The sequence below is a fragment of the Vidua macroura genome, chromosome 3 (genome assembly GCF_024509145.1).
Source record: "Vidua macroura isolate BioBank_ID:100142 chromosome 3, ASM2450914v1, whole genome shotgun sequence".
In the NCBI taxonomy this organism is placed as follows: Eukaryota; Metazoa; Chordata; class Aves; order Passeriformes; family Viduidae; genus Vidua; species Vidua macroura.
Window position 1 is genome coordinate 48,304,440 of NC_071573.1, and position 244,824 is coordinate 48,549,263.

The 244,824-nt window shown below is 39.8% G+C and overlaps 1 protein-coding gene across 1 annotated transcript; it reads right to left on the reverse strand.

Moving 5' to 3' along the window:
* Positions 1-64,369: 64,369 nt before the first annotated feature.
* UST (uronyl 2-sulfotransferase) lies at positions 64,370-216,623 on the reverse strand. The gene is made up of 8 exons (XM_053974325.1): positions 216,359-216,623; positions 161,331-161,374; positions 144,557-144,712; positions 136,534-136,613; positions 120,923-121,076; positions 97,563-97,660; positions 95,279-95,436; positions 64,370-67,513 (listed from the first exon to the last, which is right to left on the reverse strand). The coding sequence occupies exons 1-8, from the start codon at positions 216,606-216,608 to the stop codon at positions 67,230-67,232; spliced, it is 1,224 nt and encodes a 407-aa protein (XP_053830300.1). The 5' UTR covers positions 216,609-216,623; the 3' UTR covers positions 64,370-67,229.
* Positions 216,624-244,824: the final 28,201 nt, after the last annotated feature.

A 244,824-nucleotide genomic window follows, 5' to 3' on the forward strand; every position in this document is an offset into this window, starting at 1 on the left:
GAAACAATGGATGTTTGCAGAAATTATTGGAAATGCATTTTCCAAATGAAAGCATTAACAAGTGAAAAAATCCCTCTCAACTACATTTAGTTAAAGCTGTCAGGATCCTGAGGGAAGCAGCTGCAAGGACTGACTGCTTGGAGTAGGCAGGGAGAGAGAAAATACCAAGGAGTCTAATAGTGAGTTGTTATGCTGTGATGGGGAAAAAATAGAAAAAAAGGTGAAGAGGAAGGCAGCTTTTTTCCCTCACAAAAGTTGGAAATTTGGAGGGGGGGGGGGGTATGTATGTACATTCCGGTAAGAATCAGTTGCTTTCATAAGCTGCAACAGAGAAGTCTGCAGTTCTTTTGTACATCAGCAGCATGGAGCATGAAATGCCTGTGTCCAGACCTTATTACTCAGCCTGTCTTGTGTCAAGCTTATACAGGGTTGAGAGTCACTGAGATTTGTTTGTTGTAAACAAAATAGTATTTCCCCAAACAGACAGAAATTATTACAGTCTGTTACAAAAATGGGTAATGGGGCACCCTGAAAGAAGATGCAGTGGGAATATCAGGTCACAGCTGCACTGGGGGTTGCCCCACTCCAGGTGTTCAAGTACATTAATCAAACCTTTCTCTTTTTCTACCTGTGCTGTAGACAATTTGTGGTCTGCCTGGTCATTGCTCAAGCACCCTGCTCTTCAGCTCTTCCAGCACAAATGTTTCAAACTTTGTTAAGCCATTCCTGACCTTTTAGACAGATAGGACAATAAACTTACATTAATATGTTTTGTGTGCAAGAAACTCAGTTTATTTTGCTAAATTTAATACCAAGTTAAATATTTTACCCTTTTGTGTACAGTTGCTAAAACAGGGATTTACCTCAGGAAAGTGAGACCACTTCTCACTGTGCTATCAGCAGAATTTACTGCAATGCTTAAGCACTGGGATCATGTGAGTGAGCTGCACAGTCCCTCCCCCCTTTTTCCAGGCTCCCCACACCACATCTATGTCTGAGCCCATTGCTAAGTAGCTCTTCTCCTGTAGCAGCTAATTTTGAATCAGTTTTTAGCACCTTTCCAGAATCAAAGAACAATTATTTAGGAAATCAGGTTTTTGTAGTGAGATTCAGAAATTGACTGTTTTCCTGCGTATCTGAAACAAGAACTAGGCAGATCTATCTAATAGTACATTCTGTGTATAACTTACCATCAAAGCTCTGTCACCAGTGAGGCACAGGCCTTACTTCTTTCCCTTAAGATTTTAGAGAGTACCCCCCCTTTTTGCCAGAGAAGGTATGAGTTCTTGTTTTTTAAACCTTCATCAGACTGTTTATATTTTTCCCTGCTAGAAAATGAAATTTTGAATAGGTTTGGGGAATTATTCTAAACATATTGTACAGAAAAGCTATTTCTACAAAGTACAGTCCATTTCATCAATTACTACTGACAATTCTGATTTTCCTGAAATTTCCTGAGAATGCTCTTTAGAAAAGGTAAGAGGAGGAATCCAGTTAAAATCCACAACTGGCAAAATCCCTTCAGCCAAATCCCTTCCCTTTATAATTTTGTAAATGTGAGAAGTGAGAGTGAAAACTGCAAGATACTTAATCTTACTGTATATGTTAACACACAAGGTGCAATAATTATATTATGTTTAAATTTCCCTCAGTGTGAAGGAGGCTGTTTCTAGGTGGCTAGTATATTTAAAAAAAATAACCCAAAGTACTCTCTAAACCTAAATGTTTCATGGTATTAGATTTCTCCATCTTCTTCTGGCCTTCTGCCCCACTGCTGTAATAATTATTTCCAAAATCGAGTTTAAAAGTCATCTTCCACAGCAAAAGAAGGTAGCACTGGCAGCTTTAAAGACACTTTTCCATTGAACATTCAACTGGCAATTTATTTTTTGTTCTTCTAGATAGGAGGTCTGTCAGTCCTCCTATTGGAAGGGTGACAAAAACAGAAGTAGCATTCATTGGCCAAGGACAGTCCTTGCAAGCTCCTAGCCTGAGGAAGCAACCACAGCTTCTCCTACAAAACAATTAGAATTTGAATTAATAACACGACAAGGAAATACAGAAATTCACCTTATTTCACAAGAAATTTCAGGCATTGTACTTCTCCCATTCCATGTGGAAGTTACCAGCTGTGTGCAGTTACAAAAAGCTGTTGTGCCCTGATGTTTTTCTTTGCAATCTGCAGAACACAAACAGTTACTGTTATTACTGTTGAGACTCCCTTCTTTTCCAGGTTGTTGCCGTCCTTTCTTCAAGATAGCACCAGCCTTTTCACTTCCTAACAGCTCATCTGTTTGGGAGTGGAGCGCAAACATGACATTTGCGATAAGGACATGATTAAGAGGTGCCTTAGTGGTTCATGAGTTCTAGCAGCTTCACAAGATTTGGACAAGGCCTTCGCTGAAGGAAAATCCATTGAGATTTTGAGGACAGCCAGCCTACCCAGGCTTTTCAGTTGTAGAAGTATACGGACCTGTGTTACAGTGGAGCATTATTGTATTGTATGTATTAAAATGACATACAGAAATAGCATGATTTGAGACTTGGTAAGACTTCTTTTCATGCATTAGAAAACCCACACTTGTTTATATTGATCATGAGCATCATAGGAAAATGTTTACACTTGAAGAAAAATATCTTTGTCTACTCAAAGCAATTCTGAATTATTTTTTCAATAGTTGTTTTAAAAAGTGGGAAAGATGGTTGTATTAAATCAATCTTTTGAGTAAGTAGGGAAAAGTGCATCCTTGATGTATCTTTCAGTGCTCTGAATAAGAAAATTAAAAATGTGTGAATAAAAGCTCATATGCTCATATGTCACACAGTTGAATCAGTAGCTACTACAGAGACAAATTTAGTATTACTTAATGCTACCGTGAACCTTTTTTATTAAACCATTTAATGATAATTCAGTTACATAAAATATAAAAAGCCAACACCATTTGAGGCTTCAAAATACTTCAGGAGAAATGCTGATTATGTTTCTTCACAAATCCACTGTTTCCTATGCTTTGTGGGAAATGAAGTAGAAAGTAATGATAAAAATTTATTCCAATTTTCTTAAGATTGATGTAATACTGGTATAGAGTTCCTACATGTCTCTAGGGTCCTGATCAGCAAGACACCTTTAGTCTCTTGCTGAAGTCCATCTTTATTCAAATACCTTTCAATCACTTGCTCAAACTTTATGCTGTGTTGAAACCTGAGACAAATAATGGGTTTAAGTGTTTCTGGACAGGTATAACTTGCTGAGTTGAGACAGGAAACCTACCTTGAAGTCCAAACAAATGACTTGCCTGTTCCAGATACAAATCAGGCATGAATGTTTACATAGTAAAAACCCTTGCAGAATGTCTTACAGCTCTTTCTTTCTCTAGCTACTGATTTTAACCTCTTCTGTCTCAGTGACTTCAGCCAAATCCCTTCCCTTTATAAATTTTGTAAATGTGAGAAGTGAGAGTGAAAACTGCAAGATACTTAATCTTACTGTATATGTTAACACACAAGGTGCAATAATTATATTATGTTTAAATTTCCCTCAGTGTGAAGGAGGCTGTTTCTAGGTTGCTAGTATATTTTAAAAAAATAACCCAAAGTACTCTCTAAGCCTAAATGTTTCATGGTATTAGATTTCTCCATCTTCTTCTGGCCTTCTGCCCCACCGCTGTAATTACCTTAACTTATCACCCAATAATAAAACTCTCTGAACAAATCCTGTGCCTGCTATTAAGGAAAATTAAAGCTTAGCACAAATTCTCTGCATTCTTTCTTCTCTTCAGCTGCAGTACTTGACAACTTGCGTGGTACAAATGAAACACACAAAGCCTTTAAGCCATCCCACATGAAAAAAAAAAAGACAGCTCAGAGCTTTGTGATGTTGATAGGAATTGACAAAGTCAATTTTGAAGAAGAGGGTACTGGGTCCCCCTTTTGAGTGGAAAACTCACTGGTGTAACAAAACAATTAATCATGTGAGCTTATGTACACACTGTACGGTTTGTTTCCTTCTGGGTCTTATGCAAGCCCTTGTAAGGAGAAGGCAGCTTATTCCAGGTCCACTGTGTCCTAAGTCTGTCTGAGATTGCCAGCAGAAGTGAAAATTGTGGGAATACATTTCTCTATGTAACCAGTTTTCCCCTAGCTACTGCATCAGAATCCTCAAGTTCCTGTTATACTTCTGTGACTTTTGAGTTCCAAATTGAGCTGCATTTCAGTCATAATCTCCTGTGGTTTCACCCTTTCTATGGGAAAAGATCACTGTGTGCATCCATAATTACAAGTGTTTCAGTATCACATAATAAAATATTAAGAAATACTAAACTTCCAAATCATCAGCTCACTAGCATGAAGAAAGATCGCCTCTTTTCCAAGATAAAATTCTTAATACAACTAGGAAAACCAATACAGAAAAGACAGTAATCATTTATGAAAACAATCAGCTACCACTGCACCTGTTTTCAGTTACTACATTGTCACGTAGTGGAGGAAGATGAAATTGTGGGAAGTTTGTTAGGAGATGCATGACATACGTATTTAAAGGAGTGCATTCATCTCCAAAAATTTTAGTGTTCATGTTCACTTGTTGGCACTTTTTTAATCTCAAGATCTTCTGATAAATAACAAAATACCTTAAAACTCCACAAAATCTGTTCTTCCTTCAGGAGGGCATCCATTCTGCAAAACACACAAAGCCCTCTAGACCATAACCCAGAAACTATAACCCCAGCTAAGCCAAACACAAATTTGTACTTAGATTTAGGCATAGGAAAGTTTTGTTGGCTTTATTCAACTCGCTTAAAATTAAGCATATGTTTTAACACTTTACTGGATTAGGGCCTATGTCAGCAAAATAAATTTCTTGGGAAGAAGTAATAAAAATGTAGCTTGCAGTGAGGGACAGCAGAGCCATTCACAGTTACAGAAGCTTTAAAACACTAGCTGGTATTTATACATTTAGAAAAGAAATCAGGTGTGAAACAAAACATTTTAGATAGCAAACTAATTAACCTGCTACAGAATCACTTTTTAGAAAACTTTCATTTGAAGAAAAACATTTTTTTGCATCCTTGTACCCTTAAAAGCAAATTGATTTGCACATCAAGGAAAAGCATTTTTTGCAAGCACAAGTTTCAAAAGCAATTTCCCCACTGTTTAGTAACAGCTTGGCTGTTCCGGTTATACCATTGCATTCCCTGGAGAAGAGGACCGACAGGAGGCCAAGCTTTTTAAACACAGTTTCATTACACACATGCACCTGAATTGTCTCATTCAAGTTCATGTAATTAATTGCATACATACTATAAATGTCAGCTAACTAATTCTCTTGTATGCATTGTGCACTGGTGTGTATTTTTTATGCTAAGAACCTCTCTGAATATTTTATGTTGTAGGTCTATCCTTTAAAGAGAACTTACATCATTCTCAAAACTAGAAGGAATACAATTCTACCAGACTGTGTCCATGCTAATTTTAATTTTTCCAGCAAAACCTTTCTGTTGCTAACAACACAGTGGGGCAAAGTATGAATTCTAGTGTAGCTATTTGCTTCTTTGGCATTTAAAGCACAGGGCTATCTGTCGTTGTTCAGAGCTGCTCTATCTTGCGTGAAGGACCACACACCCTTCAGGAAATCCAGACCTGGGAGGGGCAGAGCTGGAGTTGCCCTCTATGTGACAAGGCAACACTTGGATTGAATCGAGCTCTGTCTTAGGTGGATGATGAGCAAGTCAGGAGTTTATAGGCAGAGTTTAAAAAGAAGACTAGTAAGGGTGAAACCGTGTGGTGTTTGCTGCAGGCCATCTGATCACGAGGAGGAAGTAGGTGAGGCCTTTTACAGACAGCTAGAAGCAGTCACAAAGGATTGGTTCTTGTGGGGGACTTCAACCACCCTGACATCTGCTGGAGGAACAACATGGCAAAGCACAAACAGTCCAGGAGGTTTCTGGAAATTGTTGGCCACAACTTTCTGACACAGGTGGTGGAGGAAAAAACGAGTAATGGTGAGCTGTTCGACCATGTATTAACAAACAAGGAAGGCTTTGTTGCAGATGTGAGGGCTGGGGGCAGCCTTGGGTACAGCCACCATGAGATTCAGTATCTTGTATGGCGGAGGTAAGGGCAGCAAGTAAGAATGCAACCCTGCAGTTCAGGAGAGCTAACTTTCAGCGACCTTCTTGGAAGAATCCCATGGGAACTGGCCCTGCAGGGAACATGGCTAGTCAATATTCAAGCATTACTTCCTCCAAGCTCAAGAACAGTGCATCCCTAAGAGCAAGGATCATAGAATTGTACAGGTTGGAAAAGACCTCTTGGATAACTGAGTCCAATTGTTAATTATCATTCGCAAATCCAGCATTAAACCTTGTCCTTAAGCAGCAGATCTACACATTCTTTTGAATTTCAAGGGACAGTGATTCTGTCACTTCCATGAGCAGCCTGTTCAAATCCTTGACCACACTTTCACTGAAGAAATCTTTCCTAATATCCAATTTAAACCTCCACTGGTGCAATTGAAGCCATTTCCTCTTATGCTATCACTTGTTAGCAGGGAGAATGGATCAATCTCCCACCTATCTACAGCCTCATTCAAGGTAGTTGTTAAGTGTGGTAAACCTCCCTTTCTCCAGACTAAACAACTGCTGCTCCTCATTGGACTTGTGCTCCAAATCCTTCACCAGTTTTATTTGCAGAAGTGTGTGGGAAGTTTCACCTGAACATGAGGAAGAACATCTATACTATGCGGGTGACCAACCACTGAAACAGCTTGCCCTGAGAGGTTGTGAAGTCTCCCTCCTGGTGGTATTCAAGAAATGTCTAGACACAATCCAGTGCCATGTGCTCTAGGATGACTTTGCTTGAACAGGGAGGTTTGACCAAATGACCCTCTGTGGTCCCTTCCAACCTGACCCACTCTGTGATTTTGTGATTCTGTATATTGAGGCACCAGCAGTCACAGCAGGACTCTGCATTAACACTTAGGCACTTCCCAGCAGCAGTGGAGCTGTACCAGCAGGCCTCTCACTAATATTCTTGCACAGAAAATGTGTTAGACTTCCACAATAAGTGTCATCTACTCCTTTAACATTGCTTCACACCTGAATCACCAAGCAATGCGTGTGCATTGTATTTTCTGCCTTTTCAAAGGGAAAAACCTTCATTCAGAAGATATCATAATTTGTTTTCAAATTAGGCCCTTTACTGATCTTTAGTAGCTCTGTCCTTATAGCCAGTCTTCCAAAGGTGCAAGGTTGCTGAGTGCACAGCCTGCAGGTGTTTGTGCTCATTCTGCATTGCCAGCTACAGCCCCAGAGCCCATTGAACAGTTTCAGATAGACACGTTTCTAGTTTGGAACTTTTTCAGAAAAGAAGTGTCTGGGCTGAAAGTAGTATCCTTACAAAAGGGAAGAATGAAGATGGATCTTATCTCACCCTTACGACATATGAGGGAATCCACTGGAAACACCAGCCTTGAGACACATGAAAAGCAGGTTTCATCACTCCAATGCTAATAAATTCCTGATCTGACTGGATTTTACCACTCAGGATCTGCAATGCTCTTTTCATGTCTTATTCACAAGGCCCACTGCTCAGTGAAGAATTGGTCATGGTCCCAATGCCTTACAGAACAAACAAACATTAAACGGTAATGAAATTGAACAGTAATGAAACTTAGGAGATCACAGATGGTAAGAAAAATAGCTCCAAAGGAATGTTTTCTCCAGTAATCCTTACAGACAGTTATGGGACTCTAATTAGTAGATTTTGTTAAAAAAAAAAAAAAAAAAAAAAATCCATTCTTCCTACCACTTATGTCAGACGTTGCTTTTTCTTCAAAATTCACCTCTTCACCAACTCTTCTGAGGTCCTGTGTTGATTTCTGCAGTGTTATATACAGATACCATTAATCAGGTTAAAGTTTTTAATAGTTTTTAAAATGACACACTTCTAGCAAACCCCCGTGCCACCTGTTCAGCTGGACGTTAAGCACTGTGCAATCCATAATACCATGGGGAATAATGACACATGAGAGTCACGTCTCAATTCCGCTGTATGGCTGGCATCTGCTACTGATGGGCAGGAGACCAAAACGCAAATTGGAGTTGCGCAGGTTTTGTGTTGAGACAGGACTGCACAGGAGCCTTAGCACTCAGCTGCACATTGACTGAGAGTGTGGGAGAAAGGAAAGTTTCATTTATTGGCAACAGCAGCAATGCTGGAGCTTAGTCAAGTTGGGCAGCCAAACTAAGATGTGCTGACCTGCAAAATAAACCAGCTGTGGGGAGCAGGCTAAGGTACGACATGGCTGGAATGACAGTTCAGGTTCACCAACAGTTAACACAGCATTGTGTATTTAAAAGAGCTGTAGTAATGGAACCGTAAAAACTCCCACCAATTGAGATCTCAGTTTGGGAGCTTCCTAATGCATTACATATTTTAAAGTTTAATCATCAGCCCTTCTCCAAGCAAAACTCCTACTCATTTCAGTTAATCTTTGTCAGAATTAGTCCCAGTAGTAGGCAACTCTCTGCAGTAAAGTAAAAATAAATTTCTAATCACAGAAATTAAGTTCAGAAATAGTCTTCCAACAGTAATGGTGAGTGCAAACTAGTTTAAAAATGTAATTAAATGTAATAAACATGTATTGTTGCAGCATAATAGAACTATGTGCAATGAACCATAGAGGTCTTATCTGGTTCAATTTCCTATCAAAATCCAATACCTAGTAGTAATCTGAAATTTGTACAAGCATTGAAGTGTTATTGATTAAAATAATTGTCACTAAATAATTATTTTAGTGAGACCATCATCCTCAGAAAAAAAAGAAAAAGAGAAGATTTAAACCACTGTTAGTAACTTTTTATAAGTAATTTTTCAGCTTGTTTATAAATACTTGATGCCCAACAGCATAAACAGACTATGTTTCTTATTTAGAAAGTCTCAGTTTAATTTTTAGGCATAGCATTTCTATCCAGAAATCTTGCTACAGTATTATGCAGAAATTTTTGTTCTTAATAAGGAAGGTCTACAAAAGCAATGCATGTATTAAATTGTCAAAGAACCTGTGTGTTTTTGAGGCAATAAATATTCAAGTAATTAGTGTGTTTCAAGTATGATTTCTACTCATAGAAACTTAGGGATTTTAAAAATCAGTAGGTTTATATCTAAACTAGCTTTTATGCATCAGCTTATATAGGAGAGAAGACACTCCAAAATAAAATAAAAAATGCAGAAAAGAAAGTAGGTTTTAGTTATTATTTTGATTATACCCTAACCCTGAAAAAAAAAAAAAAAACAAAGGAGGATCACAACAAAATAAAAACAGGTGTGGAAAACAGTTAAGAGATTGTGTTACAATGCTGCAGCTGAGACTCATAAGGTACCTGTATAAAGAACAAGTAACACATGTGCTGTACAAGAGGCGAGTTTTAAAATATGTAAGTCAAGATGTCCTAAAGAATTGGCTGCCTTTTGATTGTTCACCTGTGATAAAACATTAATTTAATTTATCCAATTTTTAGTTTAAGAATGTATAAATCATTAATTTTGAGTTGTGATTTAATCTAATTTAATCTACAGCCTTTCTCATAACCACAGTTTAGATAATGCAGCTTCAAAAAAAGAATTACATAGACCAGATGGCTGTGTAACTGGGCAATTTAATTACAAGTGCTCTCTGTTTCTTTGAGGTATGATAAATTATGAAAGAAAATTATATATATGCAGTCACCCTGAAGCAATGTAGTGATGAAAAAAAATACCTGGTATAATTTCAGAGTGGAATCCAATAGAAATGTTTAAAAGGGAAGAGAAAAAATTGTAGCACAGTATATAATTTTTTTTGAAATGAAAGAACATGCAATCGTCAATGATGTAATAAAATAATAGTGTGCAGCATTAAAATGCCATGCATTACAATAAAGGAGTTGGCTTGCAGATAGCACACCTATGTTTCCTGTAAGGTGTTTTGTATTGCAGCTCTCTCTCTCAGATCAAGAACAGTGAGAAACAGTGCCTTTTATTTGTATGGATTTGTAACAATTCCTAGAGAAACATTAAAAAGTAGATCATTTTGAAACAGCAATAATTTGATAAAATCTTTAAGAAAAAATGTGTGTATCACATTGGAAAGTACTTTTAGCAGTATTGTGGTGGCACGACTTCTAGGCACTGAAATTAGGCTGAAAATAGCTATTGAAATAGAGTTGCAGTATCTAAAACTGCAGTATCAGTTTCCGTCTTCTTCAGATAATCCAGTGCCCTGCCTCTAAATATGCAGATCAGATAATCACTGTGTTCAAATACACTCTTTAAACATCTTGCTGAGCAGAGCTCCAGTGTCACTGTAATGTAGCTAGCAGAGATGCCTTCTGTTCTGGTTACCTGGCCATGTATTAAGTTCATACAACTTTTAAGCTTGGTACTTAAAGGGAAATATCAGTAGTTAAAAATCCCACCTTGTTTGAGAAACTAGTTGTGCATATTAAGAGGCCTCATTACTGTGTGTTTTAAACAAATAATAAACTTTACAAACTCCACAAAAGTCAGCAGTGCTGTGAGCACTAATTCCTGGTTAAGTGCTAGGTAGGAGAGCATTTCAAATATAAATCTGAAGGCTCTTAGTCCTTGCGCTTGTGGAGCTGACTAGCATAGACTTTAGTGAGGTCTTGTGTTCGTGGCTTTACTCCAGGCGTTACTGGGCAAAACTGTTCAGAGCATCATCCTGGCTGCAATGCTATTCCAGATCATCCCATGCAAGCAGGAACTCTTCCATCTGCCTTATGACAACCTGTGCAGAAGATGAGGCAGGAACACAAAGCTGCAGGAAGTACCAAGCAGCAGTTTGTGGTGCACAGCTACAACCACAGCTGGCTCTGCAGCCCATCTCAAAATAAAGCCCTCATTAATCAAGATAATTTTATGAGCAGAGTTCTTTCATGTCTCTACTCAACACACAGTACCTGGATTATGGTGGCAACAGGTGCCTTAAAGATACCTGTCTTAAGAGTGATCAACAGATACTGAAAGCTGTACCATGTGTCTTTTAATCACATTGCACAGTGCACAGCAGTTACTTGCATGTGATCTAAAGCAAGTACTGTTTATAATTCCTTCCCTGACAAGGTAAAGGGGGCATTTTTGTCTCTTTATGGTAAAAACAGATTAGAAGTAAGCAAGACGTTTCTGTCAGGTGTAGTGCCTGAAATGCTGTTAATAAAGTAATTTATTGAGGATTGTAATTCCTATATTTTAACTCTGTAGGAAGATGCCTACATTTAAATTATTTACTTATTCCTGTGGTAAGAAAAGTAGCTGTCAAGTGCACCTAACTTGGAGATATTAGAAAAGGCAAGCACATAGGACAGCACAGCAACAAACTGTTTTGTTAAAGACCGATCTACATGTAGAAAAACCTCCCCAAAACCACGAACAGCAGCAGAATTAACCTGGGCAAAGGCTGGGTCCTTCCCCCTGCTGCAAAATGGATTCTTTGGAATGCATGAAGAAAACCTAGTCTGAATGTAAGCACACTGGGAGCATGGAGCTATTGGTTTTTGTCATGCATACAACACAAAACAACCTGAAAACACAGAAACCCCTAACCTCAACATCAGCAAAAGCAGGGAAGTAGGTCAAATGCACCACTGCATTATTTCAAATTACATAACTGTTCCATTACATGAATACTTTTTCTCTTCCATGATACTCTCAATGTAACATTTCTCCCTTCTACTAGAAAAAAATTACAACTATTACTAGAATTCCTTTAGTTTCCAATACATGGAAAACAAAATAAATTAAATATGCTACTCATGTTTGTTGGCTTATTTCTACCAGGGTATTCTCCCTTGACTAAGTTCCAGAAATCTGAAATTGAAATTTATCAACCAACAACAGTCCTTGTTATTTGTGCTTCTGTGTTTCCCTTTAAAACTCAAAACCTCTGCCTTTTAATTGTGTGGAGTTTTCCTTCTTATTAACAGATTCTTTAAAATATTTCTACTAAGGACGAGTTCTTGCTCATCACTCACATAAGTTTGTTTCAGTTCTTTGTTTCGAAAGTGCCTGGCTGATCCATGCTCTCATCTTCGTGAAACGATCCCTTTCTAAAACAGGAAGAACTGTAGAGTAAGCAATCTCATATTAGGCTTTACAGAAAAAAGTCAGCAAAATACAGAAAAGTCAACAAAATGCAGAAAGTAATCTTGCCCTACTCAGCAGTTGCTTAAGAAAACCTTTCTAATCAGCGAGTGCAACAAAAGCATTGCAAAAGCTGGAGTAGCTCGCACAGCTCCACCTTTGGTGATATCTACAAAAAACTTACAGTACAAATATGTTGGGAATGCTGTAGGGTATAGTTCATCCCTTAGGGAATAAATTAAATTGCTTCTCTAAGTCCCTCTCCAGGCCTATTTCTATTACATGTGATTCTGGTTATACAATAAAAATGTGTACTTAAAATGCAAATATTTGAATTAGTTTATCATAACTTGTGATCATCTCCTTTATCTCTGTAAAACACCACCATGTTAGATATAAGCAAAAAACACTGTCCAATGTAAACAGAAAAAAGGTGCATTCTTATGGAGTCCTATGGTTCACAAAAGGTTATACTCTTCTCTACATCTTCTTTCAGAGTAACAGGTAATAAAGGAACAAATCCCTTCATTTTGTAGTATTATTTGGTATTAGAAATGATCATCTGAGGCATTAGCAGTAAGAAGACTGGTCAACAAGTATTCCAGTCCATTAAAAAAGGATTTGAGAGGATCTCCTGGGTCACCAAGACTGTGTCCCTGTTATCAGAGTCAGCCTTTCAGTCTACAGTTTATCAGTCTTCAATATGTTTGCAAAGTTCTGTCTTAAAATGCTACTTCCATTATACTGACTGGGCAGCTGTTCTCCTTTCCTCTGATGTTTCAAAATTTCTGAGGTTTTCAAAGTATATTGGTTTAGGGCAGTTTGTGCTACTTCATTCTTGTGCCAGCACTGACTTTTATGTTAAATATCAACTTTCTGTCCACCAAAGAGGGAGATAGCAATTCTAAACAGTCTTTGGTTTAAGGTTAATTTTATTTTTGTCTCTTCTTTAGCTGGTCCATTAGCCACCTTTTGTTTTTTCCTACTAATTTTCATCTTTAATACATTAATTTCTTTTTCCTTGATGCATTTTTTTGACATACAAAGCACTTCAGTCTAACGCTTTCCTTGTCAGCAAGAAGAACTTTACCAGTGGTAAAGACATATACCTCATCACTATGATATAATCTATTCCTAAAGAATATGTTGCATCTTATTTTAAATTTTTCTCAATATCTTTGGTTATACTTCATCCAATATTTACAAATTGAGATCTGATAAATATATTCAACTACTTACATACATTATATTCTTGCTTCATCCTAATCATAGGGACATATTTGCTATTTATGCCCTTTCCTTACTATCTGACCAAGCCACAGCCTCTTATTCAAAATCTTTACTTCTAGATTCCATTTCATGTGCTAGTTCTTCAAATTTAGTGATTATTTTACTGTATTATCTCTCCCCCACCCTTCAAATGAGCATCTTCAAGTCTTTAAACTTTTTTCTCAGGTGTTTTCATTTTCATTTCTCAGGGTTAAACACCCTTCTCCTTAAATTGTGTATTTCTCAGTAGCTTAGAGGTAATACAACTTTTTACCTCTACTTTTACTTCCTTTACTTGCTTCCATGCACTATCTCTCCTCAAATTGTTGGTTATTGGGACTTATTTAAACCAGTGGACACCAGCTACATTTTGTGCAGTAACTCCCCAGAAAGGAACCAACTAGCATGTGGAGTCTTCCTCAACCAGAGAGGGTCCAAGTCATTCCTACATGCATGCTCTGATCACCCATGCCACTACAGGAAATTCTCATGTAGGGCCTCCTGCATCCCACCTGGTAGCTGAGTTACTACATAGTTCCTTGGCACCCAAAGTGGAAGGATGAAGAAAGACTTTGTGTTCAAAGCCCAGTGTCAGAGGTTTTGGCAGAGGTGATGCCTGAGCTGTAGTCCCCAGGCTGGCAGTGCATTTCACTCTGAGGCAGAGCAGTACCACAGCACTGGCTGGCTGTACCAGCTCCTTGTGGATCAGATGCACAGAAGTGGATGTTCCAAGATGAGATTCACAGCAAACCCTGAATGAACGATAAATCTCAATCCCATTCACAGTTCAGTGCCAACTGATGGTGGGAGAGAGAGAACACCACTGTGGTGCAAATTAGCCTGCCTTCAGATAGGGAGGCAGGCAAAGAAGCTTACAAAAATACTTCTTTAGCAACAATTTGCTGGTAAAACTTGAATCCAGCCAAACCTTAGGAGAAGCTTTATGGCTGTGGACTAACTGACTTTTCTAACCACTTCAAACTCCCTAACCTCTGCAGCATGCTTGTCTGTAAAGGAGCAGTAACACCCTAGCAGAGTTTATGTAACTGCTACTCAATATTGCATTAAGCTTCCTCCATCTGACATGTAAAACTTCCACCTGCTCAGTCACCCAAGTCCTGACTTGAACTAATGACTTTTGATACTACTGGGCTATATTTGCTCCTAGCAGGCTGATAACAAAGCATACAGAGGATCGCCTGATCCAATTTATGCTATAGCCTGAGATAATTATTTTACACTGGCTGTGATTACTTAGCAGCAGAATCAGTTTAAGTTTGTTGCTCTCTAGAGAAGAAGGAAAATACAAATGCAGTGAGAAGTCTATGTGCTGTGGTATTTTAAAATGTCAGAGAGCCACTACTGTATCATTAGCTATAATTTTAAGCTTTGACAATGCTGTCAATGAGCCTTGGTATTTTGTTATCACTGCCCTATTTGAAAAAATCTGTTTCTCTCCATTGGCTTCTCCTTTAATCTCTGTGGTTGGCAGTGTTATTTGTTTTTCTCTCTAATGGAAATTCTAGAACTACTGGTAGTGAAAAGAGTATCGCTATGAAAAATACATGATTCTTCCTCCTTAAATGCATCTCTCTTTCTCTGTTTAAAAATTAAGACTATACAATGTAAATGAACATTGCTTCCTCCCCCTCCCAATTTGTTCCAAAGGCAACAGGAGCTTTTAAAATCTGTTTCTCCCTAGACTTACCACTGATATAAATCTGAGTCACTGTGAAAAGTTTGTTTCTGTCCACTCCCTTCTTTTTTTTTGCACAGAGATGTCTTCACAAATCTTCTGTTATTAGGCAGTGCTGAGAGTAGAGCAACTGTGGAGTCTCAAAACACCAGCAAAGATGATCACGTTTGCAGTGGTAAAGTATAGGAATAAACAAAACATTGTAGCGTGCTTTAACAATCCAATCTGCATTTGAGCATTTTCTGTGCCTGATCCACACAAAATAAGTATAAAATAGGCCAACAAGTACAAAATAAGTCTGTGTATTCCACTAGAGCAGACTAAAGTAGCTCACAGGCTTTCTGTTTAAGCCATTGTAACACCCTGGTTACCAGGGAGGCTCCAGAGCTTCTGAATCTGGCAATTTTTGTTACTACTGTTATGCTTATTTAACCTTGCATTACTTTACTTAATCCTTAATCTATGATCTAATCTCCCTTGCCACTCCCTTAATGCCTGTCCTGAACCTGCTACTGTAGGCAGAATCAGCTTTCTGGATGTTCCCTCAAAACATACAACACAGCTCACCTTGCCATGTGTAGATAGCTTTATCTGCTCCAAAACAACTTGTATCTAAAGAGAAATGAAGAGAGAAGGAAGTCCATTCACCTTGCTAGAAGATGTTCACTGGAAATCTATACCAGCAGATCCACAGACCAGAAAATCCTTGAGAAAAGTGGGTTTGGCACTGCTGTGCTGAATTCAGTGTATCCATGTGAAATCAAACCTCCCAAATTACCAGGGATACCCACCTGGTGAATTCAGGTTGAGGTTATGAGGAAGTATCAGTGTAGGACTTCAGCTGGCAGCCATCCTGAGCAGGTGTCTAGAAAATTAGCAGAACTAGAAAATCAGAAATTCCCAGGCCTCCTCAGGTGTGTTTTGTGGATGGCTCATTAAATTCCACTTCAGTAAAGTTTTACACTTTTTCTTTTCGATGTGGCACTGTATCAAAGGAGCTGCATTTTTTACTCGGTCTAGGAACTGCAGAAGAGAGGTGGGGCAGAATGTGGCAGTATCACCTTGGCTTCTCCTGCCTCCCAGGTCATTTGCTGATGTGCACTCAGTGGGGATTTTAGCCACAGGTGGTGCCACAAAGTGGAGGATCCAGTCCCCAGTGGATACCCTAAACTCAGTTCTTCCAAGGAGCAGCTGGATAGTTCAGATCTGATCTACAGCTAAATGAATAACCAAAAGAATAAGCATAAATCTTGCAGGTGGCTTTAAGCCTATCCTTGGGACTTTGATTGGGCTGTGAAAATTTCCAAGAAAATGCAGAAGACAGAAGTTCAGGAAAAATAATAAGGCATCATGCAGAAAATTACACAAAGTCACATGCCTGAGTCCTAGATTTCATCATCAGGGCTCCAATTTAGATCACAAGTTTGGTGATATTTTAGGTAACCCCACAATCTACTATTCCCAAAGTTCTCGTGCCCCAGTTCTCAGGAAACATATTAACAACAGGCAGATAGGATTAAAACAAGGAGTGTGTAATGAAATGCCAACGGTGTGTCTGTAACCAAAGGCCAGAAAGAGTATTTAAGAGAGAAAAACAGAAATGTATCAATGTGAAAGAAAAGGACTGTGGAAAAAGAAAGATAGTTTGCTTTCAATTTCTAAAATGCTTTGCATTAACTACCCTGTCAATAGCTTAAAAAGATTAGGAGCGGGGCATTCTTTTTGTGCACGCGACCTTTTCAGCAGCTTGGCAAATAAAATAAATAAAGAGAATAGGCCAGCCCCAGAGGTGGGTTTATATTTAAACACAAAGTTTACATTCAAGTTTCTAGGAGAAGAGTTGAACAATGTGATGTAAGCTTGGATCTTCTAATTAAGATCAAATTGCATAGTATTTTTAGACTTTAAAACAACATGTTTTGACCCAAAATGCAGTTCAAGTTTTCTTTTCTCTTGGATCTATTGTGAATTATTAAGCACTTGACATACTGTAAACTAGGTCTGGCATGGACTTCAACAGACATAAACCCAGAGTCAGAGGGGGGTTGCTGGGTTGGGTTTTTTCTCTTTTCAGTAAACAAAAATTTATAATGTGCCAAAAATACTACAGATCCCTTCAGTCCAAAGTCAAGGGGGAGGCTTTCAAAACATTCTAGGCTTTTTTATTTGACCCACCTCATAGCTTTTTGTGTAGGCATTCCTTCCCAGCAAATAGCACAAGAGCTAGCATGCTGAACAAATAAATACAAAAAGGTTACCGAGTGCATAACACTTTCCCTCAGAGCAGCCTCCCTATACCTTGCATGCACACACTGCAGGTTTGAATTTCAAGTGTAATTTAATTCCCACAAAACAAACCAAACAAGGATTCAGAAAAAAAGAAAATAATATTGAGTCAGGGCAGCTTGTTTCATGTGTGAGCTTACTGAAGATATAAAAGCTCCAGAAATAACTTCTCCTTATTGGAACCTTCATTTAGACCTCACCTTAACATTCACAAGGTGCTCCTGTGCATCCTAACCCCTCCACAAGGAAAGATTAAAAGGTTACTCATGGAAACACCAAATTATTCTTCCTGTGAGATTTTCTGACTTGCAGTAAGTTTCTAATAAATGTACCAAGCCCTAGTGGCATCTTGTTCAGTGCTCTGGTTTTAAACCTGAGGCAAACATGAATTAATAAGGCAAATAGTCCTGTGCAGTAAGGTATTGTAAGGTTTTTCCTTAATCTTAAATATGTAATGCAGACTTTGCTGATTTAAAAGTGAAAAAGCCAAACAGTTCTCACAAAAAAACTTGCTTTGGATGTGCTTTTTGTAAGCATACATCATCCTTCACTTATAGTGTTTCAAAACCACACCTCTCAGTCTCAAAAACCAAGCTCACTTGCATAACTTGCCATCTCTGAAGCAAACACATCCAAGGAATTAAAGCTACTTTCCACTTACCCTAAGTGGACTGGTTCGCTGTAGTAGAAATATGAACCTTTGTGCCATAAAAGTGATATACTTTTGGGCTCCTAAGGACTACACCAGCAATCTTCAGCTTAAAAAAAATGAGAGAAATAGAAGCATCATTACCACAGTGTTTCACAGCACCATATCCATGCACAAGGTTCACAGCCAGTCCAAGCCCAATGATAAGTGGTGATCCTAAGCATGCTATGCATTGTCATGCAGCAAAAGCCACGTCCTTGTGTACGTGTCCAGAGTCCTGTCCCAGCTTGCATAGGAAGAGAGGTGAATGGGTTAAACCTCTATCTCCACTGCTTCTTGACATGGTTATATGAAGGCTGAAGGTCTTAATGAAGCTTTTCTAAGGTTTTATGTCAGATCTTGGCTTCTTTTTTAAATTTTTTTTACCTTGTTCACAAAATAGAATTCAATCTTTGGAAAATATATTTTTACAGAGCTTAAAACCTACATGGTTACAAGAATCTGACCTAGATTTGAAGGTTTCATGTGGAACTGATAAAAGCAGACTCTTATTGAATTTTCTTCCCTCTATGAAAGAGGCATTAGGGATTCACTGGATGTGAAGATGTGTCAAAGATTCTTTATCTACTACACTCACCATCTCCTCTTTCTCCATGAGACCGTTGTCTCCTCATGTCTGCTTGTTTGACAGGGCAGGCATGACTGGCAGAGGAAATTCTCTATTGCAGCAGTCACAATGTGATAGACCCAGTGACTGCCCTAGAGAGAGTGGCTGTATGCACAGGAAATCCTTAGTGTTTAGGGTTTGTTGTTACATTTTCCCATGAAACCAGAACTGAAAGAAGACACAGTTAGAAAGAACCTTTTTAACTTGGCCTTATGATCTTGAAATTCAGTATTACTCTGGGACTTGGAAAGAATTAGTAATATGTCAGATGATACAGGTATATAAAAATATCGTACAGGTATATAGGTAGGGACCTATCACAGTGCAGCACAGGCACTTAGAAGAAATGGTACTATTGCTTAAGGGATAAAGATGTATCTTAATGATGTGAGATCTAACCCATTTTTTGCCTGTCAGTAAATGTAAATACTGCCACTAGTGTCTCAGGACAGATTTCTCATCTCTTTTGCCATTTTAGTGTTGTTCAATGACGTCTCACACTACTTTCTCTCCACTGGTTTTTGGTTTCATTTATTATCTGACCTTGTGTATTTCCCAAGGCTCAAGCTGCTAGTCTTTCTTTAAACAATAAAAAGACTAATTTTATTTTCATTTTCCACTCTCTCTCCATTTGTTTTCTATTCTCAACTTCATTTCTTCCCACTGTGTTTTCTACTTCCCATTTCTCTGTCTCAGTTCCTGGCCTTTGTCTCCATCTCATCCCAGTCTATAATCTTGGTTTCTGTTCCTTCTCTCATCCCTTGCTTTCACAGCCTCTCTTCTTGATTTTACCTCAGTAGTGTGTCATTTCAGCTAGCCTGCTAAGCTCTCCGAGGATACATATATATATATATATATATATATATGCACACATACTTTGCTGCCTAAGTAATTACCATGGGCTATCGTGGGTTTCCCCCCATTCTCCATTCCAATTTCAACTCACCAGTAACTTTGGGACTCAGAAATGTGCTAAGGAGGCTGGTTCTGAAAGTGCCCATAATAAAGAAATTCTTTCAACTTTTCCCCTTTCCACAGACTGCTGCTTTTGCTTTTTGTCAGAGCTGTCTTTCAACCCATGAATCTGCAGATAACCTGCTCCCTAATCTGCTGTACTGTGCTGGAAGAAGTTCCTCCTCATGTGGTACTTGTACAAGATAACCACATTCAAAGAAATGTGTGAGAAACACATACTTTCTCTCCAAATGAGATGTTCTGGAGTTTTTGATCTGCGCAAACTCAGCACTAGCTATGAAATAATCTGGTCTGTAGTTCACATCAGTTCTTACTGTCTCTCTAAAATGATCCAAGTCATCTGTTTGGGTTTGTCCTCTTGCTGCCTCACTGTGTCTTCAAGCCCTGGACTCCCTGGAAAGGCTCTATCGTGCCTGGCTGCAGTAGGAACATCCCTATTGCTATGACTACAAATGCCCATTGCTGTCTTGTTCCCACGTTCATCTCAGCTATTCAGAAATGAAGGCCCCAATAAGAATTAGTAGGCCCCAAATCAATCCTTTGAGCTCAGTGTAAATACAGCCTGATGGGACAGAGAGCTACATCTAGTCCTTAATCAGGCAGTGAGCACTGTAGCGTGGCTAAGTATAGAAGCCACTTAGTTTACAGTACAGTGACCCAATAATTATGCAAGATAATACTGTATGCACTTAGCTCGCCTGTACCATTCAGAGGACTTGCCAATAATACACGAGCATATTTCGTTATCTCCTTCCCCAGCTCAGGGCTCTCTATAAACAGTTTGTTTTCTCCCAAGATTGCTGGAGCTATGGCACAGAGCACTGTCTAGGTATATTTAACCCTGCGGCTCATTCCAACATGCTTCTTTAAAAGAAGATCATATTGTTTTTCCTGCTTTCCATTTTTGTAAGCCTAGGCTTTGGCCAGAGGGTACTCTACATATCTGGCTGTAAATAGACTGCTTGGAGCCAAGCAATGAGGTGCCTTGACTAATTTCAGCATTCACTTAAGCTAAATTATTTATGATACTCTCTGCGCAGGCTTTTCTCTGTTGTTGTTGTTTTAATGTCGTAATCTCAGCCAGAATAAAGGGATAATTTGCATGCATTTTCAGCTACTGCAGTAGCTAACACATGGCTCTGAAAACTGAAGCCAACTACAATATATTCAAAGTTTGAACTCAGTGGCCAGAAAAGGGAAATTTGACGTGCCACTAAATCATGTTCCTAATGGTAAAAAAGCTTAACATTTTTACTTAAGCAGCTGAAACAACATCAGAAACATTTTCCGACGATTCAGTTATTCACTTGTATCAAGAACTCATCACCTTTGCTGCAAGAAGGTAAATCAGGAGGATGTTAAGCTGTGAATGGTCTATTTTCACCTCTATGCTGATATTATGAGTCCAAGTTCATCGCCAGCAGAGCATGTCTTCATCATCATGAGAATGTAAAACACTGCACAGGCAGAGTGAAAAAATACAACTGTGCTTTTAAGGAGCCTCTGAGTTTCCAGCGGGCACAAGGCATAAGAGATAAGAAAGAGAATAAAAGTTAGAAGGGCCTGCAGGGCAGAGAGGTACCTCCTTCTCCACCAGCTGGTGGCTTGCCAAAGAAAACAACAGAAGTGGGGATTAGAGTTTGCAAGGTTGCACATTAGAGGAGGGCTACCTATTCCCTGCCTCCTCTGAAAAACTGCCATGTGAGGAGAAACATTCCTTTTATTATTTATGGGGACAGCCACTCTTGTTTATTATGCTCATGTTACTATGCTACATGCCAAGTACAGGCACTCTTTTTCACAGAGAGGTTTTTCTTTGTACAGAGTGAAAAAAAAAAGGAAACATAACACACCCCCCCACCCCCCCCCCTTTCACTCCCTGTTTGTAGGATTGGTGAGGAAATTAAAGTCAGGGTAGTTAAAGGAAGTTTTCTACAGAGTTGTGATTTTGCTGAGAAAGGTGGTAGCAGCAGAGCATTGCAGTGGCCTGACACCATCGTGCTCTAGGGGATTAGCAGATCTGCTTCGAGAGCATTTCTGTTTGCCCCAGCACTGCGCAGGCAATCACATCCCTGAACAGCCCAAGGAGTGGAGAACTCACAGCAGAGGAAAGATTAAACAACCTATAATCTGAACATCAGTATTTGTACAGCTTGTAGGAGGTGGATATGCCCCCCCCCTCCCCGGGTTTGGAACAATGTTGATAGGAAAGAAAAAAAACCAAGTTTATTCCTCACCCCCTTTATATTTTTTTTGCAAGGCATCTGAAAGACAGCTGACCTATTTTCTGAGCTGAGCAGCAGAGCAGGCTCCCCAGCACCTGATCACTTCTTTGTGCCTGTCCCTTGAAGCATGTTTAATACTGAAAGGCCTGGCCCTGATCAGTGATTGCAAAGGAGGAAACCCTCGGCTGCACTTGGACTACAGCCTTCATGCTGAATGCAGGCAAGGATTTGAAACAATCCACTGAATGCAAAGTAAATCCCAAGGCAAAGGGAAGGGAAACTAGGCAACAGTACTTTCTGTGGTAGATGGCAGTGGATTTATTGCCTGGCAGTTCACAAACTGCCTACAGCTAGGGGAAATTGCTAGTTCAATAATCCTATGTTTAATGTGATTACTGGTACTGGTTCATAGGCTTAATTTTATTCCTCTGAATTTCTCTCCACTAACAAAAACAAAACAATCAAACAGAAAAAAGGTGCAATAAAATCTCTTCAAAAATACAGGCTATAAAATGTGTTTTTCAAACCAGGAAACTTCATTCATTCTGTCTTCAGGGTTTTTCTTATTTTTAACCAAATTATACACAGAAGGATCTTATTCTGAAGAATAAATCTGCCATGTTGTAAGAAAGGAGGAGAGCTCTTTCTCCTTTCCCAATGGGGTTTTTAAAGATAACACTGACAGATGCTCCTTCAGTTTAGAATCTAGGAATAAATATTTAGATATGGGAAACAGTAGCAAGATAATGTATTTGCAGTGGCCATGTAAAAACCTTAGTTGGATGGTGAGAGGGTGCAACCCTCCCCAGATAGAAGACAGTGCTAAGAATGAAGCTCCAGACTTCAGCATTGCAGCTCCCACACAGAAGCTTGGTTCTGCCAGGAAGGGATAAGAGAGCAAACACATTAAAAGAACAAAAGGCTCCTCTCTCACACATAATTTTTCAGATTTCAGCCTTAAAATACAGGATACAGCCACTTAGTTCTGTTTCAGAAACTGTGTGTTGCTTCACAATGGCCTTAGAATAAGGTGCCGAGCGAACATTTTCCTGTTTATCAGCAACATAAATACCATGTGACAACAGCAGTACTTCAGGTGGAGCCTTTTTCTTTATTGGGCATGATCTGAGTCACAGGACAATTCCCAAGAGCCAAAAGAAACATACCATGAAGAAATGCATTCCAACAAATCACATTTTTCATGCTACAAGGCCACTATATAACCACTGTAAACAAACTATAAGTTTAATATGCCTATTTACCCTTGTTTGCAATAGGCTGCTGAGCTTACCTAGATTTCATCCTTAATTTAGTATCAATAGTTGTTGTAAACAAGGTTTACAAACAATTTTATGCCTTCTCAAGGCAGGTTATTGAATCAAAAAGCATGATAACTTTCCATGCTATTTCAGACTTGATGTGGTGAATTTTGCAGATATGGTTTCTTTCACAGAAAGAACATGGATGTTCTTTTTTTTTGATTTTCACATGAAGAAGTAGGAATCATTGCATTTTTAGAAACAAAGCATCTGATATGACAATGCAATACTGCTCTCCTAGTGCCTGTACTGACCTCCCAAGCCCACTGCAGAATGCTGTTTTCTTGCTGTTTTTATTACCTGATAAATACCAGTTTTGTCACTGAGACTGTCCATTTGACTTAATTTATCTCACTCTGCAACTACTGCATTGTTTAAACATTTATAATTCTGTTTGCCAATGACTGTCTCCATGTTTCTAATGTGTTAATTAACATTTATAACATACCTGTTTATATTTTACTTATTGTTGGCTTAATTTACATCGAATGAACCATAAACTGTTCTTACCAGTTATCAGTTTAGCTCATTAAAGGAATCATGCTATGCCATTTTTGACATAAAACTACAGTTAATAACTCACTTCATTCCCTCCAGCTTCACCACCAGCAGGCATGGAGTTATTCTCCTGTTGGTATCCTTGACTGCACAGGCCTGCCCAAGCCAGATATTATCCAGCAGGTTTAAAGATGAATTATGTTCCAGAGATCTTTTTTGCATCATCATCCTATTCTTTCACCCCCTCTCTGTCCTCACCTAATGAACATCACACCAAGTCCCTTAGCTTCCAGGGAATTATTTTTATTTATATTGGGAGATATCTGGGCTGTGATCTCTACCCTTCTGCATCTCAACATCCTCGTCTCACTCCAGTGCCCCAGCAGCCTTAGTTTCTTTACTCCATCATTTTCTCTAACTTCAGACTTACTTCTGGCTTTCTCCACTTGCACCAGCTGAGCTCTCACAGTCCTGCCCACACTTCTTTTACTGCAAAACCACTGATTCCTGTGTTACTCAGTCCTGATATTTACACCTGCATTCCTTCTACTCAACCACTTTATAACATTTGTAGTTACTGTATTCTAATAGAGGGTGTCTACAGCCTCTTAAAACCTTCCTCCCAACATCTATGTATTTAAAAAAATCACAGGTTTCATTTCTGCTGTACTGAGATTATCTTCCCTCTTAGTAACTAGGCTGTCTCACACAGAAGTGAGTAGGTGAGGAAATCTCTTCCAAGTCTCAGTGGACCTGGTATCTTCCCTCCTTCCATTAAATTTCATCAGTCCTCTCTCAATCCCTCCACACTCCCAAAATAGTGCAAGTCCACACACTTCTCTCCTTCTCAAAGTCCTCCCAGACTATATTCACTCGTATAACTGGTTATCTGACTTATCTTTTTTTTTTGGCTTAAGCTTCAAATCTGCACAAGTTCTTGCCTTCGCAAACTCTCTCCCTTATTGAAAGCCCATGTTGGTGACTCCTACTGAAGCCCTCACAAGGGAAGAAATGTACCCAGCTCCCAGAACAGTGTCTGGACCTTGCCTTTCCAGCCTAGGTCCTTCCTGTCCCTGTGGAGGAGGTGACACACTGTGGGGTGGCCATCAAACTCAGCATCTACTTTTGCCAGGCTCCAAATTTCATGCCCAGTTGGGCTGCTGGGGCACTGCTCACACTCCCCAGACCAACAGTCAAAAGGTACAGAACACACCTTCTCCAGAACCCACTCACTGGCCACTTCTGCAGGTTGACTACAAGTCTTTATTTTGTCTGAGAAATGCCTCTTTCTGTTCCAAGGAGAAGGGATAAAATGGTGTCCCCACAGCATGCAGACCTGAGTCTTTGCCAGCAGTTTTTCCAAACCCTCCCTGGTTGTGTTTGCTCATAAATGTACCCCCAAAGCCTGGATGTGATTTTATTGTATTGCACTCCCTGGCTCCAGGTCGGCTGACTGTGTGCTGGGATTCTTCATGGAAGAAATGCTATCAGCTCCTCTGTTTACAAGACTTGTACGTGCGCTTACGATCGTCATGGGGAAGATCTGGGCACAACTACAGTACTAATAAATGGTCAGTAATAATAAAAATAAAGGAATAAACTATAAACAAATACCAGCAGCAGGAGCTGGCAACAGTCAAGAGACTTGAATGTTTTCTTTTCTTTGACTTTTTATTAAAGTTAGTAAAAAAATTGTATATGAGGAATCTTTTCCAGGAGAAAATGCCTCTTCTTTTTTTTTTTTTTTTTGCTTTTCTCAGAGTGAAAACTCAGCAAACAGAAACACAAATGCTCCTACACCACCATATACAAACTTAGTCAATTCATTTACTGAAACAAACCATTTTAGGCAAATGCAAGCATTTAGTGGGATTTTAAAGGTGTTCCTTTAAAAATGTTTAATAACAATTATAAAAATGAAGAATCCTCAAAACTTAATAATTTTATTTACTATCATACAGACCCAGTTGCACAATCTCTGCTAAAAATTTGCAACCTCTTTGAATATATTGAATACTTAAGCGCGTGTGCATGTGTACAAATATATACTTTTACTTAACTGTTTCATGGCCTTAAAAAAATGTCATGAACCTCTCAGATGCCAACATTCACTGCACTTGTCCTGAAGCAAAGTCTCTGGAAAGACAGTACCTACCAAGCACTCACACTCTGGCTATCATAGGGTATATAGAGCCCAAATGGGTTGTTATCTGTCAAAAATTCATCTCTCTAGAAATGGAAATGACAAATGCTTTGCTACACTGAAACAAGAGCTGTGGGTTTTCACTCCATTTTGCAAAGTGCCTCAGTTTGCAGCTTTTCTTGGAGCAGAACCTTGTGAGTGCCACCCATCAGGCAGCTTCTGCTCTGTGAGTGGTGCCTTTTCTCCTAAAGAACAGTAATAATTTATTCAGTGGAAACTGACCAGTTGAACTAGTCTATTGGACATGGACCTCACCCCATCTGAAAACTTTCCCCACAGGCTATCATCAGCATATCTGCCTCAAAGCAGCCTTCAGTGACTTCTTCATCTTATGTCTGAGTCTTGTTAGGAAGGGCTTTGCCAAAAAAATCCCACATAACCAATTATTTGTTACCAGGCACACATTGTCAGAGACATTCTATGTTTTTTTCTACCAAAGCACTCTTCCTAGTTTTATTCTTTCCTTGTCTTCCCTAAGTGTGTCCCTATGGGATAATTTAACTCTTTCTCAGAACTCTGGACACCAAAAAAAAAGTCACAGAAGTGAAGTATTTTACATTTGCAACATGAGGATATAGACCAAGTCAGTAAACTCAAAACCCCAACCAAAATTAAGAGTAGAATTCATTCAAGCAAACTGCTTCCGAGTTAATCTTCTTTTATTACAGCACAAACACAGCAGATCTTCATATGTGAGGCATCTCTGGGAATCCCTGTGGCTGAAGGCCTTTACTGCCACTAATTTGTATCTCTGTGCTAGGTACATTACCTCTCTGGCTCCTTCACCATATGCCCCCTCTAAAAGCTGGGCTTCTTCCCTATTTGCAGCAACTGATTTCTGCACAGCTACAGTGAAATGACATTTCACCCCTCCGCTGCACCTCTTGGCTCACATCTACTTTTTGGTCCTTGTAGAGAGCAAGGCAGCTGTGATGAAAATATGATCACAGTGGCCATTACTTAAGAATCTGGGAGACAAATAATTGTCTGAAAAATTAATTTCAAAACCCACCTCCTCTTGGTTACAGATTATGAAATTGCTAATAAAATATTAAAAAACTATCCTAAACATAGTGGCTATGGATACCTGCAAGCTGAGATGAGCTGAAGCAACCCCCAAAGCCAGGGGTGTTTGGATAATCCATAGGACAAAGTGTCAGTGTCTGAGGGCTGGGATCCCCAGGTGCTGAGTTTTAGGGAAATCCCTCCTGTGAGTACAGAACAGCTCCCCCTTAGCAGTCAGAAAGCAGCAGAAATGTTTTTTTTGCCTGGAGAAACCAGGTTGCCACATATTCTAAACATATATTAAAAAGGGCTTTTGTAAGGCTATATCCTCATTTTTGAATAGTTAAAGCATAAGACTAAGGGATAGGATCTAATTATCATAATTATTATGTGAAGATACATGACTTAGTTTCTTGTAACCATTTCTTCAAAAAGGAGCCTCTGAGACTATTTTTAAAAGATCTTTTAAAAGTAAGTTGAGTAATTTAACAGGAGATCTGCTTATTTTGAAGCCTTTGAACCCAAAAACTACCCTAAAAGAAAAGCTAGTTTTCACGGCCGCAATTATGCTACACAGATCCTAGAGGAAACCAAGGCAAAAAGCAGCAGCACAGCATCAATGCAGCCACCCCCTTCCAGACAAAACCATACAGTGTGAATTTGGTGTTTACCGCTTGGCTCTGGAATAATAATCTTAAGTTGAGGTTATTACAGTATTTGCACATAACAAGAAAATACTTCAGGAAAGACTCTTAAGGCAATTTATGAATTCTGAGCTTCCAGGAAGCCCAGTGAAATTCCTGTTAAGAGTTTTGGAGATAGTGAAGCAAGGTGCTGTAAGTTTAAATTACTCATTCATCATCACATAAGTTATTTAGCAGCAGAAGCCCAAAACCAGAACCCTTTCTGATGCTTGGTAAACCTGTAATAAATGTTATGAGATGACAGAGGGCTCCTGAGGCAGGGGCCAGGAGCTGATAAGGCAAGAGTTGCATTCCAGCCCCCTATCTTGTGTTTACTTCAATCTGACCACTGAGCAGCATTCTTTCTAGTGGAAGGAACAAAGTGCAAATCTCCTTCTTTCCTTCATTCTTGAGGGCCAGGCTCCATTTCTGGGCAGAACATGAAGGTTTACCTTATCAGGAGAAATTCCCATGTGGCACAGCCAGACAAACAGCTTAGCCATGTGCAACACGCAGTCACATGCTGCAGTGAAAGGAAGAGCTGGTGGGAGTTGCACTACTCTGCAATATCTCAGGGACAGATAATACTGTAATGACAACAAAATCAAGTCTGAATGGTCTGGGAGCATTAATGAGTTGTAGCAGGGCTCTCCAGTTGGGATAATGTGGTGACAGAGTTTGCATGGTCTTCATAGTTCAGAGCATTCCCCAGTGCCTCAGCCTGTGCCAGGCAAACAATGCAAGTCTTAAACTCTCTAGAAAGCACTTTCCATGCCAAAGTCACTGGCCGGGGTTTCCCACTCTTTTTTTTTTTTTTTTTTTTTTTTAATGCAGGAGGGGATGGCATCTCCTACTGATAGCAGAAATAAGTCTTGGCCTTATTGTTTTTCTCAGAGCTGTCAGGAAATCTTAGCAAAAGCGTTGGCACCCTGGAAAGGTCTGAGGCAAAGGCCATGCTGCTGTTGATGTGTTGAGACAGGCAGTGCCAGCCCCTCGCAGAGCAGGAGGTGTTGCATGTCTCAGGACATCAGTTAGAGGACATGAAGGCTCTCACCAGCCCAGAGTCCTGGGATGCACTCTGTGCAGTGGATCCAGCTGGTATGGTTGATCTCACTGTAACCATAGTGTACAAGAGCTTTTGCTCAGCTGGGAGGAAATTCTCCTACCTATAGTCCTGTTCTGGCTCCTTTTCAGGATCAGCACTGGAAGCACCCCTGCCTGCATCACACCATGCTGCAGAGTCACTTTACACCTGCCCATCCTCTATCTAGATAAGTTCCCAGATCAGCTATGGTGTCCCAGCCAGAGAGGAATGATGCTTTGGTTTAATGAACATGGTACTTGAGTTTTGCTACTCTGTGGATTTTTGTCAGTTTATGAGAGGAAAGAGCTAACTTTTCATTTGTATTTGACCCTGCAGAGATGGGAATCAATTTCAGCAGGAGTCTGTGGGTTCGTGCAACACTGACACATAATTAGGCACATTGGAAAGTGCAAAAATAACAGCAACTTTTCCTTTCAGATTGTACAGTGGTATCTGTCAGGCTTTTCCAAATGTGGAGCTGAGGTGGGATGCTCTAAAACCAATGGCAACTGCGTATTCCTAATACCCTTTGAAAAAGTCTACAACATCATCTGTTAAAAAGATCTGGAAAATCCACCTTAAAAAAGCCACACCAATGAAATGGCCTGCCAAGCTGCAGCTTCCCAATCTTTCCATTATAGAGTAATTTGCTTATGGTGCAATTCATGTAGGCTCCATATTCCAGCAAAAATACATCAAGTGGTATCAGGTTACTAGAATCAGCCCTGAAGTAACTGTTTCCTAGAAGGGGAGGATAAAAAAAATGAAGCAGCAGCTTGCTTTGCGCTCAGTGAGTTGTGACACAGGTCTACCAGGAAAGCAACAGGAACATGAGAAATGATGGTGGGTTTTTGGTTGGGTTTTTTTCTGTTTGTTTCCTTATGAAAGCCTAATGTGGTGACTAAAAGCAGGGGAAACATCCACTTTTCAAAACTGAACTGTTATCAGTTTTTCAGCAAGGACCATGTCTCAGGCCAGGAGTCTATCTGCCACAACAAAACCATGACAATAATAATACCCTTTCCTCTTCTTTGGGAAATTTATTGGAAAAAAGCTTTATTGTATCTTAATCTTCGAACCCCCTTGTTTGAAAGCTTTGATGACCAAAATGTTTTGACCTTCTGTTTGGAGTCAAAGAAGCTTTCTGAAAGAAGATCTAACACTACAACCTCCCACTCACCATGGATAAACTTGCTTTCTGTCTTTCAGCAGAAACTCACTCTTTCAAAGTCATGATCTGACATGAAATAAAAGGTTTACATCTTTTGCTGAACTGCTTAGGTTTTACTGTAAGGGAAGCAAATATTAGCAGAAGCCAATGCAGCTGCTACAGTGGGTTGGTGTAGTTTTTGTGGGTTTTTTTTTGTTGTTGTTGTTAAGAAGCTACATAGATGCACAAAATGAAACTAAACTACATGTTCAATTAGTGGGAGTTAAAATCGTTTCATTAAAATCCACAATCATATATTCATCAGCTGAAAGAACCAATTTTTATACAGGGAATTTTTCCTTACTTTCCCTACTTTTCTGGAGCAGAAACAGCAAGCTCAGATGAAAACTTGAGCCCAGACAGTTCCTTGTTTCAGAGATTAACCTGAGTACCAGAAGAGCTTCTTACACAAAGTGGAAGTGACCTACTTAATGACTGTGACTCATTTCCCTCTTTCTTTAGGTTGGTAGTTAGCTGCCATGCCCCCATTCCCCACACCCCCCAAGGAAGGGACCTTGTTTTGCTGAGCATATGTATATAGCTTTAAATATGAAGCATTGCAAAACATGCTCTGGAGACAAGGGTGAGCCTGAGGTACCTGGAGCTACATAAAATTTCAGCTTCACAGGAGTCTCATTTCGGCAGGCAGTAATTCTGCAGTTACACAGATGGGTATTATATTGTCTTCCAGAGTAAATCTAGGCAAGCATGTGCTTGTTCAGAACATTTTAAAAACATTAGATCTGCAGAAGATACTGACTCATCTACTTTCTCAGCTGATGTGATCACCTGCTCCCATTACTTGACTTCTTGAGCAGTAAGAACAAGGTGATCCTGAAGAGGTGACATCCATGTGAGGTATTTAATTTACATACTGGCAACAGCAGTTGAAGTTTCAGAGCTGATGCTGCATTATGAGTTAGGATAAATGTGAGTAGGAGTGTGACACTGAGCAGAAAACATGAACAAGGCTGCAGCCTGCTTGTGCTATCCAAAATTGCCTGTCACTTTCATTCCTGTAGCCACGAAATCCTAAACATGCCTTTTAGTTTCAGGATACTTCATTGTAATCCTCTCATGAATAGTCACTATGCATGCAGAGGAAGAGATTAAAAACCAAATGGTTGACTCACATCAATCTAAGGCCTGGCACACTGCAAACTCATTAAGGAATAGCTCTCCAAGCTTCCCACACGAATACTTGTCGTGTGTGACTCTGCCCTTTCTGAGACTCCTAACCCACCACTGTGAGTTGCAGCTGTTCTCTCACACCCAGACCTTCCACTCCCCCATAGAAGCTCTCAGGAACCCACCTCATCCTTGGTCTGACCTGGTCTCTGTCTTGCCACCACAACCACTGGTGGAACATCATCTATTCTGCTGAGACATATAGCGACACATCTGTCATTGCCAGCAGAGTCAGGGATGGGCCTGGGTTTCCCTTTGCACAGCTGTCTGTGGTTCAGAGTAGAATGACCAAAACCTCTGCACCATTTTCTATGCGCACAGTCCTTTCAAATCAAAAGGAAAAGAAAGGTGTTTGTATACTTCTCTTTCTTTTCCATCAGGAGCCACTGCTTTAAGTAAGTACTGAGAGATTCTTTAGTACTTTTCAGTACTAAACACTTTCAGTACTTTTAGGTAAAAGCCAAGATGGGGGGCTAGAGTAGCCTTACAACAACCAGCGTCAGTACATGGCATTAAACTGAATGAACTAAGAATTTGAAAAAAATCTGTATGTCTCTTGAAGGTTTTCAGTAAAAAAGTGTCTGTGAGCAAAGTTACCTTCTTATGTTAACATATATTTACCAGCTAATTTCCTACATGCAATTTACCTTTTTAGAAGTCAATGTATGATATAGGATTGCAATATTGCTCCAAAGCCTCATATCATATGGTAAAATCATCTCTCCATTTCAGTTTGTCTTTCTGTCAGTGCTTGGTGATTCTTCACCTTATCTCCAGGAACCCTTTCTGAAGAACTTAATTAGTCTGTCCTTCTCTGACAACCACAACAATCTCCTCTATTGGTCAGATCTTCCAATTGTGCCCTGTGCAAATTTTAAGGTATTAAACATTAAAACTAAATAAAAACAATATAAAAAGGAAACAAACCCTAAAAAATACAGAGATACTTCTCTTTACATGGTACTCTTTCACTACATATGTTCAGTGCCAAGCTGGTCTTAAAATATACTTCCTCTGATGGTTTTATCCTCCACCCCCTGCCAGATAGCTCCCCTCTTATCAGCCTCCTTCATTCTTCAGGTGAGTTTTTTTAGATATAAAACTCTAGTTAAAAAGCAATCAAATTAAAATACTTGAACACTGAATAAAATTGAAAGAGCCTATACTGAGGGTGTGAGAACTCAGACTGGCAAAGTGCTAAGAAAAGCAGATACAGAACCAAGCCTCAGTGATGGGCTTAGTGATATTTTCAGAGTGATAGTTTCAAAGACCTTCTCAGAGGAGATTTTGTTGCAGTACAGAAAGTTCCTGAGCTGCTAAACTGAGAGAAAGCCTAAAAAAAGGACCTTTTCTGCCAGGACATAGCAGGCAAGAAGGAATTTGGTTTCCAAATGCTTTCATTTCTGTTTTGTCTCACTCTAAGTTTTATCTGTTTTTCAAGCTATGGGATCTAGTTTCTGTTAAAATAAAACTTTGGTTTGTATTTAAAAGCTCTTTTACTGTTTAGAGAACAGCCAGCTTAAGATTTACTCAGATCTGCTTCAAGATTCTAGCCAGCTTGGAGTCCCATCACACCACCTTAGGTTGTGAAGAACATACCTATTTTCAGTGGAAAGTAACAAGAAATAAGCATTTCCAAATGCCACACTTTGTCAAAGTGCCTTGCAACTCATGGGAGACATCTGTGTCCTGCCTTTAAAGAGCTGTAGTATTTTTGCTTGGGGAAGGGACACTTGCTTCCTCTAGTGAAACAACACAGATTCTGTCTCAAAACTTTCAGAATAAGCAAGATACAACACTGTACAAAGCACACATCAACCTTTTGTCTGCATTTACTTGCATGACTCTTACTGATCTTTGCTACCCCATGAAGTCTGTATCTTGTATATAGTGGGGAATCAGAATAAGCAGCATAGGAAAAAGATCATTGGAAGAATGAACAAATTAATCAAATGGCTTATTCAACCAGTTAAAGACAATGGATCCGGGTCTTAAAATCCCATTTTTGCACAGAAAGGCAAAATGATGACTCCTGTTGCCTGATACACTACACAATTCCTCAATTTGCAAACATGAAGTCATTTGTACTGGACTCATTACGATCATATTTGACTATCAGAGACTTTTTTTTTACTTGGCAGCAGCATATCCAGTTCAAAGGATGGCTGGGAGCCTCCCATTTATTAGCTGAAAAGAATATGCCTTTTTAAGATATATTCATTTATGGCACAACATAAACATAAAACTCATTCTGGTTGGAAGGAACCTTTGGACCCCCCCCCCCCCACCTCTGCTGCACAAAGGAAGCATAACTTTTAAGGTTCTTAAGCTTCATCCAGTCAAGTTTGGAAAACCTCAAAGGATGCATTTCATTTCAGTCAGGAGTTCCCCATTCCAAATCCAGTCCCTTGCCAGGGCTAGTAATTTTTGAGTACTTCTACTCCAAAGAGATTCTTGAAGATAAAACAAATGTGAAGCTCCTTCACAGTGCTCTATGGCAGCCTCCCATGGTACCTTGAAGAAGATGAAATCTGCTCTCCTAAAGACCAGTATTACCACCCTGCCTTCTTTTCTTTCCTCATGGGCTTGAAATTTATCATCTCATGGTGACAGTAATGTCAAATTGTAATGTAAAGCAGGTTGCCAGGTAAACAGTAGAACAGTCACAATATCACCTTATTTTATAATTTCAAGAAAATCCTTTATAATGCAAATATCAAACTCATAAAAACATTACCACGATGCAATGCCAATGAGAGTGACTATTATATACCTTCGTATTACTTGTCAATCCAGTTTTACCCAGCAATGACACCGTTAACAACATTAAAATGTACAGTGATGCAGAATTTAAGTAATAACATGACATTAAGATGAATAGTAAAAGTTCAGATCTCTAGAGATCTTGCTCTGCCTGCCTGTGGACACCTTTGTATTGCTTATCTTTGGCTTGCACTTTCACAACCATCCTTGCAGCCATTTGAGGGCCAGCAGGATGTTTGTGAAACATTAAAGCCAGAGGGTAGAGCACAAAGTAGCATCCTCTGTGGTGACAGATTTATCTGGTGCTGCCTGTGAGCCAGTTCAAACTGCCCACACAGGATGTGTCCACTTGATTTATTCACTTCTCTTGGGTCATACCCTTGCTCCTCCCTTCATCTCCTGTAGTTTCTCATAATTGCTTTAAAAGCTATTTGTACAGATGGAACAGCAGAAAAACTACACTTAGAATAGACATGGCATTACCTCACCTGTGGAAATAAACACATATGCTTCTACATGTATGCACATTCAAGTTTAATGTAGTGATTCTTGTTTTTCTGCCTTCCCACTCCTGCCTCGTTGACATCCATAAAGATATTGCCATTAACAATAGTTTGGAAACTAGCAAGCATGACTTTATGAATAGAATTCCATTGCTTTGCTATGTTGTCAGTACTTCATTTTACATGCCATCCATAACATCTCCAAACCAGACTCTGATTGACTGAATGTTCCAGCTTTAGCTAATAATAACTATTCAGTTTTAGAGACACAGACCATTGCTGCTAAAGTGTGGTCCTGACAAGGAGTTTGAGGATATCAAGGTTTTGATTTGATCATACAGGCAAAAAAAATGTCTAGAATGTCAAGTTACTTCCAGTGTATATCCCATATGTAAACCAAAATGCAAACATTATGAAATAGTAAATAAAAGTGGGAGAAATTCCCAATATCATCCTGAAAAATACTGACACATCAGCCTTTCATGCTTCCTCTCAAACTGGAAGAAAAGCAGTCTGTTTAGAAGTAGCTTAGTAGACTGCTAGCTCCTTTTCTCTCTCTCCAGAGAGAGATCTCAAAAGTTATTCAGGCACCTGACTCTCATGGGAAAGGTCTGGGCTGTGGTTTCTTCTGTCAGGGTCACATAGATCTCTTTAGAGTTCCTTTTACTTGGGCTCTCCTTTTCTATCTAGCTTCATAATTTACTATTTGAGTTAATTATTGTTATATTTATCACAGCAGCAGTTGTGTTAGCCAGTGCAGAGCTCTCTACTGAATATACAGACACAGGCTCTCCTCCTTGCCTCATCCATCAGTGTGACTGAGTGGTGTTCCTGGAGCCTTCCCAGGTTCCATAGTAGCCATGGATGGATTGAAAGCCCGAGCTTTAAAGAGGTGTCAGCTGACCCCACAACCCACCTCTGTCAATGCAATAATCATGATCTGTTTTGCTCCCAGAAGCCCACTAAATGCTTCAACTACATCTTCAGCTCTCATCCACTGCATTGCTCACAACTTTCAAATCTATTATTGTAACATGATCCTTTGAGCAATTGCTATTGCTTTTAAAACCAATTTATTCCACGCTCAAAGGCCTCTAAACTCCCCTAATATTCAGATTGGTGCCTGCACATTAAACTCTGGTTGCTAACAAAGGTCTCAGAAAACTAGCTGGTTACACATTCAAGCTAGTGCAAAAACAATAAAAAGAGAAAAGGAGAGAGACACATTCAAACTACACTTACTAGTCTATCTTCCCACTTTGAAAATTTCCCACTGTTCTAATTTAAAGACAAGCAGCTCCCCATACAGCTATGCAGGATAAAGGCTGTTCAAAAGTTCTTTCTTATCATTACCCAGTGAAAAATGGGTGATTCAGGAGGCAATGGGAACCCAGACCTAGCAGGAGCCACCTCCCCAAACAGGGCCCAAATGAGGCAAGCAAGACAAATCTGGAGACAATAGCCGGAACCAGCCAAAAGCCCAGCTCATGAGGCAGTATCATGGGGATGAAACATGTCTGAGCTCAAGCTGGAAATTTAGTCCATAGGTCAGGGTTAAGACTAGGTTTAATGATGGCCAGGAAGGTCCACAACAACCAGGCTAGATTAAGCCAGGATACCAAGGTTGAGGTCTAGATCGATAAGGCCCATGGCAAATAAAAGACACAGCAACAGACACAGATAAGAGAGCAGCAGCCCTCCATTACTGCTCAGCCAGGGCATCACAACCCTGGGCTGGGTTGAAATGGGGCCTCTTGGCCACGTGGGTGTGGGTGTGGGTGGGGGTGGAAGCTCTAGCTGAGGCTGGTCAAGGCTTATTACCGCACTCAGGAGCCCAGCATATGCAAACTTGATGAAGAAGATAGGACATGGATCAAAATGGTGGCATGGGGCATTTGAATCTATTCAGCAATTACAAATAACCAGTGACAATACCCCACAAACAACAAATACATACTTTACTCTGGCCCAGAGCCTTGTGTGGCCAGGCTGAAAACGTGCATTGAGGATGGCTTGCTGCAGCGGGGGGAGTTGCATTCTTCTGTTCACACTGTTGTTGTCTTTGCATTTCCCATGTGAAAACACACTGGGAAAAGCAGGACTAGTGTTTTGTTTCCTTTAAGGCTTCCTCAGACCTATCCGAGTCATACTTGAGAAAGGATTTAAAAGCCAAGAAGACCACTTCAAAGAGCCGAAAACACACACATACAACACACACATGCACCAATGGGTTATTGAACTTGAGTCTACAAATGTAGATCCTATGTGAGGCAAAGGTGTCTTCTTGGGACTTTTTTTCTACTGCAATTAATTTTGATGTCTACTGAAAAGGTAAGAATTATATCAGTATTGTGAGAATGATTATGTCAGCCAGTTTATTATATGAAAGTGACTATGTTATAAAGCTTTTGCTTTCCTAGTGTAAGCTGCAGAAATGTGAGAAAATTCAGGCTTGAGCTAAATTGCTGATTCTGTTATTAAAAGTGCCATGTCTCAGTGTCAGCCAGACTCAGGGCTCAGCAGAGTATTCACCATCTGCCCCCTATGCAATACTCATAAATGTTGCAATCAATATAAAACGTGGGATGTGTGGGCAATGCTGGAAGAAAAAATATTCTTTCTTTGCCAGATATATGTTAATTGGTTGTTTCATTTTACACATATGGGACAGTAAAATGTATTTGTTTTCTTGCCAATAAAATAACATTTTCCTAACTCCTTTGTCACAAGGTATCTACAAAAGGAGAAGGCTCTGATGTTTCCTGTTGGGTTTATGATTTACATTACAATTCATACACAAATGCTTTTTGGCATCTAAATCTTGAGCTAGAAGTATTTTTAAAATTATGTCCTGAAATAGGAACTTCAGAACACTGTGTCAGCATCTGGCAGATATCTCAAGAGTGTCATGAACTATTACTACTTGAGGAATTTGGCAGGCACTCCATGAGCCTTGTGTACCTTACAAGTGTGTAGGAGTCCAGCTTAATCACTGAGCATCTGTATAGCTGGGCTCTGTAATGGGCATATGTCCACCCACCAACCTCAAAAACCCGCGGTGGTGTGTCTGGATTTCACAGGATGCATCTGAGCCCCTGAGCAAAAGGCTGCTCAAACACGAGTGACAGCAGACCACTATTTTATAAAAGCAAGCATTTCCTCAAGACAAACCTTGAACCACTGATCAGTCTCACTGCTCAAAGAATTTGGCATGTATGTTTCCATCCCCATGTGTTTTACAAAGTGCTGATACACATGCTAAGGCTGAAAGCCCTTTATAAAGTGTTTGGGATCTCACATACAAGAGTGTTTCCTGGTAGGAGAGCACAGGAAGCATTTCTGGGGCCCTTGGTGAGGCACTGGTGAAGCCAGTGGGCCTCTGGTGATGACCACCGTTCTTGCTCCAGGACGGAAGAGGCACCCACTCCTGGTAAAGAAGTGGCACGGGGGTGGGACTCTGCCCCAGTCTCATTGACATTGTAGCCATGATTCATGACTGCTCAAGAGCAGTAGCAGCTGTGTTTGTAGAACAAAATTTGCCTGTAAAGCAGGTTAATATGTGTCTGCTTAGTGAGGCCTTCACAGAGGTCTTTTGGTAGGAGTTTTATTAACTATGTCCTTCAGAACCTCTCTGGTCTGCAAACATGCTCTTTCTGGACAAATATTTGCTGCTTTCAGAAGGCACCCATGGACCATATGCTTCTGTACGGTTCTGTCATTACAAGACAAGACTTTTGCCATTTTTGAGGGTCTTCATGGAAAAAGTTGCATAAGTCTACACAAAAATGTTAATATTTTTTCACGGTTTACTCATAATTCCGGCACAGAAACCACATAGCTCCAGCACAGAAAACAATGGCTTTGGCACTGCCTGTGCCAAGGAGCTAAGGGCTGGAAACCCAGGAGCCCCACTGGGGTAAGCAGTCGCACCAGAGACCCAGAAGGGGACTCGAGGCAGATCACCAGTTTCAGCCCAGGCATTGCATACCATGACAAAGCATAAGACAGACAGCTTTTCCCAAATGCCTCAGTGATATTTGATTCCTGTGCCTTCTGTTTTTTTAGCAGAGCGTAGAAATCCTCCAAATTAGGAAGACTTCTGAAGAGAAGTGCAAAGGACAAAGTATAGACCATCAGTCCCAGAGCCCACCTCCCAGACAGAGCAGGAGTGCAGGACAAAACCTGAGTATGGGAAACACAGGGCCCGAGGTGAGAGGCAAGCGCTCCTCTCAGTGCCATGTTGCATGCACTTATTTTAGACACCATCATTGCTGAAGCTGAGCACCTTATCTAACCCAGCCCTCCAACAGGCGCCTGTCTCTGTCCTGGGGCTGTCCAATTTTTGCAGTAGTTGAAATGAACCACAAAGCTCCTGGTGTCTGTCTCTGGGTCTGAGCTTCTGGGACCAGGCAGGAGGACTTGTTCCCTGCAAGCCCTTGGCTCTGGCATTTATTGCTTCTTGACACAGAGTTTGAACAGTTGTAGAATGTGTTGCAAGACAAAACTTTTAACTCTGGCCTTTATTTCATTTGACACTGGGTGAGGCCTTTATTCTACATCTTTCTTTAGCAGATAGAAATTTGTTTGGTATATATTAATTTTTTGTTCTGTACCAATGGTTGGCATGGATTGGTTTCATTTTATTCACTATAAATGTTAAAATAAACAAACCAAGGTCCCAAGTGGTGGTCAGGGATTTTGCCAGACCATGGGAAGTAGTGGGCCCCGAGAGGCTCTGAAAACCACCCAGAGAAAGATCTGCACCAAGCAGGGATAATAATCTGTTCCAGAAGCTAGAAAATATTTTCCAGGAGACTTGGCAATTGTGGCTTAAGATGGAGAAAAAGATGGATAGAAATTGCCCTTTTTCCAGGAAAAATGAAGAAGTGTGAGAAAAGAAAAGCCCTGGCTATTGCAGGGTACTTAGCCACAAGGACAGATTGCATTTGAATCTCCAGAGATGCAAAGACAGTTCTTTGCCCACCTGTGGAGTCCAGACAGGCAAAAGCTGGTGAAAGTCTTTGTTTACAAGAGAGATGACAAATAAGGCTGGTAGATAAGAAAAAACTTAAACTAACCTGTACCAGTCTCTAAGACACACAAAATGATGTGTGTCGTCATTTTGACACACATCAGGTCTGTAAATCATCTGGTTTGAATTTCCTGAAGCCAGCTGAGTTTCAGTCCTTGGGATGGGCCATTAGGTTTGGACAGTCTTTCTCATTAGGAGCCAAATTACTTGTTTAGCAGAAATTCATCATTTAGAAATGCCTGGAGATTTGATGTGATGATAGCTTGATATGAAGAAGCAACTACTTTCTTTGGCAAGTTGTTTTAATGCTTACTCTCATTGTTAAACATTTCTGATCATTTTCTCAATTGAAGGTGCCAGGCTTCCATTTCCAGCTATTGGCATTTGTTGCACATTTCTCTGCTAGATTAAGAGCTTCTTCATCCATGACATTTCCTGCCAGGAAACATTCTCTGTAATCAAATAATTTCTTATTTTTTTATAAGTCTTGATTAACTCAACAGACTGTGCTCTCCAAGTCTCTGCTATGGCCTTTTTCTCTAAATCCTGCACAGGGTTTTGGCTGTTTTCCACATCCATGCCAATATTTCAACAACCTCCTAAAACCATGGGTGTTGAAAGAGTATCCCTAATACTGTACACAGATAAAAGCACATCCCTGCTCAAACTGGCTTGGGGTAGTAAACACTTCTGCTTCTGTGATTTTTTTGGTCGCTGTCAGAAGCTGGCCTGGATTCCATTTACCAAGGAGGTCCCACTCTCTTAGGTGCTTTGATGGTGTCTCTTGCTCACATGCTTCAAGTCATACTGATCACCTGACTTGGTTTCCGAGGTCAAACCACCAAGGACATTTGCGAAGTTTTTATCTTTTTTTACAGCAGAGATCAGTTGTGCGCCTCTCACCTGAAGAGTTTCTTGCCAATGTGGCAAGATCGATTCTGCCTCAGTCTTGCCTGTGACCTACAGTTGATGACTGAGTTGCTGCTGTCAAACCACAATTAACTGCTTGTTGGTTCAGTGTGGTTATACCTCAGCAGCACTGAATAACCTGCTGCATACAGATGGCTGCCTGAAGGGAACCAGCAAGAGAGCTCTTTGGAGTGGCTTCAAGCCCTATGCTAATCCCTCTGGAACAAAGCACTCAGACATTGTGTATCATTAGTTTCTTGCAAGAATGCTATCTTGTAAACCAGCATAGACTTCTAGTGACTGAGTTCCCATTTAATTTCATTAACAATTCATTCTTTTGCTGCCTAGGATCCCTTGTCAGGCAGACCAAGCTGCAGTGCTGTCAAGTATGCTGATGACCTACTGTGATGTTGGCTGAACACTTTGCATTGTTCTAGTGTCCTTCTGGTGTTTCAGGATTCACTAAAAATGAATATTTCTAGGCCACGACCTGCTCCTTCGTCTCTGTATGTCTCTTGACTGCAAGTTTTCTAGATCTGTTGATTTTCAAAAAAATTAATTCTGAGTCAGTGTGTTTTAATATAGTCCTGCTTTATGAGCGGAAAGAAGGCATCCATGCTCATTAGCTTTCTGACTTCCAAATACAGATAAGAATGAAATAAATCTATCTTTTTTACATGACCATGAATCATTTTATAATTTTTATTTATCAAAGGGCCACTTACATCTTGTAGTATGCCTTGCATCGTTGCAAAGTGGTCATATTGTTGCTTGTGATATAAATATTGCTGCCCCACTCTTGCCTGTCTTCATCTGCTTTTTACATCTTCCAAGTTACCAAACCTCCAAAACTTTCTCTTATTAATGCATAGCTAATTTCACTTGAGAATTGCTCCTGATGGCGGGACAAAATTTTCTGACAGACACTAAAATATTCATACTGTCTGAAGTTTTGGCATCTGGGTCATGCTCTAAAAGAATCAGTGTTTATCAGCAGAGAATTCAGGCTCTGCTTTTCATGATGTGCTCTGCTTTCATGATGTGCTCTGCTTTTCACCACATTTTGAAAACCTAAATAAGAGCAAGTGTTGCAGCTGTATGGATCACTGTAGATCAGCTTTTGGTCCTAGTTTATTTTCTTTCAACTCAAGATTTCTTTCTCTCTTCAGTTTTATATGAGCATGTATACATTTGTCTTTAAGTTAATAATCATTATTCTTCTGACTATTTTTTCTGCCAATTCTTCTCAGTTCCAGGAAATGCTTTTTATGAAAATATGCCTGTGACTCATCAGCAGTGTCTTCCATTTGCCCCTACTGAGTATCATGCTGCTACAGGCAGGCTACTATCAAGTTTCATCCATCTAATTATCTTTCTCTAGTATAAAGAAATCAAATTATTTACCTCTTTGGACACAATACCCTTTTGTTAGAAATTCTTTTCAGACAAAGTTTATATTGTAAGGAAATCTTACCTCTTCAGAACTTTTTTCAAAATAAAGCAGTTAATCATATCTGCTCCATCTCAGCCCTTCCAAAGTCTCCATCTGTGGCCTTCTGCTGGAAACAAGAGCAAAATGGGAGGAGGAGGGGTAGAGGCAGACAGGAGGAGTAAGACTGACTGACAGACAGTGAACTTACCTTATGGACACTCTTCTCAACCCTAATCTATTACTTGTATTTACCCCAAGCCCTGTGTACTTGACACTGTGTTATTAAAAACTCAAAGCAGTATTGCTTAGACTATTTTCAGTGTTGACAGTATCTTCTTCAGTGCACAAGTCTCTGATACTGTTGCAATTAACAGTATTCTGATCATAACTCCCCTCATTGCCCTATGTGTAGGGTTTTTGGTTTTGTGTTTCCTGTAACAAAGTATTCTTATCAGAATGAGGAGTACTTAAAAAACCCCAGTAGTTGTTTTCTTGTGTCCGAGTTTTAAACACCCATACTGGAAAGCAGAAGAAATAGAAAATGTAATGTAGCTCATCCAAATTTTTGTGTAAATAGACATAGCTGTTCTGTGATGCCTCCAGCTAAATAGTTTCCTTAGTTGCCGTTGAAATTGAGCATAAAATTGTCTCCTTTACCCTGCATATCAATATTTTTTCTACCATGGTGATGATAGTTAGGGAGTCATTAAATTCAAAAACAAGAATGTAACTGGATAAATAAACCCATGGGATCCCAACCCATAGAGGATTGGTATCCAGGTATTCAGCCAACTCAAACTGCAAATGTTTGTGCAAGAAAAGGACTTGTATTTCTTGTTCTGTGCCAGGCCCCACAGTAATTGTGTTCCAATACAAAACTCTTCATTCACCGATGCTGTGCACATGTCATGTGGAGCTCTTGCAAAACCCTTAAGCAGTCCTGGGCCCAGCAACAAGCATAAGCTTGAGTCGTCCAATGCAGGTTTAATGGAGCCAGAAGAAGCAGAAGTGGGTAGGTGCAAGGAAAGAGAAGGGAGACAAGACAAAAGGTACAATTCAGGTATAAGGCAGCTGAGAGTAAAGAACTTGTGGCAAAATAAAGCAGAAAATAACCTTAAATCCCAGCACAAGGTCATCTCCAAAGGAGGGGACTGAATCCCACACAATTGCTGACTAATGATTCACACTGACACAGCCAGAGAACACTCAAACACTCACATCTGGACAACTGTCTTGTTGCTAGGACTCCACAGAGGAGGAATCAAAGCCAGGAATCCCATTGCCAATTGCAGATGTATGATTGCATTCTTCTCCCTGCCTCCTTCCTAGATCCTGAAGGCAGCAGGATGGGCAGGTGACACCAGAGAGTGCCATCTAAGATGGTTGTTTTATTGATGAAAAACTAAACAGTATTTGGAAGCAAAGATTTGGGTAGCCAAAATTGAAGGTACTGAGACTTGTCAAAGCCAATGAAACCCTGTCACAACCCCTTACAGCAAGTATTTTGCACTTCCAAAGTAATCACAGAGCTGTGTCCATAAACACACACGAAGTATCTGCAGGGTGTTGTTGCAGGAATAAAGAAGGAAGGGAAAGCCACTTTCTGCGGGACCAACAGTGTTTGCTGTCTGGCAGATATAGTCTAAAACAAGCCTGGAATTGAGAAATTTATCTATTGTGCCTGTTTTGTTTGTTTTAAGAAGCATTTGCCAAAGAAGATGCCATGTTACCAGGAAATGGCTGCTTGACATGATACCGTATTTTTTGCCGAGTTGTTCTGGAAAAGTGACTGGACTGAATGCCTAGCTCCATGAAAACAATCAAGATCAGGCCTCCTGATACAAGGGAGCCATTTTCCATAGACATAGGCTGCTTTAAAGAAATATTTAGGAAAGCACAGTAAGCGTAAGTGACACTAGAAAGACTGGTGCCACAAATGTTTCTAACAGCTCTTAAGCTTTTCTCAACATAAGCCTCTTCATTGTATCCCAGTGTAACGCCAGTGTGGGAATAGCCACTTTCTCCCTTCACATGAAGCTGCTCTCTGAGCTAGACCCCAGGTACAGGGTGATCCTTGGAAGACCTCAGTGAGAAGATCTCTCTGTGCTGCACTGGGGACAGAATTTGTCCCATTCAATAGAGGGATAGAAAGATGAGCAGGCACACAGGCACATTTTTGCTTGGTGTTTTAATTTGGCTGGTTCCTCAGATGAACGTAAACAATTGCTGGCCAAGATAAGCACGGAGAGAAGAAGCCTGCTGAGGTACATGTGGATGTACCTGGGCTGCCTATAAAGGGTGGCAGCGTGGCTTGTTCACTTCCACCTTGTGTGGGTGAGCTGTCAAGTCCCAGCTGTGCTTGCAGAAACAGTCCCACACTGGGCAGGTGGATGGGACCTACACTGTGCTCCTTGTGGAGTGACTACCTCACAGTTTCCACATCAGCTTCCTCCCCTATCTGCTGTAGTTGAATCCCCAAGAGCCTACCAGAGGTTTCTCATGGGCCAAATCCAGCCATTCCTACGGGAACCAACAGCAAGCTACTATCCCCATCCACAGGGAAGGAAAGACTTTGCACTATAAAGGAGTAAGAAAGATCTTTGTCTGCCCTTTTGGGGCAGATAAAATACTGACTCTTATTAGCAAAGAATGGGTAGAAAGATTATATTTTAATCAAAGCAAGGCTTACTGCTTTGCAAAACATGAACTGAGTTTCTCTTGCTAACAATTTTCATAGGATCTATTTGGGACATATCTATCACATTTTCAGTAAGTTGCTAAAGATGTACCAATCCACCACAGAGGCTAGTTCTGACACAGTTTCCTTCTCACAGCTCAGTCATCACATAGAAAAAACCCTAAAAATCTCTTTTCAAGATTACTGCACTCTTGATGTCCAAGAAGCGAGAAGATTTAACTGGAATACACTAAGAATGAATATGGTGGTGTATTTTGTGTATCTTTCACATCTGGTTTGCAGTGAAAGAAGAATTATTTGAGTGCTTTCCTGTGTTTCACAATAACTTCAAGTAGAAGGAGATAGTTTGATTTGACCTGCTTCATCAGGAGTCAGCTATTTCTGAAAACGTTTGGCTAGTTTGTTCCAGTGACTTATTTGGCTCGCTATAAAAAATGATCATTTACACATAAACTTGGCAAATGTCAATTGCTTCCATTCTAGTCTAGGAGGTTTTATTGCACTCTTGAGAAGAGAGGCAGTTGGGTGAATAAGGCCTTTTAAGTCCCACTGGCAGCACAGAAGGCCCTGTAACAAAAAGCAGAAATTTTCATGATTCTTAGAGGCTGACTTGTCACTTGGTCTTGCAGGCATGTCCAAGAAGCCCTGCTGAATTGTTATTTCCAGATTCTGAGAGAACAGCTTTGAGGGACAGCAAGTGTCTGCTGGTATGGAGCATCAGTCAGGGGCACGTGGTAGGAGCAGCGTAGGTTGGGCAGGTAGAGCAGGCATGTGAACTGCAGATTCCAGAGGCATGCAGATGTAGGCACTGGAACATGAGTGACAGAAGGGTATACTACCCATGCTGAGAGAGACACACACCTCCATCCACTCAGCAGAGAGATCAGCTGCATAAGACCATGGGCTGGTATCAGCCCATCTCCCCTGCTAATTGGGTCTTTCTGAGCTAAACACAGTAGTGGCAGGCAAATGGAGTCCCTGGAAAAACAGAGGGAAAAGTTTCACTGGGCTTTAGAAGTTGACTTTCAAGCATTATGCACAGTGAGATTTCTTCCTGATACTAATTTAACAACTCAGCAAACATAAAGCAAATAAGCAGATGAAATATGGATAATTTCCAAGATTAGCTAGAAATGAAATGTGAGCAGTGGTGTCTGTGGGGGAGGAAGCAGCCCTCCCTTGTAGCAGCTCCTGCAATTCGGTAGCATTTGGAGGGCTCCAGTCCAATTCCTGCTCTGTCACACCAGGGTTTACTGGTATGCCTGAAATGCCAGCGAAGAGCTCACAGGGCAGATCCCAGCCCTAGGATGGTTTCTAATTCCCAGCGGTTTCTTGTTATTGGTGAAGTAAAGGGAATAAGAGCCAGAGCAGCAATATGAGACATTGTGACTCTGAGAGTGAGGAAACTGTTCGCACAACAATGGTAGAAAAATATTTTTGATGCCAGCATCAACTATAAGAATAAAAGTTTTCTTGGGGCACAAATTTGTTAGTCCTCTAGGATGAGTATGCTACATTAAAATACAGTGATAAGAAATTCCTGACTGCATTGCTTGAGATGGCACATGGAGAAGAGGGAAGGCAAGAGAGGTAATGTTAATAAATCATTGTCCTGTCCAGCAGGCTTCCATTATTCATAGAGAAGGGCAATTACGAAGGCATACCACTGTCCCACTTCCAAAGTTTAACATTCCTGTTTGATATCTGATCTAGCAAACAGTGTTAGGAGGTATCCAAGCAGCATGCACAGCACTTTAAATGATTAAGGGAGCAAAGTGCTTGGGCACGTTGGCATTCTAGGCCATAGCTCTCTGGCAATTAAAGACATACATATATACGTGTCTCCTTAGGTATTTATCAATATGTCCCAAACTTGTTTTCACTGAGAAGGGAAAACCGCATTCCAGGCCCAGTGTTATTGGTATGAAGTCTGTAGCTGCTGTATTCCTGAAACAGGTAGGCTTATGCTGCTGAAATCAGAAGCTGCCTCCACTTCTTTCATTTCTAAAGTGGTGATGGTGCTCCCACTGGACTCCAGCTCTCCACATCTAGGGAAAGGTCACTGAAGTATTGGCAAGATCGAGTGGACAGTTCAGACACAGTCACCTCCTCACCCTCCACAAATAACAGGCTGGTTGGCTCCAAGTCCAGGACTCTAATCCTACAGGACAGATTCCAACCTAGAGATACTTTGTGCCCCATTCAATGAGTGAAATGCCTACCCCTGAAAATAAACCACAAAGCTACAAGCTTACTTCAGCACAAAATTTCAAATACTTCAATTTCTGCATTAGGATGTGCCCCCTCCTGTTTCCCGTGACCATTGGAGGGCTGACCATGAATTAGGAAACAAAAATATTTTATGTGATTGCATGTTTGCCTATCATAACCTCGCTGATGCTTTTTGCAATGGTTCCAGTAACCTCTGATAAATTGAACAATGCTGCACCATGGGTCAGAGCATTAACACTTACCTGGGATGCTTCTCATGGATCTTGGGAATGAGCTTGGCATCCTACCTTGGCTCTGAAGCCCAGCTACAAAATAGGGATATAAAGACTGATCTGACTCACTCAAGTGTGCATTTCTCTATGTAATGATGCAAAACACAGCACCAACACTGGAGATAACATCTTCTAGTGTTGTACACTGGCAAGTGAGAAAGGAGTTTGACTTACTGAGATACATTTTTATAAATATGTACTGGAGCCCAACTGACTGTAGAGCCCAGTATGAACTGGGAGCTGAAACATCACATTGGCTTGCCTGACCTTCAGACTTGCATTTTTATTTATGGTTTGAATCACCTTCTCCTCCCTGCAGTGTGGTCAGGGTTTAATCACTTGAAAGAAGAGGGCAATCAGAGTAGCTCTAACAGTGACTGGGTAAGTATAAAAGCCAGGCAAGATTTGCAGGGAGAGGGACTTATTGTCTGTAATTTCCTTCTGCTTTTGAATGTTTCAACTTTCCATGCCACTTCTGGGTCACTTACCAAACTTCCTGTGGGTTCAAAACTATTTTCCAGAAGAGAGACAAAGCTTCCAGGAACCAGCATCTCTATACTGCAGGTCAAATGCTCTGTTGTTCATTTATCAGTAGCATGGCCCTTCCCTTGCTGCTGTGCTCTGCAAGGGAATCTGGAGTGGAAATACACAACATGGACATAGAGGGTTTCAGTCTGCTACCTCTGAACTAGATAAAGCTGATGAATGCCTTTCATAGTACCTCACATCAGCTTGGGTTGTTAAACTCGAAGGCTAAGGCTGTCATTGATTCTCTGACCAAGACATCCATTTCATCCAGCTGCTACATCTTTCCCATGGTTTTTGAAGAGGACCTATAGAAAAGCCTCTGGAAAGGATCACTGATCTACCGGGCCTGTGTTGATTCCCCTTAGTCTACCTGTTGCAGATATCCATTCTCAATATTTTAGCACAAGAAAGCACGGGGCTGACTCTGCTCTGAGGGACAAGGTCTGGGCCATATCAGTGAAAACCAAGGGTGGAGATCAGTGGAAGCAGATGCCAATAGAGCCTTCATCTCCTTGGCATTCACAGCCACTGATGACTCGTCAGTGCGAACTGGAACTTTTGGTTGAGCTCTCACAGAGAAGTACTGACAGGCAGCATCTGAATGGAAAGCTTTCATGATTCTAGAGACAAAGTTGTGGGTGAAGCACCTGATATCCAAATAGGATATGCAGTCCAACCCAAAGCAACCTCAAAATATCGACTGTCCAGGTCAAGCCTTTATGTTCACTAGACACATTCATGCATGCAGATGTGCATGCATCCATCCACATACTGCTAATAAAACAGAATTAGTTTTCATACAAAACACTAAATTGAAGAAGAACCCTTTCATTATTCTTATGCTCACAAAAAACTCCCTGAAATTCTTAATTGTGGCTGACCAGCTCTTCAAGATCAGTTACCCTGTCATTGGCTATTTATTTCTCTGTTGTATAGTGGTACCACTGTTTCGACTGTGAGGTGCACAGTGCAATCAGTAGATTAAGATCTCTTCTATGCTGCTGTAAATTGTGGATATTCTGTGCTTGAGACCTCAGGGCACACTGCTGAGCCTTGTCCACTGAAACCCCTACCCCTAACACAACTGCCTGTATTTTAATGGAAGGCAAACCATTTTGAGTTATCCTCACTCTTTCATGCTGGAGGAAAAGGTGCTGGTTTATACCTCATTTTCTCCAGTCAAACAGCTTGTTCTGCAAACTAGCCTCTGAGCACTTCTGTTTTAACCACTGCTGACCTCCAAACTCCACAGTATTCACTCAACAGATACTTGGAATGCCTCAGTGAAATGTACCTAGGAGGAATGCAAGTATGAGAACTTAATTCCAGGATGCAGATTCTGGGATGGTTAAATGGTTTTACCTAGCTGACAGTGGCAATTTGGTTTTCATCACTCAACCTCTTTGCCTCAGAAGAACAAATGCATAAATTGAATTTTGGCAATGTGCACCAGAGCCCCATTCCAGAAGATGTTTATTAGCTGTCTTACCAGCCAAAGAGTAGAAAGAGGCTTTTCAGAGAGATTGCATGCTGTCTTCTTGAGCAATCCTTGAGTCATTATCTCAATATCTCACATTTAAAATACTGTAATAAATGACCTTATTCACCAGGAAATGGGCAGTCTGTCCATTGTCACCTTCTGGTATCTGTGACAGTGCTCTTAGGGGGGCAGGCTCAGTCAGTCTCTGATTTGAATATGGGAACCTTTTTATACAGCTGTAATAGATCCGTTGTGACAGTGAAAATCTCTCTGGACCGCCTGTACTTTCTTGGAGGTATAGGCTCAATATTTTCCTCATAGCAGTGAAGAATTCTCTGATAAATATTTGGTCAGTTATCTCTGTCCACCACCCTAGAGACTGGACTCCTTTAATCCATCTTTACCTTGGATAGGCTTTCCATGGTCTGGTGAAGTGTCACCATCTGACCAGAATTTCCCAGGCAGGGATGAAAGTTCCACTACCAGGCACCAACACCCCAGTTGGGCACACATCAAATTGGTTTTGATGTCTTTTGGAAGAAAACATGGCAAGATAATGAAGATCAGCAGAAGCTGACATTCTGGCTCCTGGATTACCTGGAGTGTGCAGCTTGATGCAGGGAAGGACTTTGTGTCTTCTATCTCTCAAGGCAGGAAAGAGCCTTTTCTGAAGGGAGGTTATGGGATCGCTTCAGTGAGGCCAGAATTTTACCCTTCTGTTTATGGAAGCACCCTGTGAAAGAAGCAGCAGCCTGAGAAGTGGTCAGGTGAGAGACACGGCTGCTCCACTACTGCTCCTACACCAGGGAGAGCAGTGGGCTGAAGGCACAATGGGAGCTGCCAGCCTGCTGCACCATTTTTGGCTGAAGACATATCTTCCTCAGGTCCTGCTCAGTGAGCTCCATGTTTCCAGACTGGGTTCAGAACTCTTCATATTTTCTTAGCAGTAACTTTCATAAAGAAAGAACTTCATGGAAAAACCACATGTAATTGTGGACAGTCAGACATAAAGACTGATGCTACCAACACCTGTCATTCCTATTTATGCCTCATTTTAATAACTCTTTACACAATGCTTAAATAGCACAATCTCTATTATCTATATCTTTCCTAAAAGCTAAACTTTGACAAGAAATTTCACACAACCACATGTAGAAATAACCAGATAAATCTCCAGTAGAAAGAGATTAACTTTTCTTTGTACTTTTTGGTGGCTTGAAAAGTTCTCTCTGACCTTAACATCCAGGGGGGTGACAGCATCTTATGAAGCGAGAGGGAAGTTCTCAACAAGCTTGCTGCCCTTGGGCACACTACAATGCATGAATCACAGCCAAGCCTCTGACCACTGCAGCTCCTCACAGGGAATGACAGCTCTACCTGCTTAGGAATGTGTTGAATTTCTCTGTACTGATCAATAACATCCCACCAACTGTGAATGACTGACCCCCTGAGTCATTAGGTGCAGGACAGCACTGTTTTCCTGCAAGGGTCAACACTACTTATTTTTCTCAAACCAAATTCCAAATCTTGACTCCTAGCTTACACTAATTTATAGTGATCTAAATAGCAGGACCCACAAGAGTGTTACTTTTAAATTTAAATGTAAATGAAACAACCTGTACTTGAGCTACAGTGATATCAACATCTAATAAATGCTACATGAAGGAGATCAATGCAAGCAAGTAATTTGTCTCCTTCTTCCTGATAAAGCAGCTTTTACATGTTCTTCTGTTAAGTGCTTGTTGAAGATGAGACTTTAAAAAAACCTCAAAAGCAATTCAGATCATCTGCCTCAGTACATCTGAGCTATGTGATTCCCCTTTCCTGGTCCTGACAAAAGAATTTCTTCTGCTCGTTACCCTCACTTTGTAGCTGTTGGATATCAGCTATGGAAAACATGCCAGCTTCTCCAAAGTAGGTTTTGTTGGTAGCTTGTCACAATTCAGTGGTGACATGAAACTCAGTTTCATTCCTGTATTTTGGTGCAAGTTAAAGTGCTATGTGATATTTAAGGAGCCTTTGTCCTTTAACTCAAATATGTTTGCCATTGTATTTTGGCAGCTTTTTTAGATACCAGCACAAAAGGATGATTTCTGTGGGAGTCCTGAAGTCTTGAATTTCTGCTGCTTGTTTCTGCTTTCCCATGGTGGAAGAAGCTGTTTGTTCTTGTCCTGCCCAGGTGAACCCGACACTTGCTGATAGCTTTGGCTTTCTAGCTGCTGCATGCATCTGTGCCTTCTTTCCATTTCCCCCTGTGCTTCTGGTCCATATTCAGACTCTGTCTTATATTGCCTATGTCCAAGATCACTTCTTAAGGAGCATCCAGGTGACCCCGGTCCCCAGCTCCCTCTAAGGTCTATAGAGAGGCTGTTGTGACAGCAGTACACCTCTTGTAACAGTGGTTTCTCTATCCCACCTTCAAAATCCAAACAACCCTGCTTGCCTCTCTCTTTCTTGTGGCCCCCTATCTCTACCTCAGGCATGTGGTGCTATTTCCATGCTGCTCTCTAGCTCATGGCCTTGGAAGGACTGGCAGAGGACGGCGGCAGCAGGGTGTGCTTCTCCCCAGCAAACAGGAAAACTGGTCCCAGGGGCAACCCTTCTACATGGAATAGATGACAAGAAAGGAAAAAAAAAATCCCTTTAAGACCTGCACCCTGCAGAGACAGGTCTTCCCTTCTGTCATCCCTGTAGGTCTGGAGACAGGCTCCAACATAGAGAAACTGGAGATAGAGGCTAATGGAAGAGGAGAACCAAGCCCTTTTCCCCTGTTTATCCCAGAGGCCATGAAATATGTGCCTTTCAAAGACAGGTATTGCTAACACATACCTTCACTAATATATATTAGTGTAGGCTCCACATTTGATCCTTCTGGTAAATTCAGTGTATTGTCTCAGCTTCTACTTCAGTAGGACTCTCTGAGGTCTTGGATGCTGACGAGTTGCTTTCAGCACTCAGTGCCATTGCTGTATGGTGGGTGAGAGGAGTGGCTGCTTTACCCAGATCCCACCTCACTACAGAATTGCCATTGTAATTTCAGGAAAACTACAAACAAACCAAAAAACCTTTCAGCACAAGTTCCTTTTGTTATCAGGCAACTGTATTTGCCGAAATGTCCGAGAGCTTGGGTGTTGCCTCTGGAATTTTGGAAGGATGAAATCACCATGCATCCCACCACCCTGCTCTCTTTCAGACATTTCTAACTAGGCTCATATGATGTGGTTGCCTCCAATTAGGAGGGACTGGGATCAGTGATTCAGGAGGTCACTTCCACTCCTGCAGCCCTTAAACAGTATGGAAAGAGTTAGTCTGAGCTTGCCAGTAGAAAGCAACGGTAATTGTTAAAAATGGCTCAGGGCCTGGAAGCATGTGACTAGGGCAGGAGAGGGGAGATTCTGGTCCCAGCTGCTGCTTAACTCAAATCATTATGTTTGGTGGATCTTTAATACTGCTGTCCTTTATGATCTGAGAAATTTTGTCCCCTGGGAGTAATGGCTCTTCCCAGCCTCTGCAAGGCCCTGTGATCTCTGTGTATATTGACTCATGCTGGCTACTGGCAGTCAGTCTGGGTCAGCAGCAGCACACAGACTGACAGAGTGACTCAGTGCCATTAGAAGTGGCCAGTATCCAGAGTTGTATCAGTTGCTCTCCTAGGTCAAGATGGATGTACTTGTGATGTATGTAATTTTCTCTTTCCTGCACTCTGATTCTGTCCTGGGAACATCTTGTAGGATGCAATAGGCACCAGTGCATCTTCTGTCCAATCCTCTGAAGAGCAGTTAGATACTCAGGAGTATGCTTGTATATTGCAATTAATTAGGAAGGCTGCTTTAGGAGCCTTTGCTTTTTCAAAACAAACACAAAAACCAAGCAGTCTAATAGACTACCACAAAATAAAGCCCTTCCCTTCTTTCCCACATGCATAGCCAATATTAAATAAAATCCTCTTGTCCAAACTGGGACAGATCCCTGTTCACCTTAGGCACATGAAGCCTTGAAAGAACTTTCTTACACAGGATATTAGACCAAAAGTACTTATGCAGAAACATGTTTATATGGATGTGTTTATATTCACACGTAATTATGCAGTAGTGAGGCATTTTATGGTCTTGTCCTCTCTCTGTATCCAACAAAGACTGCCTTTAATGTCTCGGTGATGTGCCAATTCAATGTTTACATCCCTCTTTATTGTGAAAGCAACTGTGTGATGTCTGACAGCAGTATTTCCTCTCTAAGCAGCACCAACTACTGATTTTAATTTCCTTATAGAAGAAACACACATTTATGCTCTCCAAAGGCAGAAAAAAGTTGTATAAAATGTATTTCCCGAGGAGTAATTTCTGGTCACGATATGATGCCAGCCTTGAGTCCTGATGCTGAAAATTGTTCTGTAAGTTATTTCTGCAAGTTCCTCCTTTAGCCTGCAGCTGAGAGTGCACATACTAATAACTCAGCAGAATAATACATGTGGTAAGTTATTCAGTAATATTCAGCCTTACCCATGCATTCCTTCTCCTCTGTTTTTGTACAGCATTCCCCTTCTTCTTACAGTTAAGCCTGGACATATTTTTTCTATTTTAAATTTTCCAATGATTTGTACAAGAGAGTATTAAATTGCTAAAGGGCATATTAAGTATTACTGGTCTGTTAAACTTGAATGAAGCAATGCAAGTCTGGAACGCATTTAATAAATCTGCAGCTCGATAAGGAAACTCTCTTTGCTGAAGCTGACATTCCTTTGCACTAATCACCTTTGTGAACGAACTGCCTCTAATTCTTTTATTCTTTCAACTTTCTCACCTCAGAACTAAAACCAGCTGCACGCTTCCCCTTCTCTTGGCACCATATAATTTAAAATCCTTTCCACAGCCTTCAGAGGAAGGTGTGCAGGAGCCGGGCACTGTAGAAGTTGCAGATCTGTCCACATGGCCTTACTGGAGCAACCCTTGCTTACATTTTTCCAGGGATTTTTTAGTAGGAAAATGAACACATAGCACAGTCAGCTCTGAGGAGGGCTCGTGGTGAGTATGTGGAAGCTGTACCAAGAAAAGACCTACAGCAGTGAATGCAGGGGGAGGAGACCAAACCAGGCCATCCAAAATTGCCTGGGAAAACTTGGAGATTTAATACTGAATATTTTTCTTTAACCCATTTTTTAAAAAATTGCTCTTTAACTTGAAAAGCTCACAGGTCATCTCCAGGGTGATTGACCTCCTTAATTTAACCCACAGGGGGAGTGGCCATTGAATTAGGCTCCCTGAGGAAAGAGTTTGTGAAATGTGAAACCATTACAGTGGCGATATATGGTGACAAATCAGTTTTGATGGATGACAACTCTTCTAGATGGCTTTGCTTTGCAATTCAGTTTCTTCTGGTAGTGTATCCCTTCACTGCCTCTGTCCTCACTCGCTGCACCTTCTTGCCACACAGAGCTGTTCTGGCCTGTCTGATGCATGCTGCACTTATATTTAGCATATTAAATGAATTAAGTCAGGAAGATTATGAAACCCACTTCAACAGAGATTTCAACCCTTGTGAGAAGCCTGTATAAACTCTCAGACCTGCTGATAAAAGAGCAAAGAGAAAACCTCCAGGTCTCTTATGATGAAAGCTTCAGCTTTCTCATATCATATGATAAATAACCTTGTTATAGTCAACACTTCTTGCCGTGATAACCTCTTGCATAGCCCTGGACTCACTCTTAATCCTCACTTGGAGGGAAAGGCTGAAAATGGCAGGGTATGTACACAGCTACACTGTACCTGCTGCTGTGCTCCTAGCTCATCTACTTGACAGCCTGCCCACCTATATGCCACTGTACCCAGGTACCACCTGGGCACTCAGCCTCATGCCCAGGAGGAGCTGGGGAACAAGAGAGGAGGGTTAAGTGGCAGAGAAGATGATGGGGTGTCTGCCAGGTAGCAGGAAGATAGGACACCACCTTTTATTTGGGAGAGAAGGACAGATGGTGAAGGCAAAAGTGTAGCTACAGGATTGATGGCTGAGTCCTGGAGCCTAGTGAGAGGAAATTGTGTGTCCTTCTCCTTTAAAGTGAATGTACAGTAAAGGGTACCCATGCCGTGTGCCAGACTGGCCGGACAGAAAAGGAAAGCCAGTCCGTGTGAAGAGGGCAAGTACTGTATTGACAGCGAGAGCACAAGGCTCCTCATACTTTTCTGATGACACGTTTCAACCCAGATGAAGCTCTTTAGGAGTGAGCTGCCTCATGTGTCACAACCCTCAAATCCTTGGCCTCTGCACTGAGACTACCAACGAGAATGCCAGCTATGATGGTGGGTTTATTTTCACTGGACTGAATGGACTTCCCTCTCATTCCACAGAGAGCACGAGACAGCTGTAAGTTAGCAACAGCTTTTCCTTGGAGAGGGGCCCGAGGCATAAGACTTAAACCACCTAATCTCTCTCTGTGCCCATGTCCCAGAATCTATGTTCTGTCCGGACCAAAATAGCTAACAAGGAACCACAGGCAAGTTTACCTAACGAAAACTGCACATACCCCTTAAAGTGCTGCTGGAGAAGAGGTAATGGGAAAGGGAGGGAAATCACAGGGGAAGGCTTCTGCCTCAAGTGAAGGAAGAGATCTGGTTCCCACTCCTGAAGTGAAGACTGTGCCCAGCAAAGGTGGGATTATCATAGTGAATGATCTCTCAAGAGAACAATAAGGTTTAGGCTATTCATCTTCTTTTGGGCTTTGATGCCACCAGAAGAAAAGTACCATCTGTGTGGAAGTTTAATTTGTTCTTCCCACTGCCAAAAGTCAATGGGAATATGTTTTTGCAGGTTTGATGTTTGTTCACAAAAGGTTGTTACAGCCCCAGTTCAAATACGACTTTTCACAGCCTTGGCTTCTTTGGTTGGCTTTTGAAAGCAAGCTGTATATTATCATTTCATTACTCAGCAATACGCTTCCTCCCCCCAGCGCGCCTGGCTTTTGCCCAGATCACGAGACCTGGCCACTCCCTGGTTTTCATCTTCTAATATCCCGCCACATCTCACACCACCTCCCGCCCGGAATTTGCATTCCTCCGTGCCCGAGTGCTCTCTGCCAGCCAGAACCACTCGTTCGGCCGCCGGCTCCGTCCCGGCTCTCTCGGCAGTTCCCTTCCTCTGCTGCCCCGCAGGTGCCCGCGGGAACGCAGCCGCGGAGCCGGCGCCGACAGCGAGCCCCGGGCGCTTTTCGGGGGCCGGAGCCGCTCCCGGCGCCGCTCCACCTGCCCGTGCCGGGGCCGGGCGGGGATGGCCGCGGCCGCGGCTCCCTCTAGTGCCCGCCCGGCTCCGGGCAGGGGCCAAGCCCCCTGGGAGCCGGCATCCCCCCCAGGCAGCTTCGCCCCGCCGGCTGTGCTTCATAGAGCGGTGGGCATCGCGTCTCTGCCCGGAGAGCCCGGCTGGGGACATCGGCTCTTTCCTCCAAGGCAGGAATTCCGGGGAAAGAGCAGAGTCCACCCCAAAAGCGCTGTGGGAAAGGAAGACCTTCACTTGTCGCGTGGAGAAGCATTTGTTCTCTTTCCACTACTTCTCATTATAAATGCTATTTTTCCCAAAACAGGATGTGGGGCCAGGGGAGGTAATATAAACAGATGCATTCTTTGAAAGCTTGCGGTACATTTTTGCGGAGCACAGGCTCTGTGCTGGAAATGCAGAGATCCACGAGGTATGGGAACAAAGGACCACAGCAGCAGGAGGAAAAATCTTTCCTCTGACAAAAGCGAGACAGCCCAGAGCCTCCCTTGACTTTAGTACTTTTTGTTGAGAATCAGAGGGCACAAAGTTGAGACTGAGAGGTGAAGAAAACCTCTAAACAAAGCTGATATTGGCAGTTTACTGGAAGAAAGCTTGAAACATTATTATAGGCAGCCTTGCTTCCTTTTAAAAATGTGCAGCATTAGTTAAGAGCACTCACCTTTGATGACCAGAACAAAAAAGGATGAACAAATTCCATCTCTGCTCATTTCCCCTCAGACTGGCTCCAGCATCTGAAAGCCAGAGACTGCCAGGGTTATTAAGCAGTTTCACTTGGACCCAGCACTTTCATCTGGGCACAGGTTGAATCTTTTCCCCATTACTGTGTGCTCCTGTCTTTTATCAGGTGTGGGCTTTTCACAAAGTGTGCCCTCACTATCAGGGGTAGGGAAAGTGGAGCCAGAGAGGCTGTGGCTGGCCTTTTTGCCAGCTCCCTTATGGATATTAAGCTTCATGGAGAATGCCCAATACCTGTACCAGGAGTAGCTTTCCTCAACCCCTCTTGTACAGGGTTCTGCTCCTTATACCCCACCCTGTTCATCACCTCTGTTTTGGTTTCTCTGCTCTGGTCTCTAACATCTCTTAAATCTTCTAGAAGTGAAACCCTTCTCTCTTTTGTTCTACCCCCCCTGCAGCATTCCAGAAGGCCACAGTGTTTTGAAGCTATGCACATACACTTGCCCATGTTCCCATACAGTGCCCACACCAAACACATGCTGACTGTGTCGCTGCAGCACTAGGGTGGGAACTTGCCATTGCTGCATGTGCCAGCCTGCTGTTGCTCCCCTTGGTTGTTTCAGATGGTGATCCCCTTTATGGTGGCACTTTCAGGCAGGCTCCACAGGCCCTGAACAAAATCACCATTTAGACAGTCTCTAAGCCTGCAGTCCCTACAGTTAATGCAGTGCTTCCCCAAGAATGAGCTACCAAGTACTGGTGCAAGGTTCTGGGCTTGTCCACACCATTTCTCTGCCAGATCTTCCCTTGAGCAGTGCAAATGGGAATGATGAGTAAGGGAGTAATACCTTTTGACTCATTGGACTAAAGCAAACTACTTTTGGATGGACAGGCTGGAAAAAACAATGGACACTTAGGTTTGGTTTGGCTTGGTGATTTTTTCTCTTTCATCTAAACTGAAATGACTGGTGTGCACTGGAGAGGAAGGAAGAAGGGGAAAGCTGGCTATTCCTAGGCATTGAGCACTGCAGTCTAGGCCTCCTCAGCAAGAGGCCCCCACAGTTTAACCTGCACTCATCCCTTTTCTGCATAAGGCTTCCTCTGCATGCAAAGCATCTTTTTTTCCAGAATCTACTGTTTCACTTGAACATCACTGTGAGGTAAACACAACATTATTATCATTACTATTTGTGATTACTGTCAGAATTTTATCTTAAATATTGCCAGTAAGAGGAATCTTCAAGGATATGACATCTGACTGCTGGCTTCACAGTACATAAGGGCTGGCCAAAACCTGAAGGACTATTTTGAAGAAGGTAGATTACCTGTCCTGTTTCAAATTACTTTTCTTAGCTCACTATCTGTTAGGAAAGCAAGGATGTTTTTCCCATGGAAAATTTCCCCAGGGAAGTTCTCAGGTCCTCCTATTATTTCTGGAGGAAGACAAACAAGTGCAAAGTCCCAAAGTAGTTTAGAGAGCTACATTCAGCTGTCTTCCAATGGTGCCCATGCTCTTTGCTGAGCCCTTGTCTTTCAGTCCAAGGAGGGAGGTGGAGGGCAAAGCGCTATGGGCACTGAGCAGTTGCACCTCAGCTGGATCGTGAGGCATCTGGGGCACTTTTCACAGACACTGGTGGGAGGCAGAGGAGCACAACTCCTCCCTGCAGAGTCTGTGTGTAAATAAGGCAAACAGTGCAAGCATTTGGGTTTGCATAGTCTGGCTCTGCCGCAGCTATTGTGAACCCTGTTATTCAGGAATTCTACAAAACCTTACCAATTCTCATAAAAGTTTTGCAGAGTAGATAAATACTACACTCCAGCATTCATGGTGAAGGGGAAAGGAAAGCTTTAAGCAATTAGCTGGGCCACACAGCGATTCGGCAGCAGGCCGGGCTGCCAGCTGTGCAGGATCCCAAGGCATCCTCATCTGCTGCCTGCCACAGCACCAGCATGGCCCCATGGCCTGGGCAGCTCTGCAAGGGAGCCAGGGAGGGGACACTGTGGGACCACATCCATCTGTCAAGGGAAGAAAGGGTCTGTTCTTCCTTATGGTAGCAGGAGCAGCAGCTTTTGGAAAAGATGCTGACCTGCAGCTACATGTGTTTTCCCTGGATTACCCTAGTGAGCTTTGCTATCTATTTTGCACTTTTGTATTTTGTAGAGAAGTAAGGAGCTCTTAACTTTGGTCAGAGCTGTTCTTGGCCAAGGCTTTTACAATGCCTTTGTTCCCTTTCCTGTGGTGAAAACAGAGAAACAGGCTGAGTGTCATCTTGCCTTCCTTGCTGGAGCTGGCTGCCATAGTGCTCTGCCTACAAGAGATGAAAACGCTTTAGGCTCCTTTGGGTTGACCAGTGCATGTCCATAAGGATTTTGAGTAAGTTTGAGAAGAAGCCCCAGCCCCAGTGCAAAAAGAGGACATTGTATTTTCTTTTTGAGAAGCAAAAAGCTTTTTTAACTCAGAAGATATTGTTTTGGAAAATCATAGCTGACTGCACTAATTCCGTCTCCTTTTCCCCACTTTGGAGTGATAAAGCATGCATGATGCTGCTTGACATTGATATTTGTAAGACAAAAGTAGAGGTCAAATTTGCTGCATGTTTTCCAAATTCCAGTGAGGTTTATCACAAAGAGCCCCATGCACAGACCCAAGTGGCATGACTGACAAGGGCTGGATTGTGGAGTCACTAGAAAGCTCAGTTTCCAGCCAGTGCTGATGGGCCAAATCATGTTCTTTGGGGCAAAACCTGATGGAAAGCTACAACTGTGCAGAGAGACTCCAAGGAGTTTTCATGGCTAAGTTTTGACACGAAACTCCATTGCGAGGAGCTGGGTTTTCATGCTTCAAGGAAAAAGTGTTTTCATGCAGCACTGTCCTCTACCAGCACCATCCTGTGTAGGTCTGATAAGAAAGAACTTGGAACTCAGCCCCTGTGGGGCAGGCAGAAGGCTGCTGCTTTCCCTCCCCTGCACCCTGACATCTCCCCTGGATCTCTGCAGCCTCTATGGAAGAGAAGCATTGCTGGGTTTTCTTTGCCAGCTTCCTACCCAAAGAAGTGCAGGAAAAAAGTTTCTTTTCCACAGCAAGTGCTGACAGGACTAGCAGAAACTTGTCCAAGGGAGATTGGCAGAAGTGCCCACCAGTACGCCGTAAGTGAGAAACCGGCTTGGTTTCCCCCACCCCACTCAGACACCAGCCCTCAGGGCTGCTGCTAGCACTGAGTATCTCTGCTCACATCGGAGGACTGACACTATGGAGGCTTCTTTGCACCTTGATGGGCTTGCCTGCCAGTGCATTTCAGCCTCCCGGCCCAAAGCCAGAGGGGAAGGATTTGGTATTGCTAAGCCTCAGTTATTTCAACAGAGACAGGCCAGCACCTGTCTTAACACTCAGAATAGAAACTAGATCTGGAGCAGGAATAAAGCTGACATCTGCAAGGTGGGCTTAAAATAAAGAGCCTTCCCCCACTATTAAAGTTTAGAACCAGGCTCCGCAGCTCATGCATCTCCACAGGCACTTGGAAAAGAGGATTATGTCCACATTTGAACAATCTTCCTTAAGATGCTCCCAAGAATATATAGGCAAAAGCTCGAATGATGTGTGCTGTTCAGGTGAAGGACAGGGAAGAGATGAGAGGAAAGCACCAGCTCTCTCAGGTGAGATGCATATGCCCCTGCCCAGTAAGTAGAAGTTATCAGAAGTTCAGGTTTATCAGTACATCAGACAAAACCGACTACTTGGTGAGCTGTGTGAGAACTCTTTTAGCTCTGTGGTGGTTGCTGAACAGTGAGGCATTGCTTCTTTTTCTTGGTTTTTAAGCACTGTCGAAAACCAAATGAAAACACAACTTAGACCACAGGTCTGATGACTTTTCAGGTAGGCTACAAGTGCCATATATTGCAGGAGAAAATGTGACCGTATTCTTGCGAATGGCTAAATTTACAAGATGTGACTTCAGCCACCTATCTATCTGCTTATCTCCTCCTAACTGCTCCAGGAACACTGTTCCCAAACACAATGACATCTTACAACCATACCATTTCTGCAGGTGTTTACTATGTAACTGAACAGATAAAACTTCGAACTAATCTTTGTCCCAAAAGGAAATAAACGGTCTGCAGAAAGGCTAAAACATAATTCATATTGAGGCAGTTAATTGAAAGGTTTTCCCACTTTTCAGGAAAAGACTCCAAGTAACTAAAATCTTCCATAGTAGCTGTTTTGCTTTCTAAAATCTAGGGCTGATTTTACAGCAGAAAACAAAGTTCAAGGATTGAGACACTTGGCTAAGTTATCATCAGTTCTTTTTCACAACCTTTCTGTGTGACATTTGGAATATCACTTACACACTTGCTGTATCCATTCCCAATGTATGAAATGGGGATAACAGCACTTCTTTACCTCCACTGTGGATCAAAAGGATAAGCATATTGATCATTTCCCAAGATGCTTAGACAATATGTTTTGTGAAGAAATACCATACACAGACTGACCCCAGCAAATACAGCAAATACAACCAAATAGAGAAAGTGAAAATGGACAAGTCTCGCAGCTCTTCTGTGAAGCACAGGTGCCCCATTTCTACTTCTTTTAGCATGTTTATCCAGCATGATCCTGACAATCTTGTCTTCTTTAAGGAGTCAGAAACTAAAAACTGCAGCTGACTTCCTCTCCCTGAGCTTCCCACCACACCAACTAGATAGGAAGCTTCAAGAAGAGAAACTCCTGTGTACTGTGGGAAACCACAGCCTGGACTGCCACTCTTGTATCTGGTATGAACTGTAACCACCTCTGTTTCTTTCCTGCACCTAACCTGGAGATGATTGTGAGTTCAACACTGTGACATACAATTGGCTTTTGCTACCTGACAATGGTCCCATGACCCTTGAGGTTATCCAAATTCTCCTGTAGTAAACTGGAGAACTGCAGGAATACTTTCCCTTGTGGCACAGTAACTAAATATTACTCTGCCTGTTAGCAGCAACACTGTGCCAAGGATTTGTTTCACTCTGCTCGTCACTTGCACTTGGAGAGAGGTTTGCTGAAGGATCAAATCCGTGTCCTGCTCATCAGATTCATCAGATACAGGAATAGGCTGTGTGCTTATGCTCTGCCAAGTTTGTGAGGTGAAGTGGCAATTTGAAAGCATAAGGAAAAAGTAAAAAATCCAGTACTGTCCTTCTTAACAGTACAAATCACAAACTTGAAGCAGCATTTAATTTTGAAGTATGGTATCAAGTTTTCTAGATAAGACAAAGCCACAGAGTGAGCAGCTTGTGTGCCACTGCTGCTGGCTACTCTATATCATCCTCGCATTTAAGATAATCTGAACTCTGAATGGCATCACCTCCATGTATTCCTGCTAACCTCTACTTTTCGCAGCGCCAATTGCCCTGCAGTATAACTGAATTCTTTAGCTTTTGGGTTTTTTTGCCCATTTGGTGCCCAAAGAAGGGAACAGAGAGATGTCAAAATTTTGCATAAAGCACACTCCAATGTGCCTGCCTGACAGCAGTTTTATTAACTTACCATTCCAGCCACAACCAGTTAAATACAAAACCAACTCACATTCCTCCTTTACACACTCAGAAAAGGAAATCCACATGTTTATATTCAAAATCTGCATTTAAATAAACCAGTGGTCAAATCTTGCCATCTTACAGTGTCTACAAGACCAAATTTGTATTTGCAGAAAACTTTTCCCTTCCCCCATCCCACTGCCTCCACAACAACCTTACTGCAGGCTCTTCCAAGGTGACAGGGTCAGCCACCAGTGCTGAGACACAACCATTACGGTGTGCTGGTGCTCCCATTACACACACATTAATCTTCTGAAGCTTACAAATGAGATTTGACATTCACTGCATGCTGCAGCTTGGCATACAACACCATTTCTAGACAAACCAAAGAAAACTTACGATTGTTTCTCAGCTGTGAGACATCAGAAGTTGATTTATGCTGGTTGCAATTTAACTTGCAACCTTCAAACTACGATCCCTTCCCATCCACTTTAAATATTCTGTAGTGAAGTTTTTTTACCCTCCAGTGGCAATTTCTCACGGAGTTGCCTTCTGGCACCTTCCTGCCATACCTGTGTGTACTTAAGCAGAGCCTAACTTTGCAAACCCTCTCTTGGGACAGATCCTGCGAAAGTGGTTCTGGTGATTCCATTGCCAGCAGACAGGCACTTCCAAGGTTTGGTAACACCCTTGTTTTTCCAATGGAATCTGTGTGTGGAGGTCTATATGTAGCAACACTCAGTTCTTTACTTTGGTCTTGGCTTGTGCAAACAGACTGATCAACAGTGTTTTATGTGTTAGTTGAACTCCTTGCAAAAAAGGCTGAGTCCTTAAAAATAAAAGAGAAGGAATGTTGTGGTACTGTATTACAGTATTTTAGCTCTCAAAAATGCTGCTGAGTTGTTTTAGGCTAATGTTCTAACATCACAGTTGTTCCCTTTCTTAAAATGGAGGGAAAGATCAGAGCACCATTACTCTTAGCTGGGAATTTATTATCAGGTCTTTATTTTTTAAAAGAATGTAGAATTTTATTCTTTGGCAGACAATGTTTTTTCATTTGATAAGAGGATAAAAGTTGACATGCAGTGTAGTTTCATTTGCTAGTCAAAAAACGTACCTGTACATTCAATTTTATTGTATCACATACTGAAAGGAGGAAAAATTCCATGGCTTGAATTCACAGATGTGTTCTCCAACATTTAAAATTTGTAGCTTTGCTTGTGTGTTTATGCTACAATGTACCATTCTACATCCTAACATTAAAATGATTCATCAAAGATCCACGATAAAAGAATTGCAAAGTAACTGGAATGCTTTAAACACACCATCAGGTTCATGTACTTTCAGTTCTGCCAAGCTACTTCTCTACATACAAGTAGAGAACATTTGAGATACTTGGACTTAGCTCCACATCACCGACAAAATTCACGTGGAGAAGAAGTAAATTGAATGGAAACAAAAAAACCCACAATTTGTCATTGTCACTTGAAACTTAAGACTAAAATTTATTTTTTTTCCAGAATGCTGCATTTCAATAACAGTTGATTCTCTCTTTAGTGTGAAAGCGCTGATACTTCACCTACATTGCAACATCACTCTCACTATTGAAGCTTTTATGCCTGGCCATCAAACACTGTATTTAGTAAAAATGCAGTGTATGGAGACTAAGTTGTTTCTCTCCTGGATAAAACTTCTACTTGGCAGCCACGGAACACTGGACAATGTACTTCAATGTACTGACTGCACATCTCAGGTGAGTAAAACAATTCAGACCTCAGCTCACACCTCCAGATAGCCTGTGAGATGGAATAACCTAGGAGCAACCTGCTCCAATCTTACCGCTCAGTTATGACTTTCAGAGGCTGCCCTATGTTGTATCCAACCCTGCTCTGTTGGGTGCAACTCCAATGTCCTACCCACAGCCACTGTATCCAGGCAGGAAAACTAGTATAAGCAAGAGGACGATGGCATCAGGAAGAAATGTGCAAGTTTTATTTTTAAACATCACTGGATTGAAAAATAAAGAATCATATGGCTTACTGATATTTCAGGAGATAGTAGTGAATAAGTTAAAGAAGATTTCATTCCAAAACATATGTTGCTTCATTTATAGCTAAGCTAATTTAGACATATATTTTCTTATTTTTCTAAGTGTTGAACAGCCACCTTTTTCCCCCCACAAAGATCTCCAAGTTGGCACTTTCTACAAAGCTGTTGTGGACTAAAGGCTTGAAAATAGTGATTTTTTTTGAATAAGAAATACTCATCAGACCCAAATATAATTATTTAAATCAACTCCTTCCTGAGCAACTTAGAATTTGGAATGTGCTGAAAAGTTTCAATAAATAAGTCAAAGTTTTACCAGCTTATAACGTACCTTTTAAAAGTTAAGCAAAATATATTTAATGACAGAGAAATAGGCCATAGGACCAGGAATATTAGATGATATGTGCCAGATAAATTTAAGAACTACCATTTGAGGAGGAGAGGCCAGGTTGATTGTTACGAAAATACAACAATATTAAAACCTAGTGAGCAAATAATGAAGCAGCCTCTGTATTTAGATTATAAGTAGTGATGGCTGAAGATACCATTAAATAAACAAACAGATAGAAACAGACTTTACTGTAAGCGGCAGTGAACTCTCAGGAAGGTTGAATGTATTAAGTGACTATATTCTGTTAAAATGATGGCAGAAAAAGGATTCAAGCAGAATTTCAAAAACATGAGAATACTAGTTCTTTCCAAAATATAACAACTCCACAGTGTGTAAACTAATCATTACTCTTTCAAGGTAATTTCATAGAAACCACTTAAAATATACAATGCAGCAGATTCATATTGTAGCTAATATGTTAGTTACTATCTGTGCCATTTTCAACTTTCTTTAATGTGCTCCTCCACAGTAGTGCATTGCTACCACCAACCTGGGATGTTAATAATGAGAACAGAATCTTCTTCCTAGTATTTTCTGTAAGTTAGCATCTTGTCTTAACTCTCCTTTATTTTCATTCTCTGTGTAAAGCTAAAGACAGGGGTGAAGAAGATCGACCATAATTTCTATTGGCTCTCAGCAGGCTAATGGAAGAGGAAACCCTTGGAAAGCCTATCTGAGCTGATCCCGAGTTTATATGCTTCATCCATCACAAAATAACTTTTGCTTGATGTAGCAAACCAAAGTACAACCTTGCAGATGGCAGCTGTGGAATAGGAACCAAAAATTTTCAGGTAGATGTTTGAGAAAGGATGTGAGATAGACAGAGGCGGATTGTCCTTATACTGGCAAGCAGCTGCAACATCTTGTACCTGCTTCTTTCCTGTGCTCTGGGGACAGGAATTTATTTCTCTTATTCTCTATTAGTCCAGCTTTCTCCAGCAACAACGGTGCATAAGAGGCCAAGGCCTCATCAAGACCCCAAACTCTCCCCTATTCTGCTGTGTAGCAGAAGGCCAAAGAGCTCTGCCCAGGGCTGCCTGTGGGTCTGTCACTACTGCACCTCCAGGGCTGGCAGGGTGGCCAACAGCCAGCACACACACACACATCACAGGGAATCCCACTCCAGGGACACCCACCTGAATAACAACAGCACCTCACATAATGGTGCTACTTCTCTTTCACCAGCTTCCACCGATCCCTTTTCTAGTGTCGGCAGATAATATTTGTAGTGATTATCAGGGTCAACTTTCACAGTGACTCTCTTAATAATCTATCGCTGAATCAGCTTTGGTTTCACAGAGTGCATCTTCTTGTACTTCTTTGATGATTCTGAATTATTTCAACTAGAGAAGCTGTGTATGTTCATATTGTTAATTTTCCTTCTAGCCACACTAAAAGCAGGAGTTTGGTGTTTGTGCTGGTGGGGAAGCTGAAGTGCTCATATTCAGATGTGAACAATTCTGCAGTTGTAAAATACAGGTTGTGCTTAATAGGAGCTCCAGATCACCTGAGCTTTTTAATGACTAGCTTTTTATGCATCTCTTTGGATTTGTGACCCAAAAGAATAATAAAAATTTAAAATACCATTCTTGAACATAAACCCCATATGTTACACCTTTGCCTTTAGAGTCTAATAGAAACATACTCAACTGCTGAAATAAAGCTCTGCCTGGCACTTCAAATTTGTTGTTGCAATTCACTGACCTGGTAATTTTCCCTACTCTATGAACTTGAAGGTTTTACCAAAAATATCTGGCTCCTGTTGCTTGCCTTACACTCACTAGTACTGATGTGGCACAATAGCAGCCTTGCTCCTCTGGCACAGGTAATTCAAGGAGCTGTTACCTAGCATGTTTCTGAGCCTGGTATCCTTGGACTTGAAGGCAAAACAATGGCTCTGACCATGCCACTGGGATATCAGTGTGCTTTGGACAGAAAGAGGCACTCCTCCCAGACGGCTCACTGCCTGTAGTTCATTTGCTGGTCATTCATGCCACAGTGTTATGCCATGAAGACTTGTTTCTGGTCAAAGAGAGAGACGAGAATCTGTAAGAATTGCTTTTCAAGAATGCCTAATCTATTCTTTTGTATTTTGCAGTTCATGAAGGACTACTGTGCATACCAAAAGTTATTTTGTGACAGATGGTAGATACTTCTCTCTTGAACTATGCTATAGCAAGGATGCTATAGAGCCAACACTGTATAATGAATCAAACCTGCAAAATCAGGTATTTCCCAATGGCTCCAGCATGTGGGAATGGTCTCTTCTGTTCCATTTCAAATCTGCTGTGCATTAACTCAGTTCCTTAAGGAATTACTTATAATAATAATTAAAAAAAATCTTAAGAAAGCTGGAGGGATCACCAGAAGAGAAAGGACAGCTCTTCCATCCATCACCTTTTATAGATATCCTCTAGCCACTTTTCATCATCTTCTTCCTCATCATTTATTGGTTCTTCTGTTTCCAGGGGAGAAGGAATGAAGAACTCAGGTCTGGGACTTGGTTTCCTCATATGAGACTTCAGTCCAAACTTGCGCTTTAGTAGGTGGAATTGTTCTTTGACATAGTAATAAAACTCATATTCATATCTCATGCGTTGATAGAGGATCTGTATTGCTTCTGGAGAGGGGACGGTCTTTTTCACGGTCACAGTCAGGTTGCCAAGTTTCCTATGTTCTGTAAAGAAAGAACAACAAGCAACATGGTGGGTGCTGACTAGTGAGACCAGACGTAAACTTTTTAATTTAAACGTTAAGGCATGGCCCTACTACATTACTGATACAAATGAGTTCAAGTTGTCTCTAACAATGGATTTACTTTTAACAAGATATGGAAAAAGACAGATGTTTGAAGTCAGACTTGCATGTTAAAATATGTCTAGTTCATACATGTCTTGTCTGCAGTCACCAAAGACCCTAATTGTCAATGGTTATCTGAAAATGCAAATCATGTCATATGAACTATGAGCATGAGCTACACATAGAGAAACCCACAATCTTGCCTAGCTTTGGAAATTTGACAGCAGGCATGCCACCGAGCTTAACTCATCAATTATTTCCTATGTGGCATATGGTGACCTGTCTCAGCTGTGCTTTATTATAGTTCAAATCTAAACAGGTACTTGTCAACCTGAATCCATCTCAGGGTAGCACCAAAGGATTGTTGGCATCACCACATGACACCTTAGGATCAACTGTGCCTGTTAACTTTCTCATCCTGGTATATCTGTTAATGGAACTAGACTCATCTTCCAGTCATGCCCTGGAAGATTTCACTACTTTTTTGCTCACCTGACAACTTTTGCTTTGGTAAACTGAAATACAAACTTTTTATTGTTGATAAAGAATTAGAGTTACTAACAAAAATACTGAATTGTCTCTTTGCCTTCTCTCTCAATAGATGAGTCTATCACTGGAGATAAATGTATTTGAATGAGGTGTAAAGCAAACTCTGAAGGCAATAATTCTGCTCTTTTCTAGATGGCAATTGGCTGCCAGAGCATCCTAAGTATTTTCATCCTAAGTATATAACATGGGAACCTAATTCCTATTGTAACAGCAGTTCTTCAAGTCAGAACTATTTAAAAGGGTCAGGCTATGAAGGACGGCAAAGAAAAAGCTTACGTAGAGGAAGCAGACAACAAAGAACATTTAATGTTTCCAACTGGGTTCCAGTGGCAGCAACCACCCTCACTTCCAGAGGGAGTCCTTGAATCAAAATTTTACCATGGGCAGAGTTTTGCTTATGTGAGCAGAACAAATGGAGGTCTTCTAAGCACCTGCCAGCAAAGCTTAACAAATGCTTAGCATCTCTACAGAGAAACAGATTTTCGCAATTGCTTACACATAAAGCTAAGGGAGGCAACGCTGGTTCCTAGAAGGAAAAGTAAGTTGTTCTTGGGATCCCACAAGCTATATGTTTATCCAAGAGAAATAATCAAGAATAGCTTTTTAGGGAAGAGAGGAACTTTAAACAAAGACAAACCCTTTTATCCCAAGAGGTAATAAATTACTAAGAAGTCCATCTAGCAAGCACAACAGCAACGATCTTTAGACAAAAAGTTGGTACAAGGTTTTAAATCTTGAAAAGTACAACAGATGGGCAGAGCACAGGATTGAACGTGAACTGCTTTCTTTAAATTTTAAAAGATTAATTTTCATATAGCTTAAGGTATCCACACTTGTAAAAAAAATCAATTTTCAGTTGGTGAACACACATTTTCTTCCTTTAGAGTAAAAGAATTAGAGAAAAACAACTCAGAATATTTTATTAATACTACATGAGACAAGCACTGCTGGGGTGGACATTCTTTTAATCACTGGACTTCATTGTGTTACACCCATCTGGTGCAGAAAATAAAAGTTATATCTGAAATAGTTTTTCTTATCAACTGCAGCAGAATAATTTGAAATGCAGGAAGAATGATACAAAGAGAAGATATGTTGACTAGCTTACCCAATGCAACACTGTTCTAAATCACAAAAAAATATTTAAAGCATTAATTCTATTTTGCATCTATACTTTTAATTCCTTCTCTAAAGGAAGAATAGTTTTTATTAGTTGGTAACTGTTAAAACATACTACTGTGTAATTAAATGGAACTTTTACACCAAACTTGTAGTTCTTTACACTGAAATCCGTCTCTGTAAGTAATTAAGCAACTGAGTACAGAGAGTTCTCTGTTCTTTAATTACAGTGATGTACAGTGAAATATGCTCTATATTTACTGACTGTTCATCAATTTGCTTAGTTTTATTTAGATAGCCGTGAAATTATTAAAATATAAAAAAAAACAGGAAGAGAGATCCAATTTTTAACATGCTATTTAGCTAAGAAAAAGTGTAGAGGAAGAATCAGGAAATGCTTGCATTTCAAACAGACATTGGCATAGAAAGTAGGACCTGTGGTTAGTGAATAGTGTGAAGTATTTTCAGTAAAAATATCTGGGTTCCCCAAGAGCTTATTCTCTTCTGCACCACCTTCACCCACAGATCGGAACAAACAAACAAGTATCTCATCTTGTTAAATTTTTAGTCAAGTTGTTCAAGTTACCTTCAAATTGCCATTGATGGGTATGAGATGACTACATTCCAGAAAGGCCAATGTATTCAGTCTGTCCTTGGGTGAGTAAACTTTCTTATGATTACTGAGCGCTTCAAGACATTTCTCTTTATTGTCCTTAACTGATAGCCCCTGCCAGCTTTGCAGTCTGGTTTTCTTTACAAATTCAGCAGCAAATATACACTACTAAATATTGCATTTATTAGCTTAAGCCTTTATACTGCCTGCCAACTTTGTTTTTATTTTACACAAGTTATTTCTGCTACAGAAAACTCCATTTAGCTCACTGGAAAAAGCTCTTTACTTACATAGTCCCTCCAGGACTATAAGTGGGGAAAGCCACTTTCACAGCTCCAGCCCCCTTCGGTGGCTGCTTCTCCCAGCAGAGAGGCACTTGTGCTAAGCCCAGGAGTGCTGCCAAAGATGACAAGGTGAAAAGCACGAGACTGTTTTCTTCAGGGGCAGTCTGTGGGGGCAGGAGCAGCCAAAGGCAATGTCCTGCTGGTGCTCCAGGTGCCACCCTTGCAGCACAATACACACCTCCTCTGAATTTACTGTTGCAGTGGCACAGGGGTTTCTGGATGTGTGCAATGCTCTGCTCTGTGCACACACCTATGACTACAGAAGTACACATCTAAATAGACAGAAACAACCACACTCTGGAAGGCTGCAGGGGCTGTGTAAATTTTCTGGCTCCTGTTTGCTTGCCTTGCAGCAAACATCAGAACTGCAGAGCATGAAGAGCTGTGAGGTGTGGGTTGTTGGATGGTGTGAGTTGGGCCTGTGCCTGGCAGCAAGCTCAGCCTTTTGATAAAACAAGTGAACTCTGCTATTTTTTGTACTTGAACTTTATTTAGACTACATTTTAATCTTAAATACTCTTAAAAGGCTCTCTAATGCAAATATGGATGAAATCACAAAACTGCCTCTTGAAGTCAACTCAACCACCTCATCATAGAAACAAAATGCTGGCTTAAAGCCAAAATATCAATCTGCATATGCTACATAAACTCAGCTGCCCCACCAAAGGACCCCCACTTTATGACCTTTGAGACAGCTAACCAGATGCAGGGCAACAAACTATAACATTTACTTCTTTGGGTTATTTTTAAAAAAATGTGTTTGCTTTGGCATTATTTTAAATTACTAGAAGAATGTACTACACAGTAATGCACCTCCCAGTGCAGCCTGCTCATACCTTAATTTAAGACTAAACTGGTATGCAGATAGGAATGAAGAAAATTAAATTCTTTTGGGTTACCAGTTGATGAGTGTTTACTGTTACTTTCCACACTCTCACTTTTTTTTTTTTTTAAACTAATAAATGGACATTACTCACTGCAGCAATCCAAACCATAGGGAAAAGTGAGTTTTATAACTTGTGGCTCCAAAAGCCCTAAATTGCCATATTTAGACAAAATGATCCTAAAGGCATTCTCCGCCTCAGAAGAAAATTTCAGAATGATGTGCTCTCCAGTGTCCTGCTGTTTTGGGGGCTGCCACGCAGAGGCTGCTCCTCATCGCCGCTCCTGGATGAAGTCACAGGGAGCCAGTGCCCCTGGGGGGCCCTTGAGGAGAGGTGAGCCAGGCTGGAGGCAGTGCAGGGTGGCTGCAGGCCAGCAGAGCCGTGGGCTTGCTGGACTCACATCCACAGTAGAAGAATGCCACGCCGAGCAGCGCTGCTCCCATGGCTGTGGGAACACGATGGCTATCACAGATACAGCAAACTCATTTCCTGCAACTGGGCAGGGAGGCCCTGCACCTCCATCTCAATTGTATGCAGCTGAGTTTCAGCACATACCTGCTTCTCCGGTTTTTAAAACTCCGGAGTTTTAAATGGAAATAAATGTATGTCACTGTGGATAGATGTAATGTATGAAGGGGCGAGGGCCTCTGCTTGATCTGCTTCTCATTGCTGTGGTGCCAGCCAGGGCTCTGATGGCTAGAAATGATCTCCCTCAGATTGTTCAACTGTAGATTAGCAAAAAATTTTCTGGCACAATTGATTTGCTCCACCATCTTGAAATTTTTAGCCTGGCTCTTGCAGGATATCTGGAAAAGGACAGTTCGGGGAGACACTGATGTGCTGGGCTTGCATGTCTTTCCAGTGGCCACTGGGTTACTGCTGCTCAGGAGTCTCAGCACAGGGCAGGTCCCTGGATCCAAGCCAGAAGAGGGATGGTGTGCTGCAGCCACACTCTGCAATGGAGCACTTTGCTCAGGCTCACTTTTGTTAATGGAAAGCAGGGATGGTGGAGAAAAATCTAACAGAGACACTGACCAGGCAGAAATATATTAAAAAACAAAACTGATGGAAAAGCGAAGTAGCAGTTTGTCCCACAGTATCTATCAACTTCATCTGAAATACCATCAATCCCAGTTATTAACCTCTTTACCACTAGTTTACTCTCAGTTATTCACTCCAACAAAATACGGTGTAAGTTTTAACAACGGGTAGATAAAGATTAGACCCTCACACGCTTACGGGGGACAGTTATGCCAGGCTCACAGCAATGTTTGCTTGGTATTAGCACTTCTGTCCTGAATTATTGTGGTGCTTTGCTGACACGGAACAACTCCTAACTCCAGGGGATTAGGAGTTCTCGCACACAGCCATTTCCTATCTCCTAAAGGTCAGGTATGGACTTCTCTGAAAGAGCAGCTCTTCGGAGGTCATGGAAACTCCCAGAACTTCAGGGATCTGCAATCCTAGGAAATGGAATATCCTATTATTTATCAAGCAGGGATCTTGGGAGCAAATACACTAGCCTGTAATTGGCCCGGACACTATAAAATGATGGAACTAGGTGAGACAGCAATGTTCTTTCTTCTTCCTTACCACTACAATGAATAAAGAAACTGGAGGAAAGAATAGTCTCCCTGTTAACTTTATATAATTTCATTATTCATATTAACATAAAAAAAAATGCAGAAAGCTCTGATAATGACAAGGTGGCACAGAAAAATGGAGGGATGCCAAAACAGAGATTAGCCAGGAAGAGCTCAAAGAGATAATCTGAAAGACACGTAATCAAACAACTACTGATGTTCAAGGATGTAAACACCAAGGAGGCATGCTATAAAATCACAGCAAGAAAGAAAGACGAAGAAAAAAAGAAAATAAAAGTTAGTGATAAGTAATAAATATAAGGAATACCTTGGGATGATAAGGCCATAAATAGCAAACATCTTCCTACACCATGCAAGTAACATATATTTGGAAAATATTGCAGAGGTCAGCACTGCACTAGTCTGGCTGTGAGCTGGTCAGTGCAACAGCAATATGAATTCAACAGTGCATGTACATACTACTTGAGCTGTTAAAGGCATTATATCACTATTATGAAACACTTGCCATACAACACACTCAGCAATGCAAATATATAACTTTCTCCAGCTACTACTTTCTGAAGTCTCTTGTCCAACCAGTATGTATTATAATGAAATCTCTAAACTCTCCTTCTGGAAATGTCACAGTGCTATGCCTTCGCTCCTACCAGTTCAGAGCTGTGGATCTAACGACATGGATTTCCAGCTGCGTGGGACACTTCAGCCAAACCTCCTGTACCACACACTGCCTCTGATGCAGTCCTCAGCCTGGAAATGTGCTGTATCTCACACAAGATCAGATAACAAATCTCAGCAGGATCTTCTAAGAGACTCCTTTATTTGGTGCATTTTAATGTTGTATTCTCAGTTCAGGTAGGCTAACACAGAAGAAAAAGAAAAGTTGAAAAATAACCCACACTGGTAGAATGAACAGGCAGATTCTTATGAGAATGTGGTCAGGTACTTTTATAGCCATGAAGCAACTTTTAAGTTGAACTAGACAGAGCTGGAGGTGTCAAAACCAAAGTCATCTGCAGAGGAAATGCCAGGATTGTCTAGTTTGAGTTGCCGAAAAAACTGCTATGGTTGCAGCTCATACGCTGCAATTTCTAATGTATCTTTTACAGCTGTTTAAGAGTTGTTGAATGAATCCAGTCAAATCTGGATCTGACAAAACCACAATTTAAAAATAGGTTCTTACAGATGGTTTGTGAACAGTGCTGCATAGTAGGTTAATCAGATACTAACATTATCACTTTTTTACAGACAGAAGAGAGAGTTGCAATGACCGAGACAAATTTCAGCAGCGCTTACGAGCAGGAAAAGCTTCACCACAGCTATGTAATGCAGAAAGCCTGCAGAAATACAGCCCAGGACTTGAGAATCTAGAGCAGGCATCTTGCCTTTGTGCTTCGAGTCATGGTAGGCTGCTATCTGTGATTTTTGTCCACAAAAAGGAAATCATGAAGAGGCGTGCTGTGCAAGCTAAGATGTCCAAGAAGGATGGAGAGAGGTGGAGGTATCTTTATTTCCATATAAAGGATTGGTAAGTGAAATACTGGCATCCAGTTTTGTAACCACATCCTAAATCAGAAAGAGTATGAAAGCAGCCTCAGAATGAACACTGGGGTTGATAGGGACACTTTGGAGAAAGATGATAAATTTGTTCTGGTCAGCTTACAAAAAAAAGACGATTGAGAGGTGACTTTTTTACAGCATCTGCATATTTTCATGGTGAGAAAACTACAGGTACTGAAGGGTTGGAAGCAGGAACCAGACAAATGTGGACTGGAAGTACGGCATTGCTTTCTTGAAGTGGTGAAGGTGAATTGTTAGTACAAAATGAACACAGTTGATTGGCTATCACTTGATAATCTTGCATCAATGATGGATACCTTAACAAACTCCAGATACTGGTCTCTATGCAGAAGAGAGACTGTGTGGCCTGTAGCACACAGGAAGCCAAGCTCAATAACCCAATGATCCATTTAAGTCTTTCACAGATTCAAGTTTCGAACATGTTGCTTGTGTCAGCTTCCAAGTCAGAAGCACCACATGCAAAAGCCTTTTTGTCACTGAATTTCAGATACCTCAGTGTGAATGTCTTTTTTGGAAGATGTCTGAACACCCAATTTGCTACGTTTTCCACTTCTTGACTGTTCAAACTTAGTGGTCACCACCCTGTAGTATCAGGTCTTGCAGGAATGGGAAATAATCCTATATTTCTTCAAGAAAATGTTGACTATAGCCTTAAAAATTGTTGATTCTAAATGCAGCCTCTTATACTCTTATCATCTTAGACTTAAGCCCAAGTCTTCCAAGAGCATACATATGACTGCTTATTTCTTTATTTAATGACTGAAAAGAAAAATGAATGCAAATATACTAACTAGGATACAAGTAATGACTAGTAATAGAACTTATACACTGCCAAGGTAAAATCACAACTGATAGGAGATAAAGGCCTGGGAAGATGGATGTTACAGTATGAAGGCTGCTATTAAAATAAGGGGAAAAAAGGTGCTATTGGCTCTTTTCTCTCTTGTGAGAAAGTTGCCAGTCCCAAGATTTTCTCCCAACCATGTCTGCACATACACAACTGAAAGCCTCAAAATGGTTTTATTTCTTATTATTTCAAGTTACAGGCGGTCAAGAAAAAATTGTCTCTTTTGCCCTTAGGTTCTTTTGTGTATAATGAGTGACTGAAGGCAGCCAGAGGCCGAGGCACTGCTGAAGAAGGAAGAATGCTACCAGAACAGAAACAACACATTGTTCCTTTCAAGTTCACCCCTTCCTGGCACACATCCCAACTGCCTTGGCCAGCTGCCAGGAGATCGGGACAAAGGCTTCCTCCTCTGGCCAAAACCGAGGAAAAGGGTCTGTTGTTTAACACAGGCAGACTTGTTTCAGCAAGAGAAAAAAATAAAAAGAAGGGGAATTATATTAACTAGAAGCCCTGGGAGAGGAGAGTAATCTCATAGTGTGGCTAATGCAATTCTCACCCTGTACTTTTCCTGGAGAAGGAACATCTTGATTTTCTACTGCTCAGGATAGAAGGCAAAGTATAACGTCCCAATGGGGCTAAGGTCTAAGGCTGCCAGGGCCTTCATGTCCCCTGAGGTCACTATGAACCAGAAACAAGAATCCATCTTTCCTCCTTCCAGAAGGCTCCAGGCAACCCATTCTGCCCTCCATGCCTGCACTAGTAGGCTCACATGTAGGGCAACTGTCCTCACTCACAAAAAGGCAGTAATTCCTATGCACCTAGGAGACCTCCAAGAGTCTGACAGATAGATAAGCCAAACATTTAGCTATCTCAGGACTTCACAGCGACCAAAGCTCCTGCAGCATTTTCACAAATACAACCCAAGTCAAGGTGAATTTATGCTTGGTTTTTTCACTGCCTGTTACAAAGCCTGCAATGAGGAACCTGGGACACTTGGGATTTACTGCAATTCAAGAGTTTGAGTCTCTCCTGGAAGTCTTGGAGACAGATGCTGTTGCAGAAATTACGGAGATACACTGGCTCTTCATGCCAACCTCAGCACTTCTTTAGCAGCACAGCCACAGGTGAGGGATGGGGGTTTGAGAAAGGCACAAGAAATTCCCTAGGTCTGGTGTGGCCTGCTTGGTCCCAAGCACCAAAGCACTTCCTCAGAGGCTGTATCACAGGATGTAGTGTCTCAGCGACCTGTGAGAGGAGACTTCCCCTGGTAATTCCTTATATGCATAAGAGCTTTTGGAAGCAGGACCCAATTCAAGGATAAGTATGATTTTAATCTGTTTGGGTTAATATAAATGAATACAAAACATTTTTAGGTGCTTAGAAGCTGTTGAAACACCATCAAGATTTACACATGCGTGTACTTGCTCTATATTCCAAGCAATATATTTTCTTACAGAAGGAGTGTGACAACAGCATTTCTGACATACTTACGAGACTAAGATCTTGGAAGATAAAGGCCTCCCTATGCATTCCATGCATCTGTACCAGCCACTAGCAAAGACAGCTGACTCTGTAGTTACTCTCACTTGTCTTCTGGGACTGACATGATCAGCTCCAGCACACCTTTACCATTCTTGCTTGTGTGTCAGCACCAAGAACAATCCATTAAGGGAACAGGGCTTGCTCAATTAGCTTTTTTAATTCAACTCCCATTTAACATTAATGCACAGACAGGGAAGAGATACATAGGTGCATCATTTTGCCATCTATCACCTTGTTTACAGGAAGTATATTCTCAGTAGCCTTAACTCTATTGCTTGTTAAAGGACTTAGCTGAACACTCTGAAAGCACACATGAATCAGAATGAGAGACTTAGGGGGCATGAAAAGCCATTGCTCCTGCACTTAATCCTGTAAATTGTCTTATGTCTGCAGTATTTCAACCAGTAGTTTCATGCCAGTGTTAGAGAGACTGGCTAGTATCAAAGTTTCCAGGAGAGTCTGCACATTAGTTTAATGACAATACTAGACCTGACATAATGACTACTGTGCTTCAAAGTTATACTGCACAAACCTTTCCCTTGTGATTAACAAAACAGGAGATAAAATGATCTGCTGTCTTTTTCCATTTCAGTATTTACAGGAGCTCGTAAATGTTAACACCTCTCAATAAGAATAAAATGAGACAGAAACCAGGCAATGTGACAGCAATTAGGAAAAGCTTTACAAGATAAATCAATTTTGGGAGGGAATGAGGTTACTGAAAGGAACACTATGCATGCAACAACCTAGGCTTTTGTTGAAGAACATTGCAATTTTCAACAATGCAATCTTCAGGAATGGTGGAATAAAGGCATTCAACATTACTCACAAGATGTGCAATGTTAGAAAATAGAGAAACCTGTTGAGGCAGGTTGGACATAGTCAGCAGTCAAGCACCCATCTGGCCATCTGCTCTCTCCTGCTGCTCCCACAGTGGGAGGATAGAGAGAACAGGAAGAATAAAAGCAAGAAAACTTGTGGCTAGAGATAAGAACAATTTAATCTGGAGGAGGCAGGGAGGGAGGGAGTGATGCAAATGACATCCCTTCCCCATTCCCCAGTCAGTGCATAAGCAATGGCCATCCCAGAAGCCAAAGATCCCACTCCTTCCTCCACCTCTACTTTTGTTAATTACTGAACATGTTGTTATATGGTATGAACTATCTCTTTGATCCATCTGGGTCAGTTGTCCCAGCTGTGTCCTCTCCCGACTTCTTGCCCATCCCCAGCCTACTGACCAAAGGGCAAAGTGACAAGAAGAGAAGGCAGTGATGCTGTGTGAATTCTGTAAGTAAATTTAACTTGATAACACATCACAGAAAATACCACTAAGAACCAAAAGTCAGTGCCCTATTTTAACACCTATTCCTCTAAAAACAATTTTAAAACCTATTCCTCTAGAAAACAATTCTGAGTCTGAATCTACAAAATCCTATTCAATTTGCTAAGCTTACTAGAAGAATATTTTTTTTTTAATAGAGAATATTTTAATGAAGTTCTGTGGAAAACATAATGAAAAAGTTATCAGAGAGAATAGTACATTCAATGTTTCCATAGTAAGAAATACAATGAAAAAATAAACAATTAAGCCAACTTTAGAAAGGCCTGTTCAAAAAAATAAAAAAATCACCTCTGGCTCAGTGTACATTTGTGTAGAAGGGACATTGACCATGTTGATGTGTGTGCACTAACATGTAACAATAGGGCTCTAAGACACATGTTTTTACCCAGGCTCAGTGCTCAGTGGGTGAGCAATGCACACAATCAGGTTTTAACTTAGAATCATATAATCATTAAAGTTGGAAAAGACCTCCAAGTTCACCGAGTTGAACCTTTGACAGAACACACCATGTCAACTAAATCATAGCACCAAGTGCCACATTCAGTCTTTCCTTGAACACTTCCAGGGATGGTGACTCTACCACTTCCCTGGGAAGTTTCTTCCAATGCTCAAACACCCTTTCAGTGAAGAAAATGTTCCTGATGTCCAACCTGAACGACTTAAGGCCATTTCCTCTAGTCCTGTCACTGGTTCCCTGGCAGAAGTGACCGACCTGGCTACAATCTACTTCCAGGTAGTTGTAGGGAGTGGTAAGGTCTCCCCTGAGCCTTCTCTCCAGCTTGAACAAGCCCAGCTCCCTCAGCTGCTCCTCATATGACTTCCCCTCTAAAGCTTTCACCAGCTCTGTTGCTCTCCTCTGGACACCCTCCAGCACCTCAATGTCTTTCTTGCAGTGAGGGGCCAAGAACTGGACACAGCACTCGAGTTGTGGCCTCACCAATACCAAGTACAGGGGGACAGTCATTGCCCCAGTCCTGCTGGCCACGCTGTGTCTGATAGAGGCCAGGATGTCTTTGGCCTTCTTGCCCACCTGGGCACATGCTGGCTCATATTAAGCTGGCAGTCAACAGCACTCAAAGGTCCTTCTCTGCTGGGCCACTTTCAGCCAAAAAATCTATTGGGGAGGTTGTCCTCTGCAACTGAGTGTGCAGCTTTGGGAGGGACAATACACATGGAGCTATTGAGGGAGGAAGGGTACACCCAGCCTAGCCAGTCAAAACAGCAGAATCAACCCTGGCAGTTAATGGGGGGACAGATGATGCAGCTAGATTGCCTTCACATCCAGTCTTGGTGCTGAGTCTGCAGGTCCTAGAACACAATTCAATGCCTGGAGGGGGCCAAATTTGTCAGTAAACCCATAGGTGCTGGGAGTATGAAATTGTGACTCTGAGCTCTTTAAAAATACATTCCTCACAGGCTACTCTAGTATGTCCAGTGACTGTGGTTATCAGCTTCTAAATAAACAAAGTAACCTGGGCACATCACGTTCAACTGAAACTTCATCCATCTGCTTGCCACAGTGGCTGACAGCATTTCTGGCACATTCCCAAAGCATTTAATTTTATTAAGTACATTTACTGAAGAAATGAAAACACTTAAACTGAGTAAATATAGAGTCCTCATAAATATAACTAGTTTTTTTTTTCATTTTGTTTGAGTAACAGTGGGAAATCAAAAACAGCAAGGCTAAAGGAAGTGAAAGGACTATTTATGTAGCATGGGAAAAATTAAACTGAGATTCAACACTTTAAAGTGGCTGACATTTGTTTATCAAAATATTTTTCTTGTATCTTTTGCTTTTTGTCTTTTCCTGCTAAGAAATGGCGATGCAGTGCTAGATTTGACCTTTGATTTTAGCAGGAATCTGGAAAAGTTCTGCCACTATTTCAAAAGCAAAATATTGGTCTGGCAGTGCTAATTGCTAATAAATAGACTTTTGTGTCATGTGCCATTTCTTCACTAAATTACTCACACATGTATACCATATGAAAAGATGTGTGGGACAAGCAGTTTTTCCCTTTTTTCACATGAGATACACAGTGGCTATGTGCTTAATTTTTATTACTTTTGAAGGAGTGGGATGCACACCAAGATGTGGTCTGAAAGGGTAACTGAAGCAGTCTGTGAACTGAACAGATGAATTAAGCAGGAACTCAAACCACTGATTTCTACAAGTAGCTTGCAAAAACATGCACCAAGGAAAATAATTTTCAATAATTCAAAGCAGAACCTTTGGCTAAGTGGTAAGTCAGCCTTTAAACTAGGCTAAATAAGATGTTCTGCAAATGCACTAAGTATACTGGGGCCTGCCAGGGACCCAATACCATATTCAACAGCATAAGGCAGTGCCAAGAAAATTCTGAAATTTAATATACAGACAGATATGCTTTGCAGTTTCACTGATTTTCTTTTAGTAAAAGCTCAAGATGAACTGGACTGACATCTTTGGTAAGCTGTTTGCTAAAGTGTAAGACAAAAGACTGAGTTTTCTCACTACCGACCACCTGCACTGCCACGTCTACACCAAAAGGCAAAGTTGTGCAAGATGCAATTTGTTATTGTTATTTTCAACTGATAAGAGCTAAAAATGGCTGACTATAAAAAGGGTTTACTGTTCTCCAGGAGCTGTTCTTGGTACATCTGGATGAATACATATGTGTATCAGGATATGTGTATATGTATGCCCATAATATTGTGTTTCTTTCAAGGGCTTAGACTAAGAGCACTCATCTAACCATTTTCCCTATGCTGACTGGAAAGAACAATTTGCCATTTGCAAACAAAACAAAATCTTAACTGAAGAAATCTGTTTCATCGTGCTTAAAAAGAATACACATCCTCCATGCTTAGCATCTCACCTGGTCATTACAGAAAATCAATGAATTGGCTTTGCACAGAAAGTCATGAACTAGATTAAGTACCGAAATTCCAGAAAGAATATGAGCTCTTCATGATGCTATTTTGTATCCAGGATTCCCAGCTGACGTCCTGACTCTAATAGCTTTTAATTGCCATCACAGACACTCACAATTTACCACTGAGTTTACCACTTACTGAACTAAATTAAGAATGGAAATAGATAAGATAATAATCTAGAGTGGAAAAAAACCCACACCTGAAATAGCCACAAATCCTGACATAGTAACCCTAAGGAAGACATGGAAAGCATGTGATACTTCTGTGGTGAAACTGGACAAACACTAGTCTCTATGAACCAGGATTCAGTGCAGAAAAACACATTGAGGACTTATCAAACACTGGAACATTAGCTGTGGGCAGTGAGCAGCCAGAGACATAGCTAATCCAAAAATGTCCTGATCCAAAAATTGTGGAGAGAATATGGAGGGAGCAACTGGTGAAATTACCTCACTGCCAAATACCTGAGCAGGCTGGTTCAACCATCATCCCTCACCCCAGCTGGTCCTGCCATGCTTCACCCTTTTCAAGATCCCTTTATAGTTTTACTGGTCAAAATCCTTCCCCAGGTTCCCCATCTTCTGCAGTTCATTCACTCTCTAGCAGTTGCTTTGGTCACCATGCAGGGGTTTCTTGAGACTTTACTGGAATAGATCTTCCTCTTCATTTACCTCCTTTGCTCTTGGTAAAGGAGTCCTGGGCTTCTGCTGTGTTTCTGTGCCCCACAGGAGAACTAAGTCTAAACATACACTTTGTTTCTGGAATCACTGCAGAAAAATATAGTGGGGTGCTAAAAAAAAAAACCCAAGTGAAACCCACAAAAAAACCCCAAACAATTCCACCAAAACTTAAATCAAATAGCACTCAATGATGCATAGATCTGTCTATTGGATAGGCAAGGAAAGCACTAAGAAGGATGACATAAACTTTGTTTTTGTATGCATACTTCATCTTTGCTCCTACAAACACTACTGCATGTCTACTCCTAGCCACCCTCCCTGTTTACCCTACTGTGTACCAGTGTACAGCATGAGCCAGGATTATTCCTGATGATGAACTCCCGACAGCCACTCAGGGCACCAAACAACCCCCAGAGAGAGAAACAGCCATTTACCTCTCTTCGCTGGTCATGCAGAGAGTTCAGCTTCCCCAGTACATAATTTAAGCACCGACATTAAATAATGTCAATACCCAGTGAAGTAAGGCAGGTTTGTCAGCTGTCTGAAGACCCTTCAAGGATGAGCCATGGCTACTGTGAAATTGGCAGAGCACTCATGGAATAGTAGAGAGTGGAAGAAAACTTAAAAGATAAAAATAAGACTTCAATGCCCAGAAAATATTTAGTGGTATTCAGGATAAAAGAGAGTTTTTGGTGAATATTTTCATTCAATGTTTTAAATAAATTTGCTTTGGCTATGCTGTCACTTCTGTCATGTCCAATTTCCACTAGCTTTTGGAAGATGTATATTATATATCAGTCATCCATTAATTCCACACTCTCATTTTATGTAACAGAAAAAGCATGTGTTCATGCCCAAGCAAAAAACCTCCAAACTTGGTAACATCCTAAAAGCCACAGAAGCACAGCTCTGCAAAGCACTGTGGACTCTGGGCAGCTGTGCACACCCGTGGCTCCCTGCATGCACCAAACTCTGCTGCAGCAACATCCATGTGCTCCCTGTCCCTGTCTTCCCTCCACACAGGCCCAACACAACCACTGGGCTCTCCCAGTAACCTGTGCTGCACTGACTTCTAGTGAGAAAGAAGCAAAACCTGAAAGAGCCCACCCCTTTTGTTACCTTTTCTTTGCTACATCCAACATCACTCTTTATCAGTCTCCTTTTCCCCCTCCCGCTCCACAAATACCAAGAAATAAAATAATGTAGGTGATGGCTTGGAAATGAATCGAAGCAGTCAAGAAGCAGGAGAAGCAGAGACAAGACAAGCACATAGTTTTTGTTCTAAGTCCTACATTTGCATGCTCTGCTACACTGAAGATGTGATACCCATAACAACTTACAGGTACACAGGTACCCCAAGAACAGCAATACATCACAAAGCAACACAACTTCAGAGGCCCTTCAAAATTCAATTAAAAGAAACAAAATGGAAGAAGACAAACCTCATTCAAAACTTGCATTACACAAAAGGTATTAGATAGAATCATACTGCAAATGGCTCAAGAATAAGCTATATTATTTTATCATTAATCATTATCAGGAGTGCTTGTGTGGGCAGACAACAGATGCTGCTCCAGCAAACAGCAGAGCAGGGAGTGATGGGTAAATGCTGGCATTTACTTGCTGTTTTAACTTAAGCAATTGGAGGAAGATAACAATTTAAGACACTGCCTCCTGGATAGCTTTTGTATTTCTCCTGAGTCTCCAATTATTATATTTTTCTCTCTCTTCAAGATCCTCATTTCCCCTGAGTATGCACTGACCAGCAACTTGCATTCCCTAGAAATCCTCCCACTAGCTATCTGGAAAAAAAATTATGCTAGAGGGCATAACCCTCTTCTAACATGTAGATGCCTTCAAAACCACAAGTCATCTTCAGAAAGCAAATTGCACAGACATGCATAAAGAATTCCTCCAAGACCTATTTTGGAGGCAAGTGAATTCAGCCAACTCACAAACATCAGCAGTGATTTCAATTCAGTAAGCATGACTGGCCTTCTCAAAACCTTCGCCCAAACCACACAACCTTCTTGCACGTGCACTTCTTCTAAAAATATTTTTTCTTGCTCTGTTTTTGTGCTCACTCGGCCTTTATGATAAAAATTTTCTGTGTGATGCCTGGAGAACTGAGCAGACCAAACACTAATTCTCATATGGAATTTATTTAGAGGGGAAGAAAAAAATCACTTAAGTTGACTGTTACATTATTTTGAACTGGTTTTATGTTTTATGTGTACATAGTGGAGCTGGAATTTCAGGGCTGGCTTTTGTTTGCATTCATCATGAAACATTTGTTATATGAGCTGCTGCTACTGCTACCAAAACAGCTGCTGCTCACTGCTAGAAAACCAGAAGCCAACTCAACAGTTTCTTTCTTTCTCTGGTGAGTCTAGCTGGAAAATGAGGCCTGGTATGTCTGCAGAAAATTACCTTTCTTTGGCTTTGCTGTCATCCTTGCCACCTTTTGCTTACCCAGAATGCAAACTTGAAAGAGAACAGATAAATCAGAACAAGAGCAGGCGTGTTCTGATGCTCCTGAATCACCTACCATTAAACACAAATCAGAACTACAGCTGTGTGAACTCCCTTTTTTGCAGCTAGGGCAGCACCTCCAATGTGAATGCCTTTCCATCAGCTGCTCTTGCAATTCAGCCAGGATTTAACCCTTCTGTCCTGCATCATCATTTTCTGCCATCTGGAAAAATTGAGTCATCACTCGATCTAGCTTCACATAAAAATTTCTTCTGTAGGAGACTGCTTCACTTTGCAGAGAAAAATACCCACCCATCTGATAATCTATACACTTTCCTACCAAGCTCCACATGGATCAGGACTCAGAGCATCTGTGGACTGCAGCTCTGAGTGCCGAGGACAGACCTTCTCAACTGCACACGAGCTGCATTGTAATGCTTTGCTTTGTTATGATAAGTAAACCACTCCAGTGTTGTTTTTGTTGCTCCCTGGTAACATCATATCAGCATTGACCTCTCTTACCTCAGACATAACTTTTTAAGAGAACATTTATACCAGGCTGGAGCACAGTCCCTGCAAGACTTCCCTGTTTTTTTAAAGTAAAAGGGCACTACCAAACAATGAATGCCTACCTCTTTCACCAGCTTTTTCCTGCAGGAGACCATTCTTTCTCCAATTCTGACAACTAGTTTGCTTAAAGAGCTTTTGGATAGAGATCTTGCTGAAAATCATACCTGTACCATCTCATATCCCTGTGCTTGCTGAGTCCTTAAAGATTTTACAAATGCCATACTGACTTTTCCCAACTGTCTATTAATCACATCCTATATTACAGTTCCTCCCAGTATGTCAATTTGATTCTTTCATCTTTTGGTGTCTAGGTGACAATTGCAGCCCTCTAAAAGCTTGAGAGTGATCTTACCTCTTCTTCCAAAATAGCTACTGATTGAATCAGGGGACACACCACAGACTTGGCAATTTCAGTTTCAAATAATTCCTTGGTTGCTCTCACAGCAGCATCCCTAACACTGCCAAGGAGTAAAGACAGCTGTGTAAAAAATGCCACACCCTAACACTTACCTGCATTATAGACGGCATCTGCAAGTAAAGGGAAGATAGTCAAACAGAGTGCAAATAGTACAACTCAAAAGATAAGATTTATAAAGAGCAGAAACAATGGTGCAAATGTTGGAGATAGGCAAAGAAAACTGGAGAGAAGATAGTAATAAAAGAACACATAGAGAAGGCAGTTTGGAAGGGGAGGAAACTGGGAAGATGAGCCTAGACAGAAACAGAGGGGAGGATGCTCTTTCATGCAACATTTGAAAATTTGTGATTCAACTCTAAGAACAGAGAAAAAGAAGAAAATCAGAATCTTCATGGCTATATTTAGTAAAACCCTATTTTCTCGCTATAGCTTCTAGGAGAGCAAGTTTTCAAGAGGGGCAGATCAAAAAGGCTGGGAAATTCCAACAAGGAAAGGAAGTAGGGAACATCACTCCAAGAAAGACTTTTGGAAGAGCAAGGGGTCAGCTCTCCAGCACCATAAACTGTCTTCAGGGCAGGTAAAGCAAAGGGGTTCACAGGCAGGAGCACAGGCATGGTGTGAAGCTGTGTTCAAGTGAGGAGTGATGGCTGGGAGATACACCAGCTGAGAGTACCAGCTGTGCAGCAGCTGAGAGCTACACTGCTAACATATTTACTTCATTTTAATTCTTCCAAATTTGTCATCAAGAGCTGACCCCTGCACTTTGCTGAAATTCGTGTTACTAATTCTTTCCCTTCTTTTCTAATAGTAGCAATAGTGTCCTTAAGATGATTTTAGAGCACAATACACTGTGTCCTCTGGGAGCAAGTGGTCCCTTTACAGATGTACCCTGGGGATGCCTCTTCCCTAAGACTGTCTTTCTGCACTTCTCTCAGCTGCCCACTGTCTTTCTCTCCCTGACTCTTTTCTCAGCCACCGAGCCCTGATGTGGTTGGAAAAAACCCTTTTGGTGTTAGCTTTAATGCCTTTTGCAAGTTGCATGCCAGGAAGTGCCTTGCTATAATTTTACACCTAACTTGTCAGAATTTATGCTCTCTCATGTTTTCATAATTTTAATTATTACAACATTTTAATAACTATAGCAGCTAATTTGCATCACTGTAAAAACCTGATATTAAATTGCAACGTTTATGTAAAATCTAAGTAATTCCTAAGGGATGGCTCCTTGTCCCCACTGCACAAAAATTACAGGTAAAAGTGTTTTAACAACTACATTTTTTTTCTATAGCTACCTTATCTTTAATGTTTTCCAAAACATTTCTGAGCCATCAAAGATACTGGCTCATGGTACTTGCATTGTTCTTGCGAGTTGCCTTGGGGTTAGGTTTAACCTGCAGCCCATTCTGCTGCTGATACAGCGATTTAGCCTGAGAAAAAAAGTACAATAACTTTATTTGAAGACTGAAAATAAGATTATGCTCCTAAAAGCTAAGTGAATAGTCAGCTCTGTGATCTGCTTCATATTGCTCCTGTGTCTTCGATGCCAAATATGCTTTGTTTTCAATAAAGAGGTGTTTTTCCCCAAACACTGGCCCTGAAAACATACTGTGGGATACACTCATAATTGAGCTAAATTCTCAGTTGTTTTGGTCCTATTATTAATAAAAGTTTTTTATATTCCAGCCTCAGCCACCTTGTGGAGCATGCTTGTTTCCATGTAGGTGAAATGAAGACCTACTCACCTGGGAACAGAAGCAGGCCTAGTAACTGGGATTTAATGGCTCCTTCTCTATGCCTTCTGTTGTCTGGGCAGAGGGCAAAGTTGTCAAAGGAACAATCTGCATAACCGGTTACCACTGTAATTTTTGTTTAAATGCTATTTTTAAAGCAGAAGCAGTAACTGAGGTTTAGCTGAAATGCTGCTGATTAAAATAGCCATATGATTTTATTTACTAAGTTACCCAAGAAGGAATGAACTGTCATTGCAGGCTTTAACTGCTTGTCATTAAAATGTTTGTGGTATATTGTCATCAGTAACCCTGGATTATTTATGAGATATCACTAATGCTGTATCTGAATGCAGATTTCCTTCCGTGCTGGAGCTTTAACAAAGCTGGCTATCCATGGGTTTTCCATTTTGTGATACTAGGAACAGGAAATAATCAAAAGATGCATGGGGGAATCAACCTCAGATGAACAGCAGGAGCACACTTAAAACCATAACATCTTTAGTGACTGATATGCTCATTAGATAAACACGACTGTTGCTTGGAAGATATCAGCACCAAGCCTTCAAAATAATCTCCTGACATATTAAAAAAAAAAAAAAAAAAAAAGGATTCTTGATGTGTGAGATGTAAGGGCTTGTTTTGTTTGACTGGTCCCTTGGGATTTAGAACATAAATAATTTTTGGTTTTACCGCAACATAGTATGAAATTACATCTTTGAGGGTTTAATCCAAAATCAGACAGCCCATCGATAGATCTGATGAAAGGAAACTGAATGCAAGTGACAGGAATAGGTGGGATGAAATGCAAAATCTATAGGCTGAAGTCTTGGAATTGCACTAAAAGATGAAGATGATGCATTAGGTGGTCTCAGTCTTCATAATCCTACAGACATACAGAAACTTTAGAGAGGGGAAACTCTGTTAATGATAAAGAGGTTCATATGAGCATGCAAAAAAAAAAAAAATTGGCTTCAGGTAAAGACCCTGCTATTTGACAGGAAAGAGAAATACGAAAAAGGAGGAGAGGAATAGGAAAAAGGTAGCAGATTGCAGAGCACAAGCTGGGTATAACTCACAGAAAAGGAAGATTAAGTAATTCTACAAAACACACTCAGCCTATCTCTACAATACATTGCTGCTTGTCAGAGCCAGTCTTTGAGCTCATGTGTCCAGAAACTGTAATAGAAGAGGAACATTAGATCCAGGTTTTTCAAACAATGATTTAAGGGAACATGGACTCCACCTTCCAATTCAACTGATTCTGAGCAGAGCCTTTACAAATTCAACGCCCATGAAAATCCAAGCCTAAAATAAGGATTTAAAAATCAGTACTGTAATTAGCAAGAAGAGAAACTATATCCTTCTCTGCCATAATCAGTGGTAAGATCTGGAAGGCAGCCAACATCCTTGAATGCCAGAAGTGATGGGAAAGGGAGCTATGGATCAACAGCAGCCTCATTCCTTATTTCTCTAGTTCATGAATCATGCCCACAATCCTGACCTTCCAGTAGGAAATATGTACATTTCTCACCTGATCTAAGTGATTGTTACTGGTGCTGCTGTACTTACCAAGTCAACCACTGCTCTTGACTCCAGGAGAAAGAAGAGCCATAGCAATGTGTTTGGCAAATGGACAAGTAAATCCCACTTCCCTGCACTGTAGGCTCAGGGAGTAGATTCACCCAGACTGAGCACCAACATTGTGTCAGGCTGTCAGCTGCCTCATTTTTTGTCTCAAAATGCCATTCATTTTGGGCCACAAGATATATTTATAGGCAACTGCTCTGCTGTGTAACTGCACATATGAGCTAACTCAATCTAACAAGTACACACTAGCAAGGAAGAGTAAATAGTTAGGACTTGAGCCTGGATGTACACAAGCTCCACATGGGTTGGAAAGCGATAGGAACTTGCTTGCCACACTTGATCCCTTGCCACACTCCTGATCCCATTTTAGCAATGAGACTGATACTATCTTGAATAAATCTTTTGGTGCCACAGTTATGGTTTTCATGCCACACACATATTGTCTGGAGTGGCTTCACCTTCCTCAGCAGAACAAGAACCTCCCCTGTTATAACTCACCACAGAGAAATTTTGCTTCTGAGACAAATCTTCCCAAGACCTAGTAGCTCTTTTGAAAAACATGGTCATGAGAAAGCCCAAAAGTGCTCAAATCCTTCCAAGAGCTCCTATTCTTAAAACTACTTAGCTTATTCACAAAAGGATTTCAACCCTCTGGAAGACAAAACAACGTATTTTTCTTTTATGGGACTGGAAAAGAAAGGATACTTTCACTGACTATCCTTATCACTCATTGGTGTATCCACTAACTTCAAGGCATCCTGGATCAGGCATTCTGGTTTTGTTCCTGCTCTCCAAACCTTGTATCTTCATGGCTGAAAAGGTAGATAATGTATCTACAGCTTTTGATAGCACCTTCAGTTTTATAAAACAAACCAAGGAACAGATTAGTAGTGTAGAATGTCTTAGACGCTATCGAACTAATAAAAAAGAAATGTCCTCAGGGGTATGCACCGTGACTCCTCCTCTTTCCCTGCCCATTTTGCACACAGAGAACAGAGAATTTGTTTTACAAGAAACAAAAGTACAATTAAACACTTTTCCTTGATCTTAAACTGCATGTTTTAGCATTCACATGGTTTTACAGCGTTCCTCTATGCAATACTGAAAGTTGAGACTTCAAAGGGGGAAGAAAAGAATGGTCTGTTCACGCTTGCTATTTTCAGAATAGGATGTTGGGCGATAAGAAAACGCCACCCAGGCGGAATGTAAACCCACGTGTGCTGCTAGCGCTGGGAGCGCCGCACACGCGGGCAGATCGCTCCACCTGCTGGGCAGAGCGGCTCTGCTCTCACAGCGCGCCCCGCATCAGACATGGGAACGTGCTACTCAAGTGTTACACAGGTAGTTAGTTACTTCCCAAGTACAAACTCATGTTTTACCTCCACGTGAAATTTAGAATTTTCCTCTTCTGTAGAAAATTTTCATAGTCAGTGATCCCTGTTCAAAATATTACACAGGGAAAACACAAAGCCCTTCTAGAGTGCAAGAAAGAGAAGAAAAGACAATCTATTTGGAGTCTGCAAAGCTTTTAAACATTTGAACATGTTTGAAATTTTAGAAGTGATGCCAAAAAAAAACCAAAAACCCTACAAAAAACCCCACCCAAAAGCAAACTGAACAAAAAACTCCACCACAAAACCCCGTTAGTATTTAAATTAAGACTAATCCACACTGATTTTATTCTCTCATCAAGAGTGCAGGTGTAGGAGAGACAAGGGTTGGGCACTTCAGCACAGGAGATGAGCAAGTGTATTCCCTTCCCATTTACCAGTCACAACCCTCTCCAGAAAGTACAGCTCACAAGAAGCCAGCAGACTAAGAAGCCTCATACAATTTGTTCTAATTTCTTCTTTCCTTTCATTTTGGGCTAAACAAAGGTAGAATACAAGATGATAATATGATCACTATTTCAAGACACTACACAAAAAACACTGCCTCCTTCCACTAGAGTCCTATGATCATTTCTTGCTCAAAGTTTTTGCTCTTGGTGGTGGTGCCTGTAAACACATTCACTACAATTTCTCAGAGGGAAAACCCCCTTGTTCCTGAACTTTTCCAAATGCATAGCATCTGAACCATATGAAGGCACATCCCACCTTCAGCGCTGGCCTGGCACAGGAGTGATCTTCAGCACAGCACAAAGACTGCTGAGCTTGATTTCACCCTTTTCCTAATTCCATCAAAAATGCTCTGCTTCTCAGGACCTCAGCTCTGCAATAAATACAAATGGCAGCATCTCTCTCCATAATGGGTTTAAAGAAAAGGGGAAACTTATGAATAGAAAATGTCAAGACTGTATCATTAACATTCATGAACATAGCAGGTTTAAAAAACAAGAGGGTTTATATTACCTGGGATAATATTACTACTACAGTTTAAAACATTCCCTGTAAATGCAATTCTTATGGGAATCACAATTTCATTGCATTAAAAAAAAAATTACAGTTTACCTAAACAATATATTTTCTTTCATCTGACAGTATGAGTTATTTCATTGCACTCAATAAAATTCACTGTCTGAAAAGCTTAAAGTCAGTCTTGTTGTAGAGTAAGACCTATTCATTCTCCACTCTAAATGAACCTTGCAGGAAACAAAGGGTTTTTTTTCGTGGTATTGGGAAGAACTGCTTTTATAGGGCTTCTGGTGCCAAAGAAAATTTATGAACTCCTGAGGTGTGAGGATATGGCTCATTTCTGCGGTGATAAAAAACCATTTTATTGCCTATTGTCTTACGGTGGATGCTGTTAACTTTTACCCCATGCCACAGAAATTGACAAGACAGAAGAAAACTCTGTTTTGCTGAGTATAGTATATATTTTTTGTCTCTTATAAACACCAAAGATATGAAACCCACATGTGCCCATTTCAAAAGAAACTAAATATTCTCTGAGTTCTGGCTACCAGCCAGCTTACAGAAGAGAGCTACAGCCAACAGAAGTGAACAAGACTGACCAATTCTTTTTTTCCTTTAGCCCCTGAGAGTGAGGAAAGATTTTACATATCAAGTTTTCTTATAATGACTTCAGGCCTTTCAAAGAGTTAAAGAATACTTTCAAATTTTGCAATAAATCTAACCTAAGGCTCTGCAATTGGATCCTATCTACTTCAATGCTGGTGAAAAAAGGACAAAATTTTGAGCAAATTTTACTATGGTATCAAAGAAAGCTATTAAAGACAAAAACATATTTTTAAAATTTATTTTACCCATCTGTTCATCTATCTATTGATTTCACAATCTGTCTGCTGCCCCCATTCCTGCCCTTTTAATCTCTTGTCAAAGCCAGTTTTAGCTACCAAGACAAGTTTGTAACTTTGGACAAGATAGGCATCAAAAAAGAGGGTCCTTTTGCAATTCTTGACTTGGTATTAACATTAAGATAATGCTTAATTCCAAGGAGAGAGTGGAGGTACAGAAAAACAGGAAGCCCATAGCTTTAAAGTACTGTACAAGATAAAACTGGATAGGTTCCAATGAAAACTTTAGCATCACAAAGAACTTTCACATTTTGTTACACATGGTTATAAGACACACAAGTCAAAATATTTGGCATATGGAATAGCTGAATGCAACGTTTTTGTTAATGCAACGAAGGAAGTTACCCTCCTAGTGCCCTCTGACATAAAAATTTTCTGTCATGCTGAACTGCCAAGTTTTTTTAACACTTCACCTTTCTTCACAGTTTCCTTTTGCCAGCTTATATCAGACAAATCATTAACATCAAAAAGAAAAGCACTCAGTTCATACTGCTTTGAGCAGTTACCTGTGTCATCAGGTACACAGACAGACAGTAGCTCTTTGATGAAAATGTCACACTATCTTATCATACAGTCACAGTTTTAATGATCTGCTTCAGAACAACAGCAGAAAAATATTTTTGAAGGTAAAACAACTATAGTCTTTGTTTTCTCCTAAGAGAACACTGAGAAAGAGTTTCTTGATAAATGTTATTATAGTGCTTCAGATGAGAAATTTTACTACAGAAACAAAAGAAACCGAGAGCTTTGAATATGGCCTGCACAGTTCAAAGGAACAGGGATGAGAAAAAGTTTCTAGATTTCCTGATTTCTGTATAATCAACGTATACTGAAGGTTTCCAATACTAAGAAGTTTGCTTAGATGGGATCTAGAGTGATCTGGTGACAAACCAAACCAAAGCACCTCTAATGAGTGAGAAGAGTCTCAACTTCAGGAAGAAGAGGTTTAACTCACAACTCCTGCAGATGTATCTGAAATGCACATGTGATTTTATGCATTTGATAACATTAGGCATTTTGCTTCCTATAGCAGGAAAGCACTTTTAATATGGTTTAGATTATGATGTTGGTAGCACAGCAATTGCTGTTTCCTACTGTGATTTCTAATCGATGTAATCCACTAAAGCAATACTGGATTGAAAATGTCTTTCTTCAGCTACTTTTTGCTTCAAGGCAGCTCTACAAATCCTGTTTCTGAATTGCTTCTAATTCAGAACTGCTTGTTACAGTGGACTCCGGAAGTGAATCACTTTTCTGTACACATCCTTCTCTGTGTTTTCCTCATCTTGTTATATTCAGCTTTCAAACGATAAGTTCCAGAAAAACTTTCCTTCTTTATGTGGAAAGAGAAAAGACTGCCATAAGAGAATCTCAAGTGGAGCAGCAGGCCAGCAGACAATACTGTAAACTCTATAGATTAAATCTGCAAGTGTTAGTTGCAACAAAAGGTCAGTTTTGGCCCAATTTATCTGTTGCTTTGTGGGACCACCATGAAGCTGGCAGAACACGTCTTCTTCCAAACACTTCATGATGCAACAGCAAAGGGTGCTGCAGATCAGGTCTAAGATGCCCTGAGGAGAACAATGTAGGATTTCTTACACACCACTTGAATATTTTTTATTTTTCTGGCTGATTCTGTTAAGGGCGTTTTTTGTAAGCATTAGCACCAACTCAGAAATAACCACAAAATAATTATCATAGGGAGAAAACCCTCAAATATATGCATGTATAAAAAGAGGAGAGAGATAACACAAGGAAACTGTTTTCTTACTAATATGCCCAGTCAATAAGTGAATGGGAAAGATAAAATAAAGATTTAATCCATGTAGGGAATATTGACAAAAAGTGGTGAATCTTTAGATTCAAGACCCATCTTTCAAATGAAATCCCAGAGGAAATCATTGTCCTGTAACAGGTGATCAAATTTCCTCCAGATACTGGAAAATACAAAGAGAGGCGAAAGATTACCCAGCACTTAATGATTCTGGCGGGTTGCTTATTTCCCACCTGACAATTTCTAGGGCACCCTGATGGAAATCAAAACCCTGTGTGCTGCTTATTCGCTTCCCTCATTGTAAAAGAAATGAAAATAAATGGTGCACAGAATGGCTGAAGAAGTCATATAAACTCAAAGAAAACTCTCATGGCAGAGAGTGCATATCCTTCTACTGATCCCCCCTAACATCCCTATGGGGAAACCTTCAAGACCAAGTTGTGCAAACCTTTAGGAAGACTTCCACATACTACAAACATAGTTATTTTTATTTTTTAATTTATAAAAGCAAGGGAAGTACCTGATCCCAAACTGGGCATTGCTCTTATGTCAGTACAATACTCTCTTTATGTCTGTTATTAAGCAAAATCTCTTTATGGCTGGATGTGGTACCATAAAGTTATACTCCCACCTTCCAAAGAGCTGCCTTAATTGCCTGCTTGCAAGCAATGACCCACTGCAAGCATGTTCAGAGAAGGAATGCCATACTTTCCCTAGTACCTGTATTACAGCTAAATACAGAATTTCCAAAGATGCATCCTAGAAGAAGGGTTTGATGGACAGTCATGTATAAATCCTTGTTATGGACAGAAGCCCCTAATTTTTCCAGAGTGACTCTCTACTGCAATACTGTTCTCAGTCAGAAGCCAGCCCTCATGCCAGCATGCATGCATTACAAACTAAATTCAATCTTTGTTCCATGTGCTTTGAATATACAGCTTGTTACGAAACACACATATTAATGGCTGTAGGCATTTCACGCTGACACAAATGCTACAGAGTCACAAAAGAAGAAGGCAAGTTTTACCCCTGCTTGGTGCACACAATGTTGATGGGCCAGTCAAATGTAAGTAAGAAATCAATTCTGCTGGAATGACATGCAAAGCCCTCCAGAAGCATAATATTTATTTTTAGACATAGGACACAAGACTGCCTTTTAAAGAAGTAAGCAATAAATCAGTGTTGGAGGGATGGATTGATGCAGAGAACCCTTTCAGACTGACCATGGGGTGCATGTCACTCCATAAGGAGTAGGCTGAGTGCTCTCCATTTTCATTTCTCTACTCCAGACTCCTACGTCTTTTTCCTCAGTAGGCTTTGTATTGCAAGTGCTGTAAATGCACATTCTTATTTGTGTTTTAACTAAACTCAGCTCAGCTGAAGGTTCATTTCACTTCAACTCATAGTCAAGGCTGAGGGAAAATAAATAATCTGGTCCTGGAGAATCTCCAAAGCATACAGCTTCCCAAACCATTTCTTGAAGGTTTATTTAAATACATATTGCTTACCATTGACAGTATTATTTGAGAACTGAGTATGACACAATTAAAAGAAGGAAAAGTCACTCCAGTGGAAAATGGGAAGCTTTCTGGCATGTGGAAAGATCACTGAGCAACAAGTACAGGCAAGGAAAGAAAACCACACAGTAACATTGAAGATAAAAGTGGAATATGTTACCTTCCCCATCATCAAATTTGCTCCCTAAAAGGGAGATAAACTTCTTCAATGACTGAACAAGAAAGAAACACGTACCCTTCAGCAGCCATGCAGATTTAGCTGAAGTTTCTGAAAGAATAGCTTTTTAATGGAAAAAGTTACCTGGATTTTTGTAGATGCTAAGCACATCCTTGAAATAATGAGGTAAGAATCTTTCTAATAAAAGCAGCACATCCTCCAACTCCTCCAGAATGCCCACAAGCAGAAAATTTTCATTAACGTTCAGCTTTGCTCTTTCAAGGGCCCATTCACCAGGCTCCCTGTATGAAATTGATTGGGGAAGACAGAGGAGGGAAAAAGAAAAGTTTAAATATGCATTTACTTCTCAAACTCAAGCCAAGAACACAAGTGAATAAAAAATATTCAGTGCTATACTTAGAAGAATAAAAGACCCCCCCCCACCAAACTCAAGTAGCTTACTGAGCTTTTCCACGAAAATTGGATTGGCATGTAAAAACAGGATCACATTAAAAGGAGGCTAATCACTGCATGCAAGTACTCCATTTTGAAGATATCTTTTGCCAAGTTGTTTATAAGCTCAAACTGTGAACTCTGTTATTCCAACTTGGAAGCCCGTCTGATGGGAGGGATGACTGCCTTGGTGTTGTAAGGTGCTAAGGAGTGGTGGTGTCCCTGAGCTACATCAGGAGAACTGCTGGGACCAAGCACTGCCTGCTGTTACTTGGTGAATCCTACACAGGACACTACCATTTTCCACCTTGTCCTTAATTTTAACTTTTGCCAAAGTCTCCAGGTGCTTCCCTTTCCCTGTCATTACCCCTGGTTGCCCTGCAGCTTTGCTACAGGATTTGCATTTTTTTTTTTTTTTTGCTGTGACTAAGACTGGTTTTGAAGAACAGTTTAGGGTTCTTCTATCTTTTCTCCCAGTGAGAGAAGCTGGCAGGACTTCACTATATGCTTCTCTGTTTCCCAAAAGCATGGTGTAATTAGACAATCATATGAATCCTAAATCCCTTATAATAACTCGCATTAGTTATGTTCTGGGAGCAGCAGCCATCATTCATACTGACATGGGATATAATACCAGTGTCCCAGGCTAAAGGAATCAGCTGCCCACACTGCCTGGGATTGGCTGTAAATCACACCTATTCTATGACTTCATTAGGTTATTGTGGATTCTATGCAATAGTGAATTTAACATTTGTCTGAAGCATCTGTCTTTATGTGTTATGTAGAAAAGCTTACTACTTTCCACTCCTACTAGAGCAGACTTGTAGCAGGTTTTTCATGCTCTACCACCTTCTGGGCACTGATCTATTTTCCGGAAGAGCAAAGTGTCCTAACAAACTCTATGAGCCTCCTGTTTGCAGCTCCCTATTGGACTAAGAAGTAGCTGAAGTAAGCTCAAGGGCATGGCAGGAGGCAAACCTACAACAAGGTACAAAACAGTACTTCAATATGCTGCTTGGAAACTTCAGAGAGATATTCTGTGAAAGCATTCAGACATGTGACTGTTGTTAATGGGATTATGTGCACATGCAAGTTAAATGTGCAACCATAAGTATTTGCAAATAAGGCCAAAATATGTTAAAAAATGTGTAATGAAAATGAAGTCATTAACCTGTTTTGTTTCTTATACATAACTTCAGTTAAGCAAAGAAAAAAAAAGATAAGGCAGGATTTTACAACATAGATTCTTAGAAATTACAGAAGAAGTAGCACATTTTCACTTGTTATTACTGCTACAAGAAGTATGGCTTTTGAAAGAAATTCTGGAAAATGTGCAGTTGTTTCATTACGGAGAAGCCTGAATAATACAGAAACAGAATACTTTGAAGTAGAACACACCTAATAAAGAACATTTGTTACCAACAATACTAAAGTGTTTAAAGCCAAGAAATAATTTAAAATAATTTATATATTATTGCATAAAAATTTACTATGCTATCAGTAATACAGCAATATTAGAATGGCATACACAGATGTTAAAAATGAGGTAGCTCAATTAAAGCAGTAGAGGGCTGCATTTTACATAGTTTTAAGCATGAATATGGTTTCTTACATGGACACAGAAACCTGCATTCCACATATAGACCTGATACAAGCATCTGAGCAAATCAGAAACATGTATTACAAAATTACAGGGCAGATAAAATAAGTAACCCAGAAAAAAAAATCCACATAAATACATTCATATTTGATGAATTATTCATGCTATAAATCAAGAAGGAAGAATGGTGCTACATTTGCAACACCCCCCTTACTTCAAAATATATGCATGCAACTACTACATGCAGTGCTACATTCCTTGTACTTTCATTTTTCTCTTGTACTTCAAATAATGTCTCCTCTTTATTACCAATTTCTGACAAAATGTTGGCAATAGCTGTTGCTGAACAAATTGAAATACCTTGCATATATTTACCTGCATCTTGGATGCTGTCCACAGAAATATGGTATGATGTAAAACAACCTGGGATTAGAACATTCAGGGTAGTTTTCAAGGATACATACATTAATGTCCTGCAGGAGTGGAAAGAAAAAAATACTGTATTTTCCTTTCTCTATTAGCAACTGTTTTCTTTATCTCATACTTTTTATAGTCATCTCAGGGTCAAAGAACTGTGCCAAGGCTATAGCAAATATTTTAAAAGTGATCTATTGGTCTATTTATCTACTTCTAAATATCAGCAGGGGAAACAAAAAGTTATTTTGTCCTAGAATGCACAAAGCAATATTTTCTTCCTTGCTGCAAACCCCACAATTATTATACTGAGATTACTGTATGAGTCGAAGTGGGACACATTAATCAACCTTCATACTGAGTAACATTTAAAATATTGAGAAGATTGCTTTCAGGCTCTTCTTTCTTCTAAATACACCCTGGAGAGAACCTGAAGTAGTCAATATAAACAAAATTGAGACAACAATTATTATTTGTGTCCCCCCCCCCCTTTTTTTTTTTAATTCTGCTGCATTCAATGACTGGAATGAACAAATGTAAGATGTAATTTATACATCTCACTCAATATTATAACATACATCACTTTCGGTTACAATTCTGTAAACTTCTCAGATTTTCAGAACTGAACCGTGCAAAGCCTACTGAGAAAAGGGGTTATTAGAAACTATTTATCATTTTCATGAAATATCATTAATCTAATTAGAAGCTATTTATCATTTTTCAAAGACTAGGCATAACTACTCTACTGAGCCCTGAGGAACTGCATTCCATTTATAGCTTTACTTCAGCACAATAATAAACACATGGGACTGAATTCCATTATCCTTATGTAATCTAATAGAGCCTTACTCTGCAAGCAGACGCACCCTCTCCACAGACATACAGGGCAAAAAAAATGGGTAAGACAACTAAAGCAAGGATGGAAGGATCTCACCTGTGCAGAATCAATCTTGTTATTTAGATATGTGCTTTCACAATGCTATAGGCGCTATTCACATCAATATCAAACCAACAACTAAACAAATCCATATTTTATCACATAAATAAAATGTGATAGAGAACATTCCACAAGACAGATGTGCTTGGCAGCATGGAAGACATGGACAGCATCCCCTGCTCTCCCCAGAGGAGGGTAGGGTACAGGCCTCCAGCCACAGCATCTGCATCTGAGGCCTCCTCAGAGAAAAGCTCTTCCCAGAACTTCAGTGCTCTCACCTAACTTCATTAGATCCTCATTTTTGTCTGTAAGCCTTTTAAAGCACTTTTCTGATTCTTACTCTATCTCACAGTCATGTGAATCCAACTTTATAAGCACACCAGTAGACCCTGGGCTAGGAAGTAAATCACATTGTGAGGAACCATTAAAGAAAACAACATAAAAATTGCCAACTGGGATACAAACAATCCATTTTTCCTGTTCCCCACAGTATATTCAGGACTTGCCTTAAATACAGACCAGAATATTTATGGTCAAGACCTGAATTTTGACATTAAAGGCTCTGAGCTGAAGCTAACCAGCCCCCCATTCTCCATGCTATGATTACAAAGAAATCTTACTGTGGATGTTTAGATTGCACAGGCAATGTGTCTCTCCTGTCATCCCAACAGGGTTTTTTTAACATGAATTACAAATTGCACTTCTTTAAAGGCTTATTGTGTTTTTACTATAGACACCACCAGAGATGTTTTTAGTGATGTATATTGTTGGCTTTCATAAGAACCTAAAGACCTGCAATGAATTAATAAATTGCTTGGATTTTAAAAAATCTGAAATATTGCCCTGACAATACTTTAAATTTTGTCCAAGCTGGCTTGCACTTGGTAGACAGATTAGATAGAAGGTGGGTAGAGCACCTACATAAGACTTAAAAATCTCTAGCAACACCCAGCTAAGAAGATTTTCTCTTTTCTCACTCTCATACAAAGGCAAAAGGACATTAGCTCCCAACAAAGAAACTTACCATTTCTTTGCAAGAATAATGAATATGATAAGTCAGAAAATATTCCCTGAGATGAGTATCAATACCCAACACAAAAGTGTAACTGGGACCTTCTTGAAATTTTGAAAACAGTATTTGATTCAGATGGCCAGAGAAACATCTGTACAATAAAAGCAATGTAAATTCATGTGGAAAATCCTGCAGCTTTAGCAAGTAGACAGCTGATACTAACTCAAAAAGAGATTTCTAGTGTCCTTTTTGGGTAAACTGATGTAGGATTACTGAAATAACCAGGCTGACCCTAATCTAATCTTCCCCATTCCTTGTTGATAACTCAAAGTTTAAGATAAAAGCCAGGTGAGCTTTCCTACAAACCTACAATCTTTTGCCACACATGGACATGCACTTTACCTTCCTAACATCAGAAGCACCAGGCTTTCTCTGCAGTAGAACCACCGCCCCTTCCCAGGCTTTGTTTACCACCACTGCTATGATTTGTATTCCAGCTGCTGGAGTGTCGTCGTGCATTTGTAGCCCCTGCTCACTCCAAGAGATCTTAAATCAGTTCTCAACCATAAAGTAGGTGAAAGAAGGGTCAGCCTGAGGTGTGCTAGTCATTACAAAACTTAAACACACCTACAGGAAGATGCTTTTTTGTGCCAGCGGCACTCAGGAATTTCTGGGTTTTTTTCCCAGCATGGAAAGCCAAGGTGAAATGACATTATTCTAGGCAGTATCACTCTGCTATCCTAAGCAACATTAATTAAGCCACATCTCCCAGTAAGAACATGCTTTCTCAGCAGAACACAGATCTTTCAGGGCAGGAATGTTTCTATGTAAGACAAAAATTTGCAAGGTGACAGATGACAGCCTTGCTCATTTAAATCACTGGAGGAGCCTTGTAAAAATTATTTTAACAGTCAGGAAAGATACAGAAGGAAACACACAGCGCTACTTTGACCATAACCTTTCACAATAAAGAAAGCAGTATTTTACTTTATTCCTCAGCTCCTGGCTACAATTCATATCTCTCACATCCCATGGGGCTAATGTCTTCAACGGGGCAGTGGCAGGCCTGGGAATCAGCCCTGCGGCTCCAAGTAACAACAGAAACTGTCTTTCTTTTAAATAGTACTACATTTTTCTACTAATGTAACAGTTTTGTCTGAAAAGTTAAACTGGTAATTTCTGTTTTCTTCTTCTGTAAAATTGTCTTTGAAATGAAAATCACAACATGCCTTAATCCTTTAATCTGTCAATGTGTCAGACTACTGATCAGAAATATATCAAAGATGCATTATTAATATGTTTTTTTGAGATTAGTAATAAACTATTTCATTTGCCATAGTGAGCTCATATATGCTATAAGAGGAAGTCAGCACCTGATTAAAAATATTTCATAGAATCATTGAATCATCAGGTTTGGAAGAGACCTTCAAGATCATCTAGTTCAATGGTTAACCCAGTACCACCATAATCACTCCTAAATCATATCCCCAAGTGCCACACCCAGATGCCTCTTGAACAATTCCAAAGATGGTGACTCTATAATTTCCCTAGGAAACTTATTTCAGTGTCTAACACCTTTTTCAGTGATTTTTTTTTCCTCTAATATCTAGTCTGAACCTCCCTGATGCAACTTAAGGACATTTCCAATCATCCTTTCATTTCCTCCTCACTAAAACTCCTTTCAGGTAGTTGTAGAGAGTGAAGGGCTACAAAATTCCTTTGGGAAGTTTAATTCCATCACAAAAAGAGCAAACTTTAAGGTGTTCTTTTGTAGAACAATAAGCATTTTACTGAAGTTAATGTCTTATGACAAATACTGTACCATATACAAAAAGATGTGACAAGATTTGAGAACTTTTTTTCCTCCTAATACAAAATCATAAGAGTACTGACAGAAATAATAACTTGTTTTTTTATCCAGTAGAAGAAACACCCCCCCCCCAAAAAAGCATTGCTTATTCAAGGCATCCCCTATTTTTTGATTTCAGTGTCTCAACCAAAAATTACAGAAACACCACATTTTGCCCTTGATGCATTACAATTATTAGTAGCGCTGACAATTTAAAATACAGGATCATAACTCAAACACCCACATGCCTTGCAAATAATTTCCATTCCATTTCCATCTGCTCATCTATGGAAAACTACAAAAATATCCCTTCTCTCACAATCAAAGCAAAAAATACACATCCTCTTCCTATGCCCTACCCCTGAGATACCACAACTTCTGTGAAACCAGGAGACCTTGCTCACAGCTTAGGAGCAGTGCGTGCTCCTTCAGTCTGAAGCGTGAAGATGTGCAGGTGTGTCAGCAGCAACCTAAATTTCATAAAAGAAAATGAAATAAAAAGATGTGGAAAACCAGTGACTGAGCCCAGTCTACAGCGACCTCTCCTGCTTACAAGGCTGTTCTTCATACACCACTAAAGTCAGCAGTGCAGCTTAGTCCTCACTGATGCCAGACAAGGAAAATTCTTCCACTCTCCCGAGAGCCACCAAGAATCCTCTCACAGCTTGTAAAGTGTTTTCTCACATAGTTGGTGTCTGTAAAGAGGTCAAACTGACCATTACATCCCGAGGACAATGTCACATCATATGAACTAAACACAACCATGCTAAAAAAAACCCATCATAATTCTCTACCTTCTCTGGCTCCAGCTGGGGAGCTCTGGGTGCCTTTAGTATGATTGGAAAGAAAATGTAAACATGATGTCTCAGAAAAGGGCTTGTGAGTACAAATACGACATGAAAGAAGGAAAAACACAACTTCCGACTTTGGAAGGCTGCAGAAGGACACTGAAAAGTCAAGATATAGTTGGCATGAAGGTTTCCGAGTATAAATGTAATGTAACTTACTAAATCTTATTTAGGAGCACAAATTATTTACACATTTTAATGAAACATAAGATACAATGCAACACATTTTTAACCCTAGTTAGAGAGAGTTTTACTTCACCAGGTGATATTTAATGTTTCTATTCAATCTCAATCAAGTATTTGGATAACTAGAGCCACACAGCAGTAAAATGACTTATTTCTTTCAAATATATTTGGTATCTGTTTGTGCATCTATGTCAACAGCACTGGCAGCAGATTACTGTGGGGTGGGCAGATGCTGGGCACTGCTTCCCAAATCAGCATTGCCAACAGAGACAAAGCCAAATGTTTCCCGTCCTGTGCTGATGTGGTACTGAGGCCTTCCAAGGTGGGTTGCCAGAGGGGGTGGACTCTGCCAAACCGTGTGGGATGATTGTCCTCTGGAGATGACAGCAAGTTTATTGGAATACCAGTGGCAGGCTGCAGAGTGACCAGTGGGCATCCTGGGGAGAAGCTCCACAAAATGGCAGAGCAGATCCAGCTAACCCTAGAATGCAGTGTTTCTGTCCGCAAATGCCCCCCTGAACCAGATGTGATTGCTCCTTCACTTCTGTGAGGCTCAGCCAGCTCAAAAAGCAACAGAAACCCTTTTCTGTTCCTCTTCCGCTGCCTTCTGGTCTTCTACCAGAAGAGTGAACAACATGGGGCTTGCTCACATTAATGCCACCACAGCACTCCAGCTGCACAGGGCAACACAGGTCACCGCGGATGACTTCAGTCACTGCATTAATTTCCTTGGGCATCCACCCTCTATAGTCTGAGATCCTCCATGGACTGCAGGTGGATCTCTGCTTCACTGTGGACCTCCATGGGCTGCAAGGGAACATCTGTCTCACCGTGGTCCACATCATGGGCTGCAAAGGAATCTCAGCTTTGCTGCTGTAACACCTCCTCCCTTTCCTTCTGCATTGACCTTGGTGTCTGCAGAGCTGCTTCTCTCATATACTGTCACTCCTCTCTTCTCCAGCTGCAATTGCTCCTCTGCAGTAACTTCTTTCCCTTCTTAAATAGATTATCCCAGAGGCACTACCACCATCACTGAAGGGCTCACCCTTGGCCAGCAGTGGACCCATCATGGAGTTGGCTGGCATTGGCTCCACTGGACATGGGGGAAGCTTCTGGCAGCTTCTCACAGAAGCCACCACTGTAGACCCTCTGCCTCCCAATCCCCCTCCACTGCTACCAAAAGCCTGCTGTGCAAGCTCAATACATTTTTGTAGAGGATAATTCTGGGGTTTCTTTGAATTGACTTTCCAATTTCTCCTGGCAAAATGCATGTTTTTACTTTCCTTCCCCCACCACCACATAAGTAAATAGGCTGCCAAGCTTAATTGCCACTCTTTTTTGGCTGGGCTAATTTGCCTGGACTCTTCAGCCTGGACTAATTTGCCTGACTTTTCAGCCAACAATGTATTAAGTTCTTCGTTCTGGCATCTTAACAAGTGAAGCGGCAGCTAACAAAACAGCATCTTCTGCTAACTATCTACATTTTCATTAAGTGCAGACATAAGTTATTCATTCATATACAAATTTTTGCTGGCATTGACATAGCAAAAGTGATGAACTATGCCCACAATGCTACTATTTAGATGTGACAAACATAAAACACATTTGTACATCACTATTTTCTAACTTAAAATCATGTACATCAGAAAAATACATAGGTGGATATATTTCTCTCTATTCTGTTATCAGAAATCATGTTAGTAATTTGTCAAAGATAAGTTTGAACCATTAAGAATGGAATCGCTTCATAGTTATAAGTAGGCACCTTATCATATCTTTCTTTTCCATTGCTTTTGTATTTTTCACCTCAAACCATCTTAGTATGGGAAATATATTAAAAAAATAGAAAGAAATTGCCAAAAAAAGGATGAATGGCTGCCAGCTGGAAGCAGTGTGTAAGCATTAAATAACCATCCTGTTACAGAGGGCACAGATCCAGGGAAGACCAAAAATGAAGATCATTATACTGTAATCAAGAATGAATCCCACTGGCAAATAACAGGAGGGAGACAGTACATCTCCTAATTCTGTACACTAACACTTCTTCATAAAAGAACCTGGAAAATTTGTCTGCCTGGATAACAAGCTTTAATAAAATCAATTAGGGATGGCATTCATTCAATTCTGCAAATGTCAAGCAAGAAATACCCACCACCTCAAGGACTTTCCAGCCCTCCCTAATGGAGGCCACGTGGACTCTAGCAAATTGATGCCTATGAGAAAAGCAGCAAGTCATAGAATGGTTTGGGCTGGAAGGGAGCTTAAGATCACCTAGTTCCAAACCCCCTGGCAAGGCAGGGACACCTTCCACTAGGTTCCGTGTATCAAAGCCTTACCCAGCCTGGCCTCCTGAACACTTCCAGGGATGGGGCATCCACAACTTCTGTGGCAACCTGTTCCAACAACCATCACAGTAAAGAATTTCTTCCTAATCTCTAAACCTGCCATATTTCAGTTTAAAGCCATTGCTCCTTGTCCTATCAATACACTCAGTTTTTTAGAAGTTCCTCTCCAGCTTTCTTGTAGGCCCCATTCAGGTACTGAAAGGCTGTTCCAAGGTCTCCCCTTCCCCAGGCTGAACAACCCCAATGCTCTCAGCCTGTTTTCATAAGAGAGGTGCTCCAGACCTCTGATCATCTTCATGGACGTCCTCTGGACTTGCTTCAACAGATCCATGTCCTTCTTCTGTTGAAGGCCCCAGAGCTGGACTCAGCACTCCAGGTGGAATAATAAAAGAAAAAGTCATAGGAGGTGGAGTCTCACTTCCATTGACCTGCTGGCCATGCTGCTTTTGTTGCAGTGCAGGATACAATTAGCTTTCAGGGCTGTAGGTGCACATTTCTGGCTCATGTCTAGCCTCTGATCTACCAGCACCCCAGGACTGCTCTCCATCTATTCACCCTCCAGACTGTACTGACACAGAGGGGTTGTTTTGACTCAGGTGCAGGACCTTATACTTAGCCTTGTTGAACTTGAAGTTCACGAGGGCCCACTGCTCAAGCCTGTCCAGGTGCCTCTGAATAACATCCCTCCCCTCCAGCGTGTCAACCACACCACAGAGCTCAGCATCATCAGCAAACTTGCTGAGGGTGTGCTCGATCCCACTGTCGGTGTCACCAACAAAGATGTCAAACAGTGCCAGCCCCAATACTGACCCCAAGGAATGCCACTTGCCACTGGTCTCCTCTTGGACATTGAGCCATTGACCTCAATTCTTTGAGTGTGACCATCCAGCCAATTCCTTAATGACCAACTAATCCAGCCATCAAATCCACACCTCTCCAGTTTAGAGACAAGAATGTTGTGCGGGACAGTGTCAAATGCTTTGCACAAGTCAACAGATACATCCAGCAATTTATGCTCACAAATGATAGTTCCAGAGCACAAAGTTAATTCCTGTCAAGCAACAGCCTCAGCCCAGAGCCGACTGTGAGGCTGAAGTCAGTGGGCTGAAAGTGGACAGAAATGCCACTGGTGGGTGAGGATGCTCCTGGTAGGGTGGTCTCACCAGACCTGGCAATGCAGAGCAGCCTTGGCTGCTCCTGTCCCAGCAAGAAAGGCTGCTACAGAAGACTCAGGTTGTTGAGAAGTATTTTAGCTCAACCTTTGCTAAAGGAGAAGCAAGTTTATCCATATCAGGTGACCATTTGTCCAATCTGTTAAAAAAATGTTCACATCACTCTAATTTATAGCAATGCTTTACTGCTCCTACTGTCAGGAAACCTTTGCTAGTATGTGATACAAAACCACCCTAGTGTAATTCAGAAAGCTGCTTTGACTTGATCTTGATAAACTCAAGGAATAGCCGCAGGATATTGGCTTCATAGCACATTTTTATTCACCTGAAGATATATATTTCCCTACAGCAATTCATTTTTAAGACCAACTTCTGGACTCTCTTCAATTTTTCAGAAATCCTAAAACAGAACAATTTTAAACTTAGGCTTGTCAGTAAAACCAGAAAAGACCATGCCAGTGCCCTAATAAGTTCTCCGTGAACAAGGTAGTGTCATGAAGGGAATTAAGGAATCATTTCACATCTCTGGCTCCTGGAACCCAGCATCTTTTGTTTAGCTTGAAATACTGTATCCCAGAAACCACTTGTGCTAAAACATTTTTAAAAAATCAGACTGGAGGAGATACAGAGGAAATCATCATGCAACACTGTGGATCATCATCTTGCTAATACACCACTGTTAAAAGCATCAATGTTCAGCCAAGTATATTGTATACTAAGACTCTGTGACCTGTATTAACAGCAAGTCCTGCTCACAATTGAGCAGTAATATACATGACCAGATTACTCAGAATGAAAAATCATGTAATGAGAAAAACCACAGGACATCACAGAATAATAGAATGGTTTGGATTGGGAAGGAAGTTAAAGAGCACCTCATTCCAACCACCCTGCCGTGGGCAGGGACACCTTCCACTACACCTGGTTGTTCACATACAGAAAAGGGCTCTCTAGAAAGAGCGTAAGTCAGGAAAAACAGACTGGAACTGAAATGACAGTCTAAGACACTTTAGAAAACATGGATAAAATAAACAGAAGATTGCCAGAACCTAGCTAGTATTAGACAACACTGTAATGAAGAACACAATCAGCAAGGGGAAGAACCAGCAGCAGCAGAAAAGCCTCTCTGTCTTGCAGCAGGTCTTTAATCCAGTCACTGAAGATGTGATAAAGATCCTTTGTTCCCAGTACAAAAAAAAGGGAAACAAAAAATAAAAGATAGGATGATTAAGAACAGGAAGGTAAAGACAAGAATAAAATAACTGGTTTTCTTAGTGAAATGAGACACTGAGTAAGGTTGCACAGCACCTGTGCTGAAACAATTCTTGAGAATAACAAAGAAGGGTTAACAGTGAAGTAGCAAATTTTTCAGGGAATATTAATGGGAGCAGAAAAGAAATCTGACCTCAAGGAGATACAGAAGGACTCTATAATGCTGAAAGACATTCAGCATTAAAAAACATAGATCCTTACAACAGGATACTCTGGATGACAAGGATGTAACTGGATTTAAAAAGAAAAACCCAAATCACCAAAAGAATAATAACAATAATAATAAAATAGAAATTATATGTTTATAGAACAGAGGTCTATCAAGGGCTATTAAACACAGATATGGCAGCAATGTCTGTTGGTAAGCTGAAGGATGTCAGAACCTGGGAGGACACTCAAGGGGAAGCACTTTTTACCCTGCCCCAGTTTGTTCTGGCTTCCCCCTGCTGGGCTGGATGGTGCTCATGTCTGAAGAAGGACCTAATGCAGAAAGTTCATACCTCCACATATGACACAATATCATTTACACAGCTACCAAGGAATTCAAATGTTTCAAAATATCACATTTCCTACAATACAGAAAAGCCCATTTAAATAATAAGACATTTCTGTAGTTCACATTTTTCTCTCATTTTCTTTCCCAGGTCAAACGTTCCCATTCCTTTAAACCTGACTGGATACAGAAAAATTATACTCAGCAGATTTTAGCCCAAACCTCAAAAATGCTTATAATAACAGAAACACATTTAAGTTCTATGAATGCCTTGAAGGTAACATTACAAATTGCTTGTAGCAGAGGTCCACAAAAATAGTTTGAACAATATAAAAGTTTAAAAGAGGCTTATTAGAACAATTGTCAGAGTTCTGTACACTAAATATATCACCAGAGAAAAGAAATCCATAAGCCAAAAAGAAAATTAATTTAATTATCAATGAGCATTAGATATTATTGCTTTCATACATCCCAACAGGACAGCGGCAAAACAAAGAGATCATTCCATTTGCCTTGTTTTCTTTAATAGAACTTCATGTGACAAGAGTTGGGGAGGAAAAAGCTTACATTCTGCAGTATACATCTTCAAAATAAGAGTGAAGGGAAGGAGAAAAGATATGCCCCACAAATAAAAAAAAAAATATTGCAGGCATCTGGAAAAAAAAAAAAAAATTAAATTACTAAGCTTCTCCTTATCTGCAGATGTAGCAAAATTATCATCTGAGAAAATAACCACTTGCTAGCTAATGCATGTTTTATTTCAACACACCACTCAGTTATAGCTTAGACTATCTGCTGCCTCAAATTCCAGTGATACAACTCCCTTTTGCTGAAGTTCAAGGGAGAGAAGCTGTATCCAACAGCTCCTGATATGTCCCTGAAATAATCCAGTCACATCAAATACACTGTCTAGCAAAAAAAGGAAAGAAACCTGCTGCTGATCTCTGAATTAAAAAAGAGAAAATATATTATTCATCATACACTGCACATTACAAATGTCTTTGGGTTTGACCATTTTTTAAGTCAGGTGGTAAATCTCAAAAACCACAGTACTGACTTTTAAGAAAAAAAGGTCCTCATTGTACCAAGGTCTAAACGTCTTTTATGTCCCCATGACCTACCACATTTTTGTTGGCACTTTAACACAAACCTGTTGAATGGTGAGAAAACAGCTAGAAGTTTGAGTTGTGGGCTAATTTTACCTTCTTATCAGGCTTCTGCCTAGTGTTGAGTGACTTGGAATCTCTCCCTTCATCTCTCAAGGCTGAAATGGAAAAGGAGCTGCAGAGCAGAGAAGAAAATCATACTGCTTCTGCATGTGGCTTCCCTGCTGCTACAACTGGAGATGGTTTCTGCTCTGCTGCCCCTATCTCATTTCCCTACTTAAAATCTTCCCCTTGCTGAACAGTTCTAAGGCTTTTCTGGAAAATTACTAATGCTTTGCATTATTCATAGCACTGCCATCCTGAATAGCAGACACAAAATGGAACATATTGATTCCACTTTTCAGTTTGACAAGACTATCACCATACCAACAAGACCAATATTAAAAACCTCCTAAAATACAATCTTCAGAGGCATAAATAATGTTCCTATTTGCATTTTTTTAAACTTCTTAAATCTTCAGTCATATGTGGAAGTTCTTTTCTACGACTATGAAAAAAACCCCAATATTTCCCTCCCTACACAGAAACCCAGAAATATCCCAATGCCTTCATCTCAGGTGCTATGGCTTCAAAAAGCTCCGCAAGCAACAAGATCAAGTATAAAATCATGAAGGTTAAAAAATCTGTAAGGAAAAAAAAAGTGTAAAATATGCTTCCCCCCACCCCCCTTTCTTTTTATCAAAGACATAATCTCTTTGAACTACATCCTGAAGAAATTTTTTTCCTTCAGCCACTGATGAACACTTTAGTTTTCTTTTTCCCTTTCAAGCAGAACAGAAAATTAGTCCTGAAGAAAATAATAATCTTATTTAATAATCCATCTACACCATGGAAAGTTTCCTATTTGCCACTAGTTAGTGGATTTTTCCCAAAGAAAAAGGAAATTACTCTTGACAAGCTCAGTTATGAATAGTGGCTGGCTTTGCTTGGATCAGAGTTCATAGGAAAAAGCTGTGTTCAAGGTAACCTGACTAGACTGTGTTTCAATAACTTACTGAGCAGTAGCCAGATTTGCCAAAACAATGGCAGTCCATTTTCCAGAGTCTATAACAACAAACAATCAGCATAACACCCTTTGTTGGGAGTTTTGGACATTTTGATTTAATGTAAAGCAACTATATTTACAAGGGATAGAGGAGCTTTGAAAACTCTAGCAAACAAGAAAAAAAAAGTAATGCTTGGAATAATAGCCAGAAAAAATGAATACTGCTTGTACTTCAAAGGACAATTTCACTACCTTGTTACACAGGGAATGTATTTTCTCAGCTGACACAGCTACTCTTTATCCTGAAATATAGAGTTACCATTTCATTTAAGACATGCACCCACCATCCCTGTGATAACTCACAACCATGTAATATCATCAGCAAACTGGTCAGACACATGTATTTTTGAAAAAGGTAATTCAACTTCAAATAGCCATCTTAAGGCAATAACCAAAACCACATTTGAAACAGATGATGCCTGTTTCTTGGGGCTTTTTTTTTTTTTTCCCACATTTCTTTCTTTAAACAATGTGGAATTACAAGGAAGACAATAAAAAATTACTTCCTGGCATCAGTACCCTTCTTAACTTGACTGATTATTAACAAAAAAATGGCTGGAGAAGAGAGAGGAGAGAGGAGCAACTGTAGCAATACCTTTTATGCCAAGAAGGAAAATCTGATTTCTGGAATACTGAAGAGCACTCCTGAGGGAAAACACAGCAGCCACTTGCCAGGCAGGGCCAAGCAACCAGGGAGAACACTACAATCCATCTGCCAACACAAACCTATGGCATTTGATTGTTTTTGGAGGAACACAAACACCCATCTCTCCATCACAGAAGCATACTGAAGCAAACAAAGCAAGAATAGACAGACAGCACCAGCTTTTTAGGTAGACTATTACCCAGTTCAGATCTATTAATTCTGTAATGAGACAGAAACAAAACCTAAATTTCCACCTCTGTCCTTCATCTTCACTGCTGTACTAAGGGTTCTTTCCCTGCTGGGAAGAACATGCCACCTCCCTAGTGGGACAAGCAGCCCAGATGTGTCCCACAGGATATTCAGGCACCCCACATGTGCCCCAGCTCCACAGACATGAGCTTTGGTGCCAACCAGAAAGGAGCAAGCACACAGTGCTCCAGTAGGCCCTGGGGTCCCTGTGAGCTGGGATCAGGATAAGGCACAGGATTTTACTCTGCAGGGTATAATAAACCTTAAAAAGTTCAGAACAACTAGAATAAACTAAGTCTTGAGTAAGTCTGGGCACTGATGTCCCTTTTTTCCACAAAATGTCATTTCTGCTTCCATATGGTTTCTACATAAACTACTTCAGTCTTAAAAATACAGAATTGACAATTGTGACCCAGCCATCCTGCAGTCAACAGAAGAGTCCACACCACCACCAAAAAATTACACGATAGGAAAATATTTTGTTGTCAACAAACACCTAAGGCTCAGGACAGCTTTGGATGCTTGTATAAAGACATGTCTATCCCTCACCACATCAGCCATGCACCATGGGCAGGCAGTTCTCCTAATTCTACTGCCTGCACTCTCCTTGCCATCCACCACCTCAAAGCTTCAGCTTTGCTTTAGCTAGGAAGTTCTAGAGATCAGGATCTCTGCTTATTTCACTTTGCTGGCAGCTCTGACAGCCAGAAAACTTAGGTATAAACCACAAAAAGGAAAGAGGAAGGAGAATGACAGACAAGGAATAAAATGGGCTAATAAATTCAGTTTTATTTTCATGGGTTGTCAGCTCCTGCAGGTTTTGACACCTACAGAGTGAAGTGAGTATCTGACTGCCTGAAATTACATTATCATGCCACAGCCTGAACACATTCAATATGCTGGCAGTATGAGGAGGTCTGTCTCTCTCTGTCCTTCCTCTGTCAGGAGGAGTAAAAGTTTCTGCAGTTTCCTTCCCCATCCTACTGCCAATAAATGAGTTTTCATTTAAGGTGGTTAAAGCATAACGCAACAAGGAAAAGAAAACAGGCAAGGCAGCCTCCTAGCAAGGAGTTCTTATAGTATGGAGTATAAAACCTTCCTACTTAGGAGGTTTTATAGTATGGTTTTCTAGGGACAGCTACCATGATTTCATTAGACAAGTCTTCAAAAAAATTGTTAATTAAACACAATTTCAAAAAGTCTGATTCCTACTCCTAAACACACACACGCACACACATATATACATTATTACATCATATTTTTAAGACACACTATTTGCTGGTCAATGCCCCATCTCCATTATTTATGCCATGTACAAACTGTAACTTTAAAAATAACTTTTTAAAAAATTTGCACTAACAGAAATTGAAATCATTCTTTTTTTTCCAGATGATAAAACATTCCAGTTTTAAAAACCATTGTATTCCAACTTAAGACAAAATGTCAATCAATAATTAGTTTTACTTGATGACTATTAAACACTGCTTTTGGGTTCATAATGCCCAAAATGCTAGACTATACACTGAAGATAACATTCATATTACACACAGATCCTCTTGTTTTCGTTCACCTGAAATAGTTACTTGTCAGCTAATTATAATTGTTAAGTCATCCCTTACTGGGAATCATGCAAGTGTTGTCTTGCTTAGATGCGTGTTCCTGTTGCTTTCACATTAACAAAGTACATGAGAACTGAAAATGCAAATATTCAAGTCAAGGCTTACAAACATTATCAAACACTTGAAATTCACCCATACTGAAACATCAAACCAAAGAGACTTCGCATTTCTGAACAGCATGCACTGAAACAAATGTTTTATCCCTCTCTTTTAAAGATTTTTACATCTTCTCTTCTGGTACCTTTATTATTTCAGTGCACAATATAAAATTGTGGATGCAGTTCCTACTTTAAATGCATCTGTATCTTAGCTTTTAGCGATGAATTTGAGAATACTCATGACAGTGGTAACAGTTATTAGCTTCAGCATCAGTTTGGAATTTACAAAAATTAATTTGATTGGCAGAGATGTAAGACAACAAGTCTTAGCCACTATGGCATATACCCAAGAACACTCAACTATTTTAATGTCAAGAAACAACACATTCAGCTGGAGATGTCTATAACTGTAACTACCTTATATAAATCACCTAGTAGTAGAATTCACTTGTAAGCATGTAAATTTAAAGTTTGCTTTTGAGTTACCCAGAACAGAACCAATTTCAGAAAATCACTACTGGCTATGAGGAACATTTACCAAACACACAGGACCTTTTTCTGGGTACCCCTGAGGCTTTAGATTTTTACCGATCAGATATCTTCTGATGAAGAGGTGTTGCTTTGGTAATTAACAGCCCTTGGGGGTTACTACATAGTTGCACTTTTAAAAATAGAATAGAATATTTCTATTGGAAGGGACCTACAAGGATCATCTAGTCCAACTGCCTGACCTATTTAGGGCTGACTGAAAGTTAAAGAGTGTTGTTAAGGGCGTTGTACAAATCGCTCTTAAACGTTGACACGCCTTGGGCATCGACCACCTCTCTAAGAAATTTGTTCCAGTGCCTGACCACTCCCTCTGTAAAGAAATGTTTCCTAAAATATTTCCTTTTTGAACACATCAGATCTTATTCACAACAGTGACCAGAAAGGATTTCCACAGCTTCATCACATGTTGTCCAAACCATAGCATTTTCTATTTTTTTTACTGGATTCAGCAACTACCCATTTCAATTGTAAATTTCTATTAGTCTTACACTGAAACAGCTCAAAAGCAAGGGGCCTTGAGGCCACTTTTTCATGCCTCCCAAAAATGTGTCTTCTCGTATCCTTTACCTTGTTTACTTTGTCCTCAAGAGCCCTAACTTTTGTCATTCCTCATATGGAAATTATTTAATAATTTCTCCCACCTATTTGTCAGTGTTTTCCAGTTCTTTCAAGCCCATTTTGGGAATGGGAGGTGTCCTGGTTTAGGGCAAATTTAGGAGGAAATAGCTTAGGACAGAAGTCACAAATGTCAAATGAATGTAGTCAAGTGCAGACACACTGGAGATTTATATACAATGAAGCTCTCTCTGTATTGCTCTCTATTGCTTTTGGTTTGCCCTTTTTTACTGCTACTGAGAAACAAGCAGATGCTATGGTAGAACCAACTAACACACAGAGAAGATCTCACTCCTAACCCTGCAAAAGGCTTGTCAGAGTCCATCAGTTTCTAAGTGAAATAAGGATTAACCCCCGCAAACTGCTTTCCTGCCTTCACTGAAGGCAAGGCTGGCTTTTGTCCCTGGGCTGCACAAGAATGTTCTTTTCTGTTCTTGTTTAGTGATCCAAAAATATATCTCCTGAAAATATGACACAGACATACCCTCTTCTCTTATACAGTTTACATGGCCTTAAAAAGGTGGCATCAATATATTAGAATCTTTGTTCTGTGGTTGGGATTTTCCATTCTACAAACAGGACCTTCCTATAGAGAAGCTAAAGAAAACTATTTCCCCAAGCTACCACAACACATAAAACCCAAAAAGCAGCACAAGAGAGAATATCAAGAATATTGAGTATTGTCCTGTATTCACGCTCAGAAGGCACAAATAAAAAGCTTGGCAAAATCACCATAAAAATGAAGATTCATCATTTTAAACTTAATACAGCAAGTCCTTTAATAAAAGATCATAAGTTCTTATGGATATAAATGTCTTAAAAAGCACTACCGAAACACAGTATATGGTAAGACCCTGTAATAATGTTACATTTATATAAGAGTGTTGGTACTTAGTGCTGGGACCTCTACTGCTGCTTGGTTTCTGGTTTTCTGTGCAGTTGCTTAAAATCTGCAACAGACAGAAATTTTCAGATCACTACAACACTGCAAGAAAAAACCCCTCACCTTTTTACATTCTGAAGCAATATATTGTTGCTATCCTGTATCCTGTCTCCACAAAAAGGAGAATGGCAATACAGAATGGAATAATTAAAATAAACGCATGGTGTTAATCTTATATTTTCTATGAATATAAGTATGCATTGTGAATTACATGGAAGTTTTTAGTGTTGCAATCTTAACCAATGCTATATTGCATATTTACTATGTGCAAATGACTCAGACTACTGAATGAAAACAGATTAGGAAGGCACATTGAAAATGCTTTTGTATAAATGCATAATGTTGCAATGTTTGGAATGCAAACTCCACAGGGGAACATTAAAAAAATATTGGTTTGTAAATTAAAGTCACTGAAAAGTAAATGTCATCCACGAAAATATTTCCTTTAATATTGTAAGTTGTTTAATTAGTCCCTCCTCCAGCTGAGGTCTGAATTACCATTAACTTTGTGATTCAGTAAATTATTAATACAAAATGGGAGAATCTAAGGGGGGAAATGGTGCTTTAGAGCACACACAATAGATGAAGAGCTGCAAAAATGGGCCAGAAGTTTTGCTGTGAAGAGGTAATGCAGCAAAAGGGAACAGCTGGAGACTATTAAAAGCACTCATTAGAGGGAAGAAGCAGCAAACTGTTCTAATTGGGTCAGCTGACAGGTGGCTGTGCTTCAGCAGTGCCTTCCCGGCAGCCCCGTCCCAGGGATCGGTGCTACTGTGTGATCCCCAAACCAGGACCTGCCGCTGCAAAGCTGCGCTGCAGCACATCCAGTGACCAGTTCAAACCACCTCAGCACCAGTGCAAACACAGGCAGTAAAATTACTACTGTGTGTATGGGGCTATGTCAGGGAAAACAATGAGAGTGCGCAAAATGTTTAGTCTCTTAACTACAGCTCAGAACACAGAAAGTGAAAAATGTTCTTTTTAATTTATATACTTAACTCCCCAATATGTGGTATACACTGCACAGAGAAAGGCAAATAATTTTAACCTCTGCATGCCTCGGATTTCCAGTCTAAACAATGTTAACTAAGTTATCAAACCTTCCCAAAATTTCCCAGGTTCAATCAACAGACACTGGTAGCCCCTCTTATGAGGTTCTCAACAGGAAAATCAGAGTCATGAACCCTCTACTCCCTCACTGTATCAAATCTGCAGGCAGGCAACTCTCTCTCAGCCTTTTTTTTTATAGAGAAACACACTCATGAGAGTGACAGTCAGAAGATGAAGGCACAGGCTCCATACCATGGTCTCTCCTTGAGGCCATGTGTCTGGCAACTGAAAAGCTTGAAGAAACTTATCTGAAGTCCCAAAGGAGAAAGCTCAATGATGACAACCAATGACAATTCAACAATTCATAATATAATAACCCACGGCATTATGCAGATAAACACAGGAAATAAGACAGCCAGCTGCTGTCCAAAAACCAGTCTAATTGATAAAGGAATATTTTTCATTGTAGATAGAAATTTGAGGATATAAATAATAAAATTAGTTAAATGTATTTAGTCAATATTTTTATATCAATGAAAACCATGAAAATCATAAAAGGAAGTTCTCAAGATTCAGGACTAAAAAAAATGTTCTATCGAGTTTATCCATTCACCTTTTCTTATTATTTTGTTTGAAATTTATCAATTAATTTAAAAAACATTAGTTTAAGAATTTAGCCATAAAAGCTAACATTGCAAAAGGAATGTTTTTTTCTCTATTATAAGAAATTTGATGTGAAATTTCCCTGACATCACTTGAATTTTACTTCCCTCCTTTAAAGTAATCCTAATATGTTTTTAACAATTATTTTAACATTTCATTTAAAAGACAAAATGACAGATGCTCCTTTATGGAATCACTTGCACGAGTAATCTTTAACATAAATGAGGCTGAACATTGTTAGAATATTTTTAGTTTTTGTTGAGAGAAGCATATTTATTTTCAGAGATGAAGTTGAAAAACTATGCAGAGCCACCCAGAGATGCCGTGCAAATGTAGCTGCTAATTAAAATGAAAATTTGAAACATCCTATAGGAAGGTAACAAGTTCCTATCTTATTGAATGATTTTTTAAATACAAAAATTCTCACTTCTGATACATTAGCTCAGAAATCTTTTACCGGAGTGAGCTAGGAGTCATGGTATTCATGAGCCTAACAGAGATCAGAATCCCATGTAACCAGATTTCCTGCAATTCAGACAACAATACACAGCCCATGCTGCTTCACACTCTCAGTCAGCCTTAGTAGTCTCAGATCAAAGTTTTACCAAGTATTAAGAAAAGATGAAAACCCTATACATGCCTTTTTTTATATTTGATGTCTCTGAAGCTGTAACAAATACTAGATAATTGCATACAAGCCTCCTGGAAGGAACAATTTTAATATAAACTTTAAAATATTAATAGTAGTTCCTCTTCATCAGGGGTGCTTCCTACCTTCTGCATTTCCAAACCCTGAACTAAATTGCATCTTAAGCATATTTTTCTTTTGCTTGGTACCTGCAGCACTCACAACTGCACTGATAAGGGTTTGCTTGCTTTTTTGAAGCATATTTACTCTAAGAACTCTAGTTCAACCTGAAACACATTCACTACAAAGAATTTAAATTAACTTTTGTGCATTTATCTCAACTTGCAGGACCATAATGTAGAGTTGACAGTCACATCAGTGTGCTTGAGACTTGACTCAAGGTGCTCACCATTAATTACCTCTCTGCCATACTCCACAGTACCACGCTGCCACTATTTTTTTGGTGGAAGCTTGGAAGTGATTTCCTCAGGTGACTAACAATAACTCACTCCAGCAGTGAAAGTGCCAAGTCAGGGCAAGGAGCTGGTGGATCTGGGTAAAAAGTCTCACATCGCAGCAGCTGCCTCTGTTGTATCTAACTCATGAATAAGAGGCTTGTTTTCTATCCTGACTTTCAATTAAAACTTGCTAAACATAGACATTTACCAAAATGTTTAGAACAATTTATCTGACTCCTGAATGAATGGTTGTATTTCCTGGAACAAAGTCAAAGCCTGAAGCTATATTCAGAGAAAATTTCCAATGATCAGTGAACAGCAGAAATTTCTGTCTCTGTTTCTGACCTTTGCAATGTCAGCAGTTCAGATTTTCAATGTTAAGAAAACAGCATGCAAGGTACTACAAGACTTCAAGATAGTTTTGGGTTTCTTCAACTCTCTTTCTTTCTTAAGGATAAGAATTGAGGGGAGGGAATGCTTCCATCAAGGGCATCACAACCTGGAGTTCATCAGACACAAAACCTGATCTTAAAATGCTTTTCCACCCTCAAGAGTCTGCTTTCTAGAGCAGTTGAGCTCCCACACCCTCACATTGCAGTTTGAGGGAATATGGATGCTGCCCTCAGCTTTTCAATGGAGATGGCCAGCATTGGCAGCTGCTGATGAAGATGCCAAGATGGCCTGGAAAGGTTCCCAGTTGCCCACACCACCTTCCAAGAGATAGGAAGCCAAGAACATCATGGTTGATAAAAGCACAATTAGCCTCTAAGACCCAGTTTCCAGATGCATATCTTTTGCCTGCAAACCCATCTCTTCTGGTAAAACAGAAAAGCAATATTTAAATCTTCTCTGGTCCATTTTGTAAGTCTATAACTGCTATCACACAACATCAAGTACTCCAGCAAAGAGCTCAGTGTCATGGATCAATTAGCAGTTATATGTTTTCCTGGCTGATGGAAGAAGAAAAGCAAAAGCTCATATCCTCCCCCAGCTTTCGTGTATCTGCTCATGGTCAGGCACACCTCATCCCAAATAGCTTAGATTTAATATTGTGATCAATGTTGAAACTATTTAATATGCTAAATCCCCCATAAAAAAGAATAATGTTTCATGGTGAGTTTTGCAATTAAAAGAATATTAGAGAAGAATTGCAAAACTTATGAGACCTGTAATTGGGGCCACCCATCAGTCCTGTGCTAAAGTGGCATATTGGCTCATGCTCACAGGTAAAACCAGCTGCTTACTTACTTCACAGCTAGATCTGACAATTGATTTTGCAGATTTCTGAAGCTATGATTCCAAAATCCCCAATACCTGAATTTTAAGAAATATGCCAGCTGATTTTCTTGCACCACTGAGGAAAAGATTAAAATGCAGACATGCAATATACGAGGTGGTTGGATAGCTCAAGTGTTAAAAATGCTGAACATTCAGAATGAGTGGCTTTCATAACAATTAATTTCACTGGCAAGTGACCTATATGTTACTGTCACTCTCTTTGAGCAGTGCAAGTAACTGCCAAAGTCTGCCAAGGAAGGATGGAAAATAGGTTCCGAAAATGTTTCCAGGATTCTAACACTGACTTTACCAACAGAGAAAAATCAAAATGAAAATGCAAAAATAGTTTTTATTAAGGATGCTAATGGTGCCTCAGATCAACAAACTGCCTTTTGAACAAAATGATTACTGACTTTAGTCAGACACTTGTTATTTCTTTTTCATTATAGCTTTTGTACTGATCTGTGCATAGATATCTGCATATACATGCATGCTTATACTTCCTAAAGAACACACCAACACCAATGAAAATGCAAGGTAATTTCTATTAGTTTTTAAACCAAGACAATATGAATTCGATCTATTTGTTTCAGTTCTGCTTGAAGTAAAATTTCATTGCCTATATATATCATGTCTTAAACTGCACAGTAAGTACCGAAATAATACCAGGTTTTACAGAGTCAGTTGTAAGAGATGCCAATCACTGCACTCCAAATGAGAAGGCACTCAAAGCAAAGTACAGGCTCTACCACTCACTTTTAACATTTCAAAAAAAGAAAATGTAGTAGTGTTATAAAGTTGTAGTAAAAACCCCCACCCATCAATAATTTCCTCAACCCTCTTGTGCCATTCAGAGATGATGAAGCAGAAGTCCATGCACACAACATGCAAAACTTTCCAGCTTTGCACACCAAGAGGTGAAGACCCACTCAGCCGACAGAGCGACCTCTTTGGGATCTATAGGCACATAGCAAATAAGAAACCCTTCACAGTTTATGCCTGTACAGGACATGTCATTAAATTTAAGGCTATTAGACAGTTACACTGATACCTCCCCCTTCAAATACTTGTAATGTATAAGCTTGTCTGTTCACAGGGCTCTGCATGACCAAAACCAGAAGAGAAACGAAATTTAAACAGCTCTGTAACATGGGGAAAAAAACAGCCCTCCTTGGATTCATCTAACTTCAGCTAGGGCTGAAAGGTGTTGTGTGGCAATTCAGAGCTGTGTTCTCTATGGCTCATCACACATCTTGTACTCTATTGTGTCTTCAAAACTTCACAAAAACATCCTCTCTTTCTCCTCCAAAAGCCACAGACATATCTTGTTTTGACATTATGTCTGGCCTGCAACATCTCATAGCAGACCATCAAGCTGTCCTGTCACTGCTGTTTCACTGAACCCTCTGCAGTTCAAGTATGCCTGAAGGCTGAGTCCAATCCAACTGGATCTCCATTAGACAGAGAGCAAGAAGTAATTCCACCATTTTGCCTTTTTTGAGAAGTGTTTGTGTACATGCAAAGTGATCAATATAAACCAAACTAGCCACCTTCCTAGCTTCTCAGTTTCTTATTTAGCATTCATTCAACACCTACTGCCACAGGACCTTGGTATGCAACAAAAGCTGGCAGGTGTTACAACAGTCGTACAAATTTAAAACTTATTATGAATAGCTTATTCAGCATTATTGCCATCATCTTAACCCAAAAAAGACAAAAGGCAACAAAACCAAAGCAAGAACTGAGATTAGAGCCCTGGTGTAAAGAACATTACAAACAGCTTAGCAGCAAGAACATTAAAGACTTGGGCTTCCTGAATTGCTCTGTTTATCAATTTTCTTCTGAGCCTACAGAGTTACAGACATAGTCTGAACCTAAGAATCTGTCTGAACACTCACAGTGATAAACATAGACAGAATTATTATATTCTATGCAGTGCAAATCCAACTCAGTGTAAGGACCATAATTCAGTGGTGGAAATCTGGAACTTGCTGTCAGCTTATTCAAGATCAAATTGAATTCATTGACAACACTCTACACAGTAAAGCTGAGCAAACTAAGGACCAAGCAAGAAAAGACAGAGGAAAAACACAAGATGGAAGATGCCTCAGTCTCCCACTTTTCACGCATCCAGTTTGAATAAGAGCACTACAGAACAATGATGGGAAATTGGTAATCAAACCCTTTTATTTAAACATACCAGGTATCTTTCCTCCTGCCTCATGTTGGGGGTACGGATCATGTGATTCTGTTCTCCTCTCCAGTCTCCAAAACGTCGAAAAAAATAATTGGATAGGAATCGGTTGACAGGATCTCTAATAATATTGATGTACACGGGCTGGTCTCCTCCAAACCTGGTGGGAAGAAAAATGGGTGAATCTCATCATAAGATTCCAGACAGACATGTATCTATTATCTCTCATCTGAATTACTTCAAATTACTTCCTACAGAAATTCAGAGCTTTAACAAGGTGAGGAGTTAAACTTAGAATCTTACAACTAGTTTCTAAACCCTTGTAAATGCATGTAAGATCTTTTTAGGGTGAACAGTAAATATGGAATCACATTAAGCTATATGCATACTACAAACATTTTAGTTGAAAACCATTTTTTACACTGTATCAACAGTTTTGCTTCTTGAGTTTTCTCCTTCCTGTTTTCAAATTAAGAACCTTCTGCAGATTAATCAGAGAATGAGCATTTCATCTTCTCAACACACTTCTTATCTGGGCAGTCATGGTAGAACAGGCACCACCCAACAGTACCTGCTGTAAGGCAGCCTTGGATCACCTTTGCCTGTACATTAAGTGTAGTAATGTGCAAAGGATTTTCAGCTTACTTTGAAACCTTTTTTCCAAAAGCTTCCTCTGGATGAACTGATAGATATGAATGTTATTTCCAACTTTTTATTTGCTGGAACTTGTGCAGAACCTTGTCCCCTCATCCCCAGTCTGCACCACTGGCTGGTTTTGAGGTTATTTCATGGTTATGCAATACCTTATCCCTGTACTGGACTTCATGAACTTTTTTTTGAAAGTCAATATGAAAATTCTTGCTTCAAGTAAGGAATTAAGTATCAATCTCAAGTACATGCAAGTCCAAGGAAAAAGAAAGGGTAATAGCAGCTGTGACCAGGCTTGCTCATAAGCAAATTCTGGCATAGATATCTGCAACTTAGAGATGAGAAGATAAACCAGAGCAACTTCACCACCTTGACTTTACCCTCTTGTATGTCTCCTCCTGGTGCTAAGTGACAAACATCTTCAGTTCAATAGCTGGGATACCAAAAGAGAAAAGGAGGAAAAGAAGCCTGGGAAGGTTTGTGACTATACTGTATTTTCAGAATGTTAAAATACTGACTGCATATTTTAGATCAACACACAGCATGAGGAGGGCAAGCCTAACTGGAAAAAAAAGAGGAAGCTGCTTACACTGTTCCATGGTCAAAATTTAAAAATGGACATTCATGGAACAGACTTACAGACTAGAAATTCTGTGAGACAAAGAATAAAATAAAACCTTCCTGGACTGAGAAGTTCATAGGATAAATTCAACTTGGAATTTTCCTCATCTAAGAACATCAATCATGCTTCTTTCTTCTGTTTCCCCAATTTAAATGAACAATTCTCACTTAAGCACTAGCTTATACTTTATTTTTGGAAGCTTGAGGACATAGCCATATTTAAGTACTTAAAAACTATTCTGATGATTTTCTGAGTCACAATTTATATAATTTCTTCTAAAATGTAAAATACTAGATTAAAGAAAGAAAACTGAAAACACCCTGTAAGTTAAAAAAACCCTCAGTTTCTCCTCATCTTTTGAGGCAATGAATAATTGAATTTGTATAATAATTGAATTTGTATAATAAAAAATCAGAGCTTCTCATAAATATTGAAGAGGCAGCAAAATTGTTTAAAATTATGAATTCTAGTAAAACACAAGAGAAAAATCTCATAGAGTTTAAACCTAATTTTTCTTCTGCATGATTCCCCAGACTCTTAAACACAGCCTACAAAGGCTTGTCTCATGAGGAACTATGCCTATCAGTAATCTCATTGACCTTAGTGTTGCAGGATCACTGCCATAATTTGAAACTGCAGACAGCATAAAATTTTAAAACAATCCCATTAAAAAGGCATAAGCTCCTTGCTTCCTGATTAGTGCACAACGAGTTTGGACATGGATGTGCAAGTGAAATATTCTGAATTTATTACCCTGGATTCTTCTCTAAGCTTATCTTTACTGCTTTTTATCTTTATACAGAAATAAAACCTACATTAAAAAAAAAAAAACAAAAAACAAACATTCCTGCAAATACCACAGGACAATGTGGGCATAAAGCTTTGACAATATTTACTCAAAGAGAAAGCTTTAAGTGGATGTTTTAGCCTGGTAGTTTTGTAAACTAAACTTTTCAAGTGAAATTGCTGGAAAGAATGGATTGCATCTAAATTACTGAATACATTATCTTCCTGCTGCTTGATGCAGATAATAATCAAAAGACAGAGGTGAGTGGAGGAGGGCAAAGAAAAGGGGAAGCACTAGAGAGTAAGAAGTGATGACAGCAGCAAGTTGTCTTAAGATAAAGACAAAAAAATTACAAGATTTATAGAAGCAAGAGAGGAGAGAGCCTTCTCCAGGTTCCATAGGGGATGTTAAATGTAAATCACTCATCAGAAGAGTGAAAAATGAAAATCAGACAGCTAATAGCTGTCTTGATAGAAATTTTCAATACATATTGTCTTTTCTGAAGTAAAAGGAGGTGTGAGATTGCATAACCAACCCCAGACCATAACCCCCAACCATATTCCCAGAGCCCATCCTTTTGCTGGTAAGGTCATGTTTCTGAACATGAGAACAGTAAATTCAGGATCAAAAGCCCTGAGAAAAGAGGCTCACACAAATCAATCATCCCAAGAGGACAGCTGAGACAGGAGGTCACTCTTTCACAAATGCTACAGAAGAACTTCCATTTCTGAAATGCAGACTGTGCGTGCTCCCCAGCTCCCCAAACACAGGACAACTCAAATTTCTGATTATCTGCACAATGTAACCAGCTGCTATACATCCAGCTGCAGGTTGCTCCACCAGGCAACAAGCAAGGAATTATTAGAAAAATCAAGTCTGTTCTGGTCCTTATTCAAATGTGCTTTTTTTTTTTTTAACACAGTACTCAGAGTCATTTATGGAAGTTAAGCAGCACTCACAAAGCATAAAAAATCCTAATGGTTAAAAAAAAAAAATCAAGTACCTTAAGCTATTTAAAGAAGAAAAGGGCAAATCAATGCTCCACTTGTTCAAGTATGTTCTGCATATTTTTAGATACCTATCAATCACAACATATTAAATGCTTTCCCAAGTGAAACTTTTCAGATTAACAACACCCACATGAAAGTGCTCTTGCAAAAAAAATAGATATGTGCTCTCATTATACATCACATTGCCTTATTTGCACTCAAACCCTTATTGTGAAGGATTCAAAATGGGACACAATCATATTTTCTAGGCCTGAGTAGCAGACTTACCTTCTCTGAGTGGGACCATGATTGGATCCCGCATGATAAAGTTGCACAAATATTCTCATCTCCAGCAGCACATTGGCTCAACTGGGAAGAGTGGGCCAGGATACCAACACTCCACCAGAGCATTGCAAATGGATACACTAACCCCCCACAACATTCTTCCTGGACTTAATGTCTCCTGATTTATTTTATATGTACTAGTAAATCCCATTAGTTTTAAGTGATCTGTTGTTGAAGGTATATTTTTGGAATCCTCATCAAAAAAAAACCAAAAACATTTGCAAGCTCAATCAATGATATTTAGCTTCATTAATAATATATTCCCCTATGTCTTTTTTAATAAAAGAAAAAAAAAAAAAGAAAAAAAATCAAGCCTGAGAAGTATATGAACTTGCCCCTTCACATTTCTGATGAATTCCAATTTTATTATTTACATGACAAAAATCTTCATTTAAAACCATTTACAAACCTCTTGTGAGCTAGGGGGGAAAAAATCAACAAAAGTGATTTGCTTGGCTTTAAAATGGAGGCCCTCTTAGCTCCTATTATTTTTCATTTCACTTCAGGGGGCTGCTGACTTTGCATTTAATACAAAACTCTTCACACAAGCAGAAGATGGTTTCTTCATCCTTGCAGGCAAAGCACAACCCCTCAAGGAAAAGATGACTCCCAACCTATTCTCTGTAAAAACTTTGTCTGCCTCTTACTCTTTTAACATACACTGTTTCCCCTTAAACAAAAAGGGTGGTTGCTAGAAATTCAATATAACGGCAAAAAACAAGAACCAACAGCCACATAATATTAATAGGAACAGGCATATAGTGTCCTTCTTATAAAGGAAGCACAGTTTCCTTTTCCAGTGCCATACAACTGAGAATCACACACTGAGAGTACAACTGCACAGCCATCTTTACTCATCAATTGTGTCAGAGCCCCATTACCTGCCCTGCAGCACAGCTTCACAGGGAGGTCATGTAAAAGCACTAAGATAGAGCCTTCACCTTTTTAGTACTTAAATAAGATGCAGTTACCTCAACATTTATCTTTTGAAAAAGTTATTTTGAAGTATTAGTTTTTATAACATCTTACATCAGCATGAACTTCTGGCAAAGCAATCCTCTGCACACAAGGCACCAGGCACTTCTGGGATACTCCAGTGATCCTCCTCAATGATGAGCTGCAAAGAGGAACGGGCTGAGGTACTGCCTGCCTGGGAGTACCTGGTACTGCCAGACTCCATAATCAAGAGTTTGCCTGTAGTGCTTCTCTTGCAGCCTTCACCCTCATTCTGTGGTCATGTTTTCAACCTTTTCTTTAGAACTGGGGGAGCTGATACAGGGCATTTCTCTACTGATGCACCTATGTCACCTACATGGTTATTTTAGTCATAATACTACTGGCACAGCTGAACTGGTACAAGAACTATGTAGAGCAGACTTCAGTTAAAAACTTTGTATTCATGAGGCCTTTTTCCTTTCTTGCAGAATACTAACTAGGCTGCCTCTCCCCAGCAAGCTGAACTAAAAGTTATGCCAGTCTGCTTTTCTTTTATCGCTCTCTAGTTTATCCCAGACACAAAACAAGCAATGCAGAGAGGTGATGTAATTATCATCCCTGGAAGCATTCAAAAAACATGTAGATGCAGCACTTAGGAACGTGGTTTAGTGGTGGACTTGGCAGTGTAGGTTAACAGTTGGACTTGATGACCTTAGCAGTCTTTTCCAACCTTAATAGAGCTATGATTCTATGAAATAAGTATTTTCATTTCAAAACTTTATCTTTGACTGGCCTGCCCTTCAATAAGCGGTGTGTGCAGGGATACAAAATGCCCAGTGCTTCAAGGTTAACAGTAAAATAGTGCACACTCCTCATCAATCACCCTTTCTGGACCTGAGATTTCAATAGTCGAAATTTCCGTTTCTGAAGTGATATGTCTGGGTCACATCACTGTAAAATTACAACCAAGTCCTCTAGGAATTTTTTAGTAAGCTGCCTCAGACCAGTGAATGGCTAAAAGATAAAATTGTAAAGCCTTGTACTCCTCTATCCTGTAAATCTACCAGAATATTTTAGTCTGTATTTTGTCAGTCATTTATGCATGCTAAACAATTAAGGTCTTTTTTCTACTCTATACTTTTCATTCTCCTGAGGATATCAAAAAAGTTTAATATATAAATTCACAATGAACAGCACCAACATGGATAAGTATTCTGCACAGGTCCCAAGTAAAGGAAATACTAATTATGTTTTCATTTATGTAATGCAAAGTTACAGCTGTAATCAAGTAAGAGAGTAAACACTAACTCTCCATGAAAGACTAACAGCAGCTAAACTCTGCATTAATTACAATCACCTAATTCCAGATACTCTGTATTTAAGACTTTTTTCCAAAGGTCTGGCTCAGGATCTCTCTGGACCTCTGATTAATGTTTCACTGTAATTCAGAGATGCAAATGTTGTGCATTATACAGAAGAATAGGAAAACTAATTACAAAGTATTACAATAAATTTCCCGCAAATAGCAAAATAGCTGATACAGCTCTTTGGAAAGTATTAAATCAACAAACATGATAGGTAGAAAAGATGTATTTTCAAAATTGAATGAGACCACAGATTTGGCTGAGGTAGTTACATTAGCATAAAATCTTGGGGCTCAATTTCTTAGGAAGGTTATTATGCAAAGGATGCTGCAATGTACTCAGCATTGCATATTCAACTTCCTGTATGAATACATTTATCAAAGGGAGTATGGGAGACTCCAGCCATCCTGTGGAAATGGTTGTTGCAGAGAGCAAGTCAATGTTAGGAATGTCCACATGGAAACTGAAATACAGTGAACTGTGCGTAACAAAAAAATAAACCATTGTAACTCAGCAATATATATCATGTATGCAATCTATAAAATATAAAAATCAGTGTAAGTGAAAGTTATAACGTGGCTGCCCTATCACAGATGTGAAAATCTGCCGTCAGAGAGGGACTGTGGATGTCACTCTGCTTGAGGCTTTGAACCTACACAGTTTAATGTGATAATCTGTGATTCAGAAGCTATGTGCAAAGTGACAATATTTTCAGAATACAAAGCTGCAAAAGGAGGGAATAATGAAGGGAGTGGTTTGCTGGTAAAGAGCCACTTGAGCTACCAGGCAAGAAAGACGTAAGAAAACATTTTGCGCTGTAGTATGGCAAATGAAAGCCAAAGCATCTAGAACCTGAAGCAGAGCATATTCACAGGGAAGGAGTAGTTCTGGCAAGGACATGCATACTTTCACATACTATCAGCAGTGTGGGAAACCAGAATAATAATCCTAGTTTCCCTTTTTCTGAGAAGTGGGAGGAGAGAGGAGCAAAGGCCTGACGCAGCACTCATGTGACCATTCACAGAGTCCATTTTCAGAAAAACATGAACAAAGTGCAGTGCAACATCACAAAAATGATGAAAAAATTAAAACCCTCCAGGTTGCAAAGAGAATGAGAAGGAAAAAATATGGAGAAGGCTGAGAGTTGACTACGTGACAGTGTATAAGAAATTATACATGAAAGTACACAGGTGAAAAATTTGATGAGTCTTTACATAGTGGACAAATGCGCTCTGAGATCTAAGGAAAAGGAGTCAATTGGACTTCTCTGAAAAATTAGGAGCAAAAATAACTCATAATTTACTGTCTGGGAGAACAATTCCCTATTGAAAGAATTTACCAAATGCAGCACATTCTCTATTACTGGTGATTTAGAATCAAGACTTACATTTCCTTCCTGAAAGATGGAAGTTTCAGGTTTAAACTTATTTATCAAGGGTAAAAAAGCTTCAAAATTACTCAGAACTGTCACTGTCCATCTTTTTGTCTGAAGGCAGGATCAGCTATGCAACTGCCACTACCAGCTTCAAAATCCTGATGTATAATCTGTTCTGTGTTTGCTTTGCTGTCCTTGTTGTTCTAACCGTTTCCTAAATGTCTGATCTAGAACATGATACAATTCCAGTCCACCACTTGCGTTATCATTACTCATTAAGAACTGCATAGTGCCTTTATATCTGCAGAATCTTTTAAATAAAAGAAAAAAATCAGAAGTGTTATGACAGTCCCCTCTTTCCCTGTCTTCTCTATTTGCTTTTCTTTTCCTGTGATTTTAGGTAATTTTTTTAAATCTCTGGTCATTCCTCTTATTCTCTTTTGGACCCCTCTGGTCTAATCATCATCCTTCTTAAAGCAAGTTACTCTCAAATTGGTATTCTGCAGTGTGAATGTGAGCATGGAAGCTGAACAACAGTAAAAACAGGAAAACTGAGGAGTTATGCCTGATCCCACCATCAGTAACTAGATTTCAAGCAACTATCTCTATTCTGAGAATATCATGTTATGAGCTCAATGAAAGATAAATATTCCATTATGCAAAGAACACAGGAAAACTTGGGGAATAAATTCTAAACTAAATGATCTTAAAATGTGTGGAAAAGTTCATCATAAAGCAATGCTTTTAAAAAAAATAAACCCACAAAAACCCCTGCTTAGATCACATAAAGGTCAAAGTGCGCATTAGATTTGTGCTTAGCCTTTCATAAAGCCACAGTTAAAAAACATCATTACACACTCACATAATTAAAAAAAGGTAGTATAAAAAAGGAAAAAAAAAATATGTAGGAGGGATTACAGCACCATGTGGCCATTCATGAAATGTGTACTTTACAAGCCAGACCTCACATGATGGTAGAGAGTGTTTCATGATGTGTTAGCAAAAAGTACAGATTATAATGAACACACATAAAGACACAGTGTTAAGGCCATGCACATGAGTTTAGCTGACATTTCCCTACTTTTAACAGCTTACCCAGAGGGCAATTTTTTTTTTTTTTGCTACCATATTTTTAATGACATGTCCCTAAGTGTCTATTTTTTTTTTCAAAAGGAGAAAAAAAAATCCCACAACATAAAATTAGTTTAATAGATAATCTTAGGCTGCAATCATTGTTTCAAGATGTTGATTCAAGGAGGCATTCAAAGAGCCCAATCCCTCCCACAGCTGAACTGTATAGAGTCAGTGCAAGCTGACCCAACTACCGCTCTTTGTACAAAGTATACCTGAGTTTGCATTCAAAGGGTCCTGGACATTTAGCATCTTGTTATGCCAGCTCCATGCATTTGCCCAACACACTCTTTTCAAATGTTAGTGCAGCATGGTTTACAGACATAACAGACATAAAACATGAACACGCTGTGTGGCATTACTTGTTCCAAAGAAAAGAAGAAACAATAATCCTCAAATTACTAAAAAATCTGGGTGTTGTGACAAAAATCGCATGACTCCAAGACAATGAAAACAGCATCACAGAATCACTCCGGTTTTACTGACCTCCAGTCAGTCTATAAAAAAGTGAAATTCTATTTCCAAATCAATGGACCAAAGATATACCTACATAGGTTAAGTCATTGCAAAGCAAGATGTTTATTTGCCAAAAAAAAAAAGATTGTAAATGTATCATCCAGCCCTTCCAAATTGTCAACAAGCTAACATGCAAGGCTTCCAAACACAAGCTGCCAGCACGGAGTGTGCTTCAGCTTTCAGACACGAAGCTTATTCACATGACAAAGTTAATTAATCCAAATTTACCTCCTTTTTGTTTGTTAGCTATAGACACATTTTGCAAGAACAAGGGAATGGCGTAACATCAAAGTGCTATGTTAAACCACACTTAAAACACACTGTTAAACTGCTGTGTTTAGAGCTGCTTCTGCATGAGAAAAAACACAGAACCAATGACTAACAAAAAAGGCTCAGCAACATTCAGAAATCAAGTTTCCTTTTGGGCTTATCCAGACCAAATTTCTCTGTCCATCCCTGCCTTCATATAGCATGTGATTTATTGCTACCCATAGGTCAGAATTCAGGTCAGAGTTGATAGAAAATTGCCAACCTGATCAGCACTGCTGCATGTTACACTGTCTGCCGCTACAGCAGCTCAATTTATTCAGTTTTATTAGTTAGTGTTGGCCATTTTATCTGTGCAAAAAAGTAATAAAAAAAAATCAGCAATGCTGGTACAGACTGTCTACCAAAAAAGGCTTGTTTCAAGAAAAACAAGAACTTTACACATGAACTCTGCTAATGAAAAACAGAAAACTGGAAATATTTCTTATGTTGATTCTAGGGACTAAAGACAAGCTCCGTCCCAAGCAGAAGACCCAACAGACCTTTCTCTCCTCTCCCAAACCTGTCTCCCCACACCTCTCACATTGAGCAAGGACACAACAGAGCAGGGACTGGCATCCAAGCAGGACATAGGGAGGTGACTGCTGGCTGTGGCCCAGCAGAAAGTCCACCAGCTCTCTTTTGCATGGCTTTCCCTTCAGCAGATGTACCTGCAGTGTGGCTGTCTCAGAAGTTTAGCGACCTACTCAGTGTGGTTTCAAAGTGGCCAACATGTTCAGAAATTATTTAGCAATTCAGGAGGAGAGAGGATGGAAAGACAGGCAGGACACTTGAAACTGCTGCACGGCTCTCATTTCTTTATAAACTCAGGCCAAAAGTGAAGTGTTGTCCCCTCCCTCAAGCACATGCATACATGCTAAATACACACTTAAGATATTAAAAACTGCAGCTGAAAGGAAGAAGAGGGCAGCAGCCTGACACAGAAAGGATGACTCCTGACTCAGCAGTGCTGGGTGATAATTCATCCTGCCTCTGAACAAGTAAGATCTACTGAACTGAATTATAAGGGCTAATTAAACTGTGAAATTAAGTAGAATTGGTGCTTTATCTCTGCATCTTCTTAGCACATTATAGGAAATTTTAAAGGAGTTAATTCCTCAGTGGCCTATAACTACTGCAGAAAGTAAAGAATTCACAGCTCCAGTGAGACGTGAAAAAGCCTGTTTCACTTTCCAGGTGGTTGTTTTAATGCTTCACCCTTCTCTGACTTTACCTGCCCTGATGAGCCAGCCTTCAAACAAGCAAAACTCACCAGTCACTGAGAGAGGCATGTCATTAGATTTTTACACACTTACCTGCACCATTCACTTACCCCAAGACAGGAAGGAATGCCCAAGCTCCCTGCTCTGCCTGAACTGGGGTCTGTAAGTGCATGCCCAGAAGATAAGAGTTTGATGTTGGAGAGAGACATGCTGCCTTTCCTGTGACCAAAACAGATGTTATGCAATTCTCCACATCTCTGACTCATCCTTACCCAAAACCATGGCCTTGCCACTTGCCTCTGCATTCCTACAAATGTTCTTCCCACTTCTCTGAAATCTGTGACACTTGGAGCACTCACCGAGTGTCTTGAGTCACTGCCCAGTGACTGTTACAGTTAATTCAGCAGATTACTGAGAAATCAAGGGGGGGTTTTCCACAAATTTGAAGCTTCTTCCTGTTTAATTTTTTCTTGGACTAAGTAGATGACAACAGGCACTTACAGTAATGCACAGTGAACAAATTGCAGCTATTCTGAAATAGCTTTTTATCTCTCTGCCGGTTATTCCGCTTCTTCACAGCTTCTGCACTCCAACACTGTACTGCCTGGATCTACCAGCAATGCCTGGAATCTCAGTAAATATATCAACATATAAATCTTTACCTGCTTAGAGACATTATTTAATATTTGCTCCTGATTAACACTTTGGATGTTTTTCCCAGCAACATTAGTATATAAACTTCAAATCAGAAAAGGACAATAAAAATCCCCAAACCCCCAAAAAACAGCACCACTTTCTACAAAAAAAACAGTCTTGAAATGGACTGGATGGAGTAGCCACCCTCCAGAACCACGGGGTCATCTCCTAAAACTAACCATCATTGCACTGGATAGACTGGGAACAGAAGCTGCAAAACACTTTGAATAAAAGCTTTCTCTGTGACAAGGGCTATGTAGAAATTCACTAACATGAAAGAAGAACAAGACAGTTTGACTATTTTTTATCTTTTGTTTGAAGCTGGAACTATGTAGAGTTATGTCTGTAAAAATTCACATAAGATTTGCTTTCATGTCTCTTTTTAATACGTATCTTTCTGTCTGCCTTTTTGCACTACTTCGGATTGAGAAAAGATAATACTGAATCAGAAGATGAAGATGCAGTAAAGGGGGATTAATTTACTTAGCTGAACCTACAGGCACTCTTAAAATCTGTTCAAGAATGAGGAGAAAACAGCCTTAGCAAGCATTCAGGCCAGGATGAGATTTTCAAGGTTTTAGAACTTTGTTCAGCAAAACTAATGGTGCTCCAGAAATACGCATGTACTCAAACTCACCACTGAAGGCTTAGCTCACTTCCACTGGAGATTTATTCTGGAAAGAAGATATAGCCTTTTTTTTTTTTGTTTTCACTTGGAAACAATCGTATGTAAATACTTTTCTGAATAATCAGAGAGCTTTAAGTGCTGACAGGTTTATAAGCAGGTACAGGGCACAAAGGCAGAAAATACGACTGATTTGTCATTGCTGCTATTCACATCAGCAATGATAATAAAAACCAACAATTTTTTTGTTTTGTACTACTGTTTCGGAAGCTGAGAAACAGCAAAAAGGATGAGGAAAAGGCTAAGTTGTTTAATGTCTTCTTTGCCTCAGGTTTTAAAAAAAAAAAGTTATTTTGGGGGTACCCTGACCCAAGTTATTTTGGGGGTACCCTGCCCCAAGTTGGAAGACAAAGACAGGGAGCAGAAAGAAGTCCCCTTAATTCAAGAGGAAATGGTCAGTGAGCAGCTACACCAGTTAGCCGCACACAAGTCTATTGGGCCAAATGAGATCCACCCAAGGGTACAGAAGGAGATGGTGGAAGTGCTCGGGGAGCCCCTTTCCATCACTTACCAACAGTACTGGATAAGTAGGGAGGTCCCTGTTATTGGAAGTTAGCAAACGTGAGGCCCATCTACAAGAAGGGCTGGAAGGAGACTCCAGGGAAGCACAGCCCTGTCAGTCTGCTTGACATCAGGGCCAGGTAAGGTTGTAGAACAGATAATCCCGTGTGCCATCACAGGGCACACACACAGCAACCAGGGGACCAGGCCCAGCCAGCTTGGGTTTGTGAAAGGCAGGTCCCGCTTAGCCAACCTGACCTACTCCTATGACAAGATGACCTGCTCAGTGGATGAGGGCAAGATTGTCAATGTTGTCTGTCTGGACTTCAGTAAAGCCTGTGGCAGTTTCCTCCAGCATTCTCCCAGACAAACTGGCTGCTCATGGCTTGGATGGGTGCACAGTTTGCTGGGTGTAAAACTGGACAGCTGAGCTCAGGAATGGTGGTGAATGGAGTTACATCCAGCTGGCAGCCAGTCACAGGTGGTGTAATCCAGGGTTCAGTATGGGGCCAGTTCTGTTTAACAGCTTTAATAATGATCTGGATGAGGGGATCAAATGCACCCTCAGACAACACCAAGTTAGGCAGGAGAGTTGATCTGCTGGAGGGTAGGAAGGCTCTGCAGAGGGCTCTGGGCAGGCTGGATTTATGGGCAATTGTATAAGGCTCAGCAAGGCCTGGTGCTGGGTCCTGCACTTGTGTCACAACAACCCCAAGCAGCGCTACAGGCTGGGGGCAGAGTGGCTGGAAAGCTGCTTGGTACAAAAGGACCTGGGGGTGCTTGTCAACAGCTGCCAAACATGAGCCAGTGTGTGCCCAGGTGGCCAAGGCCAGTAGCATCCTGGCCTGTATCAGCAATAGTGTGGCCAGCTGGACAAGGGCAGTGATCCTCCCCTCTATTCAGCACAGGTGAGGCCACACCTCAGTTCAGTTTTCGGCCCCTCACTACAAGAAGGACACTGAGGTGCTGGACTGTGTTCAGTGAAGGGTAACAGAGCTGGTGAAGGGTCTAGACAATAAGCCACAGGAGAAATGGCTGAGGGAGCTGGGTTCTTTAACCTGGAGAAAAAGAGCTTCATGGAAAATCTTACTGCTCTCTACAACTATCTGAAAGGAGGTTTGTAGCCAGGTGGGGGTTGGTCTCTTCTGTCAAGTAACAAGTGACCAGGCAGGAAGAAACAGCCTCAAGTTGCGCCACGGAGGTTTAGATTGGATGCTCAGAAAAAAATTTTTCATGGAAAAGGTTCACAGGTATTGGGACAGGCTGTCTAGGAGAGTGATTGAGTCCACATCTCAATGTGTTTAAAAGTGTTTAAAAGACATGTAGCTGTGGCACTCAGGGACATAGTTTAGTGGCAGATGTGGCAGTGCTGTGTTAACTGTTGGACTTGATGATCTTAAGGATCTTTTCCACCCTAAATGACTCTACATCTCTATTTTAAGCCAAAGCAAATTAAATTCACATTTTTCCTGACTCTGCTTACATTTTCTCTGCTTCTCTAGTACCTTGGTGATATGCTCTGAATGGCTTCATGCAGACTCTACACATCTTGAAAACACTCAAGCACAGGCAATCTGAGTCCAGCTAACCACTGCAGATAAGAAGGCATAAATAAATAGCTTAAAGAAATCAAGCAAAACTAGAACACTTCATAATATTGTAATGTTTATAATGTGTATTTAAATCACATCCTGAAATTTCTGTAAATGCAGTATTTGACAATCAATTTCCTAATGAAATCAGTTTTTAAAAACCCTAGAATTAAGTAACCAAGAAAATATAAAACATGCTACTTCACCTGTTAAGTATAACACTGCTAATAAATTTTGAAACTAAAAATGTTTAATTTATCAGAAAACACTAAGAAATGCTGAACACTAGTATGCAATGTTGCTGCAATTCAGTGCTGTCTGATCTAGAAGATTCATCAGCCTTTTCACTATTTGACACCTACTAGTTAAACCAAGGATACTCTCAATAAAACAAAAGGTTTTCAGGTTTGCAACAAAGAGCCAAAAGAGAAACCACAAATAATTCTATACATCTTATGTAACTGTTTTGTATTTTCACAGATTTGTATTGTAAGAAAAAGGTAAATACCTTGTAGATACATCATGTATACACTACAGAAGAAACATGATACCTTAGTGGAAAGGATGTACCATAGGTACAGAAAATGGGATCCATAGGGAGGAGCAAGAGGTTAAGACTATTGATCTTTTTCTCTCATCCCTAATGTTGAGTACCATATCTGTAAAATCAGTTTAATCAGGAAACATCCCTTTGACCCTCACATGAGGCTACTCTTTTGATCTACCAGTTTGGAAGAGGAAAAAGATAATTTACCAAAAGTGTTAAGTCCTAATGATTTTTATTTTTTTAATGGTAATACAAATAAATCAAGGAATCAGAAGAGAAGATCAAAATTTTGTTTAACTCCTCTTGTTTCCATATATAAAATCATGGCCATAGTTAAGTTCTATATCAAATGAATTTCCAATTGCTCAAAATATTTTATTTTCCAAGAAAACAAAAATAAACACACCCTGCCCCCAACTTTATAATTTCTTACTATACTGTCTACAGAAGCCTGAAGCCATGCACTCACATTACCATGCAAACAAAATATACCATGTTGTGTATTTAGGCAAGCTTTGGCAAAGATCTGCAGTACAATCATAATTTTACAGAATTTTTTAAAATCTACATGCAAGGAATCCAATCTGGTGGCACAGATAGCATGGTTCCTGAATATAATTTCCAGATTAAATTTACAGCCTGGGCAATAACCATTTGCAGTCAGCTTTAACCTCTGGCTAAATGCTAACTGGCATCACTCATTCAAATCCTTCCAAAACTTCTTTAGAAGTTTCATCCAAATTCAATTTTCCTCACATTCCGTGCTATATAAGTCCCTAGAGTCTTGCTGCATACTTTTAAATATCTGCCAGAAGAAACAGCACTCCCATGATACAGAGTGTAATCTGTTTGCATGGTTTAAAAATACTTCCATAGCCTGTGGAATGGGGACTATTTTGTCAGAACAAAATTAAATTGGTTATATTGGTGAAGAGTCATTCCAGGCACAACATTAATGAACTCAGTGCAGTCTTCAATATCCTTTTAGTGTCTGGCTATACACAGATGAAATGCTAACAGAAGTGTTCTGCCACTTTTAAAATACAAGTGCATTAAAGACCTAGGTTACCATCTCTTGCATGTTGACTGGAAACATTGTAAATCACAATCATTTCAAGAGGCAAAAGCATATAATAGCATGCTGGCTTTTCACAAACATACTGTACATAATTATGCTACAGAAAACTGAGTGTGGGGGGGAAAAAAACAACAACTTTGGAATGTGAATTCTAGTGACAGAAGGAAGGGAAAAAATGTGCATTGTATTGTTTATGAATAAAAGAGGAAAAAAGTTTTATGTATTACAATTAATAGAAATCAGTGAAAAAGATTTTTGACCAAAAAAATGCCTTACCTTGAAAAGTTGAGGAAATGAACATGTCTAGTGAATAAATAGGGCTGCTCAGCAGTGCTTATGTTTTTAATCAATTCCATCTAAAAAGAATTAACAAATCAAATTTTCCACGTTACACCAATGCACAATTTGAGACAAACATAAAATTTTCAAACAACAGATGATGATATGATTTTCAAGTCTGAATTACTCAGGACCTCTTTCCCCACTATCCCTCCCAAGCACTGTCACCAAGATAGCATGATGCATATTTTATGTTTAAGCAAGAAAGGTTGAGCTGCAGACACCATTCTGCTACCATGAAGCTCACGTACTTCCAAAATACTTCTAGAAGTGGGTATCACTTTAAACAAAGTCATAAACTAAAGGAACTAAACTCTTTCTAAATCTGCAATAGCCTTCCAAATGGCAGCTACCCTGTGAAGATACTAGATCTATTCACCCCACTGTCAAAAATGCTACATGTCTGAAACTGTAACAAAGCAGGAGCTGAACCAATGGTCGTTTTTGTGTAACAATAAACACTGCCAACACAGTCAAGACACCAGCTGATTTGCTTGTTTAAATATAGAAATCAGGACTTGCAATTCCTTTTCCTATTACAACAAATTAGGAGTACAAACTAAATGGGCACTTTTAGAAAGATGATGCTAAATTCTAGTTCAGGCCCATTCACATAATGTTAATTAAAAAAAAAAAAAAACAAACTAAATAATTCGAGTTTTCAGACCATTAAGATAGAAAAATGTAAACAATACCATAGATATGATCATCTATTTTGCTTAAGCTGAGCTCTAGCTATGATTTACAGGAAACTGGAAGTGTCTAGCAAAGTATCACGCTAGAGAGTCAATGTTTCAGTTAATTTTACTTCCTTCTTAATAATTTTCTAAGATTTATTTTCCAATTTTCTGTTCTGTGTTCAAATGCAGGCTGTGTTATGGAACTGAAAACAAATACGCTTGAAATGACAGGTTTATTGATTTTACAAACTGGGTAGTAGAAAGCAATTCATACACAAAAAAAAAAGAGGTAAGTCTATGCATATTAATCTATGTGAGGAGATAGTAATTAAAAATGTATTTCTTAAAACTTGAATGCTATAGTTGACATAGATAAAATAAGCAAAAACATGTAGTGCAAACTGTTGTGTGGTCAAAATAAAGCAACTGGCATGTGTGGAGCTACTTTTTGGAGCAGCAAAAAGAGCATGGTAAAAAATTTTGCCCATGCCATAGCAAATACCAAACCACATTTAAGAGACAGCAGTTGCCAATTTTTTTTTCCTTTCTAATGTCCAGTTTCAGTAGACTGATATTTAGCCATGTTTTTTATAATTTGTGTCACATCTTACTGCTTCTTATCCATCTTGCATCCTCCACTTTTTCCCAGTGCATATGCCCTGACTTCTTCCTTCAGCCAACATAAGCTACAGCCATTTAACTGCCAGAAAGAAGTGCACACACTTATCCACTTTCTCTGCTTTCCCTCTGTCTTCAACAATTCTATACACATACATGTATGATGACCACTGAAGCAAACAGTTCAGGTTGTCCATCTTCTCAGGATGGACCTTTTCCTGTCCAACTAGTTTGAGTACATCAAGGTATATTAGGTAACAGACCTTATACATCACAATATATTAGGTTTGAGAAAGTATAGCAAGGCATGTTACATCTAAAAAAGGCTGTAAACCCAAAGAAATAGAATGTAAGACGAAATCACCAAAAGAAAGACAATATAAAGGGAAAAGAGAAACAAGAGACTATGGAGAGAACATGTGCAATTAAAAAAAATGAACACAAAGAATTTAAAGAAATTGTGAAGAAGGGAATAGCATCCCTTCCTTAGCTATTCATATATATGGAGTCTGGATGGCTTGATTCAAGCAAAAACTGGACTTTGCACAGCTTCTTCAGTACAATATAAATGCATTGGGCAAGAAATTCATAAACCTGAAGAGCAAAACTTGTCCAGATCAGAATTAGAAAGCCCATGAGGCTTTGGAATACTTAGCACAAAGGAGTATTGTTGAGTATTGTTTCTTCATGCTCTGAAGAGACGAAGACTTTCCTAGCAAACCAATTGTCCTAGATTGCAAGGCAATATGTATTCTATTTGCCATCTGTTGGAGGTGTGGCAGTTATCATCTGTTAATTGGGCAGTTTTCTTTATCTCTTCCACAAACCAATGCTCCTCCCGGGAAGACATCTGCTGTTCATGGCCTATTGAATGTCACGGCGTGACTTACAAAAGTTAGAGCATCCCATTGTAAAATGCTCCGCCCAGAGGGAGGAGCCAAGCATTCCTAAGTGGATATAATCCGAGTTTTTGGGACACCAGACTTAGCCTTTCCACGAGTTTCCCAGAGGAACAGCTGGAGCTTTCCACTGGACCTTCAGAGGAAGACTACACCCTTCTACAGGATCACTGCTCCAACAGAACCACATCTACCACTCCAAGAGGACTGCAACCATTCCAATTTGGACTGCTACCAACACCCTGACCAAAAGAGTGTCCGGTTGTATTCTGACTCTGTCCATAGTTTTTCTTTTGAATTATTGCATGTATTTTGGTCTTTTTTTTTTCTTTTCCTAATAAATTGTATTTCTGAGTTGGAGTTTCTCACTGGTTTTGCTTTCAAACCAGAACACCAATATGTTGGCATTTCTTTAGAACTGTAACTCACTCTGCCAAAAAATTATATTCTTCAATCACCTTGCAGAATCAAACAATAGAAGACCCTGTAGCCTGTGTATCAGATTTCTCAATTGGATTCTGTGGTATTCAAGCCACTAGAGATTATTTTTATTTGTTTGTTTGGTTTTTTGTTGATTTTTTTGTTTGTTTTGTTTTGTTTTTTTTACTGAGGCAAGTTACAGGAGAAGTGAAATTCTCAGAACTGTATAAAGCCTGGTGTTATATTTTGCATTTTACTTGTGTTGCTCTATCTGCATGAAGTAAGGAAGAAAGACAGCAGGAAGAAGTTACTGATCTGGTATAAAAACTCTGTTCATGCCCCTATGTTCATCACTGTAATTCCTTCTTGGAATAAATGAATAAAAACTTACTAGAGTATAAATATGGAGATATAAATATACTATACCCATACAAAGTAATCCCACTAAATCTAAAAACACAGGCAGCTCTAGTAGAATACTGCTAGATAAACTTAGCTGTGGGTATATGTGAGTGTTGCAAAGCACCACATGAGCTTCCCTTGGCTCCCAGTTGTCCCCAGGGCTGACATCAATTTGCTATCAGGAAGCAGATTCACATCACAGCACTGCCACGTTTCTCACTCCATTTCACCTGATGTCAGTGTCACATGAACCTGCTGTTGGACAAGCACAGGCACTTCAGCCTCAGGAGCAAAGGGAGGCTGGAAAGATGCACACAGTGCAGGACAGCATCTGGCTCCTGTTTTTTTTTTTTTTTTTTATGTCTTGCTACCAAATTCAGTCTCTAAGACAACAGCTAGCTCCAAAGCAGAAAGAGAATTTTGTTTTGACTTAGAGAACCTTCATATTTAGACACTTAATGATCAGCTGGACTTGTAAGCAGATGTGGATAAAGCTACAGTGTGCATAAGAACAAACAAGCAAAATCCATTCTTCTAAAAACCCTGCCAAAGGGGTAAGGCAGACTTAACTGAAACGACATACAGATGTCAGGAGGGAAAAATAAATAACTGTAATGGCTTGTGGCCACGTGCAAATTGTGGCCATATTTCCCATGGGCCTCTCCCTCTCTCATCATGCCATCCTGAACTGCTTTCAGGCTAACAACTCAAATGTATTGGTCAGAAAGACATAGTGATCCCTCCCTCCTTCTAAGACTATGTTAAAGAAAAAAAAAAAAAAAAACCACAACACAAAGAAAAATCTCCAGTGTCTCCCAGAAGAGAAAGTTTGGTTGGTTGTTTCTGGTTGTTAAGATTTTTTCTTTTGTTTGCATGTTTGTTTCTGTAAGATGAAACAAGAAAGAAAATAAGATGTAGAGGACCCACAGAGAGCAACAGTGAGCAGAGGATGAGGGCTGAAGAAAACAAGTGCTTTTGGATGAAATGAGTGATGATGGAGAATGACATACAAGTATAGATGGTCATATCACCCTAAGTTTGAAAAGAAACAAAAAGATACAAGCAGCAGAAGATAAACAACCCTGGCAAACTCTGTTAGGGAAGAGATGAGTCAGAACACCTCCGTGGTTGGAGAGAGAGTCTGTAGAAATATTTGGAGAAATACTAAAGGCACATGTATCTGCTAGGATTAGGGCCCATAAAGAGCTACTTCTCTCTCACTGCTGCCCAGAGCTCTCCTGCAGGAATTAGGCAGCTTGAGTGAAACATTGCTGAAAAATACAACAATTTGCAATGTTTAAAAATAAAAAACCAAAACATACTAATAAAAAAATTAACTAATTAAAAAAAAAAAAAAACCAAACCGAATTTGCAAGTTAATTGAAATTAACTTGCAAAGGGTTGCAGCATTGCAAATGCTCCAGCAGATGGCACCGTGAAGTGAGTCCAGGAGGGCTGGATGGGGACGGATTTTCTCTAGCCACAGCCTTGTTCCTGCACAAAAACTCAACTCTGGCCTTCGAGAAAGGACACCTTTCTCTCTGCAGGAGATTGCTAGTCCAGTCCCTGTGCTAACCACTCAGAGCAGCCCCACTTTGTCTGAGGTTTGCATTAAGTAAATTCTATTGGGAACAAAAGGAAATCATCAGCTAACAATCCCACCCAAACAACAGCCAAAATGTTACTATTTTTTTTTAAGATGCTGTATTTCAGTGTGAGAATTTGAGGTCAAAAATGTATAAAAATGGCGAGGCAACTGGGATTTTCCCATGCGGTTTGCTGTATCACACTATGGTCTCTGCTGTATCACACTATAGTCTCTGTTGACACAAAAAAGAAAAAAAAGTATATCTCTGTATCTATCTTCCCTGTGAGTTTAAGTTCTTCTGCTGCTTTCAGTCTCTACTGAAGGCATGTAGGGCTCAGGAGGCACAAGTACCTACAAGAATTTTGGTGTATCACTTTCATCTCAGTACTCCTTTCCATAAACAACTCAACTCCCAGGAATGAGACTAGATCTTCATTTTCAGCTCTCAAAAGCTTGGAATGGTTTCAAGAATTTCTTCACCTCCCCAAGCTGGTATGACCAATTTTCTGTCTTTAAAAGCATTTAAGAAAAATTAGTGATGGATTTTTAGTGCATTGAACTGGAATTACCTATGAAGTTGGCTGCACAGCCGTAATGATGAGTGGTAGAAGGAAACAATTTGAAGATAAACTACCAACTACTCTTGTATGTGACTGGCACCTCTATACCTATAAGCATACTCATTCTTACTTCCCTGAATGCAATAAAATGGGAGTGCAGGGCAGGGGAAGACTTCGTTTTGCAACAGTTTGAGGGGCATTTTAAAGCCATATCAATTAGATTAATATTATGTGTTATTTCCTGTATTTAATTCACTTGAAAATATTATAGCAAATGGCAAGCCATATATTAATATATCTATTTCCAGAACTCACTCCCTTATGCCCACAGATGTTCAAAGGCTGCACTTCTAATTGCTGGCAGACACACATAATTTGGGAAAATTTCTTAGTAGGAAGCAGACTGGAAAAGGCAATGAGAATATGGATTCCAATTATGTGCAATCCCCACAGTCATTAAAAACACCTACATGCTTAACTTTATTTAACAACAGCAGACTGCATAAGCTAAATATTTACAGAAAAGTCTTGGCTGGATCAGGGCTTTTAAGCAAACACAGGACAGAGAACTGACAGAAGGAAAATAGACATATCATCTCAAGTGAGAAGCCCATACTCATGCTGGAAGCCTACAGCCCAGCCCAGCTCTCTTTTTTCTTGTTCCAATGCCTGGAGCCTGACATCATTCATTGCCTTAACTTCCTCCTGTTACACCACATTAAAGGTGGAAAACATAATTTATTTTTTCATATTCTGCTCTTAAAAAATGAAAAGACAACTAAAAATGTCCTGAACAACAGAATAGTTACTGTCTCCAAGCATGTTCTCTGGTGATCAAAGGCACTTTTCAGGAAAAGTACTCATTAAATTAAGAGCCTATTGTAACTATGGAAATAAACCATAAATAAAAATAAAGAGACTCAAATTATGGCAGGGCAATCTATAGAGTAAATCATCAGCTCTTTAGCAATACTTCCAGCACATTTGCCGTTTAGTAACTTAATCACTTAGAGAGTGCAAAAGGTAATGCAGATAATTATCTGTCAGTGTATTGGTTGCATCAAAAGTAAGTCTGGGCCTCTCTGGAACCTCCACATGCTGGACTAAAGCACAGAAAAGTCTGAAGAAGTGATCTTTTATCATGTTTTAACAAAGGAAAATCCACCTACCAGAGAAAGACAGAATAGAACTGAAAGGAAGAAGCTGATCATGGTGAAAGCTGGCGATTACTAGCACCTGAAAAATTTTTGGGATTTATGGTATGTCCCCCAGTCAGCAATGAAAATTGATGAAAGATACAAATGAAACCTGAACAGCCCAAAACACAAAAGCAGTCCTACCCACAGAAATCCCATATCCCAGCAAAAAAAAACTAAGCAGACAGGCTCTGTAGCACAGGATCATTTGACTCCTTTCTGATGGGACCATATCGCAACCTTTGCAGGCTGTGCGGTGCTGCTGGTAGGATACACACAGGGATGCTGCAGCAGATGCACAGCAGGCGTTTCCTTCACCACATGCAGGGGCAGTGAGGGGACTCTGCCCCCCTCCACAGCCTCACTGGTGTGCCACACCCAACGATGCATAGCAGCCGCATTTGGGCTGGCATGGCAGCCCTGCCCAGCTGGACCCCGCCTCTGGCTGAACTTGACTTATGGAGTGTTAGGTCAGCCAGCTGCGGTGGGACCCCAATGGACACCCTGAAGGGGAGGAAGGTGGGATCTGCAGGAGCAATATCTGCTCCTGAATTTTCATTGCATGATCATGCTGCATCTAAAATAACAAACTTGTGCTCATGAACAGGCTGCAAGTAAATGACCCCCAATCACAGCACAATGTCACTGGCAGGCCCACATCCATTTCTTGATCATTGCACACATCCTTTTGTGGTTTGCAGGCTGCTATTTCTAGAAGTGACACAGGCAGCAATTGCAGCCTTTACCTGATCAGCAGCTCAAAATAGCAGCAGTGGGCACTGTCTGCAGCATCTGATTACAGACGTGGGCTTTGAGTCTGAGGTTTTCCTGCACTGCTTGTATCTATCTACTAACAGAAGTGATACTTACAGTGGGTACATGCATAACCTGAAGAGAAAAAAAAATTAAATAACTGTATCTGTCCTAGAAATAAAGCTGCAAAAGTAATCTTTCTACAACTCTAAGGGAATGTGCAAAACAGTGTCTGCATAAAGAGGTTTCATATGGTATTTCCACTTCCCTCAGTGGGGGTTGTGCAATAAACATGAAAAAGACAGATAAGCAAGAAGCTGAGATAGGATCAAGGACATGTCATATTACAGAAACATGAGTTAACATGGCCCTGGGAAACAACTTTTTGAAGCAACTGATTACTATAAGTGAATTAAGAAACTTATCAAAAAGGACCTTTTTGGCTATTATTTACGCCCGCTCTGTTTAAGACCCAAGCTAGGTCTGAATAAGGTTATAGGATAAATGGCTGCAGACACATTAATACATGTCCCAGATCTGTTAGCACTTCACTGTACTATCCTTTCTTGCCTTGCTGGTAGTCTAACTGCTATGCTGACTAAATTCAAGAGCTGTCTCACTGGAAGTCAGTTTTTCTGGTTAGCTGCCACATCATGTTCTTGGCTCTGCCACCCATTTCTCTTATTAAGTGAAGTCACTTTGAGAATGATGAATTCCGCATGATTGCTCAGGACAAAGTAGCAATACATCTTTTCAATAGGTTTATCTGTTAGCATATGCCTTTGTTTCTCATTTCATACACGTAATAAGAAAATAAGATCAAAGACAAGCAGGACTAACTTACCTGCTCATTTTTGGTCAGTCTTGTTTTATTATGTATGTCAGATGTAACCAGGTTGAATCCATGTTTCTCTGATAAAATTCTTAAAAGCAAAACCACAGTTCGACTTCCACACTTTCCAACTCTGTTGTAGACCACCTGACTGGGGAAAGGAAGTACCTAAAAAAAGATTGAAAAAAATGGAGTCAGTACATTGATATTTTGTTTCTGTGTACCTCTCAATCACATGTTTTTACCTTAAGCCAACAGACACATAGAGGAGAATTTCTAGGCCCCAGGTCAGAAGCATTCACTTCCTCTAGCAAGGTAGAAGCTCTTCAGAAGAGAAACGGCAAGGCTCAGGGAGGTGGCAAGGTGAGATTTCCCCATTGAGATGCAATTAAATGTAATAGATTGGCAACTACTCCAGAAACACTATGTTGGTAATTATTATTATTATTATGTTGGTAATGATCTTGATCTTAATGTTTGTAATCTCAATGCAAATACTCATCGTTAGTTGACTATCTCCCATAAAAAGAATTTAAAGGAATGAACTTGCACTACAGTTTGGCAACTTGAAGTCAAGCTGACATAATGCAGGAGGAATGAATGCTTGGATTGCAAAACTTCAGCTTAAAAAGAAACAAAAGAAACCAAATAACAACCAGTTGCACAGAGCTAAAATTAATCAACTCTTTTAATTTCAAATATAAACATGAATCTTTCAAAAGGACTCAGAGAACAAATCATGCCACCAATCAAGAATCTATGTGCAGAATAATCAACACAGGGCCACAGGAGGCCTGAGGCCAACTGGCACAGTCTGATCACCTTTGTACAGGTTATGTTCATTAAATCTCAAAATAGAACAGCAACATCCAACCTGGCTACTGGGAATGATGTCCAGCCCACACTAACTCTTGCACCCTGCTCTCCTCCCCAGGAAGCCAGAACAAGTGAAAAGTAACTCAGTGTCTCACAGTATGTCAGATGCAGCCTTATTTTCTTCATGGATGATATCTATGGGCTATTGTTTCAGCAAAAGGCATTCTGGAGTCATACTATTACACTACACAAGTATTTACTGTATAGCATATAGCAGCATGTGATAATATAAGCCCAGAGGAAACTGTTTCCAAGCCTTTAAGTTAGCTAACAGAGTCAGGAGCTCACAGTTTCACCCACAGTGGAATGAATGCTTAGAAATTTTAATTATAATTTAATTTTAATTTCCAAATGCTTGGAAAATTTAATTAAAATATAATTTTTCTATTAAGACAATGGCACAAAACGTTTCCTGACATAGAGTCTGCACCTGGGTTCCAGGCAACCTGTGTTCAGACAAGGAATGGCCAAAGTGATGGCATGTCTCAACATATAGTTACTCCTGCTCTTGATGCAATCATGTTTTTCCAGCAGAAGGAATTCTAACATAAAAGCAGTTAGATGAGGCATACGGCACTTTTCAGTGCAGAGTACTTCTTTGCTGCATTTGAACTGCTAATAGATCTTCATCAGGGAAGCAAAATGATTTGTCAGGTAACCCTTTAGACTACTTTCAAAAAGAACTGCCAAATAGAAAGAAAAAAAAACAGAAAAAAAATCTGTATTCCTTTATATTTAATGGGAACCTACTGGCACTTTGCTCTTAGTGTTGCATTTCATGACCAAATGAACATTACTGCTGTTACTGGTTGCAATGTTTAGGATATTCTGCACTGTAACATAAATGGAGAGGCCATTTCCCCCCAAATTACCCTGGGAAGGAGTAGGTATTGGGTGATCATGGCCTCAGTTAAACTTTCCAAGTTGCAGGACATTGCATCTGCAGATTCAGCAAGCAAAGAAGGGCCTCTCAAGGCCTGTACAATCCACACACAGTGCACCAAGTCTTATTATTTTGTAACATTTTTATAGTGTTTTCTATGAGAAACACAGTCCCCATATTTCTTTATCAGTCTTTCCTTCAGAAGCCTTGCTTCCTATGCAATGCAAAATCTCAGCCTCAATTACTAGAGAACTCCAAAGGTGATGAATTTAACATCTCTGTGCTATAGCTGTAGCTAACCTTTCCCAAAACTACTGATAATGGTGTCTGAAAGGTTAACATTGGAATACATTTTATTATGCTGATTATCACACCATAATGAAAGAGAACATGAGACCTATTCTGGATTGTCCCCTTTTTGGTCCACTTCTCTGCATAACACTAGCATCATTACTTGTCACAGTCCTGCAGCACTATCCATACACCACTGCAACTTGTGGATTGGGAATTACACCTCTGCTTAGACATAAGATTTTGGAATACTCTGCTGTGTAAGTAAGTGAAAGCCTTCAAGAGACATGATAAGTAGATGCTGACAAGTGTCAGTGAAGGAGCAAGAGCACATATACTATATATTTGCCTAGCATCCCAGAAATTAGATGAATGATGAGAGTTCATAGAGTTACGGAAATATATTTAAATGCTTCCTAATTATTAACTGCTTTGATTTTCCTAGCAGTCTGGACTAGGCAAGATAGTGAGCAAATTTTTTTTCTTTACTGGTACTTCAGTCAAGTTCAATTTTACTGCATACAGATTATACTCAAGTTCTAATTAAATCCTTGACTGGATTATCCAGTAACTTTGGGTGAATCTTATAAAAGTAACACTTTAAAAACTAGATAAAATTAAAGGAGGCCTTTGTAAATTCTCTATTCTAAGTGCAAACAACTTTATCAGCTTGGAAAAATGACACTAGTTACCAAATTTGGCCAGTTCTCACATTTGTTTCTGAAACTCACCTTCCTAGGTAGCACAATTCTGTTCTGCACATAAACAATAACCATGGTAACCCCCAAAAAGACACTACAGCAAATACTCACTGCAGATAAAGGAACCTGAAATAAAGGGCTATTATTTTCAGACACTTGTTTAGGTTAAAGGAGACCAATGTATCAATGCCTTGTTTCAGTACCTAGTGAATGCACTTAGGTCTAATTGGACAAGATTCAAGATAAGTACTGCAGCTCAAAGCTCACTTCAGAAGAACAATCACGAGTGGTAACCAAAACTTCCCTTGCAGCACTGCTGAGTGTGGTTGGCTTTTGGGATGTGCCCCTGAAACTCTGCTCACATTTCATTTGTTTACGTCACCACTGCACTTATCACACACCCCAATGCCCCAAAGGGTGTGTGCCCAGTGCACAAAGCCATGCAGTACACAGGCTTTTGGTGTACAAGCAAGTATTTGTTTATCATGACCAGTTCCTCAGGATGCTGCAAATCTGCTTTCTGTATTTAGAAAATGTTGAAGTTATTTCTGAGAAGAAGAAATACCACTTCCAAAGCCATGAGTTTGTATCAGGCAAAACTAAAAATGCAAGAAATTGAAAACTTCTCCAGAGAGGAACTTTCTTTTCCCCCTCATGATACTCACAAGGCACTCAGACAATACAAGAGATGGTGGCAGAGAAAGCACTTGGAAATTAGGCTCATATTGTATTAGTAGAAACAAGGTGAAAAACAGCAGTTGGACATTTACAAAATGCTAATTGAATTAAATTTTATTGTTACTTACTACCTAAGAGTAGGTATCATGTAGACTAACTGACGAGATGATGCTCTGGCAACTTGATATTCATGTAACAATATACACAACTGCAAAATAATTGCAGAGTGACTTTATTGAGCACTGTAACAAAGCCGAGAGGTAATATAAACAATTCAAACATATAATTCACTTTGGAGTTACACAAATTAGCACTTACAGCCACAAAAAAGTAAAACTCACATTATAATTACAACAGCTCTCTCTCCAAGGGTTTGGAAAGTTATATGACAATTTACGTGTCGGTTCAAACAGGTTTTTTTTCTTTTGTTTTATAGTTAAAGAAGATGTGAAGAACTGTTGTGAAATGAAATCAAGAAGAAAAAGCAAGTTTAGTCCCAAACGAACTTGCATTGCAGAAAATGACTGTCAAGTACCTCTGCAGAGAGGTCTGCCAGTCTCAGAAAGGGAGCCATTCAATAGATAACCTGGTAAAAGCCCAGGCTTTCATCTTCAGTGGGGGCCTTGTCTACAGATAAATCTTTGCACCATTGAAAAAAAAAAAATGGGCTGGAAAATTACTTCTAGTGTCAGTGATGTAGGGATTCACTCATAAGCCTAAATCATTCCACTTTTACTGAGACAAATCCAGTACAATTTTGCCCATTTGCCAAACATCTCCCATTCCAGGTACAAGCTGCCCAGGCATCAGTCTCTGACTCATTTCAGGAAGCAGTACAGTGTATACTATATTCACACCTTCTGCAAGTAAGTGACCTGTGTCCTTCCACACAAGTGGGGCCAGGAGCGGATGCCAGAACTGGCTTCTCCTTTCTGAGCTGACACTACCCTGTGGTCAGGCAGTGGTCCATATTTATCAGGTGAATAAGGCCAACCAACACAGGAAGTACTGATAAGATTGTGGAAACAATTAAACATTTGCTGGCCTATCTTCATACAGCATTACACCTTCCAAGTCCAGCCTCTTCATTTTCTTTTCCTGTCCAACTAAGAAAGAATTATAAGAATTTAACAAATGGCTTAATTGGTCAAAGGAATGGCCCATTTGACTCATGAGAGGAGGATGATACTTATAAGGTTAACTACAAAACTGAGAGCTGTCAGCAGTCCATTTCTCTCCATTGCCTCTCTTCTTTCTCCATTGTCCCCAAAAATTACATATGGCATGTTAGAAGGCACGCACTTCCATGCTGCCTGAAGAATTTCTTACACAACTTGTTCCAGAATTTTGTTACCCACAATGCATTTAATTTTTAGTTAATCTGCTATGATTTTCAGAGAATACCTGTTCTCACATCGTGGATTTCATGAAGACAGATCAGATAATTCAGTCATCAGCTTTGAGATCTTCTTAGATACACTGGATGTTCTTTTTAAGTGAAGTTTTTCACAAGTCTGCCATGGTCTTTAAAGAAAAACTCAAAGGCCACTAAGAGACAGCCTTCCAAATAAAGTTCAGAAATTGCTGCTCAAAAATCTAATTTCAAACAAGTATCAGCTTGCTCACTTTTAAAGCACTCACAATGAAAAGTTGCTAACACAAAGTTATGTCAGCAGAAAACACGACTGAAGAATGAACAAGGGAGTAAACAAAATATATTACTCGCTAGAATCCTGCATCCCTATCTAAACCACACAGTTCCAGTTATATAAACATTCACCTGTGGAGTGTAGTGATGCTAGACAGAGACAAGCTTTTTGAATTAATCAACTCTAAAGCAGACCAGACAGCATAGTCATCTCTGTGGGTCACTGAAAATACACCAGAAACCACAAGAAAAGGGAAAAATTAAATTTGTTTGTTTTCAAAGTTTAAATGCCGTATAGCTGTAGCGGAGCATTGAAAATAAGGCAGAAGAAGAAACAGAATATTCATCTGTTGCATTCTCATTAAGAAACTAATTTAATTGAAAAAGGGTGACTTCCTCCCCCACCACCACAAACAATGCATTTCATCTGTTAGACAGATGACATATTTGGAAGACTAAGTTAAAATGTGTTCTCTAATGGTTCAACATCCCTAAGTACCAAGCTAAATTGAAAACATAAGCATGGAGCACCAGCAGCAAAAGGAAACTTGGTTGTAGACAGTCCTCAAATTTATTAAGACTAAAGAAAAGCATTACTATGAAGTGTCTGCCAAAGCCTATGGTCCCTGATGTGTCCCACAAGAGAGATTTGTGTAGCCAAAATCAAAACTTGCAGTAATTTTCCTGTGAAGAAGCACTGCACACTTACAAATCTAAAAAGACTCTAGTTCAAAGCATAGTAAAGTATCCCCATTAAGTCTCCAATCAGGTCCTATTACAAGATACTGTGGCTACAGAAACAACAATAACATCAATAACAACCTGGCAAAGTTACAAAGAAAAGGTCAAAGATCCAGTTTCTAATGTTCAAAGTTTTGGATGCATCTCATCACCATGTTTGTGTTCCCTCATCTTATACCTTACACCTGATTTATTTGTCTACAACAACAGGTTGCAGCAGAGCAAAACCCTCGCTCCTCCAATCTGCTGCACAAGACTCCCCACACCACCGGGAGTGCAGAACCAGGTTTATTTCAGGCATGTGAAGTTACAGCAACATAACAACATTCAACCTCGGCACATGTATATGAAGTCAAAGAGGGTGGTAGAGAGCAACGCTCTGTTCACTCAGCACTTTCAGGTACTCACTGATATTAGGCAGCCTCTGGAGGTGTGAGTGGCACTCCTGGCTTTCATCACTCAGCAACACTCACTTAAGTGATGGCAGCTCAGTTCCAGCTCCTTTCAGGGATGAAGCAGGTGACAGGGACTCACCCTAAGAAATGGATAATTGCTTTGGGATAAGGTACAACCACCACCTCTAGGTAATAACAACTTTTCCTTTTGGCCCTTCTTAACATAGCACACTTTTCAACCTCCTCTTCATTCTTCTTGCTTTCCTCTGCAGTTTGCAACTTTTTGGGGCCAAAATCAGATACAGTGCTATATCTTGTCTCCCTGGGGCCAAGAAGAACTGAACAGTTATTGTTCATGTCCTGGAGACATGTCTTTTTAATACATCTCAGGATAGAATTTAGAAGAATCAAGGAATGTGGCATTGCCACTACCACAGATGCAGAGGGATGCAGAACAAAGCTATTGCTCTTTTTCTTTACATAAGTGAATGCAGATTACAACCGAAGAACTGGAAGACCCTTATTAGCTTTCTTATGAAAAGCAGTGTATTTATCTCTTTTTTAAGTTAATCACATTGTGGAAGTTATCTAATTTTAAATTAATCACATTGTGGAAGTTATCTTTCTGGTAGGCACCTACCTCATAAGAAGATAAAGGAGACAAATTATCTAAGAACATGATACTGGTATTTGTTGAGAGAACTAGCATGAATTCAGGTAGGTTAAGAATTTTAGTGTCACTTTAATTAACCCATTTTCCACTGGAAGGTTTAATGTGTAATATCAAAAACCCCTTAAGCTGCAGAATTTGTGCAAGACTGATTTTAACTCCAGAGCAGCATCACGTTATATGTATCTTGGAACTGTAAAGTTTAAAACTGCTGTTTTTCCTTCAGAGCCCAAGGTTTTGTACATTCTGTGATGTGCTCAGAACACACTGGCACAGTTATTCTCTGTTTAAGTAGTAAATCCTATCACATCCAAACCACATGTTTATACTGGATTCTTGCAAAATGAGAGATATTAAGTAACTAAGCCTGGGTTTAAAACTTTTTGTAATACTTCACAGCACTGGCATTCCTTTAAGTAACCTCACTACCTTATGGTTGTTTCTATCCTTCCAATGCAATATTCACAAATTCACCCTGGGAGCCAATAATATTGGATTTGAATGTGGTGAGTGGTAGACTGAATAATTTATTCCTCTGTATGCACTTGTCTTTCTTCACATTAAGGTTTAACTCTTTGGTAGCTATTGTGGTTGACTATTGATTGGGCTGCAGCTAGTGCAGCAACTCGGTTTCACTGCTGCCAAGGACGTGTCATGCTGTGTTTCAGTTTGCCCTTTACTTTAGGCTCCCTTTCAGTAACTCCACACTCTATTTTATAGTCTCTAGCATGCTTGTCTTTTCCACTGTACTTTGCACAAACATTTCACCAGCCAATCACAGTATGAAAGAAAGGTTGTTTATAGCCATAACTGGATTTAAATTTTCTAAAACAGGCCAGTTCTGCTGGACTGTAACCCACACGCTCATTATCAATGAGCTGTCTCTGAGGTGCTCTTGCTCTGCATGCTTGCAGGTACTCAAAGAGAGTTCCTTCACAGCTCCTGCAGGTAACAGATTCAAATCTAGTTCATGGCACGGTCTCTTCTCCTGGAAGTAACAACACCAAGAAGCACCTACAGGAAGGACAACATGCTGCTAGCCAACTCTTCCAGCAGAACCAGAGCTCAACAGAAATCACTAAAATGACTCGAAATGCCCAAAACACTTTACCTTACAGACTACAAGCCATGTCCTGAATCACAAATGGATCTTGTGGTGCTGAAGATGGCACAACAGAGTCAGTAACAGAGGAGGCCCAGCATCAAGTGCTCCCATTTCACTCTTCTGCACTTTGAAATTATTAATCTGACTTGATCAGAGGAAAACCAAACCTCATTCCTGCTGACCTTTCCATTTTAACAGATGGAGGCTCTCTTTGCATCTACTGAAAATCCTCAGTAGTGCCAGCCACAAAGGCCTCCACACTCCCCCAGGACCATCAGGATGCTGTAGGTGCTGTCCTGAGAACTACCTTGCCCAAACTCCTCCTTCACCTTAATCACCCTGATACCGCCACTCTCACACTGACTTCTTCAGCCCAGTCATGAAGCCCCGTCCTCCTTGTCTGATGTTTTGACTCTGCTTTTGACCACATGTAGGCACGTTCACAATCTCATATCTGATTAAAAGCTCACAGCCCTTATCAGAGTACTTCACTGCTATTTACAGTTTCCTGAACTAAACTTCATCCTTTCTTAAAGCCTGAATAGAAGACTGGCAGGACCTACGAGCTCATCTTCAAAATCACAAGGCTTTCAAAATTATACTAGAATTCTTATTTGGTGGTTGTTTTTTCAGTTTTGTAAGACTCTCCAGCAACCCAAGTTTCAGATTTTTTTTCCTTCAAACATCAGAGCTAGGAAAATCCTTTCAGTTCAGCATTTAAGAATACCATTAATAAATATAAGACTGGTGGTAGAAACCTGACTGATACTCAATGGAGTCTCAAGGCTCAGCAAGATTAACCAAATCAATTTGTCACTCAAAAGATACTCCATCATGTTAACCCTATGCAGAATGGCAGATTTTTGTTTTTCCACTGAAGGTTTAGGTCATCCAGACCCAGCTACAATTGGTCTTTGGTATTATAATCCAGCACTTCCTAATAAAAAAGATAATGAAGGTGGTTATGATTGAGTTGTCATGAATACTTTCCTATCATGGAAAGAAGGAAAAGAAGAGAGGAATGTACTAGACAGCTGAAGATCTAAAACTGTAATCTCTAAGAGATACTCATGTGCTGTGTAATAATCTGCACAGATTATTTGCAGGTGAACAAAGATCATCTCAGAATGGACTATGTCCTAAATTTCAGTGACAGCACAGAGCTTTACTAGTTTCAGAAATGGTGATTATGCCTTGCGCACTTTTTTAAGCTACAGTGTGTGACATAGAACAAAACCTACAGGTTGCAAATTTGGTGATATTAGAATTCTTCTATTTTGGGTAACACTGTGTGGGCTGCAGTGTTAATGCCAGAGATAAGCAAGATTCACCTTAAACCACACACACAGCGTGACAATTAAAGCACCAATCAAAAGGCAAACTATTTTCCAAGCATCTTTGAAATTAGATGAAAACTACAGACTACTGAAGTAGTGACAAAACCTGCTTACCTGCTGTCCAAGTCTTTCAAAATTTAAAGGCTGCAAATGTCAGGCTTAGTAAAAATCCAGCTCACTACTATTTAAATTTTTGCAGGACATCAGCATGCACAGTGATCCTCACAGATTTATCTTCTTGTGACAGGCAATCTGGTTTTAATTTCCCAAGTCTCTCTGTACTTCCACTTATGATCAGTCAGCCTCCCCATAACAATTTTCTGATATGCTATAAACTGAAGATGTATTAAAAAGTAAGTAATCATCACTATTTTGATAAATCATGTAATCAAGTGATTGTTTTATCCTTAAGATTCTTGAGCAATAAATTAAATTGAACAAAACAAACAAATTAGTGTTCCAGTATAATTCATACATTTTTATGATCCAATTCATACTTAATAGTAGAGATTCAATTCCAGCTTTTGGATATATCTCCATACTATTATAGTGCTGTATCATTCACCACCTGCTTCAGCAGGACTGCTGAAGAGTTATGAATAACAGACAATGGGAAAATCCTCTGTAAAAAGCAGATTTTTCTTCCCTTGAGATACTGTCATTTAGAAGGAATGAAAACACAGTTTAAAAAGAACATAAACCAATAATTCTACAAATATTTTATACTGTGTGCTAGTTTTAGCTAGGGTAGAGTTAATTTTCTTTACAGTGGCTATTATGGGGCTGTGTTGGATTTGTGCTGAATACAGCACAAATATAGAGATATTCTGTTACAATATAGAGACTTTTTATTATTGCTGACCAGGCCTTACACAGAGCCAAGGTCTTTTGTGCTTTTCTTTTGGCAAGAAGATTGGGGGTGCCTGGGAATTGGAAGGAGATACAGCTGCATAGCTGACCCAAACTGGGACATCCAAAAGGATGTTCCAGACCATAGGACATCATGTTCAGTATATAAAGTAAGGAGAAGAAGTAGGAAGGGGGGATGTTTGGAGTGACTGGGTTTGTCTTCCTAAGTCGCTGTTATGTGTGATGGGGCCCCGCTGTCCTGGAGGTGGCTGAACACCTGCCTGCCCATGGGAAGCAGTGAATTAATACCTTGTTTTGCTTTGCTTATGTGTGTGGCTTTTGATTTCCCTATTAAACTGTCTTTATCTCAGCTCATGAGTTTTCTACCTTTTATCCTTTCCATTTTCTCCCCAGTCCCGCTGCTGGGAGAGTGAGTGGCTGTGTGGGGCTTGGTTGCTGGCTGGGTTAAACCACAACACACTGCTTCTAGTAAACTAAGGGAAGTGGAGAAATGCTTTACGGGTTTTAAAAATCATAGTATTTTATTGACTGTACTCGGCCTAAAAGCTCAGTTTTACTGTAAAACTGTTTAAAACTATAAAAGGGATCTTTGTGGTTAAGGCACTTAGTGAATTCTCTCTTCATATTTTATCAGTCAGGTACTAAGTCTGGTAACCATAGGAAATTACTTACTCTATTTTAGTGTTGCTAAATTCTAATGATTTTTGCTAGCTGAAAATTTGTACACTGCACAATAATCTCAACTCTTCATTTTATAAGCAGAATAGAATATTTTTTAAATCACTGAAATCTTTCCCAACCTGCCCTGGAAGGATTACTTTAAAGATTATCCACCTATTTTTCAATTCAAGCTAAACAGACAGTTTCAACTCTATCAAAAACAACCTATTACTATTCATGCTCTTAAAATCCCTATTAAGCATATACCTAAAAGAAAACAAATCTTGCTTGCTTCTAAGTGTTGTGGAATTTGTTGGTTTGTTGTTTTTGGTTTTTTTTTTGTTTTTTTTCTTTTTTTTTTTTTCTAATTGATTCTTTGTTTCTTTGGTTGGCTTTAAATCAAGCACTTTATCCCTAACAAATCAATTGCTTAAGACTGTAGAGGGCTGAAGGGTTAAAACCATATTCTCATAAGGGATGACTAGAACTCAAACACTAGTTCAAATGAAACATGAAGTATCCACTAAAAAATAAATAATCAAAACCAAAAATAAAAAAAGACACAGCTCTTGGCCATTATCTTAATGCTGCTATCAAAATACTAGGAAAAAATAAAACTAGCATAAAACTGATCAACATAAAACTCAGTGTAAAGAGGCCAGTGCTGAAATAATCTTTTAGTAAGATTTAAAGTCAATAAAAAAGAATAAATAATCTAGTTGACAATGGAGAGTGACTAAGACTGGGTATAGTATGACACACCAAAGGCCATGCAAGGATTCTGCTACCTTTTCCCATAGTGGTGAACACAGTGTTGGCTAAGTTAACAATTGGATTCTATGATCTTAGAGGTCTTTTCCAAATTATTCTATTGTGCTATGGTATATTCTATTATGCTATGGTAACCTTGCTCCATAAGAAAAAAAAAGAACAATTAACATGTAATTACTAATTAAAAACTGAAAGAATTGTGAAAAGAGTACTTATCCACATTCCAGCTTTAAACCAATAAAATCAGATAAATTTTATTTTGAGTATGGCTCTTATTTAGATTTGTTTTGACCTGATCCTGACCCCCATCCGTTTTTGTATTCATTTAAAGTTTTGAAGCACTGTCACACATGCCAAGTGTAGTGTCTTGCTGACAGCTAAACAGCTGCAAAAAGATACATTGGGTCCATGACAGGCATCCCAAGTGAAAACCATAAAGAAAAGGCGAATTGACTACTTCGGTGTAATTTATCTGTAAGCTACGTGCACAGCTCCCCCACAAATATATAGGTCATCTCTACTGAAAGAGGAGCATATCTTGATGCTCTTGCCAAGTTCTCAGGGAAAAGCTTTCAATCAAGAACAACTGTAGGTCTGATAAAGTTCGTATCATTTGTCCTCCAAGGCCAGTTTCACCATCTTGTATGGAACAAAAAAATCTTGGGGGGATTTGATAAGGAAATAGCTAGTCAAAATACTGTAACAAAATACATCCACTTTATTCGCAGAAATGCTCAGACATGAAATACATCCCGTGAACACCATCAGTCGTTAATGAACATCCATTTTAAAGGTGTTTTTGAAAACCAAGCTAGCATCATCTTAAAGGCATCACTTAAACACCAATCTACAGAAAAAGGATAAACAATTGATCACTTTGCAAATCTTTTAAAATTTACGTTTTTCAGGTGCTTACCTAAAAAACAAGCCAGGAGGAAGTGAGATAGAGATTTGAAATAGGAAAGAGTCAACTTTCACTGGCGGTGTAGAACCACCAGCAGTGGCTGTTTTGATCAACTGCATTTTTTTTTTATCTGTCACATACTTACACTAGAAACACCAGAGGTGTGCTAGGGCTACTGGAAGTTGCATCTACCTGCAGAGAAGCACACATAAATCTGTCTCAGAACTCTTGAAAAGTCTAGGACTAGTCAATCTTTTGAAGTCTTTGGTGCCTAAGGACCAAAGAAGAGTGGCCTACGTTTGTGTACTGGGTATACATGGCAAAGTTCTGCTACTGCCAAGGGGACTACAGGAATGGCTTCTGTGAGAAGCTGCCATACATTTCCCCCACGGTCAATGAAACCAACACCAGCTGACTCTATGACAGGCCCACTGCTGGCCAAGGCTAAGCCAATCAGGAAGGAATGGTAGTACTGTCTCTGAGGTAACATATTTTTAAGAAGGAAAAAATATTATTGTGCAGAAGTAATTTGTGGCCAGAGAAAAGAGGAATGAGACTGTGTGAGATGAACAGCCCTACAGTCACCCAAGTGTGTGAAGAAAGAGGGGGGGGAGGTGCTCCAGGTGCCCAAGATGAGATTCCCCTGCAGCCCATTGTGAAGACTGTGGTGAAGCAGCTGTGCTCCTGGAGCCCATGGAGGTCCACAGAGGAGCACATGTCCACCTGTAGCCCATGGAGGTTGACTCATGGAGAGAAGAGCTGGACTTAGTGACTCCATGGGGGACCCATGCTGGCTGGATCAGTCTGTTCCTGAAGAACTGCATCCTGTGAAAGGAATCCACATTCAAGCAGTTCATGAAGAACTGAAGCCTGTGGCAAGGACTCATGCTGGAGAAGTTCATGGAGAACTGTTTCCTATAGGAGGGATTGTGCACTGGAGAGGGGGAAGGCCTCCTCTTCCTGAGGAGGAAGCAGAGGCAGAAATAATGTTTCTAATCCCCACTCCCTGTTACCCTGTTCTGCTGGTGGGGAAGAGGTAGGGAATTTGGAATAAAGTTAAGCTTGGAAGGGAAGACAGGTGGGGGAAAGGTGTTTTACTTCTCATTACACTACTCTGATTTTGATTGGCAGTAAATTAAATTATCAATTTCTCCAAGTTGAATCTGTTTTTCCCTGTGACTATACTTGGTGAGTAATCTGTGCTTGTCCTTAGCTCATAAGCCTTCTGCTAAATTTTCTCTCTCCTGTCTAGTTGAAGATGGGAGAGATAGAGAGGCTTTGGTGGGTGCCTGCCTCCAGCCAGGATCAAACCACCACACCTAGACACATTACCTTTGTATCACTGGCAAGTGTAACCAATGCTAATCTTCAACAATCAAGTACACTTTTACTGAGGGAACACTTTAAAAGCTGTCTCACCTGGTCTTCAAGGAAGAATCAGAACCACACCAGCAATGCTTAGGTACAGAAGTGAGCCAGGTTTTCATTCTTTGCTTGCACTGAGAAAATTGCTGCTGCCACCTTTATCTGAAAAAACCAGACCAGTACCCTGTTCTCCTGAAATGTGATTATGCTAATTCCTTATTCAGAGAACAAATGCTATTTTCAGTTCTTCCACTGGAAAAAAAAAAAAAAACCCCACACGGGTATTTAAAAAAATCCAAACCTCTGGCACCTAGCCGTCATGAAGAGCCAAAACTAATATGATTTCCTACAAACACTGGAATGTACTCTGCAAAACAGCTACGGTCCAGTGCGTATCAGCTGCTGATGGCCTTCCCCCCAGCTAACTGGCCATATTAGCTACCAGTCATTTCAACCTCAGGCAATGCATTGTTGTTTGTTATCTCCACTTCTAGCTTTTAAGCATTTCATAATGAAATATTTTAAATGTTGAAGTCAGGATTGATTTTTTCTGATGCATTTTTGTATGTTGAATTAAAGCATGCATAGACCTTAACCATCTGTTAGTTTAAACAAAGGCAGCTATCAAGTCATGTGTATGGAGGCTACTTGAAAGATAACGACTATTACGGTGAATTTCACTCACACCCGCAGAGTTCACAGTTCAGATATGAAGCTGTAAGACGGTAAATTACTGCACTCAGCCAAAAATGCAATGTGAGATTTACAAAGCAAGAGCATCTTAGTTCAAAACATGACCCCAGGCAAATACCAGGAATTATATGGGGATCTATCAATCCCCACCCATATTTTGATCAGAGGAATAAAAAACAAAACAAAAAAATCCAAACCACTAAGGAATAAGCAGGTTTGTCTAAGGGATGATCAAAATGATCCATATTTTATCAATGTTTTTGAAACACGGACAAATACTTCAGAAAGCAAATTACTTTCAACTTACACAAGCCTATATCACCTGTAACTCTGTTGAGCTTTGCACCAAGTTTCCAGGAGTGAGGATGATTACAGAGGAAGCCGACAAACTTTACTGACTGCAGGTAGCTAATCAAAGAGTATCTACCCAACCAATCAATCGTGTAGATATCTATTCAGCTGGCCTTTCTCCAGAGCTGCAGCTGGATGAGGCTGTGTGAACAAAGCCCAGAATTACATGTTTAGACAGGCAAAAGATATTTTCACAATGTAAACAGAAAAGTGTCTGGGTTGGATAAATCTGTCCAATTGTGACTGCCCATTGGAGTATGAATCCCATCCACAGCACCATTAATTGGTAAAGCAAAATTCCTGAAGAAAAAGTACCAAAATCTGAATAAAGTTTTCAAGGTTAAAAACTCTCATCCAGATGGAAGCCTTTTCCTTACTAGAACAGCTTGGCATTTCTGAATGCTAACGCAAGCATGAGAAATACAGGTTTGGAATAAGCATTGCTTTATTCTTCGAAGCAGAGTGCTCACTGCAGAGACACAACAAACATAATTCTTTATTTAATGCAGCCTGCTGTACTCCTGGGCAAGAGAAGCAGCTGGTAATAAATTAAAAAAGAAAAAAAAAAAGATAAAAGAAAAAAGTATTTTAAAAGAACTAGAGTACTAAACAGATTTTAGTGTGAAACATTTAGCCTTAGAATACCTGTGTCCTATCTCAGTTTGCAATGATAAACATAACAGGTTGATTTTGTCACTTCTGTCTACATCCATTTGCTTTTGTAATTGAGTAATTTGTCTTGACAGGAAGAAAATCAAATGTACATCATTTCTCCAAGTGAGCCATCTGAACGTCAACAATGTACAAATACTCACAGATCAGCTGAAAATTGCAGATTTTGTTGCCCTGAAAAAAGGTGAAGAAACCCAGATTCCTATCTGTTTTCACTAATAACTAAGCTAAGTGGAATTGCTTTCCACATTATCCTCCTCCTGTTGATCAGGAGCCAACTGTTTTCACCACACAGGTGCACACATGTGGTTGATCACTTCAACTCAAGTCCTGCAGCTCAGGATGTGACTTCATGGTCAGCTGAACAGAGATGAGGGAGGCTACCAGCAGAGATAGTGGCTATTCACACCCACCCCCTCTCTAACTACTCACTGTCACCTGCTGCACTACCATCCACAGTGGGCCACATCAGTGAAATAATCTGCCCTTTTAGTACATGTCTGCACTGTGCAAAAGAAACTCCAACAGGCTGGAAAGACAGGCACAATATAGTAAGAAATTGTGTTTAGAGAACAAACCAACACAAGGTAAAACAAACAAAAACAAAACAGGAGACCCTAAATGCCTACTTCCACCTTTTTCCTCTTGAAGAAACTATCACGATGCCCTTCCTAACCTGAAATGTCATGAGGTGGAATGATGACATAAGGGAAAAGCTTATGCAGCACAGTCCCATATGATAGGAACAGTGAACCTTATTCCTAAACACAGGCTCATGACTCACATTCATTAAATTTATCCTACTGACCTGCTTCAAGTATTGTTTTTGCAGCAGAATCCACGTTCCAGAAAATGCTGCCAGCCAAAGTCAATCTCCACCTGCTGGATTAGTTCCAACTGTGGTGTCTTGGCTTTCTGCATGAAAGTGCTGACAGACAAAACCACTAAATCCCTGCCTCCTCTTGACTCAGTGAGAAAAATTCCATTAGTTTAACGTGTTTTAACCCAAGTTAAAAACATCTGAAAACAACCAGGGTGGGAAAAAGTCGGAAAGGCTGCATGCTGTTGATATAAACTCAGCAGAGTTGCTTGGCACACAAGTCAACACACAATGAGTTAAAAACAAAAGACAAAAAAAGTAAGGATAAAACAAATACAAAATAACAGCAGCTTACCTTTTGAGGTGGTGGTCCGTGGTCATCCAGATAAGTGGAGTTTCCTACAAAAATAAGAAGGATGGAGATAAACAAAAGCCATCCAAAGCAACTTCCAAACTTTCCAATTCATGGAACCAGTGCATCTTTATCCCACTAGTTTTGTAGTGTCAAATAATTCAAGGAAAATAAATTCCCTCTGCTTTAATTTTTGATTAACAAATAATTTATTGTAACTACATTTGTAATACAAGATTAGATGCACATTGTCATTTTACAAAAAAAAAAAAATTACATGGCCCAAGGCAACTTTAATTAATCAATCAGTACTCAATTATTCATATGACAAAAAATTGCCAGCTGCATCCTTGTACATTTTAAGCAAGTGAGCATGGTTAACCTCAAAAAGTTTTCTTAAATAATCAAGTATCAAAGGCCTTTATCAAATTTTGGTCTGATGGAACTGACAAGTATTCACTTCTATCTCTTACAACTGTATTTTTCCCAACCTCCAAGCTACTTTTTTGTTCCTAAACAGCACTGATTTAATGGAAATTATATTCTGATGTAATTGCACCTGCCTTTTCAAGATGTTCACTAAATTCAGACAAAAAGCTTCAGAAAAAAAAGCTTCTAAACAAGTTCACCCTCCTTAGCTACAATAAAAAAGGCAACAATTTCAGACTTTTTACCTCTTCTTTACAAGCACACACTGGTACATAAAATATACACTCCCCTCCACACATAGGCTATCTTCCGTAACTGTCCTTGCCAAACCCTTCTCCAAACGTATTAATCATGTGCTTTCCCAACACCTTTCAGCAGATGATGAAAACTTGCAGCAAGCCTAAAACTTCCCCTTGGGCCACACATGCCTCTCCTCTCAATCATCCTCCTACCAAAGACAGAAAAAATACCCCTGCTCTAACCTTATATCAGTATGAGGTATGAGAATTATTTTTACAGGTACCTACTAGACAACCTAAAGGCACATGGAAGAGGACTTTAAAAAGCTTGTACTGCTCATGAGCTCCTGGGGTGTTGAATAGGCAACAGGAACACGGGCTAGTGGGATAAAGCATAATTCAGAATCAAAGGGCTTTTCTCTTTACAATCTTGTCAAACCCCTAATTTTTCCAAGTGCCAAAACTTGCCTCTCAGAGGTTTCTGGATCCAGGAGGCAGGAAGAGGTGTTTGTGCCTGAGTGTTAAGGTTACAGGATAAGGAGGTGAAGCTTTAGTGTGGAATATTCAGTAGCACCCACAACAGTGCTGGGGGCTGGCTTCAGCAGGAAAAGCAGAGGGCTCTAAGTGGAAGGGCCACCATTCCCTTGCTGGACTCCTGGGAGAGGCAGCTGCCACCCGGATCACACCATCTTGGGGAGAGCCTGCAGACCACCACCGCTGCCACTGCATGATGAACTTTTATGTACAACAAGAAGTTGGGATTACTTCTCAGATGTTTTGCTTTCTGCTTTTCCTCTGGTTTTCCAGCACATATAACAAAGCCATGAAAATTTCAGTCAAAAGACTTCCAACTCATCTAAAGGGAAGTCCCAATACCCAAGCATGTTTTACAGATGCATGTACCTTGATCTTGGAAGAGTTTGTGCAACTAAAAAAGCCTGAACCATAACTTTTTTGTGGTCATCTGAAATCACAAATCATCTTTTGAAGCATACAAGAAACTCATCTCTCTATACATTTGACACAAAAACCCACAATCTAGTGAATTAATTTAATGTCATAGACAATATGGCTGGTGCCCTACATTCAGGATAATTTCTTTATCTATCCCTCTGATATGATTCTAATTGCCAGGGAAGAAATTCAGCTCCCAGACTGCTAAAAGAGTTGGAAATCTAGTTTTCTATTAGAGTAGCTACTCCACACACAGTGACACAGATTTGAAAATAAGCATTTCCAAGCATTTCTCCTCCCACTTAATCTGGGGCAAGAGCAAGGAAAACTTCTCAAACAGAATTTACCTTTCCTGTAGAACCAGGCTGTTATTAGTTTGTAGCAGCTTTCTCCACGATTTGGCAAGCAGAAAGATTGGCATTTATTTTGATAAAAACATTCCTTCTAGTTTTCTCATTGTGTCAGGAAATTTTTTTCATTTTGATACCTAACAAAAAAGTGATGTTTGTTGCCTAACAAAAAAGTGGTATTTGTTGTCTAAACAAGCTAACACACTAGAGAAGTCATAAATATTAGATGAAAACTACTAATTTTGTTAAAAATTAGCAAAACTTAAATTTCATAATTGGTATTAAGGTGGTTACAGGAGTAACAGGTTTTTTTTCTTGTCTCTCCAAAACAAATGCAATTCATGCTTACCTAAATAAAAAGGAATATTAATTACATATGTATTAACTATCTTTACCAATCACCTATCTCAGCCAATTTCACAGTAGAGAAGGACTTGAATTACTAGTCAAGAGTTTACACAGCATCTTACAGTGCAGCATCAAGAGTGTCACAGTTATACTACAGAAACATTTTTGAGATATTCCTTAAAATTAAAGAGCTTATAATAATTTCACCCCTCTGTATCAGTAATGGATGTTCTCAGTATGGAGGCTGCATTCTCCTTCCTTGGAAATTTTTAAATTATCAAAACAACATGAAAATATCTCTAGCTTTGAACATATGCCTTGTAGATTTGATTTCAGTAATCAAAATGTTGTTTTTTTCACAGCACAGTCTAGTGTAGCCACTTAAAAGACAATTGTAGAATTATGGGCCATTTTAGAAAAATTGTTTTCATTGTAGTTGCTTACTCAAATTCAGAAGCTACAAACTGACAGAAACTAATTGCTAAGGCAACACAAATGCAGAAGGGAACAGAGTATCCAGGTTTCAAACAGATTTGAAACCTGGTCAGAATTACTCAAAATGAATGGAGGACAAAAAGCTGCAGACAGCCCCCACACTGCCCCAAACTCCACATGCGGAGCTGGCTACTGTCTCATGTCACAGCCTCCTTCTGCTCCTCAGGCACACGAGCCAGAGTCACTCTCAGCATCCACAGGTTGCCACATCAATTTAACATTCTGAATTCTTTCAGGCTCAAGTTCTAATTGAGAATTTTTTTTTTTCGGTAATAAAAGCAAAACCCTTTGTGCATGATTCATACCATACACTAAGTAAAATACACTAAAATAACTCCACAAGTGCAGCTGCAATGGAGTGCAGCAGCAGCCTGTGAGGTCCACCAGCCAGCTCCTTAACCTCATGAAGCCCAGCAGTGCCCTCACTGATCACTGCATTCTAGACCTCAGCTTGCTTCCCCTCTGTCTGTAAAACAGAGGCCATAATACAGGAGCCTCAATGAATGCAGAAATGTAATGAAAAATGTGAACCTATGCAAAAGGCCTAAAGGAAAGAGGATGACTTTCTAACACAAGAGACCATGAAAATCTTATTAAGCATGACTCCCAAGATGGGTACTTGCAAGTTTTAAAAACTTAAAACAGGGTGACACTTTTACACATAGGGCAACTTTTCAGACAATATATATCAAATTAAGTTAGTTTAAAAACAAAAGAAAAATTCAGCATTATAGAAATTGCAACCATTGGAAAGTACAAGGTAAAGCCAATCCATGAACTACCAGCTACTAACAGCTGACATAGTAGGAGGGTTGCACAGTAAAAATCAGAGACTTAGGAATGGATGACAAAAGCACTGTACTTAACCTCAACTGTTTATTGCAATTGCATTAACAAGACTATCTAAGATGGAGAACATTATTTTACAGCTTTTATATGCTATGGCACAGACAACATGTGCTTGACGTCACTACGTGGCACAAGAAGAGAAGAGGCTTTCTGCGGTAAAAATGACAAAGTGGTAGAAGAGAGAGTCATCTTTCCTCACTAGAACTTTGTTCATTGCTCCAAAGCAACCTATGGCATTTAAGTATTAGGATGACTTCTCTCAACTCCTTTAATAAAGCTTTAACAAAGACAGCATTGCTCTTGTCTGCTAATAACAAGTTTATTTTGGTTTGTTTGTTTGTTTGTTTTCTCCTCTGGAGAAGAGTATTTACTCTTCAAAAAGGAAATTTTCTGCCTTCCTGTAATAGCATGAAAGTCTAAGGCATTAGAAATAAGTCAGACAAAATAATCAAGTCTCAAAACAAGTGGTATTACACATTCCACAAACATGCTCAACAGCACACTTGGGCTGGCTGAACATGTCTCCTCCATGCTCTGTCAGAGATGATTAAAAAAAGAGTCAGCTTTATTATAGAAAATGGTGAATACATGGATGCAGTCCAAATTTTTCCATAATTCATTATCTTTGAGGTTAAGTGAATCAGTTGTATGTAAGATCTTTGGGGAAACCTTGTGGTTACGTTCCTTTTTTCTTGGAATCACTGAAGTGTGGGGGTTTTGCTTGAAGCACGCTAAGTTTAAACAGAGAAAGATGGTCAGTCAACCAGGATTAAGGACAAATACTGCTGTGTACAGTTCAGAACCACAGATAATGAAAGTAACTGCAATTCTGGGAAAAAAACCTTTTCAAAAAATACTGGAGAGTACAGGAATAGGAAATAAATGGACTTATGCATGAACTGAAGACCCTTTGATAGCAACAGCAACAGTGTGACTCTACTTGAACAATTCCAATATCCCATGGAAAGAATTGTGTACAGATAGGGAGAGAAAGCCAACACTGAAAACGTGGAGCTTGGATTATTTTTCTGGAGCAGGGTTTTCCTTTGTAGGGAATCACAAGCAGCAGCTTAAGGGAGCTGGGAGCAGCTAAGGCCAAATTTAATTTGTCTTGTGAAAATCCTTCTTTGTTCTTTTCACTCAGTCCCCATCTCAAAATTCCAGGCGCCAATACAACCTCTACTGGCAAACAATCCCTTAGACCCTCTGACGTTTAAAGGAAAGGAACAGTTTAATAGCTGTCTGAGGAGTCTTCTGGTCTAGAAATCAGACTTTGAAGAACAATTTCCCCACCAAGCTCCTCTAATCATTAAGAACTGCACCTTCAAAATAAACTGAAGTGCCAATGAGTTATCAGAAGACCATAAATTCTGCTGTGCTTCCTTCTTTATTCTTTTTCCCTCCCAATTAAGCAGCGGACACCCTTAGAAATTTCATAGATATTTCTACATGTGAAATAATATGATTTTCTTAGTCATCATCTCTTGGAGCCCTTTGTGGTCCAAAGGCAGGAAGAGGGTTAGGAACTACAACTAAAAACTAGCAGAGGAGCAGAATGATGTTGCCCACAGCTCAAATCAAACCTAAGAGGAAAAACACTGCTATTGCTGAGGTCAGCACAGCCACATCAGCTTTCACAGGGGAAAGTTTTCACAGAGGTGTAAAAAACCCCACTGACCAGTCTGCACTGGAATACAAAGTGATTTATTGCCATTTCTTCCATAATATGTAAAAAGCTGTGTACCTATAATTGGTTTCCTCTGTGCAAGACTAACATCCTATAAACATTTTCATTTTTAACCACAAAAAAAAATTAAACATTATTTTTCAAAGCATTCCACAACAGATTTTTTTTTTCTTCCTTTCTTGCCTTTAAAGTAATTTTGGTTATTCCTAATTTTTCAAATCATAAATGCAATAAAACCAAGCACAACAACAAAAAAACAACCTACAGCCAAAAAAACAAAACCGAACCAGCACCAAACCCACATTCAATTCACTCTACATGACTGCCCACAATGAAGGAAAAAAGCTGGAACATGACAAAAATACCTATTTTGCTTTATTACCCAGTGACCTGAACCCTAGAAACTTCATCATTATATAATTCAGATTTGATTACCTACAAGTTTCATACTTTAACACAATTAGGAGAGAAACCAGCACATTTAAGGAGAGTTTTTGAAAACTTACTGCCAATTCTGTGTATGTGTTATATATGAAAGTACCACAGGAATACAGATATGAAGGGTTTGAATAACAGGAGGTTCTAAACCAGTAAACCAGTGTAGGATATATTATACATCAGATGGCTCTCCTCTTGCAAAGAGAGAAGAATGCAGAAGGCAAAGCTATTCCAAAATCACAGAGCCTCTCTGAATTGTGAGCATTTAAAAATGTACAGACAGGTGCTTCATTTAATTGTTTTGTCAATAAACTGCTTTATTAATACTCAGGGAAGGGAGGGGGAAAAAATGATCATTTAATCAAGAAATAAAACAGCCCCACCAGGTACTTTCCTGCATGCAAAGGAAAAATACATATTCAGCTCTGAGACACTGCAGAGAAAACCTAATGACCAAAAAAAAAAAAAAAAGCAAAAAAAAAAAAAAAAGCGCCATTAAGCCAAATTACTGAAATTTTATTTTAATTAATTTTGCTATGTAAACAAAGACTGTGATCTATCTTTGTGGCCTGGCCGCTCTTTACTAAATGCACTTCAAAGACCCATGAACCTCTTGTTAACTTCAGTCTACTTTTCAGATGGTTCTTAAATTCAGCATTCTGGTACCACACAGCAAGTGGACACAGATTAAATATGGTGTCCTTTCTTTTCCTCCTAAAAGATTTTTATTTTACAGTCTGTCAAAAAATATGCCAAATATTTTGTAATGACTTCTATTATTTTCTTAATTTCCTCAGCAAGACTTACCTTAAGAAAATGCAGAGTCAGTTCTATAAATACACACAGGTACTCCTGAGGAAAAAAAAAATCTCTCAAGATGTGTGGTCAAATAATACCTACAGCTACACAGCTACCAACAAACCTGTTCAAAATTTTAAGGTACAAGTTGGGAGAAGCTCACAGTTCAACAGCTGAACTGGCATCCACTGAAATAACACAGACAAACACTGGTCTTCACTTCTTGACTGGATAATGTGAGAATAATAATTGACACTCTAACAAATTATTATGGCTGAATACAAAAATGATCAGAGTAGCACAGAAACCAGCAAGTTAGGGAGTAGTTAGAAACATGTGACAGTTGTAAATAAGCTTGACTCCATGACATCCAGGTAGCATACCTGGAAATCTGCAGTACTTGGAAGGCTGCAGTGACAACTGTATCTGAGAATTAACAGGGATTGAATAAGTCAAAATATGGCTGAAAGAAAATTCTCTCAAAGTAGCTATCAAAACCCAACACTTTTAAATGGGAAACAGAAAAGTGTTATAACAATCAGGGGATGAAGACTGGACAGCACTGAAGATACCCAAGAGGAAATTAGTCAAGCATCTGGCAGGAATGACCCAGGTGTTATCATGTTGCTTTAGAACCAATAGGCAAATTAAACCAGGTCCTATTCAAGCAATATTTCTTTTTAATGATTATCTCCTTTTTTTATTTTTAGTCAGGCAAACATCCCTTGGGTGTTGTTCTGGATCCTATTACTCAATATTCCCAATCATTACTTGAAAGATGCATTAAAGAGCACCGGTATCAAATTTGATAACAATACCAAATGAAGGGACTTAAAATCTGCTGAAACTCTGAGAACAGAAACATACTGATCCATTACAGCAATGGTCTGAAAAGATAAGATATGATCCAGTAAAAACAAGCATATAAACTTCAACTTGAAAAAGGGCAACATCTTCATAAAAGCAGAATGGAAACAAAGTGGAAACTGCAGAAAAGAGCCATGATGGGAGGTGAAAATAAGTTCCCTTCCTTTAGATCTCTTTGACCACTCTGAAAGCTTTTCAAGATCATTCCACTCCAGCTGAATGTATAGATAGTTTCACTAGCTTGGTAAAAAGTTCGCTTTGATTGTCATATGAAGAAACTTTTTAAGACTTAGGATTACTCAATTTTCCTCTTTTCCTCCTAAGTGAGAGATAACTGCAAGACTATTTGCAAGCCATTTGACTTCTTCAGAGAGAAGTTTTTCCCCTCTGCTGTGCAGAATGCACAACGCAGAGGAAGAAACTCTATGGGAGTGATGGTGGCACAGCCACAATACCTCCCCTTTCAGTGCACACACTCTGCCACACAGGGAACAGCACAGCCAACACAGGAGACTCCCCTCTCTCTGCACAGCTGAAGTACAGGACTGCAACTCCACAGATGAACCTTGTCTTTACAAGGCTCCCCTTACCAAAGTGATGACATTGAGGCTGAGGGATGGACAAAGTACATAATGATGAAGTTTCAATGAAGACCTTGTCAAGTGCAAGGCCTCTTAGTCTCACTTCACTCTGCCATTCAGGCTACAGACTCCAGGGAATCTGTATCTGACCAGACACCTTCTCAGATGATACCAGTCTCAAGAGTTTCCTCTTACATCAGTGCCAGACATCAGCTCTGCTCTTTCACATGATGTTTTTCCAGAGACAAGAGTTTTATTATTTAAACTTAACCCAACTTGCAAGCTTTATTCCTGTCCGTTGCATTTACGCAGATACAGTTCTGTCCTTTCCCCCTGCACAGGCAATCCTGGCAAACAGCAAGTCAATGAATTTTGGAAAACACCCAGCTGGCAAGTCACCAGTTATTCAAGGAAGACTTTTATTACTATTATTAGTATTATTAAGTACTACACTGCAAATGCTATCCAGAAGGAGTGGTTTGTTGGGTGTTTGGTTTGAAGTTCCTGCCCCTGGAGGCACATTTCTGAGAAGCTGCCGAGTTCTGTGGTCTGACCCCAGCAGCACCTTCCTAGCAGAGAAAAAATGAACATGCTTCACAGAAAATTGGTCACATAGATCTCTAAAGAATTATTCATATTTTTATTGTGCTGAAGCCAAATGAGTTTTCCTTGCGTGTGCTTTTCACAACATCTGAGTCATACGGTTGCTATGATTCTGTCACACGTCTTTACAGAGGCAGCTGCATTTAGGAAAATGGACCCCCCATATGAGGTAGCCTGACAAGATTGAGCTCTATGTCTGGTTTTCACTTTCTCCATAGTTCAGGTTCTTTTAGTAGCTGATTTTAAAAAGTACAAATGAAAATTGTAAAAAAGAGCCTTTTTACAAGTCTGTCTTCCTTTTCCTCCTAACCATTTTTTTGTGCCACAGGAAAACCACTGTAAAACTCTTCCATATACTTATATGCCTCCTGAAAAGCAAGAGCACTCTATGTAAGAAGCAGCTATCTTTGTATTGCTTTCTTTCTGAATATAGAATTAAAAAAAAAAAATACAAATTGTTTAACCATTATTAACTTCCCATCCTCCAAGGTCTTAACACACACAAAATTAGAAGCAGCATTTCTTGCCAAGTCTGTTAGATGCTTATAACTGCAAAATGGAGCATATAAGTAGGTCAGATAAGGAACATAATGTACCTAAATGAGCTATTTCTTCTTTATGACACATTAGCATAAAATGTTATTAATCTCTACTAAAAAAAAAATACTACAGCTTCAGATAGCTTTCGAGACATCAACATGATTTAATAGAAATATTTTCCATTACTATAAATGCTTTGGCCAAGCTACTTATTTTTCACACTATCCAGCTTCTATTCATGAAGACATTTTAACTCCTCTCTACCCCAGTCCCAAACAGATGCATTTGAGTGACATTAAGACTTCTCAGTGCATGAGTTTTGTATTTTAAGAATTTCTGTATAGAAACTGCATGTTCAAAAACAAGGGATGAGATTCAGCAAACATAGAACACTGCACTAGACTTAGACCTGCCTTTCTATTTCAGCACCCTTCATCTCCTACTATTGTAAAAGTAGAGGATTAACTCCATTCCTGTCATTCCAAACCCTTGCAATACATAACTTCTACTTTGGATTTCAGTCTTTACTGAGAAGAATCATTATGGTACACAGAATAGGTAACTTAAAAGTCAGTATTTCTGGAAGTATTTTCTTCCTCTACAAAGCATTGCAAGTGTCCGGCACAAACCTTATGATTTCTAGAAATATTACCTTTTCTGCCGTTAGTCTCATTTCTCATGATCTTAAATAAGATTTCTACCCATTTCTGTATGAGTGCATGATTTGTTATATTGATTAGTAAACATTTGGTAGGATGCCCTATTGGAAAAAAAAATAATGCATTGTTTTGCTCTTCAAAATTTTACACTGTCATCATTACTACAGCTGAGAACCTACTACACATAAACCAGGCTGTTTGAAATACACTACAGAGCTTTCATGAGTTTCATCAACTCAGGCATATCCAGCAGTAAATACAAACATGTACCAATTTGAAACAGCAAAAATTTGGCTATCAATTTTTTGATAAGCATTTTGCATGCTTTCCATTTTCAAAACTTTGAGTGAAAACCTTTAGAAGACAAGTTTTCAGATGTATTGATTAATTCTGGCTGCCTTAAGCTCTCCACTGACTAAAACAGGATTGTAAAAGTCTCAGCAATGGCAGATTCTGCATTAACATTGTTATGTGGAAAAGGTAACTACACTTGTAGCAGTGCCATAAAACTACAGAAGTAGACCAAGTGTCATCATCCTCAGCAGAAGTCTTCAAATCAGTATTATTTCTCTCGTGCTCTCTAGTTATCCTGGAAAGATTTGCACTTTATATATATACTCCTAACCTAACTGGGAAGAGCTCAAACTTGAAGGCAACTAAGAGGGTCTAAAACGTACTTGGACTCACTGGGATGAGTATTTACTTAGGACTGCTCTTGGATGCTTTGACCGCACTCATGAACTCAGAGTTGCAAACATTCACTACTGGTAACAATTACCTAGGCATGCTCTTTCTTTTTATATCATTTTCCTGTGTTTTATTTAGCCTGGAGAACCACATCAGGATGTCACCACTAAGATGTGGTAGTTTAATAGATCTCTAACTGCCACTCACCAGGCCTCCTGCAGACAATGTTTCTTACAAGAGACATCTTAAAATATATGAAAAACATCTGTGCTGTGTAGACTATGACAATATAGTAGTCATTATCTAAATTCAACTTCTCAATGTACACAGGGATTAAAGTAATTTTTATTACTATATCTATATATAACTAGCTAAATATCTAAATATATATATAAGCAACAACCTCTGCTTTGCTTCAGTGGTTCAGAGATTTCTATACAACATTAAATTAGTTGTTTCAAAAGTTATAGCAAAGGTATTCACAATGTCACATCCTACAGACCAGTATAAATTACATGTACTATTATATTATGTATGATGGTGTAACATTTTAAGGACATGCTTGTCAACCTTCTGTTTAAGAGCAAAAATTATTTTCTAATGCCAGAACTTTATGACAATGCTTTTTAACTTTTGCTGAAAGGTGAGAATAGGCTTCTTGTTCTAATCATACAGCAGGCAGAGTGGTGTTATTCTACGTTTCATAGGGTAATTTCAGCAAGAGTATTTAATTTCTACAATTTTCCATTGAGTTTGGCTGAGATAGAGAGTAAAGAAATTGCAGCATAGTGAAATCAATGTTCAGATACATGAAAAATGCAATCCTTTGTCCTTTATTCTGAATTAGATTCTACATTTCTCTGAAAGATGACATTATCAAAAAAAGATAGGGAAATCTACCTAGAGAAATCTAATCTAAAGAGTTGTTTATATTGTTTTACATAAAAAAAAAAGCTTGAAGACCCTCTAGAGCTAAGCCAGGCAACTGTTCAATGCTATCTTAACTGTCAACAGCAACTGTGGTGCTAGGAAAAGGTTATTTTTAACTACTATTTATATAGTATATATTTAAAATATTAACCATTAAATGTGTACTTCTCTCTGTTTTATCCCCAAGGATGCAAGAAGAATACAAAAAAAACCGTATACAAATGTAACATAAGAAGCATCCTCTCCCCTATTACAAAGTCAGAATTGTGATTTTCTGTGCATTACAAGCTTACATACAAACTTACATACAATTACAGATCAGTTCACACTTGCAAGTTATGTATTTCCTTAAGTAAAAGTATTCTTACATGGCAAGAACATCCAGATCTCATTGATTCATTTTCTTATGGCTTTGTCTTTCTTCACATGGGATTTCTGTCCCTTTACAGATGAGGTTCTCTAAGTATTCCCGTAATTGGTAGCAAGTAACTCTGAAGTTAAATTATTGAGTTCCCCAGATTGCAAAACTGACTTCTCCTAAGTAAGCTCCATCTAGGATGCAGTCTTCACTCAGGAAATGTGTTCACACAAGCACTGCAGAAACAAAGTCAAATCTCATTTCATGTATTCAAGTGTTCACTGCTCACAGGTTTTGTTTGGTGAACTTTTTTTAGTTTTTTACTGGGTTCTTTGTTGGTCTGAGGTTTTTTAATTCTTGTGGTTTAAAGCCGGGTACTTAAAAATTAAGGAACCTGACATAGAAACAATGGTCTGCAGTGTAAAAATCATCAGAACACACAAGCAGCTATGGGGATGGCACCTGCAGTTCTGACATTAGTTATTCATAGAGAATGTAACACTTCTGTAAATTATCCTAACCTCTGATTCAAAGATGCAGGTACTTTCTGAAGAATATGGAACTCTACCCTTTGAATGGACTCCTATGGGAAAGAGATTATTTTGAAAAAAGACACTAAAAAATCAGTATAATGCCAACACCAAATTTGTTTAAATCTGACCACAACCTATGCATTTGAAAAGGGCACATTCAGTGGACTGCACAGCCCTGGCAATTTGCTACCCTGATACGAACGTGAAATAACCTTTCAGCAAAGTTGCAGCAGTTTGCTCTGTGCTTCTGTGTCTTTTGGCCTGACAACGCTCTAGGCTTTGGGACACGTGTCAGGACTTTTGTGGCATTACTTTCCTCTTTAGACCTCAAAAATTCATCTCAGACTTCTTACCACAAGTCATTTTGTTCCAAGTCTTGACATCCTTATGGATCCGCTATCGGCAGCTCTCATGCTATGGTCAGCCAGTGTCAGCTCCTCAGCTCCCCTAACTCCAAACAAAATACAGCTGTGAAAATACCACCTCTCTGCTGCCACTGCAGCTTCACACAAGCTGTTTAAGAGGTCTTCACTGTTTTCTTCCCGTTTCCCACAGCAGTTTCCACTGTATTACATTATTTAACAATCAAGAGTCCTCCTGAATTTATTTTTGTCAAACTCTAAGAGACAATGTAATTCCCCTAGCTGTCTTTTCAAAAACAGTACATTATTTTTTAATAAAATTGGAACAAATAGATAAAAAAGAAAACCCAGCCCTAGACGTATTTCTGACACGAAAAATATACCATCCTAAATTATTGAAAATTAGAAAGCTGAAAATGGGACCTTAAGAAAGTAAAAACTGAGGTAGAAGACTTGACAAAATGCCATGGCGCTGGGATTACCAATACTTGTATTTCAGAAGACACCAGTGTATTTACTCAGCCTGAGATTTGAGTTCTCAGCCAAGGCACAAGCAATAAAGTGCTTCAAATGACTTGACTGGGCCCAGAGCTCCTACTCCCTTGCCAGGCAGCTTTCCTCCCTTCTTTGCAATCCTCCATTAAATAAGACAAAACAGTGTCATCACTTCAAATATCTTTAGTAGCAATTTTGTATTCAGTTATCCTCAAATACAAATCATTGTTGATGTATTTTATAAGAGTAATAGAAGTGAAATATTATAAAAGCCCTGTGATGGGTTACTTTAATACAATAGTTCCTGGAAAGACATGAGAGGAGCTGATATTTTAAAATAAGATCTGCACCAGCAATGCTTGCAGGACTGAGCCTTAAGATTAGCACCTCTTTGGAAAGAAGATACAGCCTTCTGACACACTCATGTAGGGCCCAGTACTCAACTAATTCTTCACTATGAACTAAAACACATCAAATTTCCAACAGCCCTAAAAGTTTACTATTCATTTATTTAAGCCCAGGACTTAATAAACTCATACACTTTTGACTCTTTTGTTGGCATGTAAACAAGCAATGCATTTAGCTCCAAAGAAACCCTGTAATATACTGCCATTTTAGATAATGGAAACTTAAAGAAAGAGGCATAAATAGAGTGCCAGCAGCTGGAACATGCATTGAGTGAGCACAAACAAAATTTTGATAGGCAGCTATATGAGGTGTACATAAAATGACATAATTTTACAGCAAGACAGAGAATCCTACAAATCACCCCGAGTTGAAACCAGGGTAGTTGTGTCACTTTTGTTTTCTTTTTAAAACAAATGGCCTGGTACATGAATCACAGCATGAAACACGCATACCATCATCCCACCCCTCTCAATAAAACCAAAAACTCTAGAGCTTGACACTGGAACTAGGAAGACCAATTTTGTGCTCATATATCTGGGTTTGTTCATTGTTTCTCTCATTCTATCTCACCTGCTATTTTAGAAGTGTGTCTTTATTATAATGTAATCATATTCTACATACAATCTTGACTGGAAGAAAAGCAACTTTGCATTGATTCATCATGTCATATTAAGCTACTACATTTCTGCTTGGACTGGGAAGGATGCCAACAGGGTAAGCATACTCCTGCCACTTTCAGTTAAGGAAAAAATTTCAGACCCTTATGTTTCTTTCTGCACTCAACAAACCATAGCTTTGATGATATTCTCCCTTTTTATAATGCAGCTGAATGACAGGATCCATTTTCACCATGTATTCTCATAGCACTTGCTGAATGCTTAGTCAAATTTTAAGTACCGCATCTGAAAACTATTAACTAACAGAGGTCATCCATTATGAATTTGCCAAGAAAAGAAAAAACCAAACAAGCAGAAACATGGATATTAGCACCTTGTCACTGACATTGCAAAGTCTCAATCTTATGCTGCATCCTCCTGGGCTACTGCAGGTACACAGATCCCAGGAAAAGCCCAGACTCCATGCAAAATGACAGCCTTGTTCAAGAGATCAGGCCGTGCCCTCAACCTCTTCCACCATCAATGCTGAATCTGGGAGTGCTACCAGCAACAGCAGGACCATTTCCTTTAACTTAAACATCTACAGAGTCTGGAGACAGTGTTCACAACTGCCAATGTCCACAGCTCCCAGGAGCCACAAGCCTTGGTTTAGACTGCAGAATCACAGAATCATTTTGGTTGGAAAAGACCTCTCAGATCATTAAGTCTTGCCATTAACTCAGTACTGCCAAGTACACCACTAAACCATGTCCCTAGACACCACATGTACACATCTAAATACTGCCAGGGATGGTGACTCAACCACTCCCCTGGGCAGTCTGTTCCAATGCTACTGTTTCAGTGGAGAAATTTATTCTAATATCCAATCTAAACCTCCCCTGGCACAATTTAAGGCCACTTCCTCTTGTCCTATTGCTTGTTACTTAGAAGAGTTGTAACACCCCCAGCTTGCTACAACCTTCTTTCAGGTGGAAAGTGATAGGGTCACCAAGCTAAACAATGCCAGTTTCCTTAGATGCTCCTCACAGGATTTTTTCTCTAGGCTTTTCACTAGGTTTGCTCATCTTCTCTGGATGTGTAATTTCGATATATTTAAATGTAAACATATTCAAAGTTACTGTGGCAGCCAACAGAGGAAAAGGGCAGTGCACATCAGTGCCAAGAAACTTGGATTAAAACATTCCAGCATCAGGTGGATCCCTTTCCTCTTTTAGCACAAATGAACAAGAAAACAAATATTAAGATGAACAGTGTCTAAAAAGTTTTTGGACTTCCATAGTTGTTTCTCCAAGTTGTGGATTCAACAGAGCCAACCCTATTTATTGGTCAACACTGGTACCATTGCTGGGGCTAAGGCAGATGATGCACCAGAATCAAATAGGTTAATCACATTAGATAATGGTGTTCTAACCACAAATCTCAAAAAACTCCAAAAAACAACACCCACAACCCAGAAAGAGAAAACTAATGAAAGCCACCATTTACCTAGGTGCTTATTCCTGATGCTAATTTCTCAGCTGTTCTGCAGAACAGATTCTCAAATTATCAGAACCCACATGAACATTCAGAATAATTTATGCTGGAAGACAGTCCTGAAATCATTGGAAACTTTCAACTACTTAAGTTTTGGTTATGCAGAATAGTTTCTCCTCTGAAGGGAAGAGGGACTTCCTGCAGAAACCTGAGCTGTTACAAAGTGGACTTTTCTGACACTTTACTTTTCGTACAATATTCTGACAATATTAACACAAAAATATCAGGCAGTCAAGGCACCCTTTCCAAAGCATGCATACATCTGTAAGAGTACAACACAAATAGACAACTCTGAAGTTTCAAGAACTTTAATGTGTTTGTATTACTTTATACTACATTGCTAGTCAGCACTGACTTCACCCAGACAGAATAGGACAGCAATGTATGTTAGCAGTAGTTAGGGAAGACTGGGAAATATGATTTCACAGTACAACTAAAATCTAGGAACAATTTAGTCACTCCAAGATCATGAAGGGGAGAGCACTTTTACTCCTCTCAATTGCTGAGCAATATCCTGGATGCACTATGGTTTCTGTTAAAATTATCACAGAGAAACAGGCATTTTACAATCTTAAAAATTGTTTTCGGTTCAGAAGTAAGTGAAGGCAGTTCACACTTTTCAGGAAACTCATAAAGACAGTACAAAAATATCAGAAACTGAGCTATGATGTCTTCAGTGATTAGAAGTTTTTTTGTTGTTATGAAAGAGTATCTTCACATTTAACATAACACTGTTTTCACACAGTTAAAATTATAGTCTTTTTTACTTCCTTGCATTCTGGCACACAATCTGTTTTTTTACTTGACTTCTTAGTATACCATTTAGGACCTAGAACATTATGCAATGTTGGCATTTTAACTATTTTTCTGCAAGTATGACAGTTCCATATTTTTTTCCACAACTGACCTGTTATTTACTGTCAATGTATTATTTCTACATTATTCTGAAATGTGTCTCTGCCCTTTCTGGTATCCTTACAGTATCTTTGCTTCAGCATCATCTGCAAATATAATCAAAATGTTACATCTCCCCTTGCTAAGCACTAAAACAGATATTGCTCAAAACCAGAGTACTGATCCTTAATAGACATCTTCCTTAATATGCACATATGTCATAACAGCTGTAGCACCATAGTATATGAAAAATATTATACTCATTACTAGCATTCTTGTCAATAAAGAGTATCTCCTAATGGAGACCGAGGGTTAAACACAGTAATGAAAACTAACTTCTATAAAACAACTACTAGGTTTGGCATATATTAGGCAATAATGGCATTATTGCACTCTAGCACACCCTGAAAGAAACACAACCACACCCAGCAACCAGACCCTATTTCAAACTATCATCACCCTCAGCATCTCAAGAGACCATAGCAACCAACACACTACCATCTCTCCGCCTTCTCCAAACCCATCCTGAGCTCTACCTTGGTGCAAACATGGCACCTGTATCCCTGGGCTGCCAGTGCCACTCTGCAGCCCTGGTGGCACCCTGGCAGCGGCCTCCAGCCACCTCCCCCAGTCACAGTGACCAGACCAGAGAGGCACTTCAGCAGGGCCACTTTCCATTCTTGAGCAGCACCAGGAAGTGCCACATCTCACACTGCATGGGTGGCTTTCACCACGACTTCTTGAACACCAACGCATCATCTGAGTGCCGAACAGTTGCATCAAATCCGTTATTCCCAGCACACAGCATTCATCCTCTGGTTTCTCCACACTTTGTGCAAAGCACTTGAACAGCAACATTTTTATGGCTGATAGCAAACTGTGGGACACTAGAAACAATGGTGTTTTTAAACTTGAATTAATGATCAAATCAGCAAATGCATCTTTGGATAGTCCAAAACTAAAATGTATGAATATATGAAATACATGAAATAATATATGAAATAATTCACCAAGACACAGTTCCTGACTACATTGTCATTTCTAGCAGCTCTGAATTGAAACAACGCATTTTGAAAGTAGGAATCCTGAGAAGCTGCTTACTTGAGAGACTTCTGTTTAAGTCTTGCAGTGTGAAGGAGACAAAGGGATTACAAGCTGCTTTGAGATTTTCTTTTTGCTTGCACTGAAACCTGTTTGCTTTCTCTTCTACTGCTGCTTTTAGAAAAACTCAAATTCATGCTTTTATTTAAACTCCTGCCTTCACTTGAGAAGAAATCCCTACTCTGCAAAATACTTTAAAAATAATACTTATTAACTCATAAGAGCATCCTGTGCCATACAGTGGGAGACCTGTGCTAGTGCTGCTGATGTGCTTCTTTCCAAAGACCTTTTGACTCACTCATTCATCTGACCAGCAACAGGAGGGAAAAAACAGTACAGGGAGAGAGAACATTCAAAGCCAAAGTTGAACAACCCACTACTACTCAATGGCATTTGAGATTTTGCCAAATTAAACAGAAGCCCTGCTAACTTGATCTCTCAATATACTCCATCCTCCAGCTACATTTCCAGTGAACACTTGAACCGTGACAATTTTGCACCTTCTTCAACTGATAGGAATGCTATTTTAATGAAATAACAATAAAAAAAGCCCCAAACTACAACTCCAGCCATGCAATATCTAAGACTGACAGCCTTCTGTTGCAATACAAACCAAACCTAAACCTTCAAACAGCCTCTGGCTACACATCACGGCAAGCGAACAACCTGCGGCAAGTGGGCATCAATTCATCCTTACAGTCCCATCAACACTTTACCTGCTTCCCTATTTCATTCGAGAAGTGGAGTCCCCAGCTGAATGTCACACTCTCCTCCAAAGGGCCTGCATGAGCCAAACCCCACAGAGCCCTGGCTGGCAGTCCCACAGCAGCATTTTGCAAGCCTGGCCACGAGGGACACCTGTGCAAGGCCACCATGGAAAACCATGTTCCCCATGCTCACAGATGCCTGCAGGGATCTCTGTCTCACACAGAGGCACCGTGGTCATGTAGTAACTCTCAGACCTGTTGCCACCCTGTATTTGCAGCAGCCACATGGGCAGTCACAGTAACAACTATTCTGAGGAAGATCCTTCAGGACAAGCCAAGGTATAGATGCATCAGGAAGCAAGCAATCCATGCACACAGTGGATGCTGGGGTTATGGAACAGTCAATAAAACAATCTTCCAACGACTCAAGGCAAATAAACATCCTGCCTGAACTACAGCTTGGTGCCAATTGTGCATCTAAAGCTTCCAGAAAACTGACAGAAACATCTTCCCTTCCAGGTCCAGAAGACAGGGAACACTCAATTTGCAATCACCTACAAAAATGCTGACAAAAGTAAGCTGCCCAGCAGAGCATCCACTGCAAAGGCAAGAACAAATGCCAGCCTCCAGAGGGGCACTGGGGCTGACAGTGGGAGGCTTTCCTCTCCCACCCTCCTGCTCTCTGCCTCTCTTGGGACTGGTCTCACACTAGCACCTGATGAAGCCGAGGGCAGCTTGGCTCCCTGCATCATTGATACAACAGAGTCCTGTACCCGTTCTCCAGCTTCTCTACTGATTTTACTTCCTTAGCCCTTGGCAGCAGCCCTGATGGTATATCAGACTGCCCAGTCACTGCCCAGGTGGTCACAGGAGACCTCCTGCTCTCAGTGATCTTCCCAGGCTGACAACAGAACAACTAATTATGAAGAGTGACTATTTTTGATGAAAACAGTGAGGGAAACATCACCAATATTTCAACTACTGTGCATCTGCAGCTTCAAATGGCACTATTACAAATAAACACTCACTTCTATTCACCCCCAGCTAAACCATTATTTTCAAAATGCCAATACTATTTCAGGCATCGAGTAATGTTAAAAACAAGGTCAAAGTGAATTTTTAGAGATGACATTATTTTCTGCAATCTAGACACAATTGAACATTTTCCTTCTAAAATCTCAAATTTATGAAGACTTGTAAAAACAAAACACCTATTTTGAAATTGACTCTGAAGCTAGACATGGAAATTAGAGCTGGAAACATAACCTGGCTTTTGACTAAGCAGAAAAAAAGTAAAGCAACAAAATACAAACAAATTTCTTGATACTGTGCTACCCAGACAGTTTTCAGGACACATAAGAAACACAATTATACAATAAGAAATAAAGAAATTAAAACTTAAAAGCTCACCTTTTCACTGAACTAAAACTTATCCATTCTTTCTTGTGCTTAATTGAATGTTCTCCAAACAAGACATCTGAATTCCATTAACAGAAGTTTTGGTTTGAGGGCTGTATTTTTTTATAAGTGGCTTTGTTTTGTTATTTTAAGTACTGAAAATTTAACTATGTGAACTCATCATTGTTGAATGTCAGAATCACGGGATGATAAAAGTATAATCCAAGTTTTGAGTAAGTCCTTAGGAAAAGTTGTGTGCAAATTAAAAGTGGAATGTGAGCACATGGATATACTGCAGTGAGATGTAAGAATCATGCTGTTACTATTTCATGTATTCTGAATTTAGGTAGTTGTATAGTCTCAAAGTCTTGAGCACACAGATGATATGCTAATTTGTTCCAAATTTAATGACTTTACTTCAGAAGACAGATTAATGTTCTCTTTGTCCTTGGTAATATAAAGGCCACTCAAGTAGATCTATTAGCTTGAAAAATGCATGTAATTAAGAGCTCTTTTTTTGCCTAATATTTCCAGACACTGTCTTGTACCTGACATGAAGATATTGATACACAATGTTCTGGTGCAACAACGCAGAAATAGTCTGAAGTTTCTTTCCAATAACACTCACGACAATTTGGGTTTCTCTGTAAGCCCAGCTATTGTGTCAACTTTCCAATTTTTATTTGATGTATGTATCAGAGGCAACTTACAGGCTGGAGTCGACCTACAGGAGGCTTCCTTTAAGAAGTGTGGATTTTAGCTGCTGGTGCAGTCAAGTCATTCAATACAGAAGACACCTTCATGATCAACTGTTTCCATCATAAAGGCCTCATGACTTTCATGATCAACTAATCCAACTGTGATAAAATATCCATTTCAGACATTTTCTACGCTGATTATTTTATTAACAGATCATAACAGACTTTTTAGGTGTGCTACTCTGGATGACACTTGCTATGTAATATTCTACACCATGATATCCTTGCTCTTCCAGAGGTTGTACTCACAGAGATGTCTCAGGCTGTTGTATCTTGCACAGGAGCATAGGAAACATGCCTATTTTTTCTTAGGGAAAAAAAAAAAAAAAGACTATTCTCCTTTCTAATGTCTGACAAAAATATACCAAAAGATTTTTACACCAGAGATGCATGCCTTCCCAGAAGTATTTATTCACAAACAAGAGCTGAGATAGAAGTACAGATCTCATCAAGAAGAGGCTGAAAGCAAGAAGCCTTCCAGCACTGTCCATGTAAATGCTTTCCTTTGCACAGCCTGAGACCATTAGCTTCTTTCATTGTCTCTACACTGTCCAATAAAATAACTAAATCCAGCCTCATTTGTGGTATCCCATTATTTAAAGGAAGTCATTTATGCCTTTCTTTCCTCCAGCTTTTTCTTGCAAATTTTCTTGGGCTAATAAACTGGTGATCCTAATAGATCTCTAGCTTTATGGAAATAAAAGGCTACGTTATGAGAGTGAGGATTTGCATTTTTTGATCTGTGACTGCTCTGTAAATACCTCACAAAACGCACAACAAAATATGCAGACACAACAACATCACAATATCTAACAGCTGTGGCAAACCCAACCTCAATTTTAAGGGATTATTTCTTCTCCAAAGTTGCAAACATCAGTTTCAAAATAAACAGATTCAAAATTTGAAAAGCTGGTTCATGCTCACTGTAACCAGAGCACACATATTCAAATGAGATGATCAAGCACTACAGAACATCATTAACTTCCATATAAATCTGGAAAGAAACACTGTATCATTTCTTTTGGGGTGTTTTTGTGAGAAATAACTATCGCCTTTAAGTTTGGGAAAATAACTTCCCTGCCTTGTTACACACAGTATCAAATGGCAAAACATTTCTTTCCAAATTGTTACCTCTCACATCTGACTGAACAGTACTTTCACATGAACAAGTATGTTTGTTTTTCTAAAACCACTCTATATATAGCAAATTAGCTTGTTTAGTGACCCCAAGCTAAAGCAAAACAGCTATCTCCAGGCACATTACACTGGTAATGCTATGCATACACGTTACTCCTAAAGCATGAAGCCCTAGAATTAACTGAAATACTGAGGAAGAGAAGGATCATTCAGTTGTGAAAGAAGGCTACTTCCCTACATCTCCCAATATCTTAGGCTAAGGAATATAGAAGGAAAGAATCATTACTCAGTAATTTTAGTCCTGTTGTTCAAGACACTAAGAACAGAAGTATAAAAGACTCAGCTACCATTATGAGAAAAGAGTAACTGCAGACCAACTGAAGAGAACTCAAGTAATGGAAGGCCAATTCAGAAAGAGAGCACCAACTCTGACATTGGTATTTGGTACTAGTTTAGATTTGGTTGGAAATATGTAGTGCTTTGGGGAGTTATATGATATTAAACTGGACATCTGCTCTTAAACCACAATAATTCATATGCTTTGCTTTTGGATTTTCAACTCTCCTTTTTTAGGAGGTCAAACTCCCAATTCAATGCAATGCTGTTTTCTATGAGAAGCTCAAGACAGATATCCAAGAAAAACAGAAGCAAATCTTGGCTCTGGCATGTACAAGACTTTCCCAGAAGCAACTATGATTGTTTCACTGTTCACTTGGCTCCACTTCTGGGACAGTCCCACTCCACTGCTGCTATCTGCAGCAAGACCTGGCTGGCTGGTGTGACCAAAGACAACCCTCACTTGCTGGTTGTGCTCTGCAGCACCTCTGCCAGCCTCCCTGGCTCTTGCTGCCTCGTCTCCAACCCTCCTGCCATCTCTGCCATTATCTGCAAAGCCCAGCTCAGCTCCATCAGCTTCAGACTCAGTGAATCACCATTCCTTGCCCAAATTTTTACTCAGACATGTTCTGCCTGCAATATTTCTTCCTCCCTTGCAGTCAAAAGGGATGAATCTGGCCAAAGAAAGAACAGATAGGAAACCATTCTCATTAAAAAAAAAACTTGCTCAGTGAATACTTGCACATCTTTTTCAGAGCTTTCTTGAGCTCTCTTCCATGACATCTCTGTAGATCTTATGGTAACAATGTTTGCCAGAGCCCATGAGCTCTTCTCTGACTCCCACACAAGCTACTTCTTTAAGGCTGTTTCATGAAAACTATCATCCCCAGTTGCTCATAATACCAAGCCCCACAGAAACCTTGTTTTTGTAAAGGGATGAGTATGCAGCTCAAGCACAGAGAGTGTAAATAACCCTTGGGCAAAATACATAGAGTGAACAAACAAGGCCAAACATATCGCATAAAGTTCAGATTCTTTCCTGAAATCAGACTTCTCTCCCCTCCCAAAGGCCAGAAAAAGTTATTCTCATATCACAGTCATGTACAACAGGTTAGGAAATTTTACCTCCAAATTACTGCCCTGCTCTCCCACCTGTAGAGTCTTTCAAAGCATTTACTAAAGAGTACTCCTTTCATGAGAGCTGCTATTTTTGAAGGCAAAAACAAAGCCATTGATCCTTCTCAGACAGCTTAAGACTATTTTGACAAAGATAATTAAGATTTATTTCAAAACTAAAGTGCCACAATGAGGTTGCATTAAAATGACTGATTTTTGGAGCGCTGAGTATTAGAACTCTAGCATTTGCCAGAACATTTGCATTTTATTTTTTAGAGAAGATGTATCTTTGAGTCTTTGCCACAAGAAATGTTTTTGTCCTGCATTTTTGATAACCTCCTAGAACATTTTCTCCTCCCTTAATTAAGAAATGTGGGTTTTTTTCCATAGCTTCTATACAAACAGGATATGAAGGCTGAAATGTTTCTTGTAACTTTTTACAAAGAACATGCTACTCATAATGACCTTGTTACAGACAGATTCTCCACAACAGATTTTTCTTGTCACATATCTTATGATTGTCCCCAGTTCTCCACATAATCTCATTATCATTGCTATTTCCAATTCAAATTTATCTGACTGCAGCTTCCAGATATTGCTTCCTGTTACTACTTTCTCACATACTTTGATTTCCTTGGAATTTTCTCTCTGCAAAGGTACTTGAACACTGTGAGCCAGTTATGTCCCAGTCTTCTTTATGCAAAATCAATACCAAGTTTCACATTACAAGGTATTTTTTCCAGCCTTCGAATAATTTTTATGCTTTTCCCCCTCCCACTACTCTACCATTTTTTTTTTACCCTCCTAAAAATGTGGCTTTCAAAACTGTACTATACACAGAGGTAAGTGTCATTTCACTATTGAGAGGTCCATCTCACACATATTAGAAGAAAAGCATTCCTCTATTACCACAGCATCAGTCTGAGGGGCATGGTGATATACAGGGAAAAGACAGTTATATGTTACACAAGCTTTATCTTGAATATTGACCTACCCAATTGCATAGTTTTATATATTTAAATATTTGCAAGTATTCTAAATCTGAATGGCACAAACACACTAGTGAAATAGTGACTGCTGCTTAGGCCAAAATTTTTAAATATACAAAATACCAATTTATCTCTGCAAGACTGAGATGATTCTTCAGATTTAAACAACCAAATAAAGTTGTACTCCTTACATGGCTATACTTGATACCAGCATCGGTTTCCAAGTAGCAGCAAAGAAAAGCTTAACAGGACTATGCTGTTTATTGGAGTCTACAAGTAATACTTGAGTCTTGAAATATTCGGCTTTTGACTTATGGATTTGGACTAATTTCCATTTGGTTACAGACTCAACACTTAATATCAAATATTTTAGTGAAATACATAGCAGGTACTGACTGATTCCAACTAGACATCTTTCTGTAGCAAGTTAATAATAGCTATAAGTTAAAACTGCTATTTTGTTGATAGCCATATTGGCATGTCAGGTACTGTTATTAAGTATTTTTGAAGTGAAACAGCACATCGACATTCAAAAAATGAAGTCTATAGTAGCAGAAGTCAAAGCATGACTTCGAATGAAATCTTATCTTTGATCATCATACAGGCATGACCCTTTGTATGAAAAAAAAAATGTTTTACAGAAGAACTGTATATGCCTTCCTCACACACAGATATATGTATTTTCACAGAACTTATCTTCATGATTTATGGAAAATCTTCCTTTCTTATGGAGGAAATATTTGACCGGATATAGTCAAAAAGGATACATTGTCTTAAACATGAAATAACTTTATTTGTTGTATTTAATTGTTTTACCATTCTGCAGATTCATTTCCTTCCTCTTCCTTCCTTCCCATATTTACATTTCAGCCATCATCCTCATTAAAAAGAAACTGAAAAGTCCTTGACTTATTCTAAGCACTACTTAGCACAATAAAACATCAGTGTGTTTAGTATTCTCATACTAAATCAAAACACACAGCACTATATCAACTACTAGGAAAAAAATAACTCCACCCCAGCCCAAACCAGGACACACCAATAGTAGTAGCCATGAGACAACCACCATCACAGTTCTCAGAGTAAGTCTGTCAGTGTGAGCAAAATCACTTGTGTAAGCAAAGACTGCACACAGGATGTGGGAAGGGAAAGAAAGTATCACACCTCCTGAGAGGACCTGCCACAATGGCAAATGCATTCTCTGCAGCTTGATCTCCTAGCACCTCCTCTTGAATCTGTGAGAGCTCTCTCCTGCAACAGCCAATTCAACCGCCTCTTCCCCCACCTCCTGAGTACAATAGTGTGACAGCATTTTATTGAAATAGGTATTCCCAAATAAAGGATTCAAATTTTTATTCCTGCTGGGAAACATTAACTGAAGTAGTAACTTTCATTATTATACAGTCCCTATGATGTAGGCAAATTATTTGAATCTACAGTAAGACCCTTAGGCATGGAACCCCACAGCCTATGTGGGGCCTATGTATGCAAGCCATCCAGTTTATTGCCTTTTGTTGCTATTGTAACTCTCTTACCTAATCCCCTAACTATGAAAAACCCAACATGTGTGTTTCATATTTTTTGTGTATCTTCAGGCCCCTTTGACCTACTACATAATCAACTGCAACCAGCACACTAATAGCAGAAGAGTTTTCTGCTGGTTTCACACAGTAGTAATTTTCTAGAGAATCACCAGTATAAGTAACTGCATTCCAAAGCCCCCCCCATTTTCTGCCATGCTATACTAGAAAAACTAGTAACAAAGAAATAGTATCTTGCAAAGTTACTATTGCAAAGAGTAAAAATCTTGTTTCAAGAGAGGAGGCCTTCAACTATTTGACAGAAGCATCACTGCTGATCCAGATTCACTGCTGTTTAAATCTTTCTCACCGCATGCAAGTAAGCAAGAGAAGCACATAAGCATGCAAAAGCTAAAGCTGCATATGCTCAAATGTTGTAGATGTTGGAAATCTGCTTGCCACACTCAAACACTTTAAGGATTGTTACAACAAGGACTAAATCTGTACTGTACTCTCTACCTACTGGAGCACAAAATTCTCTGCATCAGATAAGACACTGCCAGCTGCTCTAATTCCTGGCTCAGAATGAAAGCAAGAGCACCTGGTAGGACAAACCTGCAGCTCAGTTTCAGAAGTACTGAGCAGACTGCTCACGTCATTCAAAAAACTTAATGCACTTCCCAGCATCTAGACAGCTTTTTTATCATTTAACAGATAGAAACAACTGCTGTAAGAAAGCAAACCAAATACACTTCAGACTTTTTAGAAAGTTTTCCAATAGCAGATGTTATTTTCCAGCAGCCAATTGCCATGTTATCATTGCTTACTTCAACAGACGGAACAAGAGCTGATACAGCCATTCCAGGGCTACATCCTAATTAGGGCGCTTTAGGCCAATCTTGCACAAAACATGCGAGTTTCTTTAACATGGCCTTCTTGCCCCAGAATGAAACTCATCCTAGTTCTCCTTCTACCTCTAAATTCAGGGACAAACGCTTCCTATTTTCAGCACAAGAAAACATCATAAAGCTTTCCTTTGCAATAAAACACTCAGGTACTTAGGCAACCTTGGAAAACTCCAGGAGGGAAACCAGACCACCCACATGTTAAAGTTCTACACAAAGTTTCCCTTGCAGATGTGCAGTCCTTCTTTTCCATAACAGATCAGAGCTCATGATCCTCAACATTGATCCTCATCATGCACAGTTCATTTGATTCAGCAGACATACAAAAATAGGAGGAGACAGAGGTCAATGGTTAGAAGTATGTCACATTTTTTTAATGATGAAAAGATTCTTTGATATCTCACATAAATGACTCCATATGTTCCTCAGAAAGTCTTCTGAAGGCAACCAATAATATCCAGAGTCAGATGCATTATATTTTGTACATGGAAAGGGAAAGATGAGCAGTTTACACCTAACACACTAATATTTTACTTGTGGTATTTATTCATAAATGAAATCAACAGATGCAGAGAGATTTTATAGCAACTGCTGAAATGGCTTCATACCACCAAGAAGACTTTTTAGCACACTAAGGCAAAAAAACATTTCAATCCCTTCCCTAAATCCAAACAACAGACAAAGAAACTGCCATGCCAGGTAAGTATTGCTCACATTTAGTTCAGGTATCCTACTCTTCATCACGATCTTCTAAAATTGTGGATTACAAAACTAATCTTCCTTTAATGAGGTTTATCAAAAATATCACTGCAATATTTTAAAATTAATTAGAAAAAATATTAAATACCTCTAGTCCAGTGATGTACTAGATTTAATTTAAAAAATAAAAGTGCTTCATGTTTTTGCTTGAGAAATAAATAAGTAATGGCTTGACAAATCTTTCAAGATCCAGTCAGAGCAATCAGCCATGCACGAATGTCATCCTTTGAACTCGAATTTAGTCTTCTGTGAGCTCCGCCAGGATTGTGGGAGGAACGCACTGGACACAAAAGCTGCCACAGAGCATCTTCAGGTACAGAGCAGAAAACACACATGAAACAGAGGGGAAAAGCAATGGCAGCACTTACCTAGTTCAAATTAGTAATCTTAAAAGTGTTCCCTGCTGTCATCCATCTCAGACTTACACGATTTCCATTTGTGTGTTCATATATTACAAATACATTTGCAGTTATAAATAACTGAAATAGCAAATTGAAAGGGAAGAACTTGTTTGATCTTAGTCTGACACTCAAAGGAATACAAAATTGTTACAGTTTCATATATTTACTGTAAATCAATACCAAACCAAAACACAACAGAATTTGGCCCTCTGCCCTCTCTCAAGAAAGAGAGAAAAGAAGTTTGTTGTTGTGTAAGAACCAAAAGTTGCACCACCTTATTTTGGACATGTTGCAGTCTATAATCAAAATGGCATCATTTTGGTAATTACTTTGGAACAAAGGTTAGGACAGCCATAATGATGCTCCCTGATGACACAAAGCTGGAAGGAACTGTCATCAGAGGTGGATTACAACTTGATCAATGCAGAATTGTGGCAATGCTGAGGATTAGACTAACACAAATTAGATGAAACTAACTAGAAAACTTCACACTGAGAAATCCTCCCTAACAGGACAAGAGCTTTCCACCTGAGAATGGATTGATCAACAAGCCCATATCTAGATGAAAATGAATGTTAAAAAAGCTAACAGGAACATAGTGTGCTGTAGGAAAATTATGTCCAAATGGAAAAAGGAAGGAGTAACACCACTTAAACTTTGTGTGAGGTTATAGATAAAGTACTATGCAACATTCTTGTCCATTTTTCCAGAAAGTAATTCATGCTGTAATGGGTGCAAGAGGTGTTATCAGCACCATCAGAGGAAAGGAGGAAGTCCTGCTGGAAACTAAAAGTGTTGTTTTGGGGTTTTTTATGAGAAAGGGCTACATTAGCTTATACAGGCTCAAAGAAACAAGAGTTATTTAAACTACAAAAAGGCTGTGGCACAAAACCCAAGATAAATAAAGAAGCCAGAGCAAAAAGTTTCAGTTGGGTATGAGAGGAATTTTCTAAACATCAGAGCAGTGTTGTTTGGTGACAAGCTTTCAGTAAGAATGCAGAAGTAAACAAATCGACCTAGTTTAAAAATAGCTATTGAATTGATTTTAGGAGACAATTGCTTTCAGTAGTAGGGAATCGGATTGTAGGGTCTTACCCTCCTGTATTCCTAGCTTTGATTTCTGTATTGCATCCCTCACATCTCTAGCTCTGTTCAGGAGAAATATTAAAATAGCATTCTACAATTCTGTCCTTGCAGTTTGGCAGCTGGACAACCTACCTGATATTATTAGTTAATTTTTTCCCCAGTAATCTGCTCTCCATAAAAGCATCATCAAACAGAGCATTTAGGAACAAGCCTATAAGCTTTATTTCACAGAATATGTTGAGTTGGAAGGGACCCATCAGGATCACTGAGTCCAACTCTTGGCCCTGCACAGCACCATCCCCAAGAGTCACACTCTCTGCCTGAGAGCATTGTCTGAATGATTCTTGAACTCAGACAGGCTGGTGCTGTGATCTCTTCCCTGGGTAGCCTCTTCCAGTGCCCAACCACCCTCTGGGTGAAGAACCTTTTCCTGATACCTCAAACTTAAGCCCCCCTGACTCAGCTTCAGGCCATTCCCTCAGAGCACCACAGAAGAAAGGTCAGTGTCTCTTCCCTCCAAGGAAGTTGTAGACTTCAATGAGATCTCCCCTCAGTCTCCTCCATGCTGAAGAGACCAAGTGACCTCAGCCACTCCTACCATGTGACTTCCCCTCAAGGCCCTTGGCTTATCTGCATTGTCCTCCTCTGGATGCTCTCTAATAACTTAATATCTTCTTACAATGTAGTGATTTCTTTATGGATCATGAGTATTCTTGGAAGAAAATACAACAGCAGAGATTTCAACTGCTGGGCTATGCCCACCCCATGCAACTCCCTGCATAATCTCATGCTGTTGTTCAGGTAATACCAGGAGTTAAAAGACCTGCCCCAAAAAGTTTCACCACTATTACTGCTGCTACTACTGTTGACAGCTTACTGCTCCACCTATAGCTAAACAGATAGAGCAGGGACTCAACACGAGACCATCACACACCCAAATCCAGTCCTTCACCTTACAGCTCAATCAACATAGAGGCATCAATTGGTACAAAATGCACCAAAGAGCCACAGCTGCCTCAGAGATACAGACATTAATCTCTATTTCAATAAAATCCACTTCAGATACTTCCAAAATATTTATCACAAGTTTTTTTCTTTAACTTTTGCCCTCTCCTTCATGATTTGCAATCTGTAAATAATGTATGGTGATCAGCAATTAAAAAAAAAAAAGAAAAAAGTCACTTGTATCAAGAAAACATGACAAGCTTGCAGACTTCTGATGAACAGTGGCTTCCATACTTGCTGATGGCCACCATCCCCATGAGAGGGGTGAAAAGTCTCCTCAAACAAAACACCTTGTTTTTGCCATTGAAAATACTAATCAAACTTGGTGTTGGTTCAGCATTAGATTTTTCTTTTACTTATTTCTAACTTTCTACTCTTGACAACACAAGAACTAACAAACAGAAAAACCCCAGAAAATTATGCTATATCATCTTGAAGCTCCAACTGAATTTTAAAATTCAAGTGTAAGAAGACTAAATCAACAACTTCTGAACAGGCGGGTTTGCTGATATGTGCTATTAAAAGCTGCTTATTTCAGTCCAATTCAGCCAAAGCCAAAAGAGTAGGTTTGATTGTGTTCAGAGCCTTTCCAGTAATGACAGATCTAGAACCACCACAGTGTGGCTTACTATTCAGAAACAAACAGCTTAGCCCATATGCTTATCGAAAGGGAAAATAAAGGTAAGTTATTTTAAACAGCATACCAAATATATCCAGTAGTAGAGGTATATATAGGACGTGGGTTGTCTCCCCCATCCCAAGCCTCTAATCATATTTTCCTCCACTGAACTGTTGCCACAAAAATTCCTAAAATGTCAACAGCCCTAACACACAGGAAAAAAATTGAAAGAAAACATCCTAACCACAGTATTGCAAAGGTTTTTTGGTGTCTCTCAGATGCACATGACAAAACACTGCTTTCACTCTTAGCTTTATGCTACAAATGCTTCCATAATATTACCGTTTGATGCACATATCTTTGATGCACAAAAAAAAAATGCACCAAAAAAATCTGACATCTGCAAAGTTCAAAAGACAAAGACAGCCCTCCAAGGGAACTTGGCAGTACTCAAATCAAGAAGTCTGCTTGTTATTTGTTATTTCAGTTATTGGGTTTCACCAACCTAAAATGCATCTCCATAATTTAAATTCAGTTTATCATCTCCAGTTTTTGTAAATGCCATTTTCATGGTTTGCAAAATGGGCTCGGTCATTCAATGTAACAGATTTCTTGAATTTTAAATTTCCAGTTTTATTATCACAAAAAAATCCCAAACCCTAGCAAACATTTACTTTTGCATTCATACAATTTGAAGCAACATGGTGAAACCAGCTAGGACAAATGGGATCTGCTATCATAATCAAGGCCAATCTCTTGCTTTTCGACAAACAAGAGATTTTTTTGTTTAGAAAATCCACCAGTGCAGGATCCCAACATCTGCATCTATCCAAAGTTAAATGTAAGTAAATACAGTTCACATATTCTATATTTAGCCAGAACATGGCTTATTCCACACCTCACAAAGTGACTCAGCGAGTCTGTTCAGTTGCTTGTTTGCCACTGGTTAACTCCATGACTTAGGATAGGAAGGAAGAACACATGCCTGGTGTGTTTCAGGACTGGTGCAGGCATCCAGGTGTTGCATGACACAGCATCCTCTTCAGCCCCCAAACCCAAAGACCTTGTCAACAGCTTCGAAACTCACTACAATATACAACTTATTGTCACACACCCCAAAAAAAGCTGATGTAGAGCTAGGGGGTACTGGTCCAAATGCAGTCAGTGCCATTGTGAGAGGCACTGGCCGGCTGCCCAGACTCTCAGTCACAGCCCAGAACAGATAGGGAACTTTGCACAAGAGGCAAGAGCTGTTTTGGAGGAAGGCCAGGATTTCGCAGGTAGCTTAGGACTACTGTTGGCAAGACTGAACAAACACCTCTTGGTCAATAACCCACAAAGTCCTTGTGTGTTTCCTCTCACAGGCCTCAAGACATGTTCAGTGTTCATGGTAGCATTCAACAGTGGAAGAACTACACACAGCCTTCAATGGCATCTCCTGTTATTCTGCAATAGCCACCAAAAATTATTCAGCACCTATCCAATAGTATTACTCAGTTAAAATAATTCAGTATTTTAACAGATAATACTGAATGCACGATTCCTAAGCAAGTTGTTGGCACCACCAGAAAAATCATAGCTCTGACAGGCAACCTTAGCCCAACACACACCACAGATATACTCCAAGGGAAGTTGGCTTTCCTTAGCACCCATCACTCTTCTTCCAGCTCTACAGGAGATGTTTACCAGCCACCAGGACATGGCCCACAATTACAAGAAGACATGGCACAGCATGTCCAAAACAATATTCTGCTCGATATTTTGCTCTGTTTATTCTAGTTTTAAAACATTCATAATTTTTTCCAGCTGTTCAGTATTACTAGAAGCTTTACTACAAAAATCTGTATTATGTTATTGATATAATTTCACAAAACTTAAGAGGTTTCTAATTTGTCCAAGATGTACCTAGCCCAGGAGCCATCCAACTTCCAGAATGTCAGAAGACAACAAATGAGTGCATGCTAAAACTCAAGAACAGACAAAATTCCCAAGTCACTACAACTCCAGGACACTGAAGTAACAGAAAACAAAGAATATGAACTAAAATAAGAATAAAGCTAAAATGCTGTAATTTCTGAAAAACCTTCAAAGTTTTATCTTGCTACTGCCAACCTTCTCTTTTCCTTTTCTTCAACTTTGCTTCAGTGTAACTTTTATGATCACACCTGCCATTATAACATTTTTAAATATTTTTCACAGCAAACTAGAAGTGGACAGTAGTCAGGTTCTTTTCTTTCCCTATGAATAGAATTCAAAGAAAAATACTTACTCATTTTCTTTCTTCAGAGAATATCTTCTGTATTCATATAAGAAATACAAATTTCCTATGAAGCATAATACTAAAAACAAATTACTAGTTTTGAGTCTTTTGTAATTGGTTTTCCCGTCTCTTCCTAAACTATCAAATGTTACAAATCCAATGTTTCTGCAAGCACAAGCAATGGTGCTAATTAAAAGTAAGTTTACCTTAAGTATTCATTTTGTCCCAAACTACCATAATTGTGATCTCAGAAGACTCATTTAGGACACTGTCAATTGAAATACACGTTCAATTAAGTTCACAATGCATTGTAATGTTCACAGAAGTCATTACTAAACCCGGATGCCTATTTTTTACATATCCCTTGAAAGATTCATTACCAACGACCAAGTTAACACTACTTGTTCATCTACGATGGAACTTAAATGTCTTAGGTCAGACAAATCGTCCTTAAAACTACACTCCATTATGAGGTCCACTGTTCTGACCACAGGGTGCTCCACAGCCAGGTGAGGTGAAGGACCCAGTGCAGCAAAGCTGGGGACAGACTTTGCCTGCCACCTTCTCAGCAAGGAAAGACTTCCCAGAAGCAACATGTTAGGGAAGGAGCAGACAGATTCTGGCTCCATGTTACTGTCCCCGTGAAAAACCAATGTACAACATTACTTTGCATGCTTGGCAACAACACCCAAGTTTCTAAAAACAGCAAACAAGTTGCAATTTTCTTGCCCTTGAAAATTACCAGGTTTTATGCAGAAAACAACACACCATATACTCCCAAGGAAGAGTAAAGCCTACTCTCTCAGTAAACCAGAACTTTGCAACACAAACCCAGAAACAAATTACTTCTTAAGAAATCAAAACAATACACTTTTTTTCCTGAGCAAAAAAATATAGTCATACTACCTAGAAAATACAAGTGTTACACCCTTTCTAAAATACAGTCCACTTGCTAAACCATAACAAACAGGAAATAAAGGCTCTTTTGGCTTGAAGCAAACAAAGCATTAAGGCTTATTTTTATGGAGTTTAAAAATAAGATACTCTATCGTGTTGTCTGGAGCAAAACACACAAAAGCAATAGAGACAAAAGAGTAGTAACTGAAGGACATTTTACTACACAAAAACCTAGAGCCACTTAGAGTCACTGGAGTTTGATTTTTTGGCAATATTGAATTTACATTCACTAGAACAGTTTGTCAAAAGTTTCTCGTGTCTAACGAATTTCCTTCTCTATAACAAGCTCCACGTGCGTTTCGGTGAGATACAGAATGATGTTTGGTACACCACAATGCACACAAAAAGCTGCATGAATGCACACCTTCCTACTTACCACTCTTCATACTCACCACTTTAATTTTTGTCTGTTAGTGTAATTGACCTAATTTTAGCCACCATTTGCTGTCTTTATATCTGCCACATGCAGATTCAGCTCCAGTCCCACCTGAAACATGATACACACTATTTGCTCTCTAATGAGGGGGTCCCACTTCCCACAGCATAGAAGCCCACCAAGAAATATTTTATTTTATTAACTATTTATAGATAGTATTCCAGGTGAACCAGGCATAGGACTTTTTTGGCCAACATGCACTCACCAAGTAGATTCAGAGATGCTGTCTGCATAATACTGGACCTACAAGCCCTATTCAACAAACACTGACTGTTACAGAAATTTGTAAGAAATGTTAAAAGTACAAAGGTAAGAAAAAATGGGATAAGCTACTTTTAAAATCAACATGCTGCTACTCTTTTTTTTTTTCCTTTTTGAGAAACCCATAATCCTACAGATCCCTTAGAAAAGCTTAACTTACATATATAAATTACCCCAAAAATATACAATTCTAGCCTGAAACCAAATACCAGAGGAGTTGAGGCGAGTGTTGCTGTCTTTGAGCTATGCTGTTTTTCAGAGCGCAGCTGTTCCCTCTCTCGGTTCTGTTTGTACATTAGCTGGCAGCTACAGTCAGCTGCATTTTTGAGAGAGAGAGAAGGATTTTGATGAGAGTCCAACAGTAAGCAGTAGTTATTTGTTCTCTTTAGATCATGGGGTTTTCTTAACTGTTAGTAGTCACTGTCAACTACGTGATGACAATTTCAATATATTCCAAAATTAACAAACCATATTGATATTTACTTACAGAAAGCCAGATTCAAATGAAGATACAAGATTCAACTATTTCTTTAACAGAATAGCAAAAGAGATATCCAAAAATTCCTACAATTTAAAACATTCCTCCTTGGAGCTTTAAACATTGCTAACTTTTTGGAATACCATTTGATTCATAGTTGTTTTTCTAGATCCTTGTTCATGTGGCGCAGGGAATAGCATACTGTCAGAAATAAGCTTAAAACTCCAGTAATTTCTCATCCTTCCCTACAGCTATAAAATGTACCTTCTTTGTAAATTCTTTTCTCTCTAAAACCAAATTTGCATTTAATGATCTTTACTTTGTGTTTAATAAATATGAACATTATCTCAAGACCCTTACCTCTTTCTGGTCTCAAACATTCTTTTTAGGATATCTGTGTTAGGTTTTTAGCATTAGTTCTGCTAAGCACTGCTTATCACAACATTGCTCTGATTATTTAGATTTTCAACTTTAACCTTCTCCCTTCAGTTTGTAAGGAAACTACAATCCAACTATGGCACAACTAATTAAAAAAAAAAAATCTCCTATATGTAACGACAAGAAGTCCCATCAGTATTTTTTGAAATCGCAAAACTAAGTCACAGTGTAAGGTACTGTATGTGTATTAAGCAGACCAGTATTTAATTTGCAGAGCAACTTCAGAAGAAATTCTTCTCCTATTGCTTATGCTCCTGCATTCCCAAGAAGGGATAGAATAGAAAAGCAAACACAGTGGTTAAGGGAATGCTCATTGCAAGTGTATTTGCCATCTCAAAATGCTGAGAAACTACTCTTACCCAAATGTTACCTGAGGAAAATTTCCTGTGACTTGCTGAAGTCTGTACAGTTCCACAGGGCAACAAAGCACTTGTAAAAACAAAGGCAAACAGGGCAACAAAGCCTTGTAAAACGGTGTACAGGCCTCCAATATAAAGCAGGATTTAATATTCACTTCACAGTATCAATGTTTATCTTTAGTCCCAACTCTCTTTATTGCCACTGTTTACTTTTAGAGCAAAGAATCATCAGCTTTAAACAGCTGCTGGGCAGAGATGCAGTACCACAGTTCCCCCTCCTTCTCAAGAAGACCCTCTTGGCCTGGCTTGTGCTTGCAGACTGGGTGCTATCACCCACTAATGTAGTTGAGGCTTGCATCAAAGGGAGTGAAAAAACCAGAAAAACTTCTAATTCAATTTTTAAGTAGGACAGTGCACCCCACTAAAGGAAATGCACATTTTGTATGGCCTGCAGCTAAGAGGGGGTGTCCCTACTCTGAGGTGTGGCAAAATGTTTTGAAGGAAAATTACACAGGCCCCTTATTTGAGAATTGCTACCCTCTTGTTTAATCTACTTGATTAAAATTTTACCAGACAGGTACAGTTCTGCTAAGGTCACCAGACATCTTGTAAGTATTCAATCCTTTTTACTTTCCTTTGCTTCCTAGTACTGGGCTGATTTTTTTCAGAATTCCTTCACCTTTCATCCAGTGGTGATTCAGCAGCAGACTCCATGTTAAAGGGTGAGAAGTGAGTATTAGCTGGTTTGTCTTTTTCCTGCTACTCAGTTTTTTCAGTAGGCAACCCAGTGGGGAGAGGTGCACAGAGGAGAAACCTAGGTCTTAACCTTTTAAAAGTATTTGGTATCTGTTTACATTGAGACTATCACAAGTAAGACTTCTAAAATCCATCTAGATACTTGAGGAAAAGAGAGTGGGCAAAATTAAGAAAAATCAGTTAAATGCAATTACATACCTCAAATCTATATCTTAAATTATTCAAATGAATTCTTTGTCAACTTGCAACATCACTGCATCCATTAAAGATCTGCAAAGATATCAGAGCCTGCCCTGATACTATCAGTTTTGACCATTTAAAAGGTGTCCTTTAAAACTTCTTCAGAGTCTCTTTGCCAGTTGACAAGATCAAGTTAACACACACACTTACAGGGGGACTGTAGGAAAAGGAATGCACAAGTATTCAAATTCCTCTTCCTTCACTCCAGCAAATAAAAGAAGTGCTGCAAAAACCAAGAAAATTTCCTTTAGATAGGAATGCTTACCAGTGCCAAATATGAATGTCATTTGAATGAAGGAAAATCTCAGAATATTGCTGCGCATCTTAGTAAATAAATTAACACAACAGCTCTCAATTCACATGTAATTTTAAGCTCAGTTTGTTCTATTTTTTAAGAAGCTAAGCTCTAATTGAAAAAATTGTTTTCTTTTGTCTCCTTAAGCTTCAGGACTTCCATCCTTGGCACAGCCATCTGAATTAGATCCAACTTGCCAGAGGTATCAATTTCATTGAAACAAATCTGCTTCAACATTTTTCACTTGAAAGAATTAGACTGTGCCTTTGAAAGATAAAATCACATTGCAGTAAGAAGGAAAAAAACCCAACAAACAAGCAGGCTAGTTTCTGTCTATCTTTCACTAGGAGACTGAGGCATCATATCTTTTGAAGTTAATATATCCTAGAGGCACAATGGATTTACTGTACTACTTCCCTGTTCTAAGAAACTGCTCTCCTACTGACCCAAGAGGGAAAACATACCACAAAGGGGGGGGGAAATGAATTGTGCTAAAAGTAGTAAATGATAACCAGCATTGCTAAAGAGCATTCTCTTCCCAGCACAACCATACGCATTCTCTCTTGGATTAGCTATCCATTCTTTCTCTCCCTCACACTCAGACATCATCCAAGACTCTTTTTGGAAAAACTTATTTCTGTAGAATACATAGAGAAGCTAATAAAACACCACTTCTAAATGTTTTCAGCTACCGTATGTTAGAAGCATACATTATCCTGATTCCTAGGCTCAAGTCCAACAGGATATTTAATTGTGCGTAAAACAAACTCATGTGTTTTTACTGAAGTCACTACTTATTTTTCTCTTTAGCTACTCACTGTGTCTCTTTTCCTTGAGAATGACACAATGCAAGACAAGAGGCAGATTTCACACTGCCACTAAAAGAAACCTATACAAAGGACACCATGATCAAGAAAAGTTTGCAGCAGCATATTCCACCTTCTAGCTTACTACTTAGCAAGTAAGATTCGTGGTGTCTGAAGTTATACAGTTAGCAGCCAGGTAGTTTACCTTTCCTTTTGCAACACAAAAATTATGTTCTTGCATGTTAATTAATCTGTTCCTAGAAGATAATTTTCCAGAGTCCTGGAAAAAATTCAAGCCTTAGAAGTGATTCATAAATGTAACATGCAATTTTGACATATCAATCTCCTTCAACTGAGACTGACACAAGGACCGAACCTCTGTTCCTAGAACTGGCACTAATCAGCAACATGTCTATCATGTTCCACACTTTACACTAGAGTTGACTTTTCACTCCTACTCCTAACCAAGTTTCTAAAAGGACAGCACATGCCATGAAATCTCAGGCACACAGTTCCACTGCACAGTGGGGCAGAAAGGCACCTCAGCAGAGGTCCACTCCAATCACCTGCTCAGAGTGGGGCCAGTCAGACCAGGGTGATCAGGAATTGTTTTGAGTATCCTGGGGAAACGTGTGCTGGTGTTCAATTACCTCTACAAGAAAAGGGTTTTCTGATGTTTCAATGGAATTTCCTGTATTTCAACCTGTCACTACTGTCTCCTGTCCCATTGCTCTGGGTATTAATGGGAACAATCTGGCCCTGGCAATGGGTCTTCCGTGTCTGGGATTTCTGAAGGCAAATCTCACCATTAAAGCTGAGGTGGAGGTGGCTTTAAGTACCTCAGCCTTTTCTGAGACCCTGTTCAGCAGCAGCCTCTCATTCTCTTTGCTCTTGCTTTTGCTGCTGATACAGTTGTAGAACCCCTTCTTGTTCCCCTTTGCATCCTTTGCTAGATTCAGCTGCAGGTGGGCTTTGGCTGTCCTAATCCCATCCTTGCATGCTTGAACAATGTCTCTGTACTCCTCCCAGGGTGAATTCAATACAGAGCTTATCAGAAAGCCATTAGTGAGTTCACTTGCAATAACTCATGAAAATACTGAAGCAGTCGGAAGCACAAAGCACATTCATTGCTGCCTGAGCTCCCAAATTCCAAGAGGAGGGTACCCAGAGAAATCAAAGTTACTTTGAACAGCACATCATACCAATTTCTTCATAGGTATATTGGTATTTACATTCAACCTGGCCATTTCCACCTTGAGAAGAACTTGTATGAAACACATAGAAAGTATTTTGGCTCAATCTACTGGGTTATTTAACTCTTCTTATCTACAGAACTTAACTACTCCAATCCTTGCTCAGTAATAGCTATCTATTACCACAGATGCAGGAGAAACATCAAAACTGTCTCATCTGAACGTCATGGATAAAGGGGATCCAGTGGTAAGTGTTTTAATTATTTATATCCATTCCTTATTCATATCCTTCCATACCCATCCTTATTTTTACTTTACTGGGAGGATACAAATTCTCACAAGCAAGGTAAGGAAGAAAGCTGAAAAGGCTTAAACAATTTATTACATGCGCTTCAGCTTCATGTCATGCATGAAAAGTGGCATCCTTACCATGTTGATAAAACTATGTGTAACCTGGAATATTATTTTTATATTCACACACATCTGTTACTGATCTTGTTTTCTACAAAAAGGGACTGTCTTATTCCTCCTACAGAAAAAGTCCTGTAGTAACACAACATTTAAGCTCTGAACTACCTCTACACTAAAACACATGCATGAAAAATGCTATTACTATATTACTATTCATGAAACAAATCTAGCATGCCTTCCTCCTAAGAAAGAAAATATGGTACTACAGACTGATCTCTGAATAAAACAAACATTAGATAGAGTTACATAAATAAAATAATATTAAATAATGAAATGCAAATTCTAAGAAATTTCAAGATATGCCAGTATAAGAACCCTACTTTGGTCACACACTATCATTTCTAGTAGAAGAAAATAAATATGAGGCTCTACTGAACCATAATTCTTAGCAGGATCCTAACTTTTGTGTCACAGACAGACTGAAGTTGGTAAGACTAACATAAGAACCATCAATGCAAACTCTGACTTTCACAGCCAACTACAAACTTTCCCAATTCTAAATTGTTTTTCTTTCCAGTATTAAGGCAGTAAAGCAATTCTTTTTATTTCTCAAAGAAATTGCAATACATGCGAGAGAACAGAAAAGAACATGCCATGAGTTTATACTTTCTTTAAACTGCTTTTTGTGGTTCACTAATAAGTGCGGCTTCGGGAGTTTGAACACATTAGTGCTACCGTCACTTTGTTCTAAGTGTCCATAAACACAGTGAAGGAAGAAAAGTGAAAGAATGCTTGCTATTCTCCCCTTCCTTGTTCTTGCCTCCCACCTCCTTTCCCAGCTGAGCAGGAGCATTTGCCAAACCACAGCTATGACTGGCATAGTATTACAGGGCTTTGTGCAATAGGACCAAATGCAACATACAGGTTTGCACTTAGAAATCCCACTGTTCATGTGGCATCAGGAACTAAAGGCTCCCCATTCTGCAATCCATGAACCATTCACTGGCCACTAAAGCAAGTAAAAGAGATTCACTGAAAATAGGAGATGCTTCGCCAGACCCAGTGCAGTCAGAGATAAGGTGTGCAAACACTCTAGAACAGAAGTGAAAAATGGGTATTTGGAGAAAGTATAAACCATACTTATAATGTTATTTATACAGTATGAGTAAGGAAATATTTTTAGCCAGGGCCATATTACATATTCTATTTAGCTGAATAGCTAAACCTGTCATTTTTATCTCAGACTAAACTATACAGTTAATCAGTGTGGGTTTCTTATTTTCTTTGATGTTGACCATATTCACAAAGGAATTGCCTGAGGAATTGCATTTATTTCTCACAACAATTAAATTTCAAGCTTGGATGTGGATCCAGAGTAGTCTGTATGAAAATTTTCTGTTTTCAGGCTTTGTGAGACAAAACAACCATGTTGCAAGAGCAGCAGCCATTCGACTGATCTGCCTTCAGTTTCATAATTATTTTGTGCTTGTGGCATGGTAATGATTCTGTTAGAGTGCAAGAACAGGTTCTCTGGTCATTATTCTCATACAATGCAAGCATTACCTCTGAATGAAGTAAAAATGTGGATGTAAAATTTCAGTTAAAATAATCACATAGCTTAACAGATGGATAAAATTCACTTGAGCAAATCAACTCCCTTGCATTATGAGCTCCTTTGTATTTAAAATATTTTTGTCTTGAGACTAAGTAAGTTAAGGAAACATTTCTGAAGTTGACTATACAGCTTTCAAGCTGTGCTGTCTGTATAAAGCAGCTGTTTTAATATCTACTCGTGTCACAAATACAACTTTTTCCACTCACAGTAGAGGCTTCGGCGAGCAAATTCCACAAAGGTGTTGAAGACAGCTGCAGAAAGGAGCAAGAAATACTTTTCAATAGGAATAGGTTCTTTTAACATGCCACTTATCACTTGTCTGCTCCCCCAGTACTATTCCTGTCTCTCAAAAGCTCATTTTAGACAGAATACATTAAAAGGTATGCTTTTCTAGCTTAAATCAGGAAAGTTTTGCCCAGCAACCTCTGCTTCTCTCACCCCACTTTTTCTTTTCCCAGCTATCACTCCCTCCCACATGCTTCCCTGTCATTATGAGAGTCAAGCCCAACACAGTTCTGCATTAGCAGGCTTCCCTGATGAGGGAAATAGGGTGAAGAAAGACTCTAAAATGCTGCTCCTCAAAGACAGGAAAATATGAGTTTCTATGCCTGGGCTGGATGGAGGAGGCTCTGCTGGGCAAAAGCTGCATACACTTTGGTAGACTTGTTTTTACGCTTCCCTGAACTACCTTGTGTCTCAGAAGTCCCCTCAGAAAAACAACTTCATTATTTTTCAGGAACGCTGTACAGATATAAAACTCACAAACTGAACAAACTCAAACCACCCCAACCAGGAGAGGTCGGCAAGTGCTGAAGTAAGGGCAAGTAGAAGTGTTTTGTTGGACATGATGCACAGGTTTCTGGGAAAATCCTTGCCCTTCTAATAGTGCAGAGAATCATAACTTTGTTCCTGATACTGCTATTAATCAGGCAAATTACACCAAAGCCACATCACCTCTCTGTGCCCTTTAAATGAAATAAAAGTGTTAATAATTATCTTTCTCTTTGATATGCTAGGTGAAAACTGAGGCACGAGGATAAAAAAAAGAGAGTTGTACTCTCCAGTCAGTAGTGACTGAGTGAAGAGGAAGCAAGAAGGACACTTAGTAGCTTCTTTTACAGAGGATGGAAAAATTTCTTTGTTTACGACACTTGAGCAGAAAATTTCAGGTTTGCCTTTTTTTTTTTTTTTTTGTAAATAATAAACTTATCATTGATACAATAGCTCTAAACAAACAAGCATAACTATGCAGCAGGGTAGTACAAAGAAATTCAGCATACAGGCACAGCTTTTATCTTGAGGACATGTGGGTCCATGCCTCCTCTCCCACCCCCAAGCTTTGTAACCTTCATTAAAATCTTTCTGAATCTCAAGTCCCTCTTGCACGAAGCATGAGCAGCATGTACACCATCACTAGAGCCACAGCACATTTAGAAAGAGGGAGAAGTGCATCAGCCCATTGGGATCCCTACCACGTAAAAGCCTTTGGATCCTCTACTGGTGCTATACACTCTCACACTGGCATAACATGCAGTATCCTTGAGCCAGGGAAGCAAAGAGGGGAGTGGCAGTGTCACAACCACCTCAATGAACTTACTGCACACAGCTAACTGAACACCTCAGCACAGTAATAATAAGATCCAGTTACTGACAGCCTCAGTTGTATTTGAGCTGGGGTCAGAAGGTGAAAGATCCTATATGCTACTTAAAAGCCTTTCAGCTTCTAAAATTCATAACCAAAGAGTTGCAGAGGAAAAAGAACTGAAGCTGTCAGCTGTTTCCATGTAGCACAGTGCAAAAAACAGACAACTGCTGAGCTATAAAGAATCACAGAGCTTTGCCAAAATTTGCTTAATTGATTAGATGAGACAAGTATCAGATTCAAAACTAGACAGGGAAAATGCAACAGGCCTAATGAAGTAAGGCTGTTCATCAGAAGATTAAATAACTCATGCTGAATTTGACTGACTCCCCAGAAAAATATAATTGAATGGATGATATTAAGTGTAGGTTTTGCTCATTAATAGTGAGGCAAGGTAGAGAGCTCACAGTTAGACAATTAAGCATTTCTATTTCAGCTTTCATTTAATCACACTTCTGAAAATCACTACTTCACAAAAACAATCATCCCCCTCAAAAAAAAGCCCCAAACCAAACCAAACCCCTCTTACACAAAAACGCCACAAAGCCTCAGATAAACAGGTGATAAGGTTTAGGCTCTGCTATTTTGCTATTCACCCTAATTTTCTTATTGTGCTATCTCCCAACAGGCAACACAAAAGAAATCTGCACATTTGTATGGGAGTTCTGCTAGGAAAAGAACAATCAGCTGCAGACATGAAAGGAACTGAGAAGTCAGCAATTTCACAGCCTTTGCCTTACAATATCTGCTGCAACATTTCAGATCATATCAAAGCTGTTGTCACACACCATTTCCATGGAACTGCAAGAGTTAGGGAGAAACAAACATGGCACCAAATCCACCCATCAAGCAGGGACAGATACACCCACGGTGCTATTTTTCCAGTGCCTTATGTAGCCATTATTCTATGCATCCTAAACACTCAGGTTTCAATGACCCACTGACATGAAGTGATGACCTTTCTATTTAAAAATCTTTCTAGTTTAACTTCCCAGCTCCTCTCTCCCCTCCCCATTCTTCTCCCCCTTCTCTTTGGAAGCCTACCACTGGTCATCAATGAGTGTTTCTCAGAATAAGTACCATGACAACTCAGATCCTTCCCACCAAACTTCAAGCATTTCTTTGTGCTTAAGTTAGGGGTTCTGCCATCATAGACACATAAGAAGCCTGAGTTAGTCTTTGGAGATACCACTGTCTCTCCGGGCTGACTTCAGAGGGAACCTCTGAAACAAGGAGTAAAGGTCTTACAGACAAGCTATGCACAGTTTAAATCTTGTATAACTTTTTCTAATCAAGACACTTGTCTGTCCCCTGCTCTCCCTATAGTTCTTTCCTATTTAACAACCTCTTCTTGGCACTGTATTGCCCAATCTAAATGCAAATTCTACCTGTAATCTCATAAAATTTGTACAGAGGAGGTCTACCAACATTGCTTCTCCAAGATCTTTCTGTGTATTTTACAGCACCTTGGTAGCCATTTTCCTTACCTTTTAAGAATGCAAAAGCATGGTCTGCTTATGGGACACTTCTCAGATCCCATTTTTTAGTGATTTTCAATGCAGAGATTCAGGTGGCTCTTCTCTAGATGTAGGCCAGCAAAAAAGGCAAGAGTATTTGCTCTGTGATGCAAGCCACTGAAGAAAGAAAACCTGGTTGAAGGAAATATGATCACCAGCAATTCATGATTGGGAAATCATCATCTGCTAAACATGGTTTTGTGTTATAGAGGAATAGACTAACAAAAGAACTGGGAAACTACCTGTAAATACAAGGACAGCAGTAGGCAAAAGAGGTTCTCAGAAGGTAATAAGAGAACAAAAAAAATAAGACTGGACAAAGAGACAGCATTAAGTATGTCCGATATTGATGTTATCTCCTCCTAATTGCCATGAGATAAACAGAGGTATAAACATTAATCAATTACTGTAAACATTCACAAAATTACTGTGTCTTCTGAAATTCAACCCAAAATTGTATATTGTGAGATAATTCTCAAACTCTTTCTGAAACAACATCATAAGGCTTCCCATGCCCCAGCCTCTTCAGGACTCATGCCCATTTCAACACATGACACTGCCATGAAGGAAAAGCACAAAACTTCATAATCTGGATAGGAAAAAAAAAAAAAACCAACCCAAAACCGGAAAACCCAGAACATTCAGAGAAACAATGCAAGCTTTAATCTGCACAAGAATTCCCAAATCTTAGAGTATTTTACAAGGTAAAAAAGACATGTAATTGGAATTGGGATTTCAAAAGCAAGCTTTGAAATCTGGACTAAAACATCATGTAAAGATCTTTGAGAAAATCAAAGTATCCTCCAAAGAAATCTGCCATTACTTTCAAAAGCCAAGCAATGACAGAAGTTTCACAATAGTCTCCAGCTGTAATTAAGCCAATGCTAAGAAATAGTCACTTATTCTAAAAACTTTGTTGTATGTATTTTATTTATGTTATTTATTAGTAAACAACAAGAAGAGTTATAAGGAGCAAGTCCTCTCCCAGAAATACCCAGGACATTCCACATCAGGGAAAAAAAAAAAGAACAAAAAAAAATTTTAATAAGTGGAAATAATAAATCAAATCTCATTGACTAGCAACTGTTAATCCAGGCACCAGCAGCTCATCTTCCAGAATTGTTACTTGCTAGCAGTTAGTAACCTTGTAAGAGTACAATGTTATGCAGCATCCTCTCTCTGGGGCAGCTACATTAAACTGAACCAACCATCCACTTGATCAGCAGAGGTTTTTAAAATAAACACTCTCAGGGGTGCTGAAACATGCTATTTACTTATGGCAGAGATGTAATGCTTCTTCATTCAAATAGGCAAAGGCACTATGATCTCCATCCAGTCTCCTGATGACTTCTACTCTGAATCATTAAGTATGATAAGTAGCAAGCCTTGGCAAGCATCCAAATGTCTATTTCTAAAGCATTAGTACTCAGAAACCGTAACAGAAACCTAATCACTTGTGCTTCCATGCTTACAAACAAAGCCGAACATCCATTTTCAACACAACAGGGTCTGCTTCCCTCAGTGCAACTCTAAAGAGCAAGAGAGTAAAATAAATTTCAGTCAAATAATTGCTCTCCACTTCCTATCCACCCCTCCAGTCTCCAAACATCCTCTAACCCAGATTCTAAAACAAGGAAAAACAAATGCCTCATTATATAAACACAAGTTATGTTTGAAAATCTCCTTGCCTGCTCACCAATAACAACGAGGAGACATTTCTTGGTGGAAAAAAAAAAAAAAAAAACAAACAAACATCTCATCACTTTCCACAGCTTTCACTTGAAAATTAAAAAAAAAAACAACCCAAAAACATAAGCTAAAAGCTTGAGGAGCCACTGCTATACCAGGAAGACCAGGTCTTGCAGGCAAGCACCTCTGCTGCCCAGGGAAAGGCAGTGGCAGCCTATCCCAGCTTGGTGTTCCCTTCTAAGTTAATGTTAACAGGTTACAGACAACTGGCATCTCCAAAAAGGGCTGATCCTACTTGTATCATGTCTATAATAAACTGTAATGGCCTGGAAATGGCTCTCTTCCCTCCCTGATGAGACAAGAAAAGCAGACGAATAGCTGAGAGGACAATAAATCTTATAGCAAGATTCGAAGAGGAACTTAATTCTTGCCAATTTCAAAAGAATTCTTGCCTTCCCTGCCCCCATGGTATGAATGAGCAGCACCCAGACCCTTGCAAGCCCTAGCTTCAAAACTTACTGGTCCAAAAAAAACCAAAACCAAAACAAACCAAAAAAACAAACTCCAGCACAAGCACAGAAGGGGGATAGGAGGACCTCCCCTTGCCTCCCAGTTCTTCAGGAGAGACAACTCAAATAGAAATAGTCTCAAAAGTTATCTGCCCCACATAACAATGCAGTAGCTGATTTTTTAAGTGTGTTTCACACACACTCATGTGAGCACAGAGTGGCTATTGACCCCCTTGGCTGTACCTGTAACAGATCAAACACAGAACTTTCTTTCACACCACTGCAATTTTAAACAGAGCTCATAGGGGGTCAGCAACAGGTGCAAAGTCACAACTTCAAAAAAAAACCCTACAACAGCCTTGTTTGTCCAGTCCAAGATGACAACAAACTCTAACGTCTTACCTGAAAATCTGTCTTTGCAGAGAGGGACAACTATGAAAACAAAACATCCAGCTCCTCTTGAATAGGTACAGGAGCCAGAAGCTAACGAAGCCAGAAGCCAGAAGTATGGGCAAGTACTTGCACATGAAACTAAGAAAACAACCCTGAAAGAAGAGCTTCCTTATGTGCTCAAAATTTACGTCCAAAAAAATGTGGTTATTATCATACAAAATACACTCGAGCAATTTCAGTAACCCCAGATTTTCCCGAGACACAAGAGACAGCAGACACACTTTTTATTAACATATGAATTTAGATGATGGGAGAGAAAGGACCAATTACCATGTGGAAACAGAGTGAAAAAAGGATACCTGCTCAACCATTTTATAGAATGTTCCCGCCAAAAATTGTGCAAAATCCAATTCCCTCTGTTACACCTTCATCGTATGTTCTGCGAACTTTGCTAAAAGAGCCCTGTGCTTAAATAACGAACTAAGAACTTCCACTTACTGTCACTGGTGATTTTGACATGTGCTACTGATTTCAAAACAGTTTTTATCAGGCGTCAGTGCCACAGAGCTAGCACAGAGGTTAATTAATCTCAAATCTCTTATTAGCGGTAAGGGGGGAAAAATTAGACAGCCTTTATTTTCCCCAGAGAGCATGAAGTGTTGTAGCTTCTGTAGGAGTTACTTTTGCTACAGTCTCTCATTCTAGCACCCTTGAATGTTTATCAGTCTTTGTAAAACCCCAAGTAAGCAACCTTCCTTCTCCCTAATTCGGTATGAAAATATGAGAATCACTGCAACAACCACTTTTGTCCTCATAACAGTCAATCCCTTTTGGCTGACTGCTCTCCAATAGAGAACTTGCCATCCACTTAGGATGAACAAGGCTTCAAGAAACTGCATTTTCACAAATCAAGTCTAAGCAGCACCACGGGAAACAAGAAATAAATTATTTGGTAACTTCGCTGGACATGAAGTCTTCTAGATGAGGACACATCTAAAAATTGAAACCCTTAGTTGAGGTTCTGGAAACCAAATATAATAACTCCTGAAGTAAAACTGAACAGAGTCTGTGATAGCCAACAGTGGTGACACCCTTGAAAGAAAAGCAGATGGACCACTGACTTTGCCTGAGTCTATACAGGAGCTCCCTTTCAACACTATCTGCTTATCTCTTTGACACAGCCAAAGCCTGTACACAATAAAAGGGTTTATCAAAAGCATCTTTTTCCTCTCAGTATTTCTGTGGCTATGACCACCATATTATCTCAGACTATCCTACTCTGTCACACATTAATCTTCAAAATGTCATTTGGACAAAAGGGGGTTAGAGAGAATTTCTACACTATTTGTTCAATGTCACATGAAGTCTGTCAGGGCAGAGAACTGAAGCCTCTCTCATCTCCTTAGGCCCAAGTGAAACATCCCGTTTAATCAGCAGACTTGTTCTTACACAGCTATATATACCACACTGCCATATAACCTGAAAGTGAATCAAGTAAATGAAGTTTTTGAAAAAGCTGTAGTACTATTCCCTCTCATCAGGGACTGAATTAATCCTTTAAGTCCCTTGCCAAATGACAAAGTGAACAATATGAAAAAGAAACATGTACACAGACACCTATATGCAATTCCTGATTCCTGGACTGGAGTCTGACTTTGAAAGCAGAAAATACATTCCTGAATAAATGCTATCCAATTTTCCAAATATATTTAGTATATTATCATGGCACATTTGCACAAGCACTTTTTGCTATGACTTCACTGTACAGAGTGATTTAGCCAGCCAGCACAATGTAGTCCAAAGACCACTCAATCTTTTTGAAAGGAAAAGGCTTGAGTTTTATGACCTTGATCATAAAATTAGATGCATTCTGGTTCTCCACAGAGTATTTCCTGACATCACCTTGTGTTAGGCAAAGCTTTGTTAATCTTACCATCAGACAAGCTGTGAGTGATGAGCAGTCTTTTAACAAAAGCTGCTTGGAGATGAGGCTCTTCTCTTGTCTTCCAAAGAAGCTCACTTATAATTTGAGAGTTTACCAACCTAAATGGAAGTCCAGATATATTTTATCTAAAAGATAAAACAGGGCTTTCACAACAGCAAAATGAGGAAGTTCAAAGAGGACAGAAAAGCTAATTAAGAAAGATACAGCTAGATATAGACTTGTGATTTAGGTCAGATCATATCTTTTCAAGGCTTTTAGGAAGGAGCTTCCAAACCGACCTTTCAGTTCCCTACAGTGTTAATGAATTTTCAAATGTAATTAATTCCAGGTGAATTGGAACTAAATAATCCTCTGAGAAGTCAGACCAAAATCAAAATGCTTTAGAGTACAGCAGAGCTGTCTCTTTTGAGAACAATAAGCAAAAAAATTTGTGAATAAGAACATAACCCAGGTCTTTTTAAAAGCTGAGGCATCTCAGAAATGGGTATTGTGACACCACAGTCAGTCTCACCTACAGACCTGACTGTCTTTCCTTGAGTGTGTTTCTCCTACTCACACACCTGAAGGGCCCTCAGAAATGTAAAGGATTCCTGATTCATGCATGTGCAAAACAAAACTGCATGACACAACCCTTTTTGGCCACGTAAAGGCAGCATGCTGTCTACCTGCAAAAACAAAGCATGGTAGAGGCTTCTATTTTTTAGAAAAGCTTGCCCTGAAGAATTCTGCACTTTACATCATTCTATATATAAATGCAGTATTACCAGAATAAAAACCCAATCAATTCCTCTCAAGAAAACCGCTACTGTTGTCCCTCCCTTCTACAGCTTATAAAAAATTTGCATACAAAACACTGACACTTACTTTAACTGTTTTCTTTGAATAGTCAGGTTTTCTTTTTTGTCCCTCTCTTAACAGGTTAACAGGAAAAAATCAGATAGGTCAGAAAAAAAAGGAACCCAAATTAAACCAACCAAACAAGAAATTCCAGCCGCAACACCCTACCAAAATAAAGCCAATTCATACTAGCTCCATTTAAATAAGAAGTTTCACTTGCTGTTTCATTTTAAGTATTTTGAAGATTTTTGTAACCACCTCCCCAAATATTCAGATTTCTTTCTGCTTCTTTTATGCTTATATTCCCTGATGTGCCCAAAATAAACACAACTTTAAAGCTACCAGGCCCATCTTGGCCAAAATACCTGAGAATTTCCAGTGTCATGACAAGGGAGAGCAACACAGAAATTGTTTGAGGAACACAAGTGGACACTTAAGACTTTAGTCTTTCATACGAAACCACAGGACAGGCAACTTTCACATGCAACCAAACCAGTGTACTTGTTGTACAGGCTCCTGGCAAGTTCAACAGGGGAAATGTTTTAATTGACATGAACAACAAGTTTGCACAGCAAATTCTGAAGATACAAAGGTTTTATGTTTTTATTAGCCATTAGAGGGTTGCTACCAGCCCTTAGAAATTCTCATTTATGTAATCACAAGTTAAAGCAGAAGAGAATAAAGCAATGTATTAAAATAATAATGTATTAAGCAATGTATTAAAATAATAAAACTGCAGTTGCAGGGGAGTGGAGTCCCTAGCGCATTCCCCAAAAGCCACTAGGCTGTCCAAGATTTACGATTTGTGTCTTACTCATCTAACTCTTCTCACTTCCTTCCACTGCTGGAGCTGGTTTTCAGTTAGTGAGCCAGGATTACCTTGGCAGATTCAACAAGCAAAACCTCATTTATGCAAATCCCAATACTGCAGTTCATTACTGGAAAGCCTGGCATTTTTTAAACCTTCCTGTTTTTTGGAGCTCGTTTTTGGTCCAGGACTAGTATGCACCCCCATATAGCAAATTTAAGCCTACTGGCAACAGATACACTTTTAAGTATCTTCCACAGATTCTTCAGAAGTAACTCACATATGTCTATGCCCTCCCCAATAATTTCATGCTGAAAAACAGTGCTCTAGATCCCTCCTGATGGGATGACTAGAGCATGAAGCTTGAAACTCTCACTGTGAGCCACATCGAGAACAGACAGCAGAAACCACCACCTTTCCACAGACCTTCTAAACTCTGAATTACTGTGAGCTTGAAGTCATAACAGGATAAATAACAAAACACAGCCTGATATCTACTACTCTCCTCTCATTTGCTAAGGATGACTCTGCTATAAAAGAGAAGAAATGACTATGTCAAGTGGAAATATGGAATACAGCTATTGTCTACCCTACAAACTGCCATATTTTTCCAAGATCCTCTCCAATCAGTATGGCAACCAAATAAAAACAGGCATATATGGACAAGACACGAGAGAAGCTGGTCTTGGAGAGAAAAAAACCAAAAAACTAATAGTCTGAATATTCTGAAAACATATTCATCTTCCCTACCTCCAAAGGAAAGTTAACAGAACTAGCAAATGTTCACACTTCATTCCTTTGAAAATAAATGTATACCTCCTCCACAGCATATGATGCAGGCCTAATAAAAAAAAATGAGTTTTTCAAACCAAGTGTTTTCACATTGTCTTGATTTTCTTTTATGCACACACTTGCCTGATGCAGGTGTGATTTCTGTCCAGATCACTATTGAAGTTTTGTGTTGTTGCTCAGGAACTTCCTTTCAAGTTCTGAAGTAAAAAAATCCAAGCATTCCCCCCACAATAACATAACTACACATGAGCAATGCACTGAAACTTGCAAATGCAAACAAAAACTCTGAAGTCAGAAAAGACAGCTCCACACTATGGAGGGCACAAAACAGAAAAATCAATATTCCCTTTAGGCAACTCCTTGGTTTCTCTAGATTTAAATACAATGAGGGAAACTGCAAAATTCACATTGCAAACATGGTTTACAAACTAACTGCTCATTTTTGTTTGGAGATGTGAATTTTAACACCATAAATTGTGGGTTGCAAGGACTACAAGGAAAGAGTTGCTTATACACTGAATCTGTGGCTTCGGGGGGGGGAAAAAGTTGGTTTTTTTTTTTATTGCCATGAAACTTGCCACTGCTGTATAAGACACACATTTACATGTACAGCTTTAGTAGTTCACAGGACGGGATGCCCAATACCTATTCCTTCAAGCAGTTCTGTTAGCTGCCTGGAAGACAATAAGCCTTCTATTTACAAAAAATAATTGTTCTTAATTTGAAAGCCTTCCCAACTGGATACCTCAAGGAGTACACACCACTCTAAAAATTTTTAAAAATAAAATGTTCAGCAACGTCACCCACGTGGATCAACTTTGACAACCCAAATGAAACTGCAGACCAAGGAAGTATAAAGTAACTTCATAAAGTTACATGCAAACAGACACGTCAGTACCCAAAGTATATCCCACTTATCTGCAGAGGCAGCAGCACCACTTGCTAAGTGGGTACTAGGACTCCAGCCAGCCGTGAGGACTCTGCTTCCCTCTCAGCCACTAGCCTGGTGCAGGATGTTAGCCAAGCCTGTATCTCCTTAACATCCCAGGTCACTCAGGCACAGAAAGGAAATTCCTACACTAATTCATGTAACAAGTGCAGAAGTTCATTAGCAAAGATTAATAGATCTGTCTACTTTCTTTTGCGAGAATCCTATACTTCAAAAGAACCCCAAAACATTTTCAGTAAGATTGCACTCCATCCTCAGGGGTTCATCATGTTCAGACTCACACAACAAAGGCTTTTCTGCACTTGCTGAGTACCTCACAAAAATTATTATGACCCATTCTCCAAGATGCAGTGGTTTCCAAGCCTTTCATCTGCAGGCCTCAGAAGATTTTCCAGCAGACATGCAACTACTGGCTAGAGTGGTTAGGGTAGTAGATCCTAGTTCTATTTCCCCCATTCCACAAAAGCAGTCAAAAGGCCACAAAGTGAGAAACTGAATAACTCTGCATTTCTTGCAGTCTATTTTCACCCAAGCTAAGCAATATTTATACCAGAAGATGAAAATTTTAAAAATTGACAAAAACTTTCCGATGAAACCAGAGATTGTGTTTACTCCCACTAAAGTACCAATCAATTGCAAACAAAATCTTCTACCAGTTTGAGCTGTGCCTCTTAGTCCCAAAAAGAGAAGACTGAGAGGGGATCTCATTAATGCATATAAATATCTCAAAGGTGGGTGCCAAGAGGATGGTGCCGGACTCTTTTCCATGATGCCCAGGGACAGGATGAAGAGTAATGGCCATAAACTAGAACACAAGAAGTGGCAGAGCACTGGAACAGGTTGCCCATGGAGACTGTGGAGTCTCCTTGTCTGCAGACATTCAAAACCCACCTGGATATGTTCCTGTGTTGACCTGCTCTAGGTGACCCTGCCTTGGGATGGAAGTAGACGAGATGATCTCCAGAGATGCCTTCCAACCCTAGCAATTCTGTGATTCTATGGCGGAAAATTTGTCAGTTTCCTCTTCAGTGGAGGAATTTCTTCCTAATTGTAATATTAAAGGGAAAAAAGTCATTAAAACTCAAGCCAGAATTGCTGTTGTGTTCATGAAGTAATATCGAAAGCATTTTCCTTCTCCTGTTTTCACTTGAATTTTCACTGACTTTTTACAGCAGAATCAGACAGTAACATTATCTGGAAGTAACTTCAGTTCTCCTGGTCCTATTTCCCCAACAAAACAGGAAAAATTGACTTGGACTGCTTAGAGGCTTGTCCAGCTGAGTTCTGAATACCTGCAAGGACATCCCAATCTCCCTGGGTAGCCTGTTCTAACACCTGACTCCTTACAAATTGAAATTTCTTTCCCTTATATCTCATTGGAATTTCCCTTGCTGCAAACTTGTGTTTGCTGTCTCTTGTCCTACTGCCTCTCCATACTTTCTCACTAGTTAACTGAAGACATGGAATAGTTTTCCCAAGGAAAAGCAACACCCACACATCGCTGTATTCTTAAAATGTTCATAAAATATAGACATGTAGAAAAGGATCTGCAGCTAATTTTTCTGAAATACACGAACTGCAGTTTTGTTTGTAACCTAACATTGTCTCTTATGGCTTGTACTTCTGCAGCATGTACCACCAAAGCCTCACCCTCACACACAAGTAAAGCAGAGCGGCCAATGCGGTAAAAACTCACACCACTAATTATTCTGTAGTAATCCTCCTATATTGAGAAACACTCGGTTTTTGTTCCCTATTTCATATCACAGAATGGAACTATATGGTCTTTAAGGTCCCTTCCAATCTAAACCCATCTCCCCGCTATGGGCAGGGAACACCTTCTACCAGAGCAGGCTGATCAAAGCCCCATCCAGCCTGGCCTTGAACAATACCAAGGATGCGGCATCCACAGCTTCTCTGGGCAACCTGTTCTGGTACCTCACCACTCTCATAGTGAAGAATTTCTTTCTAACACCTAAACGAAATCTGCTCTCTTTCAGTTTAAAGTCATTCCCCCTTGTCCTACCACCACCTGAATTAGTCCTGCCAACCTAAGGTACTTACTCAACCTCACAATAAACTCTTTTTCACACAACTTCTCTGCTGAGCAGGGAAGCAACATTTAGCGATGCGGACACTGGCTACAAAGAAAAACCACGTGAAAACTTGTGGTCAGCATGAGGGTGAGAACTACAGGCCACAGCAGAGGGCTTACACCCGCTCTACCGGGGCAGCTCCTTCGGGGTTACGCAGGTAACCAGGTTGGCAAAGCACCAGAGTGAGCTCGAGTGTTTGAGCGGTGTTGCACTGACCCTGCTAAGCACACCCTTCTCTCTAGATTCCAACCTCCTGCACCAGGATGCATGCGTGGTTCACAAAGTGCATCTGGGGTTTTTTGGTTGGTTTTTTTTTTTTGGTGGTTTTTTTTTGGTTGGTTTTTTTTTAAACCAGCATCTTCTACTGTGGGCCATCCACAACCCCGCATCGCCTCTCCGGGCCACGGCACTCGGCGGGGAGGCGCTGACAGCTCAGGGCGGCAGCGCCCGAGCTCCCCCGGTGCGCGACCCGCGGGCAGTGAGCGCTGCCCTCCGCTCCGCTTCGGACCGACCTGGCGGCCAGAGGAGCCGGCACACCGCGCTCTGCCACGGCCACCAGGCACACAAAGAGCCGCCCTCGGGTACAGAGCGGTCCCGGGGCTGAGAAAGTCTCGAGAGGATTCTGCTTTGGCCAGCATGAACTTGTGGCGGGGCGCGCCCCACGCTCGGCTCTCGGGGCGCCGCCGGCCGGTCCCACTCCGGGGTCAGCAGTCACGGCGCCGCGTCCCGCCTGCGCACCCCGCCCGGCAGCCCCAGCCCCGCGGCTGTGTCCCCAGTGCGGAGGGAGGCCCCAGCCCAGCAGCAACATGGGGTGAGGGAGAGTCGCAACAAGTCCCCGCCGCCGCCGGCCGCCCTTACCCAGACAGTGCCGCAGGGCCAGCAGAAAGTGCGGGGGGCCCCCGTTGAGCTGGTAGAAGAGGGAGCCCAAACAGAAGAGCAGTAGGGTGGCCATGCAGAAGACATAGTCGCGCAGCGAGAGGAACGGCAGCAGCGAGAGGGGCCGCCGCCTCATCAAGCCCCCGCCCTGGCCCGGGCCCCCTCCCGCCGCCGCCGCGGGGGGCCAGGGCGCCGGGCATTCCCCGCCGCCGTGCTGCTGCTTCTTCTTCATCCTCCCCTTCGCCGCCGCCGGCTCACGCAGCCCGCCGGGGGAAGCGCATCCTCCATCCGCCTGCGCGGCTCCAGCTGCCCGCGGCCGGGAAAGTTCCCGGGAGCTCAGGAGATCCGTCCCGTCCCCATCGCCGTCTGCCCCTGGCTCCACGGCAGGCGAGAGTCCCCGGCGCTCCTGCGGCGGTGGCTGCTGCTGCTACGGAGCGCCGCTAAGGGGAGGGGAAGGAGGTGGTCACCATCCCGCTCCCTGGGGCTCCTCTCCTCCTTCGCCGCCGCTCTTGCTCCCTCTCTCCGCTCGGCCTCTTGCTCCGGTGTCAAGTTACAGCCAGCGTTCCGCCACCGGCCGCCCGCAACTCGCGGCCGACTTATGCGCGCCGCCCGGTCTCGCCGCCCCCCGGCCGGCCCGGCCCCGGCCCCGGAGCCCGCCCACCCCGACCAGCCCCGGCCCGCCCGGCCTCCGGTCCCGCCATGCGCCCGCCGCCTCCGCGCCAGCGACCCCTGCGGGCGCCGCCGCCGCCCGGCCCCGTCGGCACAACGCACCTGCCCCGGCCCGCCGGGCTCGGACATTGCGGGGTGCCGAGCAAATTCTAACGCGGCTTTAAGGTCTGCCGCCTTTATAGTCGCGTAACATCGTTCGTGAGGGACGAAAGGGACTACTCTTCTTGCAGCCTTGCTGGGGTGATTAAAGCAGAGCTTCTGTCTACTGGGGACAAGGCTTTAGACCAGTACAGGAATGACAAAATTAAGATTGCACACACAACCTTAATTTGACCCCCTTGTACATATGGCTTATGATACAGTCTCTAATTACTCGATCATGCTATTTTTCCTAGATAGCCACTTCCAACCATGTGACTGGTGGGTGAATGGCATTTGCTCAGCGCTGAGCTGTGTAATAGCTTCATCCTCTTTATACAGCATATGTCCCCAATGTGTCCTGATGGCTTATTTGGAGCTATTCTTGTTCTTGGGCATTGTCTGATGTAGAAATATATTTCATTCCCCATGTGGTTGTGTTGTCAGCCCATCAGTGGAGGGAGGAGAGCTTGGGGTGGTAATGTTGGTTCACCATTTTTTTTTTTTTTTTTATGGACCTGGCTGGAATTGGGGATTTCCCAAGATCCTGCTCATGGCATCATATGAGACTCTTCATTTCTAAGAAACAAAAATTCTATTCACTGTGGTTTGTAAGAAAAATTGAAAATCAGAAGCCAAGTGTAACTCACCATGTAAGAAATTAAAAAGCAATCACACTTTTCCTTTTAAGGCTTAAAAAAGAAGTATTCTGGTTTAGAGCACCTGACTTAATATTTTCACACTTACAGCTGGAAATTTTGCTCAGGAGACTACATTCAGATGTTTTTGCCACTTGCCCTGAAAGGCTTGGGTAAATGCTGTCTATGCTACTGACTTCGATTTTTTTGTTGGCAACAAGCAGCAAAGGGTAAAATATGGAAATTAATCTTGCTGATGTGGATAAGAGGATGAAGACAGAGTCTAACAATAAAGAACCATTCCCATTGCATTCCTTGGTAAAAAAATACTCTCATATTGCCTGAAAAAACAGACCTTCTTAGTTTGGAGAGGAATCTCCTGGTTTTAGTTACACAGTTCCACGACATCAATGCACAGATGCTCCACAGTCATATGAAATCTGTAGCAAAGGCAAAATGAGGTATGACATATCATTTCTGAAAAAGAGAAAGTAACAGAATACAAAAAAATAAGCCCACTTTGGGCTAAACCTTTAGGGCTCCAGTTCACTTAAAACAGAAATAGGCAATGCCTTTCACCAGATAAAGCCATAACTCTAATTGCATGATTAAACTACCACTTCTTAATCCTCATTAATATTTCTTTGAAACTTTTAGGAAGTACTAGGGGCCTACTTACTATACTCTGCTTCCATGAATGTTTTAATGTTTTATATTCTTTTGAATACTTCAGTATCTACCGTCTTGCTTGGATGACAACATTGCAGATTTGGTTAATAGTGATAGTTGCTGTTGCAGATGAAAAACAGATAAGCTCTTAGACTGAATGTTTGAGAAAAATGAATGCTTTGATGAGAAGACAGACTATACCTGTAAGGTGAATCAATAAATCTTTATTTTTCTGGTTGCAAAGAATGTCTTTGATCTCTAGGCAGAGATTAAAAAAAAAAAAAAAGGATGGAAAAAGAGACCAATCAATGGAGCAAAATTTAAGTGGGAAGGCTATATTGTGGAGAGTTCTTGCCATATTTCTAAGCATCAACAGATTAAAAAAAAACATCTCTTGGGAGGAAGAAGAAATATAAATCTTTGTTGTTGAAACATATGCTTAAACATGTAAATTTGCTGTAAAATGATTTACTTTCATATATGTGAACTATCACATCTATTTTTACAATTCCTAGTTAGGGCAATGTTCAGGAAAATAAATACAATTTACTTTGTGCTATAGCTTGATACAATGCAACTTTTCCTATTTTTGTTTTTCCCTTATTACTCATCCACTTTAAAAAAGCCAGTATGATTTTGCATGCACAGTGTAAAGCTATTAATATATATGTATATCTCCTTAAATTATTACGTTCTGTTCACACAAAACCCCCCAAAGAATTCAAAACACAAGCCACACATGAAAGGAATATTATGATTTAAAAGTCAAGTATTGACACTTAAGGGTAGGCTAAAGTTAAGAGTTTTCAGACAAGCTTGTTTTGACTTGTAGAGGGTATGACTTAGAATTTAGCCTTTAATTGTGTGATGTTACTGTTTTGCTCAGCGGACCACTGCCTTGTAGAGTGCATGGGACAGACACTGCAGCCTTTCAGTTTATGTTTAATCTCTTTGTTCAACATATGTCCTCAGGCGTTGTTTAAAACTGTTTAATCCTGCTTATAACATGGAATTATTGACATTGTAGCAGGCTTTTCTACAGCATGTACTGTTACAGTAGCTTGAGCATACAATAAATGCTTATGAATTACATTAATGAGATGTAGGGAGTATTGACATTTTACTTACTGGGAAATGAGACAGAGAGATTAAGGTTAAATATGCCTATTCATTTTGGATGCCAGCCTTGAGATGACTGGGGTTTGCCTTGGTGAAATAGTATGACTCAGTGCTTTGTATGTTTGAAGCATAGCTCCCTTTGACTTCAGATGCAGCTGTGAATGCTAACTACTACATATCAGACCCCAGGCTCTCAAACCTAACACCAAGTGTAAAAAGAGCACTCGGTGGCCACCTGTAGTTCAAGTAATGCACCTGACATCATGTAGGAGTGCTCTGGTGCTAGCAGACACAGAATCAGTCATTTTCAGTGGCATTCTCTGCAGCAGTCCTCATCCTCTGCTTTTCCTGACCTTGTGTTGCTGTTTTTCCTCCTCTTCTAGATCTGGTCTCAGCTCCAAGATCTTTGTCCAAATCTGTTTTCTTCCATGACCTCATCCAGACCAGGTCCAGCTTTTGCTCAGACTGAATCCCCCTCCTGGCTGCAGTAGTTGCAGCAAGGAGGACATTGTGAGCACAGAGGCACTTTCCCCAGGGCTGGAAGAGGATGCTCCTCTGTACAAAGGAACAGAGAGCATAGCTGCCTAAAATTTCCAAGTGAGTCCACATTCAAACTGTGCTAGATATTCCTGTACTGAATCATAATTCCAAATGCATGGATTCAGAAACAAGTCCAATGAGCGAGATAAAGACTGCAAGGATGTTGTGTGTCTGGCAATTCTTTGCAGAGAGACCCATTTGGCCAGATCAGGATGGGTTACCTACTGGCTGGTCAGATCTGCTAGGCAAAACATATTTTTCTTATTCCTAGGAACATCTGAACACTTTTTTTTTTTTTTAATTATTATTTTCTAAGTAGATTCTTTAAGTAAATTCTCATTAAGCAAAATTTCTCAGCTGTTATATTTCAGAGTTGACAGTTTGCAAAGGTGTAAATAACTAGAAAGGAATAAGATACAGACTGGGCCTTAGTTTTCACAAGACAGTAAAGACAGAAGAAAGCAAGATATCTTAGCTTCACTAAGTAAAGGGTCACTGGTATAACAGAATGATGTAATGTCATCTGGGAAGCACCCATGAAAGATTTCAAATTTCAATTCCTCAGCACTCCTGCAATTCAGAAAGGGTTCAGAGTATAACAGAGTAGTTGATGGCAACTATGGAAGCTTTATTTTGCTTTATTCAGCAACAGTTGATAATTTGATGAAGATGAAATAAGGATGCACCATGCTCTTTCATTTCATTCATATAGAATTCTTTCAAGTTTAATCTGTCTTGGCTGAACTGGAATTGCGCAGGTATTAATTTCTGTCCTTTGTGGAAGGTTCAGGAATATATATGCCTGTGAAAAATATGATAGCAAATATCTGAAGACAGGGAAATGAGCTTGTGTGCCAGATTGATACAATTCAGTGACATTCTGATGGAGTAGGTCACTGCAGAAGAGAAATTTATAACTTGTAGTTGAAATGGTACTTGGAATTACCTTAGCATATTCTATCAATATCACTTGGAGTATGATAGATTTGCCACAAGGAATTTATATTAATCCCTTAGCATGACTGACTATCTCCAGCAATGTGCTACTTACAGGGCCATCTTAAGTCCTGATACCACTGTTTTTATTTGTTTGGTTAATTTTCTCAGAAAATGGGTAACAAGAGAATTCAGCCAGATTGCTTTCCTTTTTAGTCAGCATGCATATCATTCAGAAGGGGCAATCAAAGCTAGATAGAAAAGAGGATACTTTATAACATATAGTCTTGATGATCAATCCTTTCCCCTCATAAATATCCACTCAGAACACCCCGTGTTCCCTTTGTCTTTGCATCCTCTTTGTATTGATTTTCGAATAGCAGTCTAATTCCTGCATTTGTCTGCAGAAACTACTAATAGAAAGGCAGAAATTTCAGTGTGTAAACATGACTTTTCAAACAACAGACCCATTAAAAACTACATTTGTTTAGACATTTAACAGAGTAACACCATACTATGGACTGGACAGATTTAGACATGTAAAGATGGAGTGGGTCACATGGGGAAAGCACAGTACTGGTGCTAATTAGGCACTAATTAAAGTAGATAGGCAGGAATGTCTCAATCTAGGAAATGCAAAATATGCAAGAAATATGTTAGAAACACACAGCTACCTCCAAAATAGTTGGTGCATGCATGCAACCCCATGCAGTGTTACAGCACTGCAACACCAGAGAGCAGCAGTGACAGGTTAGCACGGGGCTCTCAGCACTACTAGACAGAGTGGGCAGGCAGCCATCCTGGCACTGATTTACCTCAGCCAATTTGTGAGACATTTTACAGCTTCCCGTAGAGCACCACATTCTGTAGCATAGGAAAAAGCTTCAGGGAGAAGTAAGCTAACATACCGAGAGGTGTGTTGGTGTTGGAGCTGGGAACACGGTGGGAAGATGAAGCAGCTACCTAGTCTAGTCTGTAAGGAACCCCAATCCAGATGTCTAAAACTACTCCTAAAATTAATATTCTAACTCCTGATATTATACTAAGAGTAGTGCCACCACTGTGGTCTTATAAATTAAGGCAGACCTGAAAACAAAGTCTCTGTCACAGTGTGAGATGACTCTCTGACTTGTTTGGCTTTAAGGTTTTGGGGTTAGGAGCAGGGAGTGTAAGGAGAAGGAAAGTGAAAAGCCAAAGTGAAGTTAAAAAAGAAGTGGGAAGCAAGTTCCTATGAGGGACTGGAAAAGAGTGGTCCACCAAAGGTGAAGACAAAGATCCTACACCTACTGTGGTGTGCAAGGTGGAGGGGTGATTTGTACTTACAGAGAAGAAGGAAATTCTTTCCTAGTGGGGTGGGAAAACAGCAGCTGATATGGCTTTAGTGCTTAGCAGTCTCAGACTCCAGATAGGATTTTAAAGGCAGGTGTCCGAACAACAGGGGTAAATCCCTCAATAAATTTGGCCCTGTTTTTTTTTCAGCTCATCTCAGACCTTATGTATGAAAAATGTCACAAGCTGAAAGTTATTTTACTGAATTATTCATAGACAGATTGGATGTAATCAAAGTATTTCAGAAAAATGTTCACATATCAAGGAGTCATCTAATGTCAAGCTCTTTAACATGGATCCCTCGCTTGGGAAACTGGTATTAACCAAAAATAGAATTATGCGTTGGCTGCTTTTGTATAATCTGCCACAGGGATGTTATTACATATGTCATGTCAAATTTTGGAAAAAACAGTGTACAAAAAAGGACTTACACAGAAGATGGAGTTTATTGTGAAGCCTGTGAACCAGGCTAATTCATCTCCTAACCTCCGACAAGAGTGGTAGCCATTCAGTACCTGTGTTGTGTGAAAGTGCCTTTGTTCCTCCTTTGGCTGCCCATGTCCTGCTGCTCCCAACCCCAAACAAGAAGCACACCATACTTCAGTGGATACAAGCCTCCCTTCTGAGCCACAGCGGAGGGCATGTCCCTCAGAACTGTTTGCATTTGCTGCATAGGTAACTTGGTCTGCCAGGCACTCAGTTCTATCAGCAAGCTTTTGACTGCAGAGTGGTGATGCACGGCTGAGAACCAAAATGGAAGGTCAAAATTTAAAAACAGCAAGCCAACAGATTAACATACCAACTGCATACCAATAGCTGATAATTCCCCCCTCACATGAGGGACTGGTAAACAGTGGAGCACCAAAGATGAAAACACTGTCCTGTATACAAGTATGCATATACATATATGAGGTACCTATAGGTGCAAAATGCTGACTTAGACTGGTTCAGGCAGCTTATTGCAACAGCTCAGAGATTTCTTTTTCTAACTTAGCTTTTTGACTCATTTCCCAGATGGCTACATATAGAATCTTGGACTCCCAGCCCTTCCTTGACACACACACATATAAACCTGAAAGTTTTGAAGTTGTATGTAAAGTTTAATTTTGATTCTATACAGTCAGATTAGGAGTTTTATTCAGTATCAGCTTGCAGAATAACTATGGGAAATATGGAATTTATTAATTTTTTTAATTCAGTAAGAATAGCTCTCAAGTAATTAATTCTCACTAGTCTTGCAGTTTCATGTTGTTGTTAAAATGTGAACTATGCAAAGCAGAAAGTCGATCTGCATATCATAAAGTATTTCCAAGTTTAAATTAGATTCTTTGGCAACAGTACTTCTGGAATGCGGTATGCGTTTCTTTTGAAACTATACAAAGTACATCTGGAAGATAATGCTTATGAAAATGCCTGTTGATAAAGTATACTATATAAATAAAATATTTAGGATCTCTAAAGTAGAACAATAAAATCTATAACATGACTATGAAAAGATACAATGTAATTAACATAGTTAACAATGAATGTTTACACAAAAATAGCAGCCAAGCATTTGCAAGAGAAGAAAGAATGTAATTCATTTATAATGAATAAGGGCAAATAAATCAAAGTGTCCTTGCTCAATTTATTGAGTCCTATTCAACATCGGGACTTCCTCTGAACCAATTTGATTTTTGTTCAGTCTTTGTCTAGAGCCACATGACTGGAGCAAAACTACGAATTGCTTTAAGCACTCCCAGATGCTGGAGTTGTCAGTCTTAGATCATACCACTTCCAATTCTTGTGAAAAGAGAAAGCATATATTCTCATTTATACTGGGCTTTCAGCTGAATAATCTCCTGATTTAGAGACTTGAGTTAAAAAAACCCAGTAACAATTATGATAAACTGGTCTGATTTCTGTTGTTTGATGAAATGAAAAAAAAATTCTGTTGTTGCTGCTGGTATTTTGTTGGCAATATGTTTTACTTCCCTGTCTCTTGCTGCAGCACCCTTAGCAGCTTCAGTGGGACTGCACGTGTGCTGCTGATTGAGCAAAACCAGACTTCAACATCACACCTTGCAAAGGCAGCTACTATTGCCCTAATGGGAGGCTCTTTCAAAAGATGTCACCTTTTTTTCCCTTTCTTTTTATCTACAATTAACACAAGCACGCTCAACCATATGTCCTTTGCATTATAAGAACAGTACACTAATCTTTTGAAGATCTGCTTTAATTGTGTTTTTTCATATTCACAGCATAAATCAAAAAGAGTATATACGTTTGTAACTTCACGAAAAATATTAATTTACTGTAAAAGAAAGATCATTTTGCCTTCTCCTCAGCCTTGCCTTTTATTTCATGATATTTATCCATGGAAAGCAGGGTGTTCCAAGGACTGTGTGACAGTCCCTGCTTACACCCTGGGATATCTGAGTTACAGACCTCTTGCATTTGTAGTCTTATGCTGGCTAAAGGATGGGAGATGACAGATGTGCATCTGGGTAGGAAATCTCACCCTGAGATTGCATCATGGAAATCCCCAAATACATATGGAGATTTATATGGTATGTAAATTCCCCTTTCATTCAGGACAGATAACCAGAAAAGGGTGGCAGGACAAGGCTATTGCTCCAAAATCTGCACATTGCACCATCTGCATCTCCACTTTTCTGGATTTCAGCCTGTATTCCTTGTGCCAAGCACAACATGATGAAGAATTACTCTTGCTGCAATCATCTGTGTCTGAACCCAGGTCAGGAAAAAACTACAACACTGAGCTGCACGTGTATGAAATGCAAGTGCTGTGGAAGAAATTATGATACAGGATCAAAAGTGTGATTCTCCCATTGAATTCAAAGATTTGATTGGCTTGCTTGTCTCTGTAAGAGTAAAAATCTTTGTCAAAATTACATTTGAATAATTACTTTAATTGTTATTGGCTTGAGTGTTCTATCATAAGCATCCATACATATGTGGATCCTATAGCAGTTATAGGATAAACTGCACCTTTTATCTTCATTTGAGCTCCCCCTCCAAATGACAGCTTTGTACCTCTAAATGTTCTCAAGTTGGAAAGCTAAAATTGTTCCACTCTGCATAACTGCATGTACTGCTCACATAAGTGACCAAAATGTCTGTCTTCTCTAACATATAAATGTGATATGTTTGTTCAAGCCAGGGGAAGTAGGTGCAAAGCTGAACACTGATGTCTTGAAAATTCTTCTCCTTTTAACCAGAAATATAAATATTAGGTGGAAATAAATCATGATTAGACCAAGCCCTCACACAAAACCAAAGAAGAATGTTTATTGTAGGGATGAGATGCTATTTTTGAAAAAAAGAGCAGTCAAAAGTTGGGTTGGGTTTCTTTTGTTTTTCAAATTCCTGATGCTTTAATTCCAAGGTTCAGAACTGTAGAAATGGCTTCATTTTTAGCCTTTGGACTTACCCCAGACATGATCCCTCACAAGGACAAGTGACTGTGCATTGTATACGTACACAATGGACCAACTGTTAAGACTAATGGGGGGCTGCAGGAGGTTTCTGTGGCCCCTTCACTAAACTAATGACAAACATTCATCTCTTATTACAGAGGATACATTCTCTTTCATTTTCCTTTTGCAACTCACTGTATTTTCTATTTTTTGCAAAGGCTTTTCGGATGTATTCTCTGAATTCTTAAGGGAGTATATGATGATGACTGTTAATACCTATTAATTACAAATCAAATTTTCTAATAGTAATAAGCAGCTGAAGTTCATGTAACTGCACCTCATCCTATAATATAGTTGAGACATGTCAACTTCTCTAAGCTTGTGGACATGGAAGTCTAAATCCATTTACATGTGACAGATGAGTTGGGGCAGAGACACAACTCACCTGAAGATAGTCACACATGTTTATCTCAACCGGACAGATGCAGCTTCCACTAGGATGCCTCTACTTCTCACCCTCTGGCTCTGTTTTAAAGGTCTCTTCCATTGAATAGATGGAATGTAAGTAAAAAACCAAAGCTAGAAGGGGGTGGTGATAGTAATTTTACAGAAGTTTCACAGCTGGGAAAATTCTGAGAAGCCAAAAAAATCAATATAGTTTCAGAAGACTTGGGATAACATGGTGGGAGTTATTAAATGGAGAATGGTGAAGGCACATGAGTACCCCACGTGCTGTTTTTCTGCACAGCTCAAGACCTTTGTGTATTAAAGCAGGGCTAGAAGATCCCAAAGAAGTTTGGCAGGGTGACTGTGAAACATTTTATAACATTTACATCATTGTTTTATGTTTTTCAAGGGAAATTACTCATAGTGTGATTGCTACAGTGAGTCGAAATATACTCTCTCCTGCAGCACTGCACACTAACTTAGGGAAAGATCAGCTGATGAGAGCAAGGTGAGAATTCTCAAAGTCCAGTGTCTCCAAAGTTAAACTTTAACTGCCCTTTACTGAGTAAATATGCAAACGTGTTAATACTTTGGGGATGTCTGTGGTGAGAAGTTGAGATGAGATGCCGAACTTAACTGTCTACAACTCAGTTCTTTGCTTTAGAGAGGCTGACAGATGTTTGCACTCTGAGCATGCTTTGTAGCAGCCTCCATCTTGAAAGAAGTAATCATATACCTGCTTTGGAATTTTTAAAGAAAACGGGCTGCAGTGCTTCAAAGAAAAGCTTTTGAGAAAATATCAGAAGACTTGAAGTGTGCAGAAAACAGCCATAATAACAACCAAAGAGGATGAGCTGTATTCTTGCAAGCAGATAGAGTGCTAGTTGAATGAAAGCAAAAGGAAGCTAAATGGGAGAAGAATGTAAAAAAAAGTTACAGTAGGAAAATTTCCATGTTCCGAGCCCCCAGAACTTTCCATTGCCACTATTTTCCAACAGTCTTCATTTTGGTAAATATGAAATACACATGGTGTCATTTCATCTTTTAAAGAAGACACTTGACTATCAAATAAACCTAAACTGTTGCTGCAAAGTTCACTTTTGAGCTGTCACCACTGCTGTCACACTTGAAAGTAGTAATACAAGACTTATCAGGAAGAAAGGACTGGATCTTATATTGAAAGCAAGTGGTACTTTAAGAGGTAAAGTAAAGCCTGCAGGAATTCTGCATTGGTTTATGTTGTGCCATAGAAAGTGAGAAGAAACTGCTGTCATTGAAACTGTCAAGTCCTGTTGGGATTTGGCTGGCTGGTAATTCAAGAATGCAAATAACTGAGGATTGAAGAGTATTTTAAGAAATTGCAAATGCATCATGTTCAGAACGTGTGCAATTTTTGCAAAAGCCAGGCAGAGAAAATTTGACACGGACCCCAGACACAGGTTCTCTGGCTGGCAGAGTGGTAAACGTGCTGCAATGGCAGCTGCAGAATATGTACTGATTAAACAAGGGTCTCATGTGGAGACCACCTTCCTGGAACTTAGTGCTTCTTTTTTAAATTTTCTGTTTAAATTGCTCTTTTAAATAATTTGAAAATTGTATTTGTTATTATGTGGACTTTCCAAGCATGTAATTGTTACATTCTATTATTAGATAGGTAGAATCTGCAGCAGTCCCACATGTTGACATTTTAATCACTAGTACTTACTGTTGTGAAACTTTTCACAGGCAGAGCTGATTTGTAAAATCAAATCTTACATCCTTTATGGGGTTTGACATCTTACATAATTAACTAATCCACTATACACCATAGTTCATTGATTTTGCCATGGAAAAAAACAGAAGTTAGACCAAAATTTCTATCTATTATCTTTTTCCAATGGATCATTCTGCCCACTGTAAATGTTTCTTTTTTTTTTTTTTTTTTTTTTTTTTCATTTCCATGAAGGAAGTTTTATTACTGAGATAAATGTGTCATGGTCATTCTGTTTAGTTCTTGATATATTTTTCTTTTTAGAAGTGCAGTTCTTGTTTCTGAATGTGGTTGAAGTAGTTAGCCCCCAAAGCCTATCTGACAAAAGGATGCTTTATATCTTCTCATTTTGGCCTTTTCATAAAAATCAATATTGTCTTTCTATACGAATTATGACTAGCTTACTGAATAACTTACCTTGCTGTCATGGTTTGACATAGCCTGGTTTTTAGTTTTTCTAACAGGTTTTTCTTACTACTTACTGCTATTATTAATAGAAGCAAAAGAGAAAAGAAAATAGTGTTTTATGTCATCTATGTATCACATTAAAGTAGCTGAATGATTGGATGAATTTTTCTAACTCAAGTTGCAAGGTTAATGTTTTCTTCCCAAAACTTCCAGTTTCCTCCAGTTTTACATGTTATGGAAATATAAATATTACACATTGCATTTTAATGCCCTTTCCACTACAAAAAGGTAGCTTGTTTATCACCTTTTAGTATATCATTCTCTATTTAAGATAATGCATATTTGGTTGAATATAATCTAGCTGATTAAAGAAGTAAGAGTTTACAGGACTACAGTTTGTTCGGTCTTTTGATATTACAGATAAACCTACCAAGGAAGTGGTTTCCAAACATAGAAAGAATGAATAAACTAATAGCTGATAAGCAAAACTTATTTGTACATTAGTGATGTAGATCAAACTGTAATACTCAGCTCTGACACAGGGCCTTTCCTGTGGGAGTCAGGAGTGATTTAGAAACACTAAATGTTCCTTTAAAAGTTTCAAAAGCCTAGGTTCCTGCTTACAGAACAGGCAGGCTGCTGTTATCAAGTTTTCATATGCCCATCTCCTTAACCCAATGCTGGGTGCAGAACTTCTCAGTGACCAGCCAGATGTTGTGGACGCTGCTGACTCTGCCTGAAGCCAGGCACTCTCCAGCTTTCACAACAGGCTTTGTTGTGAAACAAACCCTCTCCCTCCTCTGTCCTCCCCAGCTTTCTGTGGACACTGTTTCCTGCCTCTGCTCCTCATTTTGGGCAGTGTGAGCTATGATCACAAATACAGTTACTGTGGTTTTGTGGTCTTGCAGATTCACTTCAGATGAGTCTCCTGTCCAAGCTACAGCCCATCTCCCTTGCACTTCATAGATCTTCAGCTGTTAATACAGCAGAAAAATTATTCAGTCATCCTCTGTGTGTTCTTTTCCTATTTTCTTCTTCATGCATATCGCCACCCTGCCAGTCTCTCAGACCTAATATCTGGTATTATTTCTGAGTTGCACCTCTTTCACATTCTACAGCATAGGTTGTTCCTAAACATTCCCAATTCTGTAAGCTGCTCTGCCTAGCCATTCATTCAATTTAAACAACTCCTGGCACTTACTTTCTATCTCAGTTTTGATAATTTTTATTTCTCTGTCCTTATCTGATCACAGCTTAAGCAGAACTTGGGAGGAGGCATTAACTGTTGAGTTAAATCCATTTTTGTCCCTTTGAAAAGATATGCTAATGGAAGAAAAGGAAAAGAACTGTTGGAAAGAAGACCAGAAATTTATTCTGTTGAAACAAAATACTGATTTTTGAACTTTTACATTTAATCATAGGGCAAGCAGGACTCTGCCTGAAGTGGCTTTGTGTGGGCTGGTGCTCCATATGAAGACCCAGGGTCCCATCAGCACTCAGTAGTCCTAATGAAGTGCTCAGGTGGAGTAGAGTGGCTTAATCACTTCATGGCCTAATTATTGTTTTTTACTCTGGTCAGAGCTCTTGTATACAAGGCTGTTAATCTTTCCTGGTCACACCTTACAGGCATAGCATTTGAGAGACAGATGTCTTGTAGTGGCCAAGATCTGAGTTGTAAGTGTCCTCCTGCCCCCGTTGTGGAATTTCTGATCCTAATGAATCCTCAAATTTAAAACCCCAGGGTATGTAACAGTATGAGGAAGTGACTGAATCTATGTTAATAACTTGAACAGCAAAAGGTAAAAGTGAAAACCAGCAATGATAAGAAAAGTAGAAAAGGTGTCTGTCTGTGCATGTAGTAGGGAATAGACATTTCAAGACACAGAAGCAAGGTGTTGATGTTGAGATAGATTAAGATAGAGAGGACATTGAAAAGCTTTGATCTTAACCTAAGGTGATCTCAAATGCTAAGGAATCATAGAACCAAAGAAAACTATCAAGGACACTGAAATTAAGAAGGGGACAGTATGGCAGAGGCTGTGCTGAATGGTGAACTGAAAGTCAACAGTGGTTAAGAGATGATCTTCCTAACATGAATGACTGAGGCATATAAGTAGATTGGAAGAAAATAAAGCTACTATTCTCTGTACCTAGCATTTTCACGGCATTTTCTACACTTAGGAGGTATTTAGGTTTTGCCAGGGAGCACTGTCCTTCCCAGCACCAAAACTATGAACCAGTGAAGGCCAACAGCATTGCAGTTGTGATCCAGCAAGGCTCCCACCTCAGTATGTCCAGGCATTAAGAACTAAATGAATTCCAAAAGACATGTATACACATTTTGCTGAACAGATAACCATCTCATTATTTAAAAAAATCTACCTCCTATAGACTTTAACAGGAAAGACCAAGAGGATTTAATTACAGAGTTCGAACAAGTTTTCACTGCTTTGAATAAACTTGAATGTGTATGGACTGACTCCAGGAACAAGCCCAACCAATTATGGAATCTGGAGGGCATAATAGAAAAAGGCCCTGCTATAGTTGTGGTTTCTGCTGTTACCTTCAGTGAAAAAAATCCCTATATTCAATTGGTACAGCTATATATCACTAACTCTTGTCTTCTGCAGCCAAGCCCATATACATAAAAGCACTTTCCAAAAAGAAGGACATGTTTTTGACCACGTGAAACACCTCTTCTTCCAAGTTACTGTGGTGAGGGTGAAGCATTCATGCAATTTTTTCTCTCTCCTCAAATGCAAAGCAATTTTCTATTACTCTATAGAGGATGGAGAGGCACATGAATTATGCATCCAAACAACAATGATCAGAAGCCTGAGAATCATACCTTCCCTGTAATCGCCAGACACACAATTCCAATCGTTTGCTATTCTGACTTGAGTTGTCTCATCTACATCTCACTTGATGTAGTTTGAGATCATTACTTTTTTCCCTGTTCACAGAGTGACAGAAAAGCAGCTTGATCTTTTTTTGTTGTTATTGTTGTTTGGTCTTGTTTTTCTGGTGGCCTGTAGCATTCCTGGGGATTGTTATTACCGTATTTCTAAGTCACCTTTTCTCAGTGCTAAACAAACAAATTCCAGTGACTTTTGTCACTGGTCATGTATTTCTTCCAGCTCTGCTCACTGCTGTTGCTGCCTGTGACTCTTCAGTTGTTTAAGATCCTTTTTATATGAACCCTGTTTATATGGTTTAATGATCTTGACCATTAAAGCCATAGTAAAGGTTTGTATTTAAAAAAAAATTGCAAGTCATGTCGGTTTTTCTTTTCCCAAGCCATTAGTACCTATGGCTCAAATAAGCAGCCATTAATGTAAGGGAGAAAAAAAAATCCTCCTGCAGTCTATTTTCCCTCATTGCAGTCTTCCTCTACAGCAATAGAAATACTGAGATTTCTCCCCAAAAGCTACCTGTTGCCTCCTGAGACCTGAGTGCAGCAGACCCCGAGGAGATGCAGGGCAGAATCCTGTGCAGAACATTCTGCTCAGAGGGAATCTGGGCACCAGGAGGAGTAGGACAGGATGCATCTCGCATTGCTTCCTGCCACAGTTATTAAGCAGTACAACATAACCAGTGAGGCTTGCCCAGAAGCAGCTCAGAAGAGTCATTTAATTGTAAATAAAATTCCCCACACATAATCCTCTCAGTACTTCTTGGGAGAAGTAAATAATGGTATGCACAGTTTGTGGGTGTAGTTTCGATTGTAATAAATCCCCAATTTCTTGCCACAAAAGTGGATTGACAATATCTTCCTCAGAGCTCTCAACTGGCAGACAGACAGACATGCAAAGAGGTTTTGTTTCCACTGGTGATTCCTATCAGGCTGTCCAGTGCACACACACGAAAACTGAACATGAGGGCTCAGCTCCCTCTCACCAACAGTGACATTCCCACCCTGACCCTCTTTACAGGTGCTCCACTTTGCATAAAGACTTGAAGATCCCTGGACCCAGGGGCAGGGACCAGCAGGCTCTGAATGAAGGAGCTTTGCAGAAAAGTGGTGAATCCAAGTTTAAATTGTTTGAGGCAAGAGGAAGACTCAACACTCATCTCCAACACCTTGCACAGGGGGGAAATGCTCCCCTGTAAATCAAGTACTGCAGTGTTATGATCACTATATACTTCTGTAATTTTAAAGACAAGTGACAAATTGTTTGACAGCAGCTTTAAGGACAGGCAAACAGATTTGAATCTGGCAAAGCTTCTGCCAAGTGACTAATTTGCATCTACGCCTTGTTATAGACAAAGGTACAGAATTGTAGATCACATCAAGAGAAAAAAGATGCGAAATACATTTATTACTGCAGGAAAATAAACTGCTCTTCTGAGTTAATGGTCCCAAAATGACACATTTTCTTTTTCTATGTATTATAAAACTTTCTGTTCGACCAGAAACACAGGCCTTTGCTTACAAAACACCAGCTTACAAAACACCTGAGAAACCCAAGCAGGAGCATGCCTGTAAGTCTTGAGCAAACACATCCTACTACTTCTGTTATGATGTAAACAAAAGCCATATGCCTCAGGATAAAAGAGTGTAAGAAACAGCAACAAATATGTCACAGAGATGGAAATAAATAGGCAGGAGGAGTTGAGAGATGATAGCTGGAGCTAGCTTACTGCATAAACAAATGCCAACCTGAAATTAAGTATGACAGGGAGAAAACAAGGTGAAAGGAAAAAGGGCATGTTCAGTTGAATTCTTAAATTTCTTGTGCTGCATTCACACAGTATTATATGTTGTTACTAAATTTGGTGTAAAGTCAGTGCTCTGAATTCTCACATCCCGTTTATAATAAAATTATGTTTCTCAGGGTCATGGCTGTGAAGAAATCATTGAAGACACGAATCAAACAGGACTGATGTAGGCTTATGTTCAAGAGACCAAAGACAATCAAATAATTTTCAATCTATATGACCCGTTCATCCATTTACAGTACTGACTCTGAAATCTGAAAATGACAGACAGAATGTGAACATTGTTAATTGTCCAACTGCTGATCGTTTTAGTGAAGTTAGCTATTAAAGAAAATATACCTAAAGACAAAAATATGTATATGCTCCACTTAAAGCACTGAATCAGCCCGATTGTACAATCAAACTGATTTTACTTGGTATTTCTGAATAGAAAAAAATTTACCAGAAGTATGTTCATAAGTTATTATTTTCTGTATATTTGTGATGAGCTCAACAATTTTTCAAGGTCATCTAGAAGAATATTCTAGAGTTGGGGGATGAAAATGGTTCACTTATCGCAAAATGAAAGGTGGTTTCTTTTTGAAGGTTTATTATTATTTAGTCAGTGCTCTTATGTGAATCAGCTGGTCCATGGATTTTAATAGAGTTAGTATCTGTCAAAATGACTCCTAACCCACTGGTCTCCTTCAGCTGGGCTGGCCATCTGCTTCCCAAATTATTGTGGCATGAACAGAAGACAGGAAGTGTACTTTGCCCACCAAACCAAACCCCACACAGAGTACTTCAGTCTTCACATCAACAGTCTAGGCAGATGACTGCAAGCATAACATCTTGTTGTCATTGGCTCAGAAATACAAATGTGGAATGCTAGGTAGATGTTTAGGGTTTATATGAAAAAAAAAAAAAAGGTAGAAGAGAGGACCAGATGGGAGATTCAGAAGAGAGTGCAGAAGGGAAAACTTTCCACTTGGAATTTCAAGCCAGCACCCAGAGCTGGAGCTGACAAAACCAGTACCTAAAGACCTGGTAAGGCAGTCAAAAGAGCTCTACTTAGACCTTTACCTTACGAGGTAGGAATGCTTTACATATCTGGAACATTTGAGGCCAGCAATACCTCCTTCTTGACTACCAGAGGCTCCTAACAATCCCATAGCAGTCACAGAACCACACGTGGTTTACTCCAGAGGGCATCCAGAGCCTAAAGGAGTTGGAGCCAGGACTTCTGAACTAGCTCCATTTTCCTCTTCAACTGAGAGATTTCAGTACCAACATTTACAGCTATATTATTGGTTTTGAAATTTCTAAGACATTCTGTCCTCCTGGAAATGTAAGAGTAAAAAAAAAAAGAAAAAAGGAAAAGGCTGAGTGGAAATCACTACTTTTAGTTATGCAAAACTGGCAGTAATCTCTCCTGAATGGATGTGGAGGTCAGCAGCTCAGTTTTACTGTTTCACTCTGAAAATAGCACCTTTCAGCACTGAGACAGTGGGAAATGACATCTACCGAGTGACTGGCGAAAATGTGGTGCTTCCATGTATTTCTGATGCCTCCTACCGAGTTCTGCAGTTCCTTGGCTGATGAGGGTTGACATTACCACTTCTAAAAAGGCTGGCAATCTCCACCTGCTGAAGACAGTTTTTCACTGTGTGATTTTGACCATCTGGATACAGCATCCTTATTTACTTTCTTTTTCTTTTTTTTTTTTTTTAATACCGCCTTTCATGCATTCCCAGGAAATTGGGTTTTACTCTACTGCTTGATTCAAGCTGACAAAAGCATCTGTTGTCTTCTTCCAACTGGTTAAGCTTTTTCCTTCAAAATCTTTTGGCTTTGGGACAGATCATTCATCCCAGATTTTACTGTGTCTCTCCTCAATCATCTATAACCTGTCTTTGAAATAAGTTTCCAACAATTTCTCTGCAGGCTGCCTCCATCCTATGTAGAAGGTTTGATAAAAATGAGTGGAAAAGTGTTTTTTCGTTACCTAAGTTGTCACATTCTCTCTGAAAAGAATGCACTGCCCTACATTTTACAATGCCAGAAGTAATTGTAAATGAATTTAGCGCTAGCACTTAAGCCTTAAACCCCCAATTTTATCACTAAAAACACCATGAGGAACATTACTTCTCTTGGCAATGGATGTTTCAGTGTGCACTACAAGCTTCAGTGATGAAGAAAATATAAAGATATACCAAGAAGCAGTGAGGCGTACATGGTAGGTGGAGCTTAGACAAGATGATTAGGTCATTCATTGAAAATTATCCAAATTTAAATGCCAAACTACATGTAGGAATGTATGTGTACAGTATGCATATAGTATATATGTATTCTATATTGGACTATATAGAATACATATATATACACTGTATCTATACTATATATATACACTATATCTATATCTATACTATATAGAATACATATTGGACTACCTCCTTTCTAATAAAAAAAATTGCTAGTTACAAAAATGTGCTAGACTCCTAGATCACCTTTTTATTTGCATGTTATTAGCTATTAACTGTTTTTTTCAATCCTTTTTTTTTTTTTTTTTTGGTGGGGTCTCAGGTTTTAAATGGGGATAGGAGAAACACACAGACACAATAAAATAGATTATTTTGAGAAGGAGATCTAAACATAAAAAAGCCCAAGAGGTAATGCTCACAGAAACTCTATTTGTCATTGCCCCACATAGATTTTCCTGCATTATTTGACTAAAGTTAGCATGCTGCTAGATATCCTGAACCTTTATCTGCTTTTACAATGGGAGAAAAATAAATCCAACAATCAAGCTTTGTCTTGGAACTGCTGAATGCCTCCTTAACCTGGCTTTACTCCTGTGCCATGTACACAACTCTGCAACCTCCATGGTATTCAGCATGATTTGATAGAAAAGGAACATACTTTTCAGGTTTCTCCAGAGCACATTTAATAAACAATATATCTGAGTAGGTTCATGAAGGACCTTCTCCCAGGAGATCCTAATGCGTTTTTGGAATCCATCTCTGTGCCTCTTCTTTTACACTTCCTAACGTAAGGGGAAGAGAGGAGTGCCCACTAGCTAATGCTCTATCATGTGGGAGCCCTTAGGGAATTCTTGTAGCATTTACAATGTAGAACAGGTAGTAAAGAAAGGTCAAGATGGAAACTTGCAAACATTTATCTGAAAATATCATGGTTGGCATTTCAGTCTCTCCATGTAGACTCAGGAGCTTGAGGACACTATATGACACAGATCACGGATGAAATCTCCTGCTCAGTTTGCTCTACTATGTGGTCTCTTGGATTTGTCATTAACTTGTGAATAATGTTCCTCAAACTTTTATATCCAGCACACAACTAGAAGCATTACAGAAAATGGGTCATGACAACATCATTTGGTCTTATGCATGTTGATCTATATATTCAAAAATTCATAAATTCCCAGAGGGCTTGAGTCTGGTATCAAGAAGAAAAGTCAGTATGATCATAACAAACAGTTCAATACCTCTAGAAGTGTAGCAGACAATACCCTTATGACCGAGTTCCGGTAGTTTTGCTATTTAAATTATGAGTGGGATCATTCCCTTCAATTACCCACTAACACAGCACTGCCCAGCTTTGGGGAGACTCTGGGCAGGAGTCCTGGACTAAAAAGTTACCAGCACAGCAGAGACTTGGGAGCATGACACAGAGACAGACCAGCAGCTCAGGTCAGAACCCACCCAGGAACTCTTTCTCCCAGTGTGCTGTTGCTGGATACCTTTGCTGTGCTCTGCTCAGCTGCCCAGCTCCGCAGAGGCTCCTGCTGTGGTGCAGAGCATGGTGTGACTCTCTGGAGCCTGTCTCAGGGTAGTATGCCAAGTGCTGCAGCAGGAGAGCTCTCTGGGGATGCCACAGCTGTGAAGCACAGAGGAACCTGAGCAGCTCTGCACCTCAGCCATGGAGCCAGGGTAAGCATCAGTGTGCCCACTTATATGGTAGGCCCACTCACACTTCAGCGCCAGCCATATCCCAAATGCTCCTGCATTCCTGTCTGAGCAAAATGCTTCCACTGGTAATCATGTTTTACATCACACCAATCTTTCTTGGGGTAGGGTAGAAGTAGCTGTGTTCTAAATCACAGACATAGCACATGATGTGCATAATCACAGACATAGCATGATGGTGCATGATGGTGCATAAACACAGCCTCTTAATTATTCTGTCAGGCCCTGGTAGAAGGGGAGGGCCATGAATTTCACTAGCAAAGACTTAGCTATTCACATGGATACCCACTAGCTCCTAGACTTTACCATAGTCTGTCCTCCCTGGTGTTAGGCCCTTTCTTACTAATGTGTCCACTTAAAAAAAAGGAGAACAGAAAAACCTCAAGCCCAGCCTCAAAACACTGCCAAGCATGAGTCCTGTGGTAAGATTCAACAAACTCCAAGCCAAGGTATGCATGTTTCATAGCTTAATACTAGAAGAAAGTTGCATGCCTTCTGTATTCCAATGAAAGCAGGTTTTTCCCAAAATACAGAAGATAAATAAAATACTCTTCCATGGAATTAACAAAACAAAAGCTGTTGTTTGTTGGCTTACTGTAGGTGTGTCTCAAATCTGCTGTGTCTGTCTCAAATTTGTCTCAAACTCACTATGTTTGTTCTGCATTTCATGAAAAGAGGAACTTGAAATTTCCTTAAGTCCATGAACTATGATGACAAGCAACAGATGCATGATCTTGCTGGTTGCCATCAGAAGACTGCACTTTTGAGAGGTGGGAAAGAAACCCTTGCTACCTGTGGCTTTTTTTGACCAGACTGGATTCTAAAGATGTCTGTTAGAATTGAAAGCAAGGGAAGAAGAGAGCATAATTTTTACAGTTCTTTATTCAACATGCTTATTTAAGAGAGAGACTTGGGGGGGGGGGGGGGAAGTAAAGACACCTGTTTTTTTATTTTTAAAGAACTCTCTTCTTAAAACATGGTAAGTATGTTCACAACACTCAAGCTGTTGAGCATATCCCAAAGAAGGCTGGCAGGCAGGATGGGGGTGTGTGGTGCTACATGAGGGGGTGTTCAGTGGAGCAGCTGAGGTGTTGTCTAGCCAGGTGGTTGGCAGCACAAGCAAGGATTGCCTGTTGGTGGGGAGAGCATCTGTGAATGCAGGCAGAAGTTGAAACTGGATGCAGCTCCATCCCTGAAAACCTGTTCCCATCTCCAGAGAGCGTTCCGGCTCTACCAGCCTGATCCTTTAATATCCTAGACTGGGTCTTGACAAGCAGCATGAGTGCGTGTGCAGTGCTGATACCTCTGTATGGGAGAAAGCTACAGTTGTCTCCCTTTTCTTCTCCTTCTTACATCCTAGCCTCTTGTTTCAGCAAATGTGGTGTTTAAGCATTATCACTGTATGGGCAATGCAAACAGCATGTTTTCTCTACTAGTCCCACAGCTGTCCACCAAAAGTCAAGCTGTTGCAGGGCATGAAGAGTGGAATGAAGGTTAAGTTTCTTTAGTCCCTCTGCTCTCACTGGATTTCTGCAGCTGCCAGCTACCTGGCAGTTATTACCTTCCAACAGCACTACATATAGGAGAAGTAATTCCTACAAGTAATCCATGATCATCTGTTTACAAGAGCTGTCATTTTGAGAAATGATGCTTTGGTAAATCTTCCTAAAGTAAGGGATGGAAGAAATTAAAGCCACCAAAGCTCAGGTCAGGCTGAAGTCAATGGTCTGTGCTCCCTGGAGCTAGGGCAATAATAAAACAAACAAGGACTGTAGTCTTCATCCATCTTGTAACATTCATTTCCCCCCTCTTTTGAAAAAACCTTCCTCTTAATTTCCACAGCACACAGTGCCAGCATCAGCTGGTGGGAACTCAACCTCTTCTTCTTTGTGCCATTGGTGAGGCTAAATGGGAGGCTGGTCCCATGCACCTCACAGTCACACACTTTATCCTAATTATCCTTTCCTTTGTGCTATGAACTATATTACTTAGTCTCTGTTGCCTTCTACTACAGCTTCCAAAATTATTTTTGTTGTTGTAAGCATAACTGTTTACTGAGATTTAAGTGAATTAGAAACAATATACAGGTATGTGTATTCCTAGGACCCATGATAAAGGTTCAGGTGCCTCTTCACCTCAAAACAAAACTGAAGTAACTCCTTCCTGGTTCAGCATTGTGCAAAACGTGTGCTTTCAGCGTCAGAGACCATCTTAAACTTTTATATGCTGAAAATGTGGTGGTTTATAAATTATATCTTCCTTCCTAAAGGAGTAGGAGATGCTTTAGTTCTTATAGCTTAAAGATGACAATACATTTAGTAGTCGCATAGCAATTCTTGACCATGGTTTTGACACTTAAAAACAATTTGTGATGACTTTGATGGCCTATACTAGGCAGATATGGCTCCCTTCAACAAAATACTTCACCCATTTAAAAGCATAATTGCACTGACATTGATTTCATAAATTAAGCAGCTGCCAATTTTTTTCCTCTCTAAAGTGGACTGCTTGAAAATATATGGGCAGTTATTCAGCAAAATAGTTTCTTATCAGCCTGCTGAGTGAGAGCACCAATCAAAACAGTTCAGAATACGACATTTATGAACATTTGTAATGCAAGGAAAATGACTTTGTGTAGCAAAGCACTGAACCCCCTTATTAATTGTAGGCAAAGTCACACATACATAGATGAGACAGAAAAATTGCTACATTCCTGAAGGGGCAAAGCAGATCTGAAAGGTAAAACCTTGTAGGAGAGCGCATAGATAAGAAAAACAAATCATTCAAAAAATAACAAAAAATAAATGCAACACATTGAAAAGGAAAACAGGCTAAGAGACTTCCACCAATGCTTGGGCAATCAGAAAGAGTTAAACTGCAATGAAAGCTTATAACTAAAGCTAAAAGACCTTACAACCTGCTCACCCTCCCCAGAGCAGAGACCCCACTGCACAGTACCTTAACATCAGCACAGAGCTTACCTCAACAAAACCAGTTCAGAGCACGCTGCCCACCTCTGACCACGCCCCCAAACTCCCTGTAAATAAAAGCTAATTAGCAATTATCACACAAGCCATTCCCGCCCTTTTTCTTTTTTTTTCTTTTTTTAATTGAGCCCAGCCCAGCTACAGGTGCTGCTGTGCTTGTGTTCTCAGCTTGGCTCCTGGAACCTGCTTCAGATTTTGTCACTGCTGCTCCATGCTCCCCTCTGCACCCAGCATGGGCTTGGCATTCCCCACACATATTTTAGTGTTTCCCAGCCTCTCCAGCAGCAGGGCCCAAGCATTTCCTGCAGATAGGCCTGGTGGTTGGTGGCATTAGGGTCAGGCTGGTGGTGCCCTGGATAGCACATTCTCCTTATGGCTGTGGCCACAGGCTCAGCTCCTTCCCTCCTTCCCTGGGAGTGTCCTTGCCTTTTTCCCTGGTGCGCTAGAAAGCTGTGAGAGATCTGTCTTCTGAGATGACTCCCCATTATAAGTTCACAAAACCACATTTAAAAAAAGTAAATAGTGTCACTTAAATTACCTGCCATGGAAATGTTTCTTCCCTCCAGCAGGACTTTGTGGTTCATGTAGCATAACTGCACTGTCTCTGCTGAGAAGCACGTTGGAGAGAAAGCCAGAGGTGTTGTGAGGGAGGTGGCCCAGCTCATTAAAGGGAGAATAGTGACCTTTTCCATTAACTACCTGATGAACATGTACCACCACTCACCTGTTCTTTTGGGGTATTTGGCACAACCTCATGTGAATTCCAGAATGTTTCAGCTGACCAGCAGATTGAATGCATTCAGCTCATGACTAAAAAAAGCTGTTTTATAGGCCTGCTAGCCCTGCAGACCCTCTCAGGGCTGTGAAAGACAGGCTGTGTTCCTCCTGGCATTGACTGCCTCATCCATAATCCCATCCCACTGACATGCCTCACAGGCGCAGTGAAGGTGCAGCCGAAGCCTGTGGGAGATGATTTGTGAGTCAGGTGCAGTTTAAGCACCAGCAGCTACAAAAAACTTTTTTTTTTTTTTTTTTTTTAAGTGAGCAGATCTGAGGTTTGAGTGACTCAGAACAATAAATATGGATTTTTTTTATTTTTTTTTTTACAGAGTAACATTTCAGAGTGGAGCTGGAGTTGGAGCTCTTAACCTCAGAAGCTGGGACAGAGCCATACCATATATTTTTATGTGGCAGTACAGGAAGAAAGGTTATCATGTTTTAGTTAGCTAAAAGAAGTCTGAAAAGTTACCTTTCTGCTAAAATCTAACCTCAGCACCTTCCCCTCCCCTAAGACTGTGAAGCAAGTTCGCACTATAAAAATGTGAATTTTGAAAACACAGCTGCTTGCCCTGACTCCCTGGTTAGAGTAAAATGGAGCAAAAACAAATCTAGAGGAATTTAAATCTTATCTTTCTTCCTATTAAAAATTTCACTGGATAGTCTGCCAGAGTAACTGACCTCCAGAACCAGGGTCTGCATGTGACAGTCTGTTTGTCCCTCTGGCTCCCTGTGTGACTGCAGGCATCATTTTCACAGCCATCTCCTTTGGTTCACAGGGATCACTTAGTGATGCTGCTTGGGAACTGCACATCTCCAACAGCAAATCCACAAATGTCTTTTATCTGAGCACAGATGTTTTCCTCCCCAGCTATTTACAGAATCCCTAGAAGTGTTAATCAGGAAGTTTCTAACAGTAAAGTATTTCCAGCTAAGAGCAGCCTTAACCCAAGGAGTAACTAGTCCTACTTCAGAAGCATCAGCCTACAAGCTCGTTGTTGAAGTAAGAACAAATATTGCACTACCACATTTAGATCATCATTGTTATCCTCAAAACTCAGTGGTGTGGGATCTTTTAAAAATAATGAATTGTCAGAATTTACCAAGATAATTTGAGAAAAAGATTATTTAAAAGAGATCTGATTTCTGTAGTAGCCTGTTTTGGGCTATCAGATTTATGGGTTTTCTGGTGGTCTTTCAAACTCCATAGGGTATGGAGTTGCATAATATCAGGTATAATTTAATAAATTTTATCTATTTGATACTTATTTCTATATGACTTACATGTTAGTATCACAGTTTTATAGATCATTTGGTGTGAATTTCTTCTAGTTTTGCCTTAATTTTGAACCTGCCATGTGGCAGTGACCCACTTGATGAGAGGAGTAAATCTTCCCAAATTAAAGCAAGTTGTGTTATGGCTCCTTATATACAAATTCTTCTGTCAGCTCAGCTCTGACAAGTGCTCTCTTGCAAGTTGAGGAGCACAGGACTCCAGGACGAGTGTGCTGTTCAGACAGCAATGAATGAGAAATAACTGTTATGCAGCTAAGTTTGTCTGGCATCTGTCTTGACATTGGCAGTTTGAGCAATAATTTCCTCCCCAGATGCTGTGCAGAATGAGAGAGTTTGGCTTAAGAGGTTAAAAAAATAATGGTCTGGCAGTAAACAGCTTTTTAGAAGTACTTTTTGGAGACTAACTTAAAATTGTGCAATGCTTTGTCTACAGTGTTAGGAATCACAGCAAGTAACGTATTAGATATACAATATTTGAATTATCTACCTGAAAGAGACTGCTACCTGATGGACTTTCAAAACTTTATCTCAGGATACAACTTTTTCAGCTTCTTTACTTATATCCTGCTTAAATTAGGGGATAACATGAGTTGAAAACTCACAAACTTTGGGAAAACTTGAATCTGGCTCTAAATGTCAGGTTTTGGTTCTGTTCTGCAAATCTGTGAATTTATTTGCCTATAAAGAAATCTCACAGCTAATAAACAAAATAAAGAAATGTTTAATGATCCTCAAAACAATAAACATTAGCTAGCTCCATTTCCTTCTTTCCCATCAAATTCAATCACTATGCTAAAACTGGTTTCTTTAAAGTCAGTCAGGAAGAAGCAAATTTTCCCCTTGTGAAGACAAACCATTACTCAGCCTGTGCATTTTGATATTTAGCCTAACACTTGGCCCTGGCTGTGCTGCGTTTCAGAGGCAGCAGCGGGGAATGAAGCATTCTTCAGCTCCTCGAGGGGTCTGGACCACTGGAAAGGTCAAGCAAACAAAGTTAAAATAACCATGAGGCTTGCTGGCCAGCCATCACTCTGGGTCCAAGATCAGCGCTGCTGCTGGTGGTGACTAATGCAATTAAATCAGCTCTGGGTCCTGTGCTGCGGGAACGACCTTATAGTGGTGCGTGCTTCTGCCAGATGGATTGCTCAAGCTTGGAAACCTCCCTCATGCGCACATACTTAATCACAACAGGCACTTTCTGTGGAAAAACGTGGCACCGGCAAAGGGATTTTTAGTCACTTCCCTGTAGGAAACAACGGCAGGGAGCAGACTCCAATGTGCAGGAGTCTGTGGGTGGTGAGCGTAGGCTTTTTGGGCTGCAAAGAGCCGTTTATTTGTTGGGAATGGTGGCAAAGCAGAGCCTGGAGGACCGTGTACCAGGAGGACTTCCTGGAGAAGGGGCCAGTGAGCACTGTGGGCTGGCTGCCAGTGCTGAGGATGCTCCATCAGGCTTCTCCCTCCAAGCTGTGGTAGCCCCCAGCCTCTCCCAGAGAGGAGTTAGATGTCTGGCCATGTCTGCTGTGGTTGTTTCTCAATTGTTTCTACCCTGAAAAATTAGTAATTGGAATAACAGTGAGAAAGTAGATTATCTGGAATTTGTCTGGACTAAATGGCATGGATGGTTTCTCTGTTTCCCACTTTGTGAGGTATTAATGGAAATCTGGAAGGAAAGGGTGGAAGGTCAAAGACTGCATCTGAGCCCCATTTATGTCACTCACTGTGAAGGTGCTTAATTCACCAAAGTCTCCCTGTGGTGAGGTGACCCTTACAATGAAAACACTTCTGCTTCCTTTCCTTCTCATCAGGTACTCCTGGCTTTGTCACAAGCTTCATTAGCACATGCAAGGAGAAAAACAGCATCTGTTTATGGCCATGTAGTAACACTAAGCACCATAAATTGTGTATGAAAATGGAGTGTCAGCCAGGAGAGATCATTGTTCAGCTGCTGCTGTTGGCAACTGTTGAAGTTTGAGATGTACTGTAGGGTAACACAGTAGTGAACTGCTCAGTTTTTAATGGAAAGGCCCTTTCCCGTTCAATTTCAATTCTTACAGGGCTCTGGACAATTAAACTGGGGTTTGAGGTACTACAGATTGCTCTTAGGTAAAAGAAAAGTGATCTCTTATTTGACCACTGTGGCTAAATCCATGTTGTTACCATTGGTCCTAGCTATGGAAGAAATGAGATACAAGGAAGGAAGCACAAGCTGCACCTTCCAGTCTTCCAGTAAGTCTCCTAAATGCATTAACATCAGAACAGTTGTGTTAGGTCAGAATAAGGGTTTATTCTTCCCAGTATCTTTCCTTCAGATGCATCTTAGCTATGTTTGTGGAATGAGTATGAAACCTTTTCCCCGTACGTTCTTCCAGCTCTCTGTGGTTTCAGTATATCCTGATGCAAAGCCTGCACTCACACCATAATCTTTTTAGCAGCCGTAAACAAAGCTTAATTCCACAATCTCCTCAATTTATTAATTCTTGTGGCCTCTGAAGCAGTCTGCTGTAAATACCACCACAATATAACTAGATAGTCATGAACCATTATTTCCTTTTGCTGATTTGATATCAGTTGTTCACTGCATTGTGAAGACCCTGAGCAAACTGTTCTCCCTTCATATTTTCCCTCGCCACCATCACTTCACTGCT

Coding starts and splice junctions, on each gene's coding strand:
- UST (XM_053974325.1), bottom strand. CDS start 216,608: ATGAAGAAGAAGCAGCAGCACGGCGGCGGGGAATGCCCGGCGCCCTGG. Junction 144,713..161,330: donor ACGGACCACCACCTCAAAAG/GTAAGCTGCTGT, acceptor ATCTTTTTTTAG/GTACTTCCTTTCCCCAGTCA. Junction 95,437..97,562: donor GGACAGCATCCAAGATGCAG/GTAAATATATGC, acceptor AATTTCATACAG/GGAGCCTGGTGAATGGGCCC.